This window comes from Chanos chanos, chromosome 3 (genome assembly GCF_902362185.1).
Source record: "Chanos chanos chromosome 3, fChaCha1.1, whole genome shotgun sequence".
NCBI classification, from domain to species: Eukaryota; Metazoa; Chordata; class Actinopteri; order Gonorynchiformes; family Chanidae; genus Chanos; species Chanos chanos.
The window spans coordinates 42,183,796-42,409,877 of record NC_044497.1 but is presented as its reverse complement, the minus strand read 5'-3'; the positions used below and the strand labels follow the sequence as shown (position 1 = coordinate 42,409,877).

The following is a 226,082-nucleotide window of genomic DNA, read 5'->3' as shown; positions in this document are numbered from 1 at the left end:
TAAAAGCTTGTCTTTTCAAATTGTTGAAGTTCTTCAGTGGAAATCTAAATTAAATCTTGGGGGCTCCAAATATTTTACCAGTGTGAGACACCTGTTTTACTGAGCAGCCGCTGACTCATGTGACCAGGGCCCAAAGAATTCCGCTATTGTCTGCCGCACTTTTACCAAGGCCTGAAAATCAGATCAGGCGGCAGAAGATCCGTGTAGCTTAACTTTAGCCTTTAACTGAAGTCATGCATCTGTGAAAACTGATATCCACCATATTTTGTTACAGAACTACTCATTTCGGAGGGCTTCAAACTAAGGCTCACAATTGCTATGGACGTGTGTTAACGGAAGTTCATTATGTCATTTTGTTTCATGATGTCATTTTTGTTTCTCCGCAACTGTTTTCAAATGCTGTGATTGTAAAGTTAGCGTACAACAGTGTGAGCATTGTGGTGATATTTTGTTGTCTGCAACATTTGCTGTGTGGGAGGAAAGGTCTGTTCCCTCTCGCGCACGCATCTGATGATCTGTGTGGAGATGTCATCAGCGTGTGGTCACTACGCTGCGCTGAGCTCCAGCTCTCTGATACCTTTCCTCATCCATGACTGGAGTTAAGTGAAGGCCCAGTGCCTGGGTGTGCTGCCAGACCACGCAGATCCGGTCTGCCACAGACTACCTCCAGATCCCCCCCCCCTTCAAACCTTCTCTCCTCTCTCTCCCTCCCCCATCCCCTTCGCTGACCCCCATTTCCAGAGAAGAGAGCGGTGCAGTGAGTACACTCCAACTCAATGGTGCTTTTTTATTTCCTCCCCCAGAGAGGAACTGTTTGTTCCGCTGCCCTCCTTCCTCTCACCTTTCGAGTGGGCCGCTCCCAGGCCCCCTTGGTGCTACCGGCCTCTCAGTGGAGAGCTTGGTGTGTTCTGAGTCTGCACTCGTGAGCAATATACTGAAAACAAAAGACACTTTCTCTGTTATTTTTTTGTGTGTGGTCAATACAGTTTGTTCTTTTTTTTTTTTTTTTTTTTTTTTACCTCACACTGTTTTTTGTTTTTTTTTGTTGTTGTTTTTTTTAAATCATGGAGATAGTCTTCCACAAGTGGACAGCCAGCTATTTGTATTCTACAGCCGACCGGACCATGTGACACAGCAGCCTGGACGCTCCAAGGAATGGGTTAGTCAAAGGGAACATCATGGCATCTAAGAGGCATTAAAAGCCCAATATGGGACCTCATTTCATTGAGACGCTATGGATATAGACTGAAGGAACTGAAAAGAACAATGAGAGTTGTTTCCTGTTACGTGTCACACACCATTTCTACCACACAACCTTGCTACTTTTTGCTGCTGCTACTACTTTGTAGCCACCAATACAATGTTAATCGGTTATGGTCAGTTCTAAAATGCCAAGTTGGGACTTTGGACAGTCAGCATTGAACTGCAGGCCCAACGTGGAAAGTATCCTGAGAGTCCCAAGGCTTTAAAATCCAAGTCTGTTGGCCTGGGGAAAAGGGACAGAGACTCAAAAGGACACTTAATGAAACTGGTACTTCTCATCGCTGTGAACTTAATGTCTTTGAATGTCACATTGTTTATCCGTAAGGTACCGAAGAGATTCAAAGCATTTTTTTTTTTGTGATTAGTTGCTTATATTTTATATTCAGTATTAATGTTGGTACACTGTTACTAATTTTTTTTTTTTCAATTGTAAATTATACGCTAATTTATTGCCAGATGTCACTTGTCTTACATATATTTCACTGCATGCAAACTGAAATTTAGACTAGTGAAAACGAATGCAGTGAAATACCTCCATAACAGCATTGATGGAGATTGTGAGTTTGAATGTGTATTATTTGTTATCAGAGCATTCTAAACTGTATGTCAAATGGCATGAGTGTGTGTGTGTGTGTGTGTGTGTGTGTGTGTGTGTGTGTGTGTGTGTGCGTGTGTGTATATGTGTGTGTGTGTTTGTGCGTGCGTGTGTGTCTGAAACAGTATATTAGTATCCTTGATGAACAGCCATCACAAAAATACAGACAGTTAATGATACGAAACAATATTTTAAGGATATTCAGAATAATCCAAACACTTTCAGTCCTTTGACTTGTATGCTATCATTGGTGAATCCTATGATATGTAATTGATCCTGAATAAATCAAAGTTAAAGGGTCACTGTTAAACAGCATGTTTTTTGTCTCGCGACTCCAGAATGCTTCAGCTGCTGTCTTGCTCTCCGATGGCTTGACTGATTCACTGTTTTGAGTATAAGTAGTCTGTCTGATATAAGGCTGTTAAATCAGGGTATAATAACTATGTAATAACAATATGATACCAATGTAATTGTACCCTACATGAACAAGACCTCAGTGAATTGTTGTTCTATCTTCACATCAAATTACATTTGACATTTTGCATAAGTCGTAATGTAAAATGTGAGAGGTTTTGGAAAACTTCAGACTTATGTCATGGCCTCTCTAAGCTTCGTCTGAAATCTGAAAGTTTTGGTTTTACTATGAGATGATTAATTCAAAATTAAAAACAATTTACCCCACTTGGCTTGGGCTGACAAGGCCACAGGTAGGTCTCTGGAAGGTCCCTGTTTTGTCTAAAATAACTAGTTCCGAATACCTAAATATCTATCTGGGTGTCTGCTCGATTGCTGTTTGACTTTTTATTACATCAGCCCATTGGTGCTGGAGGGTTCCCTCTGACATAGAGAGAAAGACGGAGAGAGAGAGATACAGAGAGAGGGTGAGAGGGTTCAGAATGCCTCAGCAGCTGGGCTCCAACTGTCAGCTACGATTCAGCTGTTTACATGTCGGCTCAGAGTGCAGCCACAACAAAGACAAAGCAAGATACCAGAGGCACTCAGCAAGAAACAATTCATTCTTTATTTTGCTTTGAACAAAATGGACTCACTGAGACATCAAGAGATGGATTGATATAGTTCAACTAGTCTGGAGAAGCTTTATCAAGAGGAAGTGAGATAAAGATTGATGGACCTAGTCAGTGCCACATAAGTTCAAAACTGTGTAGTAATCATCCATATGATTAGAGTATTTCGACTACAGTTATGCATATACCGTGAAAGGCTTTGTCCGTATCGTGGCTAGACTGTTGGTATTACCCTCTATCAGACGGGGAAGAAATGAAACGCAGACAACAGAATTTCAGTCAGTGTCACTGGATAATATGCTGCTGTACATGAGTGATGCAACAGTGCCAATAATCATCAAAGACTTGCTGATGGCAAGATTACACTTGATGTTTTGCATGCTCCGAAACAGATGTTTATCTCCAGTGTTTCTCTGAGGAGAACAAAGCTTGTGTTTACTTGAGAGTGTGTGGGTAACAGTTGGAAGGGGATTTTTTTTTCTAAGTAATTGACTTCAGGGGGTATGGCTTGATTTTGTTTGGTTCACTTTCTCTCATTCTCTGATAAAGAGGTGCCAGCACTCTGGTCTTCTTCACTGACAAAAATGGACACGAAACAGAAACGCAGCTTTCACAGTTGCACTGTTCGGTTTTGTTACAAAACAACTATAGGGAACCAACAAAATAAGTCAAAACAACTGTATAAGATGCATTTTTCTTTAAGCGACTGTTTAAAAATTCAATTTCTTCACTTCATGAGGTCATAGATGAAGTCTTTTGACTAATCCATGTTGAGATCTGAAGCATATATAAAACACTATACTGCCAGAACACCCTGTGTATCATAAACAAACAATGAGTTGCTTTGTCTGCCCTTCTTTTTGTGCAGTGTTGCACCCAGTGTTCTTGGATAGAGCCCACGAGGATTGAAGATAGTATGCTTTCCAGGGACAGAGGATCCTAGAGAGGTGACAAGTCATTAACAGATTAGCAGTGGTTTTGATAAAAGGTAAGCAGGGGTTGGGAAGCAGAGTGCAGCTCACCATGAAAGATTTGCTACTTTAAATAGACAGGTGTCTACTTTAAATGGCAGATATATTTAGGGACTGATAAAGACCCTTTCTGAGACTATTCATCTGAGAGCTATTTTAGATTCAGTTTTAGTCTTAGTGCTTTGACTAATATGCATATTTTTTTCATTTAGTCATGTCATTATTGTTTATTTTTGTGTCTTTTTAGACAAGGGAAACAACTGTTAGGCACATTTAAAATAGTTTAACTCACAAGTTAAATGTTTGCTACCGCATTTCAACTAGCACAATGGTTAAGCTCAAAATTGTCATTCGTGTTTATTTCTGGGGAATCATACTTTTTCTAGTTTATTCCCACTGCACCTTGTTGGTTTCTTTTGAAATATGAATCGTTCTTAATAAGGTGACATTCATTCAAGCTCTCAGACAGAGGATTTCATGACAGTAATGTTAGCTTCAAAAACAGCACAGGCTGTGTGACCATTGGCAGCTGTTGAAGTTCTAAATTAATGTGATAGTCTGATTTGGTTCTAAATGTACCCATGTTTAAACATTGTACCATCGTAATCATATTTTAACCCAAACTTTGGCTTTAAAACTCATACATTGTAATGACCAAGAGTGGTAGAATTAGGTGAAACCAACCAAAAAGACAAAAACCAATATTTTGACATGTTAATAATTTAGCCTGTTTACGAGAGATGGTGACATCCGACTGATCAGGTAACATGTAACTGGGTTGAAAAAGATGGCTAATAGCCTAATGGAAAAATGCTGCTGTTAAATATGCCGAAGTGGTTATTTGTGGACTTCAACGTGTCGTATTCAAACGTTCTTACCATTTATACCTTTATGTCCAAGCCGGAAAACTTGATGTTGGTAAGGGTAAGTCACTTTTTGAGCTGTAATTTTGTTTATTTCGAACAGCATTCAAGTCCCGATTCCCAGATATAGGATACATCTTTTCACTTGACAATGCTTTTAATGAATGCTGCTGTTTTCTGCATGCAGAATGAACACTGGTTTGATCCGCACTTCTGAACAAACTTAAGCAGTTGTGTGTCTCCATGAGGAGGAACAGCGAAAGATATCAGGTAGAACATTCCAACAACCATGCTGCTGGGGTACAGACCTGTGCTCTGGGAGACTTCAGCCAATAACAAGCAAGGAGGAGAGGCTAGGACAGTGAACAGTCCCAGATGCAGATAGCTGCAGGTGTGAGGATTAACATCAATGACAAACATCTCTTCGCTAGGAGAGAAAACTGGCACCAAGGGTTTCCAGCCACAGTACTGTGATATTTCAGTGTCGTTGTCGAGTGTCTGAAGTGTTTTGCCAGGCTTTGGTTTGAACCAAACAAGTCACGGCCAACAGCTCAGATAGTGTTACTGGAGACAGTGCACCCACGTTGGCGCTATGACAGGGAGGAATGCTGGCCTGGAGTGGGAAGGTCATGCCATCACACCTGCTATCTGCTCAGCTCATTCAGGAGCTTGTCCCGGGTTAAGCTCTCAGCCTCTTTTCCCACAGCCGACTCCCATATTGTGCTGCTTTGGAGAAGATCAAAGCCAAATGGCTGCTGAGCCGGTGGGCTGGACAGCATCCGTCTTGCTTCACGTGAACAGTATGTGTTTTTACCATTCAAAGGAGTCTATAGGTTTTGCCAAACAAAGAGATTCTGTCTATGTCAGTCACTGATCACATGAGCTTGTTTAAAACAAGCAAAACATACTTACACAGCTAAAAATATCACTTTTCTCAATTTTTTCTTTTTTTTTTATCGGACATAAAGTGTGTTCAACAATTGCCATCCACTAGTCAATTACTGATTTAGAAAGATTCTTATTATCTAATCTAAAATAATCTACCCACCCGAGCATCATTCATATTTCTCAGTTTGTTTTTCTTTACTGGGGTGTCTAACATATATCTCCGTTTGAGAGATCTAGCAGCAAATTTCAAAAATCAAATACAAGCCCTTTCTGTGGAGGACTCTGGGAGTCTACAGATACAGTGCATGTAGGTCACCTTCAGGCCATTCTTTTCATGTCATATCCCCTGCTGTCTCACTGAAGACTCTCAGGTAAGTAGATTAAGTGTACGGCAAATCAATAGTCAATCACTTAGTCTGAGGGAGATGAGCCAACAGAAAATGGCAGAGTGTGGTGCAGTGGGAGGTGGGGGGCGGGGGGAGGTCAAAAGCCTTGTTAACTTCTCTGCAGAGCCCACAGCACAGGCAGGACAAGCAAGGACAGAGGGAAAGGAGATGATGTCTCCAGACCAGCACTCTATGATCTCCATCAAGAATTCATTATACAGTTCCATTTCTCCAAATCTCACTATGGAACAAGCACAGTACACAATACAAAGTAAAAGTGTTATAGTTGACCATATTGTACTAAGAGAAAAAAAAACAATATTTATTTCATCTTTGCTTAGCAGTTTATTGCCACTTAACACAGGTTAATCTGCTTGTTTGCTATGGTAGTACAACAAAACCCTGGTTTACTTACAGTAATACCACAGTGCAAGTCTTACTCTACACAGATCTCTGACCTCAAGTGTGAGCATCAAAGGCAATAGCTCTGTCCATCTGATTTTCCTCTGAAGTTGGCTAATATGTCTGTCTGCTAAGCTATTTCAGGGGTGGATGTCGGAATGAATGGGCTGCTGTGTGGGTGTAAATATGGAAATAAAATACACAGGAACTGAAACATGCTGGCAGGTATAAACTCTGACAAACTCATCAGATATTATCTCGTCTCCTGTAATCACTCATTCTTTGAAAGCTCACTCTGTCTGATGAGTATTTGTAAGACAAAAGAGCAGAATGTTGAAGAGTGAACTGAAATTGAATCAGTCCCTACAGTCGACAAAAACAGCATCCAAAAGACCAGAGAATGTCATTAAAACACCCTTTCAATTCAAAGCACTGCAGAAATGATTTTTGATAAAAAATCAGTATATCAGTATATTTAACAGTGTATTTGTCACTGAGAGTTTTCAGCAACAGTCAAAATAAAAGTGCGTTGCATTTGGTGGAAATTTCTGGGAAAAGAAGCCAGTGAGGATCCTAACATGTATAAGTAACCAAACTACTGTGCTGACAAACTTCCCCAGAGGAGACAATGAAACAGAGAAGTGCAGACAGGCAAGGAGAGCTGTGAGGTTTGACTTTGACATACCTGAGTGAACATGAACAAAAATGTGTGGAGAGGAGCTGATGGCATTCAAATTAAGGAGTGTTTCCTCAACAGCCAATAGCAGATTTGCAGCCACTTGCTTCCTGACCATCAATCTTTTTTATCCTTTGACCTGGGGCTTGGTCCACTGCTTTCAGGCCATGCAGGTTACATACCTGTGATGTTCATCTAGGTGACAACACTAAGAGCCCACCAGAGATACCAGGTCAGTCAGAGGTTCACGGTAGACCCCAGTCTACTGAATAACAAGACCATGCGAAAGTCTCAAAAATGAACTTTGGTGTTCTTTTCCAAAAAATAACCTAACTTTTTTTTTTTTTTTTAAGAAAAAAACTTTTTTAGAATTACACCATTGGCAAGCAGTTATCATAAAAGAAAATTGCTGCTGATTTACTTTTTTGAGTAATGTATTGTAGAGGCTATGATCGTTCCTCATTCAGCAGAAATGAGAACGATTACATAAGCATAACCAGCACCTCTTTGTCATAAATTTTAACAACACAAAAATGTTTAAACATGTCAAGTGTGTAAAAACGGTGACGATCAGTCATCTTATCACTCCGTCTGCAATGTCTTTATGGCCTGGACATAAATTACTCAGGACTAAGTGATGTGGTCTGGGGCAGCAAAGTGCTTTAAGACCCACATTTAAAATACAGCAGCTTCTTATGTGCTGACCTCATGAGGCCTTTGATGAGGTGAACAGGACTACAGTTTAAGACAACTCCTCACAGGAGGGGAAAGAATGACACCTGTAGATGAACCAAGCCCGGGGGAGGAGGTTTCTGCTCCTGAAAGCTGGTATCAGAAGCTGCAGGCAAGCCAAATAAGTGACTGAGTAAAGACCTCTATAGCTTTACTTTGAGAGACGTCACTGAGCATGTGTCAGGACCGTCATCAAGTACTCAAGTAGGTTGTCTCTAATGTTCAGCCAAAGGTGCAGATCTTTATTCTAAAAAAGGATCTATTTAAGGACACTACTATCTCATGCTACAATGTGATAACAGCCTATGTCTGTTTAACATCTGACTGCAAGAACAGACAACTGAACTTAAGAGTAAATGTGGTACCTTATCTGCAGTATTCTCCTTTTTCATATATTTTGCATCTTTATGTTACAAAATAGCAGTATGCATAGTATGTTTCTTCAAGTTGCAGATGTACAGTTTGTGGGGAGACAAATCTGTAGGTCCAGCCATTGACTCTTGTGGTACCTCGGGGTATTGTAAACTGTGAAAGCATCGATGAAATGCATAAAGCAAACAGATTTGAGGAATGGGCACGTGGGAGTAGCTCCTTAGATATTACTGTGAACAGTCATAAGAATTAAAGAGGTTTTCATAAGTGTCCTCAGTAAGAGCATAACATCTAATCCTTACCACCACCTACCCACTCTCTCTACAGTTTCAGTAGATTTAAGGATCTCTGTCTCTATGACTTCCTGAGCTCATTTGACAGCATGCCTCTGCTCAGGAGCTTGAATGTCTGCTTTACAGCATAACAAAAGAGTTTATTCAGTGGCCTGTTTTTGGGTGACGGCACAGAGTAGGGGTCCCCTTGATAACACCTCTGTACTCAAGCTGATAAAGTGAGCGACAATCACTTAAAAATGTGATAATTTATTTGAAACTTCGTCTTAGATTTTTCACACACAGAGGGCACAGGCATGTATTTTTCAGTGGGGAGAAAAATAAAAAGCAGACAGTCAGGACAGCTGTGTCTTGCACTGTCTCCATGTGTATGTGGCCCTATAAGATTTCTTTAAGACAAATACAGTCAGGGCACAATGGTAAATTTACACTATGGACCACTGCTAAGGTCACAAGTTCAAATCTCATTGGTTCCACCAGCCTGGTTTGGCACTGTACAATACACCAATGACTGCGTGAGGGACTGTCCCATATCATCATGCATCAGGGCCTGAATAGCTGTGTCCTGGTCTTCAGGCTCCCAGATTGATGCAGGGGTTGTGCCATGGTACTGTGGGCGTGATTCCAAATTGGGTAAAAAAAAGGGTAAAAAATCCTTTCAAATTGTGCAATAAAAAATAGCAGCATGCAAAAACAATACAACGATCACTGGTTCAACCCACATGTAAACATTTGATGGCCCGCTAGTAACTAAACTGATGTGTCTGAATGTTGCTGATCACTGGAAGCGCCAAGCTGAAGCTGAGGTTTTGTTTAAAGAGATTTTAGTAGCATTACACTTGTCAGCCTTCCTGGTCATGGTAAAACACCATTTCATTATTTTAGTCTATTAGGTAAAAATTCAGACAGCTCATACATGGACAGTTTATGACAGCTTCTAATTACCAGGCTTAGTAACAACTATGCATGATGCAATTTAACACAAAAGCTGAGGTAATGCAGGGTAAAATATTACAGATTTGGTCTTTTATGTTTAACCTTAAACTTACTAACAGACTTCAGCTTAAAAATTTGGGAATAGTCATCTAGGTCAGTCTCCTCAAATTCATCTGGTACCGAGCTTTTCATGTGTAGCTCAGCATAGATTCAAAGTCTAGTAGGGGCAAAAGAAATGAATATTTCTTTTTGTTAACGGCTCAACACCCCCATTTAAACCAGTATTAATATCTTGGTCCCATTTCCATTCTCTTCTTGTGTTGGCACCTCTTTGGCTTTTGACATACTTCTCCTGTGGCACATCCTAAATGAGGTGCCTACAGGATACATCTGGAGCACCAGTCTTTACTTTGGACAACAGGCACCAGAGTGATGGCCCTTGGGTTTCCAGGCCTTTAAAACACAATGCCAGGCCCACTGTTGCATTTCAGCAGTTATCTTCTACAGACATGTGGAGTATGGTAAAGTTACTCCAATGTAAAGCAAGAATCATATTAGGAAAAGAATGGTGAGGTAGGTGTGAAGAATTTTGGCCTCTGAAGAATACGTCTCATAAAATAAGAGTGAAATATGATGCATGACATGAGGACATTTATACAGGTTAACCCTACTAAACATTTCCAAACGGGCCCTCCATCCTTGTTTAAGAGTCACTGCTTTTGGGAATCTTGATTTCATATTGAGTCCATTTTTCATGCTTCTTGCATTAGGATACAAAGGTACAGACTGATAAGAAGAAAACTCTGCAGTGCAAAGCTAGAATGTATGAGCCATAACAATACAGGTCTGGGGGCACAGCAAGCCAGAGGTAATAAATAGGCTGGATTTAGTTGGCATAGACCAGAGCTAATTAAATTATGCCCTAATATAGAACATTGTCGGAGCAGACAAAGTCAGTTTGCCAAGGTCACGGTGTGTTGGAGCGTGCTGGAGTGCACTGCGCATTGAAGGCACGGTGTTTCCTTATGATTTCCTGTAAGGAAAAGACGAAGCATTCAAATTCAAATATGTCATCAAAATGCTTCAGAACTTGAATTCTTCACTCCGTGGGATGTCATGATTTTTAGATCTGGACTACAGATGGCTTTCTTTGTGGGACAGATAACTGTCAGCAACACATGACAAGCTATATTTTGTTCTTAGGAGGAAAATATCTGGCTGTTCTAGGTTTTAAGTCTGTGTTATAACCAGTTATCCCATCAGATCCAGCTGCATATTCTTCTATGCACACTCCCTTTGTTGTTTCTTTTTTCCAAACGAAGTCGGCGATAAAGTTCATCTGAACAGACACTGGGCTGAGGAGGACCCATGGCAACGCGCCTTTGCTAAGCATCACACGTGTAAGGAGCTGTCTGATGAGTGAGGCCTCACGGTGTGAGGTTGCAGGTCAGACACGTGCCTCAGTCAACATGTCCGCCAACAGCTGCCGTGGCCTCCACCACTCCCCTGCACGAGAGACTCCTCACAGCTCCAAAACCATGACAGCGCCAAGCGTCAGTGCTGCTGTGTGGGGGGAGTCCACTGAAAACATCTAATATGACTATCTTACAATAACCAAGTTTCCCTCCAGTTCAGCTGTTTATGTCTCAGTTCTAAAGACTCCACAGAACTTCAAGTGTATCCAAATGTGTGGTGGACCGTTGTTTATCATCCACTCAAAATCTACTACAAATCCATCTGCAAAAAAACATCTGTGACTCAATTTTTTTATGTTACGCAATGTAAGAAGATGAACTTCTGAGACAACAAGATCCATCTAATTTTTGGCTTCTGTTTTAAATTATGCAAAACTTATGCAGTGTGCCACTTTGGAAAGATCAGGAGCAATAGAACAACTGAGTCACAAATCCAGGATACATAATCAGGGTGAGACGATCATTGTGTGTATTAAGAGAATAACATTACTTCTATGGAAATGGCCATGGAAATTGAGGCAGAATGGTGTAATGTCTGTAGTGTCCTCTCCCACTAAGGAGAAGCCGAAGAATCAAAGGGGAGAAGAGGAGCTTGGCAAAGCCCAGAATCATGGAGGACTTACTTGTGTTTCACTGAGAGTGAAAAGGATTATCTGAACTATTTTTAGTGCTAATTCACAAGGGCAGAGGGAGATAGTGGTCAGAGGGTTAAGATAATGCCATTATTGGTCCATTTCATCTCTTGCACTCATGTGAGCAGCTGCAATGATGGGCATTTCCTGCCATGGCTGGACAGGAGTAAGAATGTTAAGTGTTACAAGGGTGTTGCTGAGCTGGAGTGACATTGTCTTGTCTACTCCCACCTCCAACTCGGCGTCTGTGCCAAGAATCGTGTTTCTTGCCAGAGAAAAATAGAAAGTCAAAAGGTAGTGTGTTTTCTGCTCTCAAAAAAATTATTTTGGGCATTTTCATTCTGCTTAAGCTGTTCCAGAAAATTTGAAAAAATAAAAAATAAAAAAATCAAAGGGGTGTAACAGACCATTCTTAAACGCAACATGTATTCTTTGAATTTTTAATTCTTTAGACATAGTCAAGATCACCTGCTTTTCATCAGTCTTAAGTATGATCCACTTAAAGTTCATAAGCATCTGACCTAGGCCATTTGGAGTTAGCAATCCTTTCTCAATATTCTTTTTTTTTTTTCTTTTTTGCTTTGTGCACAAAAAAACACTGTACATCTGCATTAGAAAAACAACTCCTAATTGTCTCCACGAAATGGGAAAAGAAATATAGAAGAATATGGGATATGAAGCAACTTTAGAAGCTCATTATGTCCTTAACCAGGACATCCCACTCCAGCTGAATCAGCAAGAGACGTTATGATGAGGAGTCATCTGAAATGAGAAGTCAGAAGAATCCCCCATACTTACCGCGCCATTAATCACCACACTCCTTACTCATATTCAACTTAGTATTACAACTGCACTTAAGCTGAGTATTCAAAAACCTTCAGCCATAACACGTTGAAAGCTGAGGACCCCCATGGTGTAAAATGACCCCCCTGGAGACAGCAGCTGAGTGGAGCAGGAGTGTTGTTAGCTAGACTGGCTTTTGGTGCATCTCACCTGGTTTGAATTTGCAGCAGCTTGGCTGCTCGGCACTCGTGGTGTAACATTAACTCTCCTTCCTGTTCCATATGAAAATTTAAGCGCCATCCCAGTGGAGCAGTAAAAGGCCGCATGCTGGCTAAACTGTGCTCCTGGTCACACATGCTCGTGGTAGATCATTTAGACTAAACCACAATCAGCCGCTATCACCAGGAGTCACACTAGACTGTGCTCTTTTGAACCAAAATTAGACGCTCATGAAAAGTGATAGGGCTTCATAATTACCTTGCCACCGTTCAGTGCAGATAGATGAATTTCTTTCGTTTGAATGACATACAAAGGTATGTGGCAACTGGAACGGCGCATACTTCAGACTGAAACTGTACATCCACCAAGTTCAGTTATATATCCACCAGAGAACTCAAAACAACCACTTCCATTCAGTCCAAAGTTACCATAAGACATGTGTGTCTTACATTATTCTGGTCATGGAATGGTGAGGTAAAGCTCTAAATTTATAATACTGACTGTTTCATTAGCCAGGTTTGAGGCAGATGTCAAAATCTACAGACCCAATATGACTGAGTCCTGCTTTAATAGCCATTTTCGCAGCTTCTGCAGAAGAGCTCTTTTTTTTATGATGGCAGTCATGTGCAGTGTGATGGAGAGGAGATATGCAGCTCTGTCGTTTTATCCGTCCCTGTGAAATCCACCCGCCTCTCTCTTCAGCCCTTCAGAACGGCCCATGGAATTCATGGGCTCACACTGCTGGAGGACCTCTGATGTGCGTCACAGTTTGCTAGTCCTCTCAGAGTTAACACACAGAGCAAACGCAAGACAAAAATCGCTTTTGGAAAAAAAAACAAACTGCACAAAAACGATTTCATGGATGTGGGTGGCTGGTCTTCATCAGATGATGATATCTCATTGTCAGCGTCTGATGAAGACTACAAAGAAATGTATTATTTTTCAATATGTGTGCAAGTGCTGGTTCTTTTATTCAGCACATTGATACCATTTTTATATTATGCAGAACCTCAACCCTGCTGCATGAGTATGAACCTTTTTTGGTAGATGAGACATTGCTTGATGACTTACAAAGTCATAGCTGAAGTTCATTAAACTGTATCCTTATTACTTACATAGTCACTATAATATGTATTAAAGAGACACCCCCCCCCTGAGAGCAGCCTGTCTGCTCTCTACATTCTTCCATTCATTGCGAAACACTTTCAACATCACTGCTTCCCTTGCAACAACAATGACTCATTCTGAGAGGACAGTCAGGAATATTTATTGTAAAGAGTTCATTTAGTAAAGAACAGCTATGTATCACACAGATGAATGAACAAAACATTTCAATAATCTTGCACACATGACCAACCTGGAGCATATCTGTCTGCTATGACAAATCGATACCCATCAATGGCTTTCTTCAGAAGACCACAAACAAGAACAAAAGACTGGCATCTTATCGGTTCAATCCCCATGTGAACCCTATTAAAATCAATACCAAATAACCCAATTTCAATCACTGTAATGGGGGACAAAAACTTTCATGTAATTGGAGAATAAAGCTTTGCACTGGTCTGTTTGCTAAGGATGCCCTCCAAATGAAATTTCCCAGTCCAGATGTGCATGTCGATAGCACACTTTTGTGAAATGCTAAATGCTAGTCCCCAGCGACCCCCAGATAGGTCCATATGATCCGGTGAGTTCCAGGGGTGTTGCTCATACCAAGCAGACAGAAAGACGGATGGAGGCAGTGGGAGAGCTCTGAGAGGGCTCAGCGGAGACAGAGGAGAGTTAGCCCCGGTCTCACCTCCTGGCCTTCTTGTCTTTCATGAGTTTCTTGCTCTCCTCTCGCCTGCGCTTGTTGACGGGATTGCGCGGATCATAGATCTCAAACGTGTCTTCGTCCTGCATGTTGGCATCCTTCACCTTTCTGGTTTGCTCATCAAACTGAAGAACATGGGTCATCCTAAATCAAAGGGAGGAAAAACAGAGTGAGTTCAAAGAACAGCCTCACAAGATGCTAAATCACAAGGCCTTTGAGTTACCAGTGGAGGGATTTGCCTCTGGAACTGTTTGCCACAGAAACTCATACTGGGAGCTTCTCAAAGCTGAAATTTAAAAACAACCCCCCCCCCCACCCCAACAAAAAACAAACCACAAAAAGCCTTTGCTTATGATGAAGACTGGGATGTTTGCACTTCAAAGCTAAGAGGAAGTAAAACATTTGAGAGGAGCTAAATGTGAATACTATTTTACATCACCTTGCTCATCGCACCACCAGCTCACTATATCAGGCAAAAAAAAAAAGATTTTAATATTTCTGCCCAGTTAATTCAGAGCGCTGTGGCTAATAAAGAATAAGGCTACAGTCATCTACGAGGCTAAATCTGCAGTTGAAAACACATGAGCAAAAACCAAACAGGCTATGCTATCAGGTTAAGTAGTTCAGCTGCCTTTGCTGTTTCCTGCAGCTACACTCAGATAGGGAGGGATAAGCCCAGTGGAGGAATCAGCCAGAGAACAGATGCTCATCTGCCTTTCATTTCCTCAATAACACGGTCTCTTCACAGCTCTAGCCGAGAAAGAGCCTGGCATTCCACGCTAAGGAGGACAATACAGAATTTCACATTCTTCTCTATAAGCACTTCAAAAAAAAAAAAAAAAAAAAAAGATGAGACCTACAGCTCAGAAAACTACAAAACCGGACCTTAAAGACTGGATGCCTCCATTATAACAGTCCATATAAGGTCGGCCTAGAATTATGCAAAAACTGTATGTCTCAACAGGATAAAAACAAATCATAAATGAAGTACCAGGTTATATATGCGGTGTCATAAAGAAGAAACAAACCTGCACGCAAATGGCAGGAAGCACCTAACGCATCAGTAATACATGCTAAGCTGCCATCAGATAAGACAAAGAGCAGGAGACATCAGAAGCAAAACGTTTTTTAAAAGGTCATGTGTGAAACCTGGAAGTGGGGCAAAATTGAAAGAGGTTGCATGTCCAGGGGGGTTAACCTCTCCCATATGAGTGACCTACATTTCTTCGTACCCTACTTTTACTCCTAGCCCCAATCAGTCGAGCTGTAGTTGATCAAACACTGAAAATGGCTCTGGGGAAACACGTCGCTCAAGACACAGAGAGGAGCCTTCAAGTGGGGTGAGATGGGTTACTGTTATGCATCAAGTGGACACAGCTGTCAGGTATTCGAGGATTTGTACAAAAACAACTAAGGCATAACTGTCATCCCACACCTGCTTGTGCCCTTCTAGTAATGATCATGTCTAAGCCAGGGTCACTGCCACAGATGAACCCTGATAAATTAAAAGCAACGGAACAGGTACCGTAATGAATCCCAAACAATCCTTGCAGCTCAAAGCAAAAAGCAAATGACATGAATACAAAAATCACTACCTTACCACAGCCTCTCTCCAAATATGATTATAATATATCCAGATTTAGAGTAACTCCTCGCCCAGTGAAATTCACGAGAGAGCTTGCATTTTTCAAGCAACTACCATTTAAAACAAGAATGTGCTTTGAATTAAGTGAATTTTTAAGCTTTGTTTCTTGGCTGATAGTTTGTCAGCTTTAATGTTCATGGCAGAGAGGGATTTTTGCAGATTGGACAGGTTGTCTCAATTTCATAAAGTTAAAAAAGTTGAGAATGTGAAGTGGGCTTCACAACAGAATTACAGGCCAGTCTCTCTTTCTGAGCAATCACAGAACCCCCTCTAATCAGCCAAAAGGACGTATATGTGAGTCTGTGAGCATACACATGTCTGTGTGCTTGTGAGGTTTGAGAGTATGAGTATGTGCCAGGATTTGTGAGAGTGTAAATACGTCTGTGTGAGTGTGTGCGTGCATGTGTGTGTGCGCGAGTGTGTGTATGTGTGCAAGTGTGTGTGTGTGTGTGTGTGTGTTTGTGTCCATTTGAAAACTGTAGATGTGACAGCTCATCTAGAATGTCATAGCTATACTCTGGCAGACCCTGAGGGCTCCTGCCGTGCAGGCAAACCGGCTCTGATAATTTGTCTAGCAGTCTCGGTGATGACAGCCCGCCGGCTTCCTCGTCCAGAGTTATGGCTTGTGCAGGAATCCCACCACTGGCCTGGGTGCTTATCAGAGTGGCCCCTGCTCCAGCTCAGCCATGATGCCAGGCCTCAGAAGCCTTTCCTGGATTTATTTTTCTTGTGCATTGCAAAGAGGGGGGCAGCAGAGGGGGAGAGGGCCAGTGGGGCCTGGCTTCTCCGAGAGGCTTTTTGTAGACACAGACACAGATGGAATAGTTTACACTTCTGGCCCAGACTTGACTTCCAGTGTCTGACCTGTTGTAACCCATGTGGGGTGCACCAAGCGTTCAGAGAGTGGTACAGACTTCCCAACCTCTGTTTTTCCAGGACTGCTACAGGCTTCTGTCCTTTCTCCTGAAGCCTGGCTAGAGCTCCCAGTGAGGGGGTCTGCCACCATGAGAGAGACAAGGCAGACCAGTGAGGGTCTCGCCTGTGACAGTCCTGCTCATTCCAGCTGTAATGACAGTCTGCCTCCACAATGAAGTAACTGATAGGAAGCCCAGGTTTTGTTCTTTCATATCTCACACACGATACACGCTTTCTTTTTTTTTTTTTTCAGTCCCAGACAAGCGATGTTGGTTTTAAATGTTGAATGGGTATATTCAGGCAGAGCCTTGAGCAGGACCTTGATGAAAACAATATATGAGAGGAAAGCACACACTGTCAGAGCTCATTTCCCCAAGGTGACCCTAAGCAGAGGGGGGGGGGGGGGGGGGGCACAGTCTGACTATCCCCAGGTTTATCCACACACGTGCAACTAAAAAAGGGAGATGATGTCCACACTCGCAGACAATTAGGAAAGACAATTTATCAGAGCTGCCGAATTACTCTCATTATCAGGCAATGAGTCACGAGTGTGTGTGCATGTCTGTGTGTATGAGTGTGTAAATATCTATCTATCTAGATAATTTATCTGTCTAGGCTTCACCACAAAGTACTTACAGAAGACACTAAACTTTAAAGCTTAAATCCATAAAGTTGAAGCTGCATTAGTTTGAAATGTCTGCAATGGAAAAATACCCAAGGACTGTCAATGGACTATATATATTGGTTCGGGGGGAAAAAGAAAAGAAAAGGAAAAAAAAAAAAGTCCAGCCTATCAAACAGCTATACATTTTAAATCTGGCTGGAAAAGCTAGATGATTTGCCCGTCTGCTTCCTGTAATCTTTTGGACGCACCACAAATGCTGCGTGATGCACTGGTTGCAGCGGGGCTTTTGGAAATATATCAGCATATAAGAGAACTGTCCAATTGGAATACAGCTGAGGAGTTCATCGAATTGAAAAATACATCCTCAATACGGCAGGTCATAAATGTGGACAGGCAGAATTATTTTCCATAAGCCTCTGACTTATTAGAGGCCACACTTGCCCATGTCTTCCTAGCATATGCTTTGTAGATTACATACTGTAGTGCAGTCTGGTTGTCCATTATAGAAAAAGCAGAATCTAAACATAAAAATACAGTATTGTGAAATAAAGACGTTTAAAAATAGCAAAACGGTACCAGCATGAAAATAAAGTCACAAATCACAGCAAAATAGATATTTGCATGTAATGTTTTCTGTCCACACATATTTCAATATTCCACTGCGTGACTGTTTTCCGTAGCCCCTATTACAGGTGTTACGAAAAACTACCAGATTGTGTTACTAATTTTTTTAGTACCGGGTTCATAAGTCAGTAACACACAGCACCAGCATATTCAAGTTCTCCTCTCAGACCCAGTCTATAACAACAATGGAACACGCACAAAAAGGGAACGGCATTTAGCGTCACCATGTAACGGTGTGCAAAATAAGACTTGTCTCAGTAAGTGCCGATTTGCTCTCCTGCTTGGCTGACACACTAATTATTTAATTTTCATCTTTGTCATGTACCAGAGAGTGGCGTTGAGGGACAGGAATGTCTCTTATGACATACAGCCAAGGACTGCTCCCGCCGCTTAAAACACGATACTGTCCAACACGACATGGAACAGCCATAAAAGAGCCGATACAATGAAAACAAGCAGAGCTGTAGAGTTCATTAGCTCCACAACAGTCAAACCCACACGTGTCTGAAACCAGCAGTTAGAAGGGGGGGGGGCTTCAGTATCTGTCACACAATGCTTTCCCTCGATGAGAGAGGAGTTCCACATTGTGTGAAGTCATTAGGGAGCAGATTTCTCTAAATCTTGTTATGACTGTTTATCTGAGGGCTAAGAGTGTGTGATTGTGTGGATTCACGTGAGCTACACCGGGGTGGTTTTAAGTGGCACGGGCCCGTTGGCTCGTCTGACGGAGTCTGGGTATGACATGCTCCATCTGGCCTCCGAACCGCTGTAGGCAAAATCCTCCATCGACTGAGGAGTTATTTACTCTGTTAAGTCAGCTGAGCAAATTATTTCTCCACCAGCAGTCTGTGCAGCATTGTGAAAACAAACCGTGCATTCTGCTTAAATGGTGTCAGTGTTGTGTGCTGGGCTGAATGTCTTCCTTGGCTAAAGAGGGCAGCTAGCTCAGCAAACTAAGAACTTTTTAGTCTATGAATTCCTTCAAATATAATTACTTTAACTATAAGCCAAAGCACTTATAACTAAATTGATTGGTGCAAAAAGAAAAAAAACCCTGATCAATGAAATGCCTTTGACAACAAATCAATGCAAACAAAATGCTGATGATTCTTTATTTCTAAAATTCAGACAAGATGTCTAAAATAGAAGAGTGAAACTTGTGCTCACCATCCCTTATCATCATCCTCTCCCAGTTCCTCGTCCTCCTCGTGGACAGCTGGGGACTCAGAAATGGCTGACGACAGCTTGGATTTGAAGCGGTCAAGAAGAGCCATGGTCTTAAAGACAGGGAAATTAGGACATTGCCTTTTAGCCAATGGTGAGCGAAAGTAAACAGGAGGGATGCTAGTTAATGACCATAAAGACCATGAATGGTTCACCTGTGCCTCTCGACTAGATCCCTTCTTCAGTTTCTGCTTCCTCTGCTCCTCGTACTTCTTCCTCCCCTCCAGGTACTCTGCAACTGCCTCACTGGCCGGCTTCTTCTCACCTTCATGATCAAACAAGGAGTATTCACAACTGAATATAATGCTACACTCAGTAGGAACGTGTAGGTTCACAGTGAATACAGACATTTTTTTGGTAAAAGAAGGAAATACCCATTTGTTAAGTCAGAGACTAGAAACAGAGATTCTGGCAGTAGTACCCAAGCATTGTTCCTTTATAAAAACAAAGCCTGGTCGGTCGTTGACAGATCTTTGTTAACTGGATTGATAGTTTATGAAGACAAAAAGCATGAAACAGACTAGAAATATATCAGACCTTGTCGGTCTATGATTGGTTCCAGAAGCCTATTTGCCATCAAACTACTGACATGGATCTATGCATGACTCTTTTGTTGTTGTCACTCTAATACTGTAGAGATAATCAAATGTAGCATTAGAAATGTTGCCCCATGACTCCTTTACACCCCTTTCACACATACAGTTTTTGTCCATAAATGTTTCGACGATATTCTGAAATTCCAATAAAGTTGATCCAGGAATTTTCTGGGACCAGACCTAGTAACTTTTCCGGATGCATACACTAATGTCACATCCTGCCCTTCCGAGATTTTCATGCCATATCAGAATATGCTTTTCCAGGAATAGGGTGCACGTGCAGAGGGGGGAATCAGCTAGCAGTGCCGGAAAAGTTAATCCAGCAATGTTTTGAGTCTTATGTGTGAAATGGACCTCATTAGTGTAACAGTGTTATGTTTGGGCAGGGACTCAAACCTCAGTCTTCCACCTGCCAGACAGTGGTGTTAGCCACTACGCTATGCTACCACCAAAAAGAAGGAATAAGAAGCTAGAGAAATGTCAGAGCTTGAAGGAGAACCAAACGATAACGTGGAACGTGAAAACCAAGGCAGTCTCGTTGGTGAGAGGAGCACTGGAGACAGTGACCCCAACGGATCCCAGGGGCGACAGCATAAATCTCACTCTAGAAGAGCGTAATCCTAGAAAACAGCAAAAATATACTGCATCGCATTCTAAAATTCCAAGGCCTCTAGCAGGAGGCCTGAGTCTAAGGAAGATGCTACCAACAGGAAAAAGGGTGAGACATTTTTTTTTTAACCTATATAAAAATTGCACATATTAAGATATTGTTGTCCAGTGACTAAAAATGCAGTATAAACAGTCAACAGGAAACCAAATGTACAGAACTACTGAGTAAAACTTCAATTTACAATAATGGAACATGGAACCAAGCCCGCATAATGAGGAACTGATAAGTGGACTCAACTACTTAATCTGGGCACAAGATCTGAGGCCCTGACTGACTGACTCCAGAGTGCCGTGAAACTGCTTGGTAACTTCCAAAAATATTGTAATGTTCCTTTTGAAAAGAGAGGAAACTATGCTGGATTCTTTTGTGTAGCCTTGAAACTAAATATGATTTCTTGAAAACGATACCTCTGGGTAACAAGTCATGAATGGGAAAACCAACTGCCACAGCTTTAGGGATTTGACAAATAGAGCAGACCATCACTGTTGCTGAACAATGTTAAGAGTGCTGCAGGATGATTTAACAAAATAGGATTAGATGTATCACTTTAAAGGAGTCAGAAAGAAACATTTAATAAGATGGTTGTCACCTCCTCTCCACACATACGCATCCTGTTTCATTTTTGCTTGGGATTCGGCTATGACTCAGTGAGAAAAACGGTCATACCACTTTTGCTGAAGGTAACACCGATAATAGATCAGAACTGGTTTGGAACTTCATTAAAACAGATGCAAAGTTATATAGCTCAGACGACCCACAGCTGTGCTCAGTTTGCCCCGGGGCTAATTTGTCCCCTGAAACTGACAGCTTGTCAAAAGCTCTGCACCTATTGGGAAACGAGACAGCATAATCTCGAATGTTCTCTTGATTACGCTAACCAGCTTTGCATTGCTTTTTGACAAAGTGTCTAGAAAGGTTGTGAAAAAAAATGTGAATATACGCTGCATAAATTTTGCATGCAATGATGACTAGTGATTAACGACAATGGAATGGCCCGACTGTTGACACTTGTGTCTGGAGGAGTTTAAGGGCCAGTGCGAACTTACTGAATCAGACGGCATGCCACTGATGTCACAGCTGAGGTGGACAGACACTGTACAAAGAGTAGCACAATTTTTTCCACAACACCTCTCAGCTAATGCACAGCAAATGGCTCTACCTGCCATTTGGTTGCCATACTTCATGGCAAGTATGACTGGAGCCTTTCAGACACTCCAACATGAAGGTACAAACAAATGACGTCACCCTACCCTCTAGCATAGCTCATTTATTTCACGTTAATGCTGGCATGTTACAAATGCAGCTTTATTCAAATGGACCGTGGGTTTCTTATGAGTAATTATGTCAACCCTCAGACTCAATATTCAGAGGCTAGACATTTGCTTTTTAGTAACAGAAAGAGAGAGAAAAGAGAGAGAGAGAGAGACAGAGACAGATACGAAAGGGAAGAGAGAGACAGACAAAGAAGAGAGAGAGCAACAAGATAGAGAGCAAGTGAGGCAACCATTACTTACTGTTAGTTAGATACAGTAGACTATTAAAAATAAAAAAGGTTAAGCGCTCCAGATAGGAATTACAAGAAGCAACATCCTATAGGTTCATAATATTAATATAATTAACTCTGACTCCAATGTGACTTAAAAAATTATATTCTAAAAGATGCACAAAAAGTATTATAGTTAATAGTGAACTGCCATTGCTTCAATCAATGTTAAATAAATGCCACAATACCTATGACATCTACACATAAACAACAGTGCATACCTGTTAAGTTCTATTTTGAGTGTATCTGCCGCAGTTCAGTGGCAAGCACTGTTACAGGTTCTTTGAATCAGGTCCACATTTGAAACGTTCTGCATTTCGATTCAGTTCTTATTCAATCAAAAATGAATGAATCATTATCATAATTTCCTTTTAAACTGGTATCTGTCCAATCTGGAGAACTACGATTGCCAAGAAATTTTACATGACTCCATTCTTTTCAAATATTTTTAATCAAGTAATAGTCACAGCATAGTTGAACCCTTGAAAACAGTACATTCTATCCAGCACACCGCATAACCACTGTCCAAGAGAATTTGAGCTTTTCTGGATGGAATGGGCAGGACTTTGGGGAGATGTAAAGTTCAGCTCAAGTGGGACTTAATTGAGTAACAAAAGGCTGAGTCGAACAGGTTATTTGGGCAGGATGGCTATCATTAGATTCCAGGAAACCGTGCAATTACTCATTTAACAAGGCATTCATCTCGGTGAATACCCCAAATTCTGAGCCACGACTGGAAAGGCCTTGCAGGGACTGTGTGGGGAGTAAGGGCAGACTCCACGAGGAAGTGCACTGCCAGAGAAACCCCTTTCCTTTTTGATTTATGTGAGTAAAAAAGGGATGTGTTCCACAGGGCTCATTCACCCCTTTGCGTTCTGGCCCGGGTGCAGCCTGGGACTTGCAGGCCGCTGACTGATGGTGCCCTTAGGGCCTACATGAGGAGCACGCTTCTCCAGCTCCAGCTGTTGTCACTAAGTACTATCTTTGAGTTTGACGGCCATCCTAACAACATTCCTCCCTTCTCCTGGCACTTGGACCTAAGAAAGCTACAAATCAAGGTGGGGATGTTGTGGCAACGGGGGGCTGTTGTGAACGACAAAAGCCTCATCGTTTGGGAGGAGGATTATTCCCCCCCCCCCTTCCCCTTGCCCATCAACGCATTCTCAAGAGCTGAGAAGCCAAGGGCATGGTTTCAAAGGCCTCAAGCATCAAAGGTGCTTAACTGTTTCTCATCAATCAGTGCATGCATCAGATACCTCGGCACACTGCTACTGGAGGCTGACACCTACTGCCTCAATCCATCACTATTGTTTGAAGACCATAAATGAGAGTTGGATTCCAGCTGCAATTTGAACCATGTAAATCAGCACTACCTCAAAACATGGCCAAAGCGAGAGGAAAGGAGAAGTAACCCTTGCATTTCTAAAATCATATTATACGATGTCATACATTTTTCATACATGTATCATAATTAGATTCAAGTCCAATGAGGAACTGCAAAAACAATGAGGAAGGATACGGGCAACTCGGATACAGCTGAACTTCCTTGATGTTCAAAAAAAAAAAAAAAAAAAAGCAACACTTACAAATGCTTTTGAGAGATCACTCTCTCACAATTTTTCTTCCACATCAACAGTTTGACTGACAAGGCGCCATTGAAATAAAACACTCCATGCACACAGGCATAACCTGTATAAATAACTCTGAGTGGTAGAAAGAATGTTGCCACATCATTTAGGGTGGGTATAAAACGGACAGTGTTTTTAGCGTGTCTTTCTTATTTTTGGCTCTCACAGATGACGGCCATGCCAAGAAAGAGAAAACCAGACCAGACGAACATGCTATAATTTATGTCTTGAAAATTGAAGAGATGTCTGTCGAAAATAATAACTCAAAAGGTACAAATGTCTCTTTTAGCTCAGCTGGTGAATTCTGAGGAGACAATTGGCTTCTCCCTTCAAATAAGATCCCAGATGCCAAGAGAGTGGGTAGCTGTTATTAGTGCAAAGAGGAGGAATGTGTTTGCTTTTGTGACTGAACACAAAGCTGCGAGTACCCTCGGTGGACATATGAACGCCAGAGAGAGCAGATTCAAACCTGGCCTAAAACCAAACACTGAGATCAGGAGGAGGGCCCAGATTGCTGTCAAAATAGCTAACTTTCACTTTACTGAGAGCTGGAAGTTCATAGGTATTTGAACAGCTTTAAAATGAAATGATTATGGTTGGATGAGACACAGCTAATGTTTTCTGTGCTCTGACTTGAAAATAGAAGAGTAGGGAAGTGCCAAATTACAGCACCAAATACTGAACTAATTTAGGATCCTTAAAAGCTCACCACCTAATAAATTCTCACTTGGTCTTACTAATTTTATCTTCATCTTTCATTTCTGCTTCCTCATGGTCATTGTTTGGACCAGCAAATAAAGACAGCACAGATCAAGTTTAAATTCCTCTTTTGACCAGTAATATCTCTCCCTGTTCTCTTGGTTTCCCCTGGTATTTTCACAAATATTGCCAAGTACATGTTGAACATGCCTCCAAGAAACAGCAAATGATCTCTTCTGGGCAAAACTGCACTGGAATCTGGTTTTCTGTGATTAAATTAAGAGCACTGCAATAATCCATTCACCTATCAGTAAGAGTATGAGGTTCAAAAAGGTTTTCTTTTGTTTCTGTTTAAGACACAAAAGGGGCATTTTTATTTTGGAAAGACAAACCTTCCAAAACCCTGAAGACAATTCTGAAAACAAACCATCCTTCACTCAACAGTTATATAAAATATCTTTTTTAAAAATTTATTTCTTCCAGATTCAACTTGATGTATAAATGGGCACAACTGATTTCCCCCCCTTCCAACAAGAATGTGAAGAATGTCAACATAACATTGGACTGAGTATCTATTTAAATGTTTTGAAAAGGAACTGCCATGACCATGGTGTCAGTGTGGTGAACTGGTGAAGTAAAGGGATGAGTATTTACAACATAATGGTCATACTGGCTGCCAGAACAGCTCATAGTCACAATATGACATTATCCTAAAGGTGAAAAAACTGTGTTCTCTCTCAAAAAAGAAAAAAGAAATAGAAAAAAAAACCCTTCAGAGTAAAAATAATATTGATACTTCTCAAAAAGTAAACTATTAAGATGATATGGTTACACATTTGAAAAGAGTTTGTGACGAGATAACCACAAACAACCGTGTGATACTGTGTGGTTCACATTTTAAGATAATTCTAACATGAAGTGGTAACTTCACCACTCTTAATTTCACTCTGTAATTAGAACTGTAACGTCAATCGGAGGCCAAACATTCCACGGCCAATACAAGTGCAAATACCGCATTCCAGGGTGAAGACTGACCTAAAAAACTCCAGGGGGGTCACACCTTTGCCCCCTGAGAACATTCAATGTGAAGACAGTGATATACAACAGGCCCTCTGCAAAGTTCCATGGAGGTCAAAGGTTTTCCTGTTCAAAGCTTAGGCCCCTACTAATACTAAAAGAAAGTAGGACAAAAACCTGGAGAGCCAGGGATCTCTTTGAGTCCAGTAGCAGTGACAGACAAAGACTGACCTTGTCTGCTTTAACCTGAATTTCACTTTAAGAGGATTGCTCCTACATCATAGTTGCCTTTATAAAGGAAAGACAGAGGAACAATGAATGGAATAGCAACACCAGCAAACTCTTGTGTGTAATAGCACTAAAGCAGATCTCCGGCCTCCCCGTGGTGGTTACTGACAGATCTAAGAACTCTATCCTATGAAGAAAATTTCCCATCCTACACATTTGTGTAATGAGAGCAACCTTCAAAGAGGCTCTTGCCCTCGGCTGAACCAGCAGACACACATTAACGTTCACTGAATAACTTCCCCGCTAGGGGGGAGGTAGTGTGAGACAGACAGAAAAGTCAGTCAGGAGGCATACTTTAGGGATAAACATTTCTTCAATGTCAATGCAACCCATTGCGCTTTGATGAAAACTGGTGAGGGACATTACTGGTGCCACAAACATTAGTACCTAAGGTCAAGGGGGCCAAGGTAAGCAAAGTCTGAAAATCTATGAACTGTCAAGGTGAATGTGAACCAAGAGGAAAAAAAAAATTAAAATTTGGAAATTTATAATGGCTTTATAAAAGGACATCAATATGCAGCTAGGAATGTTCCACAATTGCACAATTCTCTGTCATAAGTTGAACCCAAGTCAATTACACATCTATGAAAAAAAAATCTTAGACAGGGTCTGATTTCTCCGTGCCATGATGTGGTCGACTCTCCCGCTGAAGTGATAGGCCATGCCGGGACAGGCTGATGCACAGCAGTCGCAGAACCGAATCACACGTGGTTAGTGGGAAAACTGGTTTTTATGCCATTAAAAAGGTCTCTATTCATTTCATTTCCTAAAAAACTGGGACATAGCTGATGGTTTTAATGCCACTGTCAAAGCCACAAAGATTTAAACTGGAACTGCCTGGTTGAAAAACACATGCAGAACCTAAGACCTCGCAAACACCCTCTCTTTAGGCCTATGTGGTTTAAGGAATTGTCCAAAAATATGTTTCATCATCACTTGGTGCACTGACAAACACACGAGCCTAGAGAAAGTGAAGCGAAAGAACGGCTGCAGAGGAAAAACACAAAATGCTCAGTCATAACCAACACACTCCATTTAGCCTGGATCATTTTCAAAGCATACACACACAGACACACAAACAATTTCAGCTATTTTCGACCCAAAAATGCACATCCTTCATGGAGAAAAAAAACACCTCGAGCTGTATATTGTTAGTTTGTTCTTTAAAGTCCATACCAGCTGCATTTAGAGAGGCCCTGTAGTTTGAAGCCAGCCCAACTTCAGACAGTTGTACTAAAAAATTGAAACCTATGATTTTATACAGTATCTAATCATTCTGACCAGCTATGGGCTGTGTGAGGGACAAAAAAGCATTAACGAATGTTGGCTCATGGTACACCGACTACTACGTCATGTGTTCCTTAGAAAAATTGAAGCTTCGCAGTGTTGAATTAACAGTGATGTCACTGCTGGCCCTGCCGAGATAAACACAAAAAGAGATGAAGCAAAGAGATCACCCTGAGACACTAGGCACATCAAATCAGCACAAGATAATTACACCACTAAAAAAAAAAAAAAAAACCCCTCACAAATCTAGAAAGACTGAGCCAAAAAGAGATGAAATGTCAAAGATTACGCTTTACGAGCGTAGACCGTCTTTTTTTTTTTTGGTCTTACTCCACAGACGAGTTCATATCACAAAGCTGTACGTACAATTATGAGTCATGTAGAAATATTTCCATCTATAATCTCTGACAAACGCTTACTTTCAGGCTCTGCTTCCTCTGTTTTGAGGTTGGTTTCTGTTCGTTGTTTGATTGCCTGCAGCTCTTTCTTCAGCTGTCGAGCTTCTTTCCGAAGTTCATCACTGTGGAAGACAAACTCAGAGCATTAATGCAGACTTCTGCCCCAGTGTGCAGCCAAACACATATTTTATCATACAGCTATTGTAGAACTGACAGTCTTATTCTTAATTGCTGACATCACTAAATGGAAAAAAAAAAAAAAGTTGGATAAGAGAACACGCGATAGAGAGGATTAATACAGTTTGGAGAATGACCTTGAGGAAAAGCTAAAAGAACTGGGCAACACAACAAAAGATAGTTTGTTTATCAGATATCCAAGTTTAATTCAAGATTAATTAATCAATTAGCTTAAATCAAGACCAGTTTTGCGTTTAAGGACCGTGCTTCACTACATGAAGATTAGAGCATGTTTATCTGAACAACCACAAAAGGAGTCTCATCTTAACTAAACTCCACCCGGAAAATTTATCAGGATCCTACACACTGCCAAAGAGTGGAACATAACGAGGTGATGTGAAACAAACCAAGAAACTAAGCAGTTGCGTGTTCATCACACTTCACTCACCCATATATAGTAAAAAAAAAAAAAAAAACAGGTGGTATTGATGGCACCTATTATGTTTTATTCATCTCAAACATTTTAACAGCAAATCAAAAATTAAACAGAGCAAAACACTTTACGCCAGCATATCCAACTCAACATAAATGCAACATCTTATTGTTCCAAAACACTAATCCTTTTCACAGCCTAATCAAGAAAGGTATTGTGTTTGTGTAAAATGGTCGGAAAACTAACAGTCATCTTAGACAGAGCCTCTCAATATGTGCCGGAGACAAATATGTACATTAAAAGTATGATTTTCTCTAATAAATTGCATGGCGCCTTGTTAGAGTGAGTATTCAGCGTTGTTTCCAGGCAGGCCAGGGTTCTGGCACAACAAGAAGGGATGTTGTGGCTGAGCCGGTACGGCACCAGCCCATAAAATTCCAGCCGAGAATGCCTCATATCTTTCTGAGTAACAACTCCCTGATCTTTGTCTGCGGACCTGACAGCCTCACGAGGCAGGGAAGTGGACTCACACTGCCTCTAATTACTTCAAAAATTAGAGCTAGTTAAACATATAAGTCAAGTCCTTTAAACCGCTTGCTCTGACAACAAGTCATTTGGAAACTATGTACTTTTTTTTTTTTTTTTAACCACTTTCTTTCCCAATTTGGAATCGTCAGTTCTCTGCCGTGACACAACCCCTGCATCTATACAAGAGCATGAAAACCAGCACAGAAGTCTTTCTGAAACATGCAAACTTAGTCACCGCTCCTATTCACCTGCCAAGTTTGCAAGGCTTCTCTGTGAAAACACAGTTTGTTTGTGTGTTTGTGTACGTGTGGAGACAGACGTGACTTTAATTACTTTTACACAAACTGTACAGATGCTCCACTGATGCTAGGAGTCACTGAGCCACAATGACAGGGAGAGTCCCCTGTCCAACTGACCGTCCCCAGAACACGGCCAATTGCGCTCTTTGCAGAGCCTGCCAGTGGCATCTCGAAGACTCAAACTCACAAATACAGCAGCGGTGCTCAGTGTACAGTTGTGAAACCCTTTTCTTGACAAGACAGGAAAAGCTTTAAAATGTTCCTGAGCTTTTGTTATTGGTCAAGAACTCTGTTCTGAAATCAAACTGAAATTGCTATCCACCATTCTCTAATACTCGCAGCGGTCATACGCTACAGTTACAAGTGTGCTATATGTACAAAAAAAAAAAAAAACCCAGAGGAAAACAAAAAAGCCTTTATTTTTTAACGTTTATTCCAACCCATTTCTGACCCCATTTAAAAAAAAAAAAATCTATCTTCAAAGCGATGCCTGTCTGCAGGTAGCAGCAGATGAATCTTCCCAGACAGATATGTTCGCTGCCTTCCCTCACGAAGCCTACAAACAGCTGATAAGAGCGAGTCGAGTCAGACAAACACTTCCTGGGTGTGAGGCTTTTCTCTGGCACGCCGCCAGGCCTCCAGCTCGAGAGAGAGAGAGAGAGAGAGAGAGGACACGAGAGGAAATCCATGCCAAGTGCCAACAATCCTCCTCATATTGTTCCCTTTAACATGACTCGAGCCCACTGCCAGCTCCGGAGCAGGTATCTCGTTTTGGGAAAATAATAATATTTTCATAGCGCCTGACAGTTCTGTTTTGGTCCCTGGGTCTAACATGGCCACAAAGCACAGGTAAGCTGCAGAGCCTGGGCCAGGAGCCCAGAAACATGTGAGACATTCAGCGTGTTAACAATGGCTGCCTTTGTTCCTCACATCTGCTTCTCTGAGCTGACACACACTTTCTCCGCAGCCTTTTATTCTTCCCTCTGAAGCTCCAATCCCTGACCGCCCCTGTCCTCACCTCTCACGTCCTCAGAGGGGCAAAAAAAAACAACAAAAAAACGAAGCTTCAGGTGAGGGATGGTTAACGGGTCGACCTTTCTCCGAGGCTTTCGTGAAAATTAATTATTGAGTCCCTTCATCCTCACGTCTCTTCCACTAGGCTTTCCCACTGCTTAAAAACTCCAGTACCCAAAACACAAGGCTCTTCAGCGACCTGTTATTCATATGTTCCACGCGTAGCTCCACGCGGGATTCCGAGCCCGACCGAGGACCCCATCGCATTCACGTTCGGAGAGGGAGAGCGGCCGGCGTGCCTCAGTGTGCCCGCTGGAGATCTCCGAGAATGACTGACGGCACGACTCTCTGCGCTCGTTATAGGTGACAGTCTCATTTCCTGCAGCGGGGCTGTTTGTTTGCCGAGTGACTGCTGAGTTGAGTTTGGAGTCAGGGAGCGGGTCAGGTCAACTCAGCTGGTTCAGGTGCCAAACATTTCCATCAGACACTGTAACTTTTCTCCCCCTGCACCACACTGTGCATTTCAGAAAAACCACAAACAGAGAAAACATCAAATTCCGTATGATCAACACAGACTGAGCAAAAGTGAAAAGAAAACTAACGTGTCATGTTGTTTTCCTTGCAACAGACAATTATCTGTACTAGCCAAGTATAAAACTACACAGTAATGTAAATATTATTGAAAGAAGTTGTCTATTAAACACTTACTAAACCATACCTCACTGTTACACAACAACTGCATTTCAGTGGATTATGAAACTTATTTGACGAGAGACCAAACAAACACAAATATGGTTTTCGGGTAGAGAGTGTTACAATCTACTAGTGCCCAACAGTGACCTCTGTGAATGGTTTTATGCATTCTATGTAGAGACACTGTCAGCTAAGTGATAATTTTGCTTGCCCTGACATGCTACCATTTACAAAACAAGAGAGAAATATCCTAGGCAACAGGAAAACAATGGTCTCCTAATCCCCCAGTGCCCGTAAGAGGGAAGAGACAGCAGGAAAAAAAAAAACTGGGAAGACAGAGAAGAACACCTGTTAATTCACTCCTAACAGCTACACAAACTCCTCCCTGGGCAGAAACATCACAACATGAAATATCCTTTTGTATGTCAGAGTCACTCTCTCACCCTGCTTCACAGACAGCTCTGAACGACCTTGACAAAAAATTCTGTGTGAGAGAATTCTAAGAGGACATTGTTGATCAAACATCAGCAAAGGTATGGAAAGCAATGGAGGGAGGTGACCATTTCTAAATAACGGTTGGAACCACGATTGGACTGATTAAACAACGCGTTACTTCTAATTCTATTCTAAAAATCACATTTCCACTAGAATTTTAATGTTTCCACAAACAAACCAACGAGGGAAAATGTTAAGCATGTATTTTCTTGAATGGTTTTCAATTCTCATGCCAGGGTGGAACAAAGTCTAACCAGAGTTGTGTAATTTGTGTAAGTGGCAAAAAATAAAAAACTAAGAATAAATTCCAGTCACTTGTAAAAACAATCTTGATTTGCAGATCAAGAGAAATGTCTAACCCTGCCATCAAAATAGTACTATTAATAACCAAAAGTACCAACCCTTTGTATGTGTGTGAGATGGACTGTTTAAAAATAGCATAACTGTGAGGTATGTCCTTGTTAAGAAGGAGGAAAAATAACATTTGATACCCAGAGCAATGAAAACAAAATTGTGAATAGAGGTGTCCTTATGCTAAGGGGGAGGAAACAAGACTGGAGTTCATTAACGAGAGAGAGAGAGTGAGAGAAAGAGAAAGATCTTTGATGCGGAGCCAGAGTGTGCCCACTGTCTCTCAGTTGGACTCTCTGTCTTGTGTGGATCCATCGGCCCAGGGGCACACACATCCCCCTCAGCAGTACAATGACAGCCATTCAACAAATCCTCTTTAGCCGCCAGCATGGGAAGGGACTGTCATTTCACCAATCAGACAAGGGGGAAAAAAAAAGAGGGGGGGGGGGAGTTTGGATGTGGTGGTGAGGTGTTGGACACCCCAACGTATACATTTAGAATCCTCTCAGCAGAGGAAAAGCTTTTCGTCACTCACAGCTCTGCAGGTCTGCCAGCCATTGTCGCTCATTCAGACAATTCAAATAAGCGAAACCCAGGGAGCTCTGGATGATTTACTTTTCATAAAGAAAGCACACAAAGTGACTGGCCGCCGACCAATCTCTCTCATGAATCAGGACTAGAACATTTAACTCTCGCCAATCCAGCAGACTGCTCCAGCAGCCAGAGACAGCTCTCACCCTCACAAAGGGTAATGTTTAATCAGGCTCTTCTGGATTCCTTTCAGCCTCCTAAAAGATCAGCTCCATGTGTTGTGGTACTGTTGATACACACTAGCAGTCCTGACAAGAAAACAAGTATCTGCAAAAAATAAACTGTCAACTTCATTAAAGCAGTTTGGTCTACCACCAAACAGATTTTATTTTCACAAGCACTTTTTTTCTCTTCCTTTTAAGCTTTCATGAAGAATTAAAAGCCTTACTGTGTTTCCAATTTTTTGAAGAGTTGCACACTTAAGTAAATCCTACATCTTTAAAAACTAAAAATGAATAGCAACATAAGCCTATATATATATATATATATATGTATAGAATATCACATTTCAACATAGACAGTAAAGAACTTTGGTTTTCTGTCTGACCTGGATGTGTACTGCCATTACAAAGAGAGAGAGAGAGAAACTGAATCACAGAACTTCTGTAGACATTCCATAATAAAAACTGATGAGCTGGTTGGAAACCTGATGGATTCACTGGATTAACTCAAATGGAAGGGGCAACAATTCATCAGATAAAGAAGCTGAATGCAGATTGAGTAAACCCAAATACAGACTGCATTAGAGAGTTCCATGAACAGAATGAAATAACAAGATGGCTCAGTGAATTAAGAGCTGCTCATTGGACAGTTGCCAAAGTGAAAGTTGAGGCCCCAAACCACAAGACAAGTATTTGCATAACACCAGACTGTATGGACCCATAAGTCAAATTACCGGGGTGGTAACGCCCTCTCGGCATTGCCATGGTATTTTAGCAGGTGGACTACCTTGTCAGTCTGTCCATGGTAATCCACACCTGAATTCGCAACGTCAACAGTTTTGTCATTTCTTACTCATAAACTACAAGATTAAAAATCTTTTTACAGTAAAATGAAAGAATAACGTAGTGGAAATAAGAACTCTTTCAAGGTCAGTGCACAGAACAATTCAATTCAACTTCTCATATGATGACATGTAACCCTTAAAATATCACAAAATGGTATATAATACAGTTTTATGACTTAATTTAATGTTTAGCTCATGTGGGCTAATGCATATGTGGTTGGTCACGGAGTATGTCGTAAATCAGTCACTCGGCATCCACCGACTTTAAGCTCCGTTTGTAATTAAAGGAGATAAAATTCGTAAATATCCCCATAGGTATGTTTAAGTGGGTAGAGGAAAAGTTCAAAGCGATGTAACACACTCTCTGGCTCTGGAATGAACAAAACCGCATCGTACTGACATGGTCTAATACAGACATCATCACCAAGAGCCTCATGTATGTGAGTCCTGCATGGCTGTCAGGGTTTGACTATTTACTCTATGGTTCAGTAAACATAAATGACCTCGGTTATCGTGTGGCAGACACAATTCTGGCATAGCAGAATCATTAAGACTGTCTCAGAATGCAGGGATGAGCAGTCGGAGAACGAGTACGGGTTCTTCGCTCTGCTCTGCCAAACGTCTAAAGAGTCTAAATTACGAGTCTGAAGCTATTTCCTGAGAGTCGCCCTTACAAGGTAGACATGCTACAGTGGGCCAGAGATCCGTAAACCTGGCAGTTCCAAAACACACTAGACAACGCTGCCAAGAGCTGGATTATCTCTCGCTGGTCTTCCACACAAAAAAAGGACCAGTGCTTCCCTGATCTCGCTGACCTTTCCCTGAGAGTACCGCATAGTGACAGATAAAAAGTGACAGGTGCAGCCAATTAGTAACTGTGACATGGTGTCCAAAGGAAGGCGACTTCGGTAACTTAATTGGTGTTTGGGCTGCCGTGAAAGAGACATTTCCATTGTCCAGAAGCTGCAGGAATTTCTTCTCAAATCCAGAGCAAACTTCCTTTGAGCCTTGGAGGAGCCAAAGACGACCACATGCTAAAGTATAATCAGATGGTTTTTAAAAAAAAATAAATAAACAAAAAAAAATTTTTAAAAACTTTTCCTTGACTTGCCACAGTGGACATCAGGAGATTTACAGCAATCTCAAGTGTTCACAAGGCAGAGATGAGATAACGTGTGGCCCCTTGGCTGGGGTGACCATGGATGAAGCATCACTAAAGAGTGCACATCCTTACATATAAGCAACCCAAATTTTATAGCCAATATGACCTTCAAAAGTGTAAAATGTTTATCAGTCGCAAGGGTAAAATAAAACTTTTGGAGCTCTTGTGGCTGTTTAAATCCCACCCCAAAACAGCTATAATGTTGGGCAAGATTTATTTCTAGGCAAATTCTCCTATTTTAAGTCAGGGCATACACAAGTATTACAGAAACACATTAGAAATAATGTAATTGAGAATAATATGTTTTCTCTAATCATAAGTGCATAAAATTCCAGATGTTAAAGTATGGAGAGTATAGAAAGAGCCAAGGGCCTGTTGGCAGCTATAGCTAACGCCATGTCCATAAGCCATATGGAAGCACTTTGCTTCTCTAGTCATGCCCCGTCGGGTTTAACAAAAGTGGCGGCTACCACATGCACTGCGTTTGGGACTGCCTTAACATGTTGTTGTTTCATTAATGTCCCACAAAAAAAGGCCCCATGTGCCCCGAAAATAGGAGTAATACTGACAACAGCATAAATGAGAATTGAGTGTTTATCTCTTTCAGTAGAGGGTCGAAAATGTACATAAATAATATCAATATGTGAAGGCCCTGAACATAACCGAGCATTTTTATTGCCCAGGCTAATGTGCGCTAACAGAATGGGAACGGGCTTTACTGTTTGTTGTTCAAAGATAGACCAACAGAAAATTCCAGCAAACGGGGGCAGCAAAAGCCCACAGAGCTTGTGCTATTATAGGGCAGTTTGTTGCGAAACAAAAAAATACAGGCCCGTCCCAGAAGGCAGAAATGCATATACACAAAGATTCCTTCACAATCCTTCTAATGATACAATGACTATTGTAACTGATACAACGGCTATTACAAGCAACCAGTTGAACAAGGTCACGGCATAATTTCAATATGACATCCTGTACTCAGTATTTAAATGCAGAACATGAATGGGCAGGTCATTAAACACCTGAATCCAGATCCAAACATTCATTTATTAAAAGGTCATACGGATTCTCTGGTTCTAGCTCCATCACATCCTGACATCCTCTGCTTCCTCTCCAGGTGACTGGATGCTAATGCATATTCCCCTCACTTAAAAGCTCCTAAAAGCCTCTGCAGAGCATTGGTGGTAAAGACTGCTACACTGCAACAATGCCCCCTTTGTCCCAGACCAACACTGTACCTTCCAGCCATCTCTTTGATACTAGGCCAAGACAAACCACTGTGTTGGGTTACAGCTCTTGTAGCCAAACAATCTGTGCTTGTGTTTAATATACTACAGTCTGTCCACATTCTGCTTGCTGTCAGTCAAGCTCAGGAGCTAAATGGGGCTCCTTTCATTACATAGAATAATTATGATGAGGAAAATTATACAATGACAGATTACTACAAACACCCAGATGAGGCACAAGTACTTCTAAGAAGAAGACGCTTTTGGAGTAACATCATAACTGATTCTCAAATCTGACAAATATGTCAACTTACAGACAGTGTTTTGAACCTAGAAACACTGTATTTAATCCTGCGAACATCACAGCTTACAAAATATGCTTGGTAGCAGGTAGACTGAAAACCAAGTCAAGTGGATCTGAGTCTAATTTCACAAATTAACAACAATGTAGCGGCAAAGCCCGTCTGAAACAAGTCATTATTATGACTTCATTCTTGTAAATCCTCTCCTTGTGCACATTCATATCAAAAGCAATTGGTAAGTTTCTATTTATATCAATTGTTTCTAATTTGAGCTCTTAAACAGCAAAATATTTAAGATCGTGAAGATTCCAGCTAAAGATTTGCCTGTACTGCTTAGAGTCTAACTCGTATTAGTCCTACATATCTCGATCAAAAACCAGAAAGACACAAGGAACAAGCTGCCCCAGCTTTTATTAGTCTGCAGTGGATTCAATGATTAATTCTCACTCTGATTTGTGGCCTTTCACACTAGTGCTATTGGGTAATCTGTAAACGTGCAACATCGCTCTAGTCTGTGTCATTCCTCCCACAAAATTTTCCCCTCAAGACCATGTACACATCAGCTTTGTTAATCTAATGAGACAAAATCCATACTGAAGTTCACACTGTCTTGAGGACCTGAACACAAGCCCATTACAAACTAGGTTTCTTAAGAGCAAAGGCCGACGTTGCCAAGACTATTAAAAAAAATTATCAGTGTTTGAGAAAAAGAAACTCGCACTAGGAGAAGAAAGTGAAAATATTCTTTCACTCTCTCTTTGTGGTCTCAGTGTTAGTGCTGGGATAATGTTGGCAGAAGGAGGCCCAGATTAGCCCCATACCGCGGCCCAGTAATTTGGTTTATGTGCCAGCATTTTTCTTTCACCTTGCGGGGAGGGATCTGGCCAGCCTCATTGATGTGGGTCCAGTGAGGGTGATGTGCGTGTTAGGAGCAGCTGTGTAAGAGTTCTGCTTGGCTGAGAGTGTCACTAGGCCTCATCAACACTTCTGAATCAGTGAAAACTGCCCCTTTAGCACAGGTCAAGAAAGCCTTCACCAAAAAGACACCACCGACACGGGCACTACTGACGGAGCTCAAATGGCCCTGGCCTGATATGTGGATTCTGCCAGTGTAAGTTTTATTAACTCGGTTGTAATGCCACAACAAAGGAACTCAGCACCTGAGTTACTATCTAATCTATAGACTCTAGACCAACTATTTCACATGAGGGTGGTAATTCAACGCGTAATAGTGACTGTTTTGATAAATTCAACCTACTGAAAAGTGCTAATACAAAAAAGGCCTTATCTCAGGCCATATCTATAAAATATCCTTGAATGGGAGAACATCAGGTTTCTCCTTGTACAACAAGAAGCTAAAGTAAAAACCTCCCTAATTTGTTGAGTGTAAATCAGGTTCACCATCTATTACTTGCAGAAGTACAACACTGTCTCCCTTTGGCTGGTCTGATTCATGGCATATGAAATCCTGCGATCCTTCACTGGTCAGAGATTCTCCAAGGCAACAGCAAACAACGAACAAGAGAGCATCACACTTTGGTCTAACAGCTGGCTAATCACCACACAAAGAGCAGGAGACTGAGACTAAGGCACTGATTCATCTACAGAACTCAGTAGAAGGCAGTTCTGAATGATATTCAGGGAAGTTTTTTTTTTTTGCAAACGTAATAAGGTCACCAACCGCAGCGTTTCATACTGAGCTGGTATGCCAGTTTAATTCAAGCCGAAGAACTATGTAGTGAAATATTGCTTATTCAGTCCCCCAGTTATGTTTTAAAGGGCTACTTTAATATGGATGTTTGGCACCAGAGCGAATACCTCATTAATGATTAGGAAAATGACGTGACAAGATAACTAAACAACTAAGAATTTGCCAAATGAAAGGAGAAGACAAGGTTTATTAATTCAAGTTAAGGTAAAAAATTGTGCAGTAACAGTTAATGCTCCTCCATTTAGTAAAGCGAATCTAGCTCAGTGGACACCGTTTGTTCTTTGGAACAATGCCGCCACCTGTAGGACAGAAACTCTTCACCATCCTGCAAGATTTTTCTCTTCAGTCTGGCCGTGCTTCCACAGAGCTTTTGCATTTGTTCATTCACTTACATCACATGACATCCACGCTTTGCACACACCTCTGTCCAAAGCGACTTAGACAAGAACACAGTAAGCAGGTTTAAATCAACAAATCTCAGTAAAGCACTCCAACAAACACTGTATCACTTTACAAACTGAATCTGAACTATAGATCAAACTTTCCGCATGACCTTAATGAGTGTCATACTGAGGCTGCAAATCTCAACCTTGCATCTGTGTGATGTAATTAAAATCAACTCTCTCCTGCCCTCAGCAAAGTATTAATTACAGATCCACTGAGTATGTGTTGGATGTTATTACAGCCAGGCATCTACCTGGGTTTTAAAAGAGTGAACAGTTGTTTTGAGAAGTTCATGGTTCACCTGCGACTGGTTTTCTTCTCTCTCTCCTCCCCAGATTCACTCTTCTCCACCTCTGGCTTTTCTTTCTTAAGTTTCTTAGAGATGCGCTCCCTCATCTCCTCGACTTCAGAGTCTTTTCTATCCCTCTCCTCGTCCTCATCCTGTACACCAAAGAGATTTCTTCAGAGCAGTGTAATATAAAGTAAGGTACTCTTGCATTTTTTTAATACAAGATACCAGTTTAATATTGTATCTCACAAAAACACAATAACAAAACAATCCAACCACTCCAGGTAAAAAAAAAAAAATTCTGAGGTTGCTGCCTAGGAAATAGTCTATTCCTACTAACTATGGTAAAGCTGATGTTCGTGTTTTAAATGTTATTATCTCTTAACAGAAAACATTTAAGAAAAAAAAATGAACAAATCTTAGTAAAAGGTAATCGTGATTAATGTGCAGGACGCATCTTAGAAACGTTTTCATTCTATTCTTGTTTTGTTGCACATAAAATCACAGGAGCAGGAAAGAAAGAAAGAAAGAAAGAAAGAAAGAAAGAAAGAAAGAAAGAAAGAGAAACATGTTCAAATCCTTTTTATTGCACACTGATTTTTCCATGGATGAATATTTTTCGTTTAAGAGCCAAAGGCTTTTAAACACAAATGTGAAACAATCAATTCAAATGTTAATGGTGGCCATATTAAAATATTCACGTGTCCTTGTCTGCCTCAGGCTTATACTGGTTTTGGTATGATATTTAATTACCATAAATGGTTGAGTTAAAGTATTAATTTCATACCCTGGCAGGGTCATGTTTGGCAGCACATCATACGAAATTGAGAAGGAACACAACACACCCACCTCTGGAAAATCCTCCAGTGCACCTTTGCCTGATTTCCTTTGAACAGAAATGGAAGACACACTCTGAAGTATTATCACCCTCAAGGATAAATTCTAACTTCCTCAATGCGAGACACACCATGTGATTCATTAACAAGAATATCAAAACACATTTACTCTTTCACATTTACAGGTATATGTGATCCTCACGGAATGCTGCGTGTAATTAGACACCATGGAGAGAAGACTGTTTTTCAAAAGACATTTTTAGTGTTTACTTCCAAGTACATGTGAGAAGCCTAAAGGTATACGTTCAAATAAGTAAAACACCCCAGAGGGAAACTTCTTTCAATTTAAGTTACTTAGTCGGCATTACCTGTCAACAGCCGGGACTGAGCTTAACCTGGGGTCATCCTTTAGCAAGTCATGACTACTTTTGCTCTTTCCTTTCATTGTCTGCAGGAGAGAAAATTCATTTTGTAACCATATCTTCAAAATGATATATGTTATATGAGAGAGCAGCTCAGAGAGATAAATGAAAGAGTTCAGTCACACAGGTCTCGACTGTCCGTCTCACACAAACACACTATAGATGAATACCTGGCTGACTTGATTCACCATCTCCTCCTCTTCTTCTGCTTCTTCCCCAAAGGACAACAAACTAAAGTTCCTGATAACAAAGACAAATACCTTCCTGACAAACCTAACACTTTGTCAACAAGTTCCACAATCAACATCTAAAATCTACTAGTACCGTTAGGTCAAGAATTCTAGTTAAGACCGGAAGGACAATGAGACAGACACACAAAAAGGTCTCAAGATGTGTCTTAACCATCATATTCCCAGAGTAGGGGATGGGTTAGGGACATCGAATTGTTATGTTTGCTTACTTTGTTGCCTTGGACTGAGCTTTTTTTCCTTCATCTTTTGATTTCTCTTTTTTGACTTTGATCTCACGTGGTTCAATGTCGTCAAAAGGACAGTGTAAAACCTGTGGATAAAGGGAGCCTTTACAGAAGCACTCATTCGTGTGAACAGGAACAGCAAAGTCCGCTGTGGTTATTGCAAGACAGATCATTTAACTTTGTTTTAGTTTATGAGATTCTGACATTACGAAAATATGAAAAGGCCGTGTACCTCTGTGGATCGAATTTTATGAGGATTTAATGGTCTTTCCTCACTGTCGCATTCCACCTCTGCTAACCTTAGCATGTTGTATACGGTGTCACCCGTGACCTGTGTTGACAAGAACTCTTTGTGTTACAGAGAAAGGACACATAAAAAATGTTTTGCATCACTGAAATCCTAAAAGCTAATATTTTCAAACCTAGGATCAGCACAATATGACATGGTATTTTTTTTGCTCAACATTAAACCCGACATAATAAATAAGTACATAGGAAACCATGCATAATAATGTATACAATGGTGTGGCTGGATGACAGCTTCTAGTTCACTGAAATCATGAAACATTAAACAACAATCTCTTCTTGCTTTTACCTTGCCAAATATGGTGTGTTTGTTATTAAGTTCATCTGCGCGACCCAAAGTGAAGAAAAACTGGCTTCCATTATCATGTGGCCCTGCATTTGCCATTGCAACCAATCCTCTCCTGTTAAACCTCAACCTGGAGTGAAATTCATCCTGTGGGAAGATTTTAAAAACAAAGATAAAAAACAAAAATTGAAATATATCCCATCAGATGCACTAGAACATTCTTGGCAGAGGGAGTCAACTCAGCAAAAACACAATCAGCAACATCCTTTGATGTGCTCAGTAGAAATTAAGACAATGTGCTATGATACTTCATACTGATTTGGGTTGTGTAGATGTAGACTTTTCTTACCTTGAAAGGATGACCATAGATAGACTCCCCACCAGTCCCAGTGCCAGTGGGATCACCCCCTTGAATAATGAAACCTGGCACAACACGGTGAAATATTGTGCCATCATAGTAGCCTGTAATAGAGATGTGAGCATGTCAGTGGCAGGGAAAATTAATCATAGATGTACATTTGAAATAACTGTTCATTCTGACTTGACTTTAATTAATGTACCAAACTCAAAATCTTACCTTCCATACAAAGTTGAACGAAATTTCTACATGCTTTGGGAGCTTCTTTGGACCATAGTTCTACATCAATATCTCCTGCTGAGGTTTTAATCAAAACCTGTGAGATAATGACAACAGAAAATTTGATTTAAATAAAAACTGGACTGACAGACTCCCATATAAACCCATGTGTCATTCAGCACGTCATTTTACCATGTCCCAGAATGTAAACGGTCAAGAGTAAAGACTCCAAAGAACAACAACTAAAACGTACTGCCACAGCAATACGATTTCGAGAACCGAATAGCATTCCAAAAGTATCTGGAAAACTATGAGATAAACATATTCATTTTCACCGTGGGCTTAAGTATAGCCTTAACTTTACTCGCCAATCTTCTGTCATCTTCTGCAGACAAATTACCATCGGTAACAGGATAGCTGTTCAATTTATATTTCAAGAAGAATAAAGTAATTTTCCGGTACAAGTCAATAAAAGTACTTGAGCACCCCAAGTTAAGTTTTAATGGGCAGCTACCTGGCCTCACCAGATTCAAGCGCTCAAGCTTTCCACCCACCTTTCCATTAGTTGGTGGCTCCTGAATATAAATGTTGCTCATTGTGGGATGCTATACTGCGGCGTTTTCCTCAAAAACCTGTGACATCGGGTGGCTGTCTGCATGGACGTATGTGGCAAGCTCCCTCCACAATAAAGTCAATGTGAAACTTGTCTAGTTATTGATGTTTGGAAAGAAATAATATTACGGTATACCCCCAAACTCTATTCCCTTCCTTCCTTCTGTGCCACAAGGCTCTTCTTGGCGGTTTCTGGGTTTAGTCGAAATAAATAGCGCCTCCTACCAGCGTGGAGGGTTAAGAGGTGCGAACTTCATACTCTCGACACTAAGATTACTGGATTTTCCTTTCACTATGCGTTTTCCCCTTACTAAGCCGTATAACCACAGGCTTAATTATGAGCGATATGGGAATGTCACCTCTCCTTTATCAGTTTCTGAGGTCTCGGCATTATCCTGTTATTTGATGTTTCCACATCGGGTCCAATTATGAGACGTACCCATTGAAGTTAGTAGGCGTGCTGTAAACATTGTAGTCGAGAGAGGTGAGAGCAGCACCGTGGTCTGAGCTAGCTTGATCTCTTCAGAAAACTCACATTAAGTGAAGACTATGGCCTTGCCAGGTTTGTGATGTTATTATTAACAAAGTTAATAATCTATGTGGTATTTTCTTGGCCGGTTCTAAATGGAAAGTGTGAAGGCTGAAATCAATGTAGCTTACTAACAAGGCGGGATGCTAGTCTTCTCGAAGTTACTAGAAGATTGTTGGCTTAGCGCTGATACAAGTTAGCTGTTGCGCTAAATCAGATGAATGGCATCATAAATAAGAACTTTCTAAACTGATTCTTCACAGTAGGAGGGTTATTCTGTTATTTACAATATGGTGCGTTAAAAATTAAAAGATGAACGTTAACACCAAGCTACCACAATACGGTTTACGTTTAGCAGTATGTTTCATACCTAAATTACTCCGACAAATGCTTCTGTAAATGGGCTAATGTAACTAACTCTGTCAGGATCAGTACGTTTCCACTGTTTGTTGGTTGCAGCTGAAGTTAATGGGACAGTCATAAATTTAGACCGTAATCCAGTCAACTCTCCAGGCATTTTGAAGAATTGAAGTTCGACCTGCTGCTTGAGTATTAATACGCAACTGCGTCTAATAGCGATCCTCTTTGCACGTTGTACTGTACTAGTTGATCGAAATGGTTTATGAACAGTGGCGAATCTGCCAAACGTAGCACTGTACAAAAGAAGCGTAGTTAAATAAGTCCGTTTCATTGTCGGAACATGTTACAAGGTGTTAAGGAGGGTCCAGTCGGTGTGTTTGGTCCAGTCTATTTTTTGACAGCATCTTGTTGAGATGTAGTTGCTAAAGTAAGTGAGAGAAATTATTTCATAAACCAGGAGATACTGAGTGTTAGTTTTAGTGACATAAATACTTCTTAGCTTTGATTAATAGTAACTGTTGACCGATATGCAGCTACAAGCAGTATGGAGAGATGTCTAATAGAACTGAATAGGACTTCAAGGAAGTGATGTGCCGTCAGCGTACCACGCTTTCACAGCTTTTGATAATCCAAAACAGACGTGCCTTTCCACTAATTGCTGAAACAAAAGTTGAACCCCTTCCTGACAGTGTTTTCAGGAAGTTTCAGCATCAATATATGATTAAGAATTTTAATAGGACGCAGTGGCATAGAAAGCCCAAGTGTATGTTGCCGTACTTCATTGTCCTTCAGCCTGTTCTGAAGGCTTACTGTACTTGTACTCCGAAGAAGTTTGGTAGCTTAAAGCAAATTACTGTTTCACAGCAGAAATGTAAAAGCTGGGTTTTTGTTTTGTTTTGTTTTTTGTTTGTTTGTTTTAAAGTTTTATTAACATCTTGTCATCTCCTTCATAGGTCCAAATAAGGACAACATCAGGGCTGGATGCAAGAGATGTGGTTATCGTAAGACATTTTTCTTTGTTAATGCTGTATATTTCTTCAAAATCTTTTTTTTTTTTAACTGAAATTAGGGCTGAACGATTAATCGATTTCAAATCGTAATCGCGATTTCAAACAATGCAATTAGCAAATCGCAAAGGCTGCAATTTAGGATATACGTTTTGGAGCGCGTCTGACCTACGGTTACTCAGAATGTTGCAAAAAGTTCCATTGAACGTTCGGAGGTCCGATAGCTCATTTCTTGATAATGACAGCTGAAAAAAAAATTAATGACTGCTGCGATTGGCAACGGGTTTTGTGCTTGTGATTCACATCTTTTTATCATTCCGCATAGTCTTTTCGCTTATCGTAACGGAGATAAACAGCCTGTCTACAACAAGTTGATGAGTCTGCAGGCCTAGCATGTTGCTATGCAACACTTGCAACTTAGTTTTATTTGCTAGAAGGACTATTTTTCTCAACGGAAGCCACGAAACGGCAATAAAATCATTAAAATGACACATTGTGTGAAGTTTCTTGTATCATTTTGGCAAGTAACCGTATAATAAGCGGAGTCCTGTTCGTCCTATCGGGATTTATTTTTCCAAAATGACCGGCGGGCTATACATTATCCCTTACATGTTCGATTGTTCTATGTTCTATGCCAGTTAAAAAATGTCATAAATACATGTTGGAAGCAATTCCATATCTTTAAGTTAACATATTTGCATTAACATCTTTGTATCTCATGTGGTAATGCTCAATCACATGTTTTAAATCTATTACACAGTGAATATTGAACCGAAACTTGACTTTAAAAAAACATCTCGCAAATCAAATCGAAATCGCAATCGCAATATCTGTCAGAAAAATCGCAATTAGATATTTGCCCTAAATCGTTCAGCCCTAACTTAAATAACTGAAGTTAGTGTCTTTCATATGATCAGGTATGCTTGATGTCATTTCAATATTTTCATGTTTTCTTAAAGCAATGCATAATCAAAACATTCTTATTAATCTATTCACCATGAAAGTGTGGAAGCAGGATGGTGTGCTAACTTTTTGTTTGTTTGTTCTAAATTAGCGGGTCACCTCACGTTTGAATGTCGAAACTTTGTGCGGGTTGACCCACGCAAAGACATTGTGTTGGACGTGAGCAGCACCAGCAGTGAGGAGAGTGAGGAGTATGAGAACGAGGACCTTCATAATGAGAAGCTCCATGGTGGCTCTGACCATAAAGGTTACATATATGTATATGTATATTTATAAACCCCAGGGCTTTTTAACAGGTTGCCAATGTTATCCAAAGTCCTCATTCAGCCTTTGTATCGTTAAAGAAGAAGCTATTCAGATTCAGAAGCCGCAACAGAAACAGAAACTTTTTGTCAAATTTGTCAAAATTGACAAGGAATTTATACCCCCATTTTATACACAAACAGAATTATTAGGAAATATGGGGTATATTCTTTAGTGTGCTGTAATTTAAATACAAGTATCTTTTAACTTGAATTCATTTTATTTATTTAATTTTAATAATAATTTTAATTTAAAATTTGTATTTCTCGCAGGTTCTCGTGAAGAACGAAAGAAAGAAAAACATAAAAGAAAAAGTAAAGAGAGATCCAGTCGAAAGGCAAAAAAGAGGTATGGTTTGAGTTAAGGCCAGTGTTTGTGTTTAGGGTAGTAATATTTACTGTCGCTCTGTATAGTACTTTGTTGTGGTTTGGTGCAAATTGCAACAGGGAGACAAAAGGACAGTCACAAGACCTTAATTTACACTACATATATTACTTTTTCTATCTACTCCAAATGACTACTCAAAGACCAAAAGACAATATATCAGCCTGTGTGATCAGTTTAACTTAAAACTTATTGATACAGCTGAAATAGCCATAAAATTAATCAGATGTTTGTCCAGATGTTTGTGTTGTTTACATTATATTATCTCGATGTTTACAAGCTAATATTTTATTGATTATTTTTCAAGTAATGGGGATGTTACTGGAGGCATTAGTAATGGGGACATTCTAACACCTGACTGCAGTAGAGTGTAACAAAAACATTTTCATGTCAACATAAGTCATCTTCCGGCACAAGTCTTATTCAAAACACTGGATATCTTAAAGGAATCAATCAAATGATTTAAAGCTTCATCACATGAAACTTTTAGAATAACAAGTAAATATTTTACGTGCTGTTGCTGCTCAAAAGCATTTTAGACAACATTATAAGAAGAGAGTCAAATTTGCCTTTTCGGTCTGTTGCTTGATGATTGGCAGTTCACTGTAGTAAGTGCAGTAAAGGCTTGTTTTGGATCTGAGCTGAGGTCTGTTTGGTCATGTGTTCTGAACATTTGTTGAATATGACTCATGACCTTGCATCTCTTCCATCTGTGTTCATTAAAAGCATAGCTGTGCTGAATTGCTTTAAGTGATCTGAAAGGACAAATCTCTAACATTTTATCTCAAGTGTGCCCCTAATAGACCCTCAAAATCCCCGTCTCATTCCTGACCGCCTCAGTGGCTCTAAATGGATACCAACCTTTCTGTTTCATTGAAAGGGAACCAGTTTAAAGCAGTCAGGTACCTATGGTTCATGAGACATAATGTGTTTTTTCATAGATTTTTGATTGCTCTTCAGTATTTAAGTTTACTGCAAGTACAAGCTGCGAATTTATGTTAAAATGATTTTTTAAGGACTTTGAAATTGTATGGCTAATGAATATTAATTATATAAGTGTACAACATTGAATATTTTTTTAAATATTTTGAATGCGAACCAATAACAGTGGGAATCGAAATCATTGTTGGCAAATAGAAGTAATGTTACATTTGGAAGGTTTGGTTTGATCATGATGCAGAGGTATGTGCCAGGCTAAGCTAGATGCTTAATTTCTTTGTGGGAAAATAAAAATTCCCAAAGACAGTAAACTGACAAAAGTTTTGCTTTATTTGGCATTCCTTATTAGAAAGGTCCCCGAGCTGGAACTGAGGGACTTTATTAAAGATTTGGTGGTGTAGGTAAAGTTGTGAGGACAGTCAAAAATCATGGGAACTGGTTTACTAAACACAGAGGTTTGCATGTCTAAAAGAAGAATTTGAACAATCTTAACAAATAGAAGGGGGGGGGGGAAGGTCTTAGACATACTATAAGTAATGATCAATAATGATTGAGACCCCCCCCCCTTGCAAAAAGCACTTCAGTGTTTAATCTTTTTTTTTTTAAATTTAACTGTTTATTTTTTAATAGTCTAATTCTTACACTTTTTAAATGATCAAGTTAATACCATTAGCCCCGGTACAGTAGCCCTAGTCTCTCATATTACCAGTTTTCATATTGCTTCATTAAAATATATATGGTTTTGTTTTGAATGCGTCCTGTTTTCATGTGGTTCATATTTGTTTACTCATTTTTCTCAAGGTCTTACTCTTCAAGCGATGAGGATGAGGATGAGGGGGAGGAAAGCAGGAAGAAGAAGAAACATAAAAGCCATAAGAAGAAAGGCAAAAAAGAAAAGAAGGAGAAGGAAAAACGGCATAAGAAAAAGTCCAAAAAGAGGCACAGGCAGTCCTCGTCATCTGACAGCTCCACCTCCTCAGATTCAGACTGATGAGCCCAGGGTTTGTGAGGCGAAATCATGACGGACCATATTATGAGTAAAGCCCTCAGCGTGCTCTTCACAGAGCAATGTGTGATTGACCTGTGGAATACCCCAACTCTTAGGTTATGGAAGTAGATCTTCTCTGAACCAAATGTTGATCATACGAAAGATTTTGTTATTTCTGCTGTTGTGATTTCTGTCAAACAGGCAGTAAAAAATAGGAGGTACAAGACCCTTCACAAAAACAAGTTCCTCTGTGTTTTTCCTCTTTTTTGGGGGATGGTTGGTGAAATGTTGTTCTTCTATCTGTACTTTATCCGCAATGAGATGTATTTTGTACATTAATAAAATGAAACGATTTGTACATTATACCCTGTCTGTAGTGTTGTTTTACTATGCATATACTTGGGGGGTTTTTTTTACGTCTTAAAGTCAACAGAATGTCCTCACAACAGCAGCGTAATTAGACACAAGCAGGTCATACATTGAATTGGATTAGATCGACTCACATATCCCACTCATGCATTTTTGCTGAGGCTCTAATTTAATGTGTTGACAGGATGAAATTTTTATTCACACTTGTCTTATGAAAGCATCTTTGTGTCACATGTATGTTTAAGTTATTTATTGATATTTGCTCAAAACCATGCATTCAGAACCAAAACAGAAAACTGAAATGAATCATCATATATTTATTTACCCTCTAACGGTAATCACTGCCAATTTTGAAACAAGCATATTTGCTCCATCTGAAAAAGAAAATTTTTGCTAGAAGATGTTCATCTCTGAGCTTTAGCGTAAGCCTGCATAAGTGCCTTTCCTCTCATTCAGAGCTCAGATTTCTTGTAGAACTTTAGATCTCTCTGAGGGATGAAGTGCATTTTCCTTGGAAATGTCAACTATGTTGAATGTATTTTTTGGATCATGGCCGGAAGCATCTTTGGGTGAAGTTCCCTTTGAACCTGATTTTTTTTTTAGAAAAGGAAAACATGTTAGTATTTGACATTGACAGTGTTTCTCTCTGATGTTCATGAACATTTTCTACTCATTAACAGAATTTTAATCCAGCCTGACATGTCAAAGTCATGGTCATTGTACTTGGATGCTATCTTAAATTTAGTTTGACTTGGTCTTATGAGAGATTTTGAGGAATGATATCTTTTTTTGTATTGGGCTTGTAATGCTACAGTGGCATTTTACATTCCATTTTAAGTGCCCCTGCTTTTTAACTGCAGTACCTTGTTGACGACAGCTTGCATGGTGATGTAATTTGAGTCCAGGATCCAAGTGCTGAGGTTTGGTGTGTATGAAGAGGAAGCAGAGCACAAAGACACTGATGACAAACGCAAGGAGAACCAATGCTGCAATACTCAGTCCTACCAACACTCCAACACTGAAACAAGGAAAAAGCAATTTTAAACACATTAGAAGTGTTATGACTGCTTATCTGAATACACTTCAGACTGACTCAGACTGTTAAGTGATCACTGTTCTATCTCAGGTTTAAATGAGACATTTAAGGAAACCCTAGTAACCGCACATTCAAATGTACAGGTTACTGTGGCCATCACAGAATTTTCAAACAGTTTAAATTTTTCAAGTTTCTTTCAAGTTTATTTATTTATTTAGTTTACATGTACAAATTTTCAAGGCATATTTTACGGCATAAGAAATACCCTTGGAGAGCTGTATTTTAAAACCACAAGGAAAATGCAGCTGTGGGCATGACTGTTATATTCAATAAGTCTTAATTCTTTTGCACTTACCTGAGGGTCCACATGTAGGCATGTTTGTACGGGTAGTAGTTTCCAGGCTCACTGCAACAGTACTTCATGTCTTCAAAGCCGCAACAGTAAATCATCTCTGGATTTTTGGGATCTTCTGGACATGTGAAACGTTCCACAAAGCTGGCACCCTCACCAATGTACCCCTCACAAACGTGTATGTTAGCCATTATCATAAAAACAGTACCTTGTGGTGAACCACTCCCAGAGGCAGCTGAATGATACTCAAGAGAATATTGTTCGAGATGGTCCCTTCTCATCTGACTCACAGCAACTAGTGCTTGTGTCTGACTCTATGTGAGTCTGATTCTGTGGGTGGGCTGAGTTATCTGTATTCAACATTAAGTGTTCTCTGTGGTCTCAAAGATGACCTCTTTCACTTTGAAGCTCATATTGTATCATGCTCTCTGGACTCGGACAAACAATGATAATAATTGTAATCAGGAACCGTAAGTGCAGAAGAACTACGTGATTTATTATACATAGCTTTGTTTTATAATCATTAAAGGCCAGGACTGAGTCTGTTTTTAGTAAAAAGTTGCATCTGTTTACAAGACAACACTGACCAGATATAGGGTGGTTTAGTGAAGGACTGAAGGATGTTTTTCTCTGTAGTGTTTTTAGGACATACACAATGCTTACTGAAATATTGGCAACCCAAAAGGCCCTGCACTTGCAGAATTAAGTCATAATTTGATGAGTGTGTTTGTGGTATAGTACTATTTATAACAGTGCTCTTGGGATCAGATTATCTAATCTAATCATGACACAGACATGACTTTCATCTCTGTGGCTTTATGAGTACACGACATTGAGAATTCAGAAAATTAGCGTTTTAGTGCCAGTGTATTCTCTTGGTCTTATAAGGATGTCATTTATAAATGTAACATGTTACGTTTTACCATGTTTATGATTATAAAGGGACATCATCGGCACCATAGAGACTTGCTATTCATTTATTACTTACGTCAGAAAATGATATTAGCAAACATAACAGCATTTCATGGTAGATAAAAACGGTAGCCCTATTCCCAAAATTGTTAAACATCAGCTTTAGTAATGCTATATTTCAAGAAAAGCACAAACAATATCGCAGCTCCGCCGTCATTAACAAGTCCAATTTTAGAGCAAAGTATTGATAGTACGCAGGTTCAAAAAACAAACGAACTAACGAACAAACGAACGAACAAACCCAATAGCAATAACAGATAATAACAAAAACAGCAATTTCCCTTTCAAATGAACGCTGCTGCATCATGTTTCGTTAGATGGAGAATATGTGTCAACAACTCGTCCAGATGGACAGTTTGATGAAATGAGAGAACCTCTAATTATGGTGTTACTACATTGCACCTCGTAGTGGAACAACTCAGGGAAAGTTCTAAATTCTCACTCACTCACACTCATTCTCTAAACCGTTAATCCTAATTAGAGTCGCGAGGAGTGCTGGAGCATATCCCAGCGCACATAGGGCGAAAGGTAGGGAAACACCCATAACAGGGCAGACACACAGACAAAACACACTCACACACACACACATTCATACCAAGGGGCAATTTAGTGTCTCCAATTCGCCTGACCTGCATGTCTTTGGACTGTGGGAGGAAAAAAATTACGTTGTTCAAACATCTGAGACAGTTCGTGCTTAAATATGTATTCACTCCACACATGTTCTCCTATACAATTAAACATAAGAACCTTACCCCAGCTTGATCGGGAATAGCCAATAACCCTCCAGTACACTAGATGGCGGTACGTGCCACAAAAAGACAACATTACACTTTACAACCTCACCGCCGGGGAAATACAAACTTCTGTGTAAGAAAAATGGCCTCAGACGTGGGACAAGAAAACAAACGCAAAGCAGAAGATTACGAAGGCGAAGATGGCAACGATGAATGGGTTGGTCCAATGCCTAGTGAAGCTACTCAGCCGAAGAAAAGAAAAGGCAAGTTATTTGTAATTACCTTGTGATTATCGTATATGGATCCAGTTGGATAGCTAGGCCAAGTGTTCAAGGCTAGCTTGAAACCTAATGCAGCTAACGAGCCATGCTAACGATATCTCCTCCTCAGTATTCCATAAATACACAATACTTTGAATTGAGATTACATCCAATCTTTCTCTTTTTGTCTTATTTTTTTCGTAGTGCTTGAATACGAACGAGTGTATTTGGACAACTTACCGTCTGCGGCTATGTATGAGCGGAGTTACATGCACAGGGACGTGATCACACACATTGTATGCTCCAAGTAAGTTAAAATTGAGGATTGAACACTTTTAAGAACTGTACGTGATACGTTTGTCAAAAATAGTGACATCACATTCAAAATGCATTTCATGTCTGTAACTTTCATTCTCCTATGTTACTTTAAAGGACAGATTTTGTCATCACAGCCAGTCAAGATGGACATGTCAAGTTCTGGAAGAAAAAAGAGGATGAGGGCATTGAATTTGTCAAACACTTCCGTAGCCATTTGAGTATGTCTGTTTGGTATAATTTATCCTAGAGAATGTTTTGGTGCTCTTCTTTCATTGTTGAGTGGTGATTGTTCTCCATCATTGCTGAGTTCAGTGTGCCTTCTTGCCTTTAGGTGTTATTGAGTGTATTTCGGTCAGTGCAGAGGGTGCACTCTTGTGCTCTGTGGGAGATGATCAAGCCATGAAGGTCTTTGATGTTGTCAACTTTGACATGATCAACATGCTCAAGCTGGGGTAAGGTTCTTATTTTTGATTGTTTAGGAGAATACCATTGTGTGGAGTGAATACATATTTAAGCATGAACTGTCTCAGATGTTTGAACAACGTAATTTTTTTCTCCCCCCCCCCCCCCCCGCCTAGATTCCACCCTGGCCAGTGTGAATGGATTTATAATCCTGGTGACGCCATCTGTACAGTAGCTTGTTCTGAGAAATCAACTGGCAAGATCTTTGTCTATGATGGAAGGGGAGACAATCAACCCTTGCACACCTTTGATAAGATGCACTCCTCTCCTTTGACCCAAATCCACTTGAATCCAAAATTCCGTGTCATTGTTTCTGCTGATAAAGCAGGGATGTTAGAGTATTGGACAGGCCTCCCAAATGAATTCCGGTTCCCCAGACACGTAGACTGGGAGTTTAAGACTGACACAGATTTATATGAGTTTGCCAAATGTAAAACTTATCCCACCAGCCTGGCCTTTTCTCAAGATGGTAAGAAAATGGCCACTATTGCCGCTGACAGAAAAGTGAGGATTTTCCGCTTCCTGACTGGGAAACTGATGAGGGTGTTTGATGAATCTTTAACAGTAAGTTGCCAATCAGTCAGACCTGTTTCTGTTGCATCATCTCGAATTTGTAGAGGGTATATGCTGTGAAATCATAGAACAATGCTTATGACTATGCTACATCTTTTGCCAAAATGGTGCTTAGGGCCTATAATTATTTTGATTGTTCTGTTTTCCTCATTGTTTAAATTTTTTTAGTGTATTGAATCATTGGCCATCTGACTCACATCGCTGTGTCTGTGTTTTGACAGATGTTCACAGAGCTTCAGCAAATGAGACAGCAGCTACCGGACATGGAGTTTGGCAGGAGGATGGCTGTTGAGCGAGAACTGGAGAAGGTGGATGGCATTAGACTGACCAACATTATCTTTGATGAGACAGGCCACTTTGTACTTTATGGGACCATGTTGGGTATCAAGGTCATCAACGTGGAAACAAACAGGTGCTCCTCTATGAGATGCTCAGGCATAGTTTTGAATAGATGGATACACAAATGTGTTTAATACAGTTTTTTTTTAATGGTGTAGACTAATGCCAGGAGTATATTTTCTTATCGCTCCATCCAGGTGTGTGCGAATCCTGGGAAAGCTGGAGAACATTCGTGTGGTGAAGCTGAGTCTGTTCCAGGGTGTGGCTAAGGCCATCCATGCTGCTCCAACCATTGAGATGAAGGCCTCAGATAACCCAGCCCTGCAGAACACAGATCCGGACCCCACCATCTTCTGTACTGCGTTTAAGAAGAACCGCTTCTACATGGTAACTAGAGACCCATTTTCAAGAGTGAGGTCAGATTTTTGAGGATTCAATGCAACGCAAGCACTATAATCTTACCGTACCCGTCGTACATTGTAGTTCACCAAGAGGGAACCCGAAGATACTAAGAGTGCTGATTCTGACAGAGACATCTTCAACGAAAAGCCGTCCAAAGAGGAGGTCATGGCAGCCACACAGGCAGAAGGACCAAAGAGGGTTTCAGACAGTGCCATCATCCACACCACCATGGGAGACATCCACATCAAACTATTTCCTGTGGAGTATGTGTGCTTATTGGTTTCTGAGATATAGAATGACTGTTTCATAGTAATTTAACATGTTTTATGCATATCTGCTCTCAGTACTAGAGTACTGGTTCAGATCTCTATTTGCACTGCATTGTATTCAACATGCATTTCAGTTGGTCTAATGGTCCATTATATTTCCTCTCATCCCAGATGTCCCAAAACGGTGGAGAACTTCTGTGTTCACAGCAGGAATGGATACTACAATGGTCACATATTCCATCGTGTCATCAAGGTTGGATCATTTGAATCATGTTTCAATAAGTCAGTACTGCACACTCAATGGGAAGAAGGAGAAAGAAGAAAGTGAACTAATCTATACCCTCATCTCCTACTCCACAGGGCTTCATGATCCAGACCGGAGACCCGACAGGCACGGGCATGGGTGGGGAGAGTATCTGGGGTGGAGAGTTTGAGGATGAGTTCCATGCTACCTTGAGACATGATCGGCCCTACACACTCAGTATGGCCAACGCAGGCCCTGGCACCAATGGCTCTCAGTTCTTTGTCACTGTTGTCCCTACTGTAAGACTCTTCTTCTGTGAAAGACTTTTTATTTCCTTTTTTTCAGTTCAACATTCTCACTAATTCAGAATCCAACATTGTGTGTAAGGATGTTCCATAGATATATCATTTATGTTTGGTTTTCTCTCTTTCTTTCAAACAGCCTTGGTTGGACAATAAGCACACTGTTTTTGGAAGGTGTACAAAAGGAATGGAGGTTGTTCAGAGGATCTCCAATGTTAAAGTGAATCCAAAAACAGACAAGCCCTATGAAGACATCAGCATCATTAACATCACCATCAAATAAACAGCATCATACAGGACTCCCTGACTCTCCCAGTTTGTAAAATAAAGAGGATTTTTTAAGAAATCTTGTTGACTGGTTTGAATGAAATATGAGCTAAACAAGTTGTCATCTGTCACTGTTTAATAGCATAACATTAATTATGAATGGTTATACAAAAGCCATCATCAAGTCCACAAGTAACAAATGTGTGGATGTGCACTGTGCTTCTCTAGAGGTTTTCAGAACTCATTAGGAATGAACTGTTAAACTGAAATTCAGGAACAAGGAAAAGGCTTTACACATGCTCTTAACAGAACTCCAAGTAGTAAACAATATTTCAGGAATGTGGACAATTGAACCAGAATGACTTCTTAATACAGAAAACTCAAAAGGATGCATATGTTCAGGGAACGGTGCCTGCAAGTTGTTTCTGCGACTGAAATTATGTGACTAAAACGGGAAGATAACATGTATGTTAGACCACTAAAAGTTCAACCACTACGCTGCAGTTCAGACAAAAGGAATTCTGTATTGAAGGAACATAACATCCTAAATTCTCAGATCTACTGTAGATTGTTTTATGAAGTCAGATGCACAGGGGCTGTAGAAAATGGACAAAATGTACTAGGAGCATAACACACTCCACACAACATGAGGTGGTGGAAGAGCAAAGCCAATGCATATACCTATCTACACTTACACTATACCCAAACTTAAAGAGCTCAGCACACATTTCAAAACTTTTCTTTTTTTAAATATAAAAATGTAACCAGTAACAAATACATTTCTTTCTCTCTAAACACAAACATGTAGTAATGCACCCATTTTAAGACAACAAACTGCGTTAAATAAATATCAAGCTAATTTCCGGAAAGTTCCAAATGATGCCTCATAATATCACAAACTGCCAGACGACACCAAGAGAAAACGGCCAATCGCCTGGACCTACACCTATGATTAATGGCAGAAAAGGGGTGATAATTTTGTCAACCCCATCCGGTAGACTGTTTACATAGTCTACAGGCACTTCACAGAAACCCAGAACATGATCCTGTATTGTACATATTGCTCATGGATGTTTTAATCCCATATCTCTTTAATACAGGGCTCTGGTGCACCTGTTAGCAAAACTTCACAGCTATGTCGTGTGCTATTTTCTTCATGTGCTCTAGACACATGGATATGGATTCCACAAGAATCATCATGTTGTTTGTATTATTATCACCAAAAAAAAAGTTTCCATGTTGTATATGATGAACCTCTCTCACTGCTATAAGAGCTCTGTGGGTATATACTAAACAGTTTACTGTAATGTTCACATTATGCCTACGAGAAGTGATCTGACTTACATTAAGAGGTTAAAGACAAAAATAGCCCAGCAATAACTGAAAATGACCTCAACCATTCTGCAGATAATAGGTGCAATAGGATTTGTTAGCTTTGTCAACACAGCTGTTAGCTTGAATGGATTCAATTTAGCCCCAAAGTCACAAGAGCACTAAAGCATTAAGACTGGTCATGAAAATAAGGTGTTTATGGAGGGGTAAGGGTGGGGTTAGAGCTTCAGACCAGGAGTCAGAGCCTTTATTCAGTCAATGATTCAGACGAGTCTCAGGCCACATCCAGCACGCCTGCGGCCACCAGCTGCCGTGAGAGCCAGTCCAGCCCCTCGTGCAAACCCATGCCACTGCGCGCATCACAGCCTTGAATATGCCAGCTCCGCCCACAGCACAGTTTGTGTAAACTCAATAGCTCCGTCATCTCCTCTACCGATACAGCTCCAGGAACATCCTGCCGAGCACACGCGCACGCACACGCGCGCGCACACACACACATTAAAATTCTGCAATGGGCCAATGTTTTATCTAGTCTTCTGTCTGATGAAGAAGATAATTTAGTACCTGTTTGTTCGCAAAGATGAGCAGTAGTGCATCTCTTAGCTCCTTCTCTGTCAGAAGTTTGGCAAGCTCATTGTGAGACTCCATCAGCCTGTCTCTGTGACAGCTGTCAATCACAAAGACCACCGCTAGAGACATGAGGGAAAAACAAGAGATTAGATCAGTTGTGTTCACTGTGTTCCAGTGCATCTGAAGATAATGGGATTTTTTTATGGATGAAATTTATGTTTGCAAGTAAAAGACTTTAAACGCAATGACTGGTTTGCAGATGAGATGTATGCGCAAGGAATGTCACTAAAGAAACAACAATAAACATTCATCCAGAATGTTTAAACTTTACATTACTGCACAAATTCACATGAAAATAAGAAGCTGAATACCTTGAGTGTTCAAATAGTAATGTTTCCAGAGAGGTCTGAGTTTATGTTTTCCACCCACATCCCAGATGGTAAATTTCAGATTTTTGTATTCAACAGTTTCTACATTAAAACCTGGTAACATAAAAACAGAAACACAACGTTACTCACAGGATCTAAGGTTAAACAAAATAATACATATATTATTTTGTTTATAATATCTATTATTTTGTTTATATGTTCAGATCAGTGGACCATAACATGCAGGTACCTATAGTTGGTATAGGCTGCATAAATTCATCTTGTTTAAGTTTAAAGAGAATGGTTGTTTTTCCAGCACCATCCAGGCCCAGTGTCACAACACGGATTTCCATCTTTGGACCAATATGGACACGGTTATCCTGGAAATAGTAATATTAAGAGCAGTTTTGTCAGTTCTGTGCACACTACATACAACACAAGGCAAGTGTGTCAGGCAAACACATCGATTTTAATCAGTGTTATGAATGTAACCGCGATTCTGTCAGTGTTAATGTGGCATTTACCTTTGTGAAAGTGACTGGGATTCCAGCATCAAGCTGGACATGATCAACCAATTCTGTAAACTGCTGCTGCTGTTTCTGCAAGGTCTCCAGTAGTCTATTAATCTCTTGCTTCGCCAACACAACCCTGCAGTCATCCTGTTGACACAATTACATCAGACCAGTATCAGAACAACTGAAGCGCCAGTTATTTGCCTGGGATGCTCTGTGTAAAAATGTGAGGATGGAGGTTGTTTTAGAGCTACCTGTTGCAGTGTCTTTTCACAGTGCAGGCAGGCAGTGGACACCTGAGACAGCAGGATGGTCATGTCTTCCTGCTGCTGCCGAAGCCATATCAGTCTCTCTCTCACATGGGCATCCACAACACTAAGAGCCATTTCTTCCTGACGACACAGTGTTTCATGCAGATCAGCAAAGTAAGCCCGCACACAGGAACGGGCACTCTCTGCTGTTCCTGGAACCTGAGGAGGGCCCGAGACAGAGGGTATAAGTAGACATTTAGGCTAAAAAATGGCACCGAGTTTTGGAAAAGGCCACTTCTGGTACCCAAATCACTACTGAAACAGTATAGGTATGTGTGAATCAGCTCTTACGTGTTCAGTGTGGGCCATGCCGACACCATCCTCCACTATCTGTTCTCCTCCCTCAATCTGCTGCACAATGCCTACTAGTTTTCGGGAGTACTCTGACACTTCCTCTGTGAATGTGCGGATGCAGTGCGCCATGTCCAAAATCGAAGCACGGATCTGATTGGCTTCAGCCTCAAGAACTGCGTGCTGTCGATTAAAAAAATCATACAGTCATTTGATTAATTCACAACCTCTGCTCTGAATTTTGGTTCAAGTTGATTAGAGTTCAAGTTCAAGTTGAAAGTCAATGCATAGGGAATGCATATCATTCATATTTTTACACTATCAACTGATGGGGAAAAAAACACTAAGAGTATCTTCCACAGGGTCAGAGATACCTTATGACCCTGGTGTTTTCCATATTCTTTGCACACACAGCACATGAGTGGGCCAGGCTGACATCCATCTTCTAGGCATACAAATTCAATGGCGTGAACCTGGTGCTGTGGGCACAGAGTCTTCTCATGAGGCTTGTCTGCCAGTGGAACTCGGCGATGTTTCGCCAGCGTGCGGGTGGAGTGAGTGAGTTGGGAGCACTCTGCACATAGATGAGTAGCACATACTGTACAGTACATAGATGCAGTGTGACTCTCATCTTCATCACAGCGGATGATACACTGCAGGAAACAAGGAGAAAAAGACATCGTTGGATGTGTTAACACTGTAAGTCAGCAATGAGTGATCTTACAGATCAGACATTGACCTGAAAACACACTCTGAGGAGAAAAAACGCAAGTGTCAAACCTCTCCCATTTCTCGTAGAGCATCCTCTGTCATGCCGGACTGGTTAGACGCTCCATTCTGCAGCCGCTCAAGCAGCTCTAAAAGAGCAAAGTTCTTCTTCAGGCCCCATACACCTGAGTCTCCTATACAACAGAACAATCAGTTAAAAATCCTACTTAAGGAGGCGCTATAAAAAAAATTACCGTATGTTCAGCTCCAGATTATGCTGCTGGCAGACCACAACTGGAGCTAAACAAAATGTATTTTTCAAAAATAAAAATCTTCCAAAATGAGCCGATTTGGTAATTCTCAACATTTCTGAATGTCTGTGTTTGATATGTGATTTAGGTGAAAGATTAAACACACAAAACGTAAATCAATCAACCTACCCAACTCTGTGACCTGTCTGTCAAATGGACAACGCACTGCCCTACCGTGTAGAGGCAAGCGGGTCAAACAGTCATGACAAACCGTGTGACCGCAAAGCAGTAGTCGAGGGACTTTGTCCCCCTGTAATGAGAAGACGTCCTCACACACTCCACACTCTAACACCTGTAAACACACAAGGCAATGCTACTGTCAAATCGCACTTGTTAGGAGTAGAGACTCATAAAGACATACCGATTAAATTTGAAAACGTACAAAGCTGTGGCCAAAATATTTCACGAACTCTTCGCTTATATCATGGTAAAGGTAACAAGAGACATAAGAATGAATGACGAGCCGCTTGGTGATGTAGCTATGTTACAAGATCACATTAATCAACAAACCCTGATCGTTAAGAATCACATTTAGGCACTGATCGTATAAACCAAACCCTGCACTTTGCATTACAACGTAATTCTGACGTTATAATTTGCTTTAACGTGAGAATTCAAAATATTATAATTATTTCCCAGATACCCGAAGTCTTAATCGTAAGACTTGACAGAATATCAACAGCGACGTCTCTCCTTATGACATAGCACTGTATTACCGTCTCAAAAGCAGTCAGATGCGGGGGCTAAGATCACGTCTGTTCCTTCATTTCTCGGCAAGCAAACACTTGCCAGCAAGCTTGAAACAAAATATTGCGACGCCTACGCTCCCAGCTAGCTGGTTAGCTTGGAACTAGCAGCGCCCAAAGCCACGGAGGCACGGTATTTACGTTGAAACAAAATGCCAGAACGAGAGCTAAACGGCTATGCACGAATAAAACGAATCGACAAAAACTTAACTACTCATTTATCTGCATCACCATCATACCTTTACCGTGTTACCAGTGGTACCCCGGCCATGTCGGACGCAAGAATCCATCGATGCTGCGGCTGTTTGCTTATTTACACCTACAGCAGCGGCCATCCTTGGACAAAACCACAGAAGGCATCTCTCTGCGAACTAATTTGGGCAGAGGTCACAACGCCTAATAAACCTGAATTAATTTTGGTATCGTATGATACATATAATTACATGTTAGATATTATTTGCATCTTGTCTGAAGCGCATCGGAGTCAGAGGTCTTGAATGTTGACTAAAAAGTCTAAAAATCGTGAGGGAAACGGTTGCCCCCTTTTTACAAAATGGAAGAATCTGTCAGCTGTTTCCGTCCGTGTTCTTATGGATGTCAATGGTCACAGGGGGTTGTTGTCCTGTCCGACCTGATTTTGGATTAACAAAATCACATTTTGTTTTGAAATAATTTAACAGTAATTTAACTCGTGTGAAACATGTCGTGGGACAATAGGGTAGACCAGTTATAATAAATAATTTATAATGCCATTTTCCGATTAAAAAAAAAATCTAAGTGCCTCAGAGCCAGTTGCTCTATGATCTACTTTATGGTTGACAATTTATTTTACTTTAATGGGGATGAAAAAGAGGACATCATTATCGACTTTTAAAAATATGAACAGTTCCTAAGTAAATACTTTGTGTGTAATCTACCACAATTTGGTTATTAATAACAAGTCTTTTGATCGCATTTATTTAATAGTATTTCAAAGGCTACACGAGGCCATGAAAAGGAACACATTTTATGTTGCATCTTAAATTCCAAGGGAACTTTCTTCACAGCAGATTCTTGCCCCATCCTCATTAGTGGTGCCGTCAAAACAATGCCACGAGTCCCTGCTGCTACTGCTTATTGCTTCAGATGGACACAAAATTTTCTCAGGTTTGATTATCCTCAACCAGTTGACAAAATTACCTCGGAATTTGATATGAAACATTTTGTTGCATTCTGTATTGGAGTAAATCAGAATCTTTTATTCCAAGATAATGTCCCTGTACACCTAGTACTTGGCGAATAGAAGATTCTGATTCTAAATGGCATGGAAGCTGAAACTGATGTCATGTTGATGACTTTTTATTATTATTATTATTATTATTATTATTATTATTTTTTTTTTTTTTTTTTTATTGTTGTTGTTGTATTAGTATTACTGAATCAGCAATATCTGATGAATGCGTGAGTTATGTTAAAAACACATCGGTGAAATATTGGTACTATAAACTCCTACACATGACTTTAAAAACATTTTCAGAAAATCCGCTCCCCCCAAAAAAAAAAGAAGCAGAAGAGGAAGAAGAACAAGAAGAAAACTGCTCAAAATTTCACGCTTCCTCGAGTGAAAGGTGGTCTATGTTTGGCCGCGTAATCCGTTCCCTTTGCTGACATTTACGGAATTAGGGCTAAACCTATAGGATGAAGCTGAAAGACGCTCTCAAACATTTAGCAAATAATAGATTGCCACCGACCTGAACTGACTGAATATTTAAGACATTTTTTCGTGTGAACTGATGCGCCACGGAACGTTTCTAAGGTCGACTTGTACTATTTGTCCCACTTGATGTCTCATAGTCAGCTGATAATGCAGGTGAAAGGTCAGTCGAGTTTACCAGACAAAATGGATGTCAATCAGGCTAAACAAGAGCATCTTCTCGCATTAAAAGGTATTATCCATCTCATTGTGGGTCTCCAAATTATACCACAGCTTTCTGAGGATCTAGCGTGATCATCTGATATTTCAGCAAGGCTGTGTTCTGATTTGATTATCGTATGTCAGTACGTGATTAGCTATCTATGCTAGCTTGTTAGTCAAATAATAGCTATAAGTCCATACTCGATGTGGCCAAAACTGCAGTGTAGGTTCAGATCTAAAAATGATCATTTTACCTCACTTTAATCTGAATAAATTCTGACTGTCCTTTAAGTTTCTATGTAGATGTAGTCCTAATACCAGACTGTAAAAATTCGTCCGCTAGTTTATTCATATCAAAGGAATAGCCTAATACAGCCTGACTATTAGTATTCCTCTTAAGAAATGAACACACCTCTCAAACAAATTTCTCACTGTTCAATACTACAAATAAACAACGTGACGATCCTTTGCTTGATATTTATTAATACTGTGGATAGTTCCAATATAATGGTCGACAGTGTAGCTTGTTCCTTTATTGTTTGTCAAGAGGTAAATGTCTGTTTCAACTAGGCGATATTGTTAGTGTTATTATCAGCTAAACTCTAAGTTAAATCTAGTAAATTTGATTAGTTCTCTTTCTCACGTGCACAATGTCGTTCAAGATCATTTGGCTGTACTTCGATGTGATTTGCAGCGGTTTTGAATACACTGAGCACGTCACCAATTAAATGGCCTAACAGTGAAAAAATAAATAAACAAACCACCATAAAGAGCTTTCAGTAACGTTAGCTTGGCATGTATGTTGACAAATCCTTTTAGAGAACGTTGTGTTGGTCTGTTGGGAAATTTTTTGTAACGTGCTTCACAATATTACGTCAAGTTATGACTGGAACAAAGGAAAGCTTTTTATTTAAACTCTGATATTTCTGGCTTATGTTTAAATGGCAATTGCCAGAATTTGTTCTACATACTCTAAATGATTAATTGGTAGCCAAAATGGAAGCTTTTTGTAATCCTAAAGCTCGAAAACACCATTAATCTGTGGAGTTTATGAAAATTGTAGAAGGTTTTCTCAAATGCTGTAAGATTATCATGATACAGTTATGTCCTGTTACCTTGAGTGGATTAAAATGGTTGTGTGAGATAATTTGCAGTTGAAGTTTCCCACAGAGACTTAACTGTTGGTTAAAACATTTGTCCCTAAGCTTTTCTGTGCTAATTCAGAACTGAGTGGGCTATTCATCTCAACAATAAAATCACACACTAGGTTATTACCCTGTTGCACCTAATGGTTTTATTGTGGGGCTAGGCAAATATACTGGAAAAATGGCAGCCCATGCTCACATTTAGTTTTTATTCCTTCCACAAACATAGTTACTTTTGGTAAATTTCACTTTTCAAAACAAACGACAGATGCGTCTTTATCCCACTGATTCCACTCCATTAGTACTTCAGATAGAGTAACTGATTACAGGGAAGTCATAGATGTTTTAGAATTTGTCCATGAGTAGGTCTGAACTGTATTCAAAATTTAAGCATCTTACTATGGTGTTTGCAAGCTGAAACCATCCTTCTCCATGTTAATAAGCTTGGGAAAAGATTAAGTCAGAATATTAGCCTACCTTGATCTAGTCACGTTGTGGGAAACTGTAGTAAAATGCTATCGGCGCCACCCGTTGCACCGTAACAAATCTAAATATCTCAGTAGAGCCATGAGAGCGGTTCTGTAACAGAGGTGGGCCCTTAAAGATAGAGGCTTAGAGGAGAAGTTTAATCATTGTTGGACTCTGCCTGGTCAGTGTTTGGAAGCCTGGTATTTGTTTTGCGCTATATTGATTTTGTATTAGACTTTTAATGCAACATGTACTGCTTGCTCCTCTTTATGAAATATGATACTACTACTACTACTACTACTACTACTAATAATAATAATGGTAATAGTTATAATAGTAAAAACAAAACTCATGTGGATATAACCCATAGGATTTTAGTAGAGTCTAACTATATCTCATTTTTTCCCTCAGTGATGCGACTGACAAAACCTACACTCTTCACAAACATGCCAGTGACATGTGAAGACAGAGACCTTCCAGGTACAAACCATACATGAACAGAGCATATTTTTGAAAGACGGTTAACGTATATGTGTTTGCTGTCTTCAGTCCCTACACAATCCTTATATTCTAGTAGTTTATCAACATCCTATAACTATAAACAGTGCCTTCCACAATTAGTGACACCCCTGGTAAAGATAAGTAAAAGGTTATTTAAAAATCACCTTTTGGTGAATTGGCTTAATCTCACACTGAAAAAACTGAGAAAAATAGAACCTGTAACTGAAGTCAATTCAATCTGAGAACAAAAAACCCTCATCCAGAAATAATTATTGTTAACATAACCACACATGCCACAATTACTGGCACCCCTTAGAAATACTTATGAACAAAATGTAACTGAAGCATTTTCTTCCATTGATCAGAGTGCTTAGGAACATTCAAGCAGTATTCCGTGTCTTTCTGTTTCATTGGGGTATAAATATGAGATGACAGAGAGGCCATATCCCCTTATTCACACATCAACATGGGAAGGTTAAGAGAACACACAAATCAAATGAGGGAAAAGTGTGTTGAGCTTCATAAGTCAGGGAATGGCTATAAAGAATTCACCTGAACTACTCACCTGAAAATGTCCACATCTACCTTTAGGGCGATATTTAAAAAGTTCAAAGCAAGTGGAACTATCACAAACTTGCCTGGAAGAAGACCCAAGTTTATTTTGCTCCCACGCACAGTGAGGAGGATGGTAAGAGAGGCAGAAAAATCCTCAAGGATCACTGTTGGAGAATTACAGAGGAAAGTATAGCATCTTGGCGTCACCCAAGTCTCAAAAACTACCATGCCAACAAATTATTGGAAGGCGTGCCAGAAAAAAGCCTTTCCTGTCATTTCACCACAAACGTAAGCACCTGGAGTTTGCTAAACACTACTAGAATTTTTACTGGAACTGTATTCTGTGGTCAGATGAAACAAAAATTGAGCTTTTTGGCAACAAACACTCAAGGTGGGTTTGGCGTAAAAAGAAGGATGGCTACACGGAAAAGAACTTGATCCTCACTGTGAAACACGGTGGAGGTTCCATGATGTTGTGGGGCTGTTGTTCCTCCAAAGACCCTGAGAATCTTGTTAGGGTACATGGCATCATGAACTCCAATGAAATACCAGGAAATTTGAAAATCTGAATCTGGCTGCCTCTCAGGGAATTAAAACTGGGTTGTCATTGGATCCTCCAGCAGGACAATGATCCAAAACGTATGTCCAAATCTACATAAAAGTGGTTAACTGAACACAAAATCAAGCTTCTGCCATGGCCATCTCAGTCCGCTGACCTAAACCCCATTGAAAACCTGTGGGCTGAGCTGAAGAGGAGAGTGCACGAGAGAAGACCTAGGACCCTGGATGATCTGGAGAGATTCTGTAAAGAGGCATGGTTTCAGATTCCTTGCTGTGTATTGTCCAACCTTATTAGATGTTGGATGAGAAGACTCAGTGCTGTATTATTGACAAAGGGAGCTTGTAAAAAGTATTAAATGCAGGGGTGCCAATAATTGTGCCACACATAGTTTTGTTAAACATAATTATTTCTCAATGAGGGTTTTTTTCTCTCTCGGAATGACTTCACTTCAATCAAAGGCTGAATTGGTCTCGTATTTTTAGTGGGACATTAAGCTAATTCACCAAAAGGTGAATTTTTTATGATCTTTTGTACTCATCTTTACCAGGGGTGCCAATAATTGTGATGGGCACTGTATTATTAATGTTAGTGTTGGTTAAAAGTGGACTTGAAGTAGCTTGCCCCTTTGCATCATCGTTAACGAGGATGTTTTCGTTCTTTCTGTGAATGTGATCTTGGTCGTATCATATTTGAAAAGCCTATTAGCAGAGGTACTATACGATTCATGGTATGACCCAGCACTCAAATATAGTCTCCAGAATTAGCAGGAATTTATCATGTTTGTTTTCCCTTATGGTGGCATCTAACGGCACTGAAATATGATCACAGGCCACTAACTCTGCCACACTGTTGTAATATGTCACTATGACACTTCTGTGTAGGACCTCTATTTATATTAGGGCCCTCATGAAATGGGATCATATTGTATGAGTAAATCAAGAGGATGAGAATATGATCCTTTGAAAGACATAGACTAGATTTTGAATGGTCACTATATCATGCCTACCCTTTACTTGAGTTCAATCTGGTCAAGTACCAATTTATTGATTCTGGACAAAAAAGCGTTTCGGGTGTAATTTGACAAACACTTCAGTTTCGAGTAGATATCAGATGACTTTGGTATGAGACGTATGCTTTAAAAACACTACTCAGTAAATAAAGTATTTAAAACCATAGTACTTCATAAGTTCTCCGAATGCGGAGACTCAAATACATTTTCAGTGTCCTATTAAGTTTCTTAAGAAAATTCTTACACTGAATTGTACCTCACTAACACAGAGTGCCTGTGAGTTGCTAAAATGCTGCATATCCCTGAAATTCAGGCCAGATATTTAAATAGAAGATTTCTACATTTCCTTTGCTTTGTGTGTAGGTGTGATTTTCTCAACTTCAACTCCACACATGTGTTCACAGGGGATTTGTTTAGTAAACTTATGAAGGAGGATCCATCTACCATAAAGGGAGCTGAGACACTCATGCTTGGAGAAATGCTTACACTACCTCAGAATTTTGGGTAAATAATAGAAAACAAATTTGAAAAAATTGATATACCCTTCAAATCTCAGATACTTATTCTCATCAAGCTGGACATTGAATGATCAATGATGTAGATACAGGTTGTACAGCTGGAATAATGTTTTACTAAAATAAATAATAATTGATTTAGTAAAACATGTTTAACTTAATTAAAAATTTAACTCATAAATTGATGAGTAGAAACGTTCGGTTGCTTGTACAGAATAATTCTATATTTAATGGGTCGCGATGGGCAACATCCCTAAGCACAGCCTTAGTGTTCAGCCATGTCATCCTGTTTATGAGTCTACGAGTGTTTCAGCGACCTGATGTATGTACGCTGCTATTTTCCCATACAGAAATATTTTCCTGGGTGAGACCTTCTCAAGTTACATTAGCGTGCACAACGACAGCAATCAAGTGGTCAAAGATATCCTTGTAAAGGTAATGGCTTGGCATGGGAGAGCACTCCATGCAGTTTTTGCTGAGCTGTCATTTCTTTCATGTTTTTATTCCTGCAGTTTTCTTTTCTCTCAGATTGGTATTCTTGTGGGTGCTTCCGTCTGCAGGCAGATCTCCAGACCAGCTCTCAGAGATTAAACCTGTCAGCATCAAACTCGGCAGTGTCAGAACTCAAACCAGAGTGCTGCATTGATGACGTCATACACCATGAAGTCAAAGAAATTGGAACTCACATGTAGGCTTTGCTTTCATGTACTCTGAGAATTTCCTTCTTTCACTGAACCAGAACTGACCCTCACAAAACCTCGTGACCCTGGTCACGTGTAGTCGAGTGTATTTGTACAGACTGATGTTTCAGAGAACTGTGGAGTAAATATCACTGATATGAGGGAAAAATGATGAAATTTCCCTGTTGTTCTCATCATTTATCTGTTCAATCTAGCTTGGTTTGTGCTGTCAGCTACACCACTCAGTCCGGGGAGAAGTTGTACTTTAGGAAGTTTTTCAAATTTCAGGTGAGTTCATTTCAGTTAACATATGTTATCAGTTAAATGCTTTCAAATAAAATGAAATTTTCTCAGAAGATGTTGTGGAAAAGAAAATATTATTCCTAAACAATTTAGCAAATACTTGACACAGAGCAAGGCAATTAACACTTAAGCTTCATATTCTAACCTGAGTGTGGTTTCATGGGCTGCTCTCTTCAACTCTCCTTTAGACCAGAGTTGCTGAAAGAAATCTCATCCAGCAGCACTGTTTTTGACCACAGGATACTATGACAATAGCGCATATGACCATTATGGTCTTGGATGTTAACATACACATTGATTTGGTTATTAATACAGAGGCTATTTTTGGTACTGTCTCTTGGAATTTGTTGTCCTTTTAATATGGATTTAGCGGAAGAGGAATCTGATTTCACCTCATCCTTCAGCTTAAACTCTATTTTAAACCAGGTTCTCAAGCCTCTGGATGTAAAGACAAAGTTTTACAATGCTGAGGTAAGTTTGCCCCTCAGGTAAAACTGTCAGTTCTATCTGTGTTTTTCCTTCCTTTCACCCAGCTTGTGCTCCTTTTGCATCAGAATATGAATTTACGTCATGTCTCTGAACCTACTTATATCTCCATTATTGCCTGTTTTTGAGTGAATATAATAACATTAAATACTAGCTTGACTCAGGAAAATGGTTCTTTGGAAATAGACTTAATCAGTCTATTAGTATTTGTCCTTGCTTTTTCTCTTAAGCCTTGTTACCTCATGCAAATATTAACTTACCAACTCGTCGATAAAGTCCTCTTTTACAATTTTGTGCCGGGTACATACTTGTGTGTTGTTATATTGACGAGTGGTTGTGGTCAGCTCATTTTTGAAAGATTTGATGGGATTGAATTTGATTGTCATGAATTTGTTGAACTGAATGAATTTAAAAAGAGCTGACTTCAACTCTGTGTCTTTTTTTCATTTTGCGGTTAGAATTTTCTTTTGCAGCTCATTTTGCAGCTTGTTTTTGTCTTTATCAGCATTTTCATTAGTTTTAATCAGCCATCTCATTAGCTTATGTGGCTTGAGGATGAAATAAAGGCGTTGTCATTTTCTTATGCATGTAACCCTCACATTTCTAATGATTTTGTCTTTTATTTTCTCCATTAGAGTGACCTCAGTTCTGTGGTAATTGTTTTTCCATTCTCATTGCTGAAGTCCTTGCCCATTTTTGAAGCATACTGTTTCTTTTCTCTTTGGAGCCAATACAACAAAAGCCAAGGGAAAACCATGAAAAAGCATGTCAAACATTTGAATGTTGGAAAGGAAGAGCTGTTCTATCTCACAAGACAGCGGGGTTATGTATCCATGGGGAGGGGGGGGGCAGTTTTTAAGAAATGCTTTTTTCACTGTTTTCCCCTGCTCTCATTTCCCATTGATGCTTTTGCTCTCTTGCTGACTCATCATATATATCAAGCAAAATGAGGGAGGCTGGGCCAGGGCTGAATTGCTGGGGGCGGGGCTTGACATCAGTTAAACTGTCATTGAACTGTAATGGAAAGTAAGGGAAAAGTAAGTTGTTTAAATCAAAATTTTGGAATTTGATTGATCAAGCATGGGATATTTAATCAATATTGTTGTCTAAGATTACACAAGCAAATAGCAAAAGCTTTTTAAGAGCCCCATTTCTTTGGGTTATTACAATTTCTTATGTTAGTGATCAAAAAGGCGAAAATTAAGGGGACCTACCATTACACTGTCAGCATCTAATACTTTTGTATTGAGATTGTGTAGTAGGAAATAATCCAGCAATGATCAGTTTTTAAGTAGTAGTGAACTGGACTGTGTAATCATTGGTTCTGGTCTGATATTGGTTGATTGTGCTTGGCATGGGAACTGCTCTGGGCTAAAACAATAACACTCTGGTTCTGCCAGAAAGGTTCTGTTGTTCCTCAGTTAATCTCTAGACCTTTTTTTGAATTGCAGGCATGAACTAATCCCAACTCTTTTTGCCTATTCAATGCAGAACTAATCTGCTGTCTGGAGACAAACTGAGCAGTAACTACTTTGTTTAGCTCTGGTGCTTGATTTCAATGTCCTACCCTGTTTTCAAATAGATATGTACCTCATCTTTTTGTTATGTATTGCAATTCTAACGTCCTGACGGCTTTTTATTTGAATAGAGTAAAGGTGACATTCAAAATCTGTCAGCAGCAGTGTCTTGAAGTAGTCCTGCTCAGTTGGCTAATGCCGAGTGATCTAATGTTACGTAACGTATCACGGACCGGTGGTTAACCTCAAGCTTTAACTTTACAGACAGATGAAGTGTTCCTAGAAGCACAGATCCAGAACATCACAACCTCTCCCATGTTCATGGAGAAAGTGTCTCTGGAGCCATCCATAATGTACAGTGTCACAGAGCTCAACACAGTGGCCTCAGGGGGACAAGGGTAAAATCCATCCAGTACAACTGCCAGTCCATCACGCAGTCCACACTTACTCTAACGAAATGTGTCATCATTGTTTAAATCATCTTAATGGGTGGATAACAGGAATCGATATCAACAGAGCTGTTATACTGGGCCATTTTTAGTTGTGTATTGTGTCTTTTAGCTGCGCTTTTTGACAAAGCCTGTGGCTTCTCTTCACGGGATGTCTAGACACCTGCTCTTGCTTTCCCTACAGTGAGTCGACGTTTGGGAAGATGTCTTATCTCCAGCCCATGGACACACGGCAGTATTTGTATTGCCTGAAACCCAAGCCTGAGTTTGCTGAGAAGGCTGGAGTCATTAAAGGGGTGACGGTCATTGGGAAACTAGACATTGTTTGGAAGACTAATCTTGGGGAGAGAGGACGACTGCAGACCAGTCAGCTTCAGAGAATGGTATGCTAATGGACTCAATTTCATCATTTTAGCAGGTGTTAGGCAAAACATACAGAATACAGAAAAGAAAGCGCTATTAAATTGTTATATTGTACTCTGTTGTTCTAATCCCTTACATTAATGCTCTGTGGTAGTAGTAGTAGTTCTAAGATAGTATTAGGCATTATTTTTGCCTTTTCCCTATCTGACCCCAGGCATATTCTTAACTGATGTTTAAACAATGAGAATGCCATCACGTACACCACTGTACTGAGTTACCATTTCTAATTTATGCCAGGCCCCTGGGTATGGAGACGTCAGGCTTTCTCTGGAGCTCATTCCAGACACTGTCAACATAGAAGAACCTTTTGACATCACCTGTAAAATCACTAATTGCAGGTGAGGGAAAGTGTTCTCATGAACACAGATTTCCAGAGTGATATTCTTTCCAGTTAACCTCCTTCTTTGTGTGTTTCCTTCCCAGCGAGAGGACCATGGATCTGGTTCTGGAGATGTGTAACACCAGGTCCATACACTGGTGTGGCGTCTCAGGCCGACAGATGGGCAAACTCAGCCCTGGTGCCTCACTCTCCATTCCTCTCAAACTCTTGTCTTCTGTTCAGGGTTTACAAGTAAGTGCAGAACTAGATTCTCTTTTTTTTTTCTTTTCAACTCCAGTATTCAAATAAGGGGTTTGAAAATTTCAGTGATGTTTTCTTTCTTCCAGATATTTAAAATTTTATATCATGCTGGAGGTGTTAAAATATTTATGTGCCCTCCTTGGTACTTGACTGTGAACTGAGTATCGTGTTTTATTTTCCTTGCTCTCTGATTCCAGAGTATTTCTGGACTCCGACTGACAGATACGTTTCTGAAACGGACATATGAGTATGATGACATCGCCCAAGTTTGTGTGGTGTGCCCTTACATAAACCCAGAGAGTTAAACATCAAAGTACACTCAGCATCGTAAAGGACCAACCCTTCATCGCTGTGCACCTCTTTCGTCTTTTACTAATCCACTATGAACTGATCATGTTTTAAAAAAAAAAAATGTCATTTTTAAAATCCTGATCATGATTTTAAATGTCTGTACATGTGAATAAAATATGTAAGCATATGATTTTGGTTTACTTCATGTCTGATTCTGCTCGATTGCTGTAACGTGTAACAGAGCTTTAGTAAATAATAAATTATTTTTTTCTCAACAGGTTACATCTCGGACTTAAATCTCACTCATCAGTCTTGTGTCAGTTATGTGTCTGTGGTCATATTAAATGTTCATACAAATGAAACAGTGTTGTAAGCCTTCCAGTCAAATAAACTGTAATGAGAAACTGTATTAAATGCTAGTGTGCAAAAATAGGCAGTCATAAATGACTTCAAGACAACTTTATTAGCATAGTTTAGTGACAAAACATTATACAGCTCTGTGTTTTTACAAGCATATGCTTTAAGCTTAACTTAGTTACCTGATAACAAATATCAGATTAAGGGGCATGCATATAAATAATGCAACAAACAAGGCTGACATCATGAATCAGTTCATCTTGAGTGTTCAATCTAGCAACATTATTTAGTTCTTGTTAGAGATAAAGAAATAGATGAGTGGGTTAGGAATGGTCCTGCTATCCACAGATATGGAGAGTGATACTTATCACACCAGTGTTCCCAAAACGAACAGACGGCACCGTAAACTAAGGCTAGAGAATGTGTTAACTCTCTAGAAATCAAGTCCTACGGACTAGAAACCTGACCCACCGTTAATATTAACCAATAGGCACAAAAAATTAAAAATCATCAGTAGACAAGAAGAAAAACCTGATGTGTGTCATAGCTACAGTCATGAGAAGAAGACATAATTTACACATCACTACAACAAAGAGACCCTAGGTTAGGCATGATTATCATTTGCTCTGGACAAGTTTGGTTTCTAAAATGTTTGATGCCCTTTCCTCTGCCTCTTTCTCCTTCGTGAAGCCCTAGTAGTCACAGTAAAGTGCCATTTTTTCCCCATCTCCATCTCCTCACTCCAATTCAGCCAGTGGTCAGACTTAGAGAGAATGGGTGTACAGACTGCATTCACCTCCTCCACCTCCCACGCGACTAATCTCACAGACCTACAGAAAGGAATGATCTCTTTCAGTCCGTCGCTGAGAAGCTAGCCATAAGGTTAAAGTGATCTCTGCTCAAAGTGTGCGAATGATGGACAGTGAGGTTATGACGAAAATATACTGGACAAAATATCTTTTTGGAGTTTGCTGAAAACTGAAAATCATTCTGTTCTCTGTTTTTCTTGCATTTGGTCTGGGTCAGGAAAAGCTCCATCTACATCATCCGTATTGAGCAAGCATAAGAAGTAAACATGTAATGAGTGTGTTATTATTTTCCACCTGTGTGGATCATGAGTGCTCCTCTGCACTGCCGCTGAAAGAGCGGCTACGGATGTGGTTCCTCAGCTGCTCTATCAGCTCTGGATTCTGCTGCTGGATCTGCTGGGCGAACTGCTGACCACTGCAACACAAAATGATAACGTTCCAGCAGATTATGTTCAGAGACCCCAGGCACAAACGATCCACAGGATTTTTATAGGCACGCATCTATATATAAGCATCTGATGTGTAAATACATGTTCTGAACTACATACAACAGACATTATCTAACATATATGAGAATTAATAAAAAATAGTAATAGTAATTCAGTGTAAAGATTGTGTCCTAAAAGTTTGATTCGCAAGAAAAACGGCAATGCTCACGCTTCAATCAGGCTGGATATGTCTGACAGTCCTCCCACTCCTGCTGCCGGTCCGCCGACTGCATTAGACATCATTCCTGACATGCTGTCCAAAAGGAGCGTGAGAGAGCGTTTACTCCCTTCATACCTAACAAATACTCTACATACAATGTAAAATCTGTACTATCCAGATAAGAATTCCAAGGTTATCTGCTGCATAACCTTTTAAAGTTTATTCAAGTTGTGGTTGGAGAGGTGTTCTTTAAAAAAATCATTGCACACAAGTTCAGTAAAATCCAAAAAGGCCCTGCAGCATTTTTTGTCTTGCGGCACGTTTTTTTTTTTGTTGGTTTTTTTTTACACGGTACGTGCTGAATTACCCCACCTTAAGATGCACACTTACAGTTGTTGCACCTGTTGGTTCTGCATCACACTGGCTGCCTGTGAGCAAAAGCAGGAATGTGAAAGTGAATTCAGACTTGGCGTTTCTGCAGTGTAAACTTATTAAAGCTCAGATGACAGTTACAGTATCCGACTACAGTAAATGGGACCACGTTTTTCCATGTCCTGTGGCTCTTGGCGGCATAGGATATGTTGCTCTGGGTAATGCATTGACATGCAAGGCTTGAAGGAAATTTTACCCGGTGAGCAACGAGAACTGGCCTCAGTCAAACAGAACGTATTTTACATAACTGGAACACGGAGTTAATATCAGGTCAAGATGGCTCTATTAAATATTTATCTTACTAATGCTTCGAGGAAGATGGTAGGACAGTAGTGCCAAATTTCTAGCTACAAAAAGCAGAAAATCTGCCACTGTGTTGTGAAGCCGTGATTCATGATTAAGGCGAGCCAATGCAGTATTATGTTAAACGAACAAACTGTTTCTGTCGTGACAATTCCTAAGACCGTGCAGATCACGTCGAAAGCCAATTGACAATAAATCCGTTCTCCGCATACCGCATTTAACACAAGTTTTTCGTACAATCTATTCTCTTACGCTGATTCTCAGACTAAAACATATGTTAAAACTCAGGCTTTCCCTGTCAGCTGCCCCACCTGCCAGAGGTTATTAAACTAGGCTCGACTGATGAAAAGGACTGGACCTTTAACAATGGCACGAGTGGAATTCCACATTGGCTCACCACACAGAGAGTTAATTTATAACACATCATAAAAACCATAAAAGAGGAATGGCTCATATGAGCTTATACCGCTTACCATGCTAATGAAGGCAGGGTTATTGATGAGACTGGCCATGTCAAAGCCAAGGCCGGTGGCTGTCTGTAAGAGAATAATATCCAGCCGCATACTTCAGCATACTTAGCGTTAGAAAGTGTCTCTAGTGAATCAGTTAACATGTAAAAAATGGACCTCTGTATTCTCTTAATGCCTGGACCTTGCATGAATGTGTCGATATGCTGTGAGCATTTGCTGAGGGTATAAGAATGTAAATTCCTGCACATGTATACATGTAGATGTACATGTATGTGAAAAAAACAACAGTCATGTATTAAATTGAAACTTAATTTACTTAACTTAATTTACTGAGGGTGGCTTTAACTATGCTAATATATTCAGTATTAACTTTACTCACGGGGCTGGCTGCTTCTTTTTGCTTCTGCTCAGCAATTTTCAGGTTGGATTTGTAGGTTTCATTCTCTGGATCTAGAACGAGTGCCTTCTTAAAGTATGATATCGCATCTGGATACTTACTCATAGAGGTTAAAGCCAATCTGGAAACAACATTTAAAAATTAAAATAACTAATAATTATAAAATAATACAAAACACTCTAATGAAATGTACCTCCCACCTCATGTTGACACTGTTTTCACATGGGACTATGGTTTGTCTTATATGACATATTTTTATAGTACATATTTTAAAATCTAGAATTACATATTACACACACATATGACATATTATTAAATTACGTATGCTCTGTTCAACTGGGTATAATTTAAGTAAATGAAATCTTGCAATAATCATGTCATAACAACATCTTACCCCATTCTTCCATAGGCCTTACTGTATGTGGGGTCAATGGCTATTGCCCGTTCACAATCACTTGTGGCCTCTGTGTAGTTACCTAGTTTACTATGTGCTGCAGCCCTACAGAAACCAACACAAACAGTTTGAAAAGACCAGAAAATCACAATTCTTTACAGGTCTTTTAAATGAGATGACTATGTGCAAATCAGAATGCCTTGGGGTTCCTTCTACCTGTTGCAGTAGTAGACAGCATTCCTTTGGTCCAGATCAATGGCTTTTGAATAGCAGTCTACAGCACAGCTGTAATTCTCCTCCTTCATATGATTGTTCCCTGGTGATGAAGAATTGGTTGGTTACTGTTCAATTCAACTGTTAATCGTAGCAAAAGCCTGTAAATCAAGCCTGTATAAGGCATTGTGTTTACATCTGATCAAGACATTCTTAAGCATTTACAAGATAGCAATACATATGCAATGTCTTAGCCACAATTATTCATGAAATAAAAACACTACAATCTATGTTAAAGTTCACCTTAAGTTTTTGTGTCAAACATACATAACTACATAATCCTAATATGTACTATCTTAAACAACAAATACCTTCGTTTTTTAGCTGCTCTGCTCGTTCTATGTCTTCTGGAGATGGAGAAGACTCTGGCAAGGTTACATTAGGCCTATCATTCTGAAAATGTCAATTTGATTCAAAAGTGTGAGAGAGAGTTTGGTAAGACATAATAAACAATTTATAATTGGTCATTTACGAATTTGTTTTCCAAAGAGAGTATAAATTAGGCCAGCAGTGACCATCAACCTACATTAGTCAATAATATCTTAAAAAGTGGCTTTTTGAAACACATATAAAAATTAGTTACTTTTGACTGTTAAGTCCTTGACTATGTTAAAAATGGCACTGGCCTAGAGGTGCTCACTATAGCTGAAATGGATAAGTTTTGTGAATTCAGAGGAGGAAACACAGAAAAACCCAGAGGCAGAGAGAGGATCATGCCCAAAATAATTAAACAGGTTTCCTGTGTCCTTCTGTTATCTCACTAGGCCCTGTCATTGGTCTTAAATGGAACAGTCCAAGTCACTAACTAAGTCTTCATTAACTAACAGTATTATTCTAAGGTTAAACATTGCATTCGTTTACTCCTAGTGTTGCTAAAATCATCCTTGAGTAAATCTGAGAGGCTATATCTAGACCAGTTAGATGTTTAGCAGACCAATCAATTCAAGGCTTTTAGATGCAGCTTTGCTGTATTTGTGAAACCACTTGGCTTCTCCCCAAAACTTATGCCATACCAACTGAATGGAAAAATAACACAATGGATAATTGGACCATGGACATTATTTATTCAGCTTTTACGTTATATTCACACTTGGTCTTAGTGATCACAAGTTGTAACAGAGACTCTGGCTGCTTTTCCTGCGCATGAATAGAATAAACCTGTCTATGAATAACAGCTTAATCCCTATCTTGGAGACCTGCCCTATGTGTTCATGTTACGTAAAATATTATTTTAGGGGGGCATTTAAAAATGGTGAGATGTGTGAAATAATCTGTCACCTTTAGAAGAGAGTTAAGGAATATCTCTGTTAACGGCTGAGGAGCTGCAAGATGACAGTCACTGGAAGTGATCTTGAAAGTGGTCTCCAAACATTGTATGGCAACTGGAGGGCAGAGAGGGGAAATGATCATGGAGGTTTTAGACAAACAATGAAAATAATTGTGTCTGCCATGCATGCAGTAACACTCTCGCCACTACAGCCGGGTTGTTAAGTGAACTGACATTGCATAGTTGAATCTACGTGGTTTTGTCATACGTTCATGCAGCAGCTTAAAATCAAAAGCGATCAAATTCTCAAACAACAAAGAAAAAAGAGCTTGTGACAATAAATGTTTTAAACAGAGAGCTGACCTACCCTCGAGGCTTTCCTGTTCATCTGAATTCAGCAAGCCACTGTGTGTTTGATCTCTGAGGAACTGCACTATTGAGAATGCCAATCTCTTTTCCACTGCCATTTTCTCCCTGTCAAAACACTGAGTGGAACAGAGGAGAATATGAAATCTGCAGATACATTCAAGAGGAGATGAAGATATAAAGATGGCACATTGTAATACTTCCTAAGTGTACTGTGCTACTGAAAATGTAGGACTCAGGTGTATTATTCAACTTCATGACAACTTGCTCCACAGAGCAATGAAATCATTACAACTTTATTTAGAAGTAAACAACTACCAATTCTGTAATATCTGTTTTATCCATATAAATCTCATGTTATTTATCCTATTGTAAAGAGGATGCTGAAATGATTTCTTAAGTGTTTTGTGTTGCGTTGTCCTTTAGCGCTTTAAATACAGCCTAATTTTTTCTCAAAAGTCTGCTGCAGCCCTACACCCATAGAGGCTTTGCCAAACTTTCCCCGCATATTAAAAGACCTAACTGGCAACAGTACAACACTCTAAGGAGTTAATGTGACCCAGACAAGCACATTACCAAATATACAGTATGCAGCTTCTTGTTGCATTACTAAGCTTCAGCCTATAGCGTAGACAGTCTGCCAAAAACTTATTACAGAAATAACACAGCTATAATTTACAATAAATATAACCTGTGTACACTGCACAGCACACCCATAAACCTGACCTGAGAAACTGTGCATCACATTGCTTATTTCGACGATGTTGCTGGTTTATTATTTTTTCGGGTTCGTCTTGAGAGCTATCGAAATGTCCGTAGGTAACAAAGCCACATAATCATTTTACATGTGATGTGATGCAGTTATGTGATGTAATGGTAACAAGGGAGTTGAGGTTCCATTCTCCTCAACGCGACTCTATGTCCATTGATGCATGAAAGGTAAATGGCACGTCGACCATGATACTTGAAGCGTCTGTGCCTCTTGACTGTAGGACAACACATACGTTATTTTTCTGTGATTTCCACGGACGCTTCTGCAGATGGCTGCACAATGGCTGACACTCTCATCATCGTTATACCACATGAACAAGGGGGTACACAAAAATAGATTTACGGCATTGTCCTCATCTTAACTACCGCACTGCAAATAATCAAAAACATTATTGTTTACGAAGATGCCACAAGCGCCCCCGCCCACCTACCTGAGCGATTTACCAGAAGACCCTGCCACAGCGTCATGAAAACTTCTCAGATTGATGGTTTCTTAAGCGCCTGCGCGTTCGAAACGGAAGTAGATCAGTTCAATAACGGGAGCGGAGCTGTCAAACTGTAAGGATACTAGGAGGACTTCTGCTTTGCACGCTAAACGCATGAAATTCGTGGCATGCAATGTTTCTCATTGGCATATTAGCGCGCCGCGGCGGGGACAGGTAGAGTGAAATAAACGTCCACTGTAAAACATTTTATATAATTTCATCCTCAGGCTGATGGACTGCCAAAGGACGGGGAGGACACCAACATGTTCTGCAGAGACGGATTGTAACTTATCATTTGGAGATTTCCATTTAATGTAACATACCATTTGGACAGTTGATAGCGCTCTTATGAATTATTATTGTTATATTGCAGTCTGCTACTTCTGTTGACGCATGACTATGTTGGAAGCCAAATCATCGTGGCAACTTATCAAAAGGCAGTTATCTGATTGCCATATGTGAATTATTTTAAGGTGCATGGACGTATCAGGTTAACGTTGCAATGCTTTGACGGTCATGAGAACAGCTGGCTTGCTGAAGGTCCGTCGTTAGCACGGAAAAAATTCGCAGCACGTGCCCATTTAGGGGGCTCGAGTTACTGACCCTTGGATACTGCTTTCAAGAATTTATTATTTGTTTGCATAAGAATCCCCGTTAATATCTGATAGAACTGTCGGGTTTCTTTGGTTTACGGCTTAGTAGATGTTTAAAAAGCATAGCAATAAGGATTATGCCTTTGCCTGTCATTTGCACTTTTTATTGTAGCGCATGTTTTTAAGATCGTTTTAATCCTGAATGGTTAACGTTACATTTTTAAATTATTGTTAGCTCCTTAATTAACATGATCTTTTCGATTAATGCATGTGTACTTTAGTATCGTTTATTAAACTGAGTTTACTCCTCATATCTGGCTCCCCCCAGTGCCCTCCATTCAGGAACAAGGTTGAGGATGACGCTTCAAAACGGGATCATTCTTTCTGCCCAAAACTGCTCCGGCTCGGTGGACAACAGGAACACGCTCAGATGGGATTTAACACCAGAAGAAATCAAGGAAAGGACTGAGAATTTGATCCGAAGAGTCAAGCAAATCTATGATTTAGTTGGATCACTGGATATTGAGAGAGTTTCGTTTGAGAACACACTCAAACCTTTAGCAAATGCAAAATTAGATTATGCCTGTGAGTATTGACAGAATTGTCAAACTGACAGAATTATCGTTTTCGTACTAAGCAGTCATATGGAAAAAGTCTTATTGAAGCTCCTTGTGTTTTTCAGCGTCACGTCATATGCTGGATTTTCCGCAGTTTGTATCAACATGTAAAGAGGTGAGGTCAGCCAGCACAGAAGCAGATAAGCATCTGGCTGATTTTGATGTGGAAATGAGTATGAGAGAAGATGTGTTTAAGAGACTTCTAGCTCTGCAGGTAAATCTTAGAAAACTTCTCGTCTTATCATCATATTTCACAGAACTTGAACAATTCACAAAATAATCTTTTTAAGTTGTGTTGGGCTATTGAAAGGGTGGGTTTGTCACACCAGTTTTGTGACTGTGTAGCCAAAGTGTTCTTACAAATTGAGAGATATCATCCATCTGTTTTGCTGTCTTGTTTCATTGCCAGTATTGGGCAAAGATGGCAGGATGGCCATCTTTCCCGAGTATTTACTGCCTCTATAATTGAGCTGTTATTATTTATGGCACTGCTACTTCACTCACTGCTATTTGTGAGCTCAGATGAAAATTTCTCTGTCGCTAAACTTCAGGAAGTTCTAAAAACTGTCTTGGGGATTGTGTGACTTTGGCACAGCTCCAGCTTTGGGCAGAGGGAACAGATCTGAACCCTAACCAAATCTCTGCCAACTGTCTTTCCTAAAGAGGACTTTGTGGGACCAGTATCCATATCTGCAGTAGCAATAACTCAGGCATTAACATTGTAGGCTGTGCTATTCAAAGTGAGAAGTAATCTGAACTTTCCTTTGTAGGAAAAGGAACAGTGTGACCTTTTACCAGAGTCCAAAAGATTTATAGAACGACTTATTAAACTGGGGAAACGGAATGGACTGCACTTGCCCAAAAGTGTGCAGGAAGTGCGTATGATCATATCTGATGAGCTGGCTACATTTTATATCAGGTCTAAAATGTTTCAAAATTAATGTCTGAAATATGACATATTGTACCTGTAAGTGATCATTCTTCTTTTCTGTTTATCTTAAACCATTGAATATGTCATGTTAGAATTTGGGTCATGCTATGTGCTATTTGTCTGTGTGCTTTTATTTTTTTTATCTAGGAAATCAAATCAGTCTCCAAACAAATCAGCAAACTTTGCATTGATTTCAATAAAAATTTGAATGAAGATAATACAACTCTAATTTTCTCTAAAGAGGAGCTAGGTATGTTTATTATTATTATTGTTGTTGTTGTTGTTGTTATTATCAGTGGTAATAGTAGTAGTAGTGTTGTCTTCATGTCTAAAACACAGTTTTTGTATATTTCATACATGAAATGCAGTTCCAAGTGCTTCAAAAATACATTAGAAAAATGAAGACAGCATATTTTAAAAGACCCATAGAGCATCAATGTTTTCTCTTTTCCTTTTCTCTTTTGTGGTTCAACACATTAGGTGGTCTTGCACAGAGCTACTTAAATGGTTTAGAGAAAACAGAAAATGGCCATTATCGAGTGACCCTAGCATACCCTCACTATTACCCATTGATGAAGAGGTGTCATGTCCCAGAGACACGGAAGAAGATGGAGAAAGCTTTCCATAGCAGGTGTAAGGAGGTAAGTGGTATGAACATCTCCCGACACTCTGTGCCTGTATTTTCCTCATATATGATAGTTCCAGAGAATTGCACTCAGTACAGCAGTGTGTTTTTGTCATGAGTCTTTTCTGATTTACGTTAAGATGACATATTGTTGATATATCAGTCATATTTGCAAATATTAATCTGTGGACAAAATATTGCACCAGTGAACTGTGTTTCTTTACTGTAGTGACACTGAACTCTTGACGGTTTTCCCACCTTGTACATTTATAGTAAAGTTATAGTTCTGTCTTTTGTCTGTAGGAAAACACAGGGATTCTGGAACAGTTGATTGAATTGCGAGGACGAATGGCAAAGGCTTTGGGGTTTAGAAACCATGCTGATTATGTGCTTGAAATGAATATGGCCAAGACCTCAACCAATGTAGCAAAATTTTTAGGTATGCCATTTATGAAAGAGGCCGAATGTGTACTTCACTGTAATTGCACAGCTTTTAAGATAGTGTCATATCGGTATTGCAACAGCTTGCTTTGATTCAGCAATTACATATGCTGACAAGACTGTTACAAAGGCCAATGAGGGTTTTTATTACAAATTTTAGGCTTTTAATGTTTAATGTGTTGCTATAAAGAGTTACCTTAATTCTAAAAATAAATCTTAAAGTATCTAATAAACCCTCATTCTACACAACAGAGGATTTTGTGAGTGATGACAATCTTTGGTGTCGTGCTTTTAACTCCATGTCTGCCAGATGAGTTCTATGAGAAATTGAAACCAGTGGGTCTCAAGGAACGGCAGTACCTGCTGTCACTCAAGCATGCTGAGTGCCAGAGGAGGGGCTTAGAATTTGATGGACAGATCCATGCCTGGGACATGCCGTACTACATGAACCAGGTGGAGCAAGTGAAGTTTGCTGTGGACAAGGACAAACTGATTGAGTACTTTCCACTGGAGGTGGTGACTGAAGGCCTCCTTAGCATCTATCAGGACCTGCTGGGCCTCACTTTCCAACAGGTGCACGATGCTCATGTCTGGCATGACAGCGTCAAACTTTACTCTGTATTGGATCATGCCACAGGGGAGGAGATTGGACAGTTTTACCTTGATTTACATCCCAGGTAGACATGATATGTAGTTTCATGGTCTTTTACAGCAGCCTTTTTAAAGATAATATATGAAGTGTTTTTCCATAAATATTTTTCAAGCTATTATCTTGGCTTTATATGTTTTAGAGATAATAAAAGGTAAATTCCTAAGATTCATCATTTTTTAAAGTGCTGTCCTGTCTCTCAGGGAGGGCAAGTATGGACATGCTGCGTGCTTTGGGCTCCAACCAGGCTGCCTGGGTCCTGATGGGAAACGTAGGCTGCCAGTGGCAGCCATGGTAGCTAATTTCACCAAACCCACAGGCAGCTGGCCTTCTCTTCTGCAGCACCACGAAGTGGAGACCTTCTTCCATGAGTTTGGCCATGTCATGCATGAGCTCTGCTCTAGGGTTAGTCTTCTGAGATTTGTAACTAATACTAGAGATATGAGGCCCATGTTTACTTTGGCATGTTAACATGTAAATCTATGCTATCCAGACGCACTATGCAGAGTTCAGTGGGACTCTGGTAGAGACAGATTTTGTGGAGGTGCCATCTCAGATGCTGGAGAACTGGGTGTGGGAGAGAGAACCTCTGCGTAGGATGTCGCGGCACTACAAAGATGGAAGTCCTATTCCAAAGAGCCTACTGGATAAGCTTATTGCCTCCAGAGTGGCCAATACTGGTCAGTCTTCACCATCCATTGCCTCCTGTTACAAACTATGAAAAAGTCACCATCAACATCTCAAGACATGTAATTAGGAATAGACTGATAGATATGCCAATAAAATATTATGTTATATATTTTAATTTAATGTTTACATTTCCTGTCATTTCCTGTGATTGTCTATTGTTTTTTGTGCAGAATTTCTATTGCAATAATCCTACCAAGCATAGGATTACTGATTGTTTTATTTAGTTGTGTAATTGCATACAGTCAAAGAGGATCTGCTGTACTTCTGCTATAGATGTTTTGAGCCTGAATTTTCTTCATCTGTCTAATATCTCTGCTGCTTTCAGGTCTAATGAACCTCAGACAGATAGTGCTTAGTAGAGTGGACCAATCACTCCACACACAGGCCAGTGCTGATAGTGCAGCAGAGTTTGCCAGACTCTGTAAACATATACTGGGTGTTCCTGCAACTCCAGGTAAAAAAACAGTACTTGCTGCAGTTTAATGAGTTGGTAGGTGTTTTGACAAGTTATTATAAAGACAGATGTCATCTCTGTTTACAGCATTGTGCCACTAGGCTGGAAATTGTTTCATTTTCCTAAAAAAATGAAAGATTGGGTGTGAGATTGAAAGGGATGTAACCTTTCTATACAATCTGAACTAAGATTGTGTGTATTAAAAGTATTACATGTATATCTGTCTACAACTTTGATTCACGTCTGTAATTTTTTCCACAGGTACAAACATGACGGCCAGTTTTAGTCATCTGGCTGGTGGCTATGATGGGCAGTATTATAGTTACCTATGGAGTGAAGTCTACTCCATGGACATCTTCTTCAGCCGTTTCAAGAAAGAGGGGATCATGAACCCTAAGGTCCTGCTCTGTTCAGTTTTTATCCTTATACTTTCTGCTTCTTTTTACATGCTTTACAAACACACGTTTGTGTTTTTATTATATGTATAATAAGTCTGTGTGTGCCTCCATGTATGTATAACTTTGGTGACAATCTGTGGGAATAGGTTTTATATTTTAACCCTTATTTGACCGTGCTGGGTGAGCGGTAGGAAAGACTAACAGGATTAAGGACCTTGCTCAAGAGCAAAGTGACAGCAGCTGCAGGAAGGGCAGAGACATTAGAAGCAGCAATGCTAAGATCCCTGCAGTACCAACTCAGCAGCTCTGGGTTTCCTTCCGGATATTCAAACAAGCAACCCACCAGATTTTAGTGTGGTGACCCGACCCATTTAAGCTAGCGTTACACTCATGCTCTGCTTATTTGGCCCTTTTTACATAGTCATTTATATGGTAAATTTTAATGAAATTTTCCACTAAGCAATTAAAAAGATAATCCACCAAATTTTCAAGTTCAGATACCTTCCTCATACCTGAATACGCACTAGATCGACCCAGACACTTCTGTGGAGTGCTGCTGTATTCTTAAGATATTTTCAATTAAATTAGACTGCTTTGGCATTCACACTCTCGAGAGGTTTGAGAAACAATATAATCCTAGCAAAATATAACTGTACCTAAGAACACATGGTTTTATACATGGCACTACAGGCTGCCCTATACATTACTGTCGGCCTGGTTTAATAAGCAACACAATTTCGTACAATTTGTAATAGGAGGCCCCTCTGCCGTATCTCTATCAGCCAAGGGGTCCTTGGCCTGAAAAAACATTGAAGACTTCTGCGCTATGAAATACTAGCGTAATGTACATTGTCTCTTGCTTTTGCTTACAGGTGGGTATGGAATACCGAAAGGTCATACTGGAGGCAGGAGGCTCAGTAGATGGCATGGATATGCTGAAATCATTCCTGGGCCGTGAACCACGCCAGGACGCTTTCTTTCAGTGTAAAGGACTGACACAAGCAAAGACTAAACAAAATTCTGTTTTGTAAAGAAATTTGTGTCTTATATAGAGATTTCTATTTCTTATATGTCGTTTAGGTACAAAATGAATTTTATTAATGAATTTTATTGATATGTAAGTAATTATATAAATCTGGCATTTTGTCATGATGATCAAGTGACACCTAACTGAACAGCACAGCTTTTCTATAACTGTTCACTAACATGGCACCAGAGCTGGATACTTAGACCTGCTGAATCAAATCAGATGTGTAAGGAAATGCTGGTATACGTAAATCTGATATACAGAATTAGTTTGCACCTTTTCCATTTCCCCCAATGCTGATCAAGTCAGGACGTACAATGCCCGACTGAATAGAGATACAGTAAAAAGAAAAAGGAAAAATTTATTTCATTTAAACTTTCCTGATATTGATTTACCTCACTGAAGGTTACCAGCCTTTTGAGGAAGTGAGCATGTTTTGACTTACTTATTTTCAATCAGAATATCTATCATTTTAATTAATTTCTGTCATTTCAAATAAAATAAGAAGTTATGTCAACACATTTTTGTCTGTTACAGAAGAACTATCCATAAATGAAATTGCTTTTGACATTAGTTAGATAACAATGGCTAAGGAAGCTCAGATAACATTAACATGTTTTATTTAAGCCGCTGACCTATTTGCTGACCTGTTACTGTTATGAAACTGTGATGTATTGGTAATGATTTCTCTGAGTCAGCATAAGTTTTAAGGATATTCAAAGGGTGTCAAAATTGTAATAATCTGTTCTGCCTGCTTGTAGGCTTAGTTCTCATCCTGTCTCAGATACTTGGTAGGTCTACACTATTCTTTACTTTACAACCTGTAAGATTGCCTGAAATTCAATGACCAGCTCAAATGAAGATTTAAGTACATAACACGTGAATGTCGTACCTACACAAACTACATGGTGGCCGATATCAAAAAATGTATCATACCAACAGAGGTTGTATGGTTAGCTCATATTTTATTTTAAAAAAAATCGGCGATCCTCACGTTCTTTACATCAGCAGTAAGAGATTCTATGTGAAAATAATTTGAGTGTTCGTACACTCTTAAACCATTCCAGCATCTTGAAAAATATTAAAGAATGCTGTGAACTTTTCCCTGTCAAAGATAATTTTTTTCTTTTTGGTTTTTAGGATCCCCAAAATTCTGTTTTCGCTCAATAAGGAATAGACCAAACGTTCCTGTGACTTGGAATTCTCTTTTGGAATTCAGTCTCACTTTTAGCATTTAGATTTTCGTGAGAGGCAAATCGGTTGCAGAAGTCGTGTGTTCCTCACTAGGTGGCGACAAACATTGCTTAACAAATCTTTGGACCCTCTGGGATCCAGATGTGTAGTCAGTGAAACTTATTACTGGCAATAAAATTAGTTTAGGTAATTGTTATGATTGTCTAAACAATCTGTCGCTAATCAAATTATATTCTTGGTATTTTACAAGAAAAATCGGGCGACCAACCGCGACCAAGCGATATTTTGACACTACTCACAGGTTTGAGGCCACTTGTTTGGCTCTCATTCTGAGCAATACTGCTCACGTATTTTCACTTTATCGTGTAACGTTCATGTCGATAAATAAACATATTGTAGTTAACTTAAAATGAAGGACCCCTTGCTAAAAACGAATCCCTGTAATGGTCAGGTTATCTAGCACCATACGACACCCAACTGCTTTAACATGGCATCAACGGTCTGCCGGCTTTAGGAAGATATGTGAATAACAGTTCCATTATGCTCATATTCAATCTATATATCCATGTATATATATATGACTTGTGGTAGAGTGCCCACATCGACAGCCATACCGTCTATTAGTGTACTTCTCTGTAGTAGAACATCATAAATCTCTAGTAAATGACTGCTAAAGCGAAGTATCACTTTCTCTGGCCATAGCTGATGTTTATGTGAATAAGCGACGGAAATCCGTAAGAACCATACAGTACGTGAAATTTCAATAAGTGATACAGAAAATCCAACCAAACCTTTTGAAGCAAACTGGCCCTCCTACCACAATATATATTGGAAGAGTTCGCGATGCTATATGCTGTGCCGGAACATACATGGTTTTCATTGGTTCTTGGTACACATCCATCATGCACTGCTTTATTTTGTCTAAGATTGAGGCCAATCAGACCCAATCAAACCTCTGTTTTAGCACCTCCACACTGTGTAGCGCACGTTGATACTGCAAGCGTTTTGTTGACCGACGGCGTCAGCTATCGTCACTGCGTACTACTGTTAGCTACATCAGTCGTGTGACTGCGACGGCTGCTTCTTCCCCTTGTGTTTATGTGTGAATTCTTTAGTAAATGTAACTAGGTACTTGAAACCAAGAAGCTGCTTGGGGATTTGTTTCAGCGATAGAAGCTATGATGGAGTTTCAGCATTGAATATCTGGGCGCGGCGCTTTACTTTCAAAGAAAGGGAATTGAGCTTTGGCGGCGGTGGAGGACATTTTTCGCCTTTTGTATTTCCTTGCCTGTTGTGGACATTTTGGATATCTGTTAATTTTCTTTTAGAAGTGTTTTCAACTCCTGTAGCGCCTACGTTTTATGGCGCTGATTTTAGGTTTTTAAGACTATTTAACAGAGTGCTTAGCTCAGTGGGAATTAATCTGTTCCGCCAAGAAAACTTATGACGATTTGTCAACTTTCGAGGGGGTTGGTGTGAGTAAAAGAATGCGTTAGCTAATCAGCTAGCTTTTTTGGCTAGCCAGGTCTCTGGGTATCTCAGTGGTAAGGCTACTGAAGGCTTGGGGGCTTGCTAGCTGACTTGTGAGCTGGGATGCGTTTTTGCCAGTCACCTGAAACAACCAATTGTTAAGGATTCTAAAACGGTTTTGCTGTAGATGAGAAGAGGCAGTTGGAAACCTGTTCAGTAAGGTAAGCAGTTGTTTAATTACTCATTGACATTGGTGTCTCCTGAGCTTTTGGCACCATGCAATGGATTACTTGTTTGATAAAACATGCTAAAATCAGGTGTCGTTTTGCATCGGTTGGCCAGCTGATACATGTTTGCTTGTAAGTGAAACAAGATACTCAGTGTATACTTTTTCTCGGCCGTTGATCAGTTAAATTTTCTTCTTTAACATATCATACGACAATTGAACGGCAGTTCCAGGCTGTTTATTCCGATAGAGCAGTTCATGTCACAGGTAGATGAATTCTTTAGCCATAAAATTGTATCGAGAAAACCAGAACAGATATTTTACATATGTAGTTCACCAGGCTCTCCCAGGGTATAACACAGGCAGTCCTGTATTTTAGTTTTCTATGAAGTAATTGAACATGTTAAATATTGTCAGGTTTATCATAACCCGAAGCGGTGGTCACATTGTCCCGGTATCGACTATAGCATAATTATCATACTCTAGGATCCGTTCTCACTGATAGTTTTAGCGGTGAAGTATAGTAGATTGAATGTACTTTACACTAAAACAGCCAATCCGCAATATTATATGAGTTAAATCGAAAAATCACTGAACGCGGATATTGCGAGTTTGTGTCTATTGTTCGTCATCACTTCCTGCTCAGTAGCCAACACACACTCTGGCAGACCGAGGTAAGATGTCCTCTTTAGTATGACCGTACGCTGAGGCGATGGCTTTGGATTTCCCCTCGCTGAAGAATAAAATTAGATGTCTGACACACCTTGTATTTTATCCTCCATCAATGAATTACATTCGGTGCCTATAGTGGGCTGGATTTAGTCTCGCTGGTTGTTAGGGCTGGTTGTTTTTTGTTTCTAGATATGTTCATAACCTTGCCTCATATGGCACATCAGTGATAGACTTGTTTTAGCGTCATTACAATTTAAGATTGGAACAGCGGGTTTAATAAAGAGACAACTGGTATAATAATCAATGGGGTTACATTCGTTTGATACTTAATGCGGACTAATAGAGAGACTCCTTGACGGAAACAGAAATATTTTAATTTTGAATCTAACATGTCAGATCTGTTCATAGTGACGTGGGGCTACTTTTGATTTGTGGTCATTGGTTTCAAGCATTTCAGCAGGTGATAAATCTAGCTAATAGGATAACGTGGGTTCCTGGGGATTGTAGCCACTTGGTGGGATCATCTTCACGAAGGCTAATCCTCCTTTGAGCATGCACAATCCAAACAATCTCCACTGTGTAATGACACAAACTGAAATTGAGAGATCTGGCCCGAGGCCAACCTGTTATCCTATGACAAATCTTAGCAAGTCTTATCTTTTACTCACACTGTCCTGTATTCTGCTCTTAATTCAACCTCTTTCAAACTGTTTTACTATATGCAATGCCATCTGCCTACTTCTTTTAAGGTATACATCAACGCTTGTAGCTGTAACTCTCTTTCTTCATAGCTTCAAGAATGGGAGCAAAACACAACGCACTTTTCTCATTCAACCTCAACGGAAAACAAACTCTCTGTCCCTCTAGGTCAACAACAATGGCTGGTTTCAACCTTTATCAGTGTTGTCACCCTTGCTCAGTTTTACCACATGAATTGGAAGCTTTGTTTGTGATCTCTTCAAATTCTAATGTGTTTTTTGTTCCTTGGTCATTTTATGGAAAAGGTCACCTTCATGACAGATGTAAACAGGGCCTAGCATATTCTGAAGGATAGAATGGTCCCAGAATGGGAGAAATCATTAAATAGTGATTACTGAGTTCAGAGTGGAGTCACGCATTTTTGATGATTAATCGTTTTGCAAAATGGACTGGAATGTATCATTGCTTCTCCAGATAAAACAAGGATCAGGGGTTTGAATTTGAATGTTTGGAATATGTCAAGTCAGACAACTATCAAGATCTACTGTCAAATGCCTTTCCCTTCCAAATCAGTACCTTAATCATGTAACCCAAAATAGTGAGAAAAAGAGTCAAAACCATCCCTGGTAAAGGTAAATAAGGCAGATCGCTCCCAATGCTGAGATGACTGTAGTTAATCCGGTGCTTTATCTGGGTTCAGTGCACTAAGTGCATTTCCTTGTTGAAGGACTGATTCAACAGTTAGAATGGTTCTTGGCTGCTGACACGGTTGGAAATATGTCACTATTTTCAAAACACTGAAAGGGTGAGGGTGCCTGAATGTCAAAAACATTTGTGTGAATAAAGTCCAGGCCTCCAAGTACGCAGAACAAATAAAATGAAAGTCTTTCAGAGCATCTTTGGTGACGAGTACATGTTTCTATTGTACTTTTGAAGCTTTTTCCAGCTGCTATAAATTCCAAAGTGTGTTTGAGACTTGCACTGAAATGTTGGCACCTGAGCAGGGAAAAGGAAAAAAAAAAGACTGACATGCTATGCAGGTGTTTTCTGAGCTGATCCTGTAAGGACAGTGATTGTTAACATCATTCTGGACAGGCTCAACACCATGTGTCATATGGCCTCTGCTTTGAAGAATCAACTAGATGTTAGAGTCTATGGATGGGATCACAATCAGGCTTTTACAAGTTTTTAACAACAGAGAGTGAAGGCATTCTTACAGGTTAAACCAGACCATGGAGATTTATGACAATTTCCATGTTACCCCCCCACTTCTGCTCTACAATAGCTTGCTCCTCTGGAAAGGAAATATTTAGACTGATCCTCCAGATACATTACACCTGGACCTCGTGCACAGAGTGTATGTGTGTAAGTGGTATGGAATGTTTCCATTAAAACGGTGAAAGAGAAGGGAGCTCTCTCCTGAGTGCTGCTACGCATGGCCTGCTCACAAAGCCCTTTTACAGATGCAGCCTTGGCGATCTGTGACATATAGCCTTCTACCATATCCTGATTTCACTCTGAAATGCATTAGGTGTGCTGCTCCTAAAGACAGTAAGCATGAGACGATATATATCCCAGAACAGGCTTCATGGTACGTTACTGCTGTGGTGTAGTGTTTCCTTAACAAAAAGCCGAATAATAGTAAATAAGCCTTATATAAGCATGTTTTGTATTAACAGTAAATATTAATTATATTGTTAATTGCATTAACTATACCATTGCTATTAGTCTTTCCTTTTTAATTAAAAATAAAAATTGCAAGTTTTTGTTTTCTAAATTAAGTAAAAAAGACTTGTAAAAGCAGACTTGATGTCCATTGAAGTATTTCTTTTCCTTTTGGCTGGAATGAAAAAGTTACCTTACTGTTCTCCTTAACTCGTATTACTCGTATTATTACAGGTCATCTTCTTCTCCGCACTCTTTTGTCTCCTGTCTCTGAGCTCACTCTTCAAGTTAAACACATGAGACTTGCCACACAGCTCAGGGGCTTACTGAAGTTGTTTGTTTTTCTAAGCAGTATTCAAAAATGCTTTTGTGTACAGGGGATTTTTTGCTTATCAGATATGAAAGATATCGATATATTGATGATTGTACTGAGAACGCTGGTATAGCCTAATCTTAAGAACTGTCAACATCCCCACTGTGTAGTCCATGCCTAGACTAGACTAGAGAGATTTGAAAGTCGGTCTATTCTACTTTGTGCTGCAGATCTTTTCAGTCTCTCCTTCTCCATACCCACTCTCCCCTTGTCTGTATCTCCTAGTCTTCTTTAATCTCTCACTTTATTCACATGACTATTATACACTGATTATACAATTTTAAATGCTGCTAAAGTTCCTATTTAGCGATACCCAGGCTGTCAAAAGAGTGCATCTCTCCCACTGTAATTAAATTAATCATCAAATACTGTAATTACACCTTATACACACACTCCCAAGAACTGCACACAGTGGATGCATCATAGACTTAACATACTACATGCGTTTTATAGTACGCTCCATGAACACTTAACACACTATGTAAACACACAAATAGAGATTTGTGTCATTGTATTAAACAGCTACTCTAGAATGTTGCCATAGTTCACAGCCATTCAGAAGCTGTCAAAAGACTGTCTCTCTCCATTGTAAGAGCTCTCGTAGAGTCAACACAAATATAGAAAGACGCTGCGCTCACTACAGAATCCCCCTACACATTTTTGGAGTCATGAGTCATGATGACCCTCGCTTTGAGAACCATGGATACAGGAGAGCATACTTTTACAATGCTTGCAAATCATATCTTTGGCTTGTTTTTATGACTAACTGGCAGTTAAAAAAGAAAACTTGCAGGAAGAAGGACAAGCTGAGGTGTTATGAATATCTGACCAGTTTCTCCTGCTCACTGTTTCACAAAAGCCAAATAAGTTTGTGGTGAGAACATGATCCATAAGAAGACAGTTTCCTAAGCAGAGTGTTGATTGCCATTGTTTATCTTTTAGAAGGTTGCTGTTTTGGGGGTTGATGTAAAATAAGTTGTGGCAAAATAACCAACATAAAATCTATAATCTTCCATTAGAATTCCAGTCGCTGGATGTTTTTGTCATCGGCAAGCTTTTCTCAATCCTGGTATTTAATGCTGGCAGTCTCTGCAGTGGTGTAGGATACGCCAAGGTACCTGAAATGTTTCCATTATATATTTGTTCATTCAGTGTACATTTTGTTCTGAGAAAGGTCAAATGTTTTCAGAGCTGAGTTGTTAACTGATTTGTGAGGACAGCTAATTTAGTCTGTAATGTAGTATAGGCCTAATATAGTGTATAGGTTGCTCCATTAGACCTTTGACCTTTTAGAGACCTTTCAGGCACTCAAGTTTGTGGCTGGTATTCTGCCATCCTGCATTTGTTTCAAATCAATTGTATGGATGACTACATCATTTCCAAGTATTCAACCATCAGACCCTGACAGGTGTATTGGGGACAGAATTTTTTCCTTTATACATTCTCTCCTGACCCTCCGTTCAGTCTGAGTCAGCTGTGAATTGGTGCTTTTGAACTTGTGCTGGACAATTTATGTCTTTTTCCCCCAGCTTGTCAAAGGTCTCGTTTTTAGGCAAAAGTTGTGCACTTGTCCATTACATGGGCGTCATTTCAGGTAAAAGCTTTTCCTCGTCACCTGAGGGGCTTTTAAGGCTGTGAATAGCTTTGACTTTTCTCCCCATGGCTCTCATTTTAGCTGAAAGATATCTCAATTCTGTGCCATTTTTTGCTTTGTGTGTGGTGCTGCTCTGTCCATCTGTCCTCCATTCAGCTCCTCAGATGCAGATGACAGACACTCACATGGCAAAGTTACCAAAAGACATCTCTCTTTGATCCTCACAGTTCATTTATAGAACTGCCAGTAGCTTCCTCCATGACGCGGTGCGTATCTGAAAGCTTGTTGCGGCAGAGTCTAAGACTAGCTTAGCATTTTGTGCTAAAGAGATTAAGTGTCAGTGAAGGTATGTTCTTAAATGATCTTCACACCGAACAAAGGACATAAGAGCTACTTTAAATTTTTATACTTTTTGGATTGGACATGTGCAAAATCTGTCTGAATTTTTCAGTGTGAGCACAAGACAGAGGTTTCATTCCTTTAATCCAATCAGGATTGGTGCTTGTGTCCCATAATTTAAGCATGGAGCAAAACGAAAAAAAAAAAAAACAAAGTCCCTAAAAATATCTACATGGTTTAGTCATCTTTGTAAATTTGCATAGCACCCTGCTCCTTGGTGACAAAACAAAGAAATATGCATTACACATCGTATCTCAGTGATGTCATGGAATCATGCATTACCATTTTTACGAAATGAACTTCCAGACATATAAATCATTTGATATTTAGACCAAAACTTCTGTTAACGAAAGTCATATGCTCATGTAAGATGCATAACTGTACAGGTATACAGCTATACAGGCAGTTATAACATTATGTAACCTAAACTTCACAAAAAATGTAGAGGGACTTTGTGTTCTGAGGGAGAAATAAAGACAAGGGATGTTATTTGCATGACATTTAAAAAAAAACAAAAAAAAATTACCAGTTTTGATTCTTCATTCAAACTTTTTGGTTGGCAAATGTTTAGTTGTAACACAGCCGCTTGTTTCCCACTGTAGGACCATCATTTTTGTCTGTTTCTCCTCCCCATCAGTTTAGGTGTTACAAAGACTTTAGAATCAGCAGTTATATGGTTGTGTTGACAACATGTTGGATGATGGGAGAATTTTCAGCCCTTCTCCTGGTTTGATATTATATTTTTGATACCAAGGTCTCTGTTGGCCATTTGTTTCACAGTGTAATTTTAATGGCAGGGAGACCGAATCAAGTCAATAGCATTTAAATCGCGTTCTTTCCATTTTGTAAATAGTATACGTTAAGTCAAGATCTTGTCCCATGACGAGGAAAATAATGGCTTAAGATTACAAATCATGATGGTCTTTAAATGACGTTTCTGCTGTGTCAGCATGAAGAAGACAGAGCAGTCAAGCCAACCCTCTGATCGTATTTTACATTGCGAGCTTTCCTCTGCGCGACCCAGTCAGCACAAATGGAAATTGAAAGGAAGAGCTCTGTTTCTCAGGGGGCTGCTGATTGGGATCTGAGCTTTGCCAGACCATTTTAGTCCTGGCATCACTGCTCAGCCCTAGACATAGAGCCTTCCCAAATATCAAATATGTCTCCGTGGCAGTCTCTTAGATGTAGGAGCGAAATCTCATGAAAACCTTATATAAGATGGTTATACTGCGATATCCTCGAATGAACTCTTTCTCTGCTAATTACTGTTTGTTAGTTTTTCTGAGGTGTCGTCCAGGTGTGGAGGCGGTTAATGATGTGTGAATATTAACGAGTCTGGAAACCCGTGCGAAAGTTAGCCTAATCCACTGACTGATGTGTTGTCAAACTGTTTTACTCTTGTTATTTTCAGTTGCTGCAGTAACTTTTTGACCTTGATAACGAGGCCCCTTGAGCCAAACAACAAACTGCTTTCTTGCATCACATCACACCCAAAGCTTCCTCTGATATAGTAATGACGTGTGTAAATCTGGTGTCTCGGTTAAGATCACACCATTTACAATTCCACCCCATGCGGCTGGAGTACATTTGAAAATCTCTTCATTTTATCCTTCTCAGTTCTTATAAATATTACTTAACTGAAGAAGGCAAAATTTGCATTACCTAAATTACTTTTACACTTTGCAATTAGAATACATATTTGTATGTTTTTTGATGGAAACCTGTGGTTGGAGACCAGCCAGCTAGGCTGTTTACATTGTGAAATTTGTCCAGAAGTGGCAGTTTGCGTAACATTTGACAACGGAGGCTGTCCTGTGCAGCTCACATCTGTCCCCTCTGCTTTTCCTGGATGATGTGAGTGGCTCTCTGCCCCACTTAACAGAACATCTGTCTCTCTTTCTGCTGCCTGTTTCATGCACCAAACCAAATCCCTCTTACCTCCAACTGTCAACACTAATGCTCAGATGAAAAACAAGCAAGACTGTAGTAACTGTAAACATAGTCTGAGAGAGTTCAGTCTTAAGGTTTTAACTTCATAGTGCTGCGTGTCACCTTTATAAAGGGATTGAGCCAAGACTACCCTCAGCTGAATGCCTAATTATTAATCCCCATTTATCTCTCCTTCTCCCTCTCCCTCTCCCTGTTTGCCTCTATCTCTGTGTCACTCATAACTCCTCTCATCTCTGTGATAAGAATGAAGGTTGGTGCACCTTTTCCAGCAGAGAACAGGGATAGCGCAGTAATCCCATTACAGTCTCTAAGTGTGTTTGTGTGTATGTGTGCTACCAGTAAATCTTTAACACATGAGATTGAAATAAAAGTGGCCCAGAGGAAGTAGAGCAGAAGTAAAAGGGCCGTGATGTAGGGCTATAAGTACGTCTCCTCCCTGCCCAGCCGGGTGGTAAAGCCTCATGCCTGCATGTCAACTTGTCTGCTCCTTGTTTCCTTGACACTGCAACCGTGGCTCTTAACGGCTCTCTGGTGCCTCGGAGAGATGCACCCATATTTCATCCCACGTAGGGCTCAGCGGCAGGCGGGGCCTCCGTGCGCAAGGCCAGGTGGCTTTAGTTCACCACTTCTCCTCATGCAGAATGAAGCCAGTGCTTGAGTAAATTTGGTCCTAAAAATGAGCCAGATATATGTATTTTTTTTCCTTCAGCTTTATTTCCTCCAGTATAGCTAGAGCCTAGGATATGGATATGGTAATCTACAGATTAATGTTCTTTTGTGTATATTGTAACAAGAGATCATAAAGCACATAGTCAAATCAGATCATGTCGATGGAGTGAACAGTAATGGACGTCTAATCACTGATGTTCTTCCATTTTTAAATTTAAGCTGTAGTATGTATTTATCGGTGTGATCGAACTCTGTTCTTTAGTTGGTAAACACATTTATTGCATTTAAATTGCTTTTACCTGTGTCAACTTCGAATCGTCTGAAAACAGTTTGATTAGACTGCTCAGAAATTCTAATTATATCATTAACCTTTCAGCTCACCTCCCACAAACCAAAACATTATGCATAACTTTCTCCCACCCTGACCCTCTGCTCTGATAAGACCTTCTTTGTCGCCTAGCTCACATTTTTTCAGCACTTTCTCCCAACAGTCAGACTACAGATTTGCTTATTTCATACATATTTCTGCTGGGATGGAGAGTCTTTCTGTTGAATAATTCAAAACGCATAGTATAGCCCCTTAACAGATAGTGTGAGATTGTGTTCCACATACTCTCTCAGCTCAGTGTAGAGACAAATATGTTGACTCTTTCTTTTATATTCTTTTAAGATTTGTTTGAGAGGTTTGGGATAATCCTACATACTCATAAAGGCTGATTGGTAAATGTAGTCTTGTTTATCCACAGCACTCTACTGTCAAAGAGGGGAATCCTGTTTAAGGTGCTGTTTGTCTTTCTCTTCTCAGATAAGCCCTCGTGTTGCTATTGGATCTCTCTTCTGCCACAAAGTGGGATCCAGGGACCCGGGCCATAAATGACAAGGTAATTGATGCTGGCCATTGCTCTCTCAGTCCTAAGCTGAAACCATTACTGCTGCTGATAGCTTTTCAGTAAATAGCGACAAATTGCTATCATCTCTGCTAGTTTGTGTTGCTTTGGTTAAATTGTTGCGTCACCATGATAGGCCCGATTATTGAATAGCAGAAGTTTTGGGAACAAAGGAACACCGAAATTGAATGGGATTTACCGTCGATTGTTGATTTTAGACAGTCTACTTCAGGTTTTTAAAGCTGTTTTCTTCCTTCATATGTCTGTGGCCTAGAATTGCTTTCACTTCACACTCTGTTGGGACGAACTGTTTCAAGCTGTTGAAGGACTACATTAGCTGTGCAGTCTGTACTGTGTACTGCAGTTAATTCATTGTTTGAGAGAGAGCCACAGGCTTCCAAGCAGTAGATAATGTGGCTCTATATCTCTGGTTCTGTTTCATTTCAGATCATTTTCAGTTTAGTCACTCAAAGCTCTTTGAAGAGCCTTTGTTTTCAGTGGAACTCCAAGATTGATTGCTTTCAGTCTGGATAAACCATTTTGCTGTCACTGTAATTATGATGTTCTTTGACTTTAGTTAAAACCAGTAAAAATAATACTCTTATTTTCAGTACTCAAAACGCCTGCCTGATACTTAAACTTAAAAAGAAAAGATTCATAATGTATCATGAGCACAGTCAAAAACGTATTGCTGTCCTTTCCTCTTACAGGAATTTGAGTTGGGTTTGTGTGCGCTGTAACCGAGTCAATGATTTCTGACAACCGGTGGTTCTTAGAAAGTGTCATGGGGATATTAACTGGCTTGGATTATTTATTGTAATCTTATTTGACAGGGCTCGTCTATAATAATGACCATGTATTGACCACACAGCTAGTCTCTGTAAAACCTGACCTCTGTAATACTCCGATTGTATTGGTCCCAGCATGAATATTTATTGATCTGCGTGGCTTGTTATTTATCAGTTGTGGGGCTGATTTAGGGTTAATTGGAATCCTATGGCGAAGCAGAAATGAAATACTTACCTTCATCTTGAGAACAAACTGAATGCCAGAGACAGGCGCGATATCCGTAAACGAACTCAGCCTCACAGTCAAATTACCCAGTGTTGTGGAAGTTCTCCACACTGCACACTTGTTTTAATTCCTGTCTTAGTGTGTTCCTATCTGCCAAAGGGTAAATCCAGCTGGGAGAAGCAGTCGAGGAAAACATTACTCTGTAAATGTCAAGACTCCAGCAGAGCCTTACCACACATTTACGAGCGTCGTGAGGAATTGAACGCTTCAGATTGTCTCTCTCCATTGGCTTCTTCATCTTCCTTTCTGCTCGGGCCACATGTCACTGTGCTCTGTCACACTCAGCAGATAGGAAGAGAAATACAAACTTGGGTAAAGAGATGCAGTGATGTCCTTAGATGTCTCTTGAGTACTGTGCGCATGAGTCATAATTCTGGAGTCTGATGGAGACCGGGAGAAATTACAGAGGAGAAATGCATTGAGCCATGAAGAAAGCTTCCATCAGAGTGAACATGCCTGGTACTAGCGGCTCACACGCTGCCTTATCACCTGAACTCTGCTGGCCTTCATAACCTCTCTCCTTGGACCTCCAAGACCAGAAATACATGAGTTGTCACTTTGTCGCTGTTTTAGTGTTTCTGAGGGGTAAAGGATAAAGAGGTATGGGGAAGGAGCTATAGCTGCCAGAGTTTGAGTCCTTGCATTTGTTATTTATTAAGGAAATGCTGCGTTACACTCCACACGCCAGTTCCTGGCATGAAAATCCCCTTTAACTAACTGCGTGTTAAACACTGGCTGATGTGCTGGCTACGAGTTGAGAGCGGGCTGTGTTGATGAGTGGGGAAGGATATTGGTCACACATTAATCAACTTCTGTCATTTACATTGGAGATTGTCCAGTTAATGAGGCAATGGAAGCAATGGTTTTCTTCTTCACTTTTGTAGAGACTACTTTGGCTGAAGAACTTACTGTACAGTGGACGGCGAGGCTTGATTTTAATGCGTCCTGAGTGTATTTGCGTACATCTCGCCACTGAAAACAGACTCTTCAGAGGTGTGTCTGCAGACTCGCAACTCAGGTTTGCTGTAACGTTCTCTCACGGAGACATGTTCTTTGGCATTTGCGACTCTGAGGGGCTACCAGGTTCAGAGCTCATTACATAAACGCTCTGCTCTTGTTTGCTGGGACTTTGGATCGGCTTTCCTTTGGAGCAGCAAAGTGCTTTGTCACCAGTTCTCTTTGCCAGCACTGGCAGTGACCAAACATGGCTGCTGTGGGAATTTCACACTGTGCTTACTGCTTCCTCACTCTTTTCATGTCAGGAGAAATAGTGTTAATGACAAAAAATATGCCTGGTATGGCTGAAAACAAGAGTCATGACCTGACTTCATTTGCCTACTCATTTTAATATCCCATAGGAATGTGGGCGTTCAAAGTGAGTTCATTGTTTTTTTTATTTATTTTTTTTTTTTTTACACCAGATATTTGGTGTTTTCCATGACCTGTGCTGGCAGTGAGTGCTGTTGGATTTGATTTGACACATGGGATTTGTAGCATGTGGAATTTCCCCAATCCAAACTCCCACTGTGAGTCTTCACTGTTGATTCAGACAGATGGTGCAGTTTTAAATGGGACATATGAATGCAGCAGGCTTGCCTGGGCAGGGGAGTCAGTCCATATTGGTCCAGTCCATATTGGCCTGAGTCTGACAATCTGATCCTCCACAGAAGCATACAGAGCAAGGGAACACCATATCTACGATCTGCTCTGCAGCTCTCACACACTTTTTGTGAGCCTGCAATGTTTCCCTTTTGTCATTTGCTTTATCTTTTCTTCAGAAGGGTTGGGCCTGGAAATCTACCTGCAGAAAGCGCATATCTTTTTGTAAAAAAAACAAAACAAAAAAACAACCCAGCTTCCTTCCTTTGGCAAGTAAAGCACTCTGATAGTCTATGTGGCTGCGGAACTGAATCGATGTCTACATTGTAAACATGGGAAACCATTATTTGCTAACAAGAAAAACTGAAATAGTGAGCTAAATCTCTCTTTCTTTTAAGGTTTTTTTGGGGGGTGGGAATCCTACGCTGTGGTTAGGAATTCTGCTGAGAGGAGGAGATGGGGCTTTTATCACTCTAGATGAAGAGGGAGCTCATGATGTCAAACTCCCATACCTCATTCTTCACTGTGTGGGCGGCTGAGGCTTGATTCTCTTAAAGTGACAGGACACACACATACTCGTACTCACACACACACACACACACCCTCTCTGTCTGGCACATAGAAACAACCAACACTGAGAGCGAGATAGTCAACATTTTCCGGTATTTCAGCTCTTTTATAATATGGTGATTGAATCCAGCAGATGTAAACACACTGTTTTAATTACGTGGGCTTGATTGAAAGGTCTTAAAGTTTTATGGGTTGTAATAACTGTCAGTTCCTCAAATTAAGAAATATGTAAGAAACTGAATATATTACGCACATGAGCTTGTTTGAGAAATCCCAATTAAGACTTTATATGAAAAGACTTGTTTGGCCTTTTAGGTCATTCCCTCGTAAGACTAACAGTGCGTCAGTCAGTCAGACGTGTAACACAATTGGACGTGATAATGAATTTTCCAATTTATGGTCGAGCGTTTTCACAGAATAAGGGCTGTAGTTGAAGTACTGGCGTTCTCTGGAGAGAAAATGGCTGTCGGAGCGTAAAATGCACCTGGTTCTCAGAGCTCTATAGTTAAAGTTCAGGCTTGTGTCTCCTCTGTTTTCCATTGCCAGTTAGTGCTGTTTAATATTAACCAGACAGCTCTCCTGATTTACGGATGTTGCTGGGCTCAGGACACTATCCTATGACACGATCCCACTACCACCACCTCCAGCAGCTCTCCTCCTATCAGCCGCAGCCAATGGGCAACTGTGCAAGAACAAATAGCCCCACCCCACCAAGGTTCAGAGAGGCCCGGAATTTAAGAGTGATGTTGTTTTCAGCTCCTTGGAACAGCCTTGATAATATAAATAACGCGCATGCCAACAGACCGTGTTGTAACGCATGCGTTTGTGTGAACTGCTCCCAGGGCCCTCTGTCACCATTCTGCCGAGTCCAAGTGCAGAATGCAAAGTAACACAGCGCTGCCGTCTTCAGTAATTACACTTAATCATGAGTCTGATTTAGAGTCAACGCACCTTCATTCCCAGAGTAAATTATTCACTGAGGCTCAGGGCTTTGCATTTCATGATATGTGTTAAGGATTAATGGATTTAGTAAGAGACAGAACATCATGTCCATAATGGAACTCAATTAACAATGTCTATAGACAGAATGTAATTATAAAGCTGTTTCATTTTGCTCTACTGTTTATCCTTGCGGAGTTTGTTGTTGTTGTTATTGAAGCAGGTTTATAGGCAAGAGTCGTTACCTTAGTGTTACTGCTTTATGACACCTTCTAGTCCCATAACCTTTGTGCTCTGGACGGAGATTTGTTTTTTTTTTTTTCCTCCTGTACCATTTCACAAGCACTTTGATTTGGGTGTGTTAGGGTGTCAACATAAATATGAATCAGCAGCACAGTTCTACATGAATGTTATACCCCACTGATGTAGGATAGGGAGATGTTGCTTTTCTTTAACGTGTCAGTTCATCTGAAGTTACTTCCCACTAGGTGTGACTTAAATGGGTATCTTTACTTTCTATATCTCTGACTGCACAGCATTACTCTTTTTTTTTTTTCTTTTCTTTTTTTTACCATTGAGTACAAACTAGGACCCCTCTACCTCTATCAGCTGGCGTGAATAGATTTCTCAGGGCTTGGAATAATGCTGCAGTTTTCCACTTCCATGAACAATGAACTTGAAGTGAACCTGTGAGAGGAACAGTTAAGAGTGTGTGTGCAGAGTCTGTGCTGACTATGTCCGTGAGAGCTGGGTCTCAGCTGACTGTAAGGGTGTGTTCTTTTACCCTTAAATATAGAGTGGGGAGGAAGCCTGTGGCCAGCCAAACACTCCCAGAGCTGTCTGCGGGATGGCTCAGACAGTCCAGGGACAGTCTTTTGCTCTCGCCATGTGGCGTACGCTCCTGTCTGCTTCCATATGTAGGCCTATACATTTCTGTGAGGCATCAGTGAAAGGCTTGGTTAGTTTCTGCCCTCAAATTTTCTTTAATGGGCAGCTCCACAAAGATCCACAATAAAAACATGCCCCTTAGTTATAAATTTAAAAGGCAACAAAAGTTAGCTATCCATTTCAGAAACAACCAACTCAGAGCAAAGAATGATAAAAAAAAACAACAACCAACCAACCAACCAAACAAACAAAAAAACAGTTGAGTAGATCATGAGGACAGAGAGAGCTGTTTATGAATATTGTCCCTTTCAATTTGACACTGCTGGGGATTCCAGTCTGAACAAAGCAGTGTTGTGATAGACTAGGCTGAATGACAGACAGTAGGTCTTACACCCTCATATGTACTTCCCTGAGATGTATTCATTGAAAATAGAAGACACTGCCCCTAACAAAACCCCCTGTGTAGTGAAGCGATTCAGCTGACTCAATGCTGAGATGCAGGCCTGGCTGAATATAGTGAAAATGCTTGTTTTGTTTTTGAGTAGATGTTCCCAAGAGAAATCGACAGTCTCTTTTGCTTTTCTCCACTTTTTTTTTTGACCTCCTCTAGTGCTCTCACAACTACTGTGATCAAGTCAAGGCACTGACTAGAAGCCCAGGAGGTGAAGTGTCAGTCTGGGTATCTGACCGCTAAGACGACATAGGAATTTTTAATTTTTGTTTCTGTAATAAGAAATAATTTTTACCTCTCTCTTATCTACTTTGGCTAAGCTCCAGTGTTGCAGCCTCTACCGTAGTGTTTGTGACTTTGATTTTAACACTACAATTGAAGTATTTGGGGCTCCAGAGGGTTATATGTTGAGCAGAAGTTAAGTATGTGCATCTTTGCAAAGCCACACACACCTCAACCTTATACTGAGTTTGTTTGAGCTTTCACACAGAAGCTCTTCAGTTTGTCAAAACCTCATGCTTCCCCTGTGCGCCAGCCTCTCGCCACGCCGCTCCATTCTGAATGAGATCACAAAGCTTCAAGTCCTGATGAGCACAACACACAAACAGCAGAAATCAAATCTGAGGTGAATGCTCAACCCATTTGTCCCAAGGCAAATGGGGAAGATTATTTTGACTCTATCTTGTCACAGTTTAAGCATCAACGCCTTAAGTGGTAAATTGCCCTTGTATTTCTGAGCCCCACAGAGATGTGGCTGTAATTGGCTGCTTCACTTAAGTCACTGCACATGATTACAGTGTTGTGCTTCTCGAGCCAGGCCTGTGTGCAGTGACAATTATAGGGCTTCTCACCACAACATTGGTCCTTCACGCTGTGCCTGGTCTACCCCGTACACACACACACACACACACACACACACACACACTCCTTACACGACTGCTGGAATTTGTGGCCCTGCTGTCTGTCACGTAAAAGGGACGAGGGTAACACGTAAATGTGTTAAAGGGGGTTTGACAAGTGTTGGTATCTCTTTAGAAGACAAAAAACCCTCGGGCGAGGTATCCAGTCTGTCACGTTAACATGAGACGTGCTTTCGTAGGCCTTATGAGAGCAGCGTTATGAGAGCAGCGTTTATTCCAGACGAGGATTTCATTTAGGAGGAAAAGATGATTTAGCCTTTGTACTTGTTTATGCCGATCTTAAAACAGGTCATTTCCTCATCTGTTTGTGCTTTGACCTGTGGCTTTAGATGTGGCTCTGTACAAATAAATAAGATATGAAGTATATCTGAAGCAGACTTGCTCTGTTCACTCTGGCCTCAGAAGGTGAGGGCAGCTTTGTCAGGCTTGACCACACTCTGTCTAATCCCACACATTACAGCTGCACGAGCCTAAACAGACGTGTGATCTACAAGATCACGCAGACCAAGCCCTGAGCCCTGAGTGCTCGTGAAACAGAGATCTCTTGAACGTGATGGGAGAGCTCATTAGAAATTTGGATTGCATGCATCTGACGATGGCCACGAGATGGAAATGAAGCTTGATGGCTGTATTAATGAGCTGGTTTGAAAAGAAATAGAAATTAATGAGGACTAACGTCAACTCATTATCTCTTTCTCTGATGTTCTCTCTCTCTCTCTCTCTCTCTCTCTCTCGCTCTCTCTCTTGCTCTCTTTCTTTATCTCTTGCTCTCTTTCTCTATCTCTTGCTCTCACTGTTTGGTTCTATTTCCTATTAAATATGTGGCAAAACTTCTCTCTTAAAGCCGAGAGGTTTCGTCATCAATTTCTACTCAAGCTGCATCTGCTTTCATCAATACCTTCAGTTTTGATGGTTTTGGGTAGAGGGTTCTATAGGAGTGTAAGGAGAACAAGTCCTTAATACGGGGCACTGCTTTTCGCATGTGTTTAATGAAGTTTTGATGTGAAGAATCCCAAAAATGTCTTTTCATTTTGCTGCAAATACATTCCTTTATTCTCAAAAATCAGCTATGTGCTATTTATAGACATTCATTTCATGCATCATATTGAAGGCCGGATGTTCATAAAAGTTCTTTTGAAGTGCGGTGCTTTGCTTGCAGGATGTTGAGAGAAGAGTATATATTTTGGGGTTTGCAGGTTGACAGCAGTCGTTTGTGTGTGTTTGTGTGTTAAAATGAAGACATTAGGCTGACCTGAATGTGTCTAACCTTGTTACTGAGACAGAGAAACTGAATCTCTTGTTCTCTCACACGCTCTGATTCTGCAGAAGAAACGCCATGACAAAAAAAAAAAAAGTGTTCTCGTACAAAGTCATCTACATCCACATTTAACTGCTGATGTGGACACAACCTAGCCTGGCACGACACACACACATGCAAACACACACCAGACGAGCTGCAAATGTCACTGAAGAGTTAGCTCTTAATTGAAATTTTAATTTATTTATTATAATTCACTGTTTTACTGAGGAGGAAATTCATACATAATGTTCTTTTTGTTTTTTGTTTTTTTTTGGCATGTGCTGACCTTTTTCCTGATGTGTCTGATCGTGATTACATGTCTGAAAATTACACAACGTCATGTCTGAGTAGCAGATTTGTACTGCTTGCATCTGACTCGGAATCTGAGACTCAAACTTGGACATGGAATGAAAAGGTATCTCAGTTTTGAACTTTTGTGACATTGTGAGATTTGTGACCGATAGAACGTGGTGTAGTCGGACTCCAGGAAATGCTGAAGTAGCATTAAATGAGGAAGAACTAATACATGTATGTTTTTCTTTAGCATTTTCGTATTCTTTTTGCCCAGTTGCCTCGTTCTCTCACAGTGTCAATGCCCTTTCCTTAAATAACCGACGGGCTGCCCTCATGGCACTTTTATTTCATACAATGAAAAGTGTTGTTGTTTTACATGGATTTTATATTATACACATCTATTTGAATCTTGTTCTATCTCTGTCAAAATTTCTGAACTTGTACGATTGCCGAATTTGACTGCCGGTGACTCAGACTTGAGCGCCGATTGTTTTTAACTTGATGTAGATTTGAAGTGTGGATGGATGAACCACAGCATGAGTGAGTAGTGTAGCTGCATAGAGCACTGTGAACAGTCGGGAACAGTTATGCATAACCCCACCATGGAGTCAGTTCAGTCCTCTCAGTAGTAAAAATCACATGAAGCTTCAAGCACTCGTCTGTCACTCACTGTGTATAAAGGTGTAGCTTTGAGTTGTGTAGCCTGGGCGGCCCCTGAATGATACTCAGTATCAGGGGCATGTGGTCCTGCTCGAGCTGAAGCTAGGGTGGTGGGTCAAGCAGTCACGGCTGTACGGATCAATGAGAGTTCGATGCTTTAATTTCCTCAGCGTGTTTGTGTGGTAGTGTGGAACCACCGCAGGCCTCCTCACCCCACAGCAGCAACAGCAGGCAAGAGGTCAGCACGCCACCCACCATCACTCACTTTCACCTTCAACTCTCTTCAAGACTGAGATAACGGACAGGTCTCTCTCTCTCTCTCTCTCTCTCTCTCTCTCTTTCTCTTTCTTTCTCTCTCTCTCTTTCTCTTTCTTTCTCTCTCTCTCTCACACACTCACTCAAACACACACATGCACACACACTCACACGGCCACATATGCACGCACACATGCACGCACTCACACACATACATGCACGCACACACTCACACAGACACATATGCATGCACGCACACACACACACACACACACACACACACACACACACACACAGATTTCTCATACTTACCTTCTAGCTTATCAAAGAAGGATTCTGACGTACGTGCATGCATACACACACTCACACACTCAGCAGTTTCTCTCTAACTTTCTGCCTTATCCATGAAGAACTGATCAAAGCTACACCACGCTGTCATACGTTTCCCTCTCACTCTCACCTTATGGCTCATCCCTGGGGAGCAGATCAAAGCCACTCCCACACTCACTCTGTCCTACCCATCCCAAGGATGGAAAATTCACATCCTCGGGCCTTCGCAGCCAGGAATATTTGCGAGGGAATATCGAGCCGTGCATCGGCCATTACGCGCGTTCAGATCTTTACCAGTAAAAGCGGGACCTCAGGCCAAATCCTCTCCTCTGTGAGAGAGCCCCACACACTGACTTTGCTTTAGCTTTCCCACAGCTCCCTGGCCCCAGCCATGCTGCTCGCATACTTTACTCTGTGTGACTCTAGGAAACACAATATTTTTCCACTCTTAATGCATAAAGCTCCAGAGGCTACAAAGCAATCTCAGTGATATCACTAACAGATCCCCAGGATGCCGTACTGAATGGAGCCAAGCAGTGTTCTTTTTTTTTTCGGTGTATTTTTATGCTTAATCTAATATTTAATTGAACACTTATGCTAGCAGATTCTAGGCTTTTAAACCAGTTGCTATTTAGGGCTGGCACACTGCGTGTGTGCCAAGTCTTGCTTCTGAGTAATGCAGGAGTGAGCTTTGGACGGCATATCTAAATAAGGCAGCTCACTCATAATTGATAAGGGCGCACATCACTCTCAGAGCAAAGGGTCAAATATCTGGAACCTAATGCAAGCGCAGACCTGTTCCTTTATGAACTACCCATAGTTAGTCTGAAATTCAACAGAGGTCGCAAGAGTCAGACACCCCCCCCCCACCCTCCCCAACAGAGCAGCACCGTGCTGCGCTGCTCTGTCCTGTCCACTGTGTTTCCTCTGCAGTGGATTCACTCAGTGATCCATCTGTGTAGTTGGTGTGAATCTGGCACCTGACACTGGGCTTGACCTTCAGGACAACAGTGGAAGAGCTCCAGAGTACACGCATCTCGTCTTTCTCAGGCTGCTCCGGACATAGTGTACTGGTCAGTTCACAGTGTAACAAACACCTCCAGGCTCAAGTCAAGTCCAGAACCAGCAGACATTTGACATTTAGTGACTCTTTTTGTCTTTAATCACCTTAAAAAAGCTAGTTGATCTGCAGCTTTGGTAACAGCTAAACATAGACTGACCCGTGATGAATGACCCGTGCTTACTTCTGTTTTTCCGGTGTGAGGTGCGACCCGTTCCCCTTTTCCCTTAGGCTTCAGTGACCTTTTCACTCACTACATAGGTTACAAATGCCAGAAATCAATAGAAATCAGTAGTTTGCTTGTGTTGTGAACCCATAACATTACAGAGCTATCAAATAAAAGTGTGAGTAGTGAAATGTTTTTTATTTGCATATCTTTTGAGTATTAAACCATGCCTATTTCCTCACTCTCGACATAACTGTGATGACTCCTTCTTATAAAAGGTGTTTTTCTGCAACCTTGTTCCATGATGTCAGACTGTGTTATGGCATATACAAATCTGCCCTTTTGGTCTCTGGTAGAAGGAGGGAACTTCGTGGGGGAGGGCAGGGGGGGTTGGGTCAGGTTCACTTACAGCACAGGTATGCTCAGCTCTCACTGTGGCATTGGAAGCACAATTGCGTGAGAGTGTGGGACAGTCAGTCATTGTGAAAGACTGAATAGGCACTAGGTGTGAGACAGTCCGTTCAGTGTCAGGTGGAAAAAAAAAAAAAAAATGCGGGTGATCTTACACGGTTGTGGTGTATTTGTGGTTCCAATGCCTGGAGAGCAGTAAGATGCAGTGAACACACTGTGTATGCCACAGATCACATTACCCACCCTCACTTCAGAAAGGATTCACCCAAACAATGCCGGTTTTGTTCATCCAGGTCCCTTAAGACCACTGTGCTTTCAGGAGAACAGTGAGAACCAAAATCAGTGGGGGAAGAACTGGCGGAGCAGGTTCTTCCTGTACACAGTGCCCTCAATACCGATACCAACAACAGTGCAAAGTACACGTCTTGACGAAGTCAACTTCATTTTCATACAAGGAATCACATCTGTTGGTAAAAAATTCCATGCATCCCTACTGGAACGCAGTACACTTCAAGCTGGAAACCTGTAGTTTCTGTTTGACCGGGATGCTTGCGGTGTGGGGGTAAATGCTTGTCTGCCAGTCGGCCTCTATAACTTGATCTGTCGCTGAATTATTGAGGGAGTCTTGATCCCAGCTGTGTCAGCAGGGGGTGATTGAAATGCTATCAGTGAGAAGCAGAGAGGTAATAAACACCCTTTCTGCCTGCTCTATTCGAGCGCTGTTTATACAACAGCCCACCTTACCTGACACACAGTCGGACACAGGCTTGACCTGTGTGCACGCCACAGCCCGGCCACGTGTATCTCAGGCAATACAAGATTAAAATGAATCGGAGTGGGTATGAAATCCTTGCAGAAAAAGCCAGTTCATAATGAGAGAATGACTGGTCGCTTTTCTTCTCTCAAATACCTACAGGTTTTACTTTTCCCCTGTGAAAGTTGAGATTTTGCCATTCAGTAAATGTTTTGAGATTTTATAGATAGATCTCCCTCAGTAAAAAGGGAGTTTTTAAGTGCATTTTGATCACTAAGCCTTCCAACGTGGCACTTGGGTTGTCTTTCAGAGGAGATGGTGTCTCGTTACAGTGGAACATTTCTGTAATGTGTAGGTTAGCAATACATTATGTGGGTTATTTTTTTTTCTCGCTGTCTGTTGTGTGACGTTCAGGGGCCCCCTCGTCCAGTCCTGGAGGGCTGACACATCTGTTTTAATCAGATAGCTGTGATCTTATTATACTTATATATATGTATATCTCCCTCTTTTCGTTTGCACATGTGCCTGCGCGTTGTGTTAATGATGATAAAATTGAATTGAATTGAATTGAATCCTTCATTGTAGCTCCATATTTCGTCATTATAACAAATAGCCAGTCCATTTAAATTGTGTTTCAGTAGCTTAATACTCCTTTGGTCCTGCAATAGTAAACTGGAAAAAAGGGGGGGGGGGGGTGAAATATGAATGGCTAGACAAAATAGTTCTGTTTCTTCAGAAGCCAGAGCTGCATCTCTCATGTTAGTCAGATGTTATTTTCAGACTTCATTTTCTCTGGGTAATGCTTGATGTTTTCTATTTTCGATTCTCTATGTTCTCTTTTCCCTACAAGCTTGGCCTAATTCTCTGGTGTGCCATTTCAGCATCAACCCCAGCATTCCTGCAGCAGTTCCTGCTCTGCGTCTGGATCAAAGCTCCTGGAACAAGTCTTATACTAATCCCATTCTGCCCTATTACCCAGACCAGCATCTCCTATAAATAACTGCAGCACTGTCTGTATTTCAGTTCCATATCTCACAGACCACAGCCCTGTCAGTCTGCCAGTGTTGCTTCTAATCTGCCATTCGCTCAAAGTGCAGATCCATTGAAAAAGCAGTAAGTGTCTCCTCTCACAGCAAGGAACTGAGAAAAATCTAACGTTAATGCACACGAAAGGATGAGTTTTACGCACGGAGGTGTTCTCACAACACTCATGAGCAATGTCAGGAAACGCAGGCTAGTCTGCGACACTTTTATTGAGAGGAGACTGCAGACAACTTGAGAGACAGCAGAGAACTTCCTGTTCTACGCCGTGTTCGGAGCTCACGAAACCACAGTGTGGGGGTTGGGCACAGGGACCAGAGCAGTAGTTAAAGAGTGAGAATTGTCTAATTGGTCCCCAGCACTTGTCCATGTGGCCTCATGAAATGGGTCAGTGAATCCCAGTAGGCAGCCCCTGGCTCCAGAGAGACTCTGCCTTTCTCTATCTCCCTCCCTCCCTCTCTCCCTCTCCGTCTCTCCCACACATAGTCTTTGCCTTGATCTTCTCATCAGAGGAGTAGCATGAAAAAAGAACAGCTTGAGACCTGAACCCTTGAACTGCTTCGGTATACCTTACTTCTTCGATCAATTGTTGCTGAAATGACCATGAAACTGATGCATTCTGTAGTGGCGTGAACTTAAAGACACTTTTAGAGACAAAGTGAAAAATGCTTTTGCATTTCCTGCGCTTGCTTCCTCACGCGTTTACCACAGTCTGCAGGTTAGGCATGCCCCCGGGGTTTCACTCGAAATCTCCACACTGTTGCGTGGTTGGTTATTGCTGTCTGGCACATCTTGGGTCACTGGGTGCATAGACTATCAGCTAGAATATTTCTCCAAATAGTGAGCTTTTATCTCGGCATCACAGCCGGGTTTGCTCTTCAGCTAAGGCACTACTGGTTTGTCAGACTGTTACATGTCTCATGTCGAGAGAGAAAATACCGAAATAGAGGCACGAGTGACCTTTGATAGGAACCTAGTGTGGATATTGTGAACTGGCTGTAAAACGTCCACTCTGCCCCCAACCCATTGGCTTTGCCACAACCCATCTCTCTCACTAGTCCTGCAATGTTACTGATCTCTATGGTGATGACACTGACCCACCGGTCTGGAGGTGGTCTGATGTATTCTACAGCCTGCACAAAGAGCGACTCTCTGGCGGAAGAGACTTTCTCTTTCAGCGTGCAGCGCTCCAGCACTTTGTGCTCACTCTCTCCCTCTCTCTCTCTTTTCTCGCATGAGGGCTCTGAACGGAATGGGTCCCGCACAAGGGTGGTGTGTCAGATCGCACAGAAAGAGGAAAAGATATCTCTTACTAAAGGGAAGTTCCTATGACGCGTCCAAGATATTTGTCAAACACCATCCGTAGAAAGGACATTTTTGGTATTTGCGTGCGGTTTGCATTCAACAGTAAAAAGTAGGTGTAACAGATGATTAATGATTGGAAAGTTAATCTTCAGTACCTTTCATTTTAAGGTTTTTCTTTCAGAAAACGTGTGTGAGAGCTGAAGTTGAGCAGTTATTTTAAGGCAGTCATCCATGACATGAGTGGAATAAATCTAAACATCAGTGCACTTTAAGGTTCTTGAAGAAAACTAAATTGGAGAACCTGTTATATATAAGCTCATCCTCTAGAAAATCAGTATAAGAAAACTAAACTTGAACGACGAGATTATTGCCTCAGCATGTCATTTAAACCGAATAAGGTACACATGATGACTAGAAAGCGACAACTGACTGATCTGACCTTTTTCAGAACAGTACATGCCTGCCTCAGTATAAGAAATCAAGCTCCCACTCAGAGAGGCCTAGAGATTAAATCTACTTTGTTTTTGTGGACTCATATATTCCGATATGACTTATCATGTGTATGGACTGAGAAATGACACATTGTGTTTGGTTGTTATTTTAAATTGGTTACTCGGCTGACACTGTCATCAAAGCCGCTGTAACCATTCGCTCAGTTAAAGCGTACGCCCGCTGCATAATGAGCACGGTGCCTATATTTTCGTGGGGTGAGACATGAAAAGAAAAAGGGTGTAACGGCTTGAAATGATGAGTAACGTCACTGCTAATTATCAGAAGCGCAAACAATGTGTAATGCTTGCCGATAGTAAGAATTCCCGGTGTTTTGGCATCAGGTTAAAAAAAAAAAAAAAAATCATGTGCAGTCCTGTAAAGAAGTCTGTTGTTTAATACGTGCATGCACGTCCATGTGCAGGGACAGCGAGATGTGTGTCAGTTCCTTTAAGACCCGAGGAAGCCACAGTGAGAGTAATGTGAGTAATATGCATCACTTTACACCCTTAACACCAGCCTTCAGTGGGGGACTCACAGGACTTTTAAAATAGCTGATCCATTCATTAATGTGGGTGTGTGACAGTGGTGACACAAACAGAGATGCAGATAGCTTGAAAGCATTTACTTCAACCTTATACTCCACCTGTTTGGTTCTGTCACTTTAATTGATTCTCTGTAAAGAGATGAGAGAAACCACTGTGGTGTTTTTGATTTGTTTTGAGACCACACACGCTACTGTGTCTCCCAGCTGTTATACAACACCCCTCCCCACGCTTTTCCAACTGACTGACGCATGACTCAGACACCACCTGAGACCCTCCGTTCTCCATCCAACTCACCATAATTAACAGAGTGTCTCCCAGTGCTTAAGTTAGCATCTACAGTCCAGCGCTGGTGCGGCCAGGCCTGCAGCGGTAGATCAGTTCTCTGAAAGGGAAATCCACTCCCCTGCAATGTGAGTTGACAGGCTGTAGAAGCAGGCACACCCGTTTCCCTCCGCCGGCCTGTGTGTGTGTGTGTGTGTGTGTGGGTGGGTGTATGTCAGCAGAGCCTGCTGTTTACTATGGCTGATAAGAAGAGGCCTCCAGAGAGCTGTCTGTTCGGCCTCCCTGCCAGAGTCAGCTCCAGCCCGCAGGCTCACGCTGCAGCTCTGTGGGACGCACAGCCGCGTGGCCTCAGTGGCCCCGCCTGGAACTGAAACTATGGACGGGGTTTACCGAGAATCTGTCACGCTCTGACCTTTGCGAAAGACTGCACCGCCTAAAGTGAGACTCCGTTTACTGAGCGAGCAAATTTAGCATTGCATTGCATTTAAATTCATAGCCTTGTTTGGAGTCACCACAGGAAAAAAAAAAACTGTATTTAAAACTATTTGTCCAGGACTGTCTGCCCATTAGCCTCCATTGTTAACAATAGATAACCAACACATTTTTGCTGCTGTTAGTTGTCTGTCAGACGCTGTATCTCCAAACACATATCCACACACGCATTCACAAACATGCACAGAGAAGAGGTTTGTATCGGTCTCAGTATGAGGAGGAGGAGGACAGAGAAAGGTCAGATTCTCCACGCACTCTCTACAGAGCTCTCATTGACAGAGTCACATTCCACTCTGCACACTGCTGACTGCTGCTGTGTCCCCTCTGTCCTGAGCAGTTCTCCCTAGCCTGTAGTCATCCTCACATGGCCCAAGACTAACTGAGGCTATGTCTGGAAAAAAAAAGAACTCATTCACAGTTTGGTTTTTTTTTCCCACGCTTTTCTCATTGACTCACATTGCCCTCTACGAGAGTCGCGTCGCTTTAGATTGAGACACATTTTATTCACCCTCTTCTGCAGTTACATGGTTTTTCTTGTTTGGACATCATCAGCAAGTGGTAGATAGACTGCAGATGTGTCCTAGTTCATCAGACCACAGTGTGAAGTAACACAGCGGTTTGCCTGGTCCGGTTCCAAGAGTAGCCATCCCTATGTGGCGTCATGTTCATGAAGCAAAAGCCTCTTACGAAATTCTGGCTAAACTGCGTCATTTGTCTTTTCAGGCAGTGATAGTGGTGATTTTTTTCCGAACATCCTCACGCCATTGTCTGAATAAACAAACCCGGAGAAGGACATGTTGCCCACACAGTTTCTCCTTTCTTTCTGTGATGAGGTGTTGCAGTTGAGGACTGACTGTGGAGGCCTGGTCGTAGGCCGCTCCTCGGCCCCCCGTCCTCATAGCATTTGTATGCTGATTAGTTAGAGGCTCATGCATCATTGTGAATAGCATTAGCGGAAAACCCAATCGAGACGGTCATCTAAATGCAGATTGAAGTGTGTTTGGTCATCACTCACACCTTCAACAAAGTAATGGATCATGCCTCTAGCCATGTTTTTTCTGCTGCTGTCGGCTTAATCCAAATGAATGCCATGATTGTAACAATAAATTGATTGTAAAATAGACTGCAAACATATCCCTTTGATGTCACACAGGCCCAATTGAATGAATGTCGCTGCGATAGTTTCCAAAATAGACAAGGACACTGAAGGGCAGCATTGTCCTTGTTTCTGTACACACAGTGATGTGTAGTGCTTGTAATGTAAGAATATAAATAATAAAGAGTTACTCTTCTCTTACCTTGCCTCAGTATGATTATGATGTCAGAGAGAATGGCTATGTGTCTATATGCAGATGGGTGTATATGTGTGTGTATGTATATATATATATAATTTTTATATACACACACACACACATCTGTATGTGTGTATGTATTCACACAGTGTACTGCATAGCAATCTATTCCAAGGTCATGAATGACCAACTCCAGTCTTTACCGCAGTATTTGCAAAATTGCATAGTGTGTGCCTCCTGAAATATGGGTTTGTCAAGGTGAAAAGTCTGCATAGTCTGTTCTCACTTGTTTGCTTTCTGTCTGGTGGCCTGACATAAGAAGTCTTTTATGAAGGATGAAGCTTCATGGTGTGAAACTGTGATGCTCTAATGGATGGGGTTCTCACTGCTAAATTTCTCCCTGTGTCCACAAATGCAGATTGTGTTATCATTATCCTGTGTTCTCATGTTCCTGTGTGACTCTTAGTAGATCTCTGGAGCCCACATGGTCACTAACACACACACACCCACACTTTAATTTCTGTCTCTCTTTCTCTCCCTCTCTTGTCTCTCAGTGCCTGAGGATACAGGATGAGCACTAAACGGAGTCTGTTTGTGCGGCTGGTGCCATGTCGCTGTCTGCGAGGAGAGGAGGAGACAGTCACCTCTTTGGACTATTCGCACTGTAGCCTGGAACAGGTGCCCAAGGAGATCTTCAGCTTTGAGAAGACCTTGGAGGAGCTCTACCTGGATGCCAACCAGATTGAGGAACTGCCCAAAGTATGTCTACTTTCACAAGCTCACACAGTATCTTTTCCTCTCGTTTCATGAGAGTTTTGGTCAAAAAATGTAGCCTGTGTAATGTATGCAATCTAACCACATTTAGATATGACAAAGAATACAAATATCACATTTCGGTTATCCTTAGAGTGCAACAGAAAATGTCTGAAGCTGATTAAAGAAAAGCTAGTGGTTTAAGCAGCAATTATCTGGTATTGATCTGACTGTCAGAAAATCTTCACCATAATGTCGCATCCAAATTTCCTCTGTTACAGAGCCTTAATTCTCAGTAAAATCACAGCAGTGGATTTTTGGAAACTCCGGCTGGCCCTGTACATGATTTCAGTTGGTTTTAGCTCTCACTGTGGACTCCATTATCAGTGATAATGAGGAGTGTAATCCTGTTTCGTGTCATTGGCGTAGTTCAGTCTCAGAGTGACTGCTGTGTGCTAAACTGCTCTCAGCTGGCTCGTGCTGCTGTTCAGTTTGCTGAATCATAAGTCAAATTTTGTGATCTCTTACTGACTGCAAAAATATGTTTTGTTTTTTTTGTCTCCTCTGTCCTCGTCTCTCTTTCTCTGCCATAGCAACTGTTCAACTGTCAGTTGCTCCACCGACTGAGTCTGCCAGACAACGACCTCACAGTTTTGCCACCGGCCATTGCAAACCTCATCAATCTCAGGGAGCTTGACGTCAGCAAGAACAGTAAGCAGAATGGCCATTTTCTCTCACCCTCTTTTACAGGCCAAAGTCTCCTCTTACCCGGTTCATTATTCATTCCGGCCACATTTATGCAAACTAATCACTGTGCAAATTGTGCTGAACTTGTTTTTCTTGCCATTTTTCACCTTTCTCCCCTCCGTGTTATGTGATTCATCTGTGTAAGAGGAGATGTGTGAGTATTCGTTTGCAGTGGGAATTGGTAATGACAGGGGCCGTGAGCGCGTTCAGCTCAGGGCTTTATTCAGGTTCATTTTGAAGTGGTTTTAGACCGAACCCCGCCGCTGTTGCGTACTGTCCCCATCTCCTGTGTTGTCAATGAATGAAACATTTAAAGCCGGAGATTGCAGAAAGTACCTGGTTTTTCTGTCAGCTGAACGTGAATGTAACCTGACGTCGACGTGATTTCAGAGCAGTTAAATTTACCCTCAAGCGTATCACACTTAATGCAGTAGCTAAGCGAACAGGTTCTCGACCCAATGTTTTTCTGTTTACACACAACTGTGGATGAAACAGTTGACACGATGATGTGACTGATAAAAGGAAGATGGAAACAGACAAGACTGGACTTGTATTAAACATGCAACAGAATGTTTCCAGTTCGGAGCAGCGCCGTGTCACTGAAAATATCACACTCAGTTCACTTACTGGCGTTTGTACTTTTCTTTCTTCTCCTTTAATGGTTGAGTAGATGTATCAGCATTTTGATGGAAAAATGTCTCATAGACCCGGATGGGCAGTGATTCTTATGAAGACGATGATAAGAAGTATTGTACTTTGGGGGGAAAAAATGAGTCTGGAGATTTTAATGATACCCTGGTGACAAAAGCATCAGACATCATTCAGTGATGGATGCGAACAGTCGAACAGTATCAGTAATCATTTAATATTATTAATCATAAAATAATAATCAGGAATAATCAGAAATCATTTAACTGTGGTGGAAATGAAGAATTGTTTGATACTGAAAGATGTGCAGTAGCCTGCACTGCCCAACCATCACATTACATCTACTGCCTTTTTCTCTTGGTCTGAGCTAATACCCGTATCACTGTGCATTACACGTCTCTCTGGTGGGCGGCCGCAGCGCTCATATTGACCTCTGCCTTACACGAAAAGCCGAGTTATATTCACGGTGCCGAGATGAGCCCCTCTTTTCGCCCTGTGCCGTAATTGATAGACCTGAGATGTCTTGGCATTCTCCACGCTCTCAGCGCACTCTGCATTCATCCTTGATTGCATTCTGCTGCTGACGGACTCTGAGGAAGCCCACTTCTTGGAAAAGATGGGGGTGTTTGCGGGCCAAGGACGAGGTGGTTGTTATTCAGAGCACTGGAGCAGCTGGAGACAGAAGAGGATCCGTCTCCCCCTCAGACCACGCCGGCCCTGCTGTTCCAACCAATGTCCGTGTTTAACCTGGTGGATGGCTCCCTGTGCGTTTCTGTTCCCCCTGCTCATCAGGCTGTCATTTGTCCTCCGTTTACAACACACAAAGAGCGACTTGCTCTCTTCTTGTTGGTGGAGTTAGTTTGTGTAACACAGGAGCTGCGTCGTTCACACTGTTGCCTGAAGTGTGGTGAGCACAGCACAGAGGTGGTTTAAGACGAACTCTGACGCTAAAACATCTCCAGTCACCACACACACAGGTTCACTCTGAACGGATGTTGTTGAGATGAGAACTCAAAGAAGCTCTGTCAGCATTTAACCAGGTGTGAGCGTGTGCGTGTGTGTGTGTGCATGTATGCGTGTGTGTGTGCATGTATGCGTGTGTTTCACTCCCACCTGTGGTATTATGGGGAACACAGCTGAGTGAGGGTATAAAAAGAGCTGCTTATTAGAAGAGGGTTATTGTTTATTTGTGATCTTAGCACTGCGTGCTTGTGGTCTTTTTGTAGACAGAAGATTCAGGGTTATTATTTAGGGTTACTAAACCTAAATTCAGATGATCTGTTGCATTTTAGAGAATTCCACTTTCCTCTTAAGGAGTTATATGTTACTTTTTATATTGATAGTTCTCAGTTTCTGTTTTGTGTTGTCCCATTTAAATGAAAGTACCAGAATAAAATAATTGTTTCTATTTCAGGCATTCAAGAGTTTCCAGAAAATATCAAGAACTGCAAAGTCTTGGCCATTGTTGAAGCAAGTGTGAATCCCATTTCCAAGTAAGAAAAAAAAAAAAAAAAAGCTTATGCACTCTACTTCTACACTGTGTGTGTAAACCTTCATGAGCACTTCAGTAGTCAGGTGATGTCCTCTAATGGCTTGTAGACCTGATTTGTTTTGGGTGAATCATGTTCCAGGTGCAGGTCAGAGGTGATAAGGTGTGGTGTGATAGGTGAAGTGCTTGTTCTTGTTGTCGGTGATGTAATGGAGTTTCTCTTGTGTCTGTGCAGGCTCCCTGAGGGCTTCACCCAGCTCCTCAGTCTGACCCAGCTCTACCTGAACGATGCCTTCCTCGAGTTCCTACCTGCCAGCTTTGGCAGGTCAGACACACACACACACACTCTTATATAAAGAGAGAGAGAGAGAGAGAACCTAGGAAATGGATCGTGCCAGTTCCCATTTCAGGAACAACTGAGATGTAGATATGTGATACAGTAATGGTGTTACATTTTACATTAGGATGTACCAGTGCCTGTTGACCAAAGAAGAACGAAGAACATATTTTAACCTTTCATTTTTTCATAGGCCTCAGAAGCAACATATTGATCAACTCCCTCAAAAGATTCAGTGTGAAATGTAAAATGTACATGTGAAATGTACAACAATGCTTTGTTGGAAACCTCGCTTCGAATAAGGCAGTTGTAAAGAATAGATCTGCATTCAGTAAGGTGTTTGTTCAAACCTCCTAGTAATAGGTGGATGAAAGCAGTTACTTACAAAGGACAAATGGTCTTTACCAATACTCCATAAAGCCTTATCACATCTGTGTGAGTAGGAACTATACATCCTCATGCAAATACAGGCAATCTGATGAAAGGTCACGCACTGGGACACTTTATTGATGTGACTGTAAGCACACAGTCAAGATTAAGATCAACATACTGGCCTCTAAGTACACGCAATATGAAATTTTGCTTTCTGAATCTTCTGCTGTATGTTTGAGCCTAATATGCAATGCTCATACAATCTGGTTTTTGCAGTTTGAAGCCGTACAACTGTCTTGATTACAGGATAGTTTGGCTGTTTGGCTCATATTAAAACATCTCATTTTTATTTTTATAGGACTTTTGATATTAACCATTTTTGATTTGTTTCTCTCTTTTCCTCAGGTTAACGAAGCTGCAGATTTTGGAGCTTCGAGAGAACCAGTTAAAGATGCTGCCAAAGTGAGTGGAGATCTAGCATAATGTGAAGTACCACGATAGATCTTTACGCTGTACAAACCTTAAACAAAGAAATGGTTTGAGATTGAAAACAGAATGCCTCATGTCAAGATGCAGGCAGAGAAAGCACCCATCGCTCTGTTTCTTTTTTAACTGTAGCTTCATATTCCACAGCCTTACATAATCATCATCCCCCGCTACATGCTGGGACAAGTTTTATAACCCATCGCTGAATTTTCTGTGGCTGCTGTTTCATCATTTGTGTGTGTGTGTGTGTGTGTGTGTGTGTGTGTGTGTGTGTGCATGTATATGTGTATGTGCATATGTGAATGTGTATGTGTGTGTGTGTGTGTGTGTGTGTGTATTTGAATGTGTATGTGTGTATATGTGTGAATGTGTGTGTCTGTGTGTGTGTGTGTGTGTGTGTGTGTGTGTACTCCCAGGAACCATAGTTAGGGCTGTAGAGAGGTGCAGGTGCTAGACAGATACTCCTCCTAGTTCTCAACCCTGAGTTTGGTCTGACAGCTAAAGCAAGAGAGCCTCTCTGATGCAATAGTTTTTCTACTTTTGCATAGTTTTCACAGAGGCAGTCAGGGCAGACAAAAGCATCTGGTGTTTCATGTCTCTAACTGTTGCATTATGATTATTTCTGTGAGTGGAGAGGTTGATGGAAGGGTTCAAGTGGTTCCTGCATCCGTTGGTAAGGGCAGAGTATCTCTTAAACTCAGATCTTTTACTAAGAGGCTGGGTCCCCACATAAGCCTAATAGGTTTATCTGTCATGACCATCTCATACCTAAACTGTCAGTGATCAGTACACAGATAGGGTCAGTTATAATCTTGTTCTCATTTTATTGGCTTAATGGATAAACAGTCTTATATGCTTTAAAGCACTCCAAATGAAGCCCACTGCACAAGTGGCTAGGGACCTCTGCAGAAGAGTAGAAGGTGAGCTGATTAAAAGCCATTAAATGAGCTGATTGACAGCCATTTGTGGGACTGTGTAAGCCTGATTGAAAGGCAGGGATGAGCTGACTGTGGAGCAGTGAGATGTGCTCTGGATAAAGGCTCTGTGGAGAGTAATCTGAGTGCTTACTTTGGAACTGCACCAACAGGATGTGGCAGCAGGAAAAATGAGAGCCTGAGGAGGGCATGCACTCACACGCCCTTTACGAACACACACACACACACACACTCTCACTCTCTCTCCCCCCCTTGCGCGCTCTCTCTCTCTCTCTCTCTCTCTCTCTCTCTCTCTCTCTCTCTCTCTCTCTTTTGCACTCCTGCATTTAGCTTAAAACAGGCTATGGTCAGTGCATTTTTTGGGAAATTAAACTATGTAAACTGCAGTGCAGGCCATGACTGTAGAGTGCTCACAGGCAGTACATGTTTGGGTGCCTTGCTATTGTTCAGTGTTGTGTGAATCAGGCGTCTGGTCAGACTGGAACAGACCCCAGCAGTCTCTCACTGTGCCTGCCCAGCACATGCTTCCATATGAATGAAGCTTTGGCTCACATGGCCCTCCATGATGCCAATGCCAAACTCAATGAAAGAATGTGACTAAACTGGCTAATGCCCAGTGGGCTTTAAATGCCCACAAAGACAGCCTGTTCTCTCTCTTAATTATAAAAAATATCACATTAAAATCAAAATGGAAGATTGCAGCGGAGGATCCAGATTTTCGCTTTGGGCTACGCTCTCCTTCTCAGAAAGCCTTTCCTTTTTTGGCGGATTTTCTTGAGCAGAAGAAAAGCTTGTGCTTTGGCTTTCGTTTCATCCTCAGTGAAAACCGTACAGACATGACAGGCGCGAGTAGACGTATGTAGACATAAAGAGGTCCTTGAGCAGAAGGCCATTTAAGGACCTGAACAGAGACAAGTGCATACTCACACACGTGTGTGTTGAATGATTTCTCTCTCCTCTCTTGATCATGCCAGTTATTATCTTTATTACCATTTTTATTCAAAATGTTTTAGACGGCAAAGAGGGAGGGTCACCATTCTATTTGGTCAAAACAGTTTTTTTTGTTTTTTTTTAGTAGAATGTCCTCAATGCTGGGATTGTTCCCCAGACTTAGTTGAGAGGGTTTTTGTCTGCCTAATGTTTAGGCCAGGTTATTTCTAACAGTTAGTCTGGGTCAAGAAGAATATATTTATTCTTTATGTGTAGACAATATATATTGACGAGACGATAAATAGACAGGATCCAACATTTAAAGTCCAGGCTTTTATTTTGTATTCACAAATTCAGGCTTATTTATGTTTCAGCATGTGTGAAGTGTCTGAAAGTAAACTCAGAGCCATAAACGTGTCACGGGTCTGTCACGTGGCTTTGTCACATTCTGCCAATCGGAAATAGTTTGGCAAGCCACTTAAAAATGTTTTTGATATGTTACTAGAAGGATATATGTCTGAGTTATAAGAATTATAAAAACCTATCTGAGTAGTCATATCAGAAGCAGTGTGCAGGAGGCTGTGGTATTGCATATACAGGCTCTTTCTGTAGTCACATGCTGACCAGTCAAAAACACAACCTCAGTATGGTTGTCAGGGTAACTGTCAGTCCCTGCTTTTCTTTTTAAAAAAAAACCCCCAAAAAACGTGTTTTATTCATTTATTCATTCGTTCGTTCATTCATTTATTTCACTTTTCAAAGGAGTAGACATGTGTCATTGAATCATTTATAACAAGAGCATGAGAATATTTGGTACACTTCTCTTGTGTTCAGTCATCATTTTGCTTGCTCAAACTTTCAGTTTTTACCATGTTATATGCCAATAACAAGTGTTTTAGTATATCAGAGCACGTAGTACTGTTGTATTTGCTGTAAAATGGCATGCCAGTATGAACTTTGTTCGGTATTATGCAGCCTTGGGCTCATTGTTGTGCACAGCCTCTTGAACGATGTACTGGCATGTCTTTCTCACACTGTCTGACGTCAAAGGGGGAAATAAACTCTTCCCTGTGACGTTTAAAGGAAGGTGCTTCGAAAACGTGGTCTAAACAGAGCACTACCACAACACAACTATTTTCTATTTGCATTTCTCATCAAATCAGCATGTAGATTTAGCTCATGACTGAATACCAGGTCTATATAGTGAAACATTAAGTTCATTGTGACTAAATGGGTCTAGAGGGAGGTGTTGTAAAAGGGCCAGTGAAAAGTAAATCAGTCAGAATCCAAATTGCAGTAAGTATGTATATATAAACATGTGTGTGTGTGTGTATGTTTGTGTGTGTGTGTGTGTGTGTGTGCGCGTGTGTATATATGTATATATATATATATGTTCTGGTTTCTCATATTCTCTTTGGGTGTCAAAGTGCCTGGCCTGACTGTCTCTGAGTCAGTAAAGTAGCTGGTTATTACAGCTCAAGGTGACTTGACTCTTAGGCAGTTTGTCCTCAGAAAAGTGTTCATGAGCTCACTGGCCATTCATCCAGACAAGCCATGAAGATTCAAGGTGACATAAATGTCTGTTGATGACCACTGATCAAAATAAGGCCATCTTATTAAATCTTCCCTAATTTTGTCTATGTGTATGAGTTTATATGTGTGTTTTATGTCACTCAGAACATGTGAATTTCCTGTGACTGATGATGAACGCTTAGATATGTTTATATTCAATCAGTCATACTGTAGGTTGACCTTGATCTGTGTCTGTCTGTGTGTGTGTGTGTGTGTCTGCAGAAGCATGCATAAATTGACGCAGCTGGAGCGGCTGGACCTGGGAAGTAACGAGTTCACTGAAGTGGTAAGCGTCACCCCGCAGACACACTGGTTTTTACACGGTCAGCAGTGCCCTTTTTCAGCGACCATTTACCTGTTTTCAACTGTTGTTTACGTCTCACTGAAAACACAGGACTCTTAACCAGCGCCGAAAATTACCAAATGATCGCACCATCACCGAGATTTGACCCTAGAGAATTTTTCATTATTCACTGTGGGGTTTTACCAAAAGCACTTGGATTTTCTAAGTTATTAAAATGGTTGTTTTTTTTTTTTTTCTTTCCCTTTCTCTTTCTCTTTCTTCCCTCACTAGCCTGAGGTTTTGGAGCAGCTCACTGGAATCAAAGAGCTGTGGATGGATGGAAACAAACTGACATTTTTACCAGGGGTAGGACAGCTATGCTGGCTTTCATCTGCTCTGTTTTTCTTGGCCTCTGCGCCTTCTCTTTATGTTCTGTGTCTACACATCACAAGCATGATATTTACCTAAAACATCTCTGTTCTTACCCTTTAACTGTTAAGTCACTGGGTAAGTAACATTTAATAACAGTTAAATTTCAATAAAATACGAGAAAGTTAGAGCGAAAAGCATTATAATGTTTCCTCATACAGGATAAAGGAAACTTGGGTGCTCTTTCCTTAAGGGCACGAAACCCACAGGAATTCAGAGCGTTAACTAATCAGAGTTGTTGCCAGTCTTTGATAGCTTACTTTTCCAGTGCTTGACATTTACTTAAATAAAAATCAGGGTTTTATGATTGTTGAAGTCATTTTGAAGTGAATTCTGCAGAATGCACAATGGTTCTTGCCAAAATACCATCTTGTTTAAACTAGGTCATAATTACAGCATTTGCTTGCTTTCAACATCTGACATTAATTGCCATCTGGCCATCTGGATTAAGATTAGCAAATTGCTGAAAATCCTGCAAAGTAAATGCTGCAGACAGCCTGTGAAAATGTTGACCTGTAGACAAGACCCTAAATATTTAATCTAAACATGTCTTACTTGACCTCTTGACCTCTGGAAGGTCAGCTTACTACAGTGTTTCTCTGGCCCTTGAATGTTGCGTGTTCTCCTTTTGTGGAATTTAGTTTCTCTTCATTTGTTAGCGCTTTTGATGAAGCCTCTTATGGTCTGCCCAGCTTGCACTTGTACTGATTAATCAATGGCAGGGTTAACATGTCACTGAGACGCACAAGCGTTGATTGCGGCCCAGGGAGCTCCCCGCCTTTTTAATTGGTGGAGAACCTGGTGCACCAAGAGTTCAGTAGGATTTCTGTGTTCTTTATTCGGGCAGTTAATGTTGGTTGATTAAAAGCTTCATTCAAAGTGATTCAAAGACAGAGGAGATCTTATCTGACCCTGTCTGGAACAAGACAATCATGTAAGTAGTTATAAAATGGATGCCCATCTCTATCACTGTGGTTCTGACCAGAGGGATTAGTGGTTGTGAAACATGAAAAACCCTGTTCAAGGGACCCAGTTAGACCCTTTTAGAGAGCTGTTACCCAGTTGAGAAAGCTGCTCATCAAAAAGGATGGCTGATTGGAGTGTACAGTCTGTACCGGGCATCTGTCTCTACAGTGCTCTCTGTCCTCTGGTTGTCTTTAACTGACCTTCACCTTCTTACTAACCCCCCTCATTCTGCCTCCTATTACTGGAGGTCACTGCAAATCAGATATCCATCTCCCAGCAGCACCGGCCTTGTTACCGAGCTCTTATGTGTTTGCTGGTGCTGTATGTATTGTTGCAGATGATTGGGACACTGAAACAGCTCTGCTACTTGGACGTATCCAAGAACAACGTGGAGATGGTGGATGAGCAGATCTCCGGCTGTGAGAACCTGCAGGACCTGCTCCTGTCCAGCAATGCACTGACACAGCTGCCTGGCTCTATAGGTACAGAAGAACCCACTCTGAACAACATTCTCAACATTAACACACACACACACACACAACCACACACTTTAACAGTAAATGTCCAGAATGGCTGGCTATGCCAAATATATGCCCATATACACAAGGTTAAACTGTGCTTGTATCATGCTTTTTACATCAAAGCGTTTTTATCTCCACTGCCTGTATTGAATGCAACACTTGGGCATCTGCATTAACTGCTGCAGTGACGGAATGTCTTTTTAAAGCAGCATTATGGCCAGTTCCTCAGAACACACAGCTGATGAGTTCCATCTAATTTAGGTGACATGATTTACATTTATGTGCCGTATACACACATCAGCTCAAAACTGTAATGCCCAGAGCATAATGGACCCTTTTTCTTTTTTCTTTTTAATGGAAGTACAGTATGTGGCTCTGTAAGCACTTGTAATCCATGCAAAACAATATAGCTGAAACAGAAAAACCAGAATTGAGAGCTGTGTTCTATTGTGTACACACAGAATGACTAGGTATTGTTGGTGTGTGGGCAGAGAACAGGTGAGATGTGCTCCTGCAAAATGAACATGAATAGTAATAGAATCTCATTGCCGCTGAATGACTCATCCGGATATCCCTGTAATGAAGCGGCGTGCTGAAGTGGACTTCATCTTCTGTGCCATAGCAGAGATGAGTCAAAGCCACACTGACTGCTCTTTCCTTTCTAAATACACAAATGCATTTCACCCTGACAAAACACTGACTTTGGATAAATTAATGAAACATATTTGGTACAGAAAGCAGTGCTTTTATGTTTAAAGAGGAGCTCTATCATTATAAAAGTGTTTTCACAGTTTGTTTTTCTGTTATTGCATGCACTATTAGGGCTTTATGGTTTTAACGATATTCATTGTTAAGTTCAGTTTTTCCGAAAATCACTTTTTGTCGTCTGGTTACCATACCCAGTGTTTATTGTATGTTGCTTTTTTATGTTAATTGTATCAGTTATACCAATTTATTGCTTTTAAGTGAGATAGCATTGAGACATGGTCAGTGTCCGTCTCCTTAAAGCGCGCCCTCTATCTCTCCCTATCTCTGTCTAGGATCACTGAAGAAATTGACTGCACTGAAAGTGGATGAGAATCAGCTCATGTACCTTCCAGACTCAATAGGCGGGTAAGCCAGCACCACTCCTCTGAAGGGTGTTTGCAAAATGTGCCTCCTTAAGTTTGATGGTTATCTTCACGCTGAGGTTTCAGTTTAAACATACACATAAGCAGGGAATGCCCGATCACCCTTGGAACTGGGAGCGAAATGTTCTTAGCTTTTGGTAGCATAACTTGACCTGGTAGGCCTTCTTAAGTGGCAGACCAATCAACCAGCCCCACTGGCTTTAATGCCAGTCAGTCAGTGGGTGACTGTAATCCCTGGTCTTTGACAGATTGACTCTTTTACATAGTATGTGTACAGTATGCTTTAGAATGCTATAGAAATCCTCAGAGCCTGGCTTGAGCTGTCAGCTGTTGGTACACACACAGACAGAAGATCAAACAGAAAGCATTGTCCTTTACTTGTAAATGGGGAAAGTGTGCGTCCATATGGGCGGATTACTGTACAATCCCCAGGCTTCATTTTGCACAGAAGCCCTAACTCATCCTAATGTAGCGACATCTCTGGTTCCTTCTGCTTTTTCTGTGTGTGTGTGTATGTGTGTGTCTGTGTCTGTGTGCATATGTGGGTGTGTTTGTGAGAGAGAAAGAGAGAGAAAGACAGAGGGGAGCTAAATTAATTTTCTCTCAGAAAGATGTTACCTGGAGTTGCCAGCTTGTTTAGTGATCCATTTTTGTCTCATTGTTTCCAAACATGCCAATTATCCCTTATGTTAGGTTAGATTTCCTAGGCCCTGGATTAAGCAAAGCTGCTGCGCTGGGATTATGAACATGCAATTGCAAAGGACTTGGTTTTAATCCAAGGGCTGTGATGCAGACTGATATTTAATCTTCTATTCCATTCACTTATTTACGCTGCCATGTGAACGCTGTTGACACTCTGTTTTTCCTTTAGTAGAGTTACTAAGAATGGAACTCATGTCCTTTTAATATCCTGTACACAGTAGGGCTGTACATTGTGCCTCTCAGTATGAGTTATGTTATCTTAAATTTGGTCTCTGGGTACTACAGTAGCTTGTTTACTATTACATATGTTTGAATTCTGTATTTGAGTTACAAAATGCATTAAATTCATGTATGTTTAGTGTAATGAAAGACAAATTTCCTGTCTGGTTAGTAGTGAGGTCATTGTGATTATGGCGATATGTTCTACACGTCTGTGCTAATTCAGCCTGTTTCCTGTGCACTGGCCTGCGCGGCCGAATGAGTTATGTCATCAGTGTGGCACTGCAGAACAAACCGACATCCGTTTACCTTCTACCCAACAGCCGCCCTCCCCATAAAAACCTTTTAAATAACTTTATATGTTTCACAATGATTGTGTTCACAGTAATCCCGCATTTATAAGCCTTTTGTTAACCCATAACCGATTTTACATTCTTGATGTGCAATAATCAAATTTTGAGTTTTATCGTTGCCATCTGGTATGCAGTCTGTGGTATATCACCACGCTGTAATGTTTAATGCATCGTTTGATCGTAACTCTTTATGTCGTTGCTCTGGTGTTGAGCTCCATGCAGGGGAAACCATTGCCTGCTTCTGTCCATCTTTCACATATATTTTCATTTGCCTTATTTCTTGTTAAATTGATGTTTGAACAAGACCCTGTGCATACATTCAAAATAAGCTCACTTTTGGAATTTGTCTTTTCAACCAAACTTGTTAAGGGATAATGAGAACCAGGTTGTGAATAATCATTTATCTATAATCAGTGCAACTCTACCAGGACTGATTTCTCTAGCACACACACGTTCAGAGAGTGTAAATAACCATAAAGGGTTTTCATAAGAGCTGAAATAGGAGCAAAAGGCCTTTTTGACAGATGCTTGGCAGTGACAATAAACAAGGGATTTAAGGCATTTAATTTAAATTTTTTTTTAGGTCCGATCTTTGCAGAGATGAGAGTATGTATTATACATGCTTTAAAAGCCTATTGTAGAGATAGACAGATCTAGTGATATAATGTCCCCAGTGTGTGTAGCAGGGACCTCCCTCTGCATAAAGACTTATTTCTCTGTTAAGTGTAATCCTTGGTTGTCCTGCTCTTTCTTCAGTCTGGCTGCTCTGGATGAGCTGGACTGCAGTTTTAATGAGATTGAGGCTTTGCCGTCATCCATCGGCCAGTGTGTCAACCTGCGCACCTTTGCTGCCGACCACAACTTCCTCACCCAGATACCCGCAGAGGTCAGTGCTGGCTTCCAGCTTTACTCCTTTATATCAGTATCCCATACAAACTTATTATAATACCAGTAAGTAATATGCCCTCCGCTACTAATAATCCAGTTTAGCACTTGTCTAACAGTGCCTTTAGCCTGGAGCCCTGTGCTTTTTCAATCTGTGTTTCCATTTTATTGAACTATGGTTTGTTTCTGTCTGCACATTACATAGCAAAAGAATTTTGATCCATTCCACTGAAAGTAGCCTGTCCCCTGCTGTGTACTGATGAATATCTGAAGTGACCCGCATTGACTGTGTATTCTTATCAAAGCCTGTTCTCGTGGCTCAGTGGCTGTCAGGACACTTTTCTGCCGTGGAGGTCCACGTGTAAGACTCCGTGTGTGTGTGTGTGTGTGTGTCTGCTAACTGTCCCTCTGGCTTACAGATTGGCAACTTGAAAAATACCACGGTGCTGTTCCTCCACTCCAATAAGCTGGAGTCTCTGCCGGAGGACATGGGTGACATGCAGAAGCTCAAGGTCATCAATCTCAGTGATAACAAGTGAGTCTCCACCCCCTACCCCCCTCCTCTCAGGCATTAGTTCATCACACACACTCCACACATTCATCCACAGGCCTGACATTTGAGTACTTATCCTGGACACTAAGTCAGGACTTACCGAGCCCCAACAGTTTTGCATTCACTGCATGATTAGGCTTAAGAGGCACGTAAAGAGAGGAGAATTGTCATTAGTTTCAGACAGTATTAGCTGTCATTCATTTTAATACCTGTAATGAAACTTTAAGTAATAGTTTAATCAGTGATTTTTAAACTTTAGCCTTGATCTTTTAGTTGGGGTGCCTCTGTTCTCAGATTAGTATCTGCAAACATTTGATTATGGTACAGTACCGTTGTGCCATGTTTGACCGTCTGTGAGGAGTGAATTGAAGTCCTGTCTTTGGGTGTCAAATGACAGTGGTGGAGTGGCTGCTCCTTCATTTAGCACATGTAGGGAGTGGAGAGTAATCTTGTAGCTGTTGACGGATATTTGACTTCAGAGCACATCCTTTCCTTTACTCACCAGTTAAGAGCTGAAAGCTGTTTATGATGCAGAGAGGCCTTGACAATAAATGCAGTAAATCACCACAGTTGGTAATCAAAAATTCGTTCCCTATTTTAAATGCATGCAAGCATTTGCATAAAGCCTACTGAAATTCAGGATGTGAAAGTGTGACATTTTGAGTTGTTTTGTCGTACAGACTCTCCAGCTGAGAGTGTCATTTCGTGGTGTTATTCATAGTAACATTGCTTTTTCTGTGTCACAAGTAGCGTATATGGCTGTGAGTCAGCAAACAGTGTCATTTAGTCATAAAGTTCAACAAGGGCCTGTTTATTACCTAGGCCAAACACTCATTTTTCACTTTACAGTCTATCAAAGGCCAGGCTAAAACCATAGCACAACACAGATTCCAACTCATAATTTTATTATTCCACTCTCCCACTTTCCCACACTGTGCTGATGGCCGATGTTTCCATTACTACTAATGACTCTAACTTTCTTTGTGCACACAGGCTGAAGAACCTTCCCTACAGTTTCACTAAGCTGAACCAGATGACTGCCATGTGGCTCTCTGAAAACCAGGTTGGCAAAGCCAAGGCTATTTTACATTTGACAGCTGAAATCCCTTGTATTCTTCTGTTCCTCCATGCACTACGCTTTGACCTGAAATTCCTCCTCTTGACGTTTATACCACATTAAAGACCATTAGCATGTATTAATCAAGTCTGCAAACGTGTGCTTTGGGCTTTGGTCCAAAATGTGGGCAGAGGGTTGTTATTTTATGCTGTTTTTGGTTTTCCGGAGCTTCTCATCGGTGTGTGTGTGTGTGTTTGGGTGGGTCTGTGTGTGTGTGTGTGTTTGGGTGGGTGGGTGGAAGTGCTGTAATTGAAAGTCTGAGTAATCAGCGCAAGTGGCCATAGAGGCTCTGACTAATGGTTGGAGTATATAACGATCACCTCCACCCTCCCACACACCACCAACCAACATCTCAAGCCCTTAGCACAAAGAGACCTTAAAAGCTTTTGTCCTGGTTCAAGCTTACAGGGACCAAATTGCTCTGTCTCCACTTCTGTAATCCTTCTACAATAGCACTGGCTATGTAGACAAGGGAGATTTCTTAGGTTTTTAACATGATCCCTCATAAACATGTTTGTGAAACTCAGACTTCCAGCTGACTTGACCTCAGCCAGGAAAACAGGGAAATACCATAAAATAATAAAACGTTTCCAAGCTTTGCTATGCCACACTGAAGTCTCTACCCCTGAGGACTTTAAGAAACCGTCTTAAGCCAGTAAATACCGAACAATTTGATTTCAGATGATGCTAACAGTACCTCAGAAACTTTGATAAACAATTTGATGACATGTGTGATTTTCTGCACCACTGCTCTCTGTGTGCACGTCTTATGAATGCACAGATGCGTCAGTGTGTGTCACTTGAGATGGGTTTGTGCGCGGGGAGGTGGAGCTCTCTTCTTGGCAGCTGGGCTCTTTATTGATTGTGATTGTTGGTTTCTCAAACCTTATTGTGATTAATGTTTAACTAGGCCCTCTGGTGAGCCCACTGTTGCATGACTGGCCCTTGTAATGAATGTATTCAGATGCTTGACCTGGAAAAGCACCTGCTTTGAATTCTGACCCATTCAGTACGCTCACTGATAAACTACCAGGACATCTTGTAAAAAAAATACTGTAAATGAGTAATGTGTAATGAATATGAATGAATTGTCTCAGTACACGTTCAGTACATGTTTTTCTTTTGAAGTTTTTTGTATATTGTAGTGATTTTGTAGTATTTTAAGACTTTGTTTACTGTAGTCAGTTTACATAGTTTTGATTCGGTGTGGTCTTTCCCCAGTCAAAGCCCCTGATTCCACTGCAGAAGGAGGAGGATCCAGAGACACACAAGACAGTTCTCACCAACTACATGTTCCCTCAACAGACCAGAACAGAGGAGTGTGAGTATTCAACCTCAACCTCTCTCTCTCACTCACTCTCTCTCTTCTCAACAGTGTTTATTCTGCCTATAGTTTTGTACAGTTACTGCACTTAGGAAAGTTACATGAATAAAAACTAACGCATTCCTGTTCCTTACGGCTTGTCAGTGGGTTTGAGACCTGCTCTGAACTCTCATTATGATTGAACTTCAACAAAAACTGCCATGTACATTCAGTCATAGAGCGGTTGCTGTTGTTTTTCTCTGAAGACACAGGCCTGCATTGTTACCAGGAGCAAAGCTGTGAGGGAAATCACAAATGTGGAGGCTAACTGAATTCCACAGAGGGGGAGATTAAAAAGTCTTAACCTGTTTCCTAGCAACCCAAGTTAAAACTCTTCAAAAGCAACATCTTGGCACTAAAGCCAGTTCTCAGTAATTCTCGAAAACTGTTTGAGTGTTTCTGAGCTTTCAGAAACATCCAATCTGTTCCGCTCCTGAACAATATGCTCTCCTCAGCATGCACTCTGTCAAAAAGGGGATGAAAAATGAATTGTCATTTGAGTTTCTGACTTTTTCTAGCAGCAGCAAAAAGTGTAGCTTCAACGAAAAGTGAACTTAAAGTACATTTAGTCCGACAGCTGAGAAGTGAACCCCACATTTTAAAGACATTCAGGACTCATTTTACTAATGGTTTCGCATTTTAATCACTTGTTTTTGTTGTTGCCCATACACAAAAGAGTTTGAAAAAAACCTTATTAAGCATATGTAGCATGGTGTCAGTTACATGCTTCTTTGACACACAGTGTTTCATAGAGCTTTGTTTTTCTGTGTGTGTTTTGCCATGCTGTGCCATGTTAATGTTGTGTGCGTGTCTCTCAGATGTACCTAATTCAGACAGCGAGAGCTTTAACCCGTCTCTGTGGGAGGAGCAGCGCAAACAACGGGCACAAGTAGCGTTCGAGTGCGATGAGGACAAGGATGAGAGAGAAGCTCCCCCAAGGGTCGGTTCCACATTTAGCATTAAATCTGGGAACTTTTGCCTGTCTCCTTTTCTCCTCTTTTCTCCTCTATTCTGTCTGTCTCTTTTTCTCCTCTTCTCTCCTGTATTCTGTCTGTCTCCTTTTCTCCCCTTTTCCCTGCTTCTTTCTTCGTCGGTCTCAGTCTTTCTCTCACATACCACTCCTATTTGAATGCACCAATACAGTTATTTTCGCACTGCTGTTAATGGCTCCCTCTGGGAGCTCAGGATTAAATATTGCGTTCCTATATATGTTTAGACCATCTTAAATCGATTCGCTTGAGCTCGTCTGATGAATGAAAAGTACATATTTTTTGATTGGTTGGTTGGTTTTCTATAGAAACAGCAGAAATGTTCACACAACATTCAAACCTGTGTGAAGGACTCAGCCATTGTTTTGGTATGCACTTTGCATGAGTTCATAGAATGGGGCAACAGTTCCAGCTGTTACGCGGCCTTTAGAGAAAGTTGGAGCTGTGTCGTATCTGGCTTGGCATTCCCCCTGTGTTCCAGGGAATCTGTGTTAGCATGTTACAACCTGCACCTGTTTTGGTGGAATTCTCATTTAACACACCCTGCTTAATGGCAGCTATCAAAAAGTAAACTGAAAACTGTCCTCCTTTCAGCTTCTCTAAGCTCTTTCAGCATATCTATGACTCTCTCTTTCTCTCTCTCTCTCCCACACACACACACACACACACACACACACACACTGCCTCTCTCTTTTTCCTCTTTCTCACCCTCACAATTCCTGATGACTCCGTATGGCTGTCTGTCCCCGTACGGCTAAAGGGGAAGTGCCAGAAACACATGCCACCTCTAAATCTGTCTGTGTCTGATGGCAGTGTCAGTGTGAGCTCTGGCAGTATCATCAGTCTGGCCTGCTGGAGCTCCTCTCCTCACTGACTCTTATGCCTGCTCTCTGTGCACCTGCAGGAAGGCAATCTGAAGCGCTACCCAACACCATACCCCGATGAACTCAAAAACATGGTGAAGACTGCCCAGTCGGTCGCCCATCGGCTCAAGGAGGATGAGTCGGGCGATGAGTCAGGCAGAGTTGCCAAGGTCGGCGAGAAGAGCCACATAGGAGTACAGGACGTTGGAGTGAAGGTGAACTTGCTGATCTGTCATTCATGTAATGAGAGACAATGCTCTGTCAGTGGTAGGAGTATTTCCCGTCATTTAAAAACATTTGGGAAGACGTGTTTAAATTGAAAGCTCGCCAGTTCAATTTAGACCAGGACAATTAAAGGATTACCGATTTACAATGTGCCTAAGTGGACTAGAATTAAGTGTCTGATGTTGTCAGAATGATGTGGCGATGACTTTATAGTTTCAGTGTTATCACAGTATGATTGTCACGAGAGATGCCTTGGGTCATGCGTCATGTCATCTCTTGGATGTGTCTCTCAGGTCATTGAGAGTGCCTGTGCTAATGGCAAAGCCATCGAGATGGAGCGCGGTGCAGCAGTGAACAGTGTCCAGAGCTCTACTGCATCTGAGGCGAAGGACACAACAGAGAACCACAACTCACAGATGATTCAGCCTAAGAGCTTAGAGGATATTAAGCCAATGGTTAACCATGAGGACACACTTGAGGTATCCACATGTGTTTCCTCTGATGCCCTCCATTCATCTGCTAAGATGTTCACAAAACATTTTATACTGCCAGTTAGCCACATAAGACAGTAACTTTTGGGTAAAAGGACCTTTTGTAGGATTTTTCTCTTGAGTGAGATTAAATTGTTGTGGAGATTCAATCTTTAAAGTTATTTCATGATAGATTTGTAGAGTGTTCACTTGAAGATGTAAAACAACTAAATATGCTGCAATAAGATAAGCACATGTTTGAAAGCTGCTGATGGTGAAAATGTGTGTGCGTGTGTGTCTCTGTGTGTGTGTGTGCACGTGTGCGTGTATGTTCAGGACTCTGAGGAGCTGTCATCCGAGGAGGAGGAGATGAAGATTGCTGAGATGAGGCCTCCTCTTATTGAGATCTCCATCAACCAACCTAAAGTGGTTGCTCTGAGCAAAGACAAAAAAGGCACTGAAACCAGTCTGTTGATTACCCTTTCATCTCTGAGTGTATATATGAACCTGTCTCACATGAAGCGCAGAGGCTCATCATCTTTTCTTATGGCTCTTTATACAGATGACGGTAAAGACGCCGACTCGTTGTTGGACGAGACCGTGGCCAACAGTAATCAGAACAACAGTAACTGCTCGTCGCCGTCACGCATGTCTGACTCTGTGTCTGTGACCACAGATAGCAGTCAAGAAAATTCTCTGTGTACCCCTGAAAAGGAGGCCAAAATGCCATTAGTCCCTAAGAGCAGGTAATATCTTACACCTCAGTACACTGGCTCCGAATCTTAATGCCATGAGAACATTAACCGTAGTACACTTTCAATGCTACATTTGGTGAAATCTTAAAAAGAAATGTCTTTTATAGGCAAGAAGATGAGAATCTGAACCAGCTGAGGCAGACGGTACCACTCCTGCAGAACTGTAACGGCTCTGATACATCTCTGCAGACCGTACTGAAGAATAAGCAAAGTTATGAGACCAAGCCGGAGCAGGTGGCCGGCTACGAGTTCTCCATGGAGGAGAGGTTGGCTCTGATTGAGAAAGGCATCAACAATGGCATGACTGACTCCTACAACAAGTGGGACCAGATAAACATGAATGTGGCCAAACTCCCACCCGACAATATGGTGGCCTATGAGGACCTGGAGAGGACTAGGAGCACTTCCACCCGGGACCCAGCCCCTAGCAACAACAATGCTTCAGCTTCACTGGAGAACTTGGAAAATGGCAACCAGTTCCCAAAGATGCCATCCGGACAGCACCAAAATGGACGTACAGAGGATCCCCCTCCAGTGCCAGTCAAGCACGATAGTGTTCAGACAGCCTCAACAGGCGTGACGGCGTCTAGTGACATGTCTCTCTCCCGCAGCACGGAGGAGCTGTCGCCGGAGAGGAGGTGTGTGCCTCCCCCAGTTATGAAGTCTCAGAGCATTACTAATGTAGACTGTGGTGGGATGAAGTTGCACTCCATTGACAGTGACAACAGTGCTTATGAGGCCCCAACAGCTGGCAGGATGCCCGGGCCTAGCGCTCAGGGTCAGAGCATTGTCCGATCCAAATCCGCCTCCTTGCTGAATGACCAGCCGCTGCAGGTCTATCCTGGCTCCTCTGCCTCCTCCTCTGACTTACTGTCCAGCTCTAAACTCCCCGTCAGCACCACACGGTTCACCTCAGCCGGGCCCCCACCACAGTATAACATTCAGTTCACCAACAGTGCCATGCCCAAAGACAACCTGTGGACCCAGCGGACGCCCGTTCCCCCAGATCAGAGCTATCTCCCTCCACAACATTCTCTAGCCAACACCAACTACTCCAACCGCAACAATGCACCACCCTATCCCCATCAACCCCAGCAGCGAGGCCCACCCAAAACTCCTGATATGTGGGCTAAGGAGCGGATGCTGCCTCCCGGTGCCCAGAGGAACACCTTGCAGAGACAGGGCAGCAGCTCCTCCAGCATCTCCATGGGCATGCAAGACCCCCGCCGCATGCAGGGCTACGAGGGCGATTACATGACCTACAGGGACATCCACACGATGGGGCGTGGACCCCTGCAGATGAGCCAGGCGATGCAGAGGCCCCTGTCGGCCCGCACATACAGCATCGACGGACCCAATGCGGCCCGGCCTCAGAGCGCCCGCCCCCAGCCCCACGAGCTGCCTGAGAGGACCATGTCCGTCAGTGACTTCAACTACCAGCATGGCAGCCCCAGCAAGAGGCCCAACATCAGGGTGAAGTCGGAGCACTCACTGCTGGATGGGCCAGTCGGAGGAGGCAGGGTGCCCGCGGACTGGAGGGACCAGGTCATGAGACACATTGAGGCCAAGAAGATGGAGAAGGTATCCATAAATATTCATAGTCTAATAGAATGTTTATATATGTTTTTTAACATTGAGATGTTGATTCAGAATTACCTGTACCGTTCTTCTCTACAAGCTCATTTAGCTCACAGCGTATGAAGATACTGCGAAAATCGACTGCAAAAAAAAAATCGACTTTTAGCACTGAACAACTTGCAGATGTCCGTGTGGCAAAAGCCACCTCCAAATCCATCAGTTTGTAACTCACCAACACTTTCTGGCCTGAGCCCCATATAGTAACCGAGGAATTTGATGGAGGTCCCACCTAAACTGATGTTCAGGTTGCGCTCCCCAAAGGCGTGAGTAACAGGAGCTGTGCCCTGAGCCAGGTCTCTGAGGACCCGGTGGTGTCCCACCGCTGTGATGAATGAGGCTTAAGCAGCAATGCTCTCGCAGGGCCCGCCATCGCTGCCAGGTCCAGCAGTAAATCCTGAGCTATTTTTACCCGCAACTGATGTGTGTGATCCATCACTGTAGAAATTGTGACCAGAGGACACTGTACCATATGAAAGAATGGTGGGAGATCGGCAAGAGAGCTGTTACATTATACGCTTGGGTGACCAGAGCAGGCGCCGTTCGTTGCGACAAATTACCCATTCATGCTTTTTAATAAAGGATACAGGTCCTCAGCTTTGAGAGTCTGATGTCAAAGGTGTAAAAAGAGTTCTTCAAGATTTTAATCATGAGTCATAAAACCAGCATTTCCCCAAACTCGTATGACCTTCCATTATTTCAACATTTGCACTAATTAAACTCAAATGGTCCTCATTCATATTTTCTATTAATTGTCGAGACCTTGAATAACGGAATCAGAGATGCCAGATTAGAGAGAGAGCTGATATGTGAAATGGTGCAGGCATTCAAAGGGAGCGTTTGAAAATACTCTGGTTTGAGGAAGTTAAAGGGACAGAATTTTTCATTTTACTCATGGTCAAACCTTAAATTCATTTGTACGATGTGTGTGTCATTGTGTGTCACTCATGTGTCCATAAATGCATGCTGCACCAAACCGTATGCCATGTTTGTATTTGGAAATAACAAAGTCTTTTGACTACTAACCCACCGTTACTTTGTGAATTCCACTGCATGTTTTCAGGCAGCTTTAGTGGAATGCATGTCCACTAATGTGTCTGTGTTGAATGTCTGTGTGTGTGTGTCTGTGTTTTTTTGCCGTTCACCGTTCAGACCGCGTTGTCTCGGTCCTATAATCCATCTCACAACCTGAGCAGCGTACTGTTTGGCAGCCAGGGCTCTCTGAATTTTAGCGCCTTAGACGGACGGCAGCATGCTGACCGCAGCTACTGCGTGAGTATAGATCCACCGGTGCCGACTGTGGATCCTCGCTGTGTATCAACCCAGCATAGTTTGTTTTTTAAACAGGGGGCATTTCCTGTCTCTATGCATGCTGCAGGATCAGGTGGAAAGTTAAAACCGATGGGTGATATTTCTTTTCGGAGCCCCAAAAAAACCCCCCAGCACCTCTGATGCGTCCTTTTGAATAAGGGCTAATGAATGTCATTAGGATTAGATACATGTGAACTTAAATGGCAGAGACGCATAGTGCAGAAACACAATAGAACAGTGTTTTGACAGGTTTTATTTCTACGACAAATCGAAAACCCATGGGGGAAAGACTCACCTGCACAGCCTGCATTGGACAGACAGCACCCTTTTTAAAAGACCTTAGACTACAGGAGTTTGCCTCTCCTCCCCAACTTCAGCTGATTCCCTGTGTCTGTAGCATGGGCAACGTATTAGTGGATTATGACCCTAAGACAATTTCTCTCCCTCAGCAACCTCTGTAGTCACTAACCTGCACAGGCTTAATTCCCCTGCTACTTCTAATCAGCTGACAAATCATATGTTTGTCTTTGTATTTTTGTGTGTCTGTTTCTGTGTGATCATGAACCTTTTTTTTTCATGAATGTTTAAGTTCACCATCTAAAATGATATGAGTAATTGTCACTAAGTGTTCTCTGAGGCTTTCTGTTACAGTCCATTATCTCCAAGTCCACTAAAACTTTAATCGTTAATGAATTGTTGTTTTGCAGGGCTTGTAAGCAAGTGGTTTGGGAATGAAAAAGCAACAGTGGAGATTTCTAGCTGAGATATAAATTGCATGATAAATCTCATGTGGCATAGATTTCTAAGTGTAGAACCCAGCCTTTTTTTTGATGAAGCATGAAAACTTCTCTACTGATTTCATCCTAATCTTCACTGATAAAACTGAGTTTAGCAGTGCCTGTGTAGCCACACAGTAGCAAAATGAGTAGATAGCCCACTTACCAAGGTGTAGAGTTGTTTCTTTCCGCTGATCATTTCAGTATCTCCACAGGAAAAATGGCTCTCAATGGATTTTTTAATTTCTGTCTTTATAATTACATGAAGATATAGTTCTGCTCTTGTCTATGTTGCATATTATGAGTAGATTGGAAAAATATGAGTTGATAAGAAATCTGAGAGATTAATGGATATTGTTATTTATGTATATTTATTGTTTTATCATTTATTGTGTATATATCGTTATATATGTTATTGTCGTCTGGCAGGATGATGTCTTTGGACCTCATGGACAGCAGGGCTACCCCATTGACACTGTTAGAAAAGTAAGTGCAACACATATAATATCCTTATAACTCTGCAGGTTTGGATCACATGCACAGCAGCATCCAAACCATAAAAAATGAAACTGCTGAACCAGCAGAATTTTGCATGTCCTGGCCAAAAACTACTGAACTCAGCTTAAACTCGTCTGACGTTTTGAGTCGTTTGAAGATTTGCATTACCAGCTGTACATTCTGTGTGCGTATTTGTGGCTAAGTATACAGAGGACTGAAGATTGAAATGTTGAACCTGTAAAGAGCATGGGCTCTAACAGTGATTGGTTAGCTCTGATTAACCAGAGCTGTCCTGGAAGAGATTACTGTACAGGCCTGCTCTCAGGAGGGCCCGTGGCACATGAACTGGCTTTCAGATATTTTCACCTCCAACTACAAACAGTACTCTCACTGCTAATTTAAAATGAAATTTAGCAGTTGTAATCAACAGACAAAAGTGATATACTAACAGAAAATCATTGGATACTAACATCGAAGGAGGTCAAATACAAAGATAAGTCACATCCCAACAAAGTGCCAAAGAGACATATTGTCCCAATTATTTGGTGCCAAAACATCTGAAAATGATAACAGGGTTCTAACAAAGCAGTATTCCGAAACTGGCAATGTTTTTCCATTAACCAAGAAACTTCTGTTCTCATTGCTTTCTCTGTGTTCTTAATTAAAAAGACTATGAACAATAAATGGTATGATCAAGCATATACTAAGTGAAACCAACATTTTTTAAAACTATGCTGAGGCACTTTTTTGTGCTCTGTAAGTGAAATCAAACGTGGATGTAGATTCACTGTATTAAGAATTTGTTAAGGATTTTTCTGCCCCCTTGTGTTGAGAAGGGTGAATAGCAGTGATTACTCTACTTGAAAGGCCAGACACGCATTGAGCAATATTTAACCAGTTGACGAGGTTGAGACAGTCTGAAGGATTCCACAAGCTTGTGTTTTATTAACTCAATCTTCAGTTGCAAAACTTTGTGTTCTCTGAGGGTGTTTTTTTTGCATTCAACAACGCTTTGTCTTGATTGAGTGACATCTAATTCTTTTACCAATTAAATATGTAAACAGACCCTGCTACTATCACCACGTCTTCGTTTTGAGTCCTAGTAACATTAAAATGTGTTACATGTAGTAATATTAAAATCTCTTTAAGTATGGTCTTGTAGTAGTCTCCCTAAAGTCTTACTTTTACTTGCTCTGGGATAAAATGAGAGAAATAAGGTTTTGAGATATTTTGTTTTCCTATGTGACAGACAGCTCTCAAGGAGGAATTCTTTTTATTTTGTAGTTAGAAGCTAGAGACTGAACCTCAAACTGTTTGCTGTGCCAGACATTAGACAGACTAAAATGAGGAAAGAAATGTCTTTGTCAAGGTGGATGTTCTGTGGTTTGCATTGCAGTAAGTTGCTGTATAAAACTGTAAACAGTTCTATGAGAAATGGAAACAATCTCTGAATTGACTCTGAGGGAATTAGATTTCTACTGCAATTTCAGTCACGTTAGATCAAGTTACTCCTGCTAACACTGCTCCATTCGTATCAACAACAACTTCATTAAATTGCAGTTTTATTGGAAATCAAGATAACCATCTCAGTGCCGTTCTCGGCTAAGGCCTTTTCAAGAGACTGCTTTTGCCGAGGTTGAGTCAGAGGGCCGAGTTTGTGTTGGCGCTAAAGCCCAGGAACATAAAACCTCGACCTATGGTCAAAAATGTCCGTTAGTCAGATTATGTCAAGGCTGTGAAGGATCCAAAGCTGTGCCTTGTGTTTGTTTAACGATAGTTTGATTTAATTTCCAGCGTTTGTTGATCAGATCCATAGACTTATCAGTTAGTCATTGCTCATAGACTGAAAGTGGTTTAAAGTTTAACTTTCCTAAGTTTCGTTATTTTTGAATCACTGTGATAAACACGCAGTAGTTTAAAATGTGCTGGATGTGTTGCATGTAAGACACTAGGATTCATGTAGACTCTCAGTTCCTGATCGTACTCCTTTTGTGATCAGGTGCCTTTGATGAATGGTCAGATGTGCCCTCCGTCACGGCCCCAGATGACATGCAGTCAGGCCCCAATGGCACGCCACCCCTCTAGAGAGCAGCTCATTGACTACCTGATGCACAAGGTCTCCCAGCAGCCCCAAGGCCCCCCACGAATGTCTCATGAGCCTCTTCAGCAGGAGGTACAAAGTGATTTCATGTCAATTTGAGCACAAACATTGTTTTCAAAACAAACAAAAACCCTTTAAATGTAACTTCATGTAATACATGTCAAAATTACTATTTTGAAAAGAACAGGCAGTGTTTGCCTGTGATCATACCATTTTCCATCAGATGTGTCATAGGGACACAAATAAATTGTTTTGCAGAAGTCAGTCACAGTGAGTAGAGGGAAATGTCTTGCTGTCTGTGATGTTGATGATGTTTTGTGCTGTGTTCAGTTCCATGTGAAGATTGAGAAGAACCCAGAGCTGGGGTTCAGTATATCAGGAGGCATTGGAGGGCGAGGAAATCCATTTCGTCCAGAAGACAATGTATGTACTCTACTACTGAATTTCAGTCTCAGGGGAATAAGATCATCTAAGTTGATCGATTATTATTCAAATGGTTGATCACAGCTTTCCAAGCATGTTCAGTATAATCAGTTTGACAGGACAATAGTCTAAAACCAAATTTCAATGCACATGGTTTCTTTTTTTGGTTTTCTTTATGTAGTGGTATTCAAAGAGCCTCACAGATAATATATCAACATAGCTTATCGGTTCATTTGACACTGAATACAGCAGTTATGGTATGGAATGATATGGTATCAGCACTTGATCTGCTGCCAGTGACTGTGCTGAGTAAAGTATGTAGCACTGTCTCTCAAAGTAATTTGAGACTCACTGGGAAAACAAAATAGTACATCTTTCATTCACCACAAAGTAATGTTTGAACATGTTTATTTTTGGGAAATAATGGTGAATCTAGTATGTTAGCCTGCTTTTACAGTGCTGCTCCCAACACTAGCTGTACTAAATAGTGTTAGAATAAACTGAAAAAAGTCTGACATGTATCTTCATCACCATCAGTTATCACTTGGAACATTAAACGTTGACAGTATTCAAGAAATTCGTTATCGGAACAAGGCAAGATTGATATTTATGTCAACGTACATTGTCTTGATGGGTCACGATGACTTTAAATGATGTGAAGTCGTGTTTCATCAGGGCATATTTGTGACAAGGGTTCAGCCAGAGGGACCCGCTTCAAAGCTGCTCCAGCCCGGGGACAAGATCATCCAGGTACAGCCACACGCTCTCGCAGCACCTCGGACATCATCAGCTTCTGCCCTGCATAATGTCATTTCATCTGACACCGCGCTTCTGCTCTTAACAAATGTTGTCTCCCGCTCATTACGCACAGGGCTGGCTAACTCATAACTTGCTTTTGTTTTCAGGCCAACGGGTACAGCTTTGTGAACATTGATCATGGAAATGCTGTGTCCCTGCTGAAGACCTTTCCAAACACAGTCGACCTGATCATCATTAGAGAGATGTCAGCGTAGAGACACGGGGGAAGCGAACAGAAAGCCGAATGTTCACCTCCTTTTATTTTTTTACACAGAGAAGCCAGTTCTATATATAACTGATTGAACTGTATTTGAGAAAAAAAGGACCATGGTTCTTTGATATAACAGGGCAAAACCACTGTGTTGAGTGGACAAAAATGGGGCAAACGTCTGGAAAGCATGCGTCTTACAAAAACAACAAAACAAAAAAAAAACAAACAAAAAAAAAAAGGAAAAGGAAAAAAGGAGCCTTCACTGTGGGACTGTTGCTATATTCCAACACAGACTGAAAAATACTGTGTTTCCTGTACTCCTTCATCGGCATAGCGTTCCAGTAGTGTAGCATTAAGTGTAGTCAATCCTAGTGGGGGCAGGGCTCCCTGTCTGCCGATGTCTTTGCCTTTATTTTTTGATTATGTTCAATGTTTCTTTGATTTTTTTTTTTTTTTTTTTTTAATTTAAGACTTTTTTAAAGACCACTCCTTTGACCTGTATAAGAAGGACAATGCTGTGTGATTACTGTGGAGATGAATGTAGTTCTGGTGCGTGTGCTTTCTGGACGCTGTTGAATTTCTTTGTCTGCTGAACTTTGGCGCTCTGAGCTGTTCCTCCTTTTGGTAAGTTATTAAGGTGAGAGGGGGGAAAAAAAAAAAACCCTTCCACTCGTGGCTAGAAATCTTCAGTTTGGCCCCACCTGCTTTACAGTAGACACTGTTATCACTTCAGTCTTCATCACCACCTCAGTGCCCTCTGAAATACAGCTGACCCTCATCTGAGGAAAGAGCCCTTCCCAAGGTCACTACAGTCTGCCCTCCAGCAACAACCCATAAACCTTCACTTTCCCCAGAGGCTCAGAACAGGACTGCTAGGACAATAAGTGAAACGCTCATGGTATGTGAAATGGACCGAGACATGGAGAGGAACTTCTGAGAGGTCCGGTAAAAGTGGATACTTGATTAGTTGGGTCCTTTTATACGTCTTGCGTGGATATGCACAGAAACAGAAGGTGATATGAGCTAGGTTAACCAAAGCATTGTGTGGAAACTGTGACCAGGGACTTCTGTTGTACACCAGACAGCGATGAGCCAGGGCAAAAACAGGACCTGCCCCCCCACCCCCCACCCCAGAGCCACTTCCATTCACGTCCATCTCACTCCAAAGGGCTTCAGGCAGCTGTTGCCATCTCAAAAACATCCACAGTGCTAATATTGGATGTCATTTTTTGACATGGGACAAGAATATGGTTTGCCTTCCTGTACAGATCGATATCATGGATATAATGCAAGGCCTTTTCCTTTATTTTAATTTTTTTGATTAGTTTTTAATGTGTATGAGTGTGTGTGTCTGTGTGTGTGTGTGTGTGTGTGTTCTTGGTTTAATCATTGGAGAGTTTGGCAAAGGTAGACAGAAGGTTTTGTGAAGTGCCATATACTCTGAACCTGTCTGAAAGGGGGAGAAGTTTCATCCTTTGACCCAAGCAATATTCAGTGATGTACGCCGCAAACAAAATGTCCTTTCAGGGCTAACTTATGTGAAACAATGGTAGAATAGCAATAGCAAGAGGTTTTTATTTTCTGTCTGGAAGTGTGAAATTGCATTTTTAAAAACTCAAAAAAAAAAAAACAACAACAACAAAAAAAACAAAAACAAAAAAACAAAAACCCAAACCCTTTAGTACTCCTTGATTGTGATACGACATTTTATATTGTTAATCTTTTCTAATGATAACATAGGAAATGACATTTCAGATATTTTACATTTTGCAAAGACATTCTGGAGTCTGTGTGGATGTAATGCTGAATGGTCTTGTCATCCTTCCCTGTCAAATGAGATGCAGTTTGGAACCTTCAGTGTCGTAACCTTAGTTACTAATCATTGATCTGTCCAGGTACAGCCTCTGAGCTAGTTCCATGGGAAATATATATAGATTTGATAGAAGCGGCAAAGCTATAAACTGAGTTTTTGTATTGATCAACTGTAAATTTAAAAGTCTTGTAAAGGCATATTTGCCTTGTCTACACAGAATGACCAACTGTTCATTGTGGTACTGTATGTATTATTTGCATGAAATCACCATTTAGATTTGTGTGGTCTGAAATTGTTGTTCCAGAAGACAACAGAGCTAAATGAATGAAAATTATTAAATTAATTTCCCATCCTTTTGAAATGTCAAAGTATAATAGAAAGCACTAATTGTATTGGTTTTATGAAAGTACCGTATATATGCTTTGACTAATTTTAAAATGATATTTTAAAAAAAAAGTGATTCACATTTTTTTTTGATCATTTTAATCTGAGTGCTCTGCTGTTCTTATTTGTACACAACTGAAAATGGCACTGAGCTGTCACCTGTTAAAGTCAGATGTGAGGCAGTCTAATGCCTAACAGCATTACATGCCAATTTTGTCTGTTGTCATTTTGGCTTTTTAATATGTTGCTAATTTCAGATAGAACTGCCCGCAGTTTAAAATGAACTCTTAACATTCATTTTTTCATATTGTCGGTTTCTGGGCTCCTCAACTTTTAAAATAACAAATTTTCCCAGTTCCAATATCACATGAATGATTTTTTTTTTTTTTTTTCTGAAAGATGATGTGTATTTTTTGAGTGTTTCTTTTTTTATATCCTTCACATTGTGTCTCAAATAAGATCAGTCTAATGAAGATTCATTTATTTGTCATATTTTTATCTTAGTGGTGAAGAGCTGTTTAACAGACAGGAGAGACAATCTGGGACTAAAATCTAGGGTTTTGTTTTGCCATATCAAAGAACTTGTCTTTTTTAATGCTCCCACATTTTTATTTATTTAGCACACTTTTGACTTTTAGAAATTACTAATCAACATGTAAATACTTAAAAAAAAGAAAAAAAATCAATTAGTCAGTAGGCATTCGTGACCTGCATTTATGAAACCAGCAATAAATGACATGACAGAGGGAAGGAACCCTTCTAATGTATAGCTGTTAAAAGATTTCTATGGACGCAGCTACAGATCAGTTGATTGGTATGCATTTATTCAACATTCCAGATTTTGTATATAATTACATGGCTTCTGAGAGAACCTGTGGAAAGTAAGAAATAAACTAATGCTCTTCAAAACAGAAAACAAATCTGGCCTAATATTTTTGCTTTGCTGTTTTGTTTCCCTGTGGACACCCATTAGTATCCACTTATCTTGCTATCCGGAACCCTTCTCTTTCTGTTCAGTCTCTCTGAGGTTAGACAGTGCTCAGGAACAAGGCAGCACGACATGATCAACTGAGCTGTCTTGGTGGAGAGCCAAGGGTCTCATGAACATGGGTGTATTACTGTTATATCTACATAGTAGGGATCATGACATGTAAAAGTCAATGCATTTACATGTAAGATGAGTCACTCTCTATGAGCATCATGCCTCAAACAGCAGGTACTCTTGAATAGAGTGACATAAATCAACTCTTAACCATGAGTGGGATTTGTGAGATGGAATTCTCAAGAAAATAAAATGTAATCACAACAGTGATTACGACATTTTCCATTTCCTGTAACGTTCCCGGATTTCACTGTATTTTAATGTGGAATGCTACTTCCTATCCAAAAGGACTGTGACACCTTGGCTTGTTTATTTGTTCTTGGCCCAGTTCAGGTAAGCCACACCCTGGCCCATAAACCTTCCTGAATGAGTGTTCATCAGGCAAGTTACAACTTGTTGATCAAAGGCACCGGAGTAAAGGAGGAGCAAAGCATAAGTGGGAGGGCCCTCAAGTTCAACAGTGTGAGATAAGACAATAATATGTTTGATTTGTGTACAGAAACCTTGGCAACAACAGTTTCTCTAACCACCAGGACTAAATCTGAAAGGGTGAGGGATTGTGCACCTACAATAAATCACCTAGCTTTTTATTATTCCTAGATGTTCCTGTGTGAAAGCCATGCTGGATTCATGAAACTTCCTGAAGTTTAAAATGTGTATTGTTTAAGGCAGAAACCGTAGTTTATCTAAAATGTTGGATGGCTTATCATTTGTCCCTGGAAAATTCAGGTTACAGTGAAAATATCAGAACAGTCTAGTGTCTTGTTAATGAATGACTATCTGTGGTCTAGAGCGGTCAAAAAAAATGTTTGTGCCAAGGGACAATTTCCAGCTGATCTACAGATCAGTGAGTTGTGCTGTGATCTTGTAAGTGCAGTGCATGTGAATTTGTTCTTTTGTACAAGTGATAAATGAGAACCACTGTTACTAAACAGTTCTGCTTGTACATTTAACTTATGTTACCAAGTCTTAATGCTATAGTATTTCACATCACCTAAAATCAAGTCAAAGAAATGATCAAATCTTTGTGGCGATTTGAGATTGCAATTGTTTTACAACTTTTAATCCTGAGTGGGTTGCAGTCAGGTTACGTAACGTCTTCTCAGTTGTTTGACAACGTGATATTCACAGAGTGTTTTCAGGAGTGTGTATACATTCCATTTGGAAGTGTCAAAGGTCACATGCTTGGTTATAGGGTACTTCATCACTGTGTCACTGACCAGGGAGCACACTACACTTTCTCAGTGTTTTCTAGTAATTTGTTTTGGAGGAGGGAACATGCCGTTTGTTCATATCATTCTGAAAGGCTTGTGCTGAATATAAACACATGGAGCATCCCTGTCACGAGAGCTTGGGCCATGTTGTCTCATATCAAGTTCCTCCTCTATTTTTACCTACAGGAACAAACATGAGAATGAGTTCAAAATAGCACTGGTCCTCTGGTCACACTGTAGCAAAGAAAGAAAAATAAAACTTACTCGAAGTGTTCATCTACTCAGTCATTTGATCACATTCACCTGTAATTTTAAAGTCTGTAATTCTGTCTGCCTTATTTCATTCTCCTTGTCCTTGATTATGTTTAAACGTGCTATTACTAAGGCCGATGTCATTTACACTTCCTGGTGAAAATACAGTACACAAGTACATACTCCATGCTGTAATTACCGCCAATCTAAGAAAGGTCCACAAAAAACACAGTCTGGACTGAATCACAAAATGCATGGTGTGGAGCACACTGATAGGTCAAGGAATATTTACAATGCGCAAGTAACAAAACATGATAACTCTGACGGCACAAATGACAACACAAAGCAAGGTAGTTTCAACACTCCAAAGACCAACGTCATTTCAAAATCACTGTGAGAAGCAGAATTTCGTGCGTTGTGTCTGTGTCATCACACCTCTGAGGAAAAATTAGGCCATTACAGTTCCACACTATTATCTTTACCTCACTTGTTACACAAGCTTTTAGACTCATCGTATCTTTTTCAAGTTTTTAACATTACCTCTAGTAGTTATAAAGCTCAACCACTATATTTCTAAATGGAAAGAAATGTATTAGTACTTTCATCTCACTTTTAGCTAATCTGTTTACAGGAAATCCTGCTCACAACAGCAATCCATCCCAGTAGCTTTTCACATGTGGCTTTGAATGTAACATCATAGAATGTCTTTGAGTTTCTCATAAGAGATTGTTCTCCTCCTCAAAGCTATTTACATCAATTGCACCTTGATCAACAATGAGTACTTTTAGTTTGGTTTAGTTTATTATATCAGCATCTCTCAAAGGCCACAGATCTTCTGAGAGTGTTCCCTGTGTCACAGGACTGCCATGTGATGATATTTGATAAGGGGTCACAGAGAGTCAATTTGTAGGTCCAGGCTATTGTTTAGACAGCAGACTAAACGGTGGAAGTGATACTGCAGCATAACCTAAACAAATTATGGTGGTGTGTTGTCCTCTAATGCAAAAGTGTTTTGATACAAATGACATCTACTACCTACACATCAGAAGGAAAGACTGGGTCAAGTTAAAGATCAGACCATTGTCTAATTTACTGTAGTAGCATATTTACACTTGTAAGTAGATAACTCCTGGTTTAATGTGTAATTTACCAAAAAAAAAAAAAAAAAACCCATATGGTGTCATAATGAACTGTTAACTGCTACTTGTGCTATCTTGACTCGGTCATATATGTGGCCTGAAATTAAATGTATGTGCACAATACTTGGATAATGATCGTAGCGATACAGTTTTTATTTTTCTTAAGAACTCTATAACCTTAGTCACCTATGAAATATAGGCCACGGTCAACGAAAATACATGGTTGTTTTTGTACAGTGGCTTACCTTGTTCCAACTCGTAAAGTTTCCTCCGCCCAATCAGTATCACTTTCTGTCCATGACGTGTCTCGCCACTCCTCTTACTAAAGAAGGCAACAAACATATACCGACAGAAAACAGTAATAGGAGCAGTAGTGGAAGCAAGACTAATATCCGGTAGAGTGAGGGCAAGTTGTTCGTGGGCTTTTTCACGTTTGGTTCGAAAGCGACTGAGAACTCCTTCATATTGCCCAGGTAAGCAGACTGATGTCTTGAAACAGTTAAATAGATAACTAGAAAGATGTTTTCTCCAACAAGATACTATTAAAGAAACGCTCGCTGGCTAGCTCTAAGATTCCCTTATGTGGTGTGGTCTAGTGAGATGCCTTCTCCATGTTAGAAACTTCAAACGAAAGAGTAATTTTTAGTTAACAGCTTCTGAACTAGGATACCAACATTTCGTTTATCCATGAGTGTTCAAAGATAACACTGACTCTAGTTAAGCTAAGTTGCTAGTTCTTTATTGACTGTCGAAGAAGAATCGACCAAATATGGTAGACAGTAGGTGCTCGTCTAACATTACATCTAGGTTACTATTTTTCTTTTAGTTTGATTTCTAAAACACAACACAAAAAATATCGTAACACATTAGATTCGGAGGCAAAGCTAATAAGACGTTGGTGAACTTTGCTGGACTTATTAGGACAAGCATTATCGTTAGTTTGGTGAGCTAATTTGTGTAACATTTTACTGCATTGCCATTTGGCTTTGAATATTTGTTCTGTAATGTGTGACCAACGACTTGAAGCGTGACAAGTTAGGTTATCAAAAGTTAATATGGTAGTTTCTAAAGCTAACTGAAATGATTGTACAAGATAAGAAACAGTAGGAAAATCAGGTTGGTAAGTTAGCAACATTGCACATCTTTTACACAGACTTAACATGGTTTCTGCTGTATTCGCCATTAGGTAGATAAGGAGGTCAGGAAGTTGTTTCGTTTTCACGTCATTTTGTCTGTGTGGCAAAATGGTTTTATTTTAATGTTTCAAATAATATTTTAGTTGTCGAGTGCTTGGTTGAGAATTAACCTATTGAAGGTTGCTAGCTGGGGAGCCATAACACGCGTTATCTTATAATAATACACATCAGTTGAGAGTGATATTCTACTTTTTCCAGTATTCTTAAGTCTAATTCTCTTTATTGACTTCAATTCAATTCCTGTCTGATTATCCAAGAATTGAAAGTATTTATCAAAACAGGAAGAGTCTTCTCTGGGAACAAAGAGAAGACAAAGCACCGTCAGACCTTCATGGCCAAAAACGAGACTCGTCGCTAGCAATAATCTTTTGTCTCCAAACCACCATTTTATCTGGTTAGCTTTATAACACAGGACTGTGAGTTAAAAAGATTCCTTACTATTCGATGTTGTCATCGAATATTATTGTGAAAACCTAACGTGTTAGCGTAGTACTATTGTTAGCTTGTTTGCTAGCTAAGATAAAGTTAGCATGACTAAGTGGATTTCGCTAGCTGAATGTCAGCTCGAGGCCTTTATCGTTTGATCATTTGCAGTTTAAGTTACCTTATCTTTAACATGTTACATTTACAATATAGCCGTGCTATTTGTTTCCTCACATTTGGAGTTGAGTAAATTGCGTTAAACACGTGTTTTTTCGAAACAGTTTCGTTGTCTATGAAAGAACTTTGATACAGCCAACGAATGCAACAGCAGTTAAATGGACAAAGTAACGATATTAGTGCCAGTAGGGTAACGTTGGCGACCGGACGTTGCTTGACTGTGAGAAAGACCGCTATGTAGTGTATTCTTAAGCCCCAGTATTACTTTGGTTAATTTACCGATCAAATGTGCGTTCGAAAACTGCCCTTTAATCGATTGAGTTTGACTTCTGTTGTTAGATCATAGGTTAAAGATCACAATGATAACGACTTGATTCTCGGGTTAAAAGGTGCCTCTTCTCTTCCTGCTTCCAATTTTATGTTCAGAACGGTTGAACTGATTATACTGTATCTAACAGTAAGGTTACAGTAAACAGCCAGTTTAACGTTTGGAAATGATGATACAGTGACAAGCGATCTAACTTGTGCGTAGTCAGTGCACGAAACAGCTCAGCAGCTTGTCTCGACAGAGTATTACCATTTTAGGGGCTATCAAAATAAACAACGGGTGTCTCTCAACGTGCCCATACGCGACGGAGGATGTGCTACGCAAACAAGCTCGTACTAGTGCTCTGTGATGTAACGGAGCCGTGGCAAGGCTTCCAGGGATATATATAGAATTATAGCCAGGGCGTTGTACTGTTTGCGAGGTCGTGTGTGTGCGCGCCTTTGAGATCAGCTTGTCACATTGCACCCTTGTGACAGGCGAAAGTTAATACCCACGTCCATGTGAGTCTGGTACAGCGAAGAGTACTGCAGTCAGCAGGCAAACACGTGATGTCTCTGTCGCAAGTGGGTTTTCCGGGGAAAACCTCTGACGCATCTCTCAATAAAAGCGTCGGTGTAAGGCAGCTGTAGTGTTTGCCTCTCGCAGGCTGTGTTATGTATGAGCTATGACCAGTTAGAGCTTTTTTTCTACGGAAACGTTTGGTTTAGCGGATGGTTCTCTCGCCAAAGTGAGAGTCATTCTGTTCATGTTTGTCCTTCGACAGACGTGATCTGGCTCCTGCCAAACAGAACGTTCCGAGCCCACCAACCAACCGGCTCTTACCTTCTTATCTTGGCTTAGGTAGATCATTTTTGTGTGGGGGGGCGGCGGCATACTGTGTCTTATTTTCATGTTTTTAACAGTTGATTATACACATGGCCTTGTCAGCCTCCTTTTTGGAGTTTGCTTTACAAAAAAAGCATGGCAACCTTGAGTCATTTAACATGTATGTTATAGATGTGACTTTGATGTTGATATGTTGTTTACAACAAAACTTTTATATGAAAGTACAAGTGCAGTAGTTGGGAATCACAGGGAACACACACACCATCATCAGTGGTGTGAGTTCAGCTGTAGTCATTCTGAAGAAGGTGAATGACACTGTGACAGGTGGCTCATGGCAGAGCAGGTGCCACAAACACACTCAGATTGGACACCTGACTCTCTAGGCATTAAGTAATCTGGTCCTGTATCTCCTGTGGCTTTCTGCTGCAACCCAACCTCTTGCAGTTGTTTTTAACACGGCTGTTTTTAAAGACGCTGCGTTGGGTAACAATGGTTATAATGGTTCTGAATTCTCTGTGCTGACACACAGTTAAGACAACGACAAAAAATACGTGTAATGCACTTATTTCTTTGTTCTGGTTTTGAGCGATATTCTAGCTGGTTATTCTGCCGGTGTTTTTTCCTTGTACATGTTGAACATGTCCATTTATGGTAACCCAGGCTGTTTGCTTCTTCTTTTTTGGATCTGCTTAGGACTTACCCATAGACGCAAGATGGCCCAGGAGACCAACCAGAGCCCAGTGCCCATGTTGTGTGCCACAGGCTGTGGCTTCTATGGGAACCCTAGGACCAATGGCATGTGCTCTGTTTGCTACAAGGAGCATCTGACAAGACAGAACAATGGAGGAGTGAGCCCTCTTAGCACTATGGGTATGCTCTACTCTAAACCCGTTAACTGTCCATTCATTGTAGATGTTTTTTTTTTTTGTTTTGTTGTTGTATGGATATTTTTATGAAGTTATTGATCTAAAATCTGTGTTCATGCGCTATATAGGGATGAAGTTTGATGAGGCGCTCATGTTTTGGTTTGGGTTTTCTTTTCCCAGGAACCAGCAGTGTAACCAGCAGTCCTACCTCAGATTCCTCAGCCATCCAGATAATTGAAGCCACTTTAAATAATGCAGCCAGCGGGTCGGAATCATCTAGCGTTGCTGCAGCAGCTCTTCCTGTTACCCAGCAAATGACTGAAATGAGCATTTCATGTGAAGAGGAGGCTACAACTTCTAAAGTAGACATCCCTGAACCTGGTCAGTGGTGTTTTTTTTATAGGCTGTAGAGACTTCAGCTGATATTGCGTAGATTTGATTAAAACCAAACTCACTGATATCTTTTTTTTTTCCCTTCTCCAGTAGTGACACAGCCAGCAGCCTCTCATTCCCCCTCCAGTGCAACAGGTAGCGATGATGCCAAAGCACCAGAGGCCCCCAAACCGAAGAAGAACAGGTGCTTCATGTGCCGCAAGAAGGTTGGCCTCACAGGTGCGGCTTTTTAAACACGCGCAACACACGATGCTGCTTGTAATCTTTCACTTTTGTGTTCAGTTTTCAAATTTCTGAATTTTATTGCATGTTTCTGACTACTTCACTGCCTCATTAGGGTTTGATTGCCGCTGTGGGAATCTCTTCTGTGGACTCCACCGCTACTCAGACAAGCACAACTGTCCCTATGACTACAAAGCTGAAGCTGCTGCCAAGATCCGCAAGGAGAACCCAGTGGTGGTTGCCGACAAAATCCAGAGAATATAAAGAGCCCTCTTCCACTTTTGACCTTGAATCCTGGAAGAGATTGACTAAAAGGACTCGCGCCTGACCTGCGACCTAAAGGACTAGGTTTTCTTTTTGTTTTTTAAACTACAGTATGGAGGAAAATCCCATTCTCAGCCAATGCATGAGTGATCACATTTTCTTTCGTTTTTTTTTTTTCCCCTCATTTTTTTTGTTTTCTGTCTTTGGTTGTATGAGCCTCAATTAAGAAAAAAAGAAAACAACAAAAAAAAAAGAACTGAGAAAGAACACAAGAATGTTTTCCCAGCAAAAAAAAGGTACCGACCAGAGCCTGCGTGCCTGAAGGTGTCTGGGTCTAGGCAGAATTGTTTGCCAGTTCTGTTGGTTGTATTGAAAAGGCTGATTGGTGTCTCTTGTGATGATTGTTCTAAGTTTACTTTGTGATTGTGCATCTTTCTCTGTCCATCTGTTGTGCTGGGAGAGGGGTGGACTTACTGTAGCCAGTGGGACTCTTTGAGACTGTTACTGTCCTGGCCTGAGCACTGTAGACATGTCTGTGCATGGCTGGCACATGGTTCATACGGATGCTGTCCTCCTCCTCTCTGGTCGGATGAAGAAATCAGCTTCACTTTGATTCCTGGTGTGACTTCAGCTTTACAGGGTTGTTTTTTTAATGAGCAAAATGTGTTGCTGTTAGTGCTTGAGCCTCAACCAGATGCAATCACCAGGCAGATTTCTCTGGAGTGATTATTTTTTTATTTTTATTTTTTTTTTCCCTCTTGAACAAGTGTTTGTGAGATCATTTTCCCATCTGAATAGTATAAGCAGCCAGACTCCTTCCCTAGTGACATGTTTTAGGGTGAGTGTTTTAAATTTGACAAAACAGTTTGTCAGTATGGATGAGGTAGTGGCGTGGATTCATTTTAAACAAAACAAAAAACAAATCTGCAGTTGGATTTTTGTTGATCCTTCAGTGACATACTGCACAATGCAAAACGAGCTTTTATGTTGTTGTTGCTTCTGCCTTTGCTTTACTGATCCATCTGTTAAAGGTTTAAGGGGGGTACTGTTTTAAAATGACAAAATATTTCCTCATGAACAAGGAGGGGTTTCCCGGTGTTCTTTTGCATGGCTAGTAATCTTAACTTCAGAATGCGTAAACTAAGTTGTTGAGGTTGCCGTTGTACCAGTAGTCCACTTTTGTATTTGATCTAAAGTTCACCTCTAATGAATGTTTGTTTTTTCTTTTTCGTTTGATTGATATTTCCATACGTATTGTGGCGTGTGTGTGTGTGTCACATGCTATGTATTAACACAGGAGATGAAAGTTCTTGGCCGTTGTCTGTAGACCCACTGTCATGAGGAGGAGCTGAATGAGTATTGTGTGTATGTAGTCCATTTGTCTCATTGGTGGACTTTTGGGTATGTTTAGGTTACTGTTCAAGTCCATTTTTGTTTGTTTGTTTTTGGTCTGGCTGCATCGCACTGTTCTCTCCCTTTAGGGGTGCGAGTTTACACAGTTAAACTAACAATCTGTTTTAATTTCGCCTTTTTAGTTATGCAAGTTTGTACAAACCATCTTTATATTTATTGTATTGCGCATATAATCTTGTTACCCAACATTATTGCAAAAATTGTATCATGTAAATAAAACAATGTACAGAGATGTACTAAGATGTGTTGGACGCAATTTCTTTTTTATGCAGGGGTTTGCATTTTGAAGCATACATAAATTGTAACTACAGTATCACTTCCCTATTTCACTTAATTTCCTCTGTGAATTATGGTCATGAAATACAAATAGGATATGTAAATAGACCAATACTAAAAAGCTTATTTGAAAAAGAAATGCTCCTTCAAGTGTGACTGGGAGTGAGTCTTCTTGATTGAAGTGACACGTCTTTATACCGGTTTTTATTTTCAGTGCCGTTCACCACAAAGCTCTGTCACAGTCACTCATTTCCTAGGTAAAGCCCTTGGTGACACGGTGCTTTCAGATTAACAGAATAGTTCCTTGGAATGAGAAATGTCTCATTAACTACTCTTTCCTGACTTTAAGGAAGTTTACACATACTTATCATTAGTGAACAGCAAACTACTGCCAACTATGATACAATTCCCACCATCGTGTGTGTGTCTTATTGAGCAACTTCCAACTAAGTCATTACCATTACTAAAAATTATTGTCCAAGACATTTGGAAATATATCATCTGAGATAGAGAGAGGCTTAGGTGTATATTGTTACTGCTGCCTTCAGAGAAAGTGCATTTCTGAGAGGCTTATTGGGCTTCAGTGTCACATAGCACAAAATATTACCAGCCTGATATATGTTATTGTTTAGTTCAATACCATATTTATTTGTCTGAGTTTAACTGGCACAATTTATGCAGTCAATACAAAAATTGCAGGAAAAATGATCACTACATTTTAATTCTTGTCCTCTTACAGATTAAACTGAATAGTTTTTTTTTTCTCAAAAGAACATTTCTCAGTGTTTTGTACACAACAGCTGTATGAGAAACACTGCTGCAAAGGCTGACACACTTTTCATCATTATTATTATTTTTTTAATTAAAAACCATTCTTTTCCCTTACTTAGACCAAAACAGGAGCCAGCAAAGCAGAGGGTCTTAGGAGAACTAACGTGGTCTGTATTGTTGGTTTACTGGAGCCAATGGTGTGATGTATTCACTGGTTTGACTGGCGTCTGATGCGTCTGATAAAAGCCTTCTCATTCCACTTATGAGGCGGCAGCATGTAAGGCCCATTGTGCACACATAGCACAGTCATTTCATCAGCATACTGCAGGTTCTGTAAGAGCTGGATGTGGACAAATACACACACACACAAATATACAAACACATATAGCACTTTAACATCTTAACCCAGTCATATACAGGATGAATGAAAAGTAAATCATTATGGGTAGAGGGTAATGAATCATTAAACAAAAGGTGTCAAAATCCAGTCCTAGAGGGCCATGGTCCTGCTGTTTTTCTTGTTGACCAACTAAATACAGTCTCTGGCTGGCTGAAGAGCGTGCACACCTGTTTTCAAGGTGAAAATCAACAGGTAACTAAGAGGTGAAAACAAAAACCGGCAGGACCCTGGCCCTCCAGGAACGGAGTTTGACACATGTGCATTAAAGGGTAACTTACCTTAGGTGTGATAAAGAAGTACTGAGAGGTGCTTCCTTTGCAGGCAGTCCTGACCACTATGTCAAACACTCTTCTCTCGTTCACTGGATCCATACCCTAATGGGGATACACAAACAATGTATGATCACAACACCATGTCAAAAAGTGATTATGTCAGCAAAAGTGAGAAAACAGATTTTTATCTATGGCTCAGTTGCTCATAAATTAAAGCATTCTTTTCAGTGATTAAAACAGGTTACAGGACTGACTCTGAGGAAAACTGGCATATGTGTGGATTATTCTTAAGTCTGTCAGTTTTACAGTAAAATAATTTATAATCAACAACAACAATAACAATAATAATAATAATAATAATAATAATAATAATAATAATACAAAATAATAATTTGCCTGATTATGTTCAACACTGGTAGCAGTTGGGCTGTCAGTAGGCCCTGGGTGTGTGTGTGTGTGTGTGTTGTACCTGGTTGATCTCATCTACCACTCTGAAGGGGCAGCGGTTGAGCTCCTGCAGGGCCATGAGGTAGAGCATTGTGGACACGCTGCGCTCTCCTCCACTTTGGTGGTGAGGAGTGAGCTCATGCAGCTGGGTGCTGCTGCGGAACTTTACCCGGATACGGATCCCATACTTGTCATATTCCTCCTGTGCGTGCGCGCGCACACACACACACACACACACACACACACACACACAGCACAGTTATTATGCTCGTCCTGCAAAACATTACTGATACAAACACACATTACACAAAAGATAAATGGATCACTCCTACAGACAGTGAGTCTGAACGCTGTGGGTGACCACAGAAAGCATGTGTATGACCATCAAGGGATCCAGTTTAACTGAATATTTAGTTGGGGGAAATTAGTGACCACAGTGAGTATGAGTGTGAGTATGGTGTGATCAATAGTGACAGGAGCATGGGTTCCAGCATCTGAAACAGCCACCAGCCTCTTGGGTTTTTCACATACAACAATGTCTTGAGTGGCTCCGGTGAGCAGGTGATTGCCAACACTGGACATCTGTGAGGTGGTTCGATAAATCCTGGTGCCTGTGGCATTGAGCTGACAGGTTTTTGGTGTAACTGGTGGATTTGGTGTAAGAGTCCAGTGACCTGGCCTGCCTGGTATCAGTGGTAGAGGCTGGTAACAGTGCTGTAATGTTGGGTAGAACATTTTCTGGGCCCTCCTGACTGAGTAAAGCTTAAACACCAATGCATATCTGAACACTATTTCCGCATCCCTTCAAGGCTACAGATGACCGTCCATAACAAAGACACTTTCAGCAGAATACTAGACAGCCTCACCTAATAAACCCATCTCTCAGAGAAAACAGACAACACACAATCACAGACTACATCTCACTTCTGCACACGCATTAAAAACAAACAGAAAATGAGACAAAAACATCTCAATCTCTTCCCCCGTGATATAATGAAACCGATAAAAAGGACAAAAGACCTGTTTGTCTATGTATCACTTATTAATAACACAATTTTCTCTCATTCATCTCTATGTGGGAGCAGGTCAGTCTAATAATCAGAATGAAGACACGCTGCTAATCTGGGTTCTGTTATCTCCTGATGGGATCAGACAGAGTTTGGCACCAAGTTACAGACCTCTTCCTCTGTGTTTAGATACTAGACATAAGCCTAAGTCGGTTCTGTCCTTCTTCTGTGCAGAGATCATTCAAGGTTCAAGTGGTAACAGAATGCGTGTGAAAGCTCACTTCGTTTTCAGAGTGTAGGTCTACTTCGCCGGCACACTGCATGGAGCGGAAGAAATCGCTGAACTTCTCATTGATCTGTTCCACCAGCTGCTTCAGAGGGTTCAGCCAGCGCTCCTTAGCCTGAGGAAAGACACACACTGTGTTCAGGTTTCAAGAACTACATTCAAGGGAAGCAAACAGTCATATGTAAACAACACCACATAAGTAAGGGCCCACTGTTAAAAAATACAGTCTGACAGGATAATGTGACTGATGTGAGGGGCAGGGGTCATGGAGACTCTGAGGGGATTTTTCGATCAACGCACTTATTGTAAAAAATCAAAATCAAGTATTCATCAAAGTCGTGAAAAAACATGGAGTTAACCTGGGTGTGTCAGTATATTACAGCATTGGGGTGTACCTCTGATATGTTCTGTCTGTAAGTGTGGAGAGCATTCATCTTTTCGTCATACTCCTTCTCCATATTCTTGATCTCCTGCTCCCTTCGGTTATACTCCTCTACTACCTGGAGGAGAAAGACCAGGAGACATACTGAGGAAAAATGGTAAAATAACACACTTGCTTTATTAGTAGTCTGTGTCCCATTCTCACACACTCTCTGCATTCACACACCACATTTTATTACAAGTGAAGAGTCCTTACCGTATCACTGAGGCCAGTGAAACACTCTGCTCTGGTCCTCTCCTCATTCAGCATGGCATCAATCTCATCCAGAGTGTCTGGTAGTTCGCTGAATGCCTAAGAACGGGAGGATGAAAGACTGAAAGAATGAATGACTGGAGGACAGAGAGGATAAATGTGTTTGTGCAGGTGGGTGGGTGTGGTCCTGACCGTATGCAGCTCTGGGGGTACAGCGGTCTCTCCTGGGTTCATGTTGCAGATCTCACTTGCTTTCCTCATCAAGCTTTTACATGTGTTTAATAGGTTGGTCTTCCTCTGATCCAATTCAGCAAATGCTTTCTGGCACACACACACACACACACACTAGTGTCAGTTTATCTGTCTGCAGAGAACAACGTGGATGACTGAATACAAGACTATGGTGCTGTGACATGTTGACCTTTTGAGTGACCTCAGTAACCTCTCACCTCTAAGTTCCTGTGCTCGTGTGTGCTCTCCCGGCACTCTGTTTCCAGTTTGGTCCTCTCTGCAGTGAGGCCCACTGTCTCCAGTGCCATGTACACCTTCTCCATATTCAGTCTTGCTCTCATCTTAAACACACACAGACCATAAGCACTTCTATATGGAAAATAAAAGCATCACAAAAGAACTGGACACAGAAACAGAGACTGACCTTCATATGCTCCAGAAACTCTGCCACAATAGCCACTTTTTGTTGGTTCACAGCTGAAATTTTAGCCGTGGTTTCCTCCTCAACTTTCTTCAGATCAATTCCACTCTGCTCCATCTGCCTCAAACTACATATGTATATGTACACAAAGAGAGAGAGAGAGGGAGAGGGAGAGGGGGAGAGAGAGAGAGAGAGAAGAAGATAAGGGGGGGGGCATAAGACCAGGGGGTTTTCTATGTCTCTGAGTAAGACAAGCTGTAGGGTACATGTGCGAGAATGTGTTACACACACCTATCCTGTTTTGTGCTTATCTTCTGCTCCAGCTGTCTCTTCTTGCCTTTGAGCTCAGACAGCTGTTTCTTCTGAGCACGTAGCTCGTTGTCACGGCGATCGAGTTTGGTTTGCTGCTCCTGTATTGCATTCATCTGAGCATCAATTTTCTGGACCTGTCTTTCAGCAGCCTAGACAGAAGATAATCATCATTATCAACAACGGCTCACCCGCTCGCCTTGACAAGCACAAAGACAAACACACTGCAATGATTCAGCATTCCTTTGTCAGCTTAACTGCTGCTTCACTTTTCAAACTAACTGCTAATGACAAAATGCCCCAGATACAGAATAACAGTGTCCTCACGGGGCTTTAAATTCCATGTGGGGGAAGATTTTGATGTGGCAGGAGTTACACACCTTTAGGTGCTCCTCTAGCTGCCGCCTCTCCTCTGCGTCTATGGCCATGTTTAGGAACTGGGAGGGGCGCAGGGCTGAGTTACTGGAGATGGTCTTGTTGGAATAGGATGATTTCTTCACGGTGTACTTCTCATCAGCTGTGTAGAGCATCCTCAGCTGGGATTCTCTGATGACCTATGAGAGACAAAACTCCATTAAACATCAGACAAAACCTGCCATAAAGGTTCAACGCGTCAGTGAAGATATCACCATGTTCTATATGTTATCTATATCCATTTCACTACAAACATTCTGTATACAGAAATGTAAACACATAAATATCGTGACACTGGCGACAAAATAATAAACAAACAGATGTAAAGAAACAGGTATAATAAGCAAACAGAATAAACCCTGTATAGCATTATCTCTCTCATGGTTTGAGTATAATATTATGAGAGACACATGAGAAAAGCTTAGTTAACTGACACTGCAGCTGTAGCTTGCTATTTTCTGATATGGTTTAATCACGGGCCTGAGGTCTAAGTTCTGTGTGTGAGGGTAAGGGACCTACTGTCTCAATCATGCTTTTAGTTTTGTCTGTTCCCACAGGGACGTCATTCACTTTGTACTGGTGACACAGATAGCTCATGACTTCATCAGGTGCGTCAAACAGCTCGCGCAGGTAGGAGAAGAACCCATAGCGTCTACTCAAAGATCAAGCCCACAGAGAACCACATCATGAGGCACGTGGAAAGAGTCAAACTATACCACACACATTCCACACAGACACAAATGAGATCACATGTTACTTCAGAGGGATCAGTATTATTCAGGAATAAATAAATAACTGACTTTAGGGTGTCGATGGATCGCGATGGAGGGCGGGCAGCGCATGACTCAGCAGGAGCAATGACTGCATTCACTCTGAGGTTCTGAGAATCTCGAACCTGTAAGAGACCAAAACCAAAAGCAATATAAACAAGAAAGCTGTTTAAATATTAATAAAGAACGATGCTGATCGATGAGCAGGAGCTAAACATACTCTCTCATCTCCAAAAGTCCTGTGGGCATTTGTCCAATTCACGCCACTCACCTCTGTCATAAACTTTTCCATGTCTTGCTGCTTCTGGAAAACAAAGGCTCGCAGGTCATTGACAGGGACGTGGCTCTCAATGTACTTGGCATGTCGTGGGTCACGGACATTGATCTGCAGCACAAAGACAACAACACGTTAGTTGAAATACAGCGTCCTCATAAACATGCTCAGTGAAAAATCTGTGGTAAGAACTTCTGTTAATGCCCTTACTACTAGCATCATAGGCTCAAACACATTTCCCTCAAAGAGATTCAGGTTCTTCCTCAGCCACTGCAGGGCTGTGTAGGTGTCACGGAAACGGCTTCGCAGCTTCTCCTCCTTCCTGTTCATTATGTCCTCCAGACTCCTCAGTCTATTCTGTAAACCTTCATACAGGAGGAAAAAGCAATCAATATTACAAGAGTATTTCACAATTTCAACTTCATCTTCAAATGTCCTTGGGTTTACAGTGAAAGTTGCTTATTTTGTTAAAAGCACAGGCTTCCAAACCTATTTCTTTGTGCCAAAAAGAACTCTGCAATACAAAATTTAGCGCACGGAAGAAAGTCCTGAGCCATAATGACAGCTTAAAAATCAAAGCTTAGGGTTGGTTAAAAACTACTAATAAGGCAAAGACACAGACTAATACTATCCTAATATCTTGGGGCCAAAAAATAAGCATATGAAACCACATAAATCTTTTTTGGATACTGTTTGTTGCGATAATAATGTTGTATGCTTTAACTTTACACTTACAACGTCTGTAAAGTAGAAAGAAAAGTAACCAGCAGATGGACGTTAGCTAGCAAGGAAGGTGGAACTGTCAATTTCTAATCAGAGATGTAGCTGGTCCCAAAAAAACAATGGCTATCTCAGCGTGTCAGTCATTCACTGGTTTGAAATGATGCCACACTTTCATAAGCTAAAAGTTCAGAAGTGGAATCTACCAGGTGCGTGTACAGAGGGCTCCTTGGATGAGGACGAATTATTCTGTTCTGGACTCTCCGAAGGGGCTCTTTTAAGGATAAGTGGATTAGTTTCTTGTGAGTGCGAGTCAAGTGAAGTAAGTGGCTACAATTATGCTTGGCCATGATCACTGAGTCGTTAATTTTTTACGTTAATTATCTCATGATGTGTGGCCTCAACAGAAACGCACTGCTGTGCTGAATTTACATTTAAATATTCAGGGTTCTTTGCGTAATGCGTTACAAAGCTGTGTTATTAAACAAGTTTTAACTATGAACCGTTTGGATGGAAATGTGCTAAGTAACAAGCGACCAGCCACACTCTGGTGCTCTTCTGATAAGGAGCACATGTTACTGCATGGGCACCACTGTCATTATGTTGCCCCCTTTTGACCCGTCATGGTTTAAATGTATATGCATGTATATTTATGAAATTAAAAACTACATTTAGAGATAAAGGGCCAGTTGAATACTACACCAAATAAATTTTCAGATATTAGAATATAATTACTGCTGTCTATGCAATTGTGTTATCAAAACAGGTTACAAATGATTATCCATAACTATAGATTTAAAAAACATACAATCAAGGTGCGACAGTATCTAAAAATGGCTGGTGGTGTCATTGCAGCACAACCATTTCGCTTCAGAAATGAACGCAACCGACGGCAATTTCACATTTGGGCCATTCAGTTTTCGCTTTGGGATGGCTAAAAATAACGCTTCGCGATGGTCGTGGGACGTCTCTCAAAAAAAAAAAGGTAGTCCGGAGCACTGTAAAGATCTGGACAGAGAACATCACTGAGATGTGAGAGGACTAGAGAATCTCACGTGCACGCTCTCCCATGGCCTCGTCTTTGTCCCTACGCAGGTCGGAGCGCTCGCTATCCACCTTGGATTTGTCCTCCTGGATGTTCCTCAGCTGCGAGTTCACAGCCTCGATGCGAGGAGTTACGTCCTCCTGGCTACCCATTTTGGCCAGTTCCGTCTGGAGGTCCTCTATCATCCGACGCGTGTTCTCGATCCTCTTCTGCCGGTCCGCCTCCTCTGTCTCCTTCAGTCTCAGGTCCTGCTTGATGTCTTCAATCTGCCCATATAAGGATGAGACATGTTATTCATTCTAAAAGACTGTAAAAACAAACAAGAGAAACCTGAATGGAGGTGTTCAAACGCTCCCTTTAGCCAGGCTGCAACGCCTTCTGCGTGACGCGACGTGTCGAACAAACCTCCTTATACTTTCGATCCAGTTGTTCTTGCTTCTGTTTACATTTCAGTGACGCCTCTCTGATGCCAGCAGTCTGAAAAACAGATGATACACGGGAGAGTGTGAGCTTTCAGATCTCTTCGCAAAGGTAACATAATGGCCGAGGTTACGCGCTCCGCACCTTCTCTTTCATCTGGCTCTCAATGGGCTGCAGCTGGTTCTCTATGGACTGGATCTTTCTGAGCATGGGAGCCTGGGCCTCTTTCAGAGACTTCAAGGCCTTCTTCTTTTCCTCCCTGTCTTTTTTCACTTCCTCCAGTTGCCTACGGGCAGTCTCATACTCCTACACAGAGATAAAGTCCACTATGAACACACAAATACCGGGTGCAATCTCATTTAGGAAATAACTGCCCCAAAAAAAGGACATCCCATCTGTCTATGTCAGACTCTTATTTCAGGTTCACTCTGCAAAATGGAGGTAATGAAACAAACAGAATATGTTCAACAAACAAAAAACCAAAAACAACAACAACAAAAAAAAAACAAGCAAAAAAAAAAAAAACCTTAAATTAATACCAAAAAAGTGAGGTCCATCAACACTCACCACCCAGGGCTTCTTCTTCTCCAGCATTTTGATCATGTCCAGGTGTCTCTTCTTCATATAGTAACGCTCCACTTCAAGTTTGTTCCTCTCATTTCTCTGTCGAGCCTTCTCCAGGAAATTGGCCTTCTCCTTGCATACATTCTGTCAGACAACACACCATAAGAGACGACTAAGAGCACAGGCTTCCATGCTCTAAAACTAACACTGGCATGTGTGAAGAGTCAATGGAGACTGACCATCTTATATTTGTATAGCTTAATCTTGCATGCATTCGTAAGAATCAATGAGCAGTCATAGTGCTCAGGTGTAATATCATTCCACACTCAAAGGTGAGCCCCTCAACTATGAAGTTACCTCCAGCTCTCTCTCTTTGTTACGAAATGTCTTGAGCTCGCAGTGAAACTCGTACATCTCTGGTGGCCCCACAGACTTCTCAGTGGCCTCCAACAGCTCGATTTTACTCATCTTGGCAAACTCACCCACCTTCTCCTGTGAAAGCAGACAGTCGAAGATGACTTTAAAAAAAGAACAGACTATATTTCAATTGTTGTCTCCACATTCTGTTCAAGAGAGAAAGAACAAGACACAAGTTTAAACCTGTATTTACCTGTGGCAGAAACTGGCACAAGTTCCCCACTTGGATGTGAAGAGCTTTCACCTCCTCTTCCACGGCCTTCTGGCTAGAGTGTCTCCCATTGAGCATCCAGACAGACTGGTTGTTTTCTACAAAGATCTCTCTATTGATGACTAGGTTTCCCCCAATCTTGTATCTAAAATCACAAAGAGGTGTCATTGTGTGTTATTATGGTTTTGCATGACTTGAAGAGGACAAGTGTGAATATTTGTATACTGTATCTGGAGACTGTACTCTATAGGTCAAACTTACAGCTCAATTTCAACAGAGCCTTTACTGCACCCTCGTTTCACATACAGACCGATCTATTTACAAAGATGAAATAATATTGTTAGTGCATAACACAGGTACAATTCTGTCAGTGATGTTGACGATAATATTTAGAATGTCAAACTTGTAGAGCAGTATTGAATAAAAGTCAGTGTGCAGATCTAAGCCTGAATCTTCAGGAAACCAACTCAAAAGATTGCAGTCCATTCCCAGTGTATAGCCTACTTACCTTATCGCCTCTTCCTAGAATCGCTGTCTTCCCAGCTAAGCCTAAACAGATAGCACAGACTATACTGGACTTGCCAGTTCCATTGGCTCCAACAATCATGTTCAGGTTGGGTCCAGGAAAAACCTCAGAATGGTCATAGGTCCTACGGATAGTACAGAAATCTTATTATTACAAATAAGCAAGTCAGCAGGCTTCATAAAAAACAGCAGTTACGGAACTACAGGCAGGATAAATAGCAAAATAAATACCAGCTGACAACTCATAACAGGATCCAATGTGCATAGCTATTTAGTAAACAACTAAACGAGAGATGTACCGTTACGCACGTTAAGGCTTTCAATATGAAAACAACAATAACCGTCAATCAAGTTAACACTTAACTAGCCCTAATTACTTGCTTGCTCTCCCTAGTCATGAAGGACTTCGTAACCATACAGAACACTGCTTACCTCTTTCCATCAATTTAATATTGAGCCATTTAATATATTACATAGTCTCAACTTTGATATCTATGTAAATACATTTTTGTCGGTTCTCCCCTTTTATGAACAGCAGGCTGTTTGAAGTAAATACCAAAAATACTTGAAAAAATCACTCAAAAACAAAATGGTGTTCATCCTCAGACATTATTCTATTTTTTTGTACGCACGTAAGATATGGTTCATCAACCTACTGATGAGGGACACAATTCTTAAACTAGGAGATACTTAGACAATACTGATAATTAGCCAGTTAACATACACTTACGGCGCATAAGCACAACCGCTGGATAAGTATCTGCATGTTTTATGACACTTACAGGAAGTTTTGCATTGTAATGCGAACAATAGATCCTTCCACAAAACGACCTCTCAAACCATCTTCCTGTGCTGTTAAGTCTTGTTGTGAAGCACTAGGCACAGATACATCAGTGTTTTGCGACTGTGAATTTGTTAAAACATGACTAATCCGTTTTCTTTTTCCCAGAAGCGCCATATTTTCACGTCGCACCGCCAACTCTTTGCTGTCAACAACATTCAAGCAACGTTGCTTTCGTTTCGCGCGGACGACAATGCTAGTATAAATTTGATTGGACAAAATCCGTCATGTGATTCAATTACGAGGCTTAAGGCTGCTTTAACTTCATTCAGAGTGCGCAGACTCCGGAAGGATTTCTGTCACTGTTGGCTTGAGTTTGACAAACATTGTGAAAAAGCGAGAGTATCAAAAACCCCTTCAGTGACCCCTCGTCCCATGCAAATGAGCGGTAGAGCAACAACAAACGCGACAATTACATGTGGTGTCGAGGTGTTTATGCAGCCTCTCTAGGTAAGATTTGTCGGACGCTATACTCAGGTACTAGGGCAGTAGATGAGATCCTCACGGCAGCATATGAATTTAAATTATTTATGTAAATAATCAAAATGAGAAGACTGATCCGTGCATGAAGGTTTCAGTCCCATTTTTCAAAATTGTCGATATGACGCGCGGTGATGTACAATGTATTTTTAAATGTAAGATTGCTTGCTCCGGTTAACGATGCTTCTGTATTAGCGGAGGTCCACCACTGGGTGTCACTAGTTCTGTTTAGCAACTTTGGTTTGCCAGTGATTGGTTTATAAATTATAGTCTTAATCGCAGTAACAGGTACAGAAGACAGAGTTCTGTTTAAGGTGGAGATTCGATGTACTAGGTGAAAATACCTCAGGAAGATCGTGTACTCACCCTCGTTTGAACTGCGAACTTGTGCGATTTGTAATTTAATTGCCGGAGTTTTTAAGTCCCAGACGTAGAGTCATTTCGCGAAATAGCCGACCATTCTTGTTTAAGAGAAGACGGTAACTCTGCAGATAACAGTTCTTTACTTATCTAGAATCTAAACATTCCCTATAGTTTTCCGTAATGACAGAGTCTCCTATCAGGCCTGTCGGTTATCTGGGAGGACAGTAATGATTTGGATAATTTTTGGTAATAAACCATGTGTCCAAGAACGCCCTGATAGGATTGCATACAGAGGACTTTCTCAATCTAGTTGCAGGAGCCTGAAGTTCTGTAAAACGACAGATTTATGTTTGTTACATAGAAACACATGTGTTCTGGGCTTTTTTTTAAAAATCAGTTTCTTGATGGTACTTTATTTCATCTAAATCTTTACATCCTGCTGCAAATAACCAATGTTATAGGCATTACATCAGGCAATGTAAATGCAATGAAAGTGATCTAATATTGCAAGATTAAAGGCAATTGCTTGCAGCTTGAAACATGGGGCACCATTTCCAAGTGATACGAGTTGTCTGTGTTTTCCATTTAGCACAGACATATGTACAGAAATTCACTGCTCATTTCACCTTTCAGACAGAATCCAAATCAGTCATTTCTTTAAAAAAGTAACTTTGTGCATTAAGATATAATGTGAGAGCTTTATAGTTTCATATTGAAAATGTGTGCCACATAATGAAAGCAGAAACAAGTTGCATTTGACTTATAAACCATTTGGGTATGCTCCACATACTGTCCTCAACTTCTCTGCAATGTGGTATCAGACAAAGGAAAGAAAATACTGTGTGCATATGTTTATATAAGCTACTTCTGTCAGTGATAGTGATTTGGTGTGATTTGACTGAAGTCGACAAGCTTGTGGTTACTGTCAACAACTAACACAGTGACTTCATCAATGCTAACTGTAAGTTATAGGTATTTCCTATGCCACCGTACACCCAGCTGTTTCTGTCAAATTGTATGAGATTGCCGTACATTTGATAGCTTTTAACTTTCATATGAGGAAAGCAGTGAACTTTTGTTCATTGTAAATAAACACAGTACTTCACTTGAATAAGCCACACCATTAGTACACACGGTGCTGCATATAGCCTGCAACTAATGGTTAATTCAGTCCATACAAAGGCCTTTGTATGAAGGATTCAACGAGTAGTTATTCATCTTGAACCAAAAGAGCAGCTGCTAATTATGTATATAAGCAGTTTGGAAACTCAAAGGCATTCGTGTTAACATTTCATGGTCCTTATTAATTTTTTGTGGATGTGAGGTGGTTGGTTTTCCTGACACATGGATCATGTTTGTATCTGTCCAGAGCTCTCACATTCCTCTGGGCTTTTACTCAACATAATTTGAATGTCCAGAAGTACTGAGTTGTGGGATTTCATCTTCAGTTTCTGTGGAAGTAAACAGAAAAACAGATGTAGCATTGTGCTAAAGAACATTTATAAACACAGCTAAAATGAGTCTACACAATGGACTAAAGTAATTTTTACATGTTTACTCCAGCAGACACATAATTCAAGCTAGCAAACATAAAATACCTGGACAAGCTCCCTTTAGAAACATGATGTCATCAATTGCGATGTCACTCCTAACTGAAGATCCTCTGGTGGCTTCAAACACAATCTAAATCAAAATGAAAAACAACTGCCCATAAGGAGAGAAAGCAATCATGAAAGGCCGGTACTATACTTTATCAAGAGCTAAGCACAGTAAGATTGCACTCTGAAAACAACATGTTCGCATTGTTGGCTTAGGTGTAATGTGATTCTATGCCACCTGCCTGGTGTTGGTGTTCATGCTGGTAATTAATAGTTGCTCTCAACCAGGAGATGCCCTGCTCTCCACTTCGTGTCCATAGCAACATGTCCTTAGCCTCTTGTGCTGAGCGGAGGAGAACATTTAACTGGCCCGTGCCGGAACCATACATGTGGTAGTAGAACCGCAGGCACTGTGCAACTCTGGAACCTCGAAGTGAACTGGAGAGGAGGCGGGCATTATGGCCTGGGAGCATCAGTGATGCCTCAATGTACACATAATTTCCTTAAAGACAAAATTAGTGTTCCACAAGATTAGAAATTCAAAGGTTTGGTGGTTGTCTCAGCATTGTTAATGTCCTCCTATTATTTTATCAAGAGAGAGTTGGAAGAGAGCTTTACAAATGTACTTACCAACCCCAGAGGTGTGATCTCCTCTTGGTCCTGTGAAGGAGGTTGGAGTTGGTCCTCTGCCCAGCACCCAGTCACCCATGTCACTCTCCTTGTCTTGAGTGTATCCACAGAAACCCATTTCAAAGTCACATTGGGAAGGGACGGATAGCGCAGATCCTGAAAATGCACAGCAACGTTCAGGTGTGAGATCAAGCATGAAATTTAGGAATTTCTGTGTCATGTGGCACATGATCACTGAAAAGACCTACAAGTTTAATTGGTCTACCTTCTGTAGGACCACAGTCCCCAAGGCTCATGCTTATGTCATCCAGGGCTACAGATCCACAGTTCCAAAAGCTTTTGCATGTACTCACAAACACTACCTTAAGGAACAGAAACAGTATGATGACATGATCAGCATCTACCACCATTATGAGATGGTATACATCTGTGTCCAGTCATACAGCCTGTGGAAGACTGGTGTTAACCTCTCTCTACGACCAGTCAAAAGAGTTTTTTTTTTAAACCGCACTAACCTGACAACATATGGTTTAATGAAGTCAGGAAACAATTAAAAGATGTCCTCTGAGTTCTGTCATTTGTTAAAAATGTTCACACGCTATTCAGGTTTACATTCAGTCCTACACAAATCATATCATATCATAGTCTAGCTCTTATACTGTGTGTTACAAAAACCATATTAAATCCTAATCTATTTCATGTGTTGGGGAGCTGGATGAGAATCAAAGGGAAGTTTGAGGGATGAGGTTAGACACGGATGTCATAGACATGTGCTGGTTCTTATTATGAAAATCCTCAAAGACTCATTCTGAGTTCAGGTATAGTCCACACGTAACAAATGGATAAGGAGTTTATCATCTAATCATCAGTATTTATGGAGAGATGTAATGTGGCTGATTGCCTGAAACATGTAATATGTATATATATGATATATGTTTATAGTATAATAACAAGCGCTCGTTAGCAAATGAAATATTAGATAACATGATGCTCTTGTTCAGTAATTTGACGGTTTAAGACATAAGTGTAACACTTTTAAGTCACTGTAGTTAAAATAACTGATCAAATGTCAGCTCCATGTGCTACATTTGATGTTCTTTTTGTGTGTAAGAAAGTTGTTTATGTTCATCAACCCTCCATTGTGTCTCATTTTATATTAAGCTGTCACTGTTAACTCTGTCTGCTGATGTTCCCTCTGGGTTTAGATTTTTGGTGTATTGTATGACTTTTAAAGTCCATTTGTCATATCATCACTGTTTGATTTGTGGCCTTTTTATTAAAGTGACCTTTAACAACAAGGCTTACATTTCATTTTGACTCATTGATTTATTATATTACATTCTTACCTTGCTGCTCCTTTCAGTCTGGATTGTTACATCAGCTGCTATCCAAACGTTCCTGGTCTTCTCAGCCTGTGTCCACACTTTCTCATATGCCACGCCGGCTTTGTCATACAGGTACACAGTCAGGGGCTGGTTAGAGTAGACGAAGCCCCTCAGAGAGTAGTAGAACTTCAGACAGTATTTCTGCTTCGCAGGCAGAAGAGGCCCATACAGACGACTGACATAGCCAGACTGTAAACCTAAGCGTGTATTGGCCAGCAGGAATGATCCTGTTTGTGGAAAATGAAACAACAACAACAGTAAAAAATGCCTTACTCTTCCCACAATTTCTTCTATTCTGTGATACACTCATTATCAGTGCAGACTGTCTGAGGAAGCACCCTGTCATAATGTAAAGAACAAGTGCAGAATGCAGAGATCAGAGGAAGGGGGCTCCTACCTGCACCTGTTGTATGGTCCCCAGCTCTGTAAATGTTTGGCCTTAGTGAGACTCTTTTCCATGTAGGGCTATCCATCAGAGACTGAGTATAGTGACAAAAACCAGTTTCAAAGTCACAGTTTGCCACAGTTGGGTCAAAAGTTGGTTCTGTAAATACATACACACACAGAAAGAGAAAACCGTGTTAGAGCGCAGGGTTGGCCAAACAGGGAGTTTTTTTTTTTTTTTTTTTTGGTGAGACTCAGAGACATACCCATCTCTGCATTGCAGAACTCAGGGGAAAAGGAAATGTCATCAAGTACCACATGACCTCCCTTAGGACTATTGAATGTCACTTCAAATACAACCTGGAGAGTAAACACATGAACAGTTTGATGAGTCCAGAGGTCTATCAAATGTCCCCACAGAGTCTTCTGTCAGAGCTGTCCATTCGCCCACAGAGGTAATGCACAGCCCCCTTTTGGCTTGTTGTATACCTGTTTGAACTCGTGTGCAGCTAATATGAAGACTTGTTTCATGCAGACTCACTCTGTGTTCTCTACTGTCAGAATTCCTTTCCTACGATACCCTTCCTGTAAAAATTGAATCTGCTCTTTTTCTCTTATGCATTTTCTTTCTTTCTTTCTTTCTTTCTTTCTTGATAGTATAAAGTTAATTAATCCGTTAATTTAAAGAATAGCCAAAAGAGCTCTCTTTACCTGTACAGGGTAAGGTGCCCTGAAGTTCACCTGCACTGGTATCCACACTGGGAATTCTGTTCCCCAGTCAACCTGATTGTCTCCTGGCATGCCTGCCCTCCAAAGCTCCTGGTACTGCCCAACTTGATCTCTGCTATACACAGAGAAGAGGTGCCCCTCTGCATGACTCTGTTGGTACTGAAAGGTTAAACAGCCAGAGATTGGTACTGTTGTCATTGGAGACACCAGTTTTGCCACTTCTTGGAATGTCTCGGCATGGACAGAGTCCACATACATGTAGTGACCTGTATGAAAAACAAAGAGCAAAGCACACTGCAGCTCAGTATTGTGTTGCAGGCGATTAAATAAGAAACGATGATGATTATCTGTGTTGTAAATGAACTATGACTTTACAGTATTTCGTTGTTTACAGATTTTTATTGCTGAACCAATATTCTCAGTTTCTACAAGACTTTTAGGTCATGCTGTACCTGTCCCATCCATCTTTTTGTCCTCTGGCTGGTTGCCCTGATGGTCCTGAGCTGTGCTTATTCCGACATACCAGTTCACATTGCTATTCCACTGGTTACTGTATCCACACATATGCGGCTCCTCAAAATCACACTCTTGGTAACAGGAAATATGAGTGTAAATACTTAATTTGTGGTTAGAGAAGGGCCACTGAAGTCATTAATTAAATATACAAGGCTTCTATGGACTGTAAAAATAAACCAGTAATGTATCCACTTAGAACAAATATCCAAAATCTCTAACTGCTTAAGAATCAAGCCAAGGTTTCAAGCCTATCACAAAAGACTTGCAGAGATTGGGATAAAAGGTTTATGACCTTGGTACATGACAAGGAATACACAATGTTGCATCTTAATGTACGTTTTGAAGTAATGCAGATTACATGTATGGCTACTAACCTATGCAGTATTTATCTGAGATATGGATCTCAAAGATGGATACGCTGCTGCCTTTAGCCTCCCCAGGTGTGCCTTCAATCACAATCTACAGACAGTAGACAGTGGAGTTATATCACAAGGTCTAGACACAGCAGCAAATGGTTTAGGAACGAGCTTATCTTTTCTTGAGTGTTGGGTCCATTTAGTGTTAGTTCAGGAGGGAGTGAAAGTCATAGGTCAGTATCATTCAAAGTGTTACCTTATATGGATCTGTGCTATTCTGAAGGTCTATGCTAGCTATGAGCCAGCTGTTAGATGGATTCTGGGTCGTCCACAGGACATGGTCGAAACTCTCTCCCTCTGCACGTCTCAGAATATGTAAGGAGCCCCCAACTATGATCTGGTACACCACCCTTAGGCAACTCCAATCTTGCTGATCCACATCTGGACCCAACAAAACTGCTTTCCCCAAGCCATCTTGGACAGGTGAATCCACAGTGATAAAGTGACCTTAGGGTGGGAAGGGGAAGAAAGCAATAGATTGGCCCTTAGGATCCTCTGGTTTGAATGAAAACCCAGTCCAGCAGGGGTTTCAATGAAAACAGATGCTCTTTATTTAATAAAGAGTAAAAATAAGATTGATATTAATATAATAATCAGGGCTAGAGACTGACAAAAAAGGAGTAAGTTTACATTTTTATTTTAATTAAAGTAAATAAAGAAAAGATCAAGAGCATTTTGTATTCTTCTTTGTTTCTCTCTCTCTCTGTTGTTTTGGTTTGCTTATAGCAGATGGATCACAAGATGTAGTCAGAAATAGTTGTGGTAAAGTCTGAAATACTTACACAAGCTGTAAAGTTTTACAAGATGAAAAAGGGAAAATAGGAATAACGCAGCCGTCTATCTGTTTGGGACAATCTAATACTGTTTTGACATGTGCGTGCTGTTCGGCTAAGCTGTTGCAGAATGCCATGATTTTTTACAATGCCAAAAATAAAAAAAAATTACCAGATTAAACCATGGAGTATAGTATATATAGTGTGAAAGTGTTATGGACAAGCATGTGCTACTGTGTGGAGAGAGACTAACTTGATATGGATGTTAACCGAGGTCGTCAGGTGAAGAGGCATGTAGCCAGACTTGGGTCAAAAAATGTTTTGAAGTAACTGAACGACTGGGTCCTTTCCCAGTTTTCTTCACTGCTCTCTTTTCTTGTAACCTTGCCCTCTTAATAAACAGTTGCGGTGAAGACTGTGTAAAGCATCCGTGCAACGTTTGTTTGGTACTGCGTCAGCACACATGTCAGTTTCAAATTTTAGCAATTTAGTAGAGGGCACAAAATAAAGGACTGTTTAGGATACCATCATTCAAACACTTATTTGAAGGTCTTAGACACACTGTGAAATTAATATGACTTAGATTACAGCTTCTCACGCTATCCTAATTTCCTGTATCGGTGTTTACTATGAATGCCATGTGCGACCACAAAGTAGGACCAGAAAAGTGAAAAAATGCTTTTGTCAAGCCCCAGATGCAGTGATCACAGCAAACACACAGCCCTTATGGCTGTTGTTAGAAACTTTCTCTGTGTTTTCTCTGATAGCACGATAAATAAAAATAATAATTTAACACCAATGCAACAAGCCTGTCTGATCCCACTCTCATGTTAATGCCATCCCATCTGATGTATAAAATGTCATATCATGCAATGGGGTATGAAAGATATACATTTCTCCCATCCAAAGAGTGTATAGTTTCTTACCGTTTGTGTCCAGAGTCCAGCTGGAGAAGGCAGGGTCTGATGTGTAGTTGCAGGTGCTATCCTCAAATCTGCAGGAGCCTGACAAGACTGCTGCTTCTGCCACCACTAAGAAAAGAAAGGCAAAACCAGACTAGATTTAATTATATTCATGCTTCTGGGTGCACATGCATTCACATACATACACACACGCACACACACACACACACACACACAGAAACTCACATACACTTCTGCACACCTCTGCAAACATAGCCCAGAATACACCGGTTTTCTTTACTCACCAGTCAGGCTTAGAAAATGGAGGAGATAAAACATCCTTGGACTTTTGAGACAGGACCAGAATACACCAGGTCAGGAAGTAAACAGGAAAAAAATATTCAGTAAAAATGTCCTCAGTTCTGCCTACACTATGCAGGCTCAGTGTACTTTTACCATGAAGGATCAGCGCTGCTCTGCCATCATCTGCTCTGCATCACTCCTTTTCTTACTCTCTTTTTCTTTCTCTGTTCCTGTTCTGCTCTCCCTATCCCAATTTCAGGCTGGCAGCACATATTTTAGCCTCAGATGTGAGCCTTCTGTCTGTCCAGCAGTGTTGTGGAGAGGAGAGGGAGGGAGGAGGAAGATTCTGATAATGTGTTCCAGATTCTGAACCAACTCTGCCTCACCTCAGGCTACTAATGGTTTGGCATTTGTGTGTGCAGTCTGAAAAGTCCGGTTCCTTTTTTCCCTATTTATACTTCTTTTTGTACATTGGATATTGTCTAGGCACTCACTGACAGCCTACAAACTGGCTGCAAACCCAGTCATTTGTTGGCAAGTCCAAACACCTGCTTCCCAGATTGAAATAGATGCAGAGGGTGAACTCTGGTAGGACTCTGAGCTCTGGAATTGTGTACCTGTACTTAAAGAGTTTTCAGATTCAGACAAACATACACACATGCACATGCACCATGCAGTTCTTCTTAGACTTTGTGTCATTTGGAGGACTGCATTCTTTTTTCCCTTGCACAGGAAACCTTAGTGTGCAGTGTGTATTCCACAGAAAACTGATGAGACGACTTTGGACGAAATGGAACAATAAATCAGATGATGCACAAGCCAGCTTCTTCCTTGCAACGTCTCTCTTACTTGTGTTTTTACATACCAACCACATGGGTCATTTCACGGGAAAGGAAAATAAAAGTTGTTATTTTGCACATGCACTAGGGACAGTGGGACCGACAAAGAACATGTGACTGTGTTGGGCATTTGTGAAGTGTGAGGCACTGATAATGATTGATGGTCTTTAAAGGCAGTTTAAAAAGATATGCTGCTTTTGTACATTTATTACACATCTGCAATCCAACATTTTGTTCTTTCCCTTTTTCTCTCTCTTTTCCGTTTGAAGGAGTAGTGAAATATCCAAAGAGGGGAAAACAGATGTAAGAAGAACAGAAATTGAACTGTCTGCCATACAATTCTATGCATGTCATATTGAGTTCAAGTTCAAGTTCAAGTTTATTTAGAGCCCAATATCACTGTTTACAGTCTCAAGGGGCTTTACAGGCCACAACAGTCAAATCAAAATATGACGGCACCCCCTGACTTAATCCTCATGGCGGGCAAGAAAAAACTCCCCAAAAACCCAAGAAGGAAATGGGAAAATGGGAGAAATCTTGAGGAGGACCACAGAGAGAGGAGACCCCTCCTTGGTCAGACAGGTGTGCAATAGGTGCCGACCACGTGGGCAGTTACAGCTGAAAGTAAATTGGGGCATGAACAAAGGGGATGGTGATGTAGACAGGAGGCTGACGGGGGATGGAAGATGATGACACCAGGATGGATCAGTCCACAGGGCGGGAGGAGTCAGGATCACTGGTGTCTCAGGAGTAGCATGTGTGGCTCGACAGAGAAAGAGAGAGAGAGAGAGAGAGAGAGAGAGAGAGAGAGAGAGAGGGAGAGAGGGAGAGAGAGAGAGAGGGAGAGAGGGAGAGAGAGAGAGAGAGGCACATTGTTAGATGTTCATTTCCACATAATGGTTGAGGTAAATATACATCGTGTGCCGAGTGCAGGCAGGGACTCCAGCAAGACTAACTAGTACAGCATAGCTAAAAGGGAGAGCTAGAAGGTAATATGGACATGATGGCACTCTGGGACACAAGGCGGCCACCCACTCCACAGTCAACAAACCTGAGTGAACATGTTAAAGTGGGGGGGCGACAGCATCCAAACATCCCAGTTCACCAAACAATCTATGCCCGAGAACCCTCCAGATCTGCTCCTTTGCCTAGTAAAGAGCTATTAGCAAAAGGCTTGGCTAAACAGATAAGTTTTCAGCCTTGACTTAAACATAGAGACTGTGTCTGAGTCTCGAACATTAATTGGGAGGCTATTCCATAACTGTGGGGCTCTGTAAGAGAAGGCTCTGCCCCCTGCTGTAGCCATCATAACTCGAGGTACCAACAAATAGCCTGCACCTTTTGATCTAAGTAGGCGTGGTGGATCATAAAAGACCAGGAGTTCGCGCAGGTACTGTGGCGCAAGACCATTTAATGCTCTATATGTTAATAGTAAGATTTTATAATCAATACGAGATTTGACTGGGAGCCAGTGCAGTGTGGATAAGATAGGGGTGATGTGATCATATTTTTTGGTTCTAGTAAGAACTCTGGCTGCTGCATTCTGAACTAACTGTAGCTTATTTATACACCTAGTAGAGCATCCAGACAGTAAGGCATTACAGTAGTCTAATCTAGAGGTAATGAAAGCATGAACCAATTTTTCAGCATCTTGAAATGACAATGCATTTCTTATCTTGTTAATATTTCTAAGATGAAAGAAGGCTATCCTGGTAATATTATTTACATGAGCTTCAAATGAAAGACTGGGGTCAATAATTACACCAAGATCTTTTACTGCTGCACCTAATGAAAGAGAAAGGCCATCCAGAGTAACTATGTGGTCGGAAAGCTTACTCCTAGCTGCATGTGATCCTAGTACAAGTACTTCTGTTTTTTCAGTGTTGAGTGAGAGGAAATTCGTAAGCATCCAGTGCCTAATATCCTTTAGACATTCCTCAATTTTGTTAAGTTGGTGTCTCTCGTCTGGCTTCGCTGAGACATACAACTGTGTGTCATCAGCATAGCAGTGGAAGCTAATACCATGTTTACGAATAACATTACCTAGAGGTAGCATATATAAAGAGAAAAGCAGTGGGCCTAAAACAGAACCTTGCGGGACTCCGAACTTTACCTCAGTATGTGCAGAGGACTCACCATTTACATCAACAAACTGATAACGATCAGTTAAGTAGGACCTAAGCCATAAGAGGGCCGTTCCCTTAACTCCAACAACATTTTCTAGTCTATCAAGGAGAATGGTATGATCAATGGTGTCAAAGGCTGCACTGAGGTCAAGTAGCACAAGCAAGGAGACACAACCCTGATCAGAGGCCAGTAAGAGGTCATTTGCAACTTTAACCAGTGCTGTCTCTGTGCTGTGATGAGGCCTAAATCCTGACTGATACAGTTCATGGATGTTATTCTTATGTAAGTATGAGCATAACTGCTGTGCTACAGCCCTTTCTAGGATCTTGGAAATAAAGGGGAGGTTAGATATTGGCCTGTAGTTGGTCAATGAACAGGGGTCAAGGTCAGGTTTTTTAATTAGGGGTTTGATAACTGCTAGTTTAAAAGATTTAGGTACATAGCCAGTACTAAGGGAGGAATTGATTATTTTTAAAAGCGGTTCGATGACTACTGGCAGTATCTGCTTAAGGAAACGTGTAGGTAAGGGATCTAGTACACAAGTTGGTGATTTTGATGAAGAAATTAGTGAGGTCAATTCGGTCGCCTGAAGGGGAGTAAAACATTCTAATCGCTGATCTGATATAGTTATATTGTTATCTACAGTGTTAGTGATCAAATTATCTGGTTTAAAATTTATAGCCTGGATTGTTTGCCTGATATTTTCAATTTTGCTATTGAAAAAATTCATAAATGCGTCGCCACCGAACATTGATGGTGTGCCTGTTTCCGAGGTGCTTTTATTCCCAGTTAGTTTTGATACGATATTAAATAAAAATCTAGGATTATTTTTGTTGTCTTCTATTAGGGTGGAGAGATACATTGATCTAGCGGCACTAAGAGCTTTTCTATAGCTCAGGAGGCTCTCCTTCCATGCTAACTGGAATACTACCAATTTAGTTTGGCGCCATTTACGTTCTAATTTTCGAGTGGTACGTTTTAAGGCGCGTGTGTGCTCATTATACCAGGGAGCTAGTTTTTTCTCTCTGATTATTTTCCTTTTAAGTGGGGCCACATTATCTAAGGTGTTGCGGAATGTTAACTCTAAAGATTCAGTTGCATGATCAAGTTCTGTGGGGTGTGACATTGTTCCAGTCAAAGTTGATAACTCTGGGAGATTATTGATAAAGTTCTGCGTAGTAGCTGGCGTAAACGTACGTTTATTATGATAGCGTGGCGAGCTGCATATATTATTACTAAGAAATATTTTGAATGAGATAAGATAATGATCTGAGATAGCTTCAGATTGTGGAAATGTGACTATACTTCCTACATTTAGTCCGAGTGTTAGTATAAGATCGAGGGTGTGGCCACCATTATGAGTGGGCCCTATGACCGTCTGATTAATCCCTACTGAATCTAGAATGGACACGAACGCTGTTCTCAGAGGGTCCTGTGGGTTATCAAAATGAATGTTAAAGTCTCCGACAATTAGAGCTTTGTCTAAAGAAATAACAAGGTTTGAGATAAAATCTGCAAATTCACAGAGGAATTCAGAGTACGGCCCAGGCGGTCTATAGATAATAATTAGTGTGATAGACTGGGTATTTTTTGTGGCTACATATGTTATGTTTGTATAAAGAACTTCAAACGCATTGAATTTATGTAGAGGTTTTTGTATGATGCCTAGGTTATCATTATAAATAACTGCAACGCCTCCTACTCTGCTAGTTACACGAGGCTGGTGTATATAACTGTATCCGGGAGGACTAGCTTCATTTAATGCGACGTACTCATTTGGTTTGATCCACGTTTCTGTTAAACACAGTACATTAAACTCCTGATCAGTAATAATTTCATTGACAATGAGCGCTTTAGGAGTAAGAGATCTAATATTTAACAGTCCTAGTTTTAGATCGAAGGTGCTGGCGGTACATTCAGTATGATATTGGTCCCCAAATATGCATGTTCCTTTTGAGAAAATGTTAATAGCAAATAGCTTTTGGGGGAGTTTGCTGTTTGTCTCAGGGCCATTAAATACAACGCAGTAATAAAAAAAGGCAACAACAACAACAACTAGCAAAACTTCAGCACATTTTCAGAAAAAGCACTGTATCTTCCTGTGTAATCAGAGAATGAAGTGAGCTCATTAGATATGCATCCAGCACACATCTGTGTAAAATGATACATACACACATTACCAGCAGAATGTAACAATCCCAGTGGATGCTGAGGGTCAGTCCAACAAGTCTCAACCTATCCCCAGAGAATAGCCTGTCAGTAATGTTTGAGAAAGTGAAGACAGCATCTGGATCACCTCCAGTTTTCTACTCAAGAGACCCTGGAATAACTGAGTGCCTCACCCTGTAGTTATGGGTTTTAATCAAGTTGTGAGAATCAACATTTGTTGTAAATTAACCCTCTTTGCTTCATACAGCATTCCTTTGTTCATTTATTGCTGTTACAGCTTGCAATACTTTGCAAGATGATGACTTAAGAGTAGGGAGACACTTTATTTTGGACACTTTATTTTTCAGAATAAACAGTGCAATAACAAAAATGGAAAAATATTACACTTGGCAGACAACATACACTGAACAAAAGGAGTTGACCGGGGGTACCAGATAGTTTCTTTTCAAAGTGTGTGCTATAACAAGGCTTTTCAATTTATGTTACATTTTTTTTTCTAAAGATGTGATAACATTGGGTCGAAATTCATATAATTTTTAATTTCCTTTATTTGTTAGAATACATTTGTGTCATCTTCCCATTTCTACAGGTCAATCAAGCAGAGACGATAAGATATTGTATTGGATGTTGCTGAACAGTGCCACCTGCAACTCAATACATCTCATGTGAAAGTAGTGGAGTTGCACCACTCAGGTTCAGTTAGAAGTTTATGTAGTTTGGCAGTAGCTGCGACTTGATTATCGTCAGTGAAGATTGAATGCACATTCTATAAAAGTGTGGTGAAAAGCCACATCACACATTTGTAGAATATATAAATACCTAATGTGTATAATAGAATCAGCGGAATGCCATTATCAATGAGTGTACGCACAGTAGGAATTATTCATGCACATTCCCGGAATAGCATGTGTGAATGAGAGCATGAAATTCCAAGTGATATCATCAGAGGAAGTACGAGTTAAGGCTGCTGCAAAAAGTTCTAATGCATGTATTCAGAGAAAAAATACACGCTGCAAAATCAACTAAATATACGTTCACTCAATATTCAGCCGCAGAGAGATCAATACATCAAATTACACTGCGTTCTCAGTATGCGTAGCTTACTTTTGAATTACTGAGTTCCATGCTGAACCAATCACCGCTTTTGAGTTCTGAGCAAGGTGACATTTCTGCAAGGTTTTTTTCCCACTTCAAGACTCCATGGTTACTCACATGTTGTCACGGTAACAGAGGATGTCTGAAACCAGTTGGTGAATTCATAGCCAGTGTATGCTTGGAATAAAATATTTCTAAGACTTTCATGTACTTACGACATATAGAATAGTCCTTTCAAAAAGACACTGGTAAAAACAAAAAAAATGATAAAGCTGTATTCTGATCACTGATGAATCGTCTAACTTCTTGTGATTAGAGTGCATCTGCAATGCTGATAAGTAGGCGTCAAGTCGAGAATTTTTGAAACGTAATGAAACGGGGCATTCACTCATAGCTAAATTTACGAATTATCGTCAGTGAGTCAGCTACCATATGCTTCGGTGTCTTGCGGCAACCGGTACATATACTTTGACGGGTGGGGGTATATAAGGGAAAGCAGTGTTTTAAAAGCGGTTTGTACATCGTTCGTAATCCTCTCTGATGTCACCATGAGGGAGGGGCTGAGGGTAGTGCTCGGCTAATCCGTACGTGTTGATAAGAGACGCAGGGACAAGCAAAGATGGTCAAGGCGAACCGTAAAGTCGTTTATTCATAGATTCTCGAACAGGTAAGTACTTACCATCCCAATAATTTGGTGTGAAGTGAAAGTAAATATTGAGGATGCTTCATTCCTCACTTTGCTCTAGACCTACCCGGAGTAACCAATATTTTGCTATTTCTACACCTGCGAGGTAATGCCATTAAGAACAACCTGCTAAGACAGGGCCCTAGGCTTGAATACTCGGACAGGTGCTTAGTCTTTTTATAATCTGTAAAATGACGAACATTAAGTTTGCGCTCTAAAAATAAATGAATGTTGAATGATGGTTATGTAAAGGTTTAAGTGAATATACTTGTTAACGTGTCCTGTTTCGATATTTCTTAATATCTCCGCAGATTATAGGCTATATAAGTAAACTGTATCCTCACTGGTGGTGGCAGGCAGTTTTAATTATCGCTGTGTCTTAGACGAATGGAACGCGTACTTATAGTGGAATATTTCCCCAGTTTACAAAATTGTGAGAACAAAACAAAAACATAACTACAAATAAAATAAGTAAAAAAATGTTTAAAAATACGAAAATATAAAAAGCACACTTGGTACATAATTATTAGCACTGTAAGACAAGGTTTACATTGTGTTCTAGAAGCTGTCTAACCCCTTGGGACCCTGTGGCTTTCAAATATCGTTCAAAAATGTCCTCCCTCTGGTCAGCGTAAATGAGATTTTCAGAATAAAAGCCCAGGTCACTTTTTCTCTGTCCAATTAAATTCTTCCTATAAAATAGTTCTATTATGTTTAGAAAGAGCTGGATGTAGATGTTAACACGCTGTCAAAGCTGTGTTATAAACAGAACTCAGATAGTGAGGTTGCATATAGCACTGCCAGTGGTTAAAACAACAACAACAACAAAAAAACCCCATAAGATAACCGAGAAGTAAATCCCTGTCCATGTTATTCACTGGAGCCTTGACAGATGGATGTGTTCAGACTTGGACATGTTGGAGCATGGTTGTTGCCCAGAGTTAGGCCATCTGTGCCTAGGCCTCAGCTCATGAGTTTGTGTCTGACCCATGGTGTCTGCTGCCCAGACAGCACTTAATATTCTGTCCTTGCTGGCTTGTATTTAGTGCACAGTTTCCGTGTACAATACAGAGGACTCATTATCTATCTAAACTCTTATGAAAATTAAACTCAACAAATGTATTCATACCCTTTTCCTACAAAAGGTAAGGCTGGTCATCTGTGTGTTTTAAGAGTGTTGTGTCTGAAAGTAACTGTTACAACTCCCTTACCAACCACAACTCACATCCTTCACACACATTTGTAGTTTTAGTGAAATAGTTTTTTTTGTCTCATTCTTGTTTCATCTCCATTACTGAGTGAGATAAAGTTTGTGGCATTCACTTGTTTAGGCCTAATGCACAGTTGTGATGTTGGTTTTGCTCTTGTTGTCTCCCCTCCAGGGCTGTACTGAGCCCCCTTCTTTGTCCTCTCCTGCCAGATGCGTCTGAGATTAACCAGATGATTGCTGAGGGATTTAGGTTTTATTTGTGAAGTGTATAGTGGAACCCACGGACCCAGTCGTTACTGTCCAGCCACCTCAAAAGACAGGGCAGAGATGGGAAATATGGTTTTGTTTACAGAGAAAAGGATATTTATGGTAAACTGTAAGAGGTCTAACTGCCTATTTGCTGTGTAATGCTGAAGCCCTCTTGAGGCTTTTCCTTTCTGTACTATCATTCAAAATAATCTATGACTTCATTGTGAGAGTGCATGACTGTATGTATAAGATATGACTGTATGTGTCCGGACTGTCCTTCAGTTTTAACTGTGACCATGACTGTTTTCTGATTTCTTCCAGGCTGTTCGACAGCAGTGAAGCCATGAGATTTGAGTGAGTGGAGCCATGAGTCATAGAGAAGATGTGTCAACACAGCCTGAGGAGGAGGTGCATAAGGCCCCACCTTCATACCGCAGCAGGCAGACCAATGCAGTGACAAGGGACGGCGGTCGACCCAGATGGAGGCCATGCCAGTTACACAACCAGGAGCAACAGAACCACGTCCATCACTATTATCAGCAGGCTCACCACCATCAGCCGGGGAGTAGTCGGCTGCCACCACGCCATCGCAAGCGCCATGTCCCAGGCCAGGCACAGCGAAGGCAAAGCGACGGCTCAAATCCAGAGCCAAAGCACGGCCAGCAAGCACACCAAGGTGTGACACGGTACCGCCGGAACGGGGAGAGATCACATCAGCACAAAACCAGACAGCAGAAAGAACTGTATGGCATTCCAGCTACGCAGCAGCTCTCTGGCGCCTCTTTGACAAATCACCCATCAGATACTTTAACCTGTGAAGCTTCTCCACAGGACCTGCAGGTTCCCCAGGTCAACGAGGAACCAGCTGCAGAGGAGGAAAAAGATAGCCCAGGGTTACTGCGCTCAGCCAGCACAGAGAGCAGCTTTAACACACACACTGACCAGGCTGAAGACCAGCAGGGAGAGAGAGAAGATGAAGGAGAACGTGAGGAAAAGCAGAATGAGGATGAGGAATGTCTTGAAGGCAAAGATCAGTGGGAAGAGTGTGAAGAGCCAGGGAAAGAATGTCACTCAAAGGAGGACCAGTGCTCAGAGGATCAGGATGTCCACAGCAATGACTGGCAGTCTGACAGTCAAGATGTTGCCATCTCAACACCGAATGTTCCACCCTTGACTGCAGCTGTTCATCAGTCATTAACCATGGCAACAAAGCAGCCCTCGCAGTCTCTGTCTGAGCCTCTCAACCAGTACAAAGCTGAACTCAGAGAAGATATTTTTCACATGAACTCAACTGGATATACGGCCATGAAGAGCGACATGGTGGTTAATAGTGCGTCCCGCACTCAATCCTACCACGAAATCCACTCAGAATCCTCACCAGTGGCCTTCCCAGTCTCCTATGCAGAACCAAACTCTGAGTTCTCCACTGCCCATTATCCAGAACTTTACAATGATTTCTCCCCAGAGCCCCACAGAGAATCATTCACAGTACCACTCACAGAACCCTACCAATACCCTACAGAGGAGCAGAATGCATATGAGATGAGGATGCCCCACCATAAGGTGGAGCTCCAACCAAGCACACAGGTTCACCCCAAACAGAGTAACTCAGTGGGCTCACGGCTCCATCACTATAACGACCAGTCAGGTGATGAGGATGACACTCCTGGTGGTGGCAGAGTGCGGATCAGAAAGAGCATTAGCTCCCACAGTGTTGGGCAAGTACCTCTGTCACAGGAAAAGAAACCTGAGGGTGCTTACACGCTGCCTAGGCAGCACAGAGCTGGCAAACTGCAGGATGAACATGTAGAGAGGAGGGCTAGGCCCACATCTCTGACTCCGAACCCTCTAGAGGACTCCTGTGGTAAGCCCAGAGGAGATGCCATCTCTTTGGCCATTAGAGACATTAAAGAGGCCATTCAGGAGGTGAAAACCAAGACGGTACGCTCACCCTACACGCCGGACAAGCCCAAAGAACCTGTGTGGGTGATGAGGCAAGATGTTACCCCTGTTGAAGAGTCCCATCCACAGTCCCCCCTACAAACCAGGGTGAGCACATTAATCACTAATGTGACTTCTGTCTGGAGAGGATGGAGAGGAGTGACAATAAACATTTCAGCTTATTCTATCTTACCAAGGCATGCCGCAAGCTAAAACATTTCACCCTGTGTCAAAAGACACTTCTGTATCTGTGTATTCAAATTGTTGTCAAATTGCACTTGAAAACACAAAATGTATTCTACCGTATGTAGCATTATAATGAAACATAATGTCTAATCAACAGTGTAATAAAACGTAATCGTATGAAACACGTTGCACTACACGATGTGTGCTGTTATGTTGTTGCATCTGCCTAATGATGTTTGAATTCCTCATAAATCAACACAGTATCTGAAATGAAAGTCAATATCTAGTTTATGATGCATTATCCCAAAATACCTAAAAAGTTTATTTCTACACATTATCAATAACAAATACTGATACTAATATAATAATTCACATCAAACAGAATAGAAGTAGTAATTTATTTGTTTAACACTTTGTTAAAAGAAACAGCTGTGTACAACAGCTCAAAAAGACTGAGCAGTCAATTATTTGGAAGCACTTACTGGAGTTATTCAATTTGTGCTATAGACAACTTAATTAAAAAAGTAACTCTTATCTTGTAGTTTGTGGGTTTTTACCAGCACTCTCAGTAACCACCTTATTTCCATGTTCTTAGGCCCCAGTCCCAGACCCTGCTGTTCCTGTGGGTGCTGAATCTTCTAGAACACCCGAGTCTCAGGATGCAGATGTCAGTCCAAGATTACCTCCAGTCGAAGATGTGTGTAATAATTTAGTAATATACCAGTGTGAAACAAGCAGACAGGTTTTTTGTATTTCAGATGGATTATCAAGGTACTTAACTTTGGTTTATATTTTACTTTCAGCCCAGAAGAAATTTGGCTTTGTTTCCCACATACGTTGATGGCAAGTTGTCTCTCAACTGTGTTTTTATTGGATTTTAATATATACTGAGTGATATATAGAGGGATCTTCATTGTTTAGATTGATGCTCAGCTTAAGTGTAGATCTGATTTTCTGTGTCCTGCAGTTCCCGGACCATGTGATCCTGAAGATCTCATTGATGGCATCATATTTGCTGCCAACTACCTGGGCTCAACTCAGCTGTTGTCACAGAGGACGCCCACTAAAAGTGCCCGCATGCAACAAGCCCAAGAGGCCATGAGCCGCGTCAAAGTAAGGCATTCAAATCAGGGTCTAAGAAGAATATCCCTTTAATCTTGTGTCAGTGGCTTGTTGGGTCTCAGTAACTTGTAAGAGCATAGGACAGTGTGGTAATGTGCCTGTGTCAGTTAATCTTGCTTCAAATGTAGAGACAATGAATTTCGTTTCTTTGCTTGATATATTGAATTGATGTTTAATGGTGTTTAATATTTAGGGGAAAAAAGCATGCCAAGCCTCCTCATACAGATGTGGAAAGTTTTCTTGTTCATATTCTGTTGGAGAACAAATTGGCATGACTGACAGCTGGTTGATTTCATGAGTCATTTATAGTCTGCAGGGCTGCTGATGTCACTCTGATGAGAGGAACACTTTGATTGTATCTATCTGGTACCTTCAACCTCTTACAAAGTGAGAGACTGTTCTCCATGACAACCCACCCACCCTTTCCCCCTTTAGCTGAACTATCCCATAATATCCCATTTGGGTTGGCCTGGCCCCGCTAAACCAATCATAAGAAGACAGTCGGTGGCCCCCACCCTGTCACTGAGTGTTTGTGGACCTCTCTGATTGCTCTCTGTCTTTGTTTATGCTGTGCTGATCAGGCGGCCCAGAAACAGGCTAATAACAGGAAGAAGGTATAGTATCAACATTGTGGTCTTAGGATGTTTAGGTGTTTCTTGGTGCATTTTGTCAGGCTGTAGACTTCAGTGTAACGTGTACCATGGTGGATGATGACTTAAATCATTGTTCTGTGTATTAGAGTGAGTTTGTGTAGTATTAAATATGTTTAGGTCCTGTCCAAATGACCAGACTGAATGTGCTGAATTGTAACAGAACTAAAACAGTGCTGTTACAGTTCAGTGTATGAAATACAAACATTTAATACAACACAAACATGTGTCTTCTTTTGCCGATCACCACCGTTCCCATCTTTTTTGTACGGGACTCTGTTTTGTCCCCGTCTATGAAGAGTGTTTTCCAAAAACACGTGCTGTCCTTTTTTCTTTGGCTGTTTCGGTAGGGAAGTGAAGGTGAGTCACCGTCTATGACAGAGGTGGACCTTTTCATGTCAACTCAGAGGATCAAAGTGCTCAACGCAGAAACACAGGTACCAGTCCGAAAACTATAACAATACTAATTGTCTTACTTCCTCTGAATGAACACAAAACATCTGCAGCCTGTCTGCGTGGTTACGGTCTACCATTGACCAGACTAAACAGCACAGAACCACAGCGTGACATCAGCGTTCTTGTTTACAGGAGACAATGATGGACCATCCTCTCAGGACCATTTCCTACATTGCAGACATTGGGAACATGGTGGTTCTGATGGCCCGAAGGAGAATGATTCGTTCTCAGAGTGCACAGGATCACTTGGACACTGCAGCCACACAGCACACAAACCCCACGCGTGACGACCGCCGCCAGTACAAGATGGTCTGCCACGTGTTTGAGTCTGAGGATGTAAGTGGGCATCTGTGTGTGTGTGTGTGAGTGTGTGTTTTTTCTTAACTTGTTCAAAGCGTTTCCTGATTCTTGCTCTTCATCTATGCTTCTTCCTCTTCTCCTCTTCCTCTCTTTCTTTCTTATGTGTTCTAGGCTCAGCTCATTGCCCAGTCCATTGGGCAGGCCTTCAGCGTGGCATATCAGGAGTTCTTGCGTGCAAATGGCATTGATCCAGAGGATCTTAGCCAGAGAGAATACAGTGACCTCCTCAACACTCAGGACATGTACAACGATGACCTCATTCACTTCTCCAAGTCAGAGAACTGCAGAGATGTAAGTGGGCCAACAGCATACATATATACAAATGATGAGAAAGTAATGCCTCACTAAACAATGTGTGTCTTCATACGCAGGCCACACATTTTTGTAAGCTCTAAAATTTCTGAGATTTCCTTAAGCACATACACTCAGATCTTTGCATTTTGATTTGAGGGATGTATCATTGGTGTGTGTTTTTTCTGCAGGTGTACATTGAAAAACAGAAAGGAGAGATTCTTGGAGTGGTCATAGTGGAATCAGGCTGGGGTTCCATTCTGCCCACTGTTATCATTGCTAGCATGCAGCATGGTGGGCCGGCCGAGAAGTCTGGCCGACTGAACATAGGGGATCAGATCATGACTGTCAATGGCACCAGCCTGGTGGGTCTGCCCCTGTCCACCTGCCAGAGCATCATTAAGGTTTGTCATTGTCTGTAGTTAACAACTACAAGTTTTGACCTTTTTTACACAGCTCAGAGTAGGATTTTATGTGGTACAGATACATTTCAGTAGCCTGCAGGGCAGTGTTGGGTTGGTAAATGAATGAATTCCTATTCAGGTGAAGTTTTGGATTTTATTTGGAATTGTAAAAAATTCAATTCCATGGAGAAAATAGAATTGTAGTTCAACTGGAATTTCATGAAGTTTGATTGAATTCCATGATATTCAGTTTCATCTCACTTTGTGGAAAAGGAACCTAGGTCCCACACTTTGAACAGTTTGGCAGTTTGTAATGCTTAAGTGGGAATTGAGAAGTGCTGTTCCTTTATGTTTAAATACAGCTCCCAGAAAGCTACTTCTAAATGCAAACTGAATAATTAACATAAACAATTCTTACACAACATGTTTTTCAAAGTGATAATAATAATCACTGCACAGCAATTCCAGTATGTTGAGTGCTTTTGTTGAGAGTGTTACCGAATAATTGCAAAATGAAGAATGAAGAAAAGGAATTAGCATGTATTTAAACGGTTGGATTTCATTTTTTTTAACCTTTTTAACATTAGTCATTTGTCTGAGCACAACATGTGTTATTACTGTTATGTTTTGGACTACTTATATCAGTTGTGTTGATCTTTGTGTAGGGGTTGAAATCTCAGTGCAGAATAAAGATGAACATTGTGAGATGCCCACCTGTTACCATGGTGCTCATACGCAGACCTGATCTTCGATATCAACTCGGATTCAGTGTACAGAATGGCATTGTGGGTATCATCTTTAAACAAGAGTTATTCTTTGTTTCATAATGCAACATTCTCAGAGTGCAGTCTACATCTCCATCAGTTTTGACAATCATTCTACTTTGATGGTACGCTCAACGCTTTGTGTGCTTTTTAAAGTTTGATTAATTTTAAGCGGCAGTGTGTTTCTCTTGCGTGCAGATCTGCAGTCTCATGAGAGGGGGCATAGCGGAGAGAGGGGGTGTCCGTGTTGGCCATCGCATCATTGAGATCAACAGTCAGAGCGTGGTGGCCACGCCCCATGAGAAGATCGTTCATATCCTGTCCAACGCCGTAGGGGAGGTATGCCTCATGTCGCTGCTACTGTACTGGGCATAGCTACTTTGATCCATAATCTTTATCGACACACTGAAATCATTAATACATAATGTTAAGAAACATGCATGTACTGATATGCTTAGCAGTCATGCAGTGGCCATTATAAATTCAGTCTGTTTTAACATCTGGAAGTCCCCTAAAGTTATCGAGGTTAAATTCCTCATTTACAAGCACATCTGCAGACTCTTCAAGTGGGATTTGGGCAAGTCCTCTGCCCTTTAATTATTGCCCCACTATACTGACTGATTACTAATATTAAAGCACTCTGGACCCATTCTGTAGGAAGAGGATGTTTTTTGTCAGTAGATAAAAGTGGTAGTTATGATGTGTTTCCTATGTGTGTCTCTCATTCATTCAGATCCATATGAAGACTATGCCTGCAGCCATGTACCGTCTGCTCACGGCCCAGGAGCAGCCTGTCTACATCTGACTTTCATTTATCATGAAACATCACAGCATCTTTGAGGAGAAATAAGAATGATCAGTTGTTTCTTTTGATGGTCATGTAATTGTTTGTTTACATATTTATTTAAATGGATGTATTTATTTAAATTGCTGTATTTATTCATCTCAAATATGATTAATTCATTAGGCTGACCAAGTCCTCTCTCTGCACATTTAACTTGCCTTAATCTGAATGGGTCCCAGCAGAAACCAGACTGTGATAACATAATGCCCTGACCACAGATTGACTGACCTGGTAAAGGCTAAATGTACAAAAAGAGTACCAGAGATGACTGTATGGTAATCTACTTTAGGACAAAGGTAACACTGGACCCAAACTCACAGAGAGAGAGGTTATGGAACTATATGTACAGTGACAAGAGTAATGGTATTTGATGTGATAGTTTTATGGACACAGACATGGTTTATAAAGCCATAAGATTATGTCATCAGTGATCTTCATGGCCATACAGAACAAGTCTGCACAACAGTAAACAGTAAAATGTGTTTTTTCTTATTTCCTCTTGAACAATTGATACAGTGGTTTGTCAAGCTAAATAGCAAAAGTTCACTAATGAGAGAGATGAGGGGAAAAAAACAATGTTAAATGTAAGATTTATTTATTATTTTGACCTGGTAAGTTAAAAAGACCAGCTTCTGCTCTGCATTGCACAGTAAATCAATCACACAGTGTATCAGACACATATAAAAATAGTGTTGACTAACATACAACAGGTAGAATCAATCCTGATGCATCAGCATAACACAGATTAAAATCAAAGTGGTCTAATGCTTGTTTTATACATATGAATTGATTGGTCACATTCATAGAATCTTAGAGCAAATATTTAGTTTTGTTTCTTCACCCAGGTAAACTGTCAGTTCATTGAACAGGCTTTCTAAAGGCACTTTGACAGTATTTGAACTCTTTTTTTTTTTTAAACGCCTTTTTTCACACAGGAAGAGAGGCAAAAGTTAACAATAAATCATTCCATGTGAGAGCCACTTTAAAGTTAGAGAGCTGGGCACCCATCACAATAGAAACCAATACAGCTGCTATGTAAATCAAGAACATTATTTCCCAAGAACCATACGTAACAAAATACCATATGACGAACTACACTTACACATGAATATATACACTGAGAAACTGCATTATAAAAACAAATAGCAAAACAAAAAGCAAAAAAGAAAAACACCAAACCTCAGTAAGACCCTATTCATTCTGGGGAGAAGGTGAGAGTCTGAGGGTATGGTTCTAAATATATATCAAATATATAGTGAAAGATTTGAATCCAATACAGTTTTCACAGTACAAAAGGAAAGTATGGGCTTGTTCATGTACAAGTTATTCATCTAAAGTGGAAAAGCACAATACAGAGGGACTTGCGTGTGTTAGGCCTCAAGTTCTGTAAGTTCTTGTGGCTCGAGGTCTTCCTGCATTAGGATTTCAGACAGGCTAGAAACAGGATGTCAGGTGAGGGAATGCTGGGGAATGGAGTCCTACAGTTCGGTGTCGTTATATTTTTGAGGATTGTAATAGCCCCGGCGTGTCTGCTCAGTTAGCTGGCGGCGATACTCTTCTTCATCATCGTCTCCATGGTAATGAGGGCGACTCTCTGAGTACGGTGGCCTGGATGATGCAGACTGGCTCTCCGAGTTTGAACTGGAATTAAAAAACAGAGACATGAAAAACAGCCTTAACTTGACGTTGCAGATGACATGAGTCAGGATGGGTGAAATTAAGCTCAGACTGATTTGTTCAGTTGCTTTGGGAGGGAATGTTGACTGACTCACCCAATGGGTTGTGGTCGGTTGTGGTTGGGCTTTGGTTTGTTTGGGACAGCGTAGATGTCAGGATGCTTCTGAGATATTTCCAGCTGTTGAGAGAGAGGGCACTCTGCATAAAATACCATGTTTCTGCACCAACCGTTTTAAGTTTAAACAATATGAAGTTTGGGCAAGGTGGAGACTCTGTGCATAGAATCACTGACTAGACACACACACACATTGTTATGCTCGTTCACACTGCATTAAACAATGGTTATTTATTATATAAATGTTTAGTTAACAGGGTGTGTGAGTGTGTGTCTGTGTATATTTTACACACTGACCCGTGCATGCTCAGCCTCCTGCAGTTCCAGCATCCTTTGTGCACGGGCCAAATGGTCCATCTTCTCAAAAGCCTTGATCTTGCCCATGAACGAACGGTTTGCTGGATCTTCACCATCTGTCTCAGGAATTTCAGCCGTGTTGGTTCGTGGTACGAAGCTGGGTTTGTGGGCCACTGGAGGTGGAGCTGGTCTGTCACTGCTGGCTGTACTGCTGGAGCGGGAGTCATAGCTTCTGGACGAGTCGCCTCGAGTCTGTGCTCTCACCTGTAATGACATGGAAGCTCATCAACAGGAATGACAGAAAAAAAGCAAGAACGGAGAGTGGGAGAGGGTGGATGGGAATGGCTCACCTTGGGAGGCTCAGGGACAAAGGAGGGAGGTGGGCTGGGTTCTCTCAACACCTCCCTGCTGCCTGCTCTCTTCATGCGAGCTGGAGGTACAGGATGTATTCTCTGAGGAGGGCAGATGAGAAGAGTAGGGATTTCAGGGAACTACACACAGGCTCACATGCAAGGAAAAAATTTACACTGTTGTGGCAGTGTCTGTTTTAAGTGCATTACCAAAAGTAGCCTGAAGATGGCAGTATTGGTGTATCGTAGTGCCAAGGTTAACAGGTGAATAGGAGCTTGTGGCTTGTCTTTACCCATTCCACTGACACATCTACTCTTTATTCTATTGGCAGGCAGTAATTGATGCGGACTGACAGATTGTGGACTCACCTCGTCTGGCTGTACAGGCTCAGAGGAGCGGCTGATTGCAGACACCTGTGGCTCATCAGCGGGCTCATCCAGCTCATTGTCTGTGTAAGCTCCACCCTCATCAGCTGTGTCCTCATAGTCACTGGTCAGACGACTGTCCATGCTCAGGTAGTCAGCACCCATGGCCGATATGTAAGACATGCTGTCATCATGGAGATCAATATCCTCCTCCGAGCCATCCAGCTGAATAAGGGAGGGTAATTTACTGTTATTTGGCATGGAAACAGTAAACAACCTCCCATCCAGCACCTAGGTACATATGCATGGGCATCCATAACATGTATACTTAAACACAAAGGAAGTAAAAGACTAACCTTGCCCTCACAGACCCAAACAGCTCGATCCTGTTGCTCTCTTATGGTATCCTTTAAACTCCCAAACCATGCATCATGGGCTGAGTTCAGATCAATGGTAGCTGTGCAGAAAAACAAGTGACTTTTAGAGCACATAGGTGTCAAGGTGCTTTGGTAAAGTGACTGATGCATCCTAACGATTGGATCAAAGTTATAAAGTTCTACTATATGTTAATGCTGATGAGATTCTATGTAGTTGGTTCAGTCCTAGAGCTGAAAGACGGGTGACATATTGACAGATGACTGACCAGTGAAAAGATGTGTGCATGTTTTTCTCAGTTTGACCGCTTGCTCGTAGAGCTTGCGGGAGCTGCGGTTGGAACCAGGCATCAGGCGGTTCCTCATGGTTTTCACACCCTGCTTGCTGTCTGGGTTGAAGAAGATGACTATTGGGTACCACTGCGTGTAGTTCAGCGTGTCCACAGCTTTTGGTGTAACGTCAAGCAAAGCATGCCGGTCCTGAGTGTGGAGAGAGAGAGAGAGAGAGAGAGGGAGCAGCTTCAGTAATTCTTGTGGTTTACAGTGGAGAATTCTGTTACAGACTAATCTGATATTTGAGCTGTTCACCTGTTCAATGATCTGTCTAATAGTGTTCAGTCTGACCACTCCTGAAGACTTCTCTGAGCCAGCATCTTTAGGCTCCGTCTCTGCAAGACATTCCCACACAAATGTCAGTAAGACACACACACATGTGGACTGACACTGAAATAAACATTTGTACACAAAACTGCAAAATAAGATATGTAGTGTCATGGCTTAGCACTCACTTGCAATCACAAACTCATCTGGGAGCTCATTGCCTAGTTTCTCACAAGCTGCATCTGCTATGGGACCAAACAAGACTACGGGTCTTTTGAATCCAGCTAGGAAGCAAAATGGAGACAATGTTAACATAAAAACAACAGTCTATTATACATGAGATGCAACTAACCTGATAAAACATACCAGATATGCAATGCAAAGCTATAGAATGCCATGACACAGCAAAAGCCCTATAGGTAGTGCCATACCCTCTCGTAACACCACTCTCTCATAGGCTGGGAAGCGTGTTGTAACAGGAGTTGCACTCAGATCCTCTCTGCTCTTGCGGAGGTCTTTCTTCTTTGCTGCTCTTTGGCCTCTTAGTCTCCAGAAGTCTCCTCTGTCATTGTTAGCTCCTTTCTGGGCGTTCTGTACATTAGCCATCTGGTCGGCTCTGTTAATGTAAAGTACCATAGACTTGTTAAACGGGAATTTAGGCTTATTATAATCCTTATCTTACCTTTCAGCACCTCATGTCTTTTTTTTAAAAAATAAAATCTTAGTGATTGTAAAAAATGATGTGTGTTTTCCGCTAAAATGCTCAGTTTCCATAAAGACTTTAAAAGCATTCAACAATACTTAAATTTACCAAAGTAATGAAGCTATAACATAGTGCTGGCTATGTTAAATGCTTTTCAGAATATAAAATGGTTCAGAAAAAAACAAAACAAAAGACCAATAAGTGTGATGTGTGTCGTGTATAATCTTGTTGATACAGTTCTCCTTCTTTACACAGGAAGCAACTTTTACTAATAGTCCTTCGGAAAGAGACTTTGAATGTCACACACAAATTAACATACACAAAGTAATTAACATACTTGAAAACAACACAAAACATCAGTACAAATGGTTTACTGAAATAACACACCAAAAGAATCTCAATAACAGTTTATTTACAAGGAGGAAAATGGCCAACAAGGCCAAGAACAGATATTAAGCAGCCAACATACTATTAGTCATTTTGTGAGCAAAATCTTGAACAAAATTTTACATCTGTAATTCATAACCCTCATTCGATCTCTTAGTCTCACTACCACAGATGCCTTGATCCATCAATATACCCAGACCTACCCCACACCACCCACACTCAACAACACCACCACACCAAGCTTACATAAAGACCTTCTCACCTGCTCTTGTTGGGTATGATGCCCTTCTCCATCAGCTGGTTTTCTTTATCTGTGCGGATAGCCAGCCAGTTGCCAAGCTTGCCGTCATATAGAGTGTCCACCACCTTAAAGATCTCTCCTCTGGAGAAGGACAAGCCCTGAGGGCTTTCCTTTTCATACTCAAAATGAGTCCTGATAAAGAAGTTGTCCCCCCGCCCTGAGGCCAGGATATCCTTATAGACTGGGATAGAGACCAAACACACAGAGTCAATCTCCCCCTCATTATTATTACTGCTGTCTATGCAGTGTAGATGAGAAGTATTTAATTATAGAGGGATCAAAGGGCCAACAGACACATGGACAAATAGAATATCAGCATATTGGTTAAAAAATGTGACCAGGGAAAGTGTCAGTAGAGTGGTAACACAGCTTTAACATACCACCAGGGTTGCTTTGTACCAGAATGGTCACATCTTCCCCTTTTGGTATCTCGAGTAAATAAAGGACTGCATCTTCCCGAACCATGCCTCTAAAGTCCATGTTATTCACCTGGAGACCAACACAGACCGACGTATTACACAGATGGTTAACAAGCCAATAGAAGTTCAAAATCAAACACCCAGATGACATGACATTCAGGTACCTTCATGATCTGGTCTCCGGTCCGGAGTCCCTCCAGTTCAGCAGGACTGTCCTCCTGGACAGTGGCGATGAAGATGCCCACATCATTCCCTCCTGCCAGTCTCAGCCCCACACTGTCACCCTTTTTGAAACGCACCATCACTGTGTTGGGTCTGCAGAATCAGAGCAGATCAGCCTGTGAGCACAGCTGAACAACACAGCTGAACAACACAGCTGAACAACACAGCTGAACAACACTGCAGAGCACAGCAATGCAAAGGGACTGAGACACACATGATCTCTGAAGTATACTCAAACAATGAACAGGGCAGGTTGGCAAAGATTACGTCTGTTGCACTTTCAGTGTGACTGCATCACAGTAGTTTTTAAAAGTGGTAGAGAGTTGATTGGTTTCTGCCATAAGTAGAAAACGGTGTGTATTTCTACTAATTAAGGAGTAATTTGGACGAACCCATAGATGTCTTGGTCCTCTGCGCTGGGGCGCAAGAGTACTTTTGGAGGTGCAGAGACCTTTGGAGGGACACTGACTTTTGGAGCTGCACTGACCGCTGGTGCTACAAAAGAGAAAGAGCATGGAAAAGTTGTGTTTCCATTCTGTTTCACTTTGACAACCTTTGGGACGTTTGATGTTTTGTCTCAGTGTCATTAGAAACCCTGACCAGCACATTAAAATGACTCCTCAAACACATTTACACAGATGGTATGATTATCTGATCACCAAAGGTTTATTCCAAAACATTCATCCTGAACCTAAAGGAGGTGTGGATACCTGCAGTCTCTTCAATTTCAGGCTCTTCTCTCTCCAAAGGCGGAGGCAGATCCTCAGTGGTTCTGAATGGGGTTGGCATGGCACCCATCTTAGCAAGCCTGTTTGGAGGCTCTTCTCTAAAAACAAAAATACAAATCCTAGATTTGACTCTGAACTTCACTGTAAGCATCTTTAAACAAAGGCTTTTGTTCTTTCTCATGTTCAAGGGTACCACTGCAGAACTGAAACATATAAACCTAACATACATATTTAAACATAGACCCGAAGACTTCTTTACCTGAATGTAACCATGCTACAATAAAAAAATGTGTTACCTGGGTTTCTCTCGTAGCCTCTCATTGGAGGAATGTGAGGAAAGGTCTGAATGGTGGCCTCTCCTGTCATCCTGAGGTGAGTACGATCGGTATGACTCAATCTCAGAGATATCTGTGGTTGACAGAGTCAGAAACATTTCAGTGTTCAAGTAGGAAATCCTGCAGTGTCCAGATAGCCCTTCCCAAAATGGGATCTGTTCCACTCATAATAAGTGAATGAAAATTTTTCATATCCAGAGATGGATTATAAGTGGCTTAGGGTTATGGTGCCAAAGCCACAGTCTGTGCCTCCCTCTCCAGACACACTAAAGTGGGTCAGAATGTTCGGGAAATGGAACAAGACCCTGTTTATTGCTTTTGATCATCTCAAATAACAGCAGCATTATTGGACACAGCTGTGCTGGCCTTCAGTCATGGTAACGTTTAGAAGCATTCTTAAACGATATGTCATCTTTAGTCACAGTTATCACAAGAGTAACACAACACTGACAATGGAGGGATGTTCAATGAAGTTTGACTGGAGTAACCCGCATACAGCAATACACAACACACTTACTGCACGTAATTAAATACAGGTAAGGGATAAACAATTCACTTGAAACCACTGAGGCTCACTCCACTCACCATCCAACTCAGAATCGCTGTCTGCCATTTGGGGCATTCGCACCAGCACCTGGGTGCGATCCCTCTGAACCATAAGCTGCAGCTTCCCACGACATTTCTCAATCAATTTTCCAGCATCACTCAGAGACAGGTTCTCTGTGACTGTACCGTTTATCTAAGAGAGAGAGAGAGTGGAGCAATAGGTGTTAACAAGTCTGAATGTGGAAAACTTGTATTATAGACTACAGTGATGAAAAGGGGAGTGTGTTCCGTGAACTCACCTTTAAAATGATATCACCCTCTTGCAGTTTTCCATCTTTAGAGGCCAGGCCTGTGTTGGTCATTTCTTTGACGAAGAGTTGACTGCCCAGTCGCAGGCCGTATTCTAAGTTGGCAAAAAAAAGAATTTAAACAAGTTAGAGCTCGAGCAAATTACGTGTATTATATTGTGGCAGCAACCCATCTAAACCAAACGCTTTTGCTTCACACTGGATGGATCTCAGATTGCCAAGACTGGGATGATCAGCTTTCCAATAATGAACCTTGTGACCTTGACATACAGCTTTCTATTGCTACACTTACCCTCATTAGGGTGATTTTTCAGAAGGACAACATTGAGTGGCTTCTCCAGGGGTTCAGCGTCTCGGGGTTGAACTGATGAAGCTGAGCGATCCAGATGGTCTCGACTGCCGCTCCTCTTCAGTGGTTCTTCCCTCCTGTGTTCATAGTCACTAGGCACTCTCTCTCTGTAACCCCGAGGTGGGCTTTGCTCTCTCCTGTAACGTGGATCGGGACTGTGTGTGCGGTCCAGTGTGCGGTCACTGCGGTATCGACGATCAGGACTGTAATCACGATCCAACGCACGTTCGCTGCGGTAACGTCGGTCAGGGCTGTAGTCGCGGTCCAAAGTGCGGTCACTGCGATATCTGCGGTCTGGACTACGATCCTGGTCGAGGGTGTGTTCGCTACGGTAACGACGATCAGGGCTGCGCTCGCGTTCCAGCATTCGTCCCCTACTCCCGTCTCTCCTATACTGCCTGTCCGGACTCAGGTCACGCTCTGTGCTCCTGCCCCGACCACGCTCATAGTCTCTGGACAGGTACTCGGGTTCTGGGTAGCCCCTTCGTTCTCGTTCTGCACTGTGGTCACGGTCTAGATGACTGTGTGAGCTGTATACGCTGCGTCGGTCCTGGTCATAGTCATAATCGTCATTATACTCAGAGTTACTGAAAACACGGTCATCAGGAGAAGGAGCACGTTTCATCAGGTTGACTGGAACTTTCCGTGGCCTCTTGACTGTCTGTAGGAGAGAAGATCATGTGAATTTCCAAGAGAGTCATCACTCATCCTTGAAGTATAATTTACAACATTTTCCTAATACTAACCAATTCTGTTGTTTCAATTTGTGCAATTAGTAAAATGAACAACAATTTTTTTCCAACAACTTGCTGGAAAAGTATCTCACTGCATATCTGTAACCATTGAAACTGACTATTTCATTACTACTAATCAAGGACGAGGATTTCTGCGTTAGATGTGGTGACTTTGCCACTAATTTATCCCAGAATTCACTTGAAAAGATTACATTCATTTTTGTATGTATTTTATACGTGTCTAGTTTGACCCAATTATTGTTTTTATATAGTAATTTAATAACTAATTGTACCGTTTTGTTTGTTGACAGTTAAAATGTGATAAACGAGACTCTGCCATGACACATGGAGAATGAAAATTGAAATGTGGGCAATCTGTGCAATAAAATAAAAAAACATCTGCACCAATTATGTGGTGGGGAAATTCTAGTCACTATTTATGATACTCCTTTAGCTCCCTCACCCTTTATAGCATCTCTAACCTCCACCCTGTGACAGGCCTTTCATGAGGAGCAGACGACTTTAGGGACGTCTTACACCACAGCATGAATTATGAGGGGCTGGATCTACTACAGGTGTCAACAATTTTTCTTTTTAAATCTTTCAGACCAAACGGGCAGCAAACCTACATCGAAGAGCAGGCTTATTAAACCAGGTAATATGGTAACCCATGGCTTCACAAAAAGCAATGTTATTGCGTTCGGAGATATAGCTGGCCAGAAAAAAGGTTTGGTCACTATAGTTCAGTAGACTGTCCATGCATAATGCTGGCTCAGATCAACGACGGGATATCATTTGTGCGTTCCATCAGAAAAATGATAACAACTAAATGACTGAGGAAATAAAAGATGTGGTCATTGTTATTCCATACTCACAATTTTGGCCACCTTCCCACATTTTCTGAGCGTCTGCACAGCGAAGGAGTGAGGCACGTTATCCATGGTTACGGCATTGACCTGAATCACTCTGTCATTTTCACTGAAAAGTACATAGAGACAGGAACAGTCACACAGCAGATGAGACTTGCTAAAATGCTCATAGCATTACATTTGCAGTTTTGCTTGGGACACTATGTATAACTTTTTTTAAATGTTGGAGGTTCGTACAATAGCAGGCCGTCCGCTGGGCCTCCCTGCAGGACATCTGAGACGATGATAGAGATTTCTCCAGTCTCTTCGTTGGGATTGTCCCGCCCCCCTGAAACAGCAATGCCAAACCCCATCTTGGAGTCCTACAAAGAGTTAACAGACCAAATCAAAAGCATTAACATTTAAAATAATCATCTAACAAATATGTAATCCCTCTTTACCTGTCCACACCATCATTTTGTGTTGAATGATTGAGTTAAATCTTAAACACTCTGCCTGTCAGCCAGTACAGCTCTCCTTCTGCTCATCCATTTGACGACATTACTTTTACACTAAAAAGACCCTCTTTTAAAGTTCTTCTCAGAGCAGAGAGTTTAACATTTCTGGTCATTTCATCACAACTGGCATTTCCTAATTTGAAGTGGTAGGATGTGTTAATCTGCAAGTGTGCGTGTGTGTGTGTGTGTAGTCATGTATGTGACAGACTATGCGGATGTATATAGGTGTACATACATGTCCTATATACCTGCCCGTCACACTCCCTAGATTGGACCAGTGATGATGAATATACCCACCCCCCCGCCCCCCTCATCTGTACAGAACAATCACTTTACAGCATTGGCCTCTGTCAAGCAGATGGCCCAGAGAGAGATGCCAACAGATGGATGAAGATAAGGGCTAGGGACTAAGGGTCATGATTGTGTTGTTTGAAAACACTGTTTTGGGAAAAGAGGCATTTTCAATTTTCAGAATTTCAGATTTGCATATACAAATCCCCCACAAAAAAGAAAAAAAAAAGAAAAGACATGTCATGACCAAATACAGAGGGATCTGATGTGTAGATTGTTTATAGTTTTATATACTGCGTGCGCTTCTACGTTTGCAGCCCAAGGTATTCGTGATGCTGGTGTGGTAGTGTGGCACCGTGTAATGTAACACTCACCCGCTGTAGTGTTACGGTGTACTGCTCCCACACCGTCTCCTCCATGACTGGGTTCTGGGGAGAAATGGTAGGCTCATTTGAACCATCATGACATAAGAACTGGTGCAAACTCAAGTAAAGGTTAGACATTTCACAGTTTTAGCGAGCAGTGTTTTGAATCTGGTTTAAGGCAGTCTAGTGCTGTCAACAGTGTTAAAAGAGTAGCAATGCCTTTCTCAGATAGAGAAAGAGATCAGTCAACATCCATTTCTCTTTTCATTAAGACTATGTGAGTGGAGACAGATATTTGGGGATGGATTGTAAAACAGCTGGTGTAAGAGAATAAAGACAAGAGTGTATCTGTAGTGTGCCATCGCTCTCTCGGCTTGCTCACACAAAGTGATTATGATTGTCTCTCTTTAATCTCTTCAGTGCACTCAGATATGCCTCTCACAATAGCCAAATAATCCTTAACCCAGAACATACAACAAGTGTTTTCAATTTTGCCTGTACCTAAGGTGCTTTAAATCAATTCAAATCAATCTCCAATGTAGCACCGAGCTCAACCGGAGTGCTCAAACTTATGCCACGACTCACTCATCTTCAGTTTCATAGTCAGTATAAATATCTTCCCACAACTTTGCCTCTATATCACACAACAGACCTTTCACACAGATGACGTTCATCAATCTGAAGTATCAACTGAATACATAACAACTGCTTAACAGCAACATTATTACCTCAGTTGAAAATCAGGGTCTTGAAAATAAACCGAAGCCTGAACACCAAACCGATGCCTCGTAAATCTCTAAGAAAACCAAACTCCATATTCTCAGTCCCCCAATCTTTACTCAAACTGTTCATGTTGAGGCTTCCACATCTGACTTCCTGGCATGCTTTCAGTCAAACAGAAGCTCAACAGTTCATGAATATCATTTTCATCTCCTACGAAGTTTACACGTATGGGTTTCAACTCCTTAAACTAACTTCGCATCATTAAAGTTCTTACAGCTCTAAGGTTCAGTAGGAAAGAGAGAGAGAGAGAGAGAGAGAGAGAGAGATGGCTTACGATGCCCTGGAGGATGTGGATGGCTTTGACCATGTGCACCCATTTTCTATGCAGTGAAACAACTGTCTTCATCTTGTCATCTGTCCACAAAGCAGCAGCAACAATAGCGTTATGGTTCTGTCTGCCCGTTTCGCTCCACAACTTCACCCATCACCACAATGCATCTGTCTGCCTTTGACGTAACAGTAATACCGCTGGCCTACATTCAACGCAAATCCCACTGTCCATCAGTCCCTCAGGACAGACAGCACGAAAAACAGGACAACCAGAGAGCATGGTACAAACACTCCCACACACATGGACACACTTTAACTGTCAGGGTATTAACTTGAAATGGTGGTTTATAACTACAATGGACGTCAAATCCATCCTCACTGGGGACTGTTGCATTCATGGCTTAGGAGATGGATCACAGTGCTTGCTTTTGGACCTAAATTAATGTGGAGTCAGTAAGAGAACAGTGGAGCTGTTTTTTCTCTTTTTTTACACCACTGTAATGATAATCCTGAGTGGACATCAGAAGCAATGGACATCTCAGTTTTGCTGTCCCTTACTGCTGCATAGGTGCATATAGACAAACATTTCATTGAATATGTCATCAAGCACATGCTTAGAGTAGCAGTTAAACAATTTTTTACCTTTTCACTAGTGTACTCTTACCTTAAAATGATTTTATAAAGGGGTGACATACAAGTTTCAAGATGCTAACATTGGAACCAGTTACAATGAGAATAATGAATTTCCATAGTGATTCACCAAATGAACTTGCTGTCAGATGTCAAATGAAGCAGAATAATCCTGAATCTGCAGTCTCTCTCTAATACAGGCCAATGTCTTCTCTAAGAAAGGATTAAAGCCATCGCATCTGAGCTATTCCCTATTCCTCATTACTGTAGTCACCAGAAGGGATTACCACAGAGCAATGTCAAAGAATTAATGTCTCACTGATACAGAACATGGATCACTATTTATGGGTAACTGCCACAATAAAAGGAACTGCTGAGTAAATGAGGGAGGTTTTTCCACACATGTGTGGTTCCTGAGTCAATTAAGGAATTCACCCAAAACCCTTAAACCTTAAAGTCATAAAAAAGCTGTGCATTTGTCCTTTATTTTCTCCTCTGGCTCTGAGTGCTTGATTCCCCTACAGTTAGGGGTTCTGGCATCTCTGTTACGGTGTGAGGTGCATTTCCTAACATTGTCTCGGTCCACTCAGCTGCTTAGATGACAAGGCAAACACCAATAATCGTAAAAGCACCCTGGGTCATGACCTTCATCTGAAGCTGATATATTCCTAGCTTGAAGGGCAGGGTTTCTTCCAGTATGACAATACCATCCACAGGGCTGTGATGCCTACGTTATGATTTGAGGAGCCCAAAAATGATGTAAGCAATGTGCCATAACCATCCCCGTCATAAGATCTTTACCTAACTGAACATGTGTAGCTGATTCTGGAGCAGCCCCTATGACAGGATATTTTGCCATCATCACCAAAGCAACATGGGATGTAATTGTTTTGTGGCAGAACAGTGTTATGTCCCTCCAGGGAACACAATCTATGGTGCACTGAACTGTTCTGGAGGCAAAACACTCTAAATGTTGTTGTCTCTTATTTTAGGAACTAGGCCCGTATGTATTACTATTACACGGCCTGATTCAAAGCTCTCAGCCTGTTCAAATTAAGAGGGAGCAGTTACTGGACACAGGATACACATCCTGTCTTCTCATCACATTTAGCACATATGTAAGTTCTATGTTCTCTACGTATAAACTGAGGGACATTTCTTGACCAGACTGCAGAGATAATTTGCCAAAATCAAAAAATGTATTTATCATCATCTAAAGGCATACCTGTGGAGCATTAAACCAAACATTGCTGGGGACAGTATGTCTGCTAAAGAGTTCGATGTTGCCACTGCTGTCTGTGCCTGGTTTAAGAGACTACAAAAGAATGCTAGAAATCCTTTTATGAATTAAATCTCTCTGCCCCGTTGCGAGAGACTGTCTCCTTTAAATCCATTATCACCATGTTTCTCTTTCTTAAGCCAACTGTCATGACATATTTCACAGCAGAGCTTTTGAAATCAAGTTATTTTGACAACAACACCCTGAGCATGGAGAATAAAAAGGCTTTACTTATCAGTAATTCAAGAATGTCATCCCACAAGAGTACATCCCAGCTGAGAAAAATGTTTTTTTTTTTCCTTCCTGAACCCAATGTTGTACACAAAAGGGCCAGAAGTCTGCAATGGAATTTAAGAGGTTCTTTGAGATTTTGAAATTTTACCAAAGAATCACTGTGTGCTTCACCATAAGACATGATGACAGTAAATAAATTAAACTGTCAAAAATTTACATCTGACCACTGTCTGTAAGTGATATTGAGAAACCAGTCAAGTGAAACTGTTACCTTACTCCAATCATTACATGTGACATGACATTGTTTCTCACTAACTCTGTTACAACTGACTTAGAACTGATGTGCACCAAAACCTCACTTGATACTCTCTTAAAAACAAAGCGTAACTAAAAAATATCCCGACGAGAGCAGTACTCAGAGGGTTGGTAAAATGTAACTAGGGTAACTACATTTCCTAGCTTGAGCTCCTCAAACATACAAAGTACACTTGGTAGTAGCCCAATGAATGAACTGATTTAGAAATAGGTGAAATTACTACGCCCTCTGCTGGTCATTAGGTTCACGGATTTACACGTTTTTCTCATGTACGCCTGTTTCTCCTGTTACTCGAGAAATAGCTTAAATCAATGTTTTATTTCACCCCTTTACACATCTACATCCACTCGAAACGATTACATTCAACTATAAGGTGGAAAAAAACGAATTCAAGATAGAACTCGACTTAATAATAAAGAAAAATTAAGACAGAATTTTTGCCACTTTTCACATGTGGAAGGCAGCCTCGTAACTTGAGTTAATGAGCGTACCGAGGTCTAAAACAATGCTTCGAAATGCCACTTGTACAGTTTCGCCTAGCGTGCCATTGTTAGAAGCACAAATGCCCTAATAGTGGATATAGTGCGGAACTGATGTTAAGGGCCATTGTTAAGGACTGTGGAGGAGGAAGCAGCAGGTGGACAAGGCTAAACATTCCAAGGGTCTGAAGACAGTACAACACGGGCGAAAAATTACAGCCTCCCCCTGTAAAAGAAAGATGTAACGCGAACCCAATGTTTTACAAGTTTCCTGTTACAATTCATTGTCTTTTTAGCTCGCTATCAATACATTTTACCAATACTTACTTGAAAATATCCCATAATATCGCTGCCCAAATAAAGCGGTCTCTCCTCATTTACGGGCATGTTGCACTCTTCAAAATAGTTTATATAAAAGTAAAATAAGACAGGGAAATTCAGTGATAACCCCTTAGCGTTTCACTGACAGACAGCAGCCTCTGTTTTGCTCATTCTCATTTAAAATACTACTCGCTACTAAAACAACATTATTGACAAGTCATCTGAAACAGCGCGGAAACCTGGACATTATTTGTCGAATGCACCATTTGAGTGCGGGGGAATTCGTTCATAACAAATTGACTCCAATACTTCAAAATACATGTAACAAAGTAACACCGATATTTGAATTCATTTAAAGTCAAATTACGCTGGACATTACCTAATTTATTTTAACCCTGTTTGTAAACACTGGCCTTCTCCGAATACCGATTTAAATTTGATAAACGCAAATGGATTGTTCCAAGATTATCCCTGGAGATTAATACCGCTAAACTGTGAATTCCCAAATGTCCGAAAAACGAATCCTTTTAAGGTAGAATTTCGATAACCTACTCTGTCCCGAAACTAAAAAAGTAAAACAAATAACGAATTGCGCCGAGACACAATAGGTCTCAGTAAACGTGACACTATTCCAGCCTCAATTAATACGGTGCATAATCCATTGTTTTTGTCAGAGTGTTGTCAAGATTGATAATGACTTCAGTTCTTAAATAATTTTTGCACACTTGTACTAGTGTCACTTAGTATGCGTAACTAGCAGTAACCTTGCCTGGTTAAACATAGAGAAAATAGTATGTGGTCAAAGAGACAAGCTAGTAGCAGATGAAGTTAGTAGAGTTTTATCGGTGTCAAATCCTTTCCTTGTCAGTCAGAACAGAGGTTCCTAATATCACACAGATGAGCAGATAGTTTTAATACACTACAGTAGTAGCATTGGTAAATCCAAAAAGCAAGGAAACAGATCATCAAGATGGATAAAGAAAACACCCTTCTGAGTTGTATTTCACTGTTCTAAATAAGGTAAAAGGGACACACTCAGTGTCCTCTCTTGGCTTTTGTGTCTCTAACAGCCAAATGAGTGACATTTGTATAACACTAATGTTTTTGAGTGGAATACCTTTACAATGGCTAAGTAGTTTGGTGCTGAGAGTCGTCGCAGACAGAAGTAGTGTGCTTCCTTGGTCAGGTAAAACTTTTCCCAGGAACAGCTGGACCTAAATAATTCTGTGTTGGACTGGTCCCTAAAATGAGACAAGAAAACATTTTATTTACATCAAATGTTTTCATCAAACAAAATGCCAGCTATCATCAATGTCCATCAGAATTATACAAGAGGGTGCATCCCATAAGCATTTGATAGTGTAGGCCTATTTCTTAAAACAGTGCGATTCTCTTAAGTGTCTCTATGAAATTCCTTACAATCAACTTCACCAAAGCACAAACAAACAAGAAGTTCTAAATTCTAATTTCTATATACAAAGGGGCATGTCTCTCTTAGAGCAGTAAATGGCATTTCATTGTACCGTTGACCCTGTGTTAACCTACATATGACAAATAAACTCTTAAACTAAAACTCTGTGAACAGGCAAGAATAGATTGAATACACCCTTATTCCCCATGCTGTTTCCACAATAGTAAAACAGATGCTATGTTGGCATCTAAACATAAACACAGAAACAATTCACCTTGCAATGATCTTTGACCATATGTTCTGCTTTTTTTTTTTCTCTGTGTCATTTTTCCTGTTTTGTAATGCTTAACAAATAAACGGTACTGGGCTTAACACAAGAGCCACTGAGCTAAGTGTAGTCAACAGTACACTACATATATATTATAGGCTATTACCCAGAAAACACTGACAGACTAAATACAGTGCCATAGAAGTATTGTTGAAATGTCATGAAAGACACATTCAAACACACAATGAAGACACAGCAGTTTTCCACACAACGTAGTTGTTGCTCCAAAAGTAGAAACCTACAACCCTCCCTAAACAATCATACAGTGCAGTGAGGATTCCTGACCTCATAACTTGAAATTAATTTCTTCATGTGAAACAGATGTTTGAAGAGTTGAGACATACTGAGGTTGGTAGAAATAAAACTTTGCAGAACTTCAACACTCTCAGCATATGCTACCAATTTAATTACATTTTATAATTTAAAAACAATATATCTTGAATTCCATTTTCTCATGAGTTCTTTCCAATATCAGTTCATTTCACGAAGTTTCCTTTGCCACAGAAAGGTTAATTAACACACACTGAGTCCAATGGAAAGTAATAGCTTTAAACTGCTGGGTCAAATGAAGAGAAGTGTCATAATGTCACTAGTTATGTCATGGACAGAACTCGTCATGAGTGCAAACTGTTCTTCATATATAAACACTACATTTGTTATCACAAACAACAAGTGAATTCACTGTTCACCGTACATATGAATTCACATTCGTTCAATGCAATGTTCCTTCCTCTGGGCTCCCTCTTTTCAACCTCCATGCCATCACCCCCATACTCCTTCCATCTCCCTCACTCACCCAGGAGGTCTCCACAGTTTTCTTCCAGGGGGTAGCAGCTCCCGTTTGTTGAGGGGAGCGATTCCAATCGCTGCTTGCATGATAGTGATGAATTTCTTGTACTTCATCTTCAGACTCGTTTGTCTTTCAATGTAACAACTTGCTAGTCCTTCAAAATCTTAGCAGCATTCAACCCTTTGGCAAATTCAGAAGCCACAGAAACATACTAATCTTCATGTTTAATGACAGACAGCGAGAGTCTACCCTACTCTACCCTTGTTATCGTACGTGCAGCGAGTAAACACATGCACATGTTCTGTTACTACCTTTGTCTGCTCTCCACACTACAGACACTCCCTCTTTCCTACACTACACACGCTGACAGATGTCCATTTCTCTTTCCTAGTGGGATGGGGAGTGTGTGAGAGAGAGAGAGAGAGACAGAGAGAACACATCCACCACGTTGGGCAGGCTGATGGCGCGTCACTCTTACATAATTCTGGAGATCTCTAAACATTACACTAATGAAAATGCTGCAGGGAGAATAATTGTGGTACTAAGCCCTGACAGATCATGTACGCACCCCCTCCCCTTTTTTCCATAATCCCTCACTGGAGCTAAACCCTCTCCCCATTTGTATCACACTTTGTCTAAAACACACTAAATGACCAATCTCTAGCCGTCCAGCACTTCACTTGATCGGGGTGTGTTTCCATTTGGCTCCTCTGCAAACTGTTCTGCCCTGTGGCAGAAAGGAAATAAATGGACCGAGCATCCAGCCAATGCAAGCTTGGGAGATGAAATTATAGTCCGGCGGATTGGACATCTAGATTAGAGCTCAGTGAGGAGAGACCATGAGAGAGGGAGATTGCTATGTGACAGATCACGGGGCTAAAAATCCCTTCGTACTCCAACACACTCAACAAAAATAAGCCTATAAATATAAACCTCCATTTTCACTCTGTTAGGTAATCAGTACATATTTTGTGAAGTGTGACAGCACATTGTCATGCTTCACTTTGATCATGTCTAAAATAGCAGTAGAAAAATAAAACACCAAGCTTTTTGATTCTGAATCAAATTTCACTTATAATATCAGATACATACATAGAGTGAAACTCAATTAGTTATTATTTCACGACTTTTCCTTGGATTAATGCGCATCTATCATTAGGTAAGGCTGTAATCTTGTAACCCAACTCAATCAGCAGCCATGTAAATCTAGCCAGATGTTGTTAAGCCCTGCACTATGTTTTGTGGAAATATCACAATATGTCTCATATATGATGTAATAGCTGAATACAACATTAAAGCGGTTTAGGATAAGCCATTAAAAACCATGTGACAGAAACTGGCCTTCAGAACAAAGATGTTAGCACAGTAACTCTAATAAAAAATAATGCAAACAAGATGTACAAGTTAAACTGATAAATCAATGGGGTTTTTTTCCAGGTCTTTCTAAGAGCTATCAATATTTAATTGATTTATTGAGAGAATGTTTGGTTGTCAGCTGTGTTGCAACATTCAAGTCAAAAGATACGTATATAACTGAACGTTTGTTATTATTAAAGTCAAATCATTTTTCAAGTTTTCTTAATTGTAAATTTACTGCATGTTTGAAGAGACAGTTGGATTTTGGGGTGTTTCTTACGAGAAAACTTTTTTTTCACAAAAATGATGTTCTAACAAATGTTAAGAAACTGGATGATAGGGGCTTCTGACAGAGGACCACTTTTTTAAATGGCCTGCATATACTTCTGGACAGCAACCAAGGGGTGAGCAAAAAGCAGGCATGTGGTGTACATTTAAACAACAAAAAGAAATTATAAACTAGAAAACATCATTTGCAAAGGCCATGTTCCAGTGGTTCAGAGAACGGTATAACTCCACAGCTCAAAGTATCAGTGGTATTTTGCTGTGCATCCAAAAGCACAAGTCTGCCATACAAATCTCTTGGTTGCTGGACTTCACGTGTGTTTTGTATCTGCTCAGTACTCTTAATGCTTTTATGTAAGCAGTTTGTCATACTGTCAGCCTCTTCTTTCCTCCACCAAGTACCACTGCTGCACTATATCACATATTATGCAATGTATCCCTCTGCCAGATGCATGAACTTAACCCTAAAAAAGCCATGTTACTTGTCACTTACAATTGTATTTGAAAAAAAACCCAACAACAACATATAACAAACAAAAAACAAACAAAAAACATGCAAAGATATCCCCTGCATTGAGGCTACAGAGCTTTCAAAAGAATAATCTGAAACACAGTTGTTTATTTCTAAGCTGTTTAATGCTTTTTTGGATATTTTAATGGCTTATTTTTTTTTTTTCAGGGTGTAGAAGGGCTCCAGTGACTATGCCAAAGAAGGGCAAAGCCCATTTACATCGGACTCCATTTCCATTTTTAAATTCATAGATCATGAATAGTTTTGATTTAATAATCTTGTGTGAAAACCATGATTAGCATACCTTTAATTTCCTCACTGTAAAAGACAATGGACGGACAGCCTGGCGATTTGGCGATGTGATTACAGAGCAACGCAGACACACTACGCAGAAGTATAAATGCTCACAATGGCGTAGGCCACTTGCGTAGGCTCCACACAGAGCCTACGGAGAAGTCAGCCTTAACACGTATCACTGGTCCACCAGTAACTCCATATGACCTGCTCAGACCTTAAAGCAGAGACTCTGACTCAGGCATAAATGAAGGACGAATAGGCCTCCTGCACCTGCCCACACATGAGCAACACAGACAGGGAAGGCCATTGAGTAAGGGCTGGACAAGATCCAAATAAATATCTAAGCTGTCATTGTAATTGGTACATTGATGCATGCACATGCATGCATGATAAGAAAGTGACATTAGTTACAGCTCGCCAGTAGACACAGAGAACCTGCCAGCAGACACAGAGAATGAAAAAAATGTGTGTATATATATACACTCAATGAGAACTTTACTAGGAACACTATACTAATACTGGATAAGGTCTTCCTTTGCTCTCAAAACAGCCTGTCACGTTCATTGTTGTGTTCATGAAACCAGTTTGAGACGACTTTTGCTTTGTGACACGGTGCATTATCATGCTGGAAGTAGCCATTAGAGGGTGGAAAAATTGTGGCCATGAAGGGACGCACATGATCAACAACAATACTCAAATAGGCTGTGGCACTCAAGCGATGATTGATTGGTATTAACGGGCCCAAGGTGTGCCAAGAACGCATTCCCCACGCCATTACCCCACCGCCACCAGCCTGGACTGTTGACGCAAGGCAGGTTGGGTCCATGGATTCATGCTGTTAACGCCAAGTTCTGACCCTACCATCTGTGTGCCTCAGCAGAAATGAGGTTCATGAGACCAGGCTACGTTTTTCCAGCCTTCAAGTGTCTAGCTTTGCAGCCTCAGCTTTCTCTTCTTGGCTGACAGAAGCGGAACCCTACATGGTCGTCTGCTTTTATAGCCCATCCGCCTCAAGGTTCGACGTGTTGTGCATTCTGAGATGGTTTTCTGCTCATCACAGTTGTACAGAGTGGTTATCTGAGTTACCGTAGCCTTTCTGTCAGCACGAACCAGTCTGGCCATTCTCTGTTGACCTCTCTCATCAACAAGGCGTTTCTGTCCGCAGAACTGTCACTCACTGGATGTTTATCGTTTTTCGCACCATTCTGAGTAAACTCTAGAGGCTGTTGTGCGTGAAAATCCCAGGAGATAAGCAGTTACAGAAATACTCAAACCCGCCTATCTGGCACCAACAATCGTAATCACATTTTTTTCCCCATTTTGATGGCTGATGTGAACATTAACTGAAGCTCCTGACCCGTATCTGCATGATTTTATGGACTGCACTGCTGCCATACGATTCGCTGATCAGATAATTGCATGAATAAGTAGGTGTGCGGGTGTTCCTAATAAATTGCTCAGTGAGTGTACATATATCCATACATACATATGGTCACAGTAGGCAAGATAATGGTGATTTAGAGTTAAGGAGGCCATGCATTCTCCAGCGTAAAAACCTGAAATAGCACAAAAATAGGGCTGAAACTTTGTACCCATTCACGACTATCAGATATCACCACTCTGGCGATGTTATATTTCACACAATCTAGAGGAAACTGAGGGTTGAGTTTTCGCTGACATGTAAAGAGATCTATGCTTAAATTCTGCTCTGATCATGGATGTACATGATGCTGATAAAGAGGCTCCTAAGTACAACATTCAACGTTCTGAGTTTTATACCTGAAGCCCTTACGTCACCCTGTCGCATATTTGACAGATGTGATTAAACATTCCATCACATAGATGGCTTTCATTCCAGGAAAAAGAACTCATAGACTATGAAAAGACATTTTTTTGATGTAGAAAACTCGTAATCTTATTTTGGGGACTCGTACTGAAAAACCAGCCACACTAAGCTCAAAAGCCTCTTTCATTTATATTCTTCAAAATCTACAGATACACATGAGTAAGCACTAAAGTAAAACACCAACATGACGTGTCACCAAGTGGTCACCCAAAGCCACTGAAGCAGCATCAACACACTGTGGTATAAGTTCTACAATTTTCTGCGACGCTGTTGAAAGGAGGTAACAAAAACATAACCTTAGCCAAACATAACCTCAGGCACCACTGAAGAAACATTCATTTCGGTTAAGATCTCATGACTGAGGCAGTGATGGTGTATGGTCTGCATTACTTTCATGTTGATCAAGCCATCCAGTGACCACTCACGCCCTTCACACAGGGGCAGTTTCATCCCACATCTGTCCACTCTCATAAGGATAGAAATGGGACCACTACAGGATTAAGGTGATCACCCGGAATGGCTCTGTATTACTGACATTTGCTGGGGCTTTTTAAAATGCTGAAATGACCAAAACCATGTCAGGAAACGCACCCCACTATGACACAGCTGTCAGAACCCTTCACTGTGGGAAAACAATGCTCTCAGAGCTGTAGATTTCTTTTGATGTGTGTCACACATGCACACACAAGCTTGTTGAGAACAGGTTAAAGGGTGACTCATCTGACCAAGTAAGTTTTGTCAGTAGACCACTTCCTATGTTCTCTGCACCAATTAGAAAGAAAAAAGCATGTATGTTAAGAATTAATGCAATGAAAGACAATCATGACCTTGAGTAAAATTCTGTTGCGTGCTCTTGCCATAGATTGAGGTCTACTGTCAGCTGCTTCAGAGTTAAGAGTAATTACCCTTGCACCTCAAAACAGTGTGCCTACTTTGATGGTAAAGTACTATGCACACTCAACCACAGCTTTTGACCAAAGTTGCTGATATCTTCCACACTTCCATGTTAAGATCACTAAAGCCACTGCTCCTAGTGCAACTTGAGTATGTTATATACTCTATGTTACTGAATCTCTAGGCAACATTGCACCAATCACCACTTTTTCACAGTAACTGAGATCTCTTCTTCTGGTCATGGTAGACAAGATAATAAGTGCCTGTCTGCTCAGTATTTTTATACAAGACTTTCAGCGTGATGAGATGTTGTTTAATTTCCAAGCCTGTACCAAGTACTTGGCCTCAGTATACATTGTGTTCTTCGTTTACTTAAGTTTTTCTTTTTATTTTGACCCGTAAATTTTTTATCGAGATACTGTCTGGACACATATCTAACAGTGAAGTGCTAACACCTGTCATTCTGTCTACTAACAACTACCAGACATGAGTAAACGTTTTTTCCTGTAACGCATGTATGACTTCTACGACCACAAAAAGAGTGAGCCTAGTAAAGGGTAGGCCAGGTCGCTGCGTTTCGCTGTCACAAGCTCAGTAAAAGTATGGCCTACAAAGAGGGCAAAGTCACTAAGTAGAGTAAACACTAAGCGAGCTGTTCTAAGTTAAGTCGAAAACACGGGCATTCTGTTCCATTTGCTTCATAATTCGCGTAGTTGTTTTCACACATCTTACTTCCGAGAACAATAGGCAATCGAAACCATGCCAAAAATGGCAGTGAAATACCTTATTCGCAAAGTCCTCTAGGAAATATCAAATAAACGTCGCTTACCTGAAACTGGTTAGTAATCGATGGTGATTATTAAACACCAAGTAAGATGAAAGAAAAACCAAAAGCCAAGGCGAATATCTCACAGAAGATAAAAAGATTGGATTTTTGTACACACTCCCAGATTTCCTGAATCTACCAGGTTTGGGCGTGTCTCTGCAGGTGAGTCGACGCGTCTTTTTTCACTGCTGTACCATGTGATCATCTGTAGGCGAGTTTCACCATTCCAGAAAGGGTGTTTTCAACTAGGATCATTCAGTTCAGTGTAGTAAGGTTACTGGAGAATTGTTTATTATACATAGTCTCATTGGCCTTTTAAAGAATGACTCATTGAATTATCTAATCGTAATTTTGCCGGAAAACACGTTCAAAGGAAAACATCAGTTTCGGGGGTTAAATTCACAGCACAAAGTAGAGGCCAGTATATTCAAAACGCATCAACTAACTTGAAGCTTTGCTAATCGAATCTTAAAAAAAAATGGAGGGTCATTGCTGTCATACCAGAATCATAATATAAATGTAAATGATTAAAAAGGAAATGTTTAAAAATATTTGAATTCTAAATGTAATACAAGTGTAGCAGAAGTGTGTACTCTCTCACACACACCAGTTGCATGAAAAATAAACATAATTTACACCCTTTTGGAGTTACATTTTGCAATTTTTACATGAGCCCTGACAAAAATGCAAACTCCACATATCACCTTCCCCCCACATTCACACACGCTGTCATCACACACACACACACACACACACAAACACAAACACACATAGGCACATATATATCTACATTTTAATATAACAGTAGCAGTTTATCAGGCCTACATAAATACATTGTAAAACTCTTTAAACATATAGACACATTGTTAAAAACCTCAGACATACTATATATATGAACTGAATCTATAAATGTGTCTCAAGGAATGTGAATCACTCTTTCATTACATAATTTTATTCTTAAATTAAAAACCCTATGGGCATTTTGGCACTTTATTTCACATTGGAATGAATATTTTTCACAAATTAAAGTGCCTACAGGAAATATCTGATGGAGTTTCCTAATACAAACATAATCAGTATTTTTTTTTAAATTTTATAAATAAATGGAAATTGAATGAATTGGCATCATTGTTGTGTGGGTGTTACTATTACAGCGACAGAGCTTCATAGTATTTGATATGTAAAAACAGCCTTTCGAACGGTTACCCTTACAAGTGGGTATGAAGTAAACAGGCAATGCCAAGAACCTTTGCTCTATAGTTTTGTAACCACTCATTCCTTATTTTTAACACATGGTCTGCCCAGTCCTATGTGGAACAGCAGCAAAACGAAGCTAGAGAAATCATAGGCACAGTGCGCTGCATGTTTTGCATGGCAGGTGAGACAAAAGTAGCAGGCAATCTCACTGAGCGAATCAGCAAAGTTCTGTGTGAAATACAGTGAAATGGATTTGAACTCTATATCCTCCTCTCACAGCCATGGTATGCTGCCCTTCACTGCCTTTTTCTTCTCACTAAAAAAAAGTCCAGAGCAGAGTAGTCAGTAGCAGTTTAAAAGCTGGCCAACAATGTCAAAGTGTACACGCTATATGATAAGCACAAAGTTTCCCATAAACCAAGCTGAATGGCTATTTAAATTCAGTGACCATATCTGTGGACATTTATGAATAATTGGTGGTAAGTGGTGTCTTTCTTTAGGAACCAGTTACTATATAAAATAGGAGGACTATCAATACAGATGCAGTACAGAATCAGTGTCGTCATAGAGATGTACAGCTTTGTGTTGTCGCAATGACAGAGCAGGGGGGACTTAAAGAAGAAGATTTCACAGAGACGTATCAAAAATATGAAATAAAGCCTCTAACTGTGTCAAAGACACAAGCACTGAGGGCTGTGGTTACAGTTGTCTCACAGCTACATATACTTACCAAGTAAACATCCAACACAGACTCAGGTGTGCTTTGGCTGGATGCTGATGGAGGTGCACAGTCATCTAGCGCCAGAGTTGAGCTAGATGTCCGATGGTCACCTCTGTGGAGAGAGGAAAGAGGAAAAATGGAAGGAGCAAGAAGCAGTCAGTCAGGGTGCACATCATCTACGTCTCAAGATATAAAAGATAATGGGACCAATACATTCAAGACTTTATGATATAAAATGACATAATGTTAGTAAGAGTGTATAATTGAGACCCACAAAGCGACAGAGTCTGAAACGGGGTCTTTGGAATTGAAAAGTGAAAAACATAAGTTAGACAGGTACCTGCCATTAGGCCGCTCCTCTGGGTCCTCCTTGACAGTGTCTAGAGATGAGGCAGAGGATATGGTAGCAGCTGAGACAGCAGAATTCAGTGTGGTAGAGGTTGGGACAACATCAGGTTGCTGTGGGGAGCCCAACTCTGTCATTTCAAGACACAAAAGCATTTTCCAATTATATAAGAACCATTTGGCCCATGTTCAAAAAGGGGGACTGTAACATCTGAGTGATATGCATAAATAATGTCCATGTTGTCCTCTTCTGTAAGACAATGTGACATTGCAAGAGACATTACAGATCTTAGCAGAGAGTGAATCTACCTTTGTCGTCCAGATTTTCCATGCTTTGCGCTTTCCTCTCCTCTTTCTCCTCTTTTGTTGTTGACAGGACCTCCTGTGAGGAGGACCTGATGGGCTGGATGGAACTCCGCTTCCTTCGAGAGGAAGCACCACGGAGAGCTACACCAAGAAGGAGGAGAAAGGATAGGGAGTGAGGGAGACAGGAGGGGATTGTCCGCTGTAGTACCTCAGACCTATTTTATTTTTTATAATAGGTAAGTACTGTAGCACTTACGATTTATCTTTTTAAATACGACAGTGCCCATGAAGTTAAGGAATCTGTCAGCATAGAAATTAGGTCTGTGGACTGACACTGTGTCCTGCAAGACAGAAAAATGATCAATCTTAATGGATTGAACCTACTCCCAACCAAATAGACACAGTATATATATCATATACACTGTAAAATTCCTGATAAAAATTCAAGCTGCTTACACCATCATGCACCAGAGCCTTCCATGAGTGCTCCACCTTCTTGATGAATCTACAAAAGAAAGTCAAGGCATAGCAATATAAAAACAAACATCTTCAAGTGATGATGAAGTCTTTTGGCTATGGAACAGAAGATGTGGTGCTTCCAGTGTCATGGTGAGTGTACAATGAAGATCAACATTTCTAATGAGAGAAAGAGAATCCTGACACCAGTAAGCTGTTGTTATCTGTACCTGTAGGATTGAAGAATGTCAATGATGCCTAAAAAGATGAGCAGCTTCTCATCTTTGTGTTTAGCAGGAATTCCACCCATTCTATAAAAATGAAAAAAAAAGAAAGAAAAAGAAATTAATACAAGCCAACAAACAAATAAAGGTTCTAGTGGCATGGTAAAGTTTTAGACATTATGACACTTATGGATAATGACTATTTACGTGTAAGAGAGAATTAGGCGATAACATTTTATGTATGTTTCATCAGATGAGTCATTCATTCAAATATGACACTATGAAGGTGGAGCTCTACTCACGTGTAATCATCGCTATCGGCGAGAGGTTCTGTTGCCTTGCTGCCTCCTTGGATGGACTCCAGGGCAGTGGAGTAGAGGACCTTTTGCCCACCCTGCCGCCTGCTGTCTCCTCTGCCTCCCCTGTCTCTCATCTTAGCATCCAGAACATGGATTCCCAACAGCAGACTGTAATCCATGATCTTGAAACTCTCCAACACCTGACAAAGACATACATTTGACAGTGAAGTTCTCTAACATCGAATCAAAACCAAGATCCTACACAAAGGTCTTGCTAATATTTCAGTATTAAGGTAATAAGTAAAAAGGATCTTTTTGATAATTACAATCTTCTAATAGCCTTCCAACAAAGAAGAGTGCTGCCAATGTCTGCACCCTAAATGGGTAATAATTTTCAAAAGCCCTAACATGTTATTATAGATTAACAGATCAAATGTCCCATTGTGATTCATCAAGTGCATTAATGTGCGAGCAGAAACATTCAAACCCACTAAACAAATAGTATTGTCATGTTGAAATCAATGTAAGTCCACATGAGCTGGGTGTTACCTCACATGGATTCACAGCACACTTTCGATGTGGCCTGACTCAATTCATTGGATCCTAAACAGTAGTTTCTAATAATGCCAGGCCTTACTGCCTCAGACCAGTTTTTAAGCTCTTTAATGAATCAGCTGCTCTGCACTGAGTTGTTATGTGTTGGATAATCTTCATAAGAGAAAGAGAAAGAGTTTCCCTCTGCCAGAAATGACTTTAATCAGCTCAGTAAAGAGGTCTCATGGAGTGAGAAAGGTCTGTCATACTCATGCTTACATAAGTATAGTACCAATAGGATTAAGGTTCTGTTCTTCAGAGAGCAAAACTTTTCAAGGAATATCTCAACCCTCTGTAATACCTCATGCATGGGCCATTGTCATGCCAGAACAGATCCCAAATAATGGGATAGAGAGTGAAAAGAGAACATTATCCTCAAATATCTGTTAGAAAAACTCAGATTTGCCTTTGTGTGGCAATGTGGCAATGGACTAGAGAGGTTAAACTCACCCGACAGTCACGCTGTAGCGTCTTCATTAAGGCATTGTAAGTGTCTGCGTCAAAGTAAAGGCCTTCATGCATCTCCTGGAAGTCTAGGTCTTTGAAGGTGGGTGAAGATTTAGCCCGTTCCTTGCGTGAGGCTCGACGCTTGTATGTGGAGCCCTTCAGGTCGTACTTGTAGTGCATTTTCAAGGCCCGAGGTAGAATATTGTTCATTACCACTAGCCGGATATTCACACCACCACACTGGACACAGTAGAGTCCATAGAACTTAGGCAAGAGTGTCCTAGGATTTTGATTCAGGTTCTGTAATGTGAATATTAAAAATGAGAGAACATTTAATATAACACAGACACAGACACACACACACACACACATATATATGTGTGTGTGTATGTAGGTGTGTATATATATATATGTGTGTATATATATATATATCCCATATGAACTGCAACAAATTTAATTATGTATATCATAAGATGTTTATACATTTCTGAAATGCAAATCAAGACATTCCATGAAAAAAGCAAGTGAGAGACACTATGATACAACTATCCCGTATTACAATCTTTTTTCTGAGGGGTTTTCATAATCACTCACCATGTAATAGCCAGGAAGAAGCTTCTGTAAGAATTCAGCCTCTTTGTGTTGAACAGTCTTAATGATGAACTCATCATCGCTGGTTAGATAAAACCAGGAACTGCTGGCCCCCGGATTAGATAGCTCTATCAGCGGTTCTTTACAAATAGAATACTGCAGATCACACACAACCAGTAGATCATTAACATAACAATATGCAACAAGACACTACAATTATCTTTCATAAAACAGCCAGTGGTGTAGTCTTGTGTAAGCAGTAGATTCTGACAGTTCTGCAAATGCTCTTCGGTCATGTGATGTGATCCTTATCACTTGTTATGCAAGTTTCACAGAAACTCCATCAACTCACCAAATAGTCGTCTGGTTTAATTCCAAATAGCTCCCGGAAGTAGCGGAATGCCAAAGGGGCATACGTTTTGAAACGAAAGTCTGGGTAGCGGTGTGCTGGAGTCAGGTTACTCCCCTCACTGATACGAAAAGAATGCACCAACAAATGTTGCTTGGAATCACAGACCATAACCACTTAACAGCAAGTCTTAATAAGCGACAAAACAGTAAGCGATAATTAAGCCATTATTACATCACTTTGCAGTCCATAAGCTTCGTGAACTGCTCTTATATCAAGTTGTGCGTATAGTACCTTGGAAGGAAGACACTCTCTACCACATAGAAGTCCTGCATGAGAACATCCCTGTCGGGTTTGGATGTCAGATTTCCCACTGTGTAGCCGATGCCAAGCTGAATGGCTCCTTTTACAGCATCAGCTGTGGGCTAGAACCAAAGACATGGACACAGTTACACAGGCTTCATGCTATGTGCTACCAGTAAAGTACATCCACTGAGCAATAACAAGGATGTGTCATGTGTCAATTTGAAAAGCTGTACATGCGGTGGTTATCAAAACTGCAAACAATGATAGGAAAAAAAAAGAAACACACAAAAGACAAGGAAGTCAAACACAGGTTCAATGTTTGGTTAAGCATTTCCATGAAGTTGATACTACATTTGTTGACATGTCACAACTGTATCATAATCAAGCTCATGGGACATATTTCTTTTGGCTAGGGTTGGTAACATTTGAGAAAAATAGAAAACTATGATATTTATCTTAAGTTAACACAAGTGGTTGAACTGGTGGACATTCATATTATATACCTCATTTAGTTCATTTAGAAATTCTCCCTCTGTCTTTCCGATTTTTACAAAACTTCTCGTAGAATGCATTAATAAGAATGTTTCGTGTTAAGAGTACCATTCAACAATTCTTTCCTGTAGCTTACATCATTCAGTTTTTCTCTTCTAATCACTGATCCAACACCAGCATCAAATTCCAATCCATAGCTGATAACCCGAAACAGTTTTTCTCATGTGTTCGGTGGAATCAGTAAATAGTGCTTGACATGACAAGTATTCAGATCCAGTTGTTATGTAACGTGGCCTCTGAATACCTGATTACCTATGGTTACAGAGGTACACTATATCTGTTGTACACACAGGCTCAGCATATGAGGATCCATCACAGACACCTGCTCTCAATGGATTTTACATTAGCACTACTCTCCTAGAAATGACTGGAATCTACATAAGCCCCTGAGCATGCTTTAACTGTGGTCCAACATTAACCGGGATCTGTCTAATAACATCTTCTTTCTGCATTACAGACAAAACCAGACTGTACTGTGAGTGTGAGTACCATTACATAATCCTAAAGCATAGCAGCATTCTAGGATATAAATTAAATAAATAAATAATACAAAAAAATCACACAGCTGACTGGAATAAGGCAAAAATCAAATCCTGCCTAATCCAGAAAAGCTCAGCACGCAAATAGGATGTTTTACACGCGCATGAGAAGGAGAAAAATATGGTAAAATAATTTTGGTTTGACCTGACAGAATCTGTCATTGGACCAGTCCCAGAAACGATGAGATAAAACAATGAGATGTGCTGCACTCCAGCACATGTACTCTATCTACAGGAATCAATAAGATCTCATATACCACGGCATGGCATGCAACAACAACAGTCAGGTTCAAAACTGTCATGTCACGTCCAACTTGAAAATTATCCCGTTAAATACAGTATTACAGAAATTTAAAAATACCTGTTTACTTATTTTCTTTAAACAAACATGACAATGTAACAAAATACTTTTTTCACACTGGCTCATAGTAAACGTTCGTACCTTTTTCTGGTCCTTGTTTCCACTCTTTCGAGTACCTCCATCTCCATTCTCATTGGACACTGACATCATCTACTCATATAAAATAATAATGAAAGAAACTTCAAATCTAGCATCCACCAAGTTCTTATTTGAGTGTATGGGCACTGCACACACCCTGCTCTTTGGTTTAAGGTCATATTTATGTTTCTAAGTGCTACGAATTCACAGTTAGTGTTTTGTTGACGTAATGAGCACAAGAGGAAGCGGCCAGTTCCTGTTCTCTGTAAAGATCATATTTGTAATATGGTCTTGTTGCAAGAATGATAATATCACGCTAACAATTAGTACATAGTACAGTAGTTTTCTTTCATGTCTAATTTTGCATTACCAACATGTGGCAAAAGTGTTTCCTTCGTTTTACAATGAGATGTTCTGGAAGTTACTATTGCTTTGGAACCAGGATCTGTAGAAAGTAGAGGCATGTGTGATTGCATATCTTACCTCATAAACTGCTCTGTTTTTCATCAGATGTTACGACCACTGCATATCCACACCAAAAAAACTTTACAGGCTACGAAAAAAAACAAAACGGAACATGAGCAGATGACAGAAGATCTATAAAACACGGATAGAGAAAGAGAAAGTCAACCAGGCTGTGGTTACATGTGCACAAAGCAAGAGATTGAGAGATAGTGAAAGTAAAAAAAAAAAAGACACCAGATTCTCTCTCTCTTCTACACACACACAAACAAACATACACATATGGACATAGAAAGGGAGACAGAGAAGGAGTGGGAGATTGAGAGCGTGAGAGAGAGGCTTAGAGATTATAACAACAGAATGCCTTATTCTCAGAATATCAGAGCAATACAAGGGAAAAAAACCATGGAATTAGTACATGAAATACTTGCAGTCACAATGCAGAACTGTCAACAGTAAACTATCACTGTTCCTTGGGGACATAACGTAAATTTCAGCCATCAGACAGTTTAAACCTTCGCATCATTGCATTTAACTCAATAAAAGAATGTGGTGTATCATAATCCCAGACTATGACTAATCAAAGCAAAACTGACTACAGCTATTTCCCATACAAATGTCACATCATAACAGTTCCATAAAAACTGGTAACAAACAGATTCCAAATGCCAACATCACTAAAAAGAGAGACAGTCCCTACATGGATATGTCCATAAATAGAATCATTTGGTTGCTTCTATCTGGAGAAATAAGGGGGGAGACAGCCGTGTACGTACCTGACTGATCAGACAGTCCAAGTGTAGCAGTCACCCAAGCTACAGGAATGTCTTTAAGATTTCTCTTTGCCTACTGGACCCCTTAACACTAATCCTGATCCAAATTAAGGCGGATTTGGAACCGATTCCTCACTAAATCTCCCCTTCAACCGCCTAGTACACAGTCCTCACCTCCACCCTTAAAACAAACAAACAACAGCAAAGTTCACATAAGCTTTGGAAAGAACGGTTGGCTTGAAAGAGATGCACAAGGCACCACTGTTTCATGATACATCAGTTGCCAACCAATATCTCTGCATGACAGCCAGAAATGAGCCAAACACTATAAGCTAGCAGACCTGCAACATAAATGATGTCTGTGTGTCACAGTTGCATGTGGTTTGAAGTTGCGGTCCTTTTAGTACCATTGTTATACATTACAAAACAGAAATGTCAGTCTCTTTTCGCTATTTAATCACTTCAGACGACACAAACCATCATTATCATAATAATCCTTATGTGATTTTGGTAACAAGTTTAGAATATTTCTAAATGATCTACTAACACTACACATTTTTATTCAGGCCTTTGCAGTTGCTGAAAATGCTGTCAACTCACACACAGAGATTGTGTTTCTGTGTAATCCCAGCGGAACCACTCGCAGCACAAGCACAGAACAACACAGACCACATGAATAACTGTAAATAATGTACCTCCATTTTAAGGGGAAGAGGATAAAGATCCTGAGTCTTAAGATCAGACCCTTAAAGTCTGTGCATTGGTACGGAGGTGTATCATTCCTCACACTCATATTAAGATGACAAACTTGTAGCATTGAGTTAACTCTAATGATTCAGACATTGGAATTATGTTCATAACTCAATATATTATTTGTTGAAACTGAAATGATGCAAATGCATCACAGAGCCAAACAGAATCTGTGCATGCCGTGTCTCATTCATCATCTCATTACCTACGTCAGGAGGAGAACTAGGAGCACATGTTCTACATTTGGCTCCACATCTTTAAGTAACAATATTCAACAAAGTAGCCAAGATACATCTGTAATGGTGTGCATGCAGCTTCACGGATGAACAATTCTACTACTTACCCTACTGCTCAGAATTACTCAGAGGAGCAGGAAGAAGGGAGTTCTGTGCGACGGTTTGGACACACTCTCATGGCTGAGTAGGCTATTTATGGCCATTAACTGTGGCTCACATGATTTCTGTGGACTTACATAACTCATGTGGTACAGCTTGGGTACAAACACAACAGAAATTCTCCAGTGTTATTACCATAAGATTAAGAATGAGAGGCCCTCTGCCCACCATTTTCCATTAGAATTCGTCACTATTGGCCCAGTTAGATCAGGACAGGGTGTCAGTGTTGTAACTGAGAACTCCGTTTCATTTTCTGTCTTCACATTGAAAAGGAACACACATTGTCTCATAAGGGTTTGAATATCAAATGAAACAGATGTTAAGACCAGGGTGAGACTCACATCTTCCAAAAAACGTGCCAAGGCACCATGTTTATTAATACTTCAACACACACTCTCTCACTCTGTCTCTTCAGCATTTAAACACATTTCCAGCAACATAATAGATCATTTCAAGTAAAAGAAGCAAAGGAGGAAGACCGGACTATGAGTGGCTGCGTGAGACTTTATGTTTACACTTGGTGGGGAAGAGAGGAGAGTGCAAATGGCTGATGACGTAAATCGACCATGTTATCCAGATCACCTCTGCAAACAAGGGTCACGCTGCTTTTATGGAATGAACTGGTACTTATCACACAACGGGATTTGAATGAACGTGTACCATTGAAACCGTCTGGCAAAAACAGGATCTATGTTTGTACCTGAGCCTGGCATATTCAGAGCATTTTAAACTTCCCTGAGACAGACGCTCATTTGTCACAAAGATACCGAGCCTTATAACTTTATAACTTGTACTGCCTTGCAATTAAAATCAGCAGTAGTTCTCCCAGAAGGGATAAGGCGGATTATGCATCCGTCATCCCTCTGTTTTGAATGGCTCAATTTTATTGTCCAAAGTCCAAAGTCGAGGAAGCTTGCAGTTAAGATCTCGGCGGAAAAAAATAATACCGAGTTTGTTGTATACAACTTACGTATAACACTGACAATGTTTACCGTGCCAAATGAAAAAAAAGGGCGCTATTCACGTGGCAACGCTCTGTTAGGTTATTTGGTTTCCGATTTTGCACGAGCTGAACAATATACATCATTTGGTACAGCCGTAACACTTTAATGTTCCTTAAAATGGACAATTTTATATAAACATATAATCAATGACAGTCAGCATGATATGATTGATAGTTGTTTGTTAAGCAATGATGGGATGCATTTGAGAATGACGCTTAAAAGGGGTCTCTGAGGATGTTCACTGCTGACCAAAACAGTGCCAAACAACCTTCCGCACTCACCCGCACTTCCCATCTGCCATAGGACCATTGTACGCCACCTGAAAAGTTGCCAGTCTGTCAGTATTTCCAAACTGGAGGAAAACAGAAGTTTTGTGTTCTATTCAGTGATAAAAACTGCTCATGCAAACAATGCCTGGAACACTGCAGATTGCCAGCTCAAAGTTCCTCTTGTGCGTATGGTCACAGAGTAGCGCTTCGCGAAAATTAATTTCCTTCTTTACCAGAACAGGTCGTCATAGCTCTCTATGACGAGTGCTCTTATAGCAGCCTGCCGCATTTTTCTTTTCCCGGTGAGCGACCGAAACCATAACACATCCATTTAGACCAACAACGAGCCACCCATTTAATCGCATAATTACCACATATTTCATGTTTGTTGCCAATGTAAAATACACGCTTGCTTGGTTACCTGGCGTAGGAGAATCGGATAACCTGTCTGGATTTCTCTTGATTCTTGATTTCTGTCTTTATCCCTTCTCATTATTTCAACACTTTTCTCTGCGATGTGCCCTGTCAAGTGGTTTTAACGCATGCAGGCAGTATAACAACACCCCTTGCTTCCGTTTGAGAGCCTGAACGCGGAATTCACCCATAAAGATTATCAAACTCTTATCAATATTTTCTTACCTTCGAGTAAGAATATGCAGCGCCACCGATATGACAGGACTCAAACAGAGTTCATTATGGAGCCGCCTCCTAAACCATCACTAGCCTACATCGTGTATCAAGTCAAACAATTGTGCAGTTTGTGTATTTTAAGTAATCTCCGCCTTCCCCCTTTGCACGTATCTCTTGAATTTATACTGAACAAATAAAATTAAGAGAATAAATTGTGTATCATTATAAATTTTCTGAGTTTTCGATTGTGCCTCTGAGCTGTTACATGTTTTATTACAAGCACCTTGCTCACTCAGATATTTTGGGGTGAGTCTTAGCTCTTCAATTAAGGTTACCCATAGGGGGCGTAAAACTTTAAAATGGTCCCGCTGTTCATACAGGGCTTGCTGTTAAGTTTAAAATTTACAGAGTTGACTTGAGGTGTAACTGAAGATGCAATAACTTCTCAATAGCAGTTCCATATTCATTTCATCTCAAGCTGTTAATCAAGGTAACCAACCCTTTGCACTTGGAGCCGCTCCTGATAAATAAATTAAAAATGAAGAAAAAGTGTTTGGGTGGGAGTGGGGATCCAATCTGAAAAGTGGGTAAAAGGTCGTGCTTCCTTTACATTGTTTGGGCACAGCAGTCTTACAAAACCATATTTAATCTCTCTGACTTGAACCATCTGATGTGACCTCCAACAATGATCTGCAATTTCCAAAGCCACACCTAACAAACTGTATCACAGTTGGCAGGTGAATAAATGAAGAGGCTCTGATTTTTGCAACACAAATTTCCTCTTGGACAAAATGAAAAATAACTGCCCAGGATCAGTGTTTTGCAAAATATACTAACTTTCCTGTAAGATTTATTGAACCCAAACTGCAATGACAATGTGGTCAAACACCTTCATGCAACTGTACATTAATGACAACTTATCAAAGGTGAAATATTTACTCATAAAATGTAAGGGGAGATGTGAATGTGAAGTCAGTCCTGGGCCTTTTCTTCCTTGGATAGTACACATGACTGAAGTACATCATATGAATGAGGACAGAGTTTGAAGAAGGGAAATTAGTTGTGAGGAGCTTTCACTGTCCTAAGCAAAGCCTCTCAGAGATTGTGGAATGTTTTTCCTTTCTCTTGTCAGACATCTGTGATAAACAGAAATTGACCTTAGTTATTTGTTTTGTTCTCGCAGTATGCTATATCAGATACCCAGCTGTCTCTGGTGGAGAAGAGGGATTTATATAAGCAAATAAAGGCGTATTTAGGATTTTTAACAAAACAAACAGGTTTTTGCAGACCAAAAATTTTGGTATGTTTTTAACCAAAAATTTGATTGAAGTACATGTGGATGCTTGCACACGCACGCACACATGCGCACACAGATGCACTCACACAAACACACACACATGCACTCACACACACACAAACATATACACACGCACACACACGCGCACACACACACACACACACAGACACACACACACACACAAACACACACAAAGACAGTTAATCCCTACCCGATCTCAGAGAACTCCGTCTGTGTCTCTGCTCATGCATTGCCCTTTGCAACTTCTTCACTCTGGCAGTGAGCACCTGAAGCTTCATCCAAGCTGAGCTTGGGCTCCTCCAATCTGCCAACCATGTTTCTGATGCCCCTCTAGGACCCTCATCTGTTATAGTGGCTCTTTACTCACTATTTCAGCTAGGTCAGACAGACAGCTTATGCTCTTCAAAAGATTTGCCAACAGGTGCCTTTGGCCCAGAGAGAGGAGCTCTAGCTGGGCTGCTGGGGGGAGCTTACACCCCCCTGTGGTGGTCTTAACCAGAGCTGTGCACCAGGCCAAGGACAAGGCCACGAGACAGACCGTGAATTGGAGCAGGTGACTCATCTTCATTTCTGCTTGATCATGATGTTGCTTCAAACAACCTCTTCAAGTTCTGAGCTTGTTGTTGTCCACTTAAGAGTGCTGAGGGCCCAGTCTATAAGACAGTGAAAAGCAATGGAGGGATTTGCTCACCCTGACACTTGTCTGTGTGCAGTATATCTCAGTGGTTTACCGAATTCTTCAGGCTGAATATTATATTATTCCAAACCTCCTCCAAAGCCTATTATTCTTTTTCTGTGAAGTATAAAGTGGAATTAGCAGCCTTTTTTGTTCTCTGAACATACTGTGTCAGGCTAAGATTGTCAAGTAAGTTTTTTTTCTTGGCCAAATATTGTAAACTCCCTGTTGTCATTAATGAGAAGAGAGACACCTGCTGGCCAGAACTGTCAGTGTCAGTGTCAGTGATCATGTCAGTGATTTCCACATTTGTCATTTCTTCAGCTCACAGCACTCAGGACACTTTAAGACTGACAGTGTCTAAATATCAGTTTGTCACGTACCATAATTATTTAAGGAAACCAAAACCTTCTTCTCCATTACCCCTTTCTCACCTTAGAGTAAGATCCACTTTCAGGTCTTTCTTTCTCTCTTTCTATCTCTTTCTTTCTTTCTTTCTTTCTTTCTTTCTTTCTTTCTACCTTAGATTTAAAATTGATCCATTGGAAAGCCTGAAAAAGATGTTACTGGAATTATTATTTTTAGTGCGGAAACATTTGTTGCATTTTCACTTTTTCAGGTATCTGAGAAAGGGTTGTAGAACTCAAAGTTGATAAATCCTGTTGGATTTTCTTTCTACCTACCATGACAAGGTTCTCATCAGCTGAAGAATTTACATACTTGTTTCATAATTTGAAATCAGCTTCTGACAATGTGATCAAAAAGCAGCCGAACTCTGTCCCTCAAGGACTGGTCTGGTGCACTATAGCTTAAGGTGTTCGTGCACAAGTTTGCAAGCAT

General features: G+C 40.9%; 14 protein-coding genes across 18 annotated transcripts; 7 read left to right on the top strand and 7 right to left on the bottom strand.

The window, feature by feature from the left end:
• Positions 1-13,862: 13,862 nt before the first annotated feature.
• On the bottom strand, positions 13,863-41,821 carry cwc27 (CWC27 spliceosome associated cyclophilin). The gene is made up of 14 exons (XM_030768865.1): positions 41,658-41,821; positions 41,104-41,200; positions 40,876-40,988; positions 40,530-40,673; positions 40,167-40,265; positions 39,920-40,020; positions 39,630-39,699; positions 39,406-39,485; positions 39,051-39,087; positions 38,214-38,353; positions 27,502-27,602; positions 19,510-19,619; positions 19,298-19,407; positions 13,863-14,465 (listed from the first exon to the last, which is right to left on the bottom strand). Exons 1-14 carry the CDS (start codon positions 41,697-41,699, stop codon positions 14,303-14,305), a joined length of 1,407 nt encoding a protein of 468 aa, XP_030624725.1. The 5' UTR covers positions 41,700-41,821; the 3' UTR covers positions 13,863-14,302.
• A 366-nt stretch (positions 41,822-42,187) lies between these two features.
• On the top strand, positions 42,188-47,480 carry srek1ip1 (SREK1-interacting protein 1). The gene is made up of 5 exons (XM_030769733.1): positions 42,188-42,277; positions 43,558-43,605; positions 44,666-44,821; positions 45,150-45,225; positions 47,002-47,480. The coding sequence occupies exons 1-5, from the start codon at positions 42,265-42,267 to the stop codon at positions 47,189-47,191; spliced, it is 483 nt and encodes a 160-aa protein (XP_030625593.1). The 5' UTR covers positions 42,188-42,264; the 3' UTR covers positions 47,192-47,480.
• Positions 47,481-50,793: 3,313 nt separating this feature from the next.
• Positions 50,794-54,125, top strand: ppwd1 (peptidylprolyl isomerase domain and WD repeat containing 1). Its single transcript, XM_030768226.1, has 11 exons — positions 50,794-50,914; positions 51,116-51,218; positions 51,344-51,447; positions 51,561-51,681; positions 51,808-52,255; positions 52,486-52,676; positions 52,801-52,990; positions 53,087-53,268; positions 53,446-53,527; positions 53,635-53,817; positions 53,960-54,125. Exons 1-11 carry the CDS (start codon positions 50,794-50,796, stop codon positions 54,101-54,103), a joined length of 1,869 nt encoding a protein of 622 aa, XP_030624086.1. The 3' UTR covers positions 54,104-54,125.
• An 83-nt stretch (positions 54,126-54,208) lies between these two features.
• On the bottom strand, positions 54,209-59,622 carry trim23 (tripartite motif containing 23). Its single transcript, XM_030768227.1, has 11 exons — positions 59,476-59,622; positions 58,620-58,782; positions 58,252-58,373; positions 57,846-58,124; positions 57,472-57,654; positions 57,124-57,339; positions 56,882-57,016; positions 56,608-56,737; positions 56,361-56,471; positions 55,984-56,108; positions 54,209-55,873 (listed from the first exon to the last, which is right to left on the bottom strand). Exons 1-11 carry the CDS (start codon positions 59,569-59,571, stop codon positions 55,694-55,696), a joined length of 1,740 nt encoding a protein of 579 aa, XP_030624087.1. The 5' UTR covers positions 59,572-59,622; the 3' UTR covers positions 54,209-55,693.
• A 1,457-nt stretch (positions 59,623-61,079) lies between these two features.
• Positions 61,080-70,784, top strand: trappc13 (trafficking protein particle complex subunit 13). 2 transcript variants are annotated; one of them, XM_030768802.1, is made up of 13 exons: positions 61,107-61,161; positions 63,155-63,223; positions 65,775-65,874; positions 66,236-66,320; positions 66,446-66,573; positions 66,781-66,853; positions 67,295-67,339; positions 67,990-68,007; positions 69,136-69,269; positions 69,505-69,703; positions 69,981-70,081; positions 70,167-70,314; positions 70,521-70,784. In XM_030768802.1, exons 1-13 carry the CDS (start codon positions 61,116-61,118, stop codon positions 70,626-70,628), a joined length of 1,254 nt encoding a protein of 417 aa, XP_030624662.1. In that variant the 5' UTR covers positions 61,107-61,115; the 3' UTR covers positions 70,629-70,784. The 2 variants fall into 2 exon arrangements, with proteins under 2 accessions (XP_030624664.1, XP_030624662.1); XM_030768804.1 differs by lacking the exon at positions 67,990-68,007 and having other exon boundaries at positions 61,080-61,161.
• Positions 70,785-71,711: 927 nt separating this feature from the next.
• On the bottom strand, positions 71,712-76,431 carry sgtb (small glutamine rich tetratricopeptide repeat co-chaperone beta). Its single transcript, XM_030769742.1, has 11 exons — positions 76,332-76,431; positions 75,976-76,079; positions 75,009-75,090; positions 74,641-74,740; positions 74,425-74,529; positions 74,013-74,151; positions 73,637-73,699; positions 72,819-72,856; positions 72,438-72,521; positions 72,075-72,195; positions 71,712-71,801 (listed from the first exon to the last, which is right to left on the bottom strand). The coding sequence occupies exons 1-10, from the start codon at positions 76,429-76,431 to the stop codon at positions 72,084-72,086; spliced, it is 927 nt and encodes a 308-aa protein (XP_030625602.1). The 3' UTR covers positions 71,712-71,801; positions 72,075-72,083.
• A 1,249-nt stretch (positions 76,432-77,680) lies between these two features.
• Positions 77,681-84,015, top strand: nln (neurolysin (metallopeptidase M3 family)). The gene is made up of 13 exons (XM_030767901.1): positions 77,681-77,760; positions 78,508-78,764; positions 78,862-79,010; positions 79,567-79,671; positions 79,875-79,977; positions 80,208-80,368; positions 80,656-80,791; positions 81,104-81,470; positions 81,646-81,847; positions 81,936-82,122; positions 82,458-82,586; positions 82,848-82,984; positions 83,857-84,015. Exons 1-13 carry the CDS (start codon positions 77,720-77,722, stop codon positions 84,013-84,015), a joined length of 2,133 nt encoding a protein of 710 aa, XP_030623761.1. The 5' UTR covers positions 77,681-77,719.
• Positions 84,016-86,240: 2,225 nt separating this feature from the next.
• erbin (erbb2 interacting protein) lies at positions 86,241-143,444 on the top strand. 3 transcript variants are annotated; one of them, XM_030770018.1, is made up of 27 exons: positions 86,241-86,896; positions 95,728-95,803; positions 113,484-113,688; positions 114,276-114,393; positions 116,492-116,570; positions 116,802-116,891; positions 117,681-117,737; positions 121,421-121,484; positions 121,773-121,847; positions 123,214-123,358; positions 124,438-124,510; positions 126,558-126,687; positions 127,106-127,221; positions 128,233-128,302; positions 129,578-129,677; positions 130,538-130,659; positions 131,613-131,786; positions 132,090-132,275; positions 132,603-132,720; positions 132,829-133,012; positions 133,129-134,602; positions 135,809-135,928; positions 137,173-137,229; positions 139,241-139,414; positions 139,673-139,765; positions 140,441-140,515; positions 140,671-143,444. In XM_030770018.1, the coding sequence occupies exons 3-27, from the start codon at positions 113,500-113,502 to the stop codon at positions 140,776-140,778; spliced, it is 4,191 nt and encodes a 1,396-aa protein (XP_030625878.1). In that variant the 5' UTR covers positions 86,241-86,896; positions 95,728-95,803; positions 113,484-113,499; the 3' UTR covers positions 140,779-143,444. The 3 variants fall into 3 exon arrangements, with proteins under 3 accessions (XP_030625878.1, XP_030625880.1, XP_030625879.1); XM_030770020.1 differs by lacking the exon at positions 135,809-135,928; XM_030770019.1 differs by lacking the exons at positions 86,241-86,896; positions 95,728-95,803 and adding an exon at positions 103,944-103,965.
• A 3,606-nt stretch (positions 143,445-147,050) lies between these two features.
• zfand5b (zinc finger, AN1-type domain 5b) lies at positions 147,051-153,021 on the top strand. Its single transcript, XM_030767454.1, has 5 exons — positions 147,051-147,151; positions 150,321-150,497; positions 150,674-150,874; positions 150,977-151,105; positions 151,224-153,021. Exons 2-5 carry the CDS (start codon positions 150,341-150,343, stop codon positions 151,370-151,372), a joined length of 636 nt encoding a protein of 211 aa, XP_030623314.1. The 5' UTR covers positions 147,051-147,151; positions 150,321-150,340; the 3' UTR covers positions 151,373-153,021.
• Positions 153,022-154,040: 1,019 nt separating this feature from the next.
• On the bottom strand, positions 154,041-164,157 carry smc5 (structural maintenance of chromosomes 5). The gene is made up of 24 exons (XM_030769635.1): positions 163,982-164,157; positions 163,183-163,324; positions 162,936-162,988; positions 162,657-162,819; positions 162,404-162,538; positions 162,050-162,190; positions 161,627-161,788; positions 161,468-161,539; positions 161,073-161,328; positions 159,508-159,662; positions 159,295-159,408; positions 159,054-159,148; positions 158,773-158,905; positions 158,220-158,393; positions 157,822-157,991; positions 157,534-157,657; positions 157,328-157,450; positions 157,071-157,199; positions 156,882-156,977; positions 156,640-156,744; positions 156,240-156,359; positions 154,974-155,153; positions 154,511-154,606; positions 154,041-154,172 (listed from the first exon to the last, which is right to left on the bottom strand). Exons 1-24 carry the CDS (start codon positions 164,155-164,157, stop codon positions 154,041-154,043), a joined length of 3,246 nt encoding a protein of 1,081 aa, XP_030625495.1.
• A 2,170-nt stretch (positions 164,158-166,327) lies between these two features.
• mamdc2b (MAM domain containing 2b) lies at positions 166,328-172,555 on the bottom strand. The gene is made up of 14 exons (XM_030767900.1): positions 172,522-172,555; positions 172,241-172,345; positions 170,738-170,988; positions 170,500-170,584; positions 170,062-170,196; positions 169,592-169,875; positions 169,147-169,240; positions 168,894-169,040; positions 168,458-168,723; positions 167,377-167,473; positions 167,112-167,267; positions 166,724-166,983; positions 166,482-166,566; positions 166,328-166,371 (listed from the first exon to the last, which is right to left on the bottom strand). The coding sequence occupies exons 1-14, from the start codon at positions 172,553-172,555 to the stop codon at positions 166,328-166,330; spliced, it is 2,043 nt and encodes a 680-aa protein (XP_030623760.1).
• Positions 172,556-181,259: 8,704 nt separating this feature from the next.
• Positions 181,260-187,872, top strand: apba1b (amyloid beta (A4) precursor protein-binding, family A, member 1b). The gene is made up of 12 exons (XM_030767899.1): positions 181,260-182,963; positions 183,616-183,717; positions 183,824-183,863; positions 183,988-184,133; positions 184,724-184,756; positions 185,143-185,229; positions 185,381-185,584; positions 185,720-185,899; positions 186,091-186,303; positions 186,969-187,088; positions 187,266-187,406; positions 187,801-187,872. Exons 1-12 carry the CDS (start codon positions 181,260-181,262, stop codon positions 187,870-187,872), a joined length of 3,042 nt encoding a protein of 1,013 aa, XP_030623759.1.
• A 746-nt stretch (positions 187,873-188,618) lies between these two features.
• On the bottom strand, positions 188,619-204,272 carry tjp2a (tight junction protein 2a (zona occludens 2)). Of its 2 annotated transcripts, none has more exons than XM_030768586.1 (23): positions 204,174-204,272; positions 198,754-198,807; positions 197,829-197,953; positions 197,598-197,700; positions 195,932-196,649; positions 195,631-195,734; positions 195,371-195,524; positions 194,747-194,858; positions 194,433-194,548; positions 194,115-194,217; positions 193,665-193,815; positions 193,462-193,570; positions 193,043-193,262; positions 192,122-192,306; positions 191,879-191,974; positions 191,679-191,758; positions 191,360-191,570; positions 191,073-191,173; positions 190,720-190,941; positions 190,351-190,452; positions 190,001-190,264; positions 189,684-189,766; positions 188,619-189,585 (listed from the first exon to the last, which is right to left on the bottom strand). In XM_030768586.1, the coding sequence occupies exons 2-23, from the start codon at positions 198,796-198,798 to the stop codon at positions 189,390-189,392; spliced, it is 3,600 nt and encodes a 1,199-aa protein (XP_030624446.1). In that variant the 5' UTR covers positions 198,799-198,807; positions 204,174-204,272; the 3' UTR covers positions 188,619-189,389. The 2 variants fall into 2 exon arrangements, with proteins under 2 accessions (XP_030624446.1, XP_030624447.1); XM_030768587.1 differs by having other exon boundaries at positions 188,619-189,552; positions 204,174-204,248.
• Positions 204,273-213,025: 8,753 nt separating this feature from the next.
• pip5k1ba (phosphatidylinositol-4-phosphate 5-kinase, type I, beta a) lies at positions 213,026-219,034 on the bottom strand. Its single transcript, XM_030768916.1, has 13 exons — positions 218,969-219,034; positions 217,424-217,554; positions 217,133-217,250; positions 216,784-216,936; positions 216,193-216,489; positions 215,152-215,348; positions 214,856-214,936; positions 214,626-214,674; positions 214,426-214,510; positions 214,173-214,310; positions 213,859-213,994; positions 213,528-213,630; positions 213,026-213,113 (listed from the first exon to the last, which is right to left on the bottom strand). Exons 1-13 carry the CDS (start codon positions 219,032-219,034, stop codon positions 213,111-213,113), a joined length of 1,557 nt encoding a protein of 518 aa, XP_030624776.1. The 3' UTR covers positions 213,026-213,110.
• Between the last annotated feature and the right edge of the window lie 7,048 nt (positions 219,035-226,082).

Coding starts and splice junctions, on each gene's coding strand:
- cwc27 (XM_030768865.1), bottom strand. CDS start 41,699: ATGAGCAACATTTATATTCAGGAGCCACCAACTAATGGAAAG. Junction 39,088..39,405: donor TCAGTCCCGGCTGTTGACAG/GTAATGCCGACT, acceptor TTCTGTTCAAAG/GAAATCAGGCAAAGGTGCAC. Junction 19,620..27,501: donor AGAGGAAGCAGAGCCTGAAA/GTAAGCGTTTGT, acceptor TTGATCATGAAG/GTGAGAAGAAGCCGGCCAGT.
- srek1ip1 (XM_030769733.1), top strand. Junction 44,822..45,149: donor TGGTGGCTCTGACCATAAAG/GTTACATATATG, acceptor TATTTCTCGCAG/GTTCTCGTGAAGAACGAAAG. Junction 45,226..47,001: donor AGTCGAAAGGCAAAAAAGAG/GTATGGTTTGAG, acceptor ATTTTTCTCAAG/GTCTTACTCTTCAAGCGATG.
- ppwd1 (XM_030768226.1), top strand. CDS start 50,794: ATGGCCTCAGACGTGGGACAAGAAAACAAACGCAAAGCAGAAGATTAC. Junction 51,682..51,807: donor ATCAACATGCTCAAGCTGGG/GTAAGGTTCTTA, acceptor CCCCCCGCCTAG/ATTCCACCCTGGCCAGTGTG. Junction 53,269..53,445: donor ATCAAACTATTTCCTGTGGA/GTATGTGTGCTT, acceptor CTCTCATCCCAG/ATGTCCCAAAACGGTGGAGA.
- trim23 (XM_030768227.1), bottom strand. CDS start 59,571: ATGGCCGCTGCTGTAGGTGTAAATAAGCAAACAGCCGCAGCATCGATG. Junction 58,783..59,475: donor CCACTGGTAACACGGTAAAG/GTATGATGGTGA, acceptor GTGTGTTTACAG/GTGTTAGAGTGTGGAGTGTG. Junction 56,109..56,360: donor TTACTATTTGAACACTCAAG/GTATTCAGCTTC, acceptor TCATGTCTCTAG/CGGTGGTCTTTGTGATTGAC.
- trappc13 (XM_030768804.1), top strand. CDS start 61,080: ATGCAGGTGAAAGGTCAGTCGAGTTTACCAGACAAAATGGATGTCAAT. Junction 66,854..67,294: donor GGAAGTTTTTCAAATTTCAG/GTGAGTTCATTT, acceptor ATTTTAAACCAG/GTTCTCAAGCCTCTGGATGT. Junction 69,270..69,504: donor GTGGCCTCAGGGGGACAAGG/GTAAAATCCATC, acceptor CTTTCCCTACAG/TGAGTCGACGTTTGGGAAGA.
- sgtb (XM_030769742.1), bottom strand. CDS start 76,431: ATGGCAGTGGAAAAGAGATTGGCATTCTCAATAGTGCAGTTCCTCAGA. Junction 74,741..75,008: donor AGAGCAGCTAAAAAACGAAG/GTATTTGTTGTT, acceptor CTTCATCACCAG/GGAACAATCATATGAAGGAG. Junction 74,530..74,640: donor GCTGTCTACTACTGCAACAG/GTAGAAGGAACC, acceptor TGGTTTCTGTAG/GGCTGCAGCACATAGTAAAC.
- nln (XM_030767901.1), top strand. CDS start 77,720: ATGTTTCTCATTGGCATATTAGCGCGCCGCGGCGGGGACAG. Junction 80,369..80,655: donor TCCATAGCAGGTGTAAGGAG/GTAAGTGGTATG, acceptor TTTTGTCTGTAG/GAAAACACAGGGATTCTGGA. Junction 81,471..81,645: donor TACCTTGATTTACATCCCAG/GTAGACATGATA, acceptor CCTGTCTCTCAG/GGAGGGCAAGTATGGACATG.
- erbin (XM_030770018.1), top strand. CDS start 113,500: ATGAGCACTAAACGGAGTCTGTTTGTGCGGCTGGTGCCATGTCGCTGT. Junction 117,738..121,420: donor CAGTTAAAGATGCTGCCAAA/GTGAGTGGAGAT, acceptor GTGTGTCTGCAG/AAGCATGCATAAATTGACGC. Junction 132,276..132,602: donor ACCATGAGGACACACTTGAG/GTATCCACATGT, acceptor GTGTATGTTCAG/GACTCTGAGGAGCTGTCATC.
- zfand5b (XM_030767454.1), top strand. CDS start 150,341: ATGGCCCAGGAGACCAACCAGAGCCCAGTGCCCATGTTGTGTGCCACA. Junction 150,498..150,673: donor GAGCCCTCTTAGCACTATGG/GTATGCTCTACT, acceptor TTCTTTTCCCAG/GAACCAGCAGTGTAACCAGC. Junction 150,875..150,976: donor AGTAGACATCCCTGAACCTG/GTCAGTGGTGTT, acceptor TCCCTTCTCCAG/TAGTGACACAGCCAGCAGCC.
- smc5 (XM_030769635.1), bottom strand. CDS start 164,157: ATGGCGCTTCTGGGAAAAAGAAAACGGATTAGTCATGTTTTAACAAAT. Junction 162,191..162,403: donor ACAAAGAGAGAGAGCTGGAG/GTAACTTCATAG, acceptor GTTGTCTGACAG/AATGTATGCAAGGAGAAGGC. Junction 157,992..158,219: donor AGCTAGAGGAGCACCTAAAG/GTGTGTAACTCC, acceptor TCTTCTGTCTAG/GCTGCTGAAAGACAGGTCCA.
- mamdc2b (XM_030767900.1), bottom strand. CDS start 172,555: ATGTTTTATCTCCTCCATTTTCTAAGCCTGACTG. Junction 170,989..172,240: donor CTGGACTCTGGACACAAACG/GTAAGAAACTAT, acceptor TCCCACCCTAAG/GTCACTTTATCACTGTGGAT. Junction 167,474..168,457: donor AGACTGAAAGGAGCAGCAAG/GTAAGAATGTAA, acceptor CTGTTCCTTAAG/GTAGTGTTTGTGAGTACATG.
- apba1b (XM_030767899.1), top strand. CDS start 181,260: ATGAGTCATAGAGAAGATGTGTCAACACAGCCTGAGGAGGAGGTGCAT. Junction 185,900..186,090: donor AGTCAGAGAACTGCAGAGAT/GTAAGTGGGCCA, acceptor TTTTTTCTGCAG/GTGTACATTGAAAAACAGAA. Junction 187,089..187,265: donor TCAGTGTACAGAATGGCATT/GTGGGTATCATC, acceptor TCTTGCGTGCAG/ATCTGCAGTCTCATGAGAGG.
- tjp2a (XM_030768586.1), bottom strand. CDS start 198,798: ATGGAGGAGACGGTGTGGGAGCAGTACACCGTAACACTACAGCGG. Junction 197,954..198,753: donor ACACCGTAACACTACAGCGG/GTGAGTGTTACA, acceptor AACTCTTTGTAG/GACTCCAAGATGGGGTTTGG. Junction 194,218..194,432: donor TGAAATTGAAGAGACTGCAG/GTATCCACACCT, acceptor TCTCTTTTGTAG/CACCAGCGGTCAGTGCAGCT.
- pip5k1ba (XM_030768916.1), bottom strand. CDS start 219,034: ATGTCAGTGTCCAATGAGAATGGAGATGGAGGTACTCGAAAGAGTGGA. Junction 214,937..215,151: donor GCCGATAGCGATGATTACAC/GTGAGTAGAGCT, acceptor TCATTTTTATAG/AATGGGTGGAATTCCTGCTA. Junction 214,675..214,855: donor GACATTCTTCAATCCTACAG/GTACAGATAACA, acceptor TTTCTTTTGTAG/ATTCATCAAGAAGGTGGAGC.